Below are 227117 nucleotides of genomic sequence, written 5' to 3'. Positions count from 1 at the left end.
AAAAGAAAATAAATAAAAACAAAACAAATTGGATAACTAAAAACAAAAAACATGTCCAAAAGATTGTGCTGTTTGCACAGATCCAGAGATATTACCAATGCTATTAAATGATAATGAATGCAAAAAAAAAAAAAAAAAGTTGGGGGATTCTGTGTATCCATTAACTTCTCTTGAAAAACAAAAAAACTGTTTTCTAATGGCGTGTCAGTAGGAAATTTCACATGCATCAATTTGATAGGACTAGAAACAAATTGGGAATTTTATCAGCGTTGATGTGTGAAGCCATTTTTGTGCCACTGTCATGGTGGTGCGGCAGTAACTGTCTTTTTGATTTTTTTTTACGCCGGATGTCTTTCCTGACGCAACCCTTCTGCATTTATTCGGAGAGAGAGCTGCAGCCAATCCCAGCTAACTTTGGGCAGCGGCTTGACTACACCGCAAACTGGTTGCCAGCCAGTCACAGTGCAGATGTCGACACCATCACTGAGCGGGAAACGATCCCATGCTGCCTTCACTCGAAATGTCCCTCTGAAGGAAACCCGAACTACAACGTGGCCCACAAGAGAAATTAGTTTGACATCCCTGCACTACACCATCAGAAAAAGAAAAAAAAATGTAACAAGTTACTGTGCTTTAATAACCTTATTACTGCCATTTGTTTATTCATCCTATGTCTGTTTATGAATTAAGATCTACTGTACATGCAGTTTTATCTGGACACTGGCAAAGACTGAGCAAGAGCTGAATGACATGGACAAAATAGCAGAAAGAAACACGTGGATACACCTTACACACTGTAAAAGGTCATCTCAGCTGAGTCACCAAAGGGGAAAGGTGAGCAAAGACCAGCATACGGTGGGTGCAGATTTATAGTATCAGAAAATACCTGAAGGCTGGTGAAGATTTAAAAGACACTTGTCTCATTTAGGGGTGACTTGGTCGACATGACTTCAAAATGGCTAAATAATATGATAGCATGTTGGGCTGCAACATTGACAGCCGGAATTATATTTTTGTTCATATGCTACTTTTGGACACCTGTAAAGCTGACAAAAATACATAACAACAGAACCAATAATTATACTCAGTCAACTATGCTTACCACACATAAGATAAAGAAGCACAACATCATTTCAAATAACATTGGTAAACAACTATGCGGGAGTCACCGAGGCATGAGAGGAGGACTCCATGTGTGCCTCCCAGTGAATCAGTTCAGCACTTTTTCAATTCCTTGGCAGAATCTAACTGCTGGGGATTCCATCTATGGGATTATGCTAAAGGAAACTCCCACTTTCTTCTCACCATTTGCCAATTTAATGCTACCTTAAACCCGAATGCCATACAAAAGAGTACGTATACTATGGAGGGAGTATTTTAACCGAAAAAGCCGGAGGAACATTTTTTCATTATTATGATTATTATTTTTTTTTTTACAAATAGGAAACAAAACTGGTTGTTATTAATGTAGAATGCAGCTAACAAGGTAAACTATAGTTGCATCACATGCATGGGCCCTAGGCCACTAATGCGTGTCATTCCAACAGAAATCCCAACACAATGTACCCTGGAGGTAATGATTAAAACAACTCCTAACACCTCTTGTCAGAAATGGAAAAGTGTTTATCCAACAACTAAGGCACTAAATGATAAACTGATATTTTCTACTAATGTTGCATTGGCTAATTTCTCCTGTGTTAGTTTTACAGGGACAGATTTTAAGGTGGGAAGTCTCAACAAAACATGGTGTCATGATATCCATCTGCAAACTGCTCCACTGCTCCCATGCAGCGATTTGTTGTGGTGGTGTGTTGGTCAAAAGTTGTATGACACACTGATAAATGGAGCAGGAACGTGTACACTGGTATCACTGCTCTTATCTGTGACTGTGTTTCCATCCAAAGCAGAGGATATACAATTGGCCGCATCCATCTTTGGACCTCCCGTTGGGTTCTCCCGAAGGCCCTCTTGGAAAGATGGAGATCTGACATACATTTATGCAAATGGCATCCCAACTGCATACCAGATGAGTATAAATTGGTTAACGAGATTGCGGCAGGATGGGAATCCATCTTATTATGGATAACTCTAAATAAAAACATTGACAGAATCAACTACATACATTACAATGTACAGAAACTAGGTAATTATACAGAAGCAGACTTTATTGCCATAAGTGAACAACCAGCTGCAACCTCACTCATGACGTTCCAGAACCGCATAGCGGTCGACATGCTCCCGGCCGGGAAGGGTGGCGACTGCTCAATGTTCGGTGACCAGTGTTGTTTATTCCAAATATCACAGCACCTGATGGGTCACGCACAAGGGCCATTCAAGGCCTCCGCACCCTGAACCACAAGATGAAGGAGCACTCTGATGTAAACACATCAGCCAGGTCTGAGTGGTGGAAAAAAAATAAAAAATTTGGCCAATCTAAAAATGTGGTTTTCTCTGTCCTAGTTTCTATCGCTGTTTGCAGCTATTCTTGCATTGTGTGGATGTTGTTGTATTCCCTGCATAAAGGCATCACTTAAGCAACTTATAACCACTGCTATTGCCCCGACAAATTCAAAATTGGCAGAAATATATCCACTATTGGCACAACAGGGTAATGACAGTGATATTGTTGACCACAATGATGATATGACTTCTTTTCCAGACCTGTTCTCTGATCCCGAAGATTACAAGTAATTAGTGCTATATTTTCCTCCGAGTGTAAGCCGAAAGGGTGATCAATTAGATGATTTAAGGATTTGAGCAAATGTAGGATAAACAGGAGGTTAATGTAGAAATAATTCTAAATAGTATTAAGTAACTGCTTCTGCCTGCAATGAAGAAATGCTTTGCTCTGCTCCAATTCAGCTACTGTCTCTGCCTGCAATGAAGAATGCTTTGCTCTGCTCTAGAAAACGTGGTAGCAAATGTAGGATAAACAAGGGGGAAATGTAGGAATAATTGTGATCATAATTATCATACATTTGCTTCCAATAAAGAAATGCTTTGCTCTGCACTAGATAACGTGGCAGCAAGAACAAAAACATCTAATCATCAGAACTGTTAGAACTGCTGCCTGTTAAAGAAATGATGACCACACATGTATTCAGCAATCTTCCACACATGCACACGCACATGAACAAACATTTCCACCTTGTTTCAAACTGTTTTGCTTGTCGTCTCCTTTTTGTAACATCCATGTAAATAAGGGGAGACTCAAAACTAAATAAATAGAGGTGCCGAGGAGAGGATAATCAGAGTGCAGTGGTGAATTGTACGAGACAGTTCCTCTCCTCTCTCCTCGCGAGACTTGAACTGGTGTCTTTGCTTCCTTTTTTGTCCTGTTTAATGAATGTCTGATTGGTGAACCTGACATCGTATTTTGGAATATGGGAGGAAGACGAAGTATTCAAAGAAAAACCCACGCAAATGCAAAAAAACTCATTCCACACACAACCGGGTGTTTCTAGGCCAGACATCAGACACATTCTCCAGTCCAGTGTTTCGTGAGTCATCCCCAGGGCTGCCTCCTGATTAGACATGCCCAGGACACCACAGCAGGGGGGCATCCTTGAGGCATCCCAAAAAGATACCTGAGCCACCTCATCGGTCTACCCTCAAAGTGGAGAACCAGCAACCCTACGCTGGACTCCGGATGCCAACCCCCATCACTGCAATCCTGCTGTCAATCTCCCACTCATTTTTTCCCCTCAGGTGCGAATAAGGCCCAGAGATTCTTGAATTCTTTCACTTGGGACATAATCTCATCCCAGATCCAAAGAGGGCACTCCAAACTTTGGTCTCAGATTTGGAGATACTGATTTTGCCAACCACTTCACAAACTGTTCACAAACAAGCTGAAAACTGTTCCTGTGAGAGTTGAAGATTGCGGCTGCATCATTTACAAAAAAGCAGAGATGTAAAACTGAGGCCAACAAATTACATCCCCTCAACACGTTTGCTGCACCCAGAAATTCTGTCAGGTAATCAATAGAATCGGTCGCAGGCCCTCAAGAATTCTGACACGGGTTTGCACCTGGAGGAAGTCGCTGTTGGTGACTCGTGGGTCAGGTTGCTGTGCGGCCTCTCGGCTGGCCAGCCTCGGCCGCTGGTCCTTGTGAACTGGCGGCGGTCCACAACCTCTCCCACCCCGGCTGGAAACCGTCCGTGAGGCTGGTGGCCCAGAAGTCCGTGTGGTACGGGCTTAAGATGGATGTGCAGGCCTGGGTCGACTCGTGTGTGGCCTGTCAGCGTGCATCGCCACACAAAAGCCCCCTTAGAGCCTTTCGTTGTCCCCGAGAGGAAGTTCTACCACGTCGACGTCGACTTGGTGGGTCCGCTCCCTCCCTCGCACGGTTTCACCCATCTGCTCACCATGGTGGACAGGACGACCCGCTGGCCCGAAGCCATTCCCCTCTCCTCGACGACGTGGTCTGACGTAGCCCGGGCGTTCATCGGCACGTGGGTTGGGCATTTCGGCACCTCAGCTGCCCGGCTGCCCCGTTGCCTGCGCTCTGCGGATTTTGTGTTCATTCGACATGACGCCCACCATGGACCCCTGCGCCCCCCATACGACGGCCCGTTCAGGGTCGTGGAGCGTGGGGATAAGAGACTGTTTCCGTGGACAGGGTGAAACCCGCGCACCTGGACATTGCCCAGCCTTTGGGGTTGGCTCTCCCCCGCGCCGGCGTTGTCCACCTTTGCCCTGTGGCCCTGCACCTGCCAGGGTGCCCTCGACCCCACCTGGGCCCTTGTCCCTTGACTCAATAAACAGTGAGGCCCTGCCCCACTCGGTACCCGCAGTGCACACCCACCAGGGTCGGGTTGTCATCCCTCCACGGTACGGGGATTTTGACAAGGGGTGAATTCACAAGTGTAGACTCAATTCCTTTTATCGCAAACATTTCTCAGTTTTGATCTTAATGCCAAAGTGAGTGGTTGTACAGTACTTGTGAAGATCTGATTTTTCATTTTGATGTGTAATGATTTAAATATATGTTAACATTAAGCAGTCTTGTGTAGGAAATCCATTACATTTTAGAATAAGCCTGTAACATCAAAAAATGTGATAAAAATTAATAACTTTGAACACTTTAGAGATGTATAATAATACACATAATAGGACAATATTTTGATCCTGGCCCAGATTATTTCTGTTTTGATACATTCTTTGGGTAGAATTTTAAAAACCAAACAAATTTGAGATCAATGTCCCCGACTGGAGTGCTCTATCTGGGAGGTTTCACTGTCAGTCATGTAAACGCAGAACCTCGGCACATGACCACGGCCATGTCTGAAGTTCTCACGGGGTAAGGGGCGACAGCCATGTAAGGCCCTATAATTGTGAGACAACGCAGACAGTTTCTGTGTGCCTCCTTTCCTAGTTGCCCTGCAAAACAGCTGATATTAGGGAGGGGAAAAAAAAAAAATCCCCGTTGCATGTCACAAGTCACTCGTGTGGAGTAAATGTGCAAGAAGAGGAAGGAGAAAAAAAAGTGGTCATAACGAGCAAAAGGAAAAGGCTGGAAAAGATGGAATGGAAAATGTTGCTATTGGCCCAAGACAACAGATTGTTTTTGTGGTTCACTTTACTTAAGTAAAGTCTGAGGTGACAAAACACGAAAGCCAGGATATTGTGTTGGGCTAATGGTGTTCAGCAGGAAATCTGCCAAGTCATAAAAATATGAATGTTTGTGTTGATTTCATATTTCCTCGCATAACGGGAAGGCGCTTGTAACAACACCCAATCGCCACTGGCATTGTTGTAGCCACTACAATGCTATGGGCAGAGTTATTTGCTCAAGTTACAGCGTCCCTCCTCTCTCCTACTGTGGTAGAACTACAGGATGGGTGAGTCATGTGTTCAACTGCTCTGGGAACATTTTCCATTTTCTGTATTTCCATGAAAGAGCAGCACAAACTAAAATGGCCTCCCCGGTTCAACACTTTAATGGATTTCCTCTTAGATGATTAGGCAAAACAAAAAAACAAGTTATTATGGGATGCTTATACACGCACACGCACACACACACACATCTGTATTTTGGGTATTATGTGTTTGTTGGGACACATCCAACCTCACTGTGGACAAAAGGCAGCAAAATATACCTTTTGATAATTGACACCGTTTTTATATAACTACAAACAGAGGACACCACAAAAAAAAAAAAAAAAAAAAAGAGCATTTCTATTTTAAGCAAGCCCTAAAACTGTTTTTTGTCTGATTGGCTTTTCATAAGTGAGAGTTGGCTGCCCCTTGCAGGAAGATGTTAGAGGTGCAGATGGAGACATTTTACATTCGGGGGGTGGGGATGAAATATGACGAGAGAAAATTAAAACACTGAAATCTCAGCAATTTTACGCATGGCCATTCAATGTGCTTTAACTTCTCAATCACATTTGTACTGTTCTGGTTGTCTTAACAGTGTCCCAACCATTTGCCTAGGCACATTTTAATAATTTCACAGGAGACTAAAAAATATAAAATCTCTATGTGATGTGTATATATAGCATGAGTAAATGCAAATTAAACACAAATTTGCATGTGTTAAGTGTGAAACCTGGGTCAGACAACTTCTGTGACGTTTGAGATGAACTTAAAGGCCAAGTGTCCTCCCTATAAACATTCTAAAATAGATATTGTAATGAAAAATACATAACATTATTCACTTCAACGTCTATACGAAAAAAAATAAATGTGAGCGGAGAGCACGTCATCCATGCGCAAAGTTGCAGAAGTGTCATTCTACGACAAAGTGATCGCCATATTGGCTGCATCCTCTGTCCGTGACGTCACCCGGACATTCACCAATGAAAACATGCGGTGCACCCTACTATGGGAGACGAACACGCCCCCTTCTGACACAGAAGCTCTTTTCGAAAAGGAGAACACAACACAACCGAGTGAAGTTACCAGGGCAATATTACACTATTGTTTCGAGCCATATTCAGATGATCCGCGATCACGGCCAAACCGCCTCCCGTCGATCCACTTCCGCGGTGGAAATGAGCCATTGCGGCACATCGCAGCCAGCCGGTGTGGCTTACTTACGGCGCCGAGCCGGCTTATCACGGAACCGAGCCGTGATTCTTTAGGGGGTTGTTCACAGACGCCGCAGTGCGCGATAAACAACACCGTCGAGCTGGAGCGCTTTACTGCATTGTCGTCGCATGCGCCTTAGTGCTGCATTTTGGCAGCGTTCTTCAGAGCTGCCGCCCTCCGGGTGGCTGTGCGCTTTGCTGTCGAAGCGACACAGCAGCCCGATGCAGTCTGACGCGGACATCAACACATTTCCTACGCGGATCTTTTGTTACGTTATGAGAGATGGATTACGTGGTCCACCCCAAACTATTATTTTTTTTAGTTGCTGTATACACACCAAGCTGTCATTTGGAACCCACGAAGCTCTCGTCCTCTGCACTCGTGCAATCCATTTTTCATGACGAACCGGGTCTCTTGCAAACTTATGAAGGTTAATTCCATCCTCCCGAGTGTTCAAGCAATGTCCAGCAATGCAAAGAGCCGGCATTTTGGCTAACACGATGGTACAACGAGCTACCTTCCCGGAGGTAAAACTAATGGAAACAAACGAGTCCAGTTGAGAGCGGGTCTGTCCTTTGCGTCAATTCCTGCTTCTTCTCGAAAACAAATCCCTTGAGAGGATTTTCATGGCAGGAGTTAAAAAAAGCTGTATACGTCAAAAACATGTTTTGTGGTAAAAAAAAAAAAAACGCATGAGTCCATGTCAGCTGTCGTTTTTTCATTAATAACATACCAAAAATCATGCATTTCATGACAGTGGCACTTTAAGCACACCACTGTGCCTGGGAATCACTGCCTCAGGTGCTATGCCTCTTAATGTTTGACTAGTGCATGTGCTTAAGGTTTGCTATGAGAACACCAGCAAATAAAAAAGACGCAATGTACTTGTATCTTAAACAAGATCATGACTGAGCATGAGAATGTGTGGAATTTAGATTGAGTCTTTTCTTTTCGGCTTGTCCCATTAGGGGTTGCCACAGTGAGTCATCTCTTCTCCTGTGCCACTATCTTCTGGATCGTCCTCTCGAACACCAACATCCATATTTGGTCTTCTTCTCACTCTTTTGCCTGATAGCTCCATCCTCATCACCCTTCTACCAATATAGGCACTCTCTTGGCTCTGGACATGTCCAAACCATCGAAGTCTGCCCTCTATCTTCATCTCCACAAAACATCTGGCTGTCCCTCTCATGAGCCCATTTCCAATCCTATCCAACCTGCTCACTCCTAGAGAGAACCTCAACATAATTTCAGCCACATCCAGCCTTCCTGTTTTCTCTTCAGTTCCACCATCTCTAATCCATACATCATAGCTGGCCTCACCACTGCTTTATAAATCTTGCCTTTCATCGCAGCAGACACCTTCTGCCAGCTGTTTCAACCTGCTAGACCTGCTTCTTTACCACACAGACCATAGCTCTGGATTGTTGACCGGAAGTATTTGAAGTCATCCTCTCGCTGTCTCTTCTCCCTGTAGCCTCACCGTTCCCCCACCATCTCTCAATCATGCATGTTTTACTTCAACCACTCTTCACTCCTTTCTTTTCCAGTGCATGCCTCCACCTGCTCACTGCAAATCACAGCCATCTGCAAACATCATGGTCCAAAGGCAGGGTTCATAATCAGTCTGATCAAAAAAAAAATTAAGGGCTTTTTAGGGGCATTCTTAGAGGCTGACACGAAAAATTTAGGGCCGACACGGAAAAAATTTAGGGCCATGGTGGGAAATCAAGAGTAAGGAAAAAAGACTCACCCAATGGTGCCATCAACTGTTCTTGGTTAATCAAATGTTCCAGTACCTCTGACAGTGATCACCTGTCGCCCCTTGTGGTAGTTTTCATTGATATGACCATTGTCAATGTCTTCACACAACAATCTACAGAAAAACAGATTCTAACTACAATTGCAAGTATATACATAAATGTCTTCTACTGATGTCTGTCTCAGCACCCCTACGAGTCTAGCTCCTTGAGCCTACCTAGTGCCTCCTCTATTTGTTGCTGCAGAGGTGCCAAAGTGGCTCTCTTGTCCTTTGCTCTGCCTCTGAGTGCATTGGCCTCGGTGATAAACCTCAGATTCCTCTTTTCTTCTGCCTCCTCACACAGCCTGTCAGCCTTCTCAATAAGCATAGATATGTCAGTCTCTATTCTGGCTTTGAGGAAGTAGAGATGAAAAGTGGGGAGCGATGCCAAATGTAGCCAGGTACGAAGTCTTCCTTTCCCCACAGTGGTAGTTTTTAGCAATGTTACTGTCTGGGAACATGACTGCAAACACTTTCGAATTATTTTCACAAGATTTGTAACTGTAATGGCTGCAGATCACTTTTAAAGTCCACACGATTTCTTCCTTTAATGAGTCAGTCTTCGTGTATTGAACTACGTTCATAAAGCCTGACTTCTGGCTGGTTGAAGTCGATGACTGGACAACTCTTGGTGCGCATGCACTGGCAGTACCACTGCCTAAAGTTGATGCTTTACTATCTTGACATTTGACTTATACCAACGGAAGATGAGACAGTTTTTGCCAAATCAGCGTGTCTCCTGTTTTTCCGGTGCGACTCCAGCGCTTAGACGCCTATCTTTTCAACGTGGTAACTCTGCTTGCACAGATGGCAGTAAAACATGTGCCTATCTTTTGGATCTCGACGAACCCAACTCCCAAACTCCTTACTTTCAACCCAAGCACATTGAAAAATGCACTTCCCCATGATACAAGTTGGCTCGATGAAAGAACTACGCTACGTCGTAACGAAGACGAAGTGAAATGCCTACTCACGGAAACAAACAATGGAATATCGACAAGATGGCGAATTGTCAACACGGTGACTTCCGTTGACAATTTCCGGCTGTTTTGGATACCAGACGGATCGCTATTTTTTTAAAATAAAATATATATATATTTTTTTAGGGAGAATTTTGGCAGTAGAGGTCCTCCCTTTGATTTTTTTTTTTTTTAACTTAAGGCCTTATTAGGCGCTTGACCAGTATTTGCGGATTTTTAAGGACTTTTAGGAGCCCCTAAATGCACATTGGAAAAAGTAGGAGTTTTTAGGGACTTTTCGGGCCGCGTGCGAACCCTGCATGGGGATTCCAGTCTAACCTAATCTGTCAGTCTATCCATTACCAATGCAAACAGGAAGGGGCAAAGCACTGATCCCTGATGGTACTCCTACCTTCACCTGAAAAATACTTCTGTCACACCTACGTCACCCCCCACTACTGTTCTGCTGCCCTCATACGTCCTGTACTATTATACTTTTCTGTCACGCCACACATACACATGCAGTCGCACAGTTCCTCTCTTGGTACTCTTTCATGGGCTTTTTCTAGATCCACAAAGACAATGCAGCTCGTTCTGACCTTCCCTGTACTTTTCCATTAACAATTAAGGTGAATACTGTAATGGATCTTTGGGTTTTTCATGAAACCATATTGTTGCTCGCATATACCACTATCCTGGGTTGAGGCTCCATTAATCTTCTCCATTCTTCAGGTATCTTCTCACCTGACAGTATACTGTTGAACAAGTTTTTCCAAAAATTCTCACAGCCACCTCTCCAGATTACTTCCATACCTCCACACGTATGACATCAGGAACTGTCTTTCCATTTTTTCATCCAGTTCAGTTCCTTTCTACTTTGCCCCTTTACTAATCACTCACTTTCTGGTCTAACACACTTGCCTCTTCTATTCGTCTCATTTTCTTCATTTATCAACTTCTCAAAGTATTCTTTCCATCGCTTTAGCACAGTACTAGCACCAGTCAACAATCCATCTCTATCCTTAATTACCATGACCTGCTCCACATCCTTCCCATCACTATCCCTCAGTCTGGTCAAGCTTTACAGATCCTTTTCTAATTGTTTAGTGTCCAACCTGGTATACATGTCATAACCACCTTGTTTAAGCTTCGCCACATCTACCAAACATCGCAATGTATTCCTTCCGCAGCTCCTGAGTGTCCCACTTGTCCGCTAATCTCTTTCCTTGTATAACTTCCTGTATTTTGGGCTCCTACCACCAAGTCTCCTCCTCCTCTTTCCTACCAGAAGACCTTCCGGTCTCTCTGATTACCTTGGCTGTAGTAGTCCAGTCTTCCAGGAGCTCCTCCTATCTATAGTCTGTCTCACCTTTTTCAAAAGGCCACACAGCATTCTTACTTTCTCAGCTTCCACCACATGGTTCTCTGCTCTTCCTTTTGTCTTAATCTTCCTACCAACCACCACTCATCCTACACACCACCATCCTGTGATTTTGAGTTACTCTCCCCTACCACTACCTTACAGTCTGCAACCTTTAATGACATCGTCTGAACAAAATGTTATCTACCTGCGTGTTTCTAACACCACTTTTCTAGGTTACGTTCCCTATGTTCCTGCTTCTTCTGGGAAAAATGTTCCCTGTTGCCATTTCCATCCTTTTTGTTTACCCCATTTGTCCCACAAAATTCCTTTCATGGACTATATACTATGTATGCCACAACTGATTCATCACCCTTGCTTCCTTCACCAACATATCCATTACAATCCGGACAAATCACAAATCTGTGAGTCTGGGATGTACAAAACTACTTCATCTAGTTCCTTCCAGAGTTTCTCTTTCACCTCTAGGTCTCATCCTACCAACGGCGCTAACCGCATTATACATAGCCTCATAGCTCAATCCAATACTCTTTTCACAAAGACATTCTTAGCAAACTCCTCTAAAATAACCTGCACTCAATGGTAAAATAATTTAAACACTGCTCCTAAACTTCTAGCCTTACTTTCTTTCCACCTGCTCTCTTGGATGCACAATATATCCACCATTCACCTCATCATCATGTAAACCAAAACACCCGAACTTTTCCCATCATAGTTCAAACATTCAAAGTCTCTAGACTTATTTGTAGGCTGTGTTTTTCTCTTCTTTCTGCCAAAGAATCTGCTTTCCTCTTCTTCGACCCACAGTAGCTCAATTTCCACTGATGCCCAGGTTAACTGTCGGGTGTGTCGGGTGAAGGAACGCTGTTAACCCAGGCCACGATCGATCTGGTATGGGATGTATCTGGTTAGAGTAAAGACCACAATTTAAATTCCAAACATGGTGGAAAACGCTTTATTTTTTTTTCTTTTTTCAGTGACAACAAAAGTTTGGGCCACAGACAAATCGCAGCCACACACCATCGGTTTCAGGTGTTACAACCCGTTGGCTCAAAGTCTGTAAGTTCAGAAGCATCACAAGCAGAGGCGCAAAGTGCTTTCATTCAAATCTGTCCCATTGTCCACTCATTTAAAGATTTTGCCCTGGTTGACGGCTTTGCCCACATGCTTGAATTCTCCCTCCCATGAGAAGTATTCCTTCACCATGGTCTTGCACTCCTCACTTTTTGGATCCAACTTGCGCCAGTCATATGACTCGTAGTCAATTTGCCAGTCTGGAGATAGCTGGGGAGTGGAAAGAAAAACAAAGTGCTGTTTGGAATATCAGTAATGTGGCTACAGGTTTTGCACCATGACAGATGAGCTGGTTTGTCCAACAGCATAACTTTGCACAATAGGGGAAAAAAAAATGCAACAGCTCTATGAAGTACCTCAAAACGTTTAAAAACCATGTGCAGTGCCTTCTCAACTGCGCCGCCACCTGTTACTTTTTAATGTTTGTGTTCAAATGTGATCACAGCATGAACCAGCCTTTTTAACTCACAAACAGAGTTGACTGGGATGAATATGATCTCAAATTTGCTTTTCCCCCGTTAGATTAAGACAATGTGCCATGGCTGGGCACTGCCTTGCCAAAGACAGGGGGTGACACTTGCTGTGTGCCAACAAAGTGCACGAGTTGTGCTTTGCGTTCCTGAATTTGGCAATTCAATGAAATAATCCATGTTGACGGTAATTTTATTTATTGAAGGCTTTGGACAGTTAGGTTTTATGGAACCTTATGTACTTCTTACATGTAAATGTAATTCTGTAGTAATGGACAGTGTTGCCCTGTTATTCGTGGGAGTTACGTTCCATACACCCCTGCGAATAACAAAAATCTGCAAATATTGGATGCTGGATTAATACACACTGGTTATAGTGTCAACATGCATGTCAGCACGTGTTTCAGTGTACGTAAGCTACCACATGATGGCGCTCACGAGGTAGTGAGGGACAACTGAAGAGTTCAGACGCAAAAGCAGATATAGAGCTTGTACATGTGATGTCACCATTTTCACAGCACCATATTTCCGTTCAAAAAGAGCTGTTCGACAGTGTGGGGGACATTGCACCGGAGCATAATATTCACAATGCCCAAGACTTGTTGTGCTGTTGGGTGTTTCTATAGACAAGACATATTCAAAGAGGTCACTCTATAGAATACCAGCTGAAAAGACCAGAAAATCTCGGTGGATTTTGGCAATTAAACGTGATGGATGGTGGCCAGCTAAATACACACTACTGTGTAGCGATCATTTCATTTCAGGTAGGAATTATTCTTCTCAATCTCAAATTCCCAAGTATTTATAATGCCAAGCTGGCTCATTTGAGAACATTGCGCTGTTTAAAAAAAAAAAAAAAAAAAAAAAAAAAAAAGACAAGAGTCATCTCCAACATACACCAAAGCATGTTGCGCCCATATGTTAAACTTCGGTGAACCTCTCCGACTTTTTTTTTTTTTTTTTAAATATGCATTGTTCTCAAATGAGTCCAAAGGATATTTAAAAAAAAAAAAGAAAATAAACCATTTGTCACACAGCGGTTTACATGGGTTAACGTGTGGCTGCAACACGCTTCAGCGTACAGGGGATGAACCCTATCCAAGTAGTTTATTTTCTTTCAAACATCTTTACGCAGAACAAGCTTATATTACCCTACACACTGCCTGTGTAAGCAGGTCATTACTGACGATGTAGACATATCGAAACTAAAACGAACCACACCACAACAATAGCATAACTAGTGTATAAAAAAATACAACATATTTGACACAAAACATGTACTTTAAACGCTATTCACCTCCTACCATCATGCTTTGTGACACTCATGACCTTCATGGCTCCGCAAAGCATGATGGGAGCATGTAAATAGCCTTTACAGCGCATGTTTTGTGTCAATTAGTTCACGAGTCATTCTTTTGTTTTATTTGCCAGTTCTGCTATTCTGCTTGCTGTAGTTTGATTTTAGTTTCGAAGTGACACAGTGTACATCGTCAGTAATGACCTTCCCACACAGGCAGTGTGTGGGGTGATGTGCGCTTCTTCAGCTTACAGATGTGAAATGTAATTGTCCCTCACTGCCTCATAAATGCCATGATATGTAAGCTTACATAACGCTAGAACACGTACTGGTTTGCATGTTAACAGTGAAACCAATGTATTTAAGTGTACTTTGTTGGACAAGTCACAACAATTGCAAATGCTAGAACTCATTCACCACATTGTAAGGCTTCATCTCTAATGAGGCACCTTGTCTATTTTGAAGAGAATTAAAAAAATATATATATATATATTAAAAATGAGCAAATATGGCCAAGAGGGGGAACCGCGAATGGGCAAGGGCCCACTTTATTGTCATTAATCTACTTCTGTAAGTAATGCAGGTTTGGTGACATTTTTAACTTGACCAGAAAACGTCTGCCCTACTTAGATTTAACCGAAGTGTTTTAAAACAAAACATGGCAGTACATTGACAGATCATAAATTCTGCAATTGTCAAAAGGACTCACAGTGAAAGCCAGGTTTTGGCCTCTGAAGACCCAGATTCCAGAGATGCAGCTGTTATTGTTGGTACCAAACAAAAGAACACTAGCAAAAGCATTCTTTCGGAGTTTGTCGAGGCGCTGGAACATCCCTGAAAAGGACAGAGGGGATGGAAATTTAAGCGGTAAGCGCAAATAGATTTTGACAGGGGTGATGGAGGTTGTCTTATAGAAATCTGTTTTAAATTGTAACCACAGCATGAACCAAACTTAAAACTCACTGGATCCGAGATGACTGGAATAAACCAATGAAAATTTGTCTTTGCCTTTCAGATTAAGATTTTGTGCCATGAAAGAACAATGTCTTGCCAAATGTTTTATTGTAAAATGATATTTCTAACTGCATACGGAGCATACAGATTTTGCCGTGGATATGTTTAAATGACCAATTTTACCGTTTTAAAAGATGAACACAGTCTAGTTTCTAAATTAAGAAGGGTGAATTTTGCTGATGGAAAAAAGTACAGCAAAGTCACAATTTACTAGATTAAAAAATGAATTCCTAGACATATGCAAAAAAAAAAAAAAAAAAAAAAAAACTTTTAAATTGACTTAATTTTGGCTCACCTGAGATAAGGTTGCAGCTTTTGAAGACCTCTGTAAGCTCCAGTGGATATTTGTACTCTGCATACCAGATTGAGTATCCTTCTGGGTCAAAGTTTTCCCAGAAATAGGGAATGGCTACTGTTAAAGTGTCCTGGTTGGAGTATGTTCTCTTAAACTCATCCATGATGAATGCACTGGAACAAACAGACAAGATATGTTAGAAATACTGTATTTAAATAAAGACTGAATTCAACATGTCTTGTGTGCATCTTCATAGTGATTTTTTTTTTTTAATATATATAAATGTGACCACAGGATGAACCAGCTTTTTGTTCACTGAACTAGACATGACTGGGATGACATGACTATGGACTTTTCTCTTCCCCCATCATATTAAGACTTGTGCCACAATCAGACACCACCTTGCCCAAAGACAGGGGACAGCTTATCATGCACACATGGATTTGCAGGGACTTGCAGCCTCTGGCAAATAGAGATGATTATAATTTTAGGGCTGGCTTTAAAAAAAAAAAAAAAAAAAAAAAAAAAAAAAAAAAAAAAAAAAAAAAAAGAAACTGGATATTATCTGTGTATGAGAGTGCAAGTATCATGCCTCCGATGAGTTGCTATCATGGCTGAGGTTGGTAAACCACCGCGTACATCACATCGCCTCTTTTACATTATCATTGGCTAGGTTTATGAATGGAACATCAAACTGGCTCAGTCAGTCAGGGGAACAAAGCACTGCACTGGAAGCGAGGGTCAGTAAGTGAAGAACTTGGGTTGGGAGGTTCAAACGCAACCAGTCAGGGGGATCGGGCATCTCTCTTCCTGTGGACTCTCACAGCAGTCATTGGTCCTCTCTCCCGAGGAGAAGTAATGAGCCGGTGTCTTCCAGGTTCTTTTTCGTTAAGTGAGCAGAGGGCATTTCTTTGTACAGATGTGCGGCACAGGACTGGAATAAGGCTAGACTCAAACCTTGCTAGAATTGGCTTAGTAGTATATGCTACTTTTGGTTAAAGATCAAACTTGTACTTTGCTGTACCTCTTTGGCATCTCTGCAAAGGGGTCCTTTGCTTTGGGCTCTGCAGCCAAAGCAGCATCACAGTCATCCATCTCTTCTGGTTCAGGCTTCTTCTCTTCCTTTTTCTTCTCTTTCTTCTCCTGAGGCTTGGCTGCATCTTTTCCAGCCTTCTCTTTCTTGGGAGGTGCCTCTTTCTTGGGCTGCATCTCAGCAAACTTTTTAGCTATAGGACACAACAGTAAAAGTTTGTTTCTAAGACAAAAATTAGACTTCACTTATGCAACTCCTTGGCTTACTTGTAATGCAAATCCAGGATGAAATTAACTTAGAATATGATGGAAGTCAAGCCATCCTTATGCAGCTGTTCAACTGTGACACAGCCGACGAACTATTCAGCCACGTTAGTGCCATTTGACGGTCAGTATGACTGAATATCAATTATATTTGCATTAAATTTAAAAAAGGAAAAAGTATAATATATTCTTTCTGCTTCTCTCTGGCAGGCATCTTGGATCAAGAAAAGAGCAGCATACTCTTTAGGTCCTTTGCCACATTCAATATTGTGATGAGAATTGTAAGCATCGTAAATTATTTATGACAAGTGTGAAATCAACAAGCAGGGGTTAAATTAAGTGAGTTAATTAATAAACTTTAATGCCTAATTATATTTGGTCACTTTTCTAAGAATAACTACTCTAGAGAGGACAACCAATACAAATAAAGTAATTGTTTAACTTCACAAGTTTCAGGCCATTCAAATAAATGTTCACCCAGATAGATTTAATCTAATATTAACAGAATGCATTTGTCGAGGTAGTGGTGAGCGGTTCACGCACCATCAAACTGGGCCATTTTTTCACACAACTTGACCTCTCCAAGGACTGTCTTGAACTGGGGCTGGTTGACACAAGTGACAAACCAACGGGTCACATTGGGATAAGGCTGACGGAAAGATGGTTCAAGGACCTAGATTGAGAGAAAGGAGAGCTCTTCCAATCAATAGGAAAATATTCTGGAGACCATAACAAATGGTTTTGTCAAATATATTCTAGTTTGCAAGTCAGGATGCTACTGTATTTTCTGGACGACAGCACGTACCAGTTAATAGGCCGAAACAATAGTGTAATATTGCCGTGGTAACTTCACTCGGTTGTGTGGTGTTGTCCTTTTCGAAAAGAGCTTCCGTGTCGGAAGTGACGTGTTCGTCTCCCACAGTTAAGATGCACCGGGTGTTTTCATTGGCGAATGTCCGGGTGACGTCACTTACAGAGGATGCAGCCAACATGGCGACCACTTGGATATCATCGAATGACATCTGCAACTTTGTGCATGAATGACGCGATCTCCGCTCACATTTATTTTTCGTATGGACATTGAAGTAAATGTTATATGTATTTTTCATTACAATATCTATAGGGATGACACTTGGGCTTGAAGCATTATGTTCTAACAAGTTTTTATTGTGTTGACTGATAGCCACTAGCGAAAAACCCCCAAAACAAAACTGCATCAGAAAACAGGCCCAAGGGTTCACAGCACCCGAAAAATTAGTGGTTTGTCATCCGGAAAATATGGTATTTTATATGAATAATTAAATTTGGCTAACCTGCTTGTACAGCCACAGCATGGAGCATGCCACCGTGATGTCAGCAAGAGTGATCCTCTCTCCAACCAGGAAGGTACGAGTGTTCAGGTGTTGGTTCAGCACTGCAAGCAGCTTCTTCACATCCTCCTTTGCCTGTTCTGTGGCCTGGGGCACCCAGACAGAAGAATGACTATTCAGGTCAATAAAAAGCAAACTGAAAAATCGATAGAGACAATAGAACAATCGGTGATGGATGTCAGATCATCAAGAACCCTCAAGTCATTTGTGACCATACTCACCCAATAAAGAGATTTCTGAGATGAACATGGGGATAAATTATCTTCCCCTATCAGATTAAGACTGTGCCATAGAAAAGACACAGCCTCTCCCAAAAACAGGAGACTGGATAAAATTAACGTGGCCACTCTATCTTGGTCGAATTTTGAGTGGGGATTGGGGGGGGACAGAAAAAAAAAAACATGGAATGAGCACTTAAAATGCCTCTAAAATCGTTCATAACTTGGTTGCAAGTACATGTTTACATTTCATTTTCACTTAAGTCGAGTTTTTTTTATAGCGAAAGTGACGGTCAAAAACTTGACGGCAATTTTAAGGGGTAAGTTTCAAGCACAAGGACTTTGGCTTTTCTGATATTAATGGTGGCTATTTCATAAACATCTTTGCTGATTGGGGACGACTTTAATGGGTAAAAGATGATACAGAAGTATCAATTGTACTTGGAGAAATCTGTGCAGTGCAAGGAAGCCAATCATGAAAATTAATCTCTTCTGGGTCAGTATCGACATTTCAGCACAGTTTAGAAAATTCCTTAGAGATTTACACAAAATCCTTCTTAATCCAGACAATAGACGATAACCCACAAAAGCGTTCTGTAAAAAGGCAATTCATATCAACCCCCCTCCCACACACATTTTCTAAACCGGTGCTGTGTTGTACTCTGCTTGAAGTGGCCGTTCCAACCAAACTTTGCATTTTAACAGTCTCAATTTTGGGAAATTTTGTGACATTCCTTGCGATTTGCTGGGAACCAGGTCAGGGTGTATCTCACCTCCTGCCCAAAGATAGCTGGGATAGGCTCCAGCACCCCCACTATGACGATAAGCGGCTCAGAAAATGGATGGGTGGATGTCACATTGCTACTAAAATGAAATACTGACTTGATTTTTTTATGGTCATGATTAAAGTAAACCATAAATGCATAAGCCCCCACAAAGAAATTGTGTGACCTACAGCATGGAACCAATGGGAAGGTGCAGAGCCGTATTTTGAGCTCAAGCCCATGAAGCACCGACTACGCCAAAAAGGTTTATTTTCAGGTGTGATTCAGTCACCAGGAAAAATAAGATAACTTCCAAGTTGGAATTGATATGAATTTCTTAAATCAACCCCCTACAAAAAAAATGCTTTTATTAAGAGGGTACAGCGGGAATTCAATGAGGACAGCGAGCGCTGATATTCTGGATCCGATCTTTACGCATCCATGTGACTTTGATCTGTTTTGTGGTCGTCACGTATGCTGACAATGTTTTAGTTAGGACTTCACCAATTGTCTTAACCAACTTATTTTGCCAATGAAGAGAAGTGCAAGAACAACAATCTTCTAGCCCTCACAAAAAATATAAAAGGTCTCACAGGGTGTGATGTATGCATTTTAGTTACAAGTGGACAAAGTTGTTGGCACCCCTCTGTTTACGGTAAAAAAAATGAAAAAAATAAAAAAACAGCAGTCACAGAAATACCTTCAACCCAACAAAAGTAATTTGTAAGCGCCGCAATCTAAATCCTATTGAAAATTTGTGGTAAGAGCTGAAACATGTCTGGAGAAAGCTCCCTTCAAACCTAAAACAAGTGAAACAAGTTTTTCATGAAAAGTGGGCCAAAACACTCTCTGGAAGTAGTAAAAATTGTTACAGTGGTTGCGTAAAAAGATTGTGAAACAAAATAAGGGTACCATTTTTTTTTGTTGTTGAAGTCCTGCTCTTCATGAATTTGTTTTTTTGAATGACTTTTTGAATGAAAAAAAAAAAAAAAAAAAAAAAAATCGAATTTTTATTGGTTCATTTTAAGAGATTTGTATTTATTACTTTTGTCATATACAATATATTTGTCACCACTGAGTTTTTCTTTCATTAAAAGAAGAGTACGAGTAATTTTTTACGTGTGCAATTGTATTATTTGAACAAGCTACACACCTGCTTGTTGAACTGCATGATGCCCAGTGTGGGGAAAACCCATGTGCTGGCTGGAGGGACAATCTCTGAGTCAGCAAAGCTCACCCACTGGAGGACCTGCGCTGAAGCCTTGGGTGTGCCACCGCGTAGGACATCATTACCCACTACATTTGAAGGGAACAAAGGTATAGTGCTATGTTGAACAGCAAGTCTATTCCGATTCAGTGTTTTCTTTACCACCACATCACTTACTATTTTATTCTTCGTTCAAACTTTGTTCAAATGTGACCACAGCATGAACCAGCCTTTTTAACTCACTGAACCAGAGATGACTGGGATGAATATGATCAATTTGCTTTCCCCCTGTCAGATTAAGACAACATGCCATGAAAGGGCACTGCCTTGCCCATCGACAAGGGATGAAAATTGAGCAAAAAAATAAAATAAATAAAATAAAGTACAAACCAAGCTGCAATAAAGTCCTATAAATGTGACAATTTAATGTAATTTACTATGCAGGTTGATGGTATTGCACTTATTGAATGCATTTTTATAAGTTGTTATATAGAAATGCATGTACTTGTGTAAATGTTCTGTTGTAAATTGTTCTTTGTGAAGGAAATTGTTACCGTAATATTCACAATTACAACCAGAAAAATTAGGAATGAGAATCTGCAGTGACCTTCAAAATTATTAACTTTTTGTCATCAAATTTTTGTCATTGTTTTCATTTTTTTATCTGAATCCTTAATATTTCCAGTATACAACAAAAACAAAAGCATTGACCTTCCATTTTCAATACTTTTGGAGGGGGCTGTAAATATATAAGCAGGAAGGAGAAATATTTTAATGTTGCTTCTTGGGTCATGGCAAGGAAATGATGTACAGTGAAGAAAGTAAACATTTGAACACCCTGCTATATTGCAAGTTGTCCCACTTAAAAATCATGGTTGGGTCTGTAATTTTCATCGTAGGTGCATGTCCACTCAGAGATGATCTAAAAATAAAAATACAGAAATCACAATGTCTGATTTTTTTAACGATTTGTGTGATACAGCTGCAAATAAGTATTTGAACACCTGATAAAACCAATGTTAATATTTGTGACAGTAGCATTTGTTTGCAAATTACAGAGGTCAAACGTTTCCCGTCGTTGTTCACCAGGTTTGCGCACACTGCAGGAGGGATTATGGCCCACTTATCCACACAGATATCTAGAACAGACAGGTACCAGAACCTTGATATGCTTCTTACGGGCCCACTCCTTGGTTTTCCTGGCTGTGTGCTTCAGGTCATTGTCATGTTGAAAGACCCAGCTACGACCCTTCTTCAATGGTTTGACTGAGGGAAAAACGTTGTTCCCCAAAATGTCACAATTACACGGCCGCAGTCTTCTTCTTAATAGAGTGCAGTTGTCCTGTCCCAGCTGCAGAAAAACACCCCCAAAGCATGATGCTACCACACCCATGCTTCACAGTAGGGATGGTGTTCTTGGGTTGGAACTCATCATTCGTCTCCCTCCAAACACAGTGGAATTATGACCATAAAATTCCATTTCGGTCTCATCTGACCACAAAACATTCTCCCACAACTCCTCTGTATCATCCAAATTGTCATTTGAAAACTTAAGACGGGCCTTGATATGTGCTGGTTTAAGCAGGGGAACCTTCCGTGCCATGCATGATTTCAAACCAGGATGTCTTAGTGTATTACTTAGAAACCCAGCTCTTTTCAGGTCATTGACCAAGTCCTGTCGTGCAGTCGTGGGCTGATTCCTCAACTTTCTAAGGACAAATGAGACTCCAGGAGGTGACATCTTTCATGGGGCTCCACTCCCATTGAGACTGACCATCATGTTTACCTTTTTTCCATTTTCTAATGATTGCTCCAACAGTGGACCTTTTTTTTTGGCAATTTCTCTGTATCCCTTTCCAGCTGTGTGGAATTGTACAATTTTGTCTCTGGTGTTTTTGGACCGCTCTTTGGTCTTGGCCATGTTACAAGATTGAGTTTCACTGTTTGTATGGTGTGGACAGGTGTCTTTATGCAGCTAACGACCTCACACAGGTGCAGCTGATTCAGGATAATACATGGAGTGGAGTTTTGAAGGCCAGAGTTCATACTCAGTCTGACCTAAAAATTTTAAGGGCTTTTTTGGGGCGAAAAATTTAGGGCCATCGTGGGAAATCATGAGGAAGGAAAAAAGACTCACCTAATGGTGCCATCAACCGTTCTTGGTTCATCAAAGGATCCAGTACCTCAGTACCTGTGACAGCGATCACCTGTCACCCATTGTGGTTGTTCTCATTGATATAACCATTGTCAATGTCTTCACATAACAGTCTACAGAAAAACAGATTCTCACTACAATTGCAACTATATGCACAAATGTCTTCTACTGATGTCTGTCTCAGCACCCCTACGAGTCTAGCCTCCTCTATTTGTTGCTGCAGAGGTGCCAAAGTGGCTCTCTTGTCCTTTGCTCTGCCTTTGAGTGCATTGGCCTCGATGATAAACCTCAGATTCCTCTTTTCTTCTGCCTCCTCACACAGCCTGTCAGCCTTCTCAACAAGCATAGATATGTCAGTCTCTATTCTGGCTTTGAGGCAGTAGAGATGAAAAGTGGGCAGCGATGCCAAATGTAGCCAGGTACGAAGTCTTCCCTTCCCCACAGTGGTAGTTTTTAGCAATGTCACTATCTGGGAACATGACTGCAAACACTTTCGAATTATTTTCACAAGATTTGTCACTGTAATGGCTGCAAATCAATTTTGAAGTCCACACGATCTCTTCCTTTAACGAGTCCGTCTTCGTGTATTGAACTACGTTCATAAAGCCTGACTTCTGGCTGGTTGAAGTCGATGACTGGACAACTGTAGGTGCGCATGCACTGGCAGTACCACTGCCTAAAGTTGATGCTTTACTATCATGATATTTTAGAAACAGATTCATACCAACGGAAGATGAGACAGTCTATCAAATCAGCCCAAGCATCTTGAAGAATGCATGTCCCCATGACAAGTTGGATCGATCAAAGAACTAAGCTGCGTCGTAACGAAGACGAAGTGAAATGCCTACTCACGGAAACGAACAATGGAATATCGACGACAAGATGCCAACTAGTTGTGAACACAGTGACTACTATTGACAATTTCCTGATCGCTTTTTTTTTTTTTAAATAGATACATTTTTTTAAGGGAGAATTTTGGCAGTAGAGGTCCTCAATTTTATTTTATTTTATTTTTTTAAATTTAAAGGCCTTTTTAAGGGCTTGACCGGTTTTCAATGATTTCTAAGGACTTTTAGGGGCCCCGGAAAGCACCCTCGGAATTTTAGGGTTTTTTTAGGGCGGCATGCAAACCCTTAAGGTGGACCAAAAGTCTTTGAGGGTCAGAATTCTAAAATTCAAAACTAGCTGATAGACAGGTGTTCATATACTTATTTACAGCTGTATCACAAATCGTTCAAAAAAAAAAAAAAAAAAAAAAAAAAAAAATAAAATAAAATCATACATTGTGATTTCTGCACTTTTCTTTTTAGATTCTCTCTCTCACAGTGGACATGCACCTATGATGAAAATTTCAGACCTGTCCATGATTTCGAAGTGGGAGAAGTAATACAGCAGGGTGTTCAAATACTAATTTACTTCACTGCAAGTACAAATAATCAGGTTATGCCAGAGGAGTAGTTATACATTAGTTCTGCAAGTTTGATGGCATTTAAAATTCTCAGAAAACAGCAAACGCACGACAGGATTACAAAACATGAATGGTGACAAGCTGAGGATTCTTTCAGTTGTCAAGTGCAATCACACCCAAAGGAGGTTCAGTTAACATTCTAGAACTGTAAAATACTACTTCAAAACTGCATTTATAGAAGAGAAAGATGAGGGTTTTGATCTAGGGCTGAAAAGAAGTTGACTAAAAAGCTGACAAAATTTGGTCGACAAAATTTCTACTGCTGCTGGAGATCCCCTGGGGGTCTGCTTATCTACATATTTTTGTTTAAAAATAAAGGCAAAAAAAATACCCTACAGAAACATTTACATTACTCCAGTACATGATGTACTAATTTAAGGTTAAAATTTGCCTAATTTCTTTACTTTTTTGTTTTGGCCTCCAACTTGAGCCAGGTCCCATATCCACCTGCACCTGATGCCTGCTTCACACTGTAGCAGATGAATGACATCCTCCTCTTTAAGCACTCTCATTCTGGAAAAGAATTCACTAAAATCATTCTTTTTCACTATTACCAATTTCAAGGAAATGCACCCTGCACAAAAATATTACAATATTTTGTTTTTACTGAACATTTGAAGATAGCTCATGCTATTGTGACATAATACATATATAAAACACCATTAAAGGAAATTAAAATATGCTTTGCTGTGCGTATATCCTGAAATAAATTACTACATGGCCAATGTTAGTTTTATTTAGAGCCTAATAGTGCTTTTGCAGCATTAGCTCCAATACATGGAAAAAGGTTATTTGAGTTGAATAAGTTGTTGGTCATTTATTAAGTAACACTGGCAAACATGAATAGTATTTCGTGGTAAACAGAAATGGTTAAATTGATTTTCCAATGCATTTTATTGCAAAACCTAAAATTCCGTTTTCATTTTTGTCTTTGGACGGGGGAGTAGATACAAAATTTCGGCTTCAAAGCAATAAAAATGAGATTCCTAAAACTATATTTGCACCATCTATAAACATTTGGTTATTGTCAATGTCTGTGGACTTGAGCTCTGCGTTTAACACCATCATTCCTGAACTCCTCCCCTCCAAACTTCTACAGCTCAGCGTCTCAGTGGCATCTCCCAGTGGATCTACAACTTCCTGACGGACAGGACACTGAAGTGAGGCTGAGGGACACCACTTCATCCACGGGCACCATCAACACCTGGGCACCCTAAGGTTGTGTCTTCTTCCCTCTACTCTTCTCTCGCTCTACGCGAACGACCGCAACTCATGGCATTCGACTGTCAAAACTCAAAGTTCGCAGATGACACCATGATCACCGGCCTCATCAAAGACAGCAGCGAGTCTGCGTATCGAGAGGAACTCCAGAGACTGGAGCTTTGGTGTGGTCAACACAACCTGTCGTTTAACACTCTAAAGACTGAGGAGATGATTGTGGACTTCAGGAGGCATCCTTCACCACAGCTGTCCAAATGCCTTGTGCCAAACGCCGAGACCTTCAAGTTCTTGGGAATGGACCTTTCCGACTGGTGATCTGAAGCCCCCTCCCCCAGCTACATTTGCCATGTCCCACAAGTTTCCAAAATGGCGAGTGAACAGAACAGGTTTGAAGTTGATTCTTTAACGCGTATTACAGATAATATTGCGGTATCTTCTTTTGCCAAATGCGTCAGACTTGTCCAAGAGAGTTCTACAGAGAGGTCTCAACTATTTCACGCAAGGATATGTATACTGAATTAAGATTTTGGACGGAGCAGGACGCATTGTCAGAGTTACAGTGAAACGTTGGCGATCGATGCAAAAACGTTTGACGCCTCGTAAACGTCAATGAAATCTAACAAGATAAAATAGAAGAATCATACTGCACTACTAATGGGTTTTCTTTGAATACTTCAGCTTCCTCCCATATTCCAAAACACGACAGTAAGGTTCATTGAAGAGCCCAAATTATCTGTAGGCGAGATTAAGAGTATGGCTGTGTGTCCATCAGTTGCCTGCGATTGACTGGCGATCAGTCCAGGCCGGAGCTATCCCAGTGGACTTTGGGCAAGAGGTAGGGTCCATAACACTCATGAAGACAAGTGGCTTAAAAATGGATGTATGAGTGGGATCCTTTTGAAGCATGCTAAAATGAGTTTGTGAACAATGCTGACTCAAGGCAATATTTTTTGACTGCTTGCATCAACTTTTTAATATTTGTGTTTTTCCCCAATGCTTGTAGCTGTCTCCATAACCTGCATCAAGTCATTTAAAAAAAAAAAAAAAAGCCTCAAAATGCTAAACAGGCCCACCAGTCACAGAGATGCTTGACATCCTCTGATGCCCAACGGACCTTTCTGACTGGCGATCATAAGCTCCGCCTGCCTTAGCTACATTTGCCATGTCCCCCAAGCTTCCAAAATGGCAACTGAACAGAACAGGTTTGAAGTCAATTCTCTGATGCGTAGTCTAGATAATATTGCGGTATGTTTTCTTCCAAATGCTTCAGACTTGTCCAAGAGAGTTCTACAGAGAAGTCTCAAATATTTCACGCAAGGATATGTACACTGAATTAAGATTTTGGATGGAGCAGGACGCAGTGTCAGAGTTACAGCGAAATGATCGATGCAAAAACGTTTGATGCCTCGCAAACTTCATAGTGAAATCCAACAGGATAAAATAGAATCATACTGCACATGTAAAGAGAGTACTTTTTACTTGGAGAGATCACGAGTAATATCATTGTAGTCTTTATAAGTGAGTTTGGTTCGATTTTGTACATTTAAATAATGGTTACTAACTCAGTCGGTACCGTAGGCTCCAGATGAAAAAGTTTGACTTAGTTTCTAATCGAACCCAGTGCTCTGTCTTAAAAGTCTGATGTGATACAAGTAGGCAAATGGACATTTCTCTTGCATTACACTGACCATTTACATATAACTAACCCGACTCTTTGGCATAAAACATTATACACTTCATTCAGTAGGTCAGTGACACACAAAGTGAAAGTTGTTCTGCAATGTATAAAGCACTGATAATTAAATCAAACTCAGAGAAGATACTTCTCCCTCACTTCCCTTCAAATACCCAGCCTTGTGTTTGTTGATACTGTTCACATTTAGTTGTATGTGCGGTCTTCCGCAAGCCTTAATCGACCGTAGACAACCTCATCAACTGTGTTTTAGGCTTTGAAAAATGAATCAACCGGGCCCCTTGTAGCCTAGCAGGATATCTTTCATCAGAATTACACATTCCCCAAGCACATCTGAGGACCATTTTGTTCGTAACATTAACTTTTCCAAGCACATGCTACTGACACCCAGCATTGCTTGTGGGACATTATGGCGAGAGGGACGTGTCAAGCCAGGGGTTATGACAATGCAGTTATCTGATTGGCTATTATTGTATGAATGCTTGACAGGTCAGAAAGGTCCATTACAATCTCAGAGGACTTGAAGCGGGGGACGAACATCACCTCCATCCTCAAAAAGGCCCAGCAAAGGATGTACTTCTTGGGGCTTCTGAGGAAGCACAGCCTGTCACAAGAGCTGCTGAGACAGTTCTACACAGTGGCTATTCGATCAGTACTGTGTACCTCCATCACAGTCTGGTTTGGAGCCGCCACAAAAAAGAACAAACTCAAGACTACAATTGACAATCAAAACTGCTGAACGGATTGTTGGCACCAAGCTACCCACTATCAAGGAGCTGCACGCAATGCGAACTAGGTCCAGAGCAGCCAGGATCCTCTCGGAGCCTCCACATTCCGGCCACAAGCTCCTCCCATCGGAAAGCGATACAGCTTAATGAAAGTCAAAAGTAACAGGCATTCAAACAGTTTTTTCGCCCTCTGGCAATTAAGTCATAAAATTCTTGATCAGCGAACCTCTTATTTTTCTGCCTTGTGCCATGTTAGGACACCTTGCTGGTGTAATCAGTATTAGTTTAAAAATAATAATTTTTTTTTTTTACTTGATTTTTCAGACCGCACGATTCATCACTTAAACTGCTCCCTTTGCACAATTGACAGATTTCAAATCTTGCACATCTTATAAGGCATAACTCCTACAAAAGGAAATATCTTGTGCTTATTGTTATATTGTTCCTTGTTCTGTTATGCATGTCGTACCAGGGCAGCACTGACTGGTAGAGAAAAAAAAATCTGTGTGTGTTCTACACACTTGGCTATTAAAAATGATTTTGATTATTGCACATGACATTCCCAAAATGGCCACCAGGCAGGCAGGGCAATTGAGATGCTACCGGCCGCTGACTAGTCTTCATATCTATGTATGGTTGTGAACTCGGGACCACTGCTGTAGACAGGTTGTCCAAGTTCTGGAATGGCTTTAAAACAAAAGGATGAAAATGAAAATGTGTGATTGTTGTAAACGCAGAGGTGGCCTCACAAGCCAGTTTGGGGTTTCACATTTACACAAAGGCTGGACAAGTTGTGCAGAATACAAAGGTAAATATTTTGCTTTTGTTTTTTGTAAATACAGGGTTCATACTCAGTCTGACCCAAAAAATTTAAGGGCTTTTTTAGGGGCATTCTTAGGGGCTAACACAAAAAATTTAGGGCTGACACGGAAAAAATTTAGGGCAATCATGTCAATCTAGTCCGTCTTCGTGTATTGAACTACGTTCATAAAGCCTGACTTCTGGCTGGTTGAAGTCGATGGCTGGACAACTGTAGGTGCGCATTAGAGATCGAAACCGGTTTTCAGTTTTTTAAAACCGAAACCGTAATCGGACTTTCGAAATCGGTTAAAATTTCCAATCATTTCTTCCGGTTCCGGTACTCCACATTGCGGTATTTTTTTTTTTTTAAACATCATTTCCACTTTTTTCAAGTTTCGCTGTTAGAGTGAAATTGGACTCAAAAGAACATTCAGTTAAATCAAAGAAACATCAAACATGGCATCGAGTAAACGCTCGGGATATTTTCATGCCATTTCTGAAAGTCCGAAAGAAGAATGTCAACAAAACATTTTTACAAAAAAAAATAATAATAATAATAAATAAATTAACTTACAGGAGTGCGCTGTTGAAAGCCACATTCAACAAGCTTGTTTGTCAATATTGTATACAAACTACCCCATTACCTCGGAGTAACGATTGATGGCGTAGCGCCGGAGAAAAGGAGTAGGAGGCGGAGTGTCGGACACAGGAACAAAACTTGTTTTATTGGCAGACATCAAAACACTACTCGCATAATGGGGGGAACTCTGTGAACTCGTCACTCCGGAAGAGCAACAAAAACACCACCCCAACTCGAGGTCCTGCGGGTGAATTATGTAAACACCACTATGGTACCGGTTTTAAAACTTGCTACAACCGGTCGGTTAAAACCGGTTATGAAAGGAAGCGTTTTTTTGCGATCCCTAGTGCGCATGCACTCCTAGTACCACTGCCTGAAGTTGATGCTTTAGAAAGATTCATACCAACGGAAGATGAGTCTTCGCAGAATCAGCGTCTCCCCTGTTTTTCCGGTGCGACTCCAGCGCTTTGACGCCCATCTTTTCAAGCTGGTAACTCTGCTTGCACAGATGGCAGTAAAACATGTGCCGATCTTTTGGATCTCGACGAACCCAGCTCCCTAACTCCTTACTTTCAACCCAAGCTTCTTGAAAAATGCACTTCCCTGTGATACAAGTTGGATCGATGAAAGAACTACGCTACGTCGTAACAAAGACGAAGTGAAATGGCTACTCACGGAAACAAACAATGGAATATCGACAAGATGGCGACTAGTTGTCAACACGGTGACTTCCGTTGACAATTTCCAGCTGATTTGGACGCCAGATGGATCGCTAATTTTTTACATAAAAAGATTAATTTATGTTTTTAGGGAGAATTTTGGCGGTAGAGGTCCTCCCTTTGATATTTTTTTAATTTAAGGCCTTTTTAGGGGCTTGACCGGTTTTCGCGGAATTTAAGGGCTTTTAGGAGCCCCTAAATGCACCTTCGAAAATTTAGGGGTTTTTAGGGACGCGTGCGAACCCTGAAATAAGAACTTAAAAGATAATGGTGGGTGGGCGGGCGGGGGACATTTGTGTTAGTCAATGCAATACCTATAGGATAATTGAGGGATTTCATAATGGCAGTCTTAGTCAGGTGCACAGTAGAACAGGACATAAAACAATAAGTACATTCACTTCAAAGCTGGTCTGACATCAAATCTGCACACAGGAGTGATACCAAACACTCTATACATATATATATGTAGTTAAATTGGGTCCATTAATCATAAATGAGAACAATATGCATATTAGCAATAAGATAAAACATTTGGCAGCAGACAATTACACATTTGATGGCTTAGGCAATAGGATAATTAATTCCTCAAACATTTAAAAGTAACTGTCCTTATTTTGATTAGGTGATAAATAAATAGTGCTGCACCATGACATGAGCTCATATTTTAAGAATTGTGCAGGACTAGCTTCTCAGAACATAAATTTAAAGCTACCTTCTGTTTGTTTGTTTTTTTATAAAAGGTAAGGATATGTCGAGATACTCACAGTAATGAGCAATGGCATTACTCTCAGACAGACAGAAACCATCATCTCCTTGGTAGGCTGGTACCTACAAATCATTGGGCAATAAATAGGTTAGGTTTTTAGACCATAGGAAGCCTTGGAATAAATAATACAGACAAATGCAGTGATTCGGTCAAACCAATTCTTGCTTTGCACCATACTAAACTCAGAAGTTCCAAGGATGATACACAACCTACCTTGCCCTGGGGGAAGTTGCTCAGGAAGGCTGGGGTGTGGTTTGTCTGCCCGAAGGTAAAGGCAGGGGCACTGCTGGCCACTTTGAGGGCTGCGCCGCTGTATTGGGCAGCAATCTGAGCCTTGAAGGCCCTCCAGTTCTCTGGATAAGTGTACAGAGTCTGGAAAAATCGGGTGAAGGAGAATGATACAAATATGTGCTGTTAAAGCAAAAACGCAATTGTTTTTTTTAAGTTAAATGATTGATGATTTGCTTTGTATTGGGCCTGAACCAAACGTGGGATTTTGTAAAGGTCCTCGTCGAGCCACACACGACATCCAAGTTTTGTCCTTACTGTCCCAAAACTACGTAACCAGCCCTGCAAGGTGGGTAGCTAAGGAGGTCTTTACAGATATATTTTGGTAATATAACAACAAAGTGTATATAACGCCTAGCATTCACGTGTCCAGTTATCATCGGTGTAGGTACCAATGACATAGTAGCATACCAAGAAATGTTTTGATACTATCAAATACAGGTAGAAGTAAAAATTAAGATATGCATTTAGCGATTAAAAAATGTATTCGCAAAACTACACAGCTAACGTGGCACACGCCTCGCACTGGAAATGGGCGTCATTACTGAATGCAACGTCAGTGTAACGCAGTGCTAACGTTTGTTACAGTGGTGCCTGAATTGTTCGTGGCTAATACACTTTCAAATCATGGCGTAATTAACCAAGAAATCAGCCAGGGTTCAATGTTACCACTTCGAATAATGATTGCTAAGATTCAAGGCGGATTGTGACGGTGAAGTCCAGATGAATAAAAAATTCGCAGCCATACTCCATCTTACTTACCCCTGCCGCCATCTTCAGGACGAGAGAAAGAGAGAGCGAGTGCGCGACCCGATGACGTATATCTCGCCGTGATACGTGCGCGCTCACGTCATGTTTATTGCAGTAGGTCTATCTTCATCAATTAAAAAATGAATGAACTAAAAAAATAATATTTGAACAATTTCAAAACTAACTTCGATGGATAAAGCACAGTTTGAATCTACTCTGCATTTATGTTTTGCATAGACCACATAAAGTATCCTGACAGAATTCGTAATCATTTTGGAATAGAGCCCTAATGTCTTCCTGAATTATAATCCTCCACTTTACCATATGAAGACGTTTTGAAATACTGTATAATGCTCGGTGACAGGATTTTCCCATCTAGCAGCCGCAGTTCACAAAGACATGCTTTGATGATACCCTGACTGTCGTAGGTTAGCAAGGCCATTTTGGACAAACTCCAATTGGACCACAATCCTCTCTTGATGGTTTAATATTGGTGGCCTCACAAAAGTTTTACATACAGTGGGCACAGAAATATTTACACTTGCATTTTTCACTTGATTGTAGTGCAAGCATTTGCTATAACCATTCCAATTTCTTTTATTATTATTATTAATGCACACAAAGCACCCAGTATTGACAGAAAAAAAACAGAATTGTTGAAATTTTGGCAGACTAAAGAGAAAACTTAAATATCCGACAGCCATACAGTTATAGCCAGAGGTTTGCATACTATATACAATTCAAAAGCATGTTTTTTTTTTCGTCTCACTGTTTGAATTCAAACCAGACTTAACCTCTCCTGTTTCAAGTCAGTCAGGATCACCAAAATTATTTAATTGTCTTAAATGCCATGATAACGAGTGAGAGAATTTTTCAGAGAATGTTTTATTTTCTTCAAGGTCAAAAGTTTTGGGTAACCTTCCACAAGTTTCTGACTACTCTGGTGGAATCCAGACAGACCTGGTATAACTGAGCCAGGTTTGTCGGTTGCATTGCTCACACCTCTTTTCAGATCTGACCACAAATATTCAATGGGATCCAGATCACAGCTTTGTGATGGCTCCTCAAAGACATTGACTTTGTTGTCCTCAAGCCATTTTTTAATGGTTTTGGCAGTGTAGATAGTTATTGTCCATTTGGAAGACATTTGTTTTAGTGTCCTGGCTGATGTTTTGGGATGTTATTTTATTTTATTTTCTATTTTATGAAGCGCAGCACTTCCTGGTGTAAAAAAGAAAAAAAAAAAAACAGCCCCACAACATGGTGCTGCCACTTCCATGCTTCATAGTTGGTATTGTGTTCTAAGGTTTCCTGGGTTCCCCCCTTTTCTTTCCACATATAACGGTCATTATAGGCAAACATCTCCATTTTAGTTTCAGGACGTCAACAGAAGTGATGATCTTTGTCTAGGTGTCTATTTGCAAACATTAATCTGGCTTTTTTAAATTTTATATTTCTTTAGGGGTAATGGCTTCATTCTCGGTGAGTAGCCTTTCAGCCCATGACTGTACGAGACTCTCTTCACTGTAGCTAATGACACTTTCTTACCAGCTTAATCAAGCGTCTTCACAAGGTCTTTAGCTTATGTTTTGGGGTTGATTCACACATTTTGGACCGAAACACGTTCATCTCTGGGACACAGAGCCAGTCTCCTTCCTGAGCGGTGTGATGGTGGGAAAATCCCAGTGTTTATACTTGTGTATAATTGTTTGAACAAATGAACGTAGCACATTCAAGCATATGGAACTTGCACCCAAGGATGAGTCAGAATTGTGGATCTCCATGATTCTTTGTGACTTCGTGACTTATTTCTTTTGACTTTTTCCATTATTTCAGACAAGGAAGCAGAGGTGTTTGGGGTGGGGCCTTAAACATATCCCCAGGTGTGGCGTCAATTAACTCACATGTCAGTTAACCTATCAGGAGCTTCCAAAGCCATAATCTCATCATCTGGGAAAAGAACCAGGAAGTGACGTTTTTTGCAGTAGCAGGTCAAGTGTTTATACCGATTGTACCGGCAAGAAATTGACCCCTCCGTGGATGTTGCGCAATCCGCGTCACTGACCAACCAGAGGCCAGAGATCTGCATAATCTCAGACTCAAATCTCAGACAACGCTGGCTGGATGGTCCACTATAGCTTCTGTTGACGTTTTATCGCGTATTTGGGTTCTTTAACAATAGATATGGTTAAACGAATTCGTCTTTGGGTTATAATATATTATATGTGGCTTCTCGGTCTTCCTCTGACTCTGGAAAGATCTCGCGCTAATATCAATGGTTTCTCCGTCGATATGCATGTAAATACCATTGAAATACCGCTCGCTGAAATACTTGAAACCCTCCTGTATGTTTTTCAACGATATTTCACTGTTAGCTAAGAATGCGAGTGAGAAATCAGCCGGTAAATCGGACAGTTTCGCTCTATTCCTTTCTTGCTGCGCCGATATTTTTCCTAATTGTTTGTCTGACGTCAGTGCACGTGGCGTGACGTCACGTGGTTAAGTGCCCTGTACAGAGGGGTCAATTAGACCTGATTTGTCGTGAAAAATGGATTGCACAGGTGCAAAGGACAAGAGCTTTGTGATTAATTTTTTTTTCCTGCATATTAGCCAAAATGCCAGCTTGTAGTATTGCTGGATTTTGCTCAAACACCCCGGAGGATGGATTCATTTTCCACATGTTTCCAAAAGACCTGATTCGTTGTGAAAAATGGATTGCACAGGTGCAAAGGACAAGAGCTTTGTGTGTTCCACATGACAGGTAGGTGGGTATAAAAACAAATTATTTTTACATTTTTTTTTTTAAAAAGATAGTTGGGGGGGGAATAATTTGTCTCAGTTTATAATACGTCAGTGTTACGTGTGAAATTAGAATAAATCCCCTTGGTCAAATGAGCAAAATATAGCAAAGCACAGGTATTGTGTTTAAGACAATTTAATCACACACAGGACAAAATAATAACAAAATAGTAGTACAAAACCAGTTTAGCGTGTAACACCAGCTAACTAGTCAAACGACAGTCACCAAACTCAAACATTATCCCCAGTGAATGTTCCAGGAAGGCAGTGTTGTGTCCGTGTACTTGTCCGAAAGCAGCAGTAATAAAAAGCTCCGTCCGCATCCGAGGACGTAATCCTTCTCTCAGAACGTAACAAAAGATCCCTGTCATAATAACTTAATAAAGTTGTTAGCTGGCTGGGAGGCCACCGACCTCCCTGTCGACCCACCTAAGCGTCAGTGGGCTCGGCAGGGAGGAGAAATAAGGGCCCCCCTGCATCTGGGCAACCCTGACGTACTTACTTCGCCTGAATATTTCATCGGGTTCTTCGTTCTCATCTCTGTCAGGGATTCTGTTATCAGTTAGAAGTGATCCACATATCGTCTAATATGGCCCCAGTCACTTCACTTGCTTCTGAGATCTGCTCTTCTTCAAAAAGAGCTTCAGTCTCAGAAGGGGCGTCAGAAAAATCTGACAATCTCTCTTGTTCATCTGCCATAGCGGGTTGCACAGCATGTTTTCTACTGCGACTGTCCCAGTGTGACATCTGCAAATGGCAATATGGCCACCACAGGGCTGTCAGTGAGATTTTCCCAACTTTGCACTTTAATAAAACGCTCTTCAATCACTTTTTCAGACTGTTATTATCATCAAAGTGAATATTATACTGTATGTAGTTTTGATAATTCCTATTTTACAATGTATATTTTGGGGTCAGTTATTTAAAGACAGTACTTTTTGTGGATGTAAACTTAGCCTCGGAGAAGAGAATACAAAATACTCTAAGAAATGTCTCAATGTGGCATTTATAAATAATTTTGGTGATCCTGAAACAGGAGAGGTTTAGTTTGAATTGACTTCAGACAGACAAAAAATGAAATGTTTTTGCACAATATATGTAAAGTTCTGGCTTCAAGTGTATATGTATATTCAGAGGTTTTGCTCAGTATTTAGTTGACACCTTTTTCAGTGAATACAGCCACGAGTCTTTTTGGAAATGATACAAGTTTTGCACACCTGGATTTGAGGATCCTCTCCAGTTCTGTCAGGTTATATGGTGAATATTGGTGGACAGCCATTTTCAGGTCTCTCCAGAGATGATCAATTGGGTTTAAGTCAGGGGTCTGGATCGGCTATTCAGGAAGTTACACAGTTTTTCTGAAGCCACTCCGTTAATTTAGCTGTGTGCTTTTGGTTGTCTTGTTGTAAGGTGAACCTTTAGCCCAATCTCAAGTCCTGAGCACTCTGGATAAAGTTTTCATCCAGGATAGTGAAAAACTGAAGGTCTTGATACTTTCTATTGTTCACTGTAAATGAACAGGAATTCTCACAATTGAATTTTAGATGAAGTAATAGCTGTCAAGCAAAAAAAAACAACATAATGTGGATAGTGTCACGTGATGAACTACCTTTCCTATATATCATATGTTGAAGAAATGATTTATATAAAATTTTGAAACCAAATATTTCAACATTGTAACCCATGTTTTCTGCCTGATACTCAGTCAAACATCCCCATGAAATTATTAAAACAATGCAGAATCATATTCACACAGTAAAGTACAAGGTTTAATATTCATCGCGTGTTATAGTGGAAAAAAAAAAAAGATGTAAACGTTTGCCCTGTGTTTCATGATGGGGAAAAAAAATCTACATTGTTGAACAAAAGATAGACCAGAAAACTAAAACTAGTTACTCATGACAGTGGTGGAAATAGAAGTAGGTTACCAATAACTGCAGTGATCCATACCTATACCAAATAAGTAAAAACAAATGAAAAAATTACACATTTGAGCGGCACAATTACAACCCCCCAAAAAAACCTCAGCACTAAATGTAAAGTGACTTACTAGTGATGATGGGAATAGAAGTGGATTGCTAATAACATGATATCATACTGATCTATTACAAAATTAAAAAATACAAAAACATTAATAAAACATTTTAATAACACCAAATTTCCACTTAAAAAACACAAAGACAACACCTCATCCAATGCAGATCAGCTCACAAGACCTAAAAAAATAAAACAAAATGCTGTGTATTCACTGTTAAGACATTTCAGATATAGGGTTTTGTAATTCATGGATTGTATTACAATCTGAAACCACTGTGACAACATGGCGTCCGACTTACCGAGATAATCGTCCATAAGAGATCCAATAGCAAACTGAAAAACACAAAATATTTTTTACTGGTTTGTACAAGGCAGCACTTTGATCAACTAGTTTGAGCATCTGCCTCATTGTTCTGCAGGCCAGGGTTGAAATCCCAGCCCCGCCTGTGTTGAGTTTGCATGTTGTCACTGTGCCTGCGTGGGTTTTCTCAGGGCATTCGGCTTTCCTCCCGCATCCCAAAACCATGCATTAATTGGAGTCTCTAAACTGCCCATAGCTGTGGATGTAAGCGCAAATGGTTGGTTGTTTCTATGTGCCATATGATTGGCTGGCGACCAGTTCAGGGTGTACCCTGCCTCCTGCCTCCTGCCCAGAGATAGCTCAGACAGTCTCCAGCATAACGCCGACCCTTATGAGGATAAATGGCTTAGAAAATGGATGAGTGGATGGTTTGCACAAACATGCAAGTTAGGGATTGCATGGTATCCTCAAACATGTTTGGGGAAAACAATACATACAATGTCATTTTTGTCGACTCTCGTTCCCACAATCTTCAGCCTGATCTCATCATCTTGCTGGATCACAATGTCCTTCAAAAACAAATTCACACAAACACACATCATCAAATATGGAAACTATGAACTGAGAGATTTCCTTCTTGAAAATATCAGGCAAATAGATTTACACACAAACTAGCAATTTAAAGAAGTCTTTCACTGCAAATGAAGCATTGCGCTGTTTACATGACAACGGCACATAATTTTGGAACCAATGTGATTTTGTAAATGAGACAGAAAATGGTAATACTTAGAAATATATATTGTGCACATATGGCGGTATGTCAGTTAAAATAAAAATGGCAGACCACTGCACTCTTGTAGCGTTTATTTTCGTAATGCTTCTCCAGTAAAGTGCACGTTTACTATGTGGGTGGGGTTGTTTAAACCCCCGCACCTGACAATTTTTCAATCCGCCCAACCCCCATTTCCAATTTTCAGTGGAATCACCCACCCCCGCATTTACAACCCCCCCTCCCCCAATCAGTCAATGTCAAGCGGCGGGGGGTTCAACTTTAAAAAGGGGGCCGTGCTCAAAGAACTTTGAAAACCACTGGCCTAAGGTAACATGGTTGCACAACCTTTGGAAGATCTGAAACATTTTCGTTCGCTCGAAATACTTCTGTGAGGGATGCAAAGTTTTTAAGTGCTTTAATGTCCTTTTGGTTCAACAAAACAAGTAGTTTCCAAGGTACAGGGGTTTCTAAAATCTCTCATTTATGTACACAAAAACTCAGGAAGTCACCCTTTTTGGAGCAAACATTTATGTTCATTTTAAGAACACTGTCACCTCCGGCCACATCATCCTTACACCTCACTCACCATCTGTGACCTCCCAACTGATCTATTTTACAATATGCTGTATAGAGTCTTACAGTAATAATGGTGCAAGTTAGAGCGAAAACCTGATAGACAAAGACAGATATTGCGTGTTTGAGGTACAAACCCAATTCCAACAATGTCGGGATCTTGTTAAATATATAAAAAATTGAATACAATGATTTGTAAATCATTTTCAACCTATATTTGATTGAATACACTACATTGGTAATTGATACTTGGTTTTTAGCAAATAATCATTACCTTTGAATTTTATGGCTGCATGATATTACAAAAAAACTGGGATAAGTGGCAAAAAAGTAAGTTGAGGAATCCTCATCAAACACCTGATGGGAACGTCCCACAGGTGAGCAGGCTAATTGACCCCTCCGTAGAAATTGCGTCATCCGCGTTGCTGACCAATCAGAGGCCAGAGATCTGCATAAACCACGCCCCTTTTTTGCACCCGCCGTTCCCTCAGACAACGTTGCATGGTCCAGTATAGCTTTTGTTAGCATTTTATCGCGTATTTGGGTTCTTTAACAATAGATATGGTTAAGAAGTGTAGTCACAGACTTTGTAATAGTGACAGGTATCCTGAAAGGCTAGTTGGTGGAGTTCAATTCGTACCCTTTCCAAAACCGAAGACCCAGTACGAAAAATGTCTTCGATGGATCAAACTTTGTGGAAGACCGCATCATCAACTGAATCCATCTAAAATCAACCGGCACAGAAGACAGAGTACGAAAAATGTCTTCGATGGATCAAACTTCGTGGAAGACCGCATGATCAACTGAATCCATCAACCGGAACAGATATGTTTGCACGAAGGTAAGCCCTATATTTGATTTTCAATACATGTCTCATATAAATGAATTAGCAGTTCTTCGCTTGCATAACATAGCTACATATAAATGAATTAGCAGTTCTTCGCTTGCATAACATAGCTACGTGTGAATGATTGACACACATGATCTGTGTTGAGCGATATTTTGCGATGATCTGACTGCACAAACGTGTCTCTGTTCCGCGCTCCCAAGCTAAGCTAAACCGGACTTTGTTTGCACGAAGGTACGCCCTATATTTGATTTTCAATACATGTCTCATATAAATGAATTAGCAGTTCTTCGCTTGCATAACATAGCTACGTGTGAATGATTGACACACTTGATCTGTGTTGAGCGATATTTTGCGATGATCTGACTGCACAAACGTCTCTGTTCGACGGCTCCCGAGGTAAGCTAAACCGGACTAGCGAGTCCTAAAAGCCTTCGACGTGCACCGAGACACCAAGACTGAATGAAGGATGTTTGAGGACACTATAAAGTAGTGATTGTCGTACTCGGTCGGGACTTACGTAGGTTCGGCACTAATTCAAGAATAATTATTGAGAGGAGTGCGTGACGTTACATAAAGAAAACGAGAGAAACAACTCGTAAATCATGCCTCGCCTTCTTCTTTTCCTTCATACGGCGGTTCACAAACGGCTATAAGGATACACATACAGATTCTGCACACAAGTGTGATAGGTAACACGAAAATAGGAAACCGTCAATGACGAATTCGTCTTTGGGTTATAATGTATTAAATTATGTGGCTTCTCGGTCTTCCTCTGACTCCGGAAAGATCTCGCGCTAATATCAATGGTTTCTCCGTCGATATGCATGTAAATACCATTGAAATACCCCTCACTGAAATACTTGAAGCCGGCTGTCTGCTTTTCAACGATATTTCACTATTCGCTAAGAATGCGAGTGAGAAATCAGCTGGTAAATCGGACAATTTCGCTCTAGTCTTTTCTTCCTGCGCCGCCATTTTTGCTAATTGTTTGTCTGAGGTTAGCACACGTGGGGTGACGTAACTTCAGGAGGCGTGGTTAAGTGCCCTGTACGGAGGGGTCAATTGGGAACAGGTGGGGGCCATGATTGGGTATAAAAGAAGCTTCCCTGATTTGCTGAGTCAAGAAAAGATGGGGTGAGGTTCACCTCTCAAGCAAGTGAGAAAATAGTTTGAGATGTTACAATTACAAGTAATTTAGGGATTTCATCATCTATAGTCCATAAGAGGCCCCGCAGCTCAGTGGTTAGAGCACTGGTTTGGTAAACCAGGGGTTGTGGGTTCGCATCCCACTGGGGCCTCCACTCCCTGAGAAGGGTCGCGTCAGGAAGGGCATCCGGCGTAAAAATTGTGCCAAACATATATGTGCGTTCATTTGAGATGACACGCTGTGGGGACCCCGAAAGGGACAAGCCGAAAGAAACTTCCATCATCTATAGTCCATAATGAGGTGGCACGGTGGTGCAGTTCTCACAATTCTGAGGACCTAGGTTCAATCCCAGTCACGCCTGTGTGGAGTTTGCATGTTCTTCCCGTGCCTGCGTGGGTTTTCTCCGGGCACTCCGGTTTCCTCCCACATCCCAAAAACATGTAACATTGAATGGACACTCTAAATTGCCCCTAGGTGAGTGGGGCTCTTTGTCTTAATGTGCCCTGTGATTGGCTGGCAACCAGTTCAGGGTGTACCCTGCCTCCTGCCTGTTGACAGCTGGGATTGGCAATTGGCAACAGCACTTCCTGTGATACTTGTGAGGATAAGTAGCAAAGAAAATGGATGGATAGTCCATAATGACATTAAAAGGTTCAGAGCATTTTGAGAAATCACTGCATGTAACCATATAGGTCACATAGAACTCCTGTGACCTTCGATCCCTCAGGCAGCGCTGCATCAAACTCTGACATCAATGTGCAAAGGATATTGCCACACGGGCTTAAGAATACTTCAGAAAACCAATGTGAGTAAATACATTACCCTGCTACATCCATAGGTGCAACTGAAAACTCAACTACATTTATTAACAACATCCAGAAATGCCCCTGGCTTCTCTGAGCCCAAGCTCATCCAAGACAGACTAATGCAAGGTGGAAAAATGTTTTGTGGTCCGACGAGTCCACATTTTAAATTTCTTTTTAAATTGTGGACGTCGTGTCCTTCGGGCCAAAGATGAAAAGAACTATCTGGACTGTTTTGGACACAAAGCATAAAAGCCGGCATTTGTGATGGTATGGGGCTATGTTAGCCAATGGCTTGGGTAACCTACACATCTGTGACGGCACCATTAATGCTGAAAGGTACATACATATTTTGGATAAACAGATGCTGCCATCCAATTAAAGTCTTTTTCATGATGTCCTGCTTATGTCAGCAAGACAATGCCAAACCACAATCTGCATGTATTACAATAGCATGCCTTCACAATAAAAGAATGCTGGTACTTTGATGGCCTGCCTGCAGTCCAAACCTCTCTCCATTGAAAATATGTGGCACATTATGAAGCTGTAGCTGTACATCAACTGGGAATGAGAAAACATTCCGCCTACAAAGCAACAATTAGTGTCTTCAGTTCCCAAACGTTAGTTGAATGTTGTTAAAGTGAAGAAAATAAGTATTTGAACACCGTGCTATATTGCAAGTTCTCTCACTTAGAAATCATGGAGGGGTCTGAAATTTCATTGTAGGTGCGTGTCCACTGAGAGAGAGATAATCCAAAAAGAAAAATCCGGAAATCACAATGTTTTTTTTTTTTTCACAATATATTTGTGACACAGCTGCAAATAAGTATTTGAACACGTGTCTATCAGCTAGAATTCTGACCCTCAAAGACCTGTTAGTCCGCCTTTAAAACCCCACCTCCACTCAATGCATTATCCTGAGTATGATGCACCTGGGGAAGGTCGTTAGCTGCATAAAGACACCTGTCCACCCCATACAATTAGTAAGACTCAAACTTGTAACATGAATGAAAGAAGTGGGACACAGAGGACTGATAAAAGGAGAAAATAATACTTTGCGATGTAGGGCAAAGGTAAATGTGGTGAATATTTCCTACAAACACAAATGTCTCTTGTTCTTTGTTCTTGTTACTTTGTGGATCTTTGTTCTGAATTTCGTATCAGGACAGCACCGACTAACGGAGAAAAATTCCTTGCGTGTTATTACTCGCCAATAAACCCGAGTCTGATGAGGAAATATGATTTGCATATTTAAATGTGGGTGTAGCCAGGAAGGGTTCACCTACTACACCGTGTGCTAATTTCCACGTTGATTGGGATGTACAAAGGAAATGTGTACTAATGTTCATAAATCTGGATATTTTTGTGCATACGACGTTTTCCGCATTTGAGCATACGCCATGTTTCAATAGAAAATCTATTCATGTATTTGGATATCTTTTTTTAAGTTCTCCCCAGGTGTTCCTTGGCTAGTATATTTACTAGTATATTTCCCCCATCCATCCATTTTCTGAGCCGCTTATCCTCACGAGGGTTGCGGGATTGCTGAAGCCTATCCCAGCTGTCATCGAGCAGGAGGTGGGGTACACCCTAATGTAGTTGACAGCCAATTGCAGGGCACATTGAGACAGACAACATTCGCAATCACAATCACACCTAGGGGCAATTTAGAGTCTCCAATTAATACATGTTTTTGGGATGTGGAAGGAAACTGGAGAGCCGGGTGAAAAACACATAGGCATGGTGAGAACATGCAAACTCTACACAAGTGGGGCCGGGATTTTAACCCCGGTTCTCAGAACAGCCCCACAACTGTGCCAACAGAAGTATATTTAGTAAAAAAAATAAAAAATTATATATATATTAGCCACTGTATGTTGGTTGGCATTAACAAACAAAAAGTTTCAGAAAAATTAAACAAGTGAAATTGGATAATTTCCCTTGGCAAAACTCTTATGGTATGGTACTCTTTTACCCATGGCACATTTTTAAAAAAATAACTTCAAAGCAAAATATGCAAAAGACATTTGATTTTTTGAGGCACTATGAACAAATATTAAAGTGTGTCCTGACAAGTTTCCAATATCCCACCCAGAGCACCAGACAGAGAGATATAAGCCTGAAACTAAGGGTGACAACGGTAGAGTTAGTCATTTTTGAGTTCATGAGGAGAACAACTTCTTGAAGCAGTGCAGAGGAATTTGTTAATATTTTGCAACTGGCTCGAATGAGGAAAACCCAAGAATGACCTTTGCGTTCTACCACAATTTTTTGGGGCGGAGATCTACCACAATCTTTTCAAATTTCATATTCATTATGGAATGGTTACGATAAACCACACATTTTTTTCCCTGCAACGTGTTGAGAACAAGTGAAAGAACTGCCAAATCAGGTCTGGTAGGAAAAAAAAGTACTGTAATTCTTTTATTGCACCCTTGGGAAGCCACTGTCGCAATATATTTTTGTCACAACATATTTTACCTCGTCAACTGTCTTATAACATGGTGGGTTAGAGTTGGGATCAAACTCCATTTCTGAAGGGATTGACTGCAAAAAGAAACATGTGTTTAGAGAGTGGATAGGACACTGGTGTGAAAATGGTAACAAGTAAAAGTGAAAGCTGACTTACGTGACGGGAGATGAAACAAGACATGGGTCCAATTTCTGTGAACAAACCGACCTGCAGAACCGGAGGAAAAAACAAACCGCGCTCATTACGAAAACGGAACCAAACTTGAGCATGAGATGTGGGACAAACACAAAAGTGAATGTCTTGTTTTGTCAACCTTTGTTCTATACTTCAGTAAAGAGAGTCATCACAAAACAAAACCTAACCTTTATAGATAATTAACTACTTTCATGACAAAATATATGGTATATTACACTAAAACCCAAGGACTGTACTACTCAAAAAGCACAGTTTTTGGTTTAGGCCAATGTGGTAAAAAGTAAGGTTACAATTTAATGAATGACACCATTAAGAATTTGAACCGATTAAATCATACCTTGTTAACCTGAGTCACAACAGCATCCACCACCTCCCCTTTAAATGGCCGAAACACAATTGCCTTGTACTTGACTGGATACAAAACAAACCCTCTGCCTGATTGGATTACTCCTGCCCCGATGTTGTCAATGGTAGTGACTGCGATGACAAAGCCATACCTGAAAGAGAAGCATAAGCAAAGGGTCGATTGGTAGCGTCGTTAGACTATTATGTAGCTGGTGTGGGATTAATTCTCACTCAATGTCCCATTTACTATTGTCCCACAACTGACTGGGAACCAGTATGTTAGGGAAAGCATTTTTGTTGACTGATGCTGCAATTAATGCAAAATAATACACTTTGTGCCTGATTTACTAAGATCCCCAAAGCAGGCACTAAATTCTGTGTTTACAGTAACAGACAGCAAGAGTGGGAAATAATTCCACCAAAAAGCTTTAAAGTGGCACTCAACAGAAATACATTAAAGCTCCACTGACATGAAATGCATGATTTTAGTACGTTTTTAATCATAATAATTGAAAAAAAAAGCACCCAGAATGGAGCCATCTGTTTATTCACCACAAAACGTGATTTTGACGAATATGGATTGCTGTAACTGAAAATCCTCTTGAGGGATTTGTTTTGGAGAAAAAGCAGGAAATGGCGTTATCAGCAGGCGCACATTCAGGTGGTCTCATGCGTTCATACTAGTTTTACCTGCTGGAAGGTACAGTGAAGAAAATAAGTATTTTAACACGTTGCTATATTGCAAGTTCTCCCACTTAGAAATCATGGAGGGGTCTGAAATTTTAATCTTAGGGGCATGTCCACTGTGAGAGAGATAGGAATTCAAGTGGAGGAATTTTCTTATTCTTCCCATATTCAAAAAACATCCCATCCAGGTGTAATTCAACCATATATGTTCGAACTGGAGTTGACGAATGTAACACAAGGAAAGGATTCGGCGAGACCTGATGAGGTTGACGTGGAACTTTGCACCCAAAACACAGACTGGTAGGTGCCTCAAGAAATCTACGTACACCTTGTTGACAGAATAATCTAATTTAAACATTTTTAAACATCTGATGCTGCTTGCCCATAACAGTGAGTCGTTTGTTGTTGTTGTACTAGTGACTGAGTCGGTGTCGTTCTGCGTTTAAAGATTTAACCCATATTTTAAATAATGCACCTAACACATGAGAGGACACACTGCTGTAGTCGAATTTTAGGCAGACCTCAGCATCAACTGCACACTAACTTTATACAGTGTCCAAATATGCTCAATCTAATTGACATTTCGAACAAAATCTTGAGACTGACTTTGACGCCAATTTATTTCATTTCTGTTGTGTTGAGAATTTTTTAAATATTTTTTTAATGAAATTTTAGCTGCATTTGTATGATAGACAAATAAAATAAATTTCCTCTGGATTAGACCATTAACTCAGGTGTGTAAAAACTTGTTCCATGATTCCTCAAAAGACTCATGGCTTTATTAGCGCAAATCGGTGTTTCTACTAAATACTATACATCAGAATAGTTGTGACTGTGATATTTCAGTTTTTTTCCACTATTAATTTTTCGATATGGGGAGCTGTGTGTACATTTAAGTATTAAAAAAAAAAGAGATTTTAGGAAATGGCTGCAATATAACAAAGATTGAAAAATTTAAGGGGGTGTGAATACATTATCCACGTACTGTGAGCTGAAGAGGATTCACTAGTCACTCATATTTGAAAAATCTACGGGTGTTGTCAGTCATACCCAGGAGATATAAAGTTACAGGGGTGGTCCACCAGTCCTGCACACAGATATAATGTTGTGTGTGTGTGTTCTGTTTGTAATTATGAGTATCCCCTTTTAAGAGCGGAGGGGGGTGGTGTCAGGTAAACTAGGACGTAGAAGTAGGCACCGTGTGCTCCCGTGTTTAAAAACCAAAAAAAAAAAAAAAAAAGACTTCAGGTTGTGTTTCACTGCGCTGGATTGGTTTTCATGTGTGCTGAGAATGTGCGATAAGTGCGCTATTGCAGTGGCGCAACTTAGCGGGAACACTGGTCAAGACTACACAAAATAAGTGACGTCTTTCAATATCTATGTATTTCTACTCGTAACAAATTTTACACACGTGATTTTCCGTGGCCGACTGTGTAGATTTGTGAGTGCAATGGCGCGCGGGCGCATTCGCTCCCATCAAATTACAGTGACTGGATTCACAAATCACTGTATTCTGTTTTTATTTACATAACACCCCAACTTCATTCGAATTGTCCTTGAACCACTTAAACTGTACTGTCTTGCGCTGTCACCATGATGGGAGGGGAAAAAAACATGATTATCTATTTTGCTTGGAAGATTTTCACAGTTAAATCATGTATCTACTCTTTACATTACCCTTTTACACCTGTTATCAATTCTGAAAGTCTTGGTAGGTCATATGTACCTCGCATACTATCACCAAGCCATTTTTGGGCACCACAAGTATCCTTCATGTTCTAAAAATAGTGCAAAAGTGAGGAGTGTTGTAGAGGTGAGCATTTTAAAATAAAAACTTGATAGAAAAATGTGTTCTTAATTATTCACAAAAATGCAAAAAACAAAACTGCATTAATTTACAGATGGAATTCTGGTTGTACCTGGTTAATAGATTAGCTTCATCATCAGTTTGCATGAGGAATCAAGTTTGTGCCCGTTTCTGCAGGTGCAAACAAACCCTTAGTAAATCAAGCTTATGTGTATATAATTTTCAAACAATGGTAAAAATGTATTACAGCAGGGGTCGGGAACCATTTAGGCTGAGATCCATAAATGCCAAATATTTTAAAACGTAATTCCAAAAGAGTCTTAAAATATTTTAAAAAGTAAATGCGTGTATTTTTGCATTTTATGAACGATCCACACGTTAGCCAACCAGGTTGCCAATCTTAAAACAGGTATACTGAGGCAACAAGATTTTTTAAAGAAAGCAACCAAAGAGAATAGTGCAGCAGTTGAAGTTAGCTACGTGGTCAGTGAGATGATTGCTAAAGCACGAAAGCCATTCAGAGAAGGTGAATGTCAAAAAGTGCATGTTACAGGCTACAAATAGTCTGTCCAGAAAAGAAAGGTTTGTTTAGCAACATCAGCCTTTCTGAAAACAATGAGGTAGAGCCCATTTCTGACATGTCAAGTGACAATTATGATCAATTGTGTGAGAAACCAAAAGTTTCAGTGTATATTCAATCGCTCTTCATGAAACCACAGACATCACAGACAATGCCCAGCTCGCAATATATGTCCTTGGTAGTGATGACAATTTTGAAACAATCTGGAGGAGTTGCTCACAGTATTTCCAATGCATGGTCAGACCACCACTCAGGAGATATTTCACCAGCTGCGTGATGCCATTGAGAATGCCAGTTTGCAATTGAAGAGGTTTGTTGGAATAACAACTGATGAAGCACCTTCAATGACAGGGAGAAAAAATGGACGGGTGGCACTTGTTCAAAAGAAACTGGAAGGGGAGGCTGTGGAAGAGGCCATAGGTCTTTGCAGCAGATGCCTGAAGTTTGACTATGTGATGACTGTCGTTGTGAAATGCATCAACCAAATCAGATCCAGGGGCTTAAGCACAGAAGGTTCCGTGCTTTTTTAGAGGAAATGGAGTCAGAATATGGAGATGTGCTCTACTTCACCAAAGTACGTTGGCTCCGCTGGGGAAACGTATTGAAAATATTTTTTTCAGTAGAGAGCAGAAGTGAAAGCCTTCATGGAGAAGTATGGGGTGGCTGTTTCTGTGCCAAGGGATCCCAAATGGCACATGGACTTAGCTTTTTTTTTTTTTTTTTTTTTTTTAATCTCATATGAGCTTAATGTACTGAAGAAGAAGTTACAAGGAGAGGGGAAACTTGTCAGTGCTGCCTGTGACAACGTGAGGGCATTCAGCACCAAGCTTGTGTTTGGAAAGCCCAGGTCTCTCAGACGAGGCCATTTTGAAGCTGTAGGGGGAATTTGATTACAGATTTGGAGACTTCAAGACGCAGACAGCCACATTTCAAATTTTTGCAGACCCATTCTAATTCGATGTGCAAGATGCCCCTCCTGTGCTTCAAATGGAACTCATTGACCTGCAGTGCAACTCTGAACTCAAAGCCAAGTTCAGAGAGGTAAGTGGAGAAGCAGACAATCGTGGGCAATTGGGCTATGTGAGAAGAAGCGCTGCCAGGTTTCTACCAGCAAGAAGTAGGCAAGAGAAGCCATGTTCAGAACAGTTCATATTCAATGTTCAATTCATGTTCAGAAAGTTAAAGGTTAAAGAATTATTTTTATTTATTTTCATGTTAAGAAAATAAAGATATTTGAGAACATTGGAATGTTTTTAATCAGAGCTTCTCTTGTACAAATCCTGATGCGGCCCAGCGTCACCCAAACTCTGCCAACACAGCCCCCAGTTAAATTGAGTTTGAGACCCCCGTTGTATACAGTATGTCATTATGGGGGCTCTGAGAGCCATATGCAACCAACAAAAGAGCCGGGTATGGCTCGTGAGCCATTGGCTCCCGACCCCTGTATTATAGTATTTTGGAAATCCCATTGTTGAAAAAACAGTATGCTCTTCCACCCATCCATCCATTTTCTTTAGTGCTCGTCTCTATTACTGTTGTGGGTGAGCTAGCCTATCCAAGTTGACTTTGGGCAAAAGGCATGCTACACCCTAGACTGGTTGGTAGTCAATTGCAGGACACATATAGACAAAAACATTAGCACTCAAATTCACACCAGTGAATGAGTTACTTGAGTCTTCAGTTAACCTAAAATTGTGTTTTTTGGAATGTGTGAGGAAGTTGTTATTACACAAGTAAAGACAGCATAGTGGATACCTTCTTAAGACTCAACTAACTCATTCACTGGTGTGAATTTCAGTGCTCAGTTTTCTGTGTATGAATGTGTCCTGCAATTGACTACTCAACTATTTGTTGAATCTTCAGTTCCCCTAAAATGGTGTTTATTGGAATGTGTGACGAAGCTCCACTTTGCTGTCTTTGCTTGTTTGATACCAGCTTCCTCACGCTTTCCAAAAAACACCATTTTAGGTGAACGGAAGACTCAACTAACTCATTCACTGGTGAGAATTTGAGTGCTCATGTGTATGAATGTGTCGTGCAATTGACTACTCAACTATTAGTTGAGTCTTCAGTTCACCTAAAATTGTGTTGTTGGTTTTTTTTGAGTGTGTGAGGACAACGGTATCCCCTGTGCTGTCTTTGCTTGTTTAAAAGACAACTAACTTGTTGACTGGTGTGAATTTGAGTGCTCATATTTCTCTGTCTAAATGTGTTCTGCATTTGAATACCAACCAGTCTAGGGTGGAAGATACTTTTTGCCTTAAGTCAACTTGGATAGGCTAGTTCACTCACAAAAGTAATAGAAAAAAAGTGTGGTTGTGTGGGTTTTCTCCAAGTATTCCTGCTTTCTGCCACGTTCCAATAGCATGTGTTTTAGTTGATGACTCAAAGTTGTCCATTGGTGTGTTTTCTGGAATAGTTTGTCTATTTTTGCCCTGAGATTGTCTAGTTACCAACCCAGGGTGGACCAACATTTCTCCAAAAGCAAGCTCCGATAGGCTCCAGTTGACCCACACCCGTCTGAGGATATGTGGATAGAAAATAAAGTCGGGATTTTTCATCTCCGCCATAGACAATGGAAACTGGTCAATTGCCTATCCCTAATCAAAATAGTTTGGTATTGTTTGAGCTAACTGTCAAAATAGAATTGCCAAGTTGGTAGAAATATTTTTTTTAAAACACAATGTAGTTTCTTCTATTTTCCACAGTGTAGACCTGCATCTTGTGAAACTAGGAGTCGTTACTGTTACTTTGATTACCTAATCCTGCTACATTTGGCGTTTGGTGATTATTCGTGTGAAACGTATTAAAAAAAAAAAAAAAAGACGATCGAGACTTCACATGAGCGGGACCCAAATTAGACCAGACCCGACTAACGTGGTCGTTTACGGAATGCACAATGTGTACTTACTTTCCGGTGCATGTACCCTCCACTTCAGTAAAAAGCTTCTGCTTCACGGTATTTAAGAGGTTGGGACCGAAGTATCTCGGGTGAAGTAAAATTTCATGTTCCAGTGATATCTGTGAACATAAAATGGCAGCACAATAAAAGTCAAATTTGACTTTGGCCTGTAATGGCGCATTTTCGGATTATTGAGGTATACATGATTTTTCCTATTCACCAAACACTGACCAGCAATGAATGACAAAGGTCATCCATTGAAAGATTTAAAATGTGAATAAGACCCACACTTACATGGTAAAACATTTCTCCCCTTTATGTGTTCACTCAGTTCTCCGAGAAGGTACTAGTTATAAACATGACATAAGAAAGTTGCCCGTAAAATGTACAAAGACTAATGCAATGCTATTCGCTATCTATTTACAACTGTCGACGTTAAGGCAGTTCAACTTCCGTTTTTTCCCCCTGCATTTAGCCTTCCAGGTGTCGTAAACTATTTTGCAGCAGGTGACGTGAAAAGGACAATTCCCAAATGTATGTCCAACTAATGTTTCCAAAATAAGAATGATTTTTCTGCAGTGCTTTTAGGACAACAAATGGGATATTCTGGCCAACTACTGTATATTTGTTAAAACTGTAGACTCTCGACCCCTAGCGGGCGAAGAAATATATCAGCAAAAATTGCGTAACCCGGAAAAAGATAGTTCTAGAAACTGCTAACGTATTTGGAAGTGACATGTCGCAAAAGAAAAACTGTAAAGTGAGGTAAACTGTTGTAAAAGGCGGCGCAAGTAAGTGACGCCCGGCAAGACCGCCCCTTTTCATGACGAGTTGGGAGATAGGCGTACCCATAACCCTGTACTGCGATTGGATAGCTGTTAAAGTTGCCATGACCAGCAGTAATATATACATATATACACTATTCTATATATAAAACGTTTCTGCTAGCGACAGAGTGAAAATCTGTTTTTAAAAAAGGTAGCTTCTTGTGTCAGTCTTCCAGCTTCTATTTGCTCGTTGCAAATAAAAACGGGATCTAATGGGGAGTACATTCGTCCGGAGATTCTTGCTGTTGTCCACTCGCCTTGTAAGTTCCCAATCAAATAATTCGTTATGCGTTTGCTGTCCGTGTGTCTCTTGTAACTGTCTTGGTTCCGTCCAGATATCCCCGCGGTCGGGCTTCCTGCTTCTGCCCAGGCGAACGGAGGAGATTCCCTCCGTAGCAAGACTTTTCTCAAATGATACTCCGCAGAAAATCAGTCGCTATCCAGTTCCCTACAAGAAAGACTTGCCGTATGACATAGTGGAACTGATGGAGGAAGTAGAGTCTAAGGTAGATAAAAATTAAAAAAAGGCCTCCAAATTGAACTTCAACAAGGTGTGACTGCAACTCGTTTGTTTACAGGGAGGCTTCTTACCCAATGTTTTTAAAGTCCTCTCTCATAGACCTTCAGAGTTTCGAGCCTTTTTCTCTTACTACAACGAACTCATGAACAAGGAAACAGGTGTGTTTACTTGTCTTTCTTTTTTAAAACAACAAGTAGGATACTCAATACATATTGTCTGTCATGCTTTGTTTAAAGGGGACTTATGGAAAACTATTGTGTTTTGTATACAAATAGTTCAAGTGGGTGTGTATAAGGAGTGCACGCTGTCTCATCGAGTTTGAAATTTAACTAGTGTATCTACAAAGGGTTTCTAAGTGAACTGTTCTGTACTTAGGCCAATTGTTGGGAAACAGTAGGACTAATTGACAAAATAAATTCCACACTAAATCCCTCCATTCAATGGAGTTGTTTCTCCGTTTAAAACAAAAATGTTGATACTATATATTTTTATTAGAGATGATCCCAATAGACAAATTACTGTTTACAAAAGCAGATGGGGGAAAAAAGCCACAAAATGTCTGTTGCCTTTCTATATCTTTGAAATTCATTTGCTTAGCAAGTTAAGTGCATAATGCCGTCAAAGTTTGTATGGATAGGTTTCCGATGACGTCACCACAGTCCCAGGAGTCACTTTTTCTACGACGTCATAACTCTTAGACCAATCGGATAAATTAATGATAGAAAAAAAAACTTCACATATCACCAATGTTCTCTGACCTCTATGACACACAAGATGGCGGCTGTTTCATGGCATGACGGGTAATTGGGAACCTATCAATAGGTCAATATCTACTGAGATTCTTTGTCTTCCAGGTGGACTCACCAAGGCAGATCGTGAGCTGATTGTGGTGGCCACCAGCATTCATAATAAGTGCCTTTACTGTGTGGTTTCCCATAGTGCACTTCACCGGATATACTCAAAGAACCCCACCCTTTCAGACCAGGTATCATCAATAACATCAACTGACTTTCCTCTCGTGTAATTGACGTTTAATTGGTTTCATCAGATACCTTTCTGTTGTAGTACACAAAAACAAAAATGGATAGTTAGAGATACAAAGCAAGCAGGGCAGACAAGTGGTTAGGAAATCTGCCTCACATTTGTGGGTTCAAATCCAGCCTCGCCTGTGTTAAATTGACATATTCTTCTTGGGCCCGTGTGAGTTTTCTCCGGGTACTCTGGTTTCTTCCCACTTACTAAAAAAAGCGCATGGGTAGGTTAATTAAGGACTGTTAATTGTACGTTGGTGTGAATGGTTGTTTTTATAGCTGTGCCCTTCCATTGGCTGGTAAATAGTTCGGGGTGTACCCTGCCTCTTGCACAAAATCTGCTGCGATTGGTGCCAGCCCACCCCAACCCCAAGTGAGGATAAGAGGTGAGGGGAATTGATGGATGTAACCAGCAGAGTCAGCTTAATACTTCTCAATGAAGCTCGGTCCAGATTTATTTTCTCAGGGCATTAGGGAAAGGCGGGGGGAGTCTTGTTCATTGTCATTGTACATATTTACTCAACACTTGCATTTCGTATCGTGTTCATTAATGTATGGCATACTTAACTTTTAGTACATTTTCTGCTGATAGCTCACATGGGAATATCCTCATGTACGCCTGACCTCTCCCTCAGGTTGTCGTCAACTATGAGAGCGCAGAGCTGCAACCGCGAGAACGTGCCATGTTGGATTTTGCGATGGCCGTGTGCCGCGCGGACACTATCACAGAACAGCACTTTAAGTCTTTGGAGCAAGTTGGCTTTGATTGCGAGGATGCCTGGGACATTGCTGCCATTGCAGCCTTCTTCTCAATGTCTAACCGACTCGCCCACCTCACTGACATGCGGCCAAACTTGGAGTTTTACAACATGGGCCGCATACCGCGGGACAGGGGCAAAGACGAGGCTGGCAAATGCAGCAAGTGATATTGCAGGCAAATTTAATTTGAGCCAAGATATTATCAGTCATAGACTACTTCTAAACCTAATTCTAGTAATGATATGTTCCATATTTGGCATGCAATGAAGAAATGATCACTTTTGGGTATCACCTTTTCAGAAAACTAACCTTTAACTCTTCTTAAATCTTTATTGATTTCCCAATCCATGCAGTCTTTAGTTTCTCGCATTGTTGGAAAAAAAAAATTAACATTCAAATTTTGTGTTCTGTATTACAGTTTCTCAGTGGAGGGGCAATTTTTACACTGTATTCTGAATAAACTACAGATGTTTCCTTTACGCTGCAGTGTTGTACTATTATTAGTGTGATTGTCAACACTAGGTGGCATCACAACATCATATTGTTGGAGCGATCCACATTCATAGAGTAAAAATATCCACGAGATTCTACTTCCAGTCAAATTTGCACAAACACAATTCCAGTACGTTGGCTCTTTCAAAATGACTAATTTTATATTTGTGTGTGTTTAAATGTGAAGGCAGCACTGTGAAGCAACTGGTTAAACTGTTGAGAACATTGGCCTCACAGGTCTCTGGACTGGGGTTCAAATCCCAGCCCTGCCTGTGTGCTCTTTGCATGTTCTCCCCATCCCTGCGTGGGTTTTCTCTGGCAACTTCGGTTTTCTCCCACGTACCAAAAACACACATTCATTGGAGATGAAAAATTTTCCTTAGGGTTGATTGTGAGTGCAAATAGTTGTATGTTTTTGTGCCCTGTGATTAGCTGGCAACCAATTCAAGGTGTACCCCACCTTCTGTCCAAAGATAGATTGAGTTGAGCTCTAGCACTCCCGCAGCCCCCGTGAGGATAAGCGGCTCAGAAAATGGATGGATGTAAGTATGACATACACGTATGTTTTTCCACTTCTGTAAAACTAATAACCTTTATGAATGTTTTTCAAACATGAAAATATTATATGGTATAAAGTAGAATTGGCCAATTAATGTATAAAATGTATATATATATAAATATTTCCTACAATTTTCTAAAAATATATTAATAATGAAAACAATTTGAATAATGAGGAAATGGGGCTTTATACAGAAGGAGAATAAAGTGACTTAGTTGAGGATAAAGGTAAATTGAAATAGTGAACAAATTTATTTATGTCTTTTTGTGTTTTAAAGTGTTTAATATGCTGTGTGATGTTACAAGTAGGTTGTTTTACCAATAATACGACCAGGAAGGTTTTGCTGTGTGATGCTGTTTTCATGTCGTTCTTTATACTCTACTTTCAGCCTTAATGGCAGCACATATTCGTCAATTTGAACTGTTTTTTTCATGAAGCTTTTGTTCTGAAATGATGCTGGTCTGTATTCCAACCAGTATCTTGATCGTATCTTGATTGGGCAAACAGCACAACTGTTATGTATGGTGATCTATGAAACACTGCTGTATCTGCACAGAGTATACTGAGGCTCCTTCATAAACTCTCATTTCAGATTAGAAGGTAACAGATTGATAATCCAAAAGCACATTCACTCAGATTACGTCCCATTTGGATTACGAGTCATGTGACTTCTCATATTTCCTCAGAGAGAACGATTTAAGCTTGTACTATTTTTGTTTATGTGTGCATAAATGGGTTCTACTTGTGTCTTATTTTGTATGTTTCTTTTCCTCTATGGGAGTCTGTGGCCTGATTTTCTGTCTCTCTGGGCACATTGAAATTGATGGCTTTGATATCAGACAAGCAAGGTTGTTTTTACACTGTGATCTTGTTTAAGATTTGGCATCATTTCATGCAGTCTTCACGCATTCACACCACATTTGTTTGAAACAATGATTAAGTGGATGACTCAAAACAATCTCAGAAGTTTCTTCGTCCTTGAAGAGTGGCAAGACCATTTTTTGGCAGACTCAGATGTTTTGCTCATTTTACTCGTGTGTTCCATGAATATGAATATCATTTCAGTGCTTCCTTCTGCATTATGTTTTTGAAAATGCGTCTTTACTTCCAGCATATATCAGATAAGCAAAGGCAGGACAGACAGGCTTCTCTCCTGATGGATTTTAGGGCTTAATTGCCCGTTTTCACTGCATGGTTTGTACCCATATTGACATGGATAGTCTCTAGGGGTGCAACTCACGATTATTTATCCATAATAATTTTTTCAATTAATCTGATTTAGAAAACTGTTTTGAATTTTCCACAATTGGCTGACAACCAGTTCCCGCCTGATGACAGGCTGGGATAGGCTCCACCACTCCCATGACCCTCATGAGGATAAGCGGCTCAGAAAATGAATGTACTATTTTGAAATGAAAAACTGATCTTAGTAGAGCTAAGCTGCGCCCAGTACACTGCAGCAGGGGTGTCACAACGTTTACTTTTGGGAGGCTTCAGCTCCCCTAAAAACTTCTCAAGCCCCCCAAAATGATTAGGTAATATGTGTTTTTGTCACGGACGAGACTCGGGGGTGGACCCAAATGCACGACTCAGGTGAGAGGTAAGCAGTGCGGAATAAGCCTTTATTCGTTCCAATGTCGGTTACCAGGGAGTCAGTCCAAAAAAGCAGCAAGATCAGTAACGGCAGGCTTACAGGGTAGGTCGGGAGACAGGCGTTGGTCGGTACACGGGAGGTAGACGTCAGGAGTACGGTAGAGTGGGAACGAGGCATGAGAGGCAACGATCTAGCAGAGTCTCTGTCGTCCCCCGGGTCCTATATGTACTGGGTCTAATCGGAGGTCATGAGGCGCAGGTGTGACCCTTCCGATTAGACGGCCACGCCCAGCCCTGGCTGGAATCCAGGATCATGACAGTACCCCCCCCCCCCCAACTGTCGGCTCTGGACGGCCCAGGCGCATCAGGGTGAGCCGCGTGAAAGTCCCTGATGCGGGAGCGGTCCACGACGAAGCGGGAGGGAATCCAAGAGCGCTCCTCCGGACCCCCCTCCCTCTGCGGCGGGAAGACAGCAACCCACCGTCGACCATGCGGGGGGGCGGGGGGGACTTGAGCGGAGGAGCCAGCGACGACGTGCGATTCGGGCGAAGTCTGCTGACGTGGAACGTAGGGTGCACCCTCATCGACCTGGGCAGTTTCAACGAGACGGCGACCGGGTTAATAACCTTGGAAACAGGGAACGGGCCAACGAACCTGGGAGCAAGTTTGCGGGATTCCGTCCGCAGCGGGACATCTTTGGTGGAGAGCCACACTCGCTGTCCCACTCTGAGCTCTGGTGTGGCCCTCCTCTTGCGGTCTGCTGCGGCCTTGTAGGCGCTGCTCATGCGCAGCAGTGTCCTCCGAGCTGCTTCCCAGGTCCGTTTGCAGCGTCGCACCACGGCCAGGGCCGACGGAACTGTGGATTCTGTGACCAGTGGAGGAAACAGGGACGGAGGATACCCATGCACGACATGGAGTGGAGCCATACCAGTTGAAGCGGAGGGTAGGGAATTGTGGGCATACTCCACCCACTTGATGTGCTGGCTCCACGTGCTCTGGTCCCTGGATACCAGACATCGAAGACCGGTCTCTAATTCCTGGTTAATCCTCTCAGTCTGGCAATTAGACTCTGGGTGATGACCCGATGTCCGACTTGCTGAAGCGCTGATGAGGTTGGAGAACTCCTTCCAGAAACGGGCGCTGAATTGCGGACCCCTGTCCGAAACGATCTCCTGGGGTAGACCGTGGTAACGGACGACCTCGTCTAATACCAACTGGGCTGTCTGCTTGGCCGACGGGATCTTCGGGAGCGGCACGAAGTGGACCATCTTGGAGAAACGGTCCACTATGGACAGCACCACTGTGTTCCCTTGTGAAGGCGGCAGGCCAGTAACGAAGTCCATCGCGATGTGTGACCACGGACGAAAGGGGATGGACAGGGGTTGCAACTCACCAACGGGCCGTAGGCGGGAAGTTTTATTGGCAGCAAACACCGGGCAGGCGTTGACGAACTCCCTTACATCCTTGGTGAGGTTAGGCCACCAGAACCTTTGTTCGACCACTGACCGTGTCTTCGCCATACCCGGGTGGCAGACCGTCTTGTTGGTATGGGCCCAGTTGATGACGTTTCCCCGCAGAGATGGAATGACGAAAAGACGGCCCGACGGACAATCCTCTTCCAGGGCCTCCTTCACCCGCGACTCGATCGACCAGGTGAACCCGGACACGAAGCACCCCGCTGGCAGGATAGTAGCGGCGTCTGAATCAGTGCGCCCTTCCTCGTGGATCCGTGAGAGTGCATCCGGCTTGCCGTTTTTGGAGCCTGGGCGGTAAAACACCTTAAAGTGGAAGCGGGTAAAAAATAGAGCCCACCTGGCCTGACGGGCGTTCAACCTCTTTGCGGACTTCAGGTATTCAAGGTTCTTATGGTCCGTGAAGACAACGAACGGTACTTGCGAGCCCTCCAGCCAGTGCCGCCACTCCTCCAACGCGCTCTTGACCGCCATCAGTTCCTTATCTCCCACGTCGTAGTTCCTCTCAGCTGGGGTCAACTTTCTCGACAGGAACGCGCACGGGTGAATCCTTCCATCCCTGGGACTCCTCTGCGACAAGACTGCTCCGATTCCTGAATTCGATGCATCCACCTCCACCACAAACTGGTTATCGGGATCCGGAATAATGAGAACGGGCGCAGTAGTGAAACTTGCCTTGAGCCTGCCGAAGGCCTCCTGGCAGGTCCCGGACCAGTCGAAGGTGGTATTTGCCGAAGTGAGTGAATGCAGAGGAGCGGCCACGGAACTGAAGTTCCTTATGAATTTCCTATAGAAATTGGCAAATCCCAAGAACCTCTGCACGTCCCTCCTGTTGGTGGGGGTAGGCCACCGCAGCACCACGTCGACCTTCCCGGGATCCATCCGTATCTCTCCCTCAGCCAGGACGAAGCCCGGGAAGGACACGGATGCCTGGTGGAACTCACACTTATCCATATTCACGTATAATTGGTGCTGCTGCAGACGCCGGAGCACCTCTCGGACTTGTTGAATGTGAGAGGCTAGGTCTGCTGAAAAGATGAGAATGTCATCCAGGTAAACAAAGACAGATCCTTTCAGGAACTCCCGGAGCACGTCGTTAATGAAGTTCTGAAAGACGGCCGGAGCGTTTGTCAGTCCAAAGGGCATCACAAGATACTCATAGTGCCCTGTGGGGGTGTTGAACGCCGTCTTCCACTCATCCCCTTCCCGAATCCGCACCAGATGGTAAGCGCTGCGCAAGTCGAGCTTGGTGAAGATCCGGGCTCCCTGGAGGAGTTTGAATGCTGTAGAGATAAGCGGCAAAGGGTACCTGTTCTTGACTGTGATGTCGTTCAGTCCTCGGTAGTCGATGCAGGGTCGCAGCGTGGAGTCCTTCTTCTTGACAAAAAAACCCCCCGCACCGGCTGGTGAAGATGAGGGGCGAATGAGTCCGGCTGCCAGCGAGTCCTCGATGTAGTCCCTCATGGCTTGATGCTCTGGTCCTGTTAAAGAGTACAGTTTCCCTCTGGTAGGAAAGGTGCCTGGCAGGAGTTCAATCGCTCAGTCGTATGACCGATGTGGCGGTAGAGACTTTGCGTTAGATTCAGAGAAGACCTCCCGTAGGTCATGATAGCAGGAGGGCACTGCGGTCAGGTCCAGGGCGGTACCAGGTTCTGTTAGCCGAACCGGCGCGACTTGAATACCCCTGTCTCTCCGGACAGCGAAACAACGACTGAGACAGTCCTCACCCCAAGTCTTGATCTGACCCGTGGTCCAATATATGTGCGGATTATGTTCTTTGAGCCACGGACTGCCCAAGATTATGTCGCTACTACGTGTGTCGAAGACATGAAAGCTAATTCGCTCCGAGTGAGCGTCCGGAAAGCTCATACGTAGCGTCTGAGTACGATGTGTAACCCGACAAAGGAACTCGCCGTTGGCGGCATAGGCGTGACGAAACCGTTGTGTGGGGAAGGTTGCCGCCCCCAGCTCCTCGACCACGCGGGGATTTATCAGGTTTGCTTCCGACCCAGAATCTATGAAAGCCGTCACAGAGCATGAACGGGAGTCCGTTCCCAAGGTGAGGTGAAGAAGGGACCTCCCTGACCCTGTCGCGGTGTACCGCACACTCACCGGAGTAGCGATCCTGATGTCAGAATGCCCTGGTCGAGTCGGGCAACGGGCGATCAAGTGTCCCAAACGCCCGCAGTAAAAACAGCGTCCCTCTCGTCGCCGACGTAAGCGCTCCTCTGCTGAGCTGCCAAGCCCCTCCACTTGCATGGCTTCCGGTGAAGCTGACAACACGGGTGGCCGGGAAGCGGAAACAACCGGACTGCGACTCTCCCTCTCCTCCTCCCTCAGGCCCTCCATCTGTCTCTGCACGGTGAGGCGCTGGTCCACCTTGAGGGCCAATGCGATGAGGGAGTTAAGCGAAGGCGGAAGATCCATGGCCACGAGGTGACCACGGATCTGTGGGGACAGTCCCTCGTAAAACGCGTCATGGAGGGCTTCCTCATTCCAGCGGCTCTCGGCAGCCCGAATCCGGAACTCAATGGCGTAGTCGGACACACGGCGACGCCCCTGGCGAATTGTCATGAGTGACGACGCCGCCTGGCGTTCCGGAGCCGCATACTGGAACACTTGGGTGAGCGCGCAGACGAAGCTCGCCCATGAGCGGCAGGTCTCCGCGTTACGGCTCCACTCGGCGGTGGCCCATGCCTCCGCCCTCCCTGTCATGTGGGAAATGATGAAGGCGATCCGGGAGCGGTCCGTGGGAAAAGCGGAAGCTTGCAGCTCAAAATGGAGATGGCACTGCTCCAGGAAGGGCTTGACGTTACCGGAGTCGCCTGAGAACCGCTCTGGTCGAGAGAGCGGAGTGATGGTGGCACGGGGAGGCACAGGAGCGGCCGCGCTAGCTTGGGAGGCTAGCCACGGTTGCAGCTGGGTGCAGAGCTCCTGGATCTGGTGAGTCATACCCTGGAGGGCAGCCTCTTGCTCACCCAGGCGTTTGCCCTGCACTTGCAGCGCACGGCGAATGGCTTCAGAGTCGGCTGGGTCCATGTTCTTGGCTAGATCGTTCTGTCACGGACGAGACTCGGGGGTGGACCCAAATGCACGACTCAGGTGAGAGGTAAGCAGTGCGGAATAAGCCTTTATTCGTTCCAATGTCGGTTACCAGGGAGTCAGTCCAAACAAGCAGCAAGATCAGTAACGGCAGGCTTACGGGGTAGGTCGGGAGACAGGCGTTGGTCGGTACACGGGAGGTAGACGTCAGGAGTACGGTAGTGCGGGAACGAGGCATGAGAGGCAACGATCTAGCAGAGTCTCTGTCGTCCCCCGGGTCCTATATGTACTGGGTCTAATCGGAGGTCATGAGGCGCAGGTGTGACCCTTCCGATTAGATGGCCACGCCCAGCCCTGGCTGGAATCCAGGATCATGACAGTTTTGGGTGATTATGGTTTTGGGCCCCATACACAAAACTTTTGTGTAGTGGCTAAGCCACCCCAAACCTCAAAACCTAGCACCACCCATGTTCTCTCGTGAAAATCAGACCATTCTAGGCAACCTGAGGACTGCTCTTTCATTTGGTGATGCATCACATTAGCTTTCAAGCTCTCCTGCTTTACTGAAAGGAACCATTTTTATGAAAACAATCAATATGTCCTGAGGGAATTAACCAAATAACAGCTCAATGAATTATTAGGATGCGGGACAGAGGATAGGCAAAAAGTTCTCAAAGATTTCAACGAATTGTGTTTGGTAGAAGATGTGAACAAATTTCTCCTTTAACTGGGGTCAGGGGCACCACAAGTGGAGTTGGGGAAGAAGGATTCATGACAGTTTGAAGAGCTTGTGACTGACAAGGGCAGAGGAAATGAGAATTTTCAATTTGAAACATTTGGGGCCACAAATCATCAGAATCAGCCTTGAAATTGAGAACCTTGAGTTACTTGTCATTGTACAGCATCCTAGAAAATAATCAGTCACATTGTGAATGGGATAATGTAATCAGCGGATATGTGATCACAAATAAAGTGCAGATTGACATGGCCTCTAACTCTTCATTGAAAACTACTAAAAGTTTTGTAAGCAGCACAAAGGCAATGGCACAAAGTGTAGCGGTCAAAAAAAAAACAAAGCAATGCCAAATGTGATGACTCGTATTTACAAGGCTACTATGTATTTATCTATAATTCAAGCTAATGGCTCATCAAACCGCATACTGTTCTTTAAGAGGTGTGCATGACACTACATTTATTGGCTTTCCATTGTGTCTCCCAGTCAAGCTTCAGCACAAAAGATACGCTCATTGCAACAAAACTTGGAATTCAACAAAAAAATGCAACAACCTCATTCCAAAGTTTAGCTGGCAAACCTAAAAAAAAAAACCCAGAAGGGCAATGCACTGTATAGTATAAGTGGGAGGGTGAGAGACTACTCACTACTCAGAGACTACTAAGACCTGACAGATGTCATTCCCATCCCCCACCCCGGAAAGTGCGTGGAATAAGAGGAATTTGAGACTGCCGTATAATACCCAAGGTACCGTTATCATTCAAATAGGTGGATCCTTTCAAAAAACACATCACGTATCCAAAAATAATTCATTCATTCACCTTCCGTACCACTTGTCCTCACTAGGGTCGCGGCCATGCTGGAGCCTATTGTAACTGGGAAAGAGGCAGGGTACACCCTAAACTGGTTGCTTGCCGATTGCAGGGAACATAAAAACAAACAAACATGAACAATCACATTCACACCTTCAATTCTTCTTTTCCTTTTGGCTTGTCCCGTTAGGGGTCACCACAGCGTGTCATCTTTTGCCATCTTTGCCTATCTTCTCCATCTTCCTCTCTAACCCCAACTGCCCTCATGTCTTCCCTCACCACATCCATAAACCTTCTCTGTGGTCTTCCTCTCGCTCTTTTGCCTGGCAGCACCATCCTCAGCACCCTTCCACCAATATACTCACTCTCTCACCTCTGAACATGTCCAAACCATCGAAGTCTGCTCTCTCGAATCTTGTCTCCAAAACATCCAACTTTGGATGTCCCTCTCATGAGCTCATTTCTAATCCTATCCAACCTGCTCACTCCGAGTGAGAACCTCAACATCTTCATTTTTGCTACCTTGAGTTCTGCTTTGTGTTGTTTCTTCAGTGCCACCATCTCTAATCCGTACATCATGGCCGGCCTCACCACTGTTTTGTAAACTTTGCCCTTCATCCTAGCAGAGATTCTTCTATCACATAACACACCAGACACCTTTCGCCAGCTGTTCCAACCTGCTAGGACCCGTTTCTTCACTTCCTTACCACACTCACCGTTGCTCTGGATTGTTGACCCTAAATATTCAAAGTCCTTCACCCTCGCTATCTCTGGGCGTTGACAGGTTGCCAGTGAGCCGTTGACTGCAAAGCAAACGTAAAGTAACAACAAAGTAAAGCTAGAGCTACGACTGACTAACGATAGGCAAACGCATGCAACGCTCGGCGAACTTTAGTAAAACGTTCCACGGATGTTCTTGAACTTGCAGCGTTTAAAATTAAACATTGATGGTCTTGGTGAGAACTTTTGTGCATGTTCAAAACTTTTTTTCCGGACTCTTCCACTCGCGTTGTAATGATGTGTGTGGTGGTGTCCATTCCTTGTGTAGTGCATTTAGTTTGTCAGTCAGTCTTGTTCCTGCCACCACGACTGATATACCAGATAATCAATCATGATTTTGTCTGGTGTGGGCTGTTATACGTTTACAGTATCTTATACTGCATAGTCACATGCAATGAGTCACTTCCGACGTCATTTTGTGGTTGTTCAATTATGTCTTGAGCTGTTTGCAGCAAGAAATCTCCTGTTCTTGTGGGAGGTTTGCTTGGAATATGTAAGATGTAATAATAGAGTGCTGGATTCCTATTTTGTAAGATATTTAACTGTCCTCCCAGTAATTCCTTTTTTTATTTTTACTTCGAGATTTCCTGTCAAAGAGGGAATTAAGCCTAGTCCTAGTTTCAGCAAGCCATCTCTTCCCAACAAACATATGGGGCAAATTAAAAAGTTGCATTTTGGGAGCATTAGTTGTGACATTTTTGATGGGGAGATGGCTGCTCTCATCCTTATCTGCGGCCACAATTATTAAATGTTTCACATAAAGCTCCATAAATTTCTCCTTCCTCTGTCAGAAAGCTGTCAACTTTGTTTTATTATTTTGTAGCACTCTTTCTGCGTGTAGTGCTTGGTTAACGTATTGTTACAGGCTGCCAGTCGGATTATCAGACCAATGTTTTTCAATCCATTGTTTTGTAGGATTGTTTGAATTCGCATGAAGAGCATTTTTTAATTGCCCATGATACACACTCCTTGGAGTGTGATCTTCAGGAATGCTTTAAAACATGCAGTCATTCCAATTCTTCAAATGGTTCATTCTTGTTTTATTTTGCTCTTCCAATGGCAGAAAAATGTGCTTTTTGTCTAAATCTAGCAGAACTGCGCGATATTAACCCTTGAACTCACTGCTGCTGTGAGAAAGTACTTTGCTGTCATCCAAATTTGTTGTACTTCCACACCATTTAAGTGGTAAGATTTTCTCAAGTCTTCCGTTCCCTGGACGAATTATGTTACATCAACTTTATGAGCTGTGATACCTTTTATGGCCGACTCATCTTGAGTCAATTTTGTGTGTGTGTGTGTGTGTGTGGTGTGTGTGTGTGTTTCTCTTATTTTATCCTGCAGGTTAACATATATATTTTGTTTGTATGTTGAGCTGGCCAGCAAAGTCATATTGTGTTATCCACAAATTGAGATGTTTTATTTTAGTAGGACATTGGCTTTCTACAAACTTCTAGTCCTTACACATTATTATTTTTTTTCTTTCAGATGTTCTGTTTCAACTATTTTGCTATTTGTTTTTCCCCTTTTGGAGTCAGTGGTTCACCTAGGGTGACTCTACTGACTTCCCCCTAAACAGCGTGACAATTACGTTCTGTTTGAGGTAATTCTCAAGCTTCTACCACAAGTGGCGGAGAATTTTTACCTCTGCATCCTCAAACAGTTGTCACTCAATTTCCTGTTCAAATGAGGTAGCAAACCTCCACTCATACTTTTACACATGCACACGTTTCACGGAGCTCACGTACAGGACACACCTTGCTCTTTTCTCAGTTTTATAGACTAATTAGTCTACTCAATAGGGACTTGTATTCTTGAGGTTTCGTTCTGCTGCAGTCACCCAGACATGCATTCACTCATTCCTCATGAGTGTGGGAGTTTCCTACTCACCAGAGATGCCTTTACTTCCTTCGGCTTCTCGTCAACCCTCAGCCTCCAGATGCAAAGTCGAGGCCCAGTCCCGGAAAGGGTCTCAAGTGCCTTGGCCACTGTCTTTGCCTGGACGTCAACTCAGCCCCTGAAAACCTCAGGTATCTTGAGATCTGGCTCGAAGGACCAAGTAATTGTCAGGTTCACCAATCAGACATTCATTAAACAGGACAAAAAAGGAAGCAAAGACACCAGTTCAAGTGTCGCGAGGAGAGAGGAGAGGAACTGTCTCGTACAATTCACCACTGTACTCTCTGATTATCTTCTCCTCAGCACCTCTATTTATTTAGTTATAAGACACCCCTTATTTGCATGGATGTTACAAAAAGGAGACGACAAGCAAAACAGTTTGAAACAAGGTGTACATGTTTGTTCATGTGAAAATGCATGTGTGGAAGATTGCTGAATACATCTGCGGTCATCATTTCTTTAACAGGCAGCAGTTCTAACAGTTCTGATGATTAGATATTTTTGTTCTTGGTATCTCCTGCTCGGAGGCTGCCACGTTATCTAGAGCAGAGCAAAGCATTTCTTTATTGGAAGCAGATGTATGATAATTATGATCACAATTATTCCTACAGCATGTTCGATGATCGAGGAAGAGATGACTAATGATTAGACAAAGTCAACAGCAAATGGATTTATTACAAATGAATGTGCAATACAGACATCTGGGTCTTATCTTGGCATCTGCTGCACACGAGACGTGTGTCTTCTGACAAAATGACCCAAGAAGAAGACAACGGCTGCCCAGTAACACAGGGTTTTTATATGTATGGGACCATGGTAGAAGTGGCTGCCCCCCTCGCAATCTGGTCCTGGGCCGGGATGGTAACTTTCCGCTCCTATCCGAATAAGAACCTTTTTTTTTTACTGTGTATGTCATTCACCAAAACAATCAGAGGAACAACAGGCAAGGCGAGACAATAACTCGCATCTGGTGTCCCTTGCCTGCATGTGTTTCTCCAGGCAGTGGAGTTTCCTCCTCCATCCCAAAAACTATGCAATAAGTGAAGACTAATTTCCCAGTTTGTGTGAATGTGAGTACAAATGGTTGTTGTTTGTTTTTTTTAATGTACCTTGGTGACCAGTTCTAGTTGTACCTCACCTTTCGCCGAAGATAGCTGGGATAGGCTACACCCCACCTGCGATCCGAGTGACGATATCCATCCATCCTCCCATTTTCTGAGCTGCATATCCTCACAGTGGTCACAGTTGTGCTGGAGCCTATTCCAGCTATCAACGGGCAGGAGGTGGCGTACACCTTGAACTGGTATCCCACCAATCGCAGGACACATAGAGACAGACAACAGTTGCACACACAGTTAGACCGAGGTGCAATTTAGTCTCCAATTAATGCATATTATGGGGATGTAGAAGGAAACCTGGGTGCCTGGAGAAAAGCCACACAAGCATGGGGAAAACGTGCAAATTCCTCATAGACGTGGCTGGGATTTGAGTCCGGGTCCTCAGAACTGTGAGGTCTGTGAGGTGTGCTCTAACCAGTTGCTTCACCATGCCATCTGGATATATGTTTGTATGTATTTAATATGTCATTTCTGGCATGATTGATCATGATTGATGTACCAAATAATACCTCTACAACTGGCTTGTGTTTTGTTAACACTATACTGTACAGCACAAAGCTAATCGTGTGCATGGCGCCAGTACCTAATGGCCTAACAACCAGCCAAATTGTCTGCAAGGGGAATAAGCAGTTTACAATAACAGATACTGATGTACATGTTCAAAAGCATAAAATAGTAAATATGATAATTTTCAATGGGATATGATGTATAGCCTGCCACTATTGTTAATTAATACCTACTCCTTGCACCATACAGTCAGTTCCTTAAACATAGCGACATAAACACAGTTATCATTTTTTTTAATGAAGGCACCACCCCAATTGACTTGAAATTAAACAAACATGATGTGCTTGAACTACACCTCTTCAGCTATATTTTTGAAGTAATTTCATCCACATTCGGTGTATGATGAAGGAATTACAACACTTTGTACTACACACATTGTGCCTCCCATTTTTTTAGGGAACAGAGGTAATTGGAAAAATAAACGATCATGAATCAGACTTTCACTTTTAAATACTTAGTTGCGAATCCTCTGTAGTCAACTAAAGCCCGAAGTCTGGAACACATAGACATCATCAGATGTTAGATTTCATTTGTGATGTTCTGCCAGTCCTCCACTACTTCATTTCCTTCCTTTTCTCTGGGCACTCTCTCTTCAATTTGTCATTTGCAAATGAAATACATGTTCAATAGTATGCAGGTCTGGTGATTAACTTGTTTATTCCAGTTGTTTGCCTTGTAAAATCTTTTGGTTACTTTCGTGGTATGCTAGCCATCTGGACTGTTAAGTCCCGTTCAATGAATCATTTGGCAGCATATGAGCAGATAATATTCCTGATGCTTTTATTCACAGTCACATCATCAATACAAGGGAAATACAATGTTCCATTTGTAGCCATATTGTATATGCCCATGCCATGGCACTACTAGCGTCATCCTTCATTGATGTGGTATTATTGTATCAATCAAAGATCAACAATGACAAAAAAATTAATTAAAATAATTCATTCATTCCAAGCCAAGAGAAAGATCCAGGGGCGTAGACGACTGATCAAATGGCCAAAGGCCTGCAGCAAGGCGGACACAGTGGCTGTAACTGAACAGGCAAAAGCAGCACTCAGACACAAGGACATCATTGGCTGAGTGCAGCAGGGGAGGAGTGGCCTTGAGCTCAGGGGGAGTAGACCTGTATGAAGCAAGGCCACTACTGCTGAGCGGCGCAAGCTGGTGGTCCAGGAGGTATGTTATGAAGAGGAAGCACAAAGGTGCACCCAAGCCGGGTCGCAGGCCTAGCAAGGACAGTGTTTGGCCTTCGTAGGAGTAGAAGCAAGGAAGATCACCTGGAAAGAGCTTTGGGAGATGGAGGCATTCAGGACAAGCTCTACCACCAGAGCTGTATATGATGTCTTGCCTTCTCCCACGAACCTAAACCAGTGGTATGCCAAAGATCCCAAGTGCCTGTTTGTTATGCCCAAGTCCTGCAACACTGAAGCACATCCTGGTTGATTGCAAGACCAGCCTTACTCAAGGCTGTTACACCTGGTGGCACAACTAAGTGCTGAAGTGTCTCGCTGGTGTTCTGAATAACCAGCATATGAGGCTGAACGCCCTCCCACCCTTGTCAGCCAAATGGCAACCAATGCTGTTTGTTCATGAGGGGGCGAGTCAAACCACCCACACCAACAAGCCACCACATAGCGGACAGCTGCGCAGTGCATGAGACTGGACAAGAAGCTCTGCTTTCCATCTGAGATTGCAACTACCACCCTACGACCAGATCGATAGTGCTTTGGTCTGCCTCTCTCAAGCTCGTCTACATCAACAAGCTCTCAGTGCCCTAGGAGGGGGCATTCGAGGAGGCATATGAGCAGAACCGGCTGAGGTGTGCAGGACTTGCGGCCAAAGTGCAACAGCAAGGCTGGAGAGCAGAGGTACGCCTGATGGAAGTTGGCTGCAGAGGGTTTCTAGCCTCCTCAATATCCAGGATATTCAGAGAGATGGGAGTCTGAGGGAAGGCCCATTGGCAGGCAGTCGGAGATCTCTCCAAGGTGGTGGAAAAGGCAAGTCAGTGGCTGTGGATAAAGAGGAAAGACCCCAATTGGGCCTTCAGGAGAATTGATGGCACCTAGGGGGTGAACCTGTGACTCTGGGATTCACTGCTGAACCCTCTTGAGAGTGTCATGGGCCTATCAGTGAAACACTTGATGACGGAAGGAAGCCCACTTGAGAACCCGTAGGGTGCCATCACTTATTTGAACATCCCACAGAGCCTCATCAGAGCCGAAATGTACATGAATAGAGGGATATTAACATCTAGTCCAGTGGTTCCCAAAGTGGGGACCTTGGGCCCCCAGGGGGTGAAAAACATCTTTCCGGGGGTCTGCGACCCGATGTCTGAGACAGAGTAATGATAAAACATTTTTCTGGAGAAAAGAACAAAAAACATTTTTTTTCCTTCTGTCTCGCTATGTTTCACATCCTATCTATCCTATTTTGAGCCCAGCCCAGATGAGTGATTCAGACAGCGCCACGCCCCAGCCCTTCAGTGCTGGTAACTTAGCAGAGAGAGAGAGAGAGAGAAAGGAGAGAGAAGACGCATGGCACAAGAGGCAGGAGTAGACTTGACTTTGATTGTGGTTTGTGCTGCATGTATCGTTTTGAAGTGTCAACTTGAAGGTGATTGATTGAGGTGAATTAGAAGAGAAGACTGGTCATTGTTCAAAAAAGTCGCCAAATCAGCCGTGGAATACTATGTTCCCTTCATTACTACGTACAAGTGTGAGGCGGGGTTTTCAGCTCTATTAGATGTGAAGACGAAAAAACGAAATCGTCTGGAAGCTAATCATGATGTGAGAATTGCCCTTCTCCAGTGTTGAACCACGTTTTAATTAATTGTGCAAAGATAAAAAGCAAGAGCACGTGAGTCCTTAAAATTGAGTATTTCTTTCTACCAGAATGGCATAGCTGTGTCCAGCAATACATTATTGGCGAAAGTTGACGTTGGGGCTCCGGGAACTTTTTGAACGCGTGTATGTTTACAATGCGAGGGACCCAGTGTGATGTCTGGACATGTCACAGACAATATGGCCACCACTGGGATCTCAGGTCATACTTTCTCAACATTGTGCTTTAATAAAATGCCCCCAGCTCGATTTTTCCGACTCGTATTATCATAAAATTGATTATATTTACTTTTGTTAAAAACACCAATTTTACAATATATATTTTGGCGTCAGCAGCATTTAAAAGAAAAGGATAAAATGTTCATAGGACTGTAAACTAATCAAGGTGTCTTGGTGCAAGTTAAAATCTTGTAAACTTGTGCAATGGGAACTATAGAATGTACATTAAACATATGAATGTTATATTTGTTTTTTCAATTCATAATAATGAATGTGCCAGAACAGTCATTGACCCTGTTTTATATAACACCAAATTCACATATACGAGGGTACTTTACATATCGTTTGTATTGGAAAGCCTAAAATACTGAAGATGGAATGTGAATCCAAAAGGTTGATGCTGAGCCAGCCCAAAGCTTTATTTAAAGGAATAATTATTTTCAGAAAATGTCTGTCTTATCGACTTAAAGTGAACCTAGATTACGGACGCACACACACACACACACACACACACGCACATGCACGCACACACACAGAAAAGGACAGGCCTCCCCTAAGGCAAGTAGCCCAATATTAAAGAAATGTTCATTCCTAGAAAATTAAAATGTTACAGAATCACAGTCCACCCCCTGCAGTATCTGAACAATGTTTGAAGAAGTTCTTGTAATAGGCGGAGACTATTGGGAATTTGATAGCCCAACTACCACTCTTCTGTAAAGCTTTCTACAGGGGTTTGGAGTGTGTTTGTGAGAGTTAGTGTCCAATTATCCAAAGAACATGTTTCAGGTCAGGGAACACTTGTAAATGGGTCATAATTCATCTGTTTATCCGAGTTTGGGTCGTGGGGGCAATAGATTTAGTAGGGAAGGCCAGACTTCTCTCCCCAGGCACTTCCTCCAGCTGTTCCAAGGAGATCATAATGTGTTCCCAAGAGAGCTGCAAGACAATCCTCTCAATGCGGCAAAGCAGCGGGTCTACTGTGTTACCTTCCAAGAAGACTGAGCCCAGATACTCTTACAAAGGAACGAATTTCAGTCACTTTTACCCAGGATCTTGTTCTCCTGGTCACAACCCACAGCTCGTGACCATAGATGAGGGTAGGAATGTAGATCGACCAATAAATTGAGAGTTTTGCCTTTCATCTTCCCTCCGTCTTTACCAGAATGGAAGAAAACAAAAATGCTGGAAGGATCTGCCTGTCAATCTCCCATTCCATTTTTCACTCACTCTTGAACAAGACCACCAGAAATTTCAACTCCTCCACTTGAGGAAGGATCTCATCTCCTACTTGGAGAGGGCACTTCAACTTTTTCCAACTGCGGATCGTAGTCTCACATTTGGTGGTGCTTATTTTTATCCCAACTGTTTCACACTGGTCTACAAAGTGCTCCGGTGAGATCTGAAGATCACAGCTTTTTCAAGCCAAAAGAACCCCATCATCTGCAAAAAGCAGAGATGCAATACTAAGGCCACAAAACCGGACCCCCTCTTTGTCGAGAAATTCTGTCCATAAAAGTTATTACCATAATTGGTAACAAAAGGCAGCCTAGGTAAAATCCAACGCTCTCCAGAAATGAAACTCGCTTATTGCCAGCAATGCAAATCAGGTTCTGACATTGGCTGTGCGGAGACCGAAAAGCCCATATCAGGGGGTTTTGGTACCCCATACTCATCAGGGGACACAGTCAAATGCCTTCCCTAAGTCTACAAAACAGGTGAAGAGTAGTTGGAAGAACTCCCATGCACCTTTGAGGACTTGTCTCATGGCCATGATAAAAAACAAAACAGAACACATTGCTCCTCCTAAATCCAAGAATCCACTCCTTGACAGACTCTCCTCTCCAGCACTATTGGATGAAACTTACCAGGCAGGCTGAGAAGAGTGATCCAGTCACCCTCCGTAAAAAGGGAGACGACCATCCCAGTCTGCCAATCCAGATGCACTGTCTCCAGTGTCCAAACAATGTTACAGAAGTATGCCAACCAGGACAGCCCCACAACATACAAAGCCTTAAGGAACTTCTGGTGAATCTCATTCAACGCTGGGGCCTTGCTTTAGCTTTTTAGCCACCTCTGTGACCTCAACTTCAGAAATAGGAGAGCCCACTTCAGACGCTCTTGTCTGTACTTCTTCATTGGAAGGCGTATCAGTGGATTTGAGGAAGTCTTTGAAGTATTCTCCCCACCGACTCACAACGTCCCAAGTCGAGGTCTGCAGTGCCCCAACCCCACTATACACAATGTTGTTTGTGCACTGCTTCCTCCTCCTGAGATGCTGGAATGTGACCAAAATTTCCTCAAAGCTACCTGGAAGTTCTTCTATATGGCCTCACGGAACTCCTCCCATGTTTTTGACTCAGCGACCACCAAAGCTCCATTCCGCTTTGCCAACAGTTAACCTGGTGAGACTCATTTTCAATTTATCATTCCTTACCACTGGTATCCACCAACGGGTTTGAGGATGTCCTTCATCGCAAGTGCTGACCACCTGATGGCCACAGCTCTGGTTGGCCACCTCAGCTATGGAGCAGCGGAACATTGTCCTCTCTGACTTAATGTTCACTGCCTCCCCACACGTGGCTGAGGTTCCCCCGGAGGTGGGAGTTGAAACTCTTTCTGAGAGGCAATTCTGCCATATGTTCTCAGCAGACCCTTGCAGCTGAGACTGGCCTCTCCCGAACCCCACCATCTGAGAAATCACACCACCAGATGGTGAACAGTTGACAGCTCCGCCTCTGTCTTCACTTGAGTGTCCAAGACCTAGCTCCAAGTCCGATGACACGACCAGAAAGTCAATCATTGAACTGCGACCTAAAGTGTCCTGGTGCCAAGTGCATATATGGACACCCTTATGCTTGTACATGTTGTTCATTATGTTCCAGGGTTAGGAGAAGGTTTGACATTGTTAATGGTCGATTAGGTGACGTGGCAAAAACAGCTGGTGAGTTTGACAACAAAAGTACGTAATGTAACATTCTAAATATTTGTACTGTAATTGTGTTACATGGCTTGTTGGATCAGCATTCTCTTATTATGACTAAAAGTGGCATCCCAATCCATATATTGTGAAAGTCAGAATGTTTTCTTTGATCTTCCTTTTCTTTTGGCTTTTCCCGTTAGAGGTCGCCACAGCGTGTCATCTTTTTCCATCTAAGCCCATCTCGTGCCTCCTCCTCTCTAACACCCACTATCCTCATGTCCTGCCTCACAATATCCATCAACTCATTAATTTTTTCATACATTCATTGCACTTTTTGTTCAAACCTAACACATTGCATATGTCTAATTAAACCAGTGGTTTCCAAAGTCAACCTGGGCCCGGACCCCCAGTGAGTCGTTCAAAAAGCTCTCAGACCCTGAACCTCAACTTTCACCAAAAATGTAGTGCTGGACACAGCTATGCCATTCTGGTACAAAGAAATACTCAATTTTAGTGCCTCACATGCTCTTGCTTTTTATTTTTGCACAATAAATCAAAACGTGGTTCAACACTGGAAAGGGCAATTCTCACATCATGATTAGCTTCCAGACGATTTCGTTTTTTCATCTTCACATCTAATAGAGCTGAAAACCCCGCCTGGCACTTGTACGTAGTAACGAAGGGAACATAGTATTCCACGGCTGATTTGGTGAGTTTTGGGGACAATGACCAGTCTTCTCTTCTCGTTCACCTCTTCAATCATGTTCAAGTTGACACTTCAAAACGATACGTTCAGCGCAAACCACAATCAAAGTCAAGTCCACTCCCGCCTCGTGTGCCATGCGTCTTCTCTCTCCTTTCTCTCTCTCTCCGCTAAGCTACCGGCACAGTAGGGCTGGAGCGTGGCGCTGTCTGAATCCCTCATCTGGGCTGGGCTAAAAATAGGATAGATAGGATGCCAGACAGAAGAAAAAACATTTTTTTGTTCTTTTCTTCAGAAAAACATTTTATTATTACTCTGTCTCAGACATCGTGTCCCACTTGGGAACCACTGAGCCTATTAAATTGTTTTTTATAGAGATGAAATGCAAGAGACAGTCACTAATAATGCATTCTACAAACCCAATTCCAATGAACTTGTGACATTTTATTAAATAAAAACAGAATAGGGTGTACAATGATTTGGAAATCATGTTCAACCCATATTTAACTGAATACACTACAAAGACAAGATATTTAAAGAAAGACTCTCCCCAAATTTCATATGTACAATAACCCCTCCAATGTGAAGTCATATTATTATTACATATATTTTGAACATTAATTGAAAAAAAAATTGAAATTGAAAATAAAAATTTTTTGAAATCCAAGCAAAATCTGGATGAGTGCCAGCTTTCACAGCCAAACAAGGAAGAAACATCCTTGACCCCGCCCCTGACGTCACCGGTGCTTAGCATTACAGACCATTCGTTCTAGCTAAACCAAGATGCTGATGTGTTGTGCAACAAAACTGAGAAAACGAACCCAAATTTCTCCTTCTTTAACCTCACATGGGGTTAACCTGACAGGATAAAGCTGTGGCTGTCACAGTTGAGGCTCGTTCACCAGCAGGGGAACTTTTCACGCATCTTATTATTACTGGGTTGTAGCTGCTTAGTTCTGGCCTCTCGTGCTGGTACTGTATAAGCAACAACATATTTTATGAGGCTGCAGTGTGGACTTCCGTGTGCAGAGTTTGCATGTTCTCCCCCTGTCTGCATGTGTGTAAACTCGCCTCCTGCTCGTTGACAGCTAGGATAGGCTCCAACATTCCTGCGACTATTGTGCAGCTAAGAAAATGGATAGATGGATGTATATGTGAAAGCACACAACACTTCCCGGTTACTATTTACGACGATGTGCACACGCAAACCCCCTACCACCCAATCCCGCCATCCCCACCGCCGGTCGAATGCAAGAAGCTGAGTGCTTGAAAAGTATAACTTGGGGAAGGAAAAAAAAAGTCTGGCCACGCCTGCTGTATATTCTGTACATCGAAACCAACTCTGAGAAAAGCATCAAATCTCCGCGGTCCATAAAATGGGACTGTTATTGTTCGTCGTCAACACCACACTCCTCCCAACACATCGACTTCCGCCTGTGTGCATTATGGCTCAAACGCTTGAATGTTGTACATTGTCATTTAAGTTTTGTTTGCTCAATGGCAGGAGTAGTAATAGCACGGAGCATCAACTCGCTTTTATACTCGCTTTGTTGGCTTTGAGCACAGAACACTTCCTGGTTACTATTTATGGTGATCCGCGCTTGCAACCCCCCGCCGCCAGTCGTACGCGAGAGGCTGACTGCTTGAAAAGTACAATTTGGGGGGTAAAAAAGTCTGGTCACACTTGCTGTATAATCTCTACATCGAAATGAACGCCTCAGAAAAGCATCAAATCTCCACGGTCCATATAATGGGACTGTTATTGTTCGTCGTATGTGCCATGCCCCGTCTCCAACAGTCAAGTGCTGGCTGTGTGTATTCTGGCTCAAGTGCACAGGCTTGAACATTTTACATCATGGTATTTTTGTTTGTAATTGTTTTTCACAAAAATCGGCCACAAAATGCCAGATAGTGAACGTTCTCTGTTCGGTGAAACGAGCAATGGGGGGTCGGAACAGGAAGCATTGCAAGCGTGGCAAACGGTGGTTGGCTGTCAGTTTTCCAGCCAGGCTCATTGGAATGTCTGAGCGAGAGAGGAATTTCGATAATACTTTCCCAATTTAAGAGATGTTTCTTGGATAAATCTGTGGATAACTCTGGAATTAAAAGAAACACTGAACCCTCATCTACTAACTTTTATTGTGTGCTCCCATTCCTATTAGTTTCAACAAAGTCTTCCTTTAATGTTCAAACTGAGAAGCTATTCTTTTTTAGCAAATAATCATTTACTTATAATTTTATGGCTGCAACACATTCCCAAAAAGCTGGGGCAGGGTCATGTTTACCACTGTGTTACATCACCTTTTCTTTCAACACCATTTAATAAACGTTTGGGAAATGAGGACACTAATTGTTGAAGCTTTCTATTTGGAATTCGTTCCCATTCTTGGTTGATGTACAGCTTCAGCTGTTCAACTGTCCAGGGTCTTCGTTGTAGTATTTTATGCTTTTATGCCATAATGTGCCATGGTGGTGCAACAGTAGAGCGTTGGCCTCACAGTTCTGAGAGGCGGGGTTAAAATCTTGGCCTTGCCTGTGTGGAGTTTGCTTGTTCTCCCTGTGCCTTTGTGGGTTTTCTCCAGGGATTCCGGTTACCTCCTACATTCAAAAAACATGCATTAATTGAAGACTCTAAATTGCCCCTAAGTGTTATTGTGAGTGTGACTGTTGTCTGTCTCTATGTACCCTGGAATTGGCTGGCAACCAGTTTAGGGTGTATCCTGTCTCCTGCCTGATGACAGCTGGGGTTGGCTCCAGCACTCCTGCGGCATTCATGTGGATAAGTGGCCCAGAAAATGGATGGAAGGATAATGCACCACAAATTTTCAATAGAAGACAGGTCCAGACTGCAGTCAGGCCAGTCTAGTACTCGCACTCTTTTACTACGAAACCATGCTGTTACAACACATACAGAAAGTGGCTTGGTATTGTCTTGCTGAAATAAGCAGGGGTGTTCATGAAAAAGACATTGCCTGGATGGCATCATATATTTCTCCAAAACCTGTATGTGGCTTTCAGCATTAATGGTACCATCACAGATGTGTAAATTACCCATGCCATTGGCACTAAAAGAGCCCCATACCATCATGTTCAACTATTTTCTCACACACTTGTTCATAAAGGCTTGTATCTTACCCCATCTTTGCTTGTGAATGACTGAGCAATTCAGGGAAGCTCCTTTTATTCCCAATCGTAGCACACACCTGTTCCCAATTCGCTTGTTCACCTGTAGGATGTTACAAACAGGTGTTTGATGAGCATTCCTCAACTTTTTCTATCTTTTTTTGCCACCAGTCGCAGCTTTTTTGTAACATGTTGCAGCCATAAAATTCCAAGTTAATGATCATTTGCAAAAAACAATAAAGTTTATCAGTTTGAACATTAAAGGAAGACTTAGTTAAAACTAATAGGAATGGGAGCACACAATAAAAGTTAGTAGATGAGGGTTCAGTGTTTCTTTTAATTCCAGTATCTTAGCTTTTCAGTATAGTCAATTAAAGCTTGAACATGATTTGCAAATCTTTGTATTCTGTTTTTATTTATGTTTAACACAAGTTCCCAACTTCATTAGAATTGGGTTTGTAGTAGCCCTCAATAATCTCTTTTCATTGTAAAAACAAATTAATAAATAATAAAAAAGCCCACTTCACATTTTCATATTCTTTGTGGTTTGTTTTGCTTCCTCTCCCATTCCCATTTTGGTCTCAACTAATCTCGCACAAGATTAACACCACCTTCAAAGAAGAAAATAGGGTGGAATTGAATTAGCGGATCACTTTTAATTATTTAATATGACACGTTAGATTTGTTGAGGTTCTATTTCTTGGCATCTCTAAAATGGCCAGGCTCACTGAAGCTAATGTAGTTTGTCATATTTACATATTGAAACATAGTGCTTGTTTGATTATTTTGGGATCTAAGAAGATTTAAAATTGTAATTACATTTTTCATTCTTGCAGGATAGGGTTATTAGTATTTGGAGACACAGCAAAAATTAAGACCTTTCTGTCTGGTCACTTACTGAAATAAAGCTAGGTGGATTCAAAATGAAAAACCAATGGCTATCTACTCTGTTATACTTTTATTGATTATCACCCCAATGATCTAAATAAAGACACTTAAATTGGGAATACATACACTTTTATTGTGGTGGAGGGTTAAAATTCACACCTGAAAGGACAATGAAGAAAATGACCATCAATACAACAAGGATGAAAAGTGAAGACAATTGTTTTGTACTGTACATTAGTTAGTTGACTTTTCACTAAACAGGGGTCACCAATAAAAGTTCTACATTCATGTGAGGTGATGATTTTGAAGTTTGCTCATATTCTCTAAACCTTTTGTGATTGTCCTTGATGTCAGAAGGTATTGTCATGAGAATTTATTTGGAATAGCATAGAAAAAGATAAGTTTGATAAGTTGTTTGAGCTTGACTAATTTCCAGTAAAATGAGCATTAAAACTGCCCATGTGTATTCTGTGCACGTCTACAGTACAAAACAACACACAAATTTTATAGTTGCTAGGATTGTGTGGTTTGCCGATGGCTTTATTAAACACCCCATAAATCTTTCCTGTAATTAGTTTTGTATTAATTAAAGTGTGTTCCATTTCTTACAAATCTTAATAAATTCCCATGAGAACAATTGTCATAAGCCTTCATCATCAATGAACATTTTATTAAAAGCATCTTTTAACTATTTTAATAGTAGTTTACCATTGACAGTTGTTTTCAACCAAACATTTAAGAGGTGTTAAAAAACAAAAATCAACCACACTTAAATACATTTGAATGACATCTTGTTATTGATCCATTCCACCCAGTCAGCAGAAAGTATTTTTACACAATAAACCAAATGCTCATGAGAGATTTTTTTATACAGTACAAATGTGATCATTCCAAGTAAAGCAGTCATTCCCAAAGTGGGGTCCACGGACCCCCAGGGGCTGAAAACCGTCATTCCAGGGGGTCCGTGACGTGAAGACGAAAAAAACGAAATCGTCTGGAAGCTAATCATGATGTGACAATTGCCCTTTCCAGTGTTGAACTGCGTTTTGATTTATTGTGCAAAAATAAAAAGCAAGAGCATGTGAGCCACTAAAATTGAATATTTCTTTGTACCAGAATGACATAGCTGTGTCCAGCACTACATTATTGGCGAAAGTTGAGGTTGGGGGTCCGGGAGCTTTTTGAATGACTCACTGGGGGTCTGGGCCCAGGTTGACTTTGGGAACCACTGAAGTAAAGACTCAATTGTGAAATCTGATTACTCGTAACATTAGCTATTCTTTTCAGTGTGAACATCTCCATATTAACATAAAAGCAAGGGGGTGTGAAGATCTGCATAATCACTGATTTCACTGGTTTAATGTTGAGGCCCTGTAGCTCAGTGGTTAGAGCACTGGTTTGGTAAACCAGGGGTTGTGGGTTCGTATCCCACTGGGGCCTCCACTCCCTGAGAAGGGTTGCGTCAGGAAGGGCATCCGGTGTAAAAATTGTGCCAAATATATATGTGCGTTCATCTGAGATGACACGCTGTGGCGACCCTGAAAGGGACAAGCCGAAAGAAAGAAGAAGAATGTTGAGTCCCCCAAACCCTGAACATTTTTTTTTTAATTAAATGACAGTGGTAATACCTCACAGTGTAAAACAGTGTAAAAGGTTTTGAAAGTATTTATCTTGGTCACAGATTTCTATATCACAAAAACCTTGCGTTTGAAAACCTGTGTGTGTGTGTCTGTAGACTTATTTTATTAAATCCACTGTATGTAAACAGTGAACTATGATTTATGATCTTTTTGTGTTGCACATAGAAGTTAGCTATAGATGAGACAAAGTAATTATATTTACATGGAAAAAAAACAATAACCATTATTGTTAGCTGCAGCCCAATTAGAACTAGAAGGGATTTTTTTTCTTCTTCTTCTCCGTCTAGCTATGTGAAGTCCTTGGAGACAGCCTCTATGAAGTTGGGGGCAGACATCAGGATGGTGAAGGTGCAAATGATTGAAAAGAGCGAGAAGGCCACCAGGCACAGACGGTCCACCACTGCTGCCGCAAACTTCCACTCACTGCTAATGGCCTCAGCTTCATCCTGGTCCCGGAAGCGCTGTGCAATGTAGGTCAACTCCTCCAAGATGCGCTGAATCTCTGGTGGCGGCATCCTGACTCCCACACCTACACCCATTCCCAAAACATTAGGGGGCTCAGGCTCATCTCCGGGGGAGCAGTGAGTGCGGCCACCTAGAGCTATGCCAGAGTCGCTGGAAGGCGGGCAGTGTGGACTCTCCACTGGTTGGTAACTGCCAAAATAGAGGCTCATGGAACCATTGGAGGTGCCGGAGGTGCATGGTGGGCAGGATGTTTGGGAAAATGGAATTGCAAGACTTGGAATGGCGCCCATCTCAATAGAATTGGTACTGGAGTGGTGCTGGTTAGTATGGCGGTGCTTGTAGCCAGGACGCCTGCGCTCATCGCCAGGTTGCTTCATACGTAGAAACCAAGCACACCAGTTCAACAGGACCACCCGGACCTGAAAACACGATGGGAATTCATAAATTGTTTACATTTTCTATGGAGATTTTTTTTTCCCATCCCATTCATTTTGTGTAGACAACAGCACTCCATCACCCATAGGTTGTTTAAATAATAAGAGTGGTAAACGTGTTGAAAAAGTAACAATTTAATTTTCAGTGAGCTACATCTGACTGATTACCTACAAAAATTTGAACTTGACAGCCCACTTAAGCTTTTCTTCTCCTGTTACATTAAAGAAACAAAGCAGACATATATTTGCATTACAAAACTGTAATCCATCCATCCATCCATCCATTTTCTTTCGCCGGTTATCCTCACAAGTGTCGCGGGGAGTGTTGGAACCTATCCCAGCTGTCAACAGGCAGGAGGCGAGGTACAACCTGACCTGGTTGCCAGCCAATCACAGGGCCCATCAAGAAGCACAGCCACACTCACAATCACACGTAGAGACAATTTAGAGTGTCCAATTAATGTCGCATGTTTTTGGAATGTGGGAGGAAACGTGAGTACCCGGAGAAAATCTACACAGGCACGGGGAGAACATGCAAACTCTACACAGGTGGGTCCAGGATTGAACCCAGGACCTCAGAACTGTGAGGCCAAAGCTGTTCAGCTGGCCCACCGTGCCGCCGCTGTCTTATTGATTTTGTTTTCTTAATTTAATTACCTTTGTAAATCTCTCCATTGAGTTTGATTTTTTTTCAATATAAATATTGTTTCTATTGTTTCTTTTTGAATATAAATATTGTTTGTTTCTGAATCTTGATATTTTAAAGACTTCTGTATCTTTCAAATGTTGCTATTTTTTTAAAGTGAATATTTATTGGTTAATATTATTTGCCAGATAAATTGTTTGTTTGTTCAGATCTATTAAATCATGCAATTTCAGTAATTAGAAGCTTACTAGAAGTTCTGTGGGAACTGTTGCTAATGTTTTTTAAGCACTTTCTGTAAAGGTTGTATATAAGCTTTGCATGTTGATCCCCAGATTTCTACAAGGCGCTATATGTATGTTTAGTGTAAATTTTACTTTATGTAATACTGTACCAAGATGCCAATTTTCCTTATGTTTGATTGTCACTTCTGGGTAGGATATTGTTTATCGGTGATTCTTAAAAAAACGGTTTCTGTTACCCATTGAATTCCTACAAACCTGAGTCCAATGAAGTTAGTACATTGTGTTAAACAAAAAAACAGAATACCCAAACACGGCAGCCGCATGTTCTTGTTCCTGTTCTCGATTAGCCTGATCACCTGTGGGATGTTCTAAACAGGTGTTTAATGACCATTCCTCAACTTTCTCAGTCATTTTTGCCACCTGTCGGAGCTTTTTTCCAACAAGTTGCAGTGAAGAAATTTAAAGTTAATGATTATTTGCTAAAAAATAAAACATGTTATCAATTTAAAGATTAAATATTTTGGTTTTGTAGTGTATTCAATTAAATATACGTTGAGTATGATTTGCAAATCACTGTATTCTGTTTTTGTTTCAAGTACCACTGACACCCAAATATACATTTTAAAATAGATATTGTTATGAAAACTACATATATTATTCACTTCAATGTCTATATGAAAAAAAAAATAGCGGAGAGTGTGTCATTCATGCGCGAAGTTGCAGAAGTCTCATTCGACATCACAGTGGCAGCCATATTGCCTGTAACGTCATTTGCAGATATCACACTGGGACAATTGCCATTGAGAAGACGCTGTGCCACCTACTATGAGAGATGAACAAGAGAGATTTTCAGATTTTTCTGACACCCCTTGTGAGACTGAAGCTCTTTTTTGAAGAACAGGGTTAACATCTCAGAATCGAGTGAAGTGACCACGCCCATATTACCATCAGAAAAATTAGTACCCCCCAACTATTATTTTTTTCAATAGCTCTATACACAACTACCTGTCACTTAGAACCCATAAAGCTCACGCGTGCAATCAATTTTTCACAATGAACCGGATGTTTTGGAAACGTGTGAAGAGTGTATCCATCCAGGAGTGTTCAAGCAAAATCCTGCAATACAACGAGTCGGGATTTTGGCTAACACGATTAAAAAAACAGCAAATTTTTCACTGGTACAATAGGTATAAACCAATATAAACACAACCCCGCTACTGCAAAAACATCCATTCCTGGTTCTTCCAAAACACAAAATCCTCGAGAGTCTTTCCCCGGTGAGAGATGAAAAAAAAGAAATACGGCAACATTCTGACTTGCTGTGAAAAAACGTATGGGTCCATTTTGGATGATTATTTTTGGTTAAAAACATACCAAATTTCAGGTTTTAGTGGCACTTTAACGCAATGTACAAACTTCGTTGCATTTGGGTTTGTAGAAAGGCAAATTCAATGGGTAACAGAAACTAGTTTTTTAGGAATCATGGATTAACGATATCTTACCTGTTCAGTTTAAACATTAAATAGCTTTTTTCCCGGTGTGTATTCAGTTTGAATATGAATTGCAAATCATTGTATTCTGTTCTTAATGTTTTACACAACATCCCAACTTCATTGGAATTTGGTTGGCATTTTAAAAGGCTTTTGCATCATTCTTCTAAGATAACATTTCTCTTGATTTAAAAAAAAAAAAAAGACTTCCATCACTTACCCACTTGGGCATCTTGCCTCCCTGAGGGTCATGATGGTGAAACTGTAGGACGATGACAGTCACCACCACGGACATTCCTACTATCATCATTGTGCTGGCAAAGTACTGGGCTGGAAGGCACCCAACAACAATGATTAGCCTCCAAGTGCTTTATTTGGGTACTTTTATTTAATCATTTACATTAAGTGGCAGCACAGTGAGCTTGTGGTTAGAATAATTGACTGACATTTCTGAGGTTCAGAGTTTGAATCTGGGCTGTGATTTTTCAGTGTGGCGTATTTTTGTATTTATTTTTTTCCTTCCTGTGATTTTGTGGGTTTACCTTCCGTAATAGACCCTAAACATGTACAGTGTGTTAGGTTAATTGAAAACCCTGCACTGTGCTTCGGTCAAAAGATTAGGAACTTGTAGTAAGTAACTGATGGAGGGTTAGTGGTCCCTTCTCACAAGAATGTGAATTATAAAAATACTAATAATAATTTAATGATAAAAGATGAATAGTCTATTTCAGGTCATATTATTGAAAATTAACAGCCACATTCAGTCCGAATGAGTCAGTTTAATTAAGAGGACAGTTGAGCTTGGCCTCCAGTCATTTAAAATACATAAATACTGTACCTTTTTGGTTGGGTAGCCATTTAAGTATATACAGTGGGGACTAAAAGTATTCATACCCCATTGGAGTTTCCATTTTTGTAATTATTACACCTCATTGAGCCGTCACCTTATTGTACTAGAGGGGTCTCAATGATGTCAGGAGCTAAATTGTCTGGGATTTCACACCCCTGATAGGGTCACCCACAGTAAAAAGGCCCTAGGTGAGGGATCACACAAAGCACAGCTCCATAAACCCCTATGACGAATACAAAAGATGGATCTGAGTTTCCATTACCCGAACGTGAATCACTGGGCTCTGCTCTGGAGCCAGCCCTGGAGGTGGGGCTCGAAGTCAGGCCTCTGGTGGCCCCGGCCTGAACTCATGGGGCTCGGCCAGACACAGCTTGAAAGGGAAACAAGGGACCCTCATCCCATGGGCTCACCAACTGTGGGTGGGGCCATAAGGGTCGTTCTAATGGGGGACTTCAATGCTCACATGGGCAATGACAGTGAGACCTGGAAGGGCATGATTTGGAAGAACCCCCCCCCCTCCATCAGAATAGAACCCGAGCATAAAGGTGTCCAGACATGTACTTGGCACCAGGACACCCCTAGGTTGCACTTTGATGATCAACTTTGTGGTTCTCTCATTAGACCTAAGATGACATCTCTTGGTTACTTGGGTGAAGAGCGGGGCAGATCTCTCAACTGATCCCCACTTAGTGGTGAGTTGGCCATGATGATGGGAGAAGATGTGGCAGACCCAAACTTATTTACATTTAAAATGCTTTTCTACCTACGAAAGTTTCATGTTTCAAAACGACTTCCGGAACGGATTAATTTCGTAAGCAGAGATACCGCTGTATGACACAGCTATAAGTCTTCAGAGCCTTTACGCAGTACTTACTGTAGTAGAAGGATCCTTTTGAGCTAACAGAGCCATAAAGTCTTTTTGGGAATGATGAAACAATTTTTTCTCATCTCGATTTGGGGATCCTGTGCCATTCTTCCTTACAGACACTCCAGTTCTTTCAGGTCTAAGGTCTAATGGTGAATGTAAGTGGACAGTCATTTTCAAATCCATCCAGATTTTCCCAATTGGTTTTAAGACAGGGCTCTGAATAGGCCATTCTGGAACAGTCACGAAGTCATTCTGAAGCCATTCCTTCATTATTTTAGCTATGTGGTAAGGGTCAGTCGCTTGTTTGAAGGTGAACCTTTGCCCTAGTCTGAGGTCCTGAGCACTTCAAGGAAGTTTTCAACCAGGATATCTCTGTACTTGGCTGCAATGATCTTACCTTCGATTGAAACCAATCATCCTGTCCCTGCAGCTGATCAACACCCCAACAGCATGATGCTGCCATCACCATGGGGCTGTGCCAATTAGAAATTAACCCAAACGTCCAAATGGAGCTTATAACTAAATTATGCTCATGTTTGTTCTTGTTGAATGCAGTTACATTCACTGTCGAAGACTAATCTGTAATTATTAGGAATCTCTGAAACGTTTCATCAGTCGAAAAACAGTACACTGTAACTTCCCCCAAAATGTACAGATAATGCTCTTTCTGGTATTGGATTTTGTTTGATTCTGCAGGTCAACCTGATGTTGTGGCCAATGATTGCTCCTGAATGACTCAGTTGGGTGGGCATCTAAGAGAGGACTTGCTCAGTTCAATTCCTAGTCTTTTTTAAATATATCTGGGCTGTGTGTATTAAACTTGGAACCAATACAACTACTACTCCATACAGTCGCTATTATTATTCTAAATCTGTTGTAGTTTCTTCCAGACAAACCTCAATAAATAAGTTATGGTCTCTTTGCTCTTCTTTTCACCATCAATCCCTCCCTCCCTCTATCCATCCATCCATCCATCCATCCATCCATCCATCCTCTGTACATCTTATCCTCACCAGGGTCCCAGGTATGTCAGAGCCAATACTAGTTGACTTTTGGTAAGAGGCAGTGTACACCCTAAACTGGTCACCTGTCAATTTGGGCACATGCAGTATTAACAAAAACATGTTGAATGTTTGTTTTTCGAATATGGGAGAAAACTCCAGTACCCACGGAGGCACAGGGAGAACATGCAAATACTACTCAGGAAGCCCAAGGCCCAGGTTTGAACCCACAACCTCAGAACTGTGAGGCAGATGAGCTAATGACTGTCGTGCCCCTTTCACATTCCTCCCTCCCCATTTAAAAATTTCTTGTACAATATTATTAATGTGCTGAGCTTTCATCTGTGCCACCTAATTGTACCAAAAGAACCCATTTGGGGGGCTGCGGGAATGATGCACGGATACCCTCATGCTGAATTACCTTTGACAATCATTCTTCTCCAGGTAATCATATCGAGTGGTCAAGCAGTTGCAAGCAATGAATAAGATGTATCATATTGGTTAAAACATTTTCAGGGACAATAAAGTTGATGCCATGACATAGTTATTGTGGGTGTGTTGATGCACAGAATCAGTGTGACAGACACTGCAATGATGGGCAGCAGTGTGTGCATTCACATAAATAGCCCAAAAACACAATTCCACTTTTGGATGTACTGTATCGCGCTCTCTTCCTACGGCTGATTCTGTGTAGAAATATGACACATGGAGGCAAACATAAATAGAACCCACCGATAAGGGGAACCGAGTCAGAGGTGGCTGGCATGATCTCAGCCACCAGAAGCATGAAGACCGTTAGCGAAAGCAGCACAGTGATTCCTTAAAAAGAATTAAAAAAAAAACACCACCAACAACAACAAGGGAGAGCATTACAAAAATGATTAGTGTGAGTGGGATCATTGGTGTGTGAAATCAATTCCAGTGACTACTTATGAATCTGATCAGTTGGTGTCTCAGAACCACATTAATTTGTCAAGTGGAAAGCTCAAGGAATCTTACCATTCCTGAAATCTGTCAAACTCATGTTAACTGGTGACTGCTCATCCACACGTGGCTATTCATCAAAAGCCAAGGGGCTGATAGAACTCCTCACAGAAATTCAATTATTCCAAGTGGTTTTACATGCATGTATTCATGACTCGCTACATGATTCATGAGAATGTTTGCATACACATATGAACACTCGGTATTGCATGCTACATGGTAAAATGTGGCTGGGAAAAATGGAGTCCCCCCCCCCACTCTCCAATAAAAGGTGAAGAAATGAGACCCACATTGTAAAGATATTAGAGTTATTTAAACTCAAAGGTAATTTCACTGTTCTAAAAGGTGCTACACTGATTAAGTTTCATATAGCTTTGAGTCCATTTTTGAGCTTTTTGTGCTCCAGCTGAAGTGCCAGCTTTTGTTTACTTTTCTTTTTTGTCCTCATTACTGTATGCTTGACCTTAAATTTGTTTGAGCCCATTCCTTCTTTTTATATGTTACAAATATGTAAAATAGGTTTCTGGAACTAAATTTGAAAAGTTTATCAAAATCATTTTAGAAACAATACACTGCAATTGACTGACATTTATTAATCTTTGATACAAAAATAATAGTGAAGAGTTTTGTTATAACACAATACCAAATACAATCTGTATAATACAAATATAATTATGATTATTAAATCAAGGATTTGACTTGACAATATTGGTTCCTGTTTTTATACATTGAAGTATGTGGAAACAGTTGGCGTAGGTGCATTTTGACCTCTGGTGGGTCCTGGAATGGCCGATATGAGTAGCCACCTCGAGTAGCATTCTATGGAAGGCGCCACTCAACCACAACCAGCACCATTACCGGTGCAACACCATTGTCCTCTCTCCTTGTAAATATAGACAAAATTACCACAGATACACTCCTAAATCTTGTAGAAAGTTTTCCCTTAAAAGTTAAGGTTATATCTACAAAAGTGTGGTCACATCTAAAATTCTTAGTTGTTCACATCGGTGCATCCTCTCACCAAGAGAGATCTTTTCTCCTGAGTCGGCTGGCAGGAGGAAGACCAACAGAGCCAAGCCAGAAATCAGCACACAGGGGATGAGCAAATTGAGGCCGTAATAAAGCGTTCTGCGGCGCATGGTGACTGTGAAGGTCACGTCAGGGTAGGGCTCCTTGCAACAGTCATAGTACAGCTCATTGCGCTTTACTGGTACACCTGAGGGAGACAGGGAGATGTAATCACAAAAAAATGTGACAACAATCATCCCATCTGTTATATTGAGATGCGATGCGAAGGTAGAGGTGGTGAAGGCTAAACCAGAGGCATATGATGACATGTACACCAGGTTGGACATGAAAGAAAAAGAAAAAGATCTCTACAGGTTGGCCAGACAGAGGGATAGAGATGGGAAGGATGTGCAGCAGGTAAGGGTGATTAAGGATAGAGATGGAAATGTGTTGACTGGTGCCAGTAGTGTGCTAAATAGATGGAAACAATACTTTGAGAAATTGATGAATGAAGAAAATAAGAGAGAAGAAAGAGTAGAAGAAGGAAGTGGCAAGGATTAGTAAGGGGGAAATGACAAAGGCACTAAAGAGGATGAAAACTGGAGAGGCAGTTGATCCTGGTCACATACCGGTGGAGGTATGGAAGCAATTTGGAGAGGTGGCTGTGGAGTTTTTGATCAACTTATTCAATAAAATACTAGCAGGTGAGAAGATGCCTGAAGAATGGGGGAAAAGTGTGTTAGTTTCCATTTTTAAGAACAAGGGAATAGAGGAATAAAGTTGATGAGCCACACAATAAAGTTATGGGAAAGAGTAGTGGAGGCTAGACTCAGGACAGAAGTATATGCGAGGAACAGTATTGTTTCATGCCTAGAAAGAGTACCACAGATGCATTATTTGGCTTGAGGATACTAGTGGAAAAGTGCAGAGAAGGTCAGAAGGAGTTACATTGTGTCTTTGTGGATCTAGAAAAGGCCTATGACAGAATACTAAGAGAGGAACTGCGGTACTGCATGTGTAAGTCTGATGTGTGGAAGAAATATGTCAGAATAGTACAGGACAAGTATGAGGGCAGCACAATAGTGGTGAGGTGTGCTGAGTGACAGAAGAATTTAAGGTGGAGGTGTGACTGCATCAGGGATCAGCTCTGAGCCCCTTCCTGTGGGTGAGGCCGGCCATGATGTACAGATTGAAGAGACAATAGTAAACAGAGTTGGAGGTGGAAGAAATGTAGATGTTGAGGTTCTCGCTAGGAGTGAACAGGTTGGATAGGATTAGAAATGAGCTCATTAGAGGGACAGCCAAAGTTGGATGTTTTGGAGACAAGATTCGAGAGAGCAGACTTTGATGGTTTGGACATGTCCAGAGGCGGGAGATTGAGTATATTGGTAGAAGGGTTCTGAGGATGGTGCTGCCAGGTAAAAGAGCGAGAGGCAGACCAAAGAGAAGGTTGATGGATGTTGTGAGGGAAGACATGAGGGCAGCTGGTGTTAGAGAGTAAGATGTGGGAGATAGGAGGATGACATGCCGTGGCGACCCCAAACAGAAAAAGCAAAAAAGAAAAGAAGAATCATCCCATGTGTCTGTATAAACAGACATATGGATGCAAAAAGGATGAATGAAGAGATGGGTCACGCAATTTTGTTTTTTAACATAATTTTTCATGGTTCATAGGGACCTGAACTTCCTGCGAAAGGGGAAAAAAGCAAAGTAGGAGGAAATTTTGTGTATTTGGGTTCTAGAATGATTATTTATAATTTACATATTTGAGACTAAGATTACAACAATACACATATTTACTTAGATCTTCAATTCTAAAATTTTTTGGCAATCTTTCCTGCAACACTCGCCTGATCGTGGTCGGGAGATGCAGGGGAGACGCCTTGGTGGTGGGAACCATAATGGTATGAAGCACCGGTTTGCTGCTCAGAAGGCTTTATTAGATACTTTAAGCACTCAGATTGAATGTGTCCTCTCTTAAAAACTACTCCTCCCTGGTCGCTGTTGCTAAACTTTCAGTGTACACACTCACAAATGCTTCCGCTGCTTTTTTATCCCTTCTCAGGCTCACTGCTCTACAGTTCTGTCTCAATCACACAGACACAATAATCAATGTTGCCTTCTGAGAGAGGCGAATAGGCTGAAATTGGTGGCGGAGGAGAAACTCATAGAGACTAAGTTCACTCACCTGCAGCATTGCCACACATGATGATCGTCAAGACGGTCCTGGAAGAGGAAAGTATGCAAAGGGATCCTTTTCCAAAGAAGGCCTGTTTCATCCATGTTAAGAACTTGCTCAGGGAGGTTCCTCACTCCCCATTGAGGTTAGGAAAATCTTCCTCCATGTAACGACGAACAGCACCATACAGGGGCATGCTCCTGAGGCCATTTCTTTTTTTAAATTTTTCAAACCAGCCTTTGTTGGCCAAACAAGGCTTGGTTTTGTATTTAGTAGTCATTGCATGAATCGTAAATCAGGAATGAAGTGAAGCATATTGTAAGTTATTGTAGTAGTATTATTAATTTGGTGACATGTCAGTATGCTTTCTCATACAACATGCCTGTCTATGTGTTCCAAAACTGACAATGGGTATGTTTACACTTCATGTCAATTCCAATTGTTTTGACCCATGTGGCATTCATTCATCCATTTCCCTTTCCACTTATTCTCACTATGCTTCCGAGTGAGCTGAAGCCTGTCCAAGCTATTTTCTAGGGAGAGGTGGGGTACACCCTGAATTGGTTTCTAGCCAATCATAGGGCAGATATAAACAAACAAGCATTCACACTCAAATTCACACCTACGGACAATTGAGTGTTCAATTAACCTTCCGTGCATGCTTTTGGGATGTGGGAAGAAACCTTTCTACATGTGATGTCACGGACCAATTCCGTCTGTCGTTGAGGTCACATTTGATTTTTTAATGTGAACGATGACATAAAAGGTCGCATTAAAAAAAAAAAAAAAACAATGGGACATCATGCCCTGCAGTGAGGACATAATCTCATACACCCAATTGTCATTTGGGTTACTAAATTACTGGCATGATATTAGTATTTAGTATTCAATGAATGGGTTAAGAAATTGAGTGGTAGACTCATTTGAATAAATATGCAAAGATGTGTTGAGTTTTTATGTGTCGTGTTTTCATGTCCTTCTCTCTGTGTTTATCGATAGAGATTTTCAATTAATAGACCATAACAGGGGTCACCAACGCAGTACCCAACCACATGGTTGCCGACAAGAACCACTTAAAACGGCCACAAGGCATGTTCTTAAGATGGCACAGGTCACAAATAGTTATTATTATTATTATGTGTGCTTTAAATTTTGAATCCAAGTTGCTTACATTAATTACATTTTAAAAATAATGAATAATATAAGTATGTATGTATATGTATTTATACATTTGTAAAGAATAAGGAGTTTTGTTATTTTGGAAGTTTGGTATCTAGGGGTCATGTAGTCCTCCATGTGATCTGTGCTCACAAAGTAGCCCTCAGCCTCAAAAAGGTTGGTGACCCCTGCACTATATATCACAATATAAACTGGTGTAAACTGAAAAGGAATGAAATTCGCAAGTCAATATAGCCATACCCCATCAACCTCAGTATCTTCACAACAGGAAATTTCAAGTGCTGGACTGAGGGTCACTTGAAACCCATTCCAATGCTCTGGTTTCCTTCCATAGCCCACATGCATGCAATTTAGACTAATGGGCGACGGTGTTAGTTTGAATGTAATATACTGTCTCTTGGCCCTGTTCTCTATTCCTTTCGAAAAATACAAATCTACTTACCGACAAGATCCCACTCGCCATTGGGTATGTATGTGGAAGTGTCCACATCCAGCATCTGGAGGTCCAGTAGCCATCCATTGTGCGTCCAGGAGCCAAACTTCAAATCACACTTCTGCACATCGAAGGGGAACCAACGTACATCAATGTAGCAGGTGCTCTTCAAAATGCCAGGGGGGATGTACTGGCAGTAACCCGATGCATTCACCAGAACGTTGGTATGGAAGGTAGCATCAAAGCGGTCGTCCGCACTAGAAAGAGGGGAACAACTTTTTCGGTACCATGCAAGGCCCATGGATAAATCCAAATAAGTAGTAAGTTTGTTATTTTTCTTAGGTAGAGGTAAACCAGTGGTTCTCAAAGCTCTTACACCAAATACCATCTAAAACAAAGGTAGCTCCCCAAGTACCATTATAATAACCAACATACGGTAATATAGTAACCCAATCTATTCACAAGAAATAAAAAAACTTGGGTCTAAAAAAATGCTCTTTAAATTATAACTCATTAGCACTACGTTTAAGGCAATCAACTTTTAAAAAGGACAAAAAAATATTAAATTTAAAAAAATGTGGCATGGTGTCGCAGCTGTCGAGTGTCTGCCTCATAGTTCTGAGGTGTGGGGTTCAAATCCTGGCATGTGTGGAGTTTGCATGGTCTCCCAAAGCCTGCACAAATTTTCTCTGAGCACTCCGGTTTCCTCCCGCGAGGCCCCGTAGCTCAGTGGTTAGAGGACTGGTTTGGTAAACCAGGGATTGTGGGTTCGTATCCCACTGGGGCCTCCACTCCCTGAGAAGGGTTGCGTCAGGAAGGGCATCCGGTGTAAAAATTATGCCAAACATATATGTGCGTTCATCTGAAATGACACGCTGTGGCGACGCTGAAAGAAACCAACTCCGGTTTCCTCCCATATCCAAAAAAACACCCATTCATTGGAGACTTTAAATTGCCCTTAGGTGTGATTCTGAGTGTGCATGGTTGCTTCTTTCTGTGTGACCTCTAATTGGCTGGCAACCTCTGCTTCCTGCCCATAGATAGCTGGGATAGGCTCCTACATTCCTGCAACCGTTGTGAGGATAAGCAGCTCAGATAATGGATGGATATATTTGGGCAGTGATTTTTTTTGTGCGTGTATCACTAAAGGGAACCTGTGTATACAACCACACTTTTAAAATCACTGAGGTAGAATATGATGAACATACCCCAAATCTATTTTTTCACATTTGGTTTGCCAAAATGAGAAACTCCAAAAAGTTTTACATATTATAGCATAGTACAAGAACACATTAGAACACACACAAAAGAAAAAAAATATGATATCCTGGGTGCTTTGTGCATACTCAGGAGCACAGGTTTGGTATAAAGTACTGGATAAACTGGTTTTGGGCCACTATGGTATGACAGTGGTAATAAAAATGGGTCCAGATTTTAAATCAAGAATATATTTCTTTCATCTCATTCTGAGGTGCTTATCCTCACGAGGGTCACGGGAGTGCTGGACCCAATCCCAGCTGTCATCGGGCAGGAAGGAGAGAACTCTCTGAACTGGTTACCAGCCAATCGCAGGGCACATGGAGACAGACAACAATCACACTCACAATCACACCTATATAGAGTCTCCAATTATGCATGTTTTGGGAATGTGGGAGGAAACCGGAGTGCCCGGAGAAAACCTATACAGGCAGGTGGAGAACATGCAAACTCCACAGAGGCCTGCCTGGGATTTGAACCCCTGTCCTCAGAACTGTGAGGCCAAAGCTGCACTTATTATTATTATTATTTTTTTATTACTATTTATTTATTTATCTGAATTAAGAACCAAGATTATGCATTTTTTAATTTTGATAGCCTTGTCATCATATTTGTTGAGAGCAAAAATTAATAACCTGGGACAAGAACTGAGGTACTATGTATAAAAAACCCGCAAGTTCAACAAATACAAGGATTAAAAAAAAATAGATCACATCATAACACAAAAATATGTTTAGATGGATAAAACATTTAGAAACCACACTCATGAAATAAATGACAGTGATATTTCTGTGCTTTCTCACATACATTCAAGTATACTTTCTTGCACAATGAACATGTTGTGTAACAACTGAAGTAAGGGACTGTATTTAACTCTATGAATATATGATGTCTTTTCCTTTATTGCCACGTTGTGTAATGGAAAAAAATAATTTTGAAGAGTGGACCACACAATGGCTAGATGCACAGCTGACCTCTTTCTCGTTGACAATCCACACCGTCAGCCGCTAATGCGAAGCGTATGAAGGCACATACAATAGAGCGACATGCATCCACAAACAGATCCCAAACTAGAGAGATAATGTCCATTTGTGTGGAGCTTCATTTAAAACCCCAACAAAGGACAAGACAGCTCATATCAGGGAGGAATATCTGGTTGGACCCTCTTTATTTGTTCCTGTCTCTAGCCAAAACGAGCGAAAAAAACGTGTTGTGGTTTATCATTCTTCTATGTTTGCCACTATCAGCTTATGGCTCCAGGTACCAGAAGGTAGGAGAAGTGGGGGAGGCAAAGGCATAGCCAAGTCATGAATTATTCCAGCATTTATTATTCAAAGACTTATTTAAAACAAAGGCAGACTCGGAATTGTGGTGTGTGAAGGAGAGCACATTTACAGTACAAATAACTAGATGTACAATGTATTAAACTTAAGAATAGCAGCTTTGAATTGATTTCGGTGGTAAATTTGATAGTAAAACAAGGTGTAAAATACAAATACATATGATTTAAAAATCATTTGTAATTTTGTTGTGAACTCAGAGGATAGTTTTTAAGATAGAAAGTTGAAACCCATTTGGCATGTACAGTATTTTACCGTTCTAGTATAACTCACAAATCCCACTTCCCTCCACACTGAAACTGTACCATCACAGAACACCTTTTCATTCACTGTTCCTGCAATCATCGGACAGTTTCACTTTTCAATCATACCACAAAACGTATATGACCAGTCGTAATGTCGCTCAATGTGTGCACAGGGAATCCTTGCGTATTCCTGGCTCAATGTTTGCAAATTTACCTATTCACAGATTTAAAGAAAAAACCTTCAGCTTTCACAGTTTTTCTGCTTTCGCCAAAGCAATATTGTTTTTGTTTTGGTGTCATCTGGTGACATCTTGGTGTCAAGGAAGTATGTTATGAGTGAGTCGTGTTGATGCAAACGTCAATGGTGTCTTTCCGCTATTTTCTGGCATTTGTAGGCAATTACAAACCTTTTTACTGGAGCCATCAATTACCCATGAAATATTGCTAGCCATGACAGGGGTTCAAGCTACATGTTTAAAATGTCTTTTAAAATAGACACACCAAAGAGAAAATTATTGTTAACAAGCCTGCCAAGAGGAGGAAAAAAAAAAAAAAAAAAAAAAAATCAACAAGTAGATGAAATAAGGCTCCAACATCATGAAAAATAGAATCTGTTTTTAAACTACGCGACTGTGTGGATGGATATGCTGAAGAGACATGAAAGTACGCACTTTGCAACTTTCACCTGGAAATCGAATAATTTAATTTTGACATAATGTACTGACGTTTTTTTTTTTGTTTTTTTTTTTATGAATCAACAAATGGCTAAATAATGTGCCTCTATGAATACTAAAATTAACTTTGATTTGTCTCTCTTAAGAGATGACTCAAACATAACAAGACCCCGTGACATGCTGACAAGTCCGCCACGGTCAAGCGAGCATGTTGGCTAATTAGGTCATGGGCTAAAGAACGTGCTAAAAAGTTACCTTTCCCTAAGTGTCTCTGTTGTGTGGATCTACAAGCTGCGCATGGATCAAGGCTGCGGCGTCTTGCTTGTCAATGTCAGTCCAGCAGTCTGCCGTTCCATGAGCCTGCTAGCGGCTATTTGCTGCTAAGATACTAGTAGCAGGCCAATTTGCTGTGGAGCTATCCAACTCTCCTTTAGCCCACTAAGTGCGCCATGTATGGATGACCACAACAAAGACATTGTAACTCAAATAACACAAAACACGTAAGATGAATTTTTAAAATTGTAGGCATAGCTTGAGGACGAACTGCAATACATACAGTAATGTTAGAAATGGGCCGTAATTGTGGCAAATAGTTATTAGTGAAAAGATACTTGGTACATCTATAGTGCGAGAGTACCGACCCACACTCGAAAGTATACGCTCCAGCCTGTATGCATCAATGGGCTAGTTTTTAGCTCTGTCACAAACAATCAGGACAACTAAGAAGAGAAACAATTGAATGTTCTATCTCACCAATCCACTACTAACTTATTCTCAGTCTTAGCACATATTTTCAGCACAGACCTTCAAACGCCCATCCATCAATTTTCCATTGCACTTTTCCTCACTATGGCCGTGGGCATGCTAAAACCTATCACAGCTATCTTCAGAAGGTAAGGTACACCCTGTACTGTTTGTACATATGAACAAAAAACAATTTGCATTCAGATTCTCACCTACGGGCAAGTTAGAATTTCCACTTGACCTGACATGCGTGATTTTGGAATGTGGGAAAAAATCAGAGGACCTGGAGAAAACCCAGACAGGCACAAGGAGAACGGGCAAACGCCACACATGCGAGTCCAGATTTGAACCTAGGAGCTCAGGACTGCATGTTCTCCACCTGCCTGCGTGGTTTTTTTTCCGGGCACTCCGGTTTCCTCCCATATCCCAAAAACATGCAACATTAATTGGAGACTCTAAATTGTGAATGCGACTGTTGTCTGTCTCCACGTGCCCTGGTGGTGTAATAATGTTGATAGTTTTGTTAACATTCAGTAAATGCTTTTGCAATTCCTGTATGGACTGAATTGAGGGGAAATCTGTATATGTTCATAATTTTGCAAAACAGAAATAAAGGCAGTAAAATAAAAGTAATGTTGATCTTGACATCTGGCATTGTCTGGGCTCAGCAGTTAATGAGATGGGTCAGGAAGCCCACAGGCAAATAATACAGCACAGTGATCCTAGTGTGACATATTTATTGTATGGAGAGAATATACAGCAAATGAAGTGTGCTGAAGCGATTATTTCAAGTATTTGCCTCAGGTTGTCAACTGTGTAAGGAAAGCGGGAACATACAGCAATAGTTTTGCTTAAATATTGTTGCATTACATAACTATGGCAGCATGTTGTGTATTTTCTGGGAATATGCTATACATAACTGAAACCTTGCATGGCATGTCATGTGTTGTACATATGAAATTGATGCTCGTCTTCTAGTTATATGTTTGTGTCTAATCCTATATTAGGCAGTGATTACAAGTGATTATAATGAAATTGGTATTGGTACAAATTTGACGTGTCCACAGTGTCCCTCAAAGTACTAACAACAATGTATGTACTTAACAGTATGAAGTATTTTTCACGATTAAACCTTTTCCCGGATAGAGTGGTTTCCATTTTCTACAGCACTTGTCGTCATTAAAGGTCAAGTGTCATGAAATGGATGATTTTTAGTATCTTATTAATGAAAATCCCATCCATTTTTTTCACCACAAAACATGGTTTTGACATATATGGCTTTTTGTAACTCCCGCCATGAAAATCCTCTTGAGGGATTTGTTTTCGAGAATAAGCAGGAAGTGACATATGGGGCAGGAGCACCCTCCAGCAGACTCGCTTGTTTCTATTAGTTAAACCTACGGGAAGGTAGCTCGTTGTTCCTTCTTGTTAGCCAAAATGCTGGCTTGTTGCATTGCTGGATATTGCTCGAACACTCGGGAGGATGGATTTACCCTTCATAAGTTTCCAAGAGACCCAGTTCGTCGTGAAAAAAGGATTGCAAAGGTGCAAAGGACAAGAGCTTAGAGGATCCCAAACGACAGGTAGGTGTGTATACAGCTGCTAAAAAAAATAGTTTGGGGTTGACCACATACTCTGTCTCTCATAATGTAACAAATTATCTGCGTACGTATGGCAGGGGTGCTAAACGTGTCAATGTGCGCGTCGGACGGTTGCCAGTTCGGCTGCCACGTCGGCTACCGTGTCAGCTCTCCAGCGAAGGCTGCCGCGTCGGGCTTGGGTTATGAACAACGCTGCCGGCAATGGCGCACTCAGTCGCGTGCGATGACAACACCGTAAAGCGGCCCGGCTCGGCGGTGTTGTTTATCGTGGACGGCGGCAGCTATGGACAACCCTGCTGGCAATGGCGCACTCAGCTGTGTCCGATGACAAAGACGTAAAACGGCCCAGCTCGGCACCGTGATAAGCCACCTTGGCGCTGAAAATGAGCCACCCCGGCTGACAATCTGTCTGGCTCGGCCTTCCTGGCCTTTTTTCAGCCGGCGTGGCTCATCTCCACTGCGGAAGTGGATCGGACAGAGAGGCGCTTTGTCTGTGATCCCTTATCATCTAAATATTGCCCAGGTAACGTCACTCGGTTGTGAATTGTTCTCATCTTTGATAAGCGCTTCCATGTCAGAAGGGGCGTGGATTTGCATTTGCACAGTTACCTCCCTCAGGAAAGAAATTTAACCTTACTTGAGCTTGTTCTTCATGCAGTTCATTGATTTTCAGTTAAGTGAGACCTTTGACATTAGCCGATGACATGGGAGGTTGTTTTGGATTTGAATATTCTTGATGTAAACTGTGACATGGACAATCTTGTCTGGGAAAAGCTTGAAGAGCAGATAGGGGGCACAGAAGAATCAAGAACCAATCACCAGAACCACAAAGCCCCGTTATGGTCAGTTATCGGACAGTTTACAGTACTGGTAGGTTGCAGTTCAAGGGTGAAATGCCATTGGAGGCCATTAAAAAACAAAAACAAAAAAACAATAGTATGCTGGTTGTTGAACTACTGTGTTTATTTTGAGTGATGGTTTAACCTCACAATAGGAAGTGATTCAAGAGAGTGGAAAATAAGAAGGGCCATGCTCTTATATTGCAATACAGGAAAGATGGTGATCCTGCCGCGCCCTAGTTCTATCACACCACCTCCGCTGCCCATGCAGAGGGCCAGTCTTCCCAGGGAACCATCAACTAAATGAGCAGTGTAATTTTTCAAGCTGGAGACCACACCACAGTGTCTGGTGGCCACAACATAGTGCTGCTGATCTCCATTGGAAATTAGACCTGAACGCAAAAGTCAACCTCCAACTTCTGCTCTGCTGCCGATGATAGGTTGGTGCTTGTATCATGTCAGTACTTGGAGGAGGTTCCCCTGTCTCAGGAAATGGATTTCTCATTGGACTGATGTGGTTTGCCTCTTGCCTTCTGTCCTCCACAATCTCTGCAGCCATCTTACCGACATCCTTGAAATGCCTCAACCTATACCAACCCTATGTCACCAATGTCCAAACCCTCCAAGGATGAAAAAATTGAAAAAAAAAAGATAGCATTTCAGTTTAGTACACGGTGCGTTTTTTGGGGGTGAACCTGCAGCAAGGCTTCAGAAGTATCCTACCCAAACCATACCACCTTCTTTTAGGTGTCAGCTGCAGTGCTATACTTAAGGATTGTTGTTAAGGGTGGAGGTAAAGACAGCAGTTTGTTGCGTGGTCGACAGAGTCCATTTCTAAATCTGTTACAATATGATGATGTAGCTATCCCTAGTTTGACCAGGGCTTACCTAATGTGAATACCATACCATGGAAAACTGTGGGGACTGAGGACCACCTCCAGATCAAAACATTCATACTACAGAGGGTGAACCTCAGGCAAATGGACTTTCTCATTGTTAAAATGGTTTTATCTTTTGTCTTTTTGATATATCTTTAATTGGGGTTGGGTATTGAAAAGATGCTGGCATTAACCAAGCTATTTTTCAATAGTAGTGGTGAGTGCTCGAAAGTTAAAGTATGGAGGGAACTTGAATAGAGTGCATTATCAAGCGAAGTTGAGCTATGAGAGAGATATTGAGAATGTGAGGAGAGGTGGTGAGGTAGGCGGGATGACATAGTCTATGAGGCACGAAAGCGAGGTTGAGGGTAAAAGTTTGAGAGTTCAGCCTGTATATGATACCCTTGGGTCAAATGTTCCAGAGCTTCAGTTTCGACTATCATAGCGATGCAGATTTCACACAGTTATATGTTGCAGTGTCTCCAGATGACTATAGTTCAAAGTGTTGTGCGACTGTTTAAAGCAGATACACAAGGGTCATAGGAAAGCTTGAGCCTATCCCAGCTAGCTTGTCACGTTCCTGCAACCCTTTGCCCATGTCCTTGCTACTCTGCTACTGGTCTATAAATCACTAAATTGATTAGTCCTTGAATGCATGAAAGAAATGCTAATGGTATGCAAATCCAGTAGGAAACTGAGAAACTGAGATGGACTGACTCAGGTCTAGTAATGGAGTGCAGAATCCAAACCAAACATCGTGGAGCAGCATTTAGCTATTATGCTGCAAAAAATGTAATATGTGAATAGAGGTGACATCAGACCCAAGTGTGAATGTTTTCAAATCCAGATTAAAAACTTTTCTTTTTCTCATGTTTTTTACTTCCACTTTTCAGTGATATATCTTGCACTGAAAGCTTCTTTACTTTTTCAAATATTTTTATTCATGTATTTGAATGTTTTTAATCATGTAAAGCGCATTGAGTTAACTTGTGTATGAAATGCACGATACAAATAAATTTGCTTTGCTTTGAGAGTGGGGAAGAGAGCAGTAGGATTAGGATGGGTAATCCAGCAGGTCTAAAAGATGAGCTTTTGAATATTTGGGTTAATACGTCCAAACCTTTGTTTTGTCCCCTTCTTCCCAATTGCATACAAGTGTGATACAGACCTGATATTTTGATCGACTCAACAATTAAAAGTGTTGTTTAATAAAAATACCTGATTTCATCTGTTTCATCCATCGATTTACTATGAAGTGTGAGTGAAGAAATTCTGCATTTTACTTATTTATGACAAAGCCACAATTGTTTGGATTTTTAAATACTGTAATTTGCATTTGGCGGCATGGTGACTACTGGCAAGCACATCTGCATCATAATTGTGAAAACCCGGGTTCAAATTTGGCATTAACTGTGTGGAGTCTGTATGTTCTCCTTGTGCCTGTGTGGATTTTCTGGCACTCTGGTACTTTGGTTTCTTCCCACATTTCCATGAACATGCATGCTTGGTTAATAGAAGACACTAAATTGCCCATAGGTGTGAATGTGAGTTCAAATGCTTGTTTTTTTACATGTTCCCTGTGATTGGCTGCCGACCAGCTCAAAGAGTACCTCTCATCTGGCCCGAAGTTAGCTTGGCTAGCATACCTTGGTTAGCATACCCATGACCCTACTGAGGATAAGGATGGTTTCATTCGGCTTGTCCCTTTCGGGGTCGCAACAGCGTGTCATCTCAGACGAACGCACATATATGTTTGGCACAATTTTTACGCCGGATGCCCTTCCTGACGCAACCCTTCTCAGGGAGTGGAGGCCCCAGTGGGATACGAACCCACAATCCATGGTTTACCAAACCAGTGCTCCACCGCTGAGATACGGGGCCACCCTACTGAGGATAAGCAGTATAGAAAATAGATGGATGGATCCAGAACAAGAAAAACAAAAAATAAGCTCTAAATGAGTATGATTTGCTGCTATTTCTATTTCTCTGAAGCGATTAATAAAAGTATCTACTAAAGTGGGTTAGAATGCAACTGAAAAACGTCTTTAAAACACCCATTTTCTGAGACCAAGAAAAAACACGATGTTCACATTCACATCAACTTGAAAAAATATGGGATCACGGACAAATATAGATTAGAAAAGACTCGGTAAAGATAGTAATCTGAATCAAATATTTGTTATGCTTCAACCCCCATGACTTAAAACAAGATCAAACTTGTGTATAGAAATAAGGAAGACAATTGAAGTGAATTTGAACAATGCATTAGGATAATTACAAAGTCAGCCTATTATCGCCTGAAAAATCCATTTAGGATTAGAGGATTTAATGGATTTCTCAGAGGGATTTGGACAAACATGTTCACACATTAATCTTCAGTACCCTAGTTGTCTTTTCAAAGATTCAATGGCAGTTCGAAGCATCATTTTGACAAATAGAATATAAATTCCACGTTATTACTCAATTTCATTCGTATCTACAGGTTCTTTACTCTGCTAGAGTAACAATACTTGGGGGGGGGGTTATCTACAATTTTGGTACTGTGCAACTTCTTTCCTATATTTAGAAATCACTGCTATTTTCACTCCATCCATGAAACGCATTAATCTAGACTAGCACAGAACTCCTGTGCAATTTAGTGTATATAAAACTGCATTAATGCTGAACCTTTGCTGTACTACACACCAACCGATACACTATATACATGGTGCTCCAAAATGAGCTTGCAGGAAAAATGGAGAATTCTGACCTGTTGTAGAGAAGGATGTCAGGAGTCCAGATTTGGTCTGAAGGGAATCGAAGGTTCTGAACGCCAGGGTAGCTTTCCGGGTTCCAGCTCAGGTAGATATCAGTCCAATACTGAGAGACAGTGAGATATTCTACTACTACCGTATATGACATGTACTTGCAATATTGTAATAATGTTTACTTTGGTGAGCAAGAAGGGTCATATCTTTCTAATTCTTTTTATTTTTCAAAAAATGCTGAGTGCACGATCGTGTGAGGGTTTATAAATTGAAAATATTTTCATGCAGCCATACTTTTTCTACAGCTGTAATTATAGGCTTTGTAGCCTTCATTTTACACCCTCATACTTTAACTTTCTGAATTCCAAACTTTGGACAAATTATGCTGGGTTAAGAAGCGTAGCACTCCTTGATACTCATTTACAGTTGAATTAACCGTCATATCATAAACAATGAAGAGCCTTACAAAATTATGAGGCTGCATCATATGCATTACTTGTTTGTGATGTTCTTCACAAGGAATACACAAAGGAAATCCCACACAGAAAGATGCCAAATTCCCAACATCTTGTAGAAGGCTTTCCCCTGCGACTCACCAACTGCAGCCAGGCATTTGTCATCAACACTTGGTTCTTCTCATCCTGAGACCAGAAATATAAAAAGATTTTTTTTCGTAATGCATCCCCTTATATTGTGCATATTTGACATTGTTAATCCATGCTTAAATTACATATTTTTTGCAGTTGGCTTCACTTGTAGGTTCCCATTATGAATGCATTACTGCATTATTGCTAACATCCTTTTCATTTGGTTCAATTATCCATAGCAAAATAATCATCTCTTAATTACCAACTCAATTTCATTATAACAAATCAGTTCACATTCTCATCTGTCTTGATTTATTTTATTCAGATTATGAGGGTGGGACAAAACATTTAGATTTTTACCATATACTTAGTGAGAATGTTTTGAAATGTCTGTTCTTAAAGCTGCAAGGTGACATTTTCATTTTTGCAATCTTGAGAATTTGATATCACTGCCCTGCAAACAAAAACTCTAAAAGTTCCGTATGGTTTCAGGGTAAATATAATTGCATCAAATACAATTTAGTTTTCCTCATCGTAGCATCAGTTCATCCATAAATTTACAAACTGAACTTCCCCTTTCAGCTAGAAAAGTGCCACATATGGCACACACCATTATGTCAGACAGCAAACATTACAGATGTTAATACACAGCTTAATGTAGGCCTGAATGGCAGTCTCTTCAGGGAGATGGCTCCCCTGTGGTGTGTTTGTTGGTTTATAACTTCACTCCTCAGGGATCTCCTCTCCTTCTGTCAAAGTTAACCATGCAGCTGTTCTTACTTTGAATAATGAAGTCATCTATACCCAACTTCATCCTTCATGAGATGATCACTCATTCTCCCACAGGTAAATAGTGTTACTGTTAAATATGGTTGACCTCTGCTATTTGTGGGGATAGGGACCCAGCTGGATTGCAAATTCCGAAAATCAGAATCAGAATCAGCTTTATGGCCAAGTGTGTAGAAAAATCACCAAAGGAATTTTTCTCTGGCAGATGGTGCTGCCCAGGTATGACATACAGAACAAAGAACAACAAAGCAGTAAAAACAAAGAACAAGAGACATTTCTATTTATAGGAACTATTCTTTATAAAAATCGTGCAAGATGTAAAATATTCTTCATTTACAACAGATACGAGATACTGTAAGTGTGTCAACGTCCCACGTTGTGTAAAGCTTGTACAGTCCCTTTACCCGTTCGCAGTTCCCGTAATATACCAGTGCAATGGCAGTTCAGCAAAGGAAGCAGGTCAACCCTCTGTTAACCAAGCAAGGTTCCAGGTTATCTGAAACTGTACAACACTGGTCAATAATGACAAATGCCAAGTCGGTAAACTGGAAAAGAAGCCCTAATGTACCATGTGCAAAAATGCAACATGGGTCAACAGAGGGTTAAAGTGACAAAACATGTGATAGTCTACAAAATAAATTACCAATACTGGTATTGATTGGACCAGCAGAATGTGAGTGTCCCAACAATGGCACAAGGCAGAAAATAATAAATTTGCTGATTAATAATGTAATGACTAAATTGCCAGAGAAAAAAACTTTTCGAATGCCTACTAGTTTTGACTTGCAATGATCTGTTGTGCTTTCCCGACGAAAGAAGCTGGAAGAGCTGGTAGCCAGGATTTGGAGGATCCGAAAAAATCCTGCCTGCTCTGGATCTAGTTCGCGTTGCCTATAAGTGCTCAATAGTGGGTAGAGTGGTGCCGATAATCCGTTCAGCTGTTTTGATTGTCCCTTGCAATTGGAGTTTGTCCTTTTTTGTGGTGGCCCCAAATCAGACTGTGATGGAAGTACACAGTACTAATTAGATGGACTGACTCAGCAGCTCACGTGACAGAAGCTTCCTCAGAAGCCACAAGAAATACATCCTTTGCTGGGCTTTTTTGAGGATGGAGTTGATATTCGTCTCCCACCTCAGGTCCTTTGAGACTGTAATTCCCAAGACCTTGAAGGTCTTGACAGTTGCCACAAGGCTGTTGGACAGTGTCAGGGTCAGCTGTGGTGAAGGTTCCTTCATGAAGTCCACAATAATCTCTACAGTCTTTCGAGTGTTCAACGCCAGGTTGTGTTGACCACACCAAAGCTCCAGTCTCCCCACTTCCTGTTGATATGCAGAGTCGTTGCTGTCTTTGATGAGGCCGATGACCGTGATGTCATCTGCAAACTTCAGGAGTTTGACAGTCAGATGCCACAAGGTGCAGTCGTTAGTGTAGCGCGAGAAGAGCAGAGGTGAGAGGACACAACCTCAGGGCGCTCTGTGCTAATGGTACCTGTGGATGAGGTGGTGTCCCCCAGCCTCACCTGTTGTGTCCTGCCCGTCAGGAAGTTGAAGATCAGATAATTGACGGCCATTATAATTGCATTGGGAAAAAAATAATATAGATACACACATACACTTGCACACAGTGGCTGAAAAAATATTTAAAACATCACAATTTTCCCCACTAAAAATACTTCCAAAGAAGCTATTGACATGAAATTTTAATCAGATGTTGGGAACAACTCAAGTAATCCATAAATACAAAGAAACTATGACAAATAAGATCAGAAATTAAGCTTTGTGTAATTTATATGAAATGACACTGGGAAAAATGGAGGGAGAGTGGTGCAAAAAGCCACGGAAAGACAAGACAGCACCTAAAATCTATCAATAATGAAATACCAATACAAGTCCCTTGTCAGCGCAAAGGGATATCAAGTTCGGTTAGGTTCTGGTTTAGGCCTAATTGATGGGCTACAGAAAGGTCTCATTGACAAGGAGTGAGTAAAGACACATGATGGGTAAGCGAAAAGAGCTGCCTCAAGACCAGTGAAAAGTAATTGTTGCTAAACTTAACAATAGCATTGGTAACAGGAGTATGTCTAAGCTTCTGAACATTCCAGTGTGCACGGTTGGACTATCATCCCTAATTGGAAATTCAATCATACCACCATAAATTTCCCTCTGTCAGGTACTCCTCACAGGATTTATGAAAGAGGAGTCCAAGAGCCAAGGACCAATGGTCACGAGCTTCAAGAATACTGTACCTGGAATTAGCAGGTACTGTTGTCACAAGAAAAACGGTGAGTAATGCACTCTGCTGCCGTGGCTTGTATGTACACTCACCACGCAGAACCCCATTCTTGAAGGGAGGATGAACTGGCAAATGTACCATGAAATTCTTGACAAACATCTGCTACCATCTATGAGGATAATGAAAATGAAACGAGCACAGATATTTCAGCAGGATAATGATCCAAAACATACTGTCAAGGAAACTCAATTAGTTCCAAAGGGAAAAAAAACAGCTGTAATGGAACCAAATTTGTCCTATAGTCTGATCCACGCATTAGTCATGTTGGTTCCTTGGTTTTTGCCTGTATGATACTTTGGCACTGCATGGTATCTCCGTCACACTATGTTCTGTTCATACACTTCAGTTGGCGAAAACCAGGGGTAGTTGCTGAATGGTTGAACAAATGTGTCACTTACTGTGTGAATGTAAATTTTGAAAGATTGATGGGTACAAATAAACACTCACATGTTACCTTGACTCTTTGAGTGCCTTATTTCCTAAAGGTAAAGCATTATATTCCAGGGTCTCCACTTCACAGCAATATTCCATTTTCTTGTTGCCTTAAGTCTCTTCTTAAATAAAATGTCTTCTGACCGTAGCCAATAGCAACTTGGTGAGGACTAAATTCTCTTTATCCTTATTCTCAGCCTGTTATTTTTTCCATTTTGTCCACCCATCATCAAAAGTTCCATTGCCCTGATGTTGCAGAGAGAGCGTTTGCTCACTGGCAATATGTCACCTAGACATTAGCATTACATTGAGAATTATGACCACACAACATCTGAGCAATTCAAGCTGTAGTGCGAGCCTCTTGACATGGGTTTTGTTGTGTTCTTGTCACATAGAGCTACTAATAGCTTGTGTACTCTATTTTGCGACTACATTGCCCCGAGACAACCCACGCAGGCATGGGGAGAACATACACACTCCACACAGGCGGGGCCGGGATTTGAACCCCAGTCCTCAGAACTGTGAGGCCAATGCTCCACAGTTGCGCCATTGTGCCAGCAAAACTAAATATTTGCTTGCATAATATTTTTTGCAGAGCGTGCTGACAGCTGAATGATGCTCCCAAACAGTTTTATGGTGAAGGTTATTTTGCTTCCTATATTTAAAGTACAGAACTAGCTTTTTGTGCAGTGTATTCTCTGTGTTTTCATCCATAATGAGGGTTTGCCAAGAAGAAATTTTAACATTACACACCGTCTCATTCTACACAATTTGATTGATTGATTAAAAAATTTCAAAGGCATAACTTTTGCTATGCCAGCTTTCTGGTATACTGAGGTACTTTGTCATGTGATAGCGAGATGCGTTCCTGTTGAGGGCTAGGAGAATAGTGTCGATGCGAATTGGTCCGTCTTATGCTTTGGGTTCGATTTGTTGACCAGTATCAGCTCATTCCTTTCTCGAGGCCAGAACCAAGAACAGGACCCAAAATGCATGACTCCAATGCAAGAGAGTTCAAGAAGAGAATTTTAATAACAGTCTGAGGTCGCTAAACAGGCAGCCAGTCCGAAAAGGCGACAGTATCAAAAAACGTGACGTGCATGAAAAGGTCAAATATTGAACATGGTCTTGGCTTAATATGACTGTGTCGTGGAAACAATGAATTCTGGAACATGACAACAGAATGAGACACGAGGTTTAATTGCATGGTGTAATTAGAGCAGACAAGGGGAGGCTGCTCTCAGGAGGAGGTGCGTACAAGGAGGGAGAAAACAACACCCATGTCTGTAGCCCCACAAATAAGGGGGCCCTATCTGACACTCCGAATTTGGGAAACCCATGAAACCTCAGCACATGATTTATCATTAACTCAGCAGTTTCTTTTGCCTAGGGAAGTTTCGGCAGTGCAATGAAGTGTTCCATCTTAGAAAACCTATAATGAACAGTGGTATTTCCTTCAGAAGCTGGTAATCCGCTCATTAACTCCATAGAAATGTCTGACCATGGACGTGGTATTGGTAGGGGTCGCAACTTCCCCGAAGGACGTTGACGAAAGGGCTTGTAAGCCATTTGACAATATATAGTGTCTTGGGTATGCCAGGGCAACATACGGTCCTGTTGGTGTGGACCCAGTGGATAACCCTTCCTCTTAAAGGTCAAGTGTCATCCCTACAAACATTCTAAAATAGATATTGTAATGAAAAATACATATAACATTATTCACTTCAATGTCTATACGAAAAAATAAATGTGAGCGTAGAGCGCGTCATCCATGCGGAAAGTTGCAGAAGTGTCATTCTACGATATCTAAGTGGTCGCCATATTGGCTGCATCCCCTGTCTCTGAGGTCACCTGGACATTCGCCAATGAAAACACACAGTGGACCCTACTATGGGAGACGAACACGCCCCTTCTGACACGGAAGCTCTTTTAAGTTAAGTTACCGGGGCAATATTACACTATTGTTTCGAGCCATATTCAGATGATATGCAATCATGGCCAAACCGCCTCCCCATCTGATCCACTTCCGCAGCGGAGATGAGCCATCGCGGCTCATTGCAGCCGGCCGGTGTGGCTCACTTTCGGCGCTGAGGTGGCTTATTACGGAGCCGTGAACGGCGTTGAACATATATTTCTTTCAGAAAATACAATACATGGCATTTGGTTTACTATTCCTGGAACCAGCTCAGTAGGCGGAGCAAGAGGATACGGGACGAAGCTCGGCAAAGGATACTGGCTACCAGTGATTTTTCCACGTACTCCTGCATAGTCTCGTGTTCCGGTTCTTTAAGAGATAACAGCCTCTCTTGTGGAGGTGTGTTGCAGGCAGTCATAAGGTCTGTAGGGTGAAAGAGATTTGGCTTTGTTTTTGGAGAAAACGTCTTTCATGCCATGATAACAAGTGGACACTTGACACAAGTCAGGATCCCCAGATGGGGTCTGTGGTATTCCATGAGAGAAATATCCTTTAACATTACTTGGTGGCTTGAAAAAGGTCTGGGCGGAGTTGCTGCCCTATGACATAACATGTCCAGAAGACCTGTCAATATGTCAGTAATATAATTTTAACCAAGGTTTAGTAGAAGCACTGTTGCAGCCCTATGGGGGCACAAACCAGTGTAATCTGTAGGCCGGTCCCAAGCCCAGATAAATGCAGAGGGTTGCGTCAGGAAGGGCATCCGGCGTAAAAACTGTGCCAAACAAATATGACCGTTCACAACGCCCGCCCCTGGCACTGCTAACGTGCAGGGCGTCGGTGGAAATTCAGCTACTGTGGGTCAAAGACAAAGAAGAGGAGGAAACCGGATCCATCGTCAGAAGAAAAAGAGGAATGCACAGAGCCTACAACTGAGTTTATGGACTTTGAATGTTGGGACTGACAGAAAAAGCTCAGGAGTTGGTTGACATGATGATTAGGAGAAAGGTTGATATTCTGTGCATCCAAGAGAGCAGGTGGAAAGGAAGTTAGGCTAGAAGTTTAGGAGCAGGGTTTAAATTATTCTACCACGGAGTAGATGGGAAGAGAAATGGAGTAGGGGTTATTTTAAAGGAAGAGCTGGCTAAGCATGTCTTGGAGGTGAAAAGAGTATCAATCGAGTGATGAGACTAAAATTTGAAATTGAGGGTGTTATGTATAATGTGGTTAGCGGCTATGCCCCACAGGTAGGATGTGACCTAGAGTTGAAAGAGAAATTCTGGAAGGAACTAGATGAAGTAGTTCTGAGCATCCCAGACAGTGAGAGAGTTGTGATTGGTGCAGATTGTAATGGACATATTGGTAAAGGAAACAGGGGCGATGAAGAAGTGATGGGTAAGTACGGCATCCAGGAAAGGAACTTTGGGGGACAGATGGTGGTGGACTTTGCAAAAAGGATGGAGATGGCTGTAGTGAACACTTATTTCCAGAAGAGGGAGGAACATATAGTGACCTACAAAAGCGGAGGTAGAAGCACGCAGGTGGATTATATTTTGTGCAGACGATGTAATCTGAAGGAGGTTACTGACTGTAAAGTAGTGGTAGGGGAGAGTGTAGCTCGACAGCATAGGATGGTGGTGTGTAGGATGACTCTGGTGGTGGATAGGAAGATTAAGAAGACAAAGGTAGAGCAGAGAACCATGAGGTGGAAGATGAGAAAGGAAGAATGTTGTGCGGCCTTTCGGAAAGAGGTAAGACAGGCTCTCGATGGACAGCAGAAGCTCCCGGAAGACTGGACTACGACAGCCAAGGTAATCAGAGAGACAAGCAGGAGAGTACTTGGTGTGTCTTTTGGTAGGAAAGGGGAGAAGGAGACTTGGTGGTGGAACCCCAAAATACAAGGAGTCATACAAGGAAAGAGATTAGCGAAGAAGAAGTGGGATACTGAGAGGACTGAGGAGAGGCAAAAGGAGTACATCGAGATGCGACGTAGGGCAAAGGTAGAGGTGGCAAAGGCTAAACAAGAGGCATATGAAGTCATGTACACCAGGTTGGACACGAAAGAAGGAGAAAAGGATCTCTACGGGTTGGCCAGACAGAGGGATAGAGATGGGAAGGATGTGCAGCAGGTAAGGGTGATTAAGGATAGAGATGGAAATGTGTAGACTGGTGCCAGTAGTGTGCTAAATAGATGGAAAGATTAATTTGAGAAGTTGATGATTGCAGAAAATGAGAGAGAAGGAAGAGTTGAAGAGGCAAGTGTGAAGGTCCAGGAAGTGGCAATGATTACCAAGGGGGAAGTCAGAAAGGCACTACAAAGGATGAAAAATGGAAGGGCAGTTGGTCCTGATGACATACCAGTGGAGGTATGGAAGCAATTTGGAGAGATGGCTGTGGAGTTTTTGATCATCTTATTCAACAGAATACCAGTGGGCGAAAAGATGCCTGAAGAATGGAGGAAAAGTGTTCTAGTTCCCATTTTTAAGAACAAAGGGGATGTTCAGAACTGTGGGAACTATAGAGGAATAAATGATGAGCCACATAATGAAGTTATGGGAAAGAGTAGTGGAGGCTAGACTCAGGACAGAAGTAAGTATCTGCGAGCAACAGTATGGTTTCATGCCTAGAAAGAGTACCACAGATGCATTATTTGCCTTGAGGATGCTAGTGGAAAAGTACAGAGAATGTCAGAAGGAGCTACATTGTGTCTTTGTGGATCTAGAGATGGCCTATGACAGAGTACCAAGAGAGGAACTGTGGTACTGCATGCGTAAGTCTGGTGTGGCAGAGAAGTATGTTAAAATAGTACAGGACATGTATGATGGCAGCAGAACAATGGTGATGTGTGCCTTAGGTGTGACAGAGGAATTTAAGGTGGAGGTGGGACTGCATCAGGGATCAGCTCTGAGCCCCTTCCTGTTTGCAGTGGTAATGGATAGGCTGACAGATGAGGTTAGACTGGAATCCCCTTGGACCATGATGTTCGCAGATGATATTGTGATATGCATTGAAAGCAGGGAGCATGCAGAGGAACAATTAGAAAGATGGAGACATGCACTGGAAAGGAGAGGAATGAAGATTAGCCGAAGTAAAACAGAGTATAGGGGAAGATTGAGGCTACAGGGAGAAGAGATAGCGAGGGTGGACGACTTCAAATATTTAGGGTCAACAATCCAGAGCAATGGTGAGTGTGGTAAGAAAGTGAAGAAATAGGTCCAAGCAGGTTGGAACAGCTGGCGAAAGGTGTCTGGTGTGTTATGTGACAGAAGAGTCTCTGCAAGAATGAAGGGCAAACTTAACAAAACAGTGGTGAGGCCGGCCATGATGTACGGATTAGAGACGGTGGCACTGAAGAAACAACAGGAAGCTGAACTGGAGGTGGCAGAAATGAAGATGCTGAGGTTCTCGCTTGGAGTGAATAGGTTGGATAGGATTAGAAATGAGCTCATTAGAGGGACAGCCAAAGTTGGATGTTTTGGAGACAAGATTCGAGAGAGCAGACTTCGATGGTTTGGACATGTTCAGAGGCGAGAGAGTGAGTATATTGGTGGAAGGCTGCTGAGGATGGAGCTGCCAGGCAAAAGAGCGAGAGGAAGACCAAAGAGAAGGTTTATGGATGTGGGAGGGAAGACATGAGGGCAGTTGGGGTTAGAGAGGAAGATGCAGGAGATAGGCTCAGATGGCAAAAGATGACACGCTGTGGCGACCCCTAACGGGACAAGCCGAAAGGAAAGAAGAAGAAGAAGACTGTCCTTCCCTCAGCCAGCGTTGACGTTTCTCAGGTGAGAGATGGAACCTGCCCAGTTGCATGGGTTTATCCTTGGTGGCGCTGGCCAATGAATTGAGGCTTGAAACAGTGGTCACCGAGACTTGTTCTCCCAGTGCGGGGTGATCCATCTTTCCGCCGATCTCTGTCTAGCTCATAGTCTAAGAGCGTTTAATCTATCTTGATGGAAAGAGCAATGAGCGTGTCCAAGTTAATCAGGAGGTCTAGTGGGACCAAATAATCTTTGGTGGCAGGGGATAGCCCTTGAAAAAAAAAATGCATGGAGTTTTACCCTGTTATTCCATTCACTCTCATGCGCGAGGATGTGAAATTCAATCGCGTAATCTGACACCCTTTGCTTGCTGTATTGTAACGTGATCAGGGAGCTAGCTGCCCCACAATCTGGTGTGGAATACTGAAACACTTGCTCCATAGTCTTCACAAATTATGCCCAAGAATGACACGCGACACAATTGCGGCTCTATTCAGCAGTAGGCCACGCCTCTGCACGGCCAGTCAGGTGGGAAATGATGAAAGTGATCTATGCCTGCTCAGTGGGGAAGGTAGCTTCCTGAAGCTCAAATTGGAGTTTGCACAGAGTGATGGAATGGGTTGATGTTTCTGGAGTTTCCAGAGAACCTCTTCGGGCGAGAGAACTGTGACCAGACACTAGCAGAGGGGGTGGCATGGTGACTGAGTCATGAAAAAAATGGTGTTACAGTAATGGCATTAGGTGCTGTGCCAGCTAATTCTTTTCTTCTGCACCATATTGATTAGAACATCAAAGTGTGAGGCCACCTGTGTCATCATAGTGTTCTGCTGCTCTGATAGTATCTTAAAATGAAGGTGGAGGGCAGCAAGTTGTTCGTCCTGCTCCGTGATGTGTTGTGCATGCACATGAAGGGCTTTACGCACCTGGTCTGAGTCTGGCCCGTCATTGTAAAGGCCAGTTTGTTCTGATGTTGGTACACAGGCAGGCAGTCCGAAAAGGAAACCATATCCAAAAACGTGAGGTGAAAGGCAGGGTCAATTATCAAACAACGTTTTGGCTTACAATAAATCTGTGATGTGGAAACAAGGAATGCTGGAATGTGATAACAAGGTACAACGAACTGGCAACCAGACAGAATGAGACTCGAGGTTTAAATGCATGGTGTAATTTGGGCAGATGAGACACAGGAGGGGAGGCTGATTTCAGAAGCCATTGTGTACAAAGCAGGGGGAAGACACCCATGATATCCTTACCGATCTTGATTTCCATCTTACATCTGGGTACAATTCTAACTGCTTTCAAATGACTTGTGCTGAATGTGAGGCTTAAGGTTGTCCAGCTTCCATTTGGTCCACACGTTTCCTTCCAAAAATTCACTTTGTAATTTGGTTTCTCAAAACATTTTTCAGACCAGAGCTTTCACCTTCGAAAAAGGGAAAATCTCATCCAATTTCCTCACTTTTTCTTCTATTTGCAGATACTCAAGCACCCAGTGACTCTTAAAATAAAAACATTTCTTTTGTCATTTTTTGCTTTTCCATTATTATTGAAGGTGTGGTGTTTACATAATTCACCAGCGGGACGTCGAGTTGGGGTGTGGGGTTCCGCACGGACTGTTTTTGTTGTTGCGCTTCCGGAGTAAAGGTTAACAGAGTTCCCGCCGTTATGAGAGTAGTGTTTTGATGTCAAACAATAAAGCAAGTTCTGTTCCTGTGTCCGACACTCCGCCTCCGACTCCTTTTCTCCGGCGATACACTGGTGACCCCGACATCAGTTCCAGCGTTTTCGAGACTGAAACGAAAAAGGCAACCGCCATCCTCAAATTGCCGGAGTTTTGGGAGACGTCTGCGGCAGCGTGGTTCGCGCAGACGGAGGCTCAGTTCGCCCTCCGCGGGATCTCAGATGATTCCACGCGTTACTACCACATTGTCTCAGCACTCGGGAGCTCAACGGGGGCCAGAGCAGTGAACTTCATCACCTCTCCCCCGGCCCGAGATAAGTATGCTGGGATCAGGGCTCACCTTCTCAAGGTTTTTGAGCTTTCACGGCCGGAGCGTGCCCGACATCTGTTGGCTATTAATGGACTGGGGGACAGCAAACCTTCCGAACTCATGGAAATGATGCTGAACCTGCTGGGCACGGAAGAGCCCAATTTCAATTTTCATGGAACTGTTTCTCAGGCATATGCCACCGCATGTTCAGACGGCGCTCGCGAACAGTACTGTCACTGAGCCCCGGGCCCTGGCCGAGGAGGCCGACCGTTTCTTCCTGGCAACCCAGCACTTCTCCCCTAAGACGCTGGCCGCGACGTGCAGTTACTTGCCTCCGGGCGCGGGGGCAGCATCCAGCAGGGGCCCCATCGCCACCGACGGCCGTGCTGGCACAGGCTTGTGCTACTTCCATGCCCGTTTCGGTGCGAAAGCGAAGAGGTGCCGCGCCCCTTGCAACTACGACGCGTTGGGAAACGCCAAAGCCCACGCTTCGCAGCGGCCGTGAGCGTGGGCGCGAAGAGCTGGCTGCTGTTCGTCAAGGACAACCTTTCCGGGCGCAAATTCCTTTGCGACACCGGCGCCCAGAGGAGCGTCCTGACGGCCATTGCGGAGGACGCTGCTGGCGGGACTCATGGGCCACCCCTACTGTTCGCTAATGGCTCCCCTATCCGCTCTTATGGCATGAGGACTGTGGACTTGTGTTTCGGGAGTCAGCGCTTCACATGGAACTTTGTCACTGCGGATATCTCATTCCCTCTCCTCGGCGCTGATTTTTTTTGTGCCGACGGGCTGCTGGTGGATGTTAAGAGGGGCCGTCTGGTGGATGCACTGACTTTTTCCACGGTCGCCTGCTTCCGCAATGAGGCAACTTATGGTGGTCTCTCCAGTTCGGTATCGGACGGCACCAAGTACCAACTCCTCCTTGGTGAGTTCCCTGGCTTGACACGGCCCACTTTCTCCTCTGCCACGACTAAACATGGGGTCGAGCACCACATTGAGACCAAGGGCCCCCCGATTCACGCGAGGGCCCGACGGCTTGACCCCGAGAAGCTAGCAGTCACTAAGTCCGAGTTTGCCAACATGGAGCGTCTGGGCATTGTCCGCCCCTCGGATAGCCCGTGGGCCTCGCCACTACACATTGTCCCTACACCGAGTGGCGGGTGGCGACCGTGTGGTGACTACCGCCACCTTAACGACGCTACTACACCCGACCGCTACCCTGTTCCACACATTCAGGACTTCTCAGCCCACCTGGCAGGCAAAATCTTGTTCTCCAAGGTCGACCTGGTGCACGGGTATCACCAGGTTCCCGTGCACCCCTCAGACGTTCCCAAGACAGCTGTAATCACTCCGTTTGGACTGTTCGAGTTTCTGAGGATGCCGTTTGGTCTTAAAAACGCGGCACAATCTTTCCAGCGTTTAATGGATTCTGTGCTCAGGGACTTGCCATTTGTGTTTGTCTATTTGGATGACATCCTCGTCGCCAGCTCCTCGGAGGATGAACATCTGATGCACCTCCGCGACCTCTTCGCAAGACTTGAGCAGCATGGCCTGATCATCAACCCGGCGAAGTGTGTTTTCAGGGTGCCCTCTATCCAGTTCCTCGGGCACCTCATAGACAAGAACGGCGCCGCCCCCCTTCTGGCAAAGGTGGAGGCCGTCTCCGCTTTTCCCCGACCTCGCTCGGCTCGGGGCCTGCGGGAGTTCCTGGGGATGGTGACTTTCTACCACCGGTTCATCCGCCGGGCGGCCCACATCATGCGCCCGCTCTATGAGGCTCTTAAAGACAAGGCCCCCAACCGGGACGTTGAATGGACGGCTGAGAGGATGGAAGCCTTCGAGGCTACGAAGGCCGCGCTGAGTCGTGCTGCTATGCTGGCCCACCCGACCCACAGGGCACCTGTCGCTCTCACTACCGATGCATCGGACTACGCTGTTGGAGCCGTATTCGAACAGTGGGTCGGCGGCACCTGGCAACCGCTTGCCTTTTTCAGCCGTCAGCTGTGTCCCCAGGGAGCGCAAATACAGCACGTTCGATAGAGAGCTCCTCGGCCTCTGGCTGGCGATCCGCCACTTCCGCTCCCTCTTGGAAGGCCGTGAGTTCACGGCATATGTGGACCATAAACCCCTCACTTTTGCCATGTCCAAGGTGGCCGAGCCGTGGTCCGCCCGCCAGCAACGCCAACTGTCGTTCATCTCTGAGTACACTACGGACATCCAACACATCGGCGGCAAATCCAATGTGGTCGCGGACTGCCTCTCCAAAACGATTGTCGGCACTGTGCATCTGGGTCTTGACTACTCCCGCATGAGCGCAGACCAGGCCTCGGACCAAGGGGTGCAGTCCCTCAAGACTTCTGACACGGGTTTGCGCCTGGAGGAAGTCGCGTGTGGTGACTCGGGCGTCAGGTTGCTGTGCGACCTCTCGGCTGACCAGCCTCGGCCGCTGGTCCCTGCAAACTGGCGTAGAGCTGTTTTCGAGGCGGTCCACAACCTCTCCCACCCCGGAAGGAAACCGTCCGTGAGGCTGGTGGCCCAGAAGTTCGTGTGGCGCGGTCTCAAGAAAGATGTGCAGGCCTGGGTCGACTCGTGCGTGGCCTGTCAGCGGGCTAAGGTGCATCGCCACACAAAAGCCCCCTTGGAGCCCTTCGCTGTCTCCGAGAGGAGGTTTGACCACGTCAACGTCGACTTGGTAGGTCCACTTCCTCTGTCGCACGGATTCACCTACTTGCTCACCATGGTGGACAGGATGACCCGCTGGCCCGAAGCCGTTCCCCTCTCCTCGACAACGTCGTCAGACGTGGCCCGGGCGTGCATTGGCACGTGGGTTGCACGCTTCGGGACACCGTGCGACCTTTCCTTAGATCGTGGCCCTCAGTTTACCTCTGAACTCTGGAACGCAGTCGCTGAGAGCTTGGGGGTCAAGCTGCACCGCACTACCGCCTATCATCCCCAGGCGAACGGTCTTTGCGAGCGGTTCCACCGCTCCATGAAAGCAGCCCTGCGTGCCGGCTTGAAGGACAGCAACTGGTTGGATAAGCTCCCATGGGTCATGCTCGGCCTCAGGTGCGCCCCCAAGGAAAACCTGTTGTCCTCATCCGCCGAACTTGTCTACGGCCAGCCACTGCGGGTCCCCGGCGAATTCATCCCGGACGCCACAGCGCCCTGGTCCGCAGCCAGGCAACAGTCCTCCCTGCTGGAGGCCGCAAAAGGGTTCGCGCCGATTCCCACGTCGCAACATGGCACCCCAGCTGCCCGGCTGCCCCGTCACCTGCGCTCTGCGGATTTTGTGTTTGTTCGTCATGACGCCCACCGTGGACCTCTCCGCCCCCCATACGACGGGCCGTTCAGGGTCCTGGAGCACGGGGATAAGAGCCTGCTCGTGGACATTGGCGGCAGACCCAAGACTGTTTCCGTGGAAAGGGTCAAACCCGCGCACCTGGACATTGCCCAGCCTTTGGGGTTGGCCCTCCCCCCGCGCTGGGGTCGTCCCCCTTTGCCCTGTGCCCCTGCGCCTGCCGGGGTGCCCTTGACCCCGCCTGAGCCCTTGTCCCGTGACTCAATGGACAGTGCGACCCCGCCCCCCTCGGCCCCTACAGTGCACACCCGCCGGGGTCGGGTCATCATCCCTCCACGGCACAAGGATTTTGACTATGGGTGAATTCTGGGGGGGCTTGTGTGGTGTTTACATAATTCACCCGCGGGACCTCGAGTTGGGGTGTTTTTGTTGTTGCGCTTCCGGAGTAAGGGTTAACAGAGTTCCCGCCGTTATGCGAGTGGTGTTTTGATGTCAAACAATAAAGCAAGTTCTGTTCCTGTGTCCGACACTCCGCCTCCGACTCCTTTTCTCCGGCGCTACAAAGGTAAACATAAGCAGTGTGTGCCGCTGTCTTCGTGTCTTCGCTCAATGTTGCCCAGACCACTTTGCTAACTAAATACCGGAGGCTGTCATTGTCAACAAGTACGTATGTGAATTGTGCCATTGGATGGAGCAGCCAGTCACCCCTTATTTATTGTATAACATTGTGTATGTTATATTTTCAATTGGGGCTGGATTTTGTTTTTCTGCGTGTAACACTGCATAAAGACCATATCAGCAATCCGCAATTGAACACATGCAGCTTGGAGGGAACAGTGGCTAGCATCCCCACTTTTTTTTTTTCTTTACAATTTTCAGTGCAAGGACTTTGTTGAACAAAATTTCAAGCGGGCGAAGTGGGGTTTGGAAAAAGTTAACATCCCAAAAGGGGGCGAACCCAAAAAGTATGAAAACCACTGACTTTGGATTAGGCTAGCTAACTCATATTATTGATGTGCCTCATGTTAATGTGGTTTGTGTTGAACGTGTTCATGATTAACGAGAACATGCTAAATATATGCTGTGATGCTTTATGATCTCAATTTTGAGTGCTTTGTCTTCATCTTGTGACATCGCTGTGCAATTATAACAGAATTTTAAGTATGATTGTCAATTATTTTCACAGATTTTTGGGTTTTTCCACAGGGCTTGGTCCCAATTAACGGGGCTCATTGTAAGTTTTTCTATTGTTAAAAACTTTGAAAATTAAAAATTTAAATTTCAAATGAGCTTCTCAACAGCATACACAACAGATGTATTTAAAAGCCAGTGACTAACATAAACAGACTGAGACACAGTCTCAGACCAAAACCATGCTCCTCACCACATCTATTATCTGCAGAAGAGTGAAACCCAGCTCCACCAAGATGGCGGCTGAATCATTGGTCACTGGTCTTTCCAGACGGTTGTAGTTAGCAAGTAGCTCCTTGTAAAGTCTCCTCTGGTACTCTCCTTGCAGGGATCCTGGAGACCAACACAGTAAGAGCAAGGTTTCATGTATATGTTTCAGAAAACAGCATTTTTTACAGAAACATGTAAACCTCAGTACAGTATGATTCAACCTAACCCATCCATCAATTTGTCCTGCCATCCATCAGCCGCATTGCATTTATCCTCAGTTAGATCACGAAGAGATCAAGTCAATCCTAGCTTTGTGAATAGTACAGGATTGTGTCTCCAGCAGGGCAGGATGTTGTCCAGCCCATTAATGGAAAGATATCAAGTCTTATGGCAGGTTAGCATTTAAGGTCCTACAAAACAGCTACTAGAGGCTATTCAGCACTGCATTGATTATTGAGCAAGGAAAATATTGACAATATCATTTTTTAGATAACAGAAATGACAAAAGCATTATTTAAATAGTGACTTCAGCTCGATATATACAAATTCACACGATAAAAAACTGGGTATCATGAACTGTTGTTTGGTGCAGAGGCACAAAGAACAGTCAGGACCCATTCCTCAGCCCAGAGGCGGAGAGAGGCTACCCTCCCGTCTAGCGGGGTGAACCCCAATGTATAAGTGCCAAGCTGGTGGGCAAAAAGTACTGTATACCCACATCCTTCTCAAGAAGTCTGGTACCAGAGTCTAAGCCGTGCTTGGTGGCTTTATCTATTTAGAACTTCTCGACCTCGCACACCACCATGGGCTCCTCCCCTGCCAGAGGGTGTGACATTCCACATCCCTAGGTCCAATTTCTGTAGCCAGGGATCAGATTGCCAAGGTCCCGACCTTCATCTTAAATTGCACCCTACCCGATGCCACCAAAACAACTTGTACAATGAATGGATGGAAAAAAATAATACATGCTGTAAATATTATTGCTGTCCACTTGTTGCTCCATCAGTTGATTTCAAATATTAGTTTCTTAAAGGATTAAAACACCACAACACAAATGCTATTTGTGAGCACCTTTTGCATTGCCATTAACCTAATTGGACTTTCTAAAGGCAAGGCTATGTGGTTGTTATAAATACAGAACATCCAATTATAGCTATTTTTACATGTAGTTTGAAAGTAAACTCCAACTTGGAGTGGGATTAAACAGCTTGAAGCCTCTTTCTTGAATAATTATTCACTTTCTGCCACACTAGTGCTTATTGTGACGTCAGTTGAGTTTAGTTTCTTGACACCATACAGTGCTCAATTCTCTAATTTTTGTCAAGCAAAAAACCTGGCCCAACGACAGCTCATATCTCAACAAATTTCTGAGTCTGGGTACTCGTATATCAAGGCACCTTTATACAGTATAGCACTTATGAACAAGATTGTCTCAAAGGGCTCTATTTACAAAACACAATTCACGAAAAACACCTGTCATTCCCTGGTCTAAAACCTCCATCTGAGCAGTGGGTTGGGGGGTGAGAAAACGCATTTGGGGAATAAAGCAGAACCCTGGGGAAGGGATGACAGAGATTGGTCCCCCTTCCAGGATGACCAAGCTACAATGGATGCTGAGAGGGCAACATTAATCATATGACATGATGCGATACAATGATAGGTTGAACACCATTAGAATCCATCCATTTTCTGTACTACTTCTCCTCACTAGAATCCAGCGAAACAAATACCCACAATGCTAATGTATCTCATCCAATGGAAAGGAAACACATTCCAAAGAAGGAGTTGTGGCTGCATAAACTTTGAACCGAATGTGAATGATATTCATTCATTCACTCATTTGTAGAAATATGGGATAGACTGAATGCACAGAATGTAGAGTCCTAAAATAGTCTTTAATTGTACATACAGGTCGATGTGTGTGCACTGGAATTTGTCCAGAACTTTGCCTGTCTGCGTGTAGAATTAGTTTTGACTTAATAAGCAGAGTCAGAACACCTCTAAGCACTAAAGCAAGCCCAAGAGCATCCGCACGACAAGGGGGACTGAAAGTGAGGGGTGCATTTAGTTTTCTCAGCACTGTAGAATGAACATATTTTCTCACACTCCTCTTCCACAATGTTCTCCTCATGGACATTACCCTGTCAATATTCCATTTTGAAAGAAAATTGGACTCTTTATAATGTGTCCAGTACCACTGATGGTGTAGTGCTACACCCGCCTGACTTTAGCGCAAACAGCATGGGTTCAGTTCCCACTCATATGTTCTTATAGGTCTGTAATTTTTCATTTTGATGATGATGGGGTTTGGGTGCAGAACACCCATTAATTACAGTGATGAAAATGTGCTTTTCATATCTTCATGCTCTGGGCTAACTTTTAGTGACTTCAGCCCCAGTCTACCTTGCTAAGGATAAAAATCATGCTATTCTAGACTGTGGCTCCAGTTAATTTGTTTGTCAATTTAGTTTAAACCAGGCTCAATTTTGACTGGATTTCATCTTAATATCCCCGTTTCATACACAATGTGAACCTTCAGCCATATAATATTACTGATTTCATATGACCTTCAGTACTCTTGTAAATAATATTCCAGAGAACTAAATACCGTGCATGGTGGCTGAAGGTGAATGGAATGTGTAGCTACAAACCCAATTCCAATAAAGTTGGGACATTTTGGTAAATAAAACTAAAAAAACTAAGTAAATAAAATGAAATAAAAATAAAGTACAATGATTTGCAAAATCATGTTTAGTCTATATTTAATTTAATACACTACAAAGATGAGATATTTAATGTTCAAACTGATAAAGTTCATTGTTTTTCACAAATAATCATTATTTTAAAGTTGTATGCCTGCAACAAATTCCCAAAAAACCTGGGACAGGGTCATGTTTACCATTAGGTTACACAACCTTTTTTGTAACAACATTCAATAAAAGTTTGAGGCAATAGGACACTAATTGTTGCTTTGTAGGTGAAATTCGTTCCATTTCTTGCTTGATGTACAGCTTCAGCTGTTCAACAGTCTGGGGTCTCTATTGTTGTATTTTAATCTTCATAATGCTTCAGACATTTTCAATAGAAGACAGGTCTGGACTCCAGACAGGCAAGTCTGATACCCGCACTTTTTTACTACGAAGTCACACTGTTGTAATATGTGATTTAACATTGTCTTCCTGAAATGAGCAGGGGTGTCCATGAAGATGTTTCTACTTGGATGGCAGCATATGTTTCTCCAAAACCTGCATGTGCCTGTGAGCATTAATGATGCCTTCACAGATGTATGTTACCCATACCATTGGCACTCACAAACCCAATTGAAAATGGGGACTCGTCAGTCCGCAGAACACTTTTCCACTTTGCATCAGTCTATCTTAGAAGAGCTTGGGCCCAGAAAAGCCAGCAGCGTTTCAGGGTATTATTGATAAGTGGCTTTTTCTTTGTATAGTAGAGTGTTACGTTGCATTCACAAATGTAGCGCCAAACTGTATTTACTGACATTTTCCGCTGGCCATCCGGGAGGGCGTCAGTGTTGAACTGCTGCTCCTCTGCATTGAGAGGAGCCAGATGAGGTGGCTAGCCCATCTGATTTGGATGCCTCCCAGATGCCTCCCTGGTGAGGTGTTACAGGCACATCCCGTGAGAAAGAGATCCCGGGGTCCACCCAGGACACGCTGGAGAGACTACGTCTCTCGGGTGGCCTGGCAACGCCTCGGGATCCTCCTGGAAGAGCTGGTTAAAGTGGCCGGGTAAAGGGAAGTTTGGGCATCCATCCTTGCTAAAGCTACTGCCCCCACAACCCAAACTGAAAAAGTGGTAGAAGATGAAGATGGATGGTTTTCTGAAGTGTTCCAAAGCCTGTGTGGTTTTTGATGCAGTGTTACCTGAGAGATCGAAGGTCACGAGGTTTCAATGTTGGTTTTCGGCATTGCCACTTACTTGCAGTGATTTGTCCAGATTCTCTGAACCTTTTGATGATATTATGGACCATAAATGATGAAATCCCTAAATTCCTTGCAATTGTATGTTCAGTAACATTGTCCCTAAAGTGTTCCACTATTTTCTCACGCACTGTTCACAAAGAGGTGAACCTCGCCCAGTCTTTGCTTGTGAATGACTGAGCAATTCAGGGAAGCTCCTTTTATTCCCAAACGTAGCAGCCACCGGTTCCCAATTAGCCTGTTCACCTGTGGGATGTTCCAAATGGGTGTTTGATGAGCATTCCTAAACTTCTTCTTTGCAACCTTTCCCAGCTGTTGTGGAACATGCTGCAGCCTTAAGTTAAAACTTAATGTTTATTTGCCAAAAGTTATAAAGTTTCTCAATTTGAAAATTTAAATATCTTGTCCTTGTAGTGTATTTAAAAAATATCGGTTGAACATTATTTGTATGTTATTGTATTCTATTTTTATTTATGTTTAATACAAGGTCCCAACTTCAGTATAAGTGGGTTTGTATAAGTTGTACAGTACATACTAATAGTGCAATGCACTTTGTTTCAATCGCCGTGATCGTAGTGCAAAATGATCCAATACAGCAGACCTATCACACAAGTGATGTCTGTATTCTGTATCCTTAAAGAAGAAACATCCATCCATCCATTTTTTGAACTGCTTATCCTCACAAGGGTTGCGGGAGTGGTGGAGTGTATCCCAGCTGTCAACGGGCAGGAGGCAGGCTACATCCTGAACTGGTTGCCAGCCATTGGCAGGACACATATAAAACAAACAACCATTCACACTCACTCCTACTGACAATTTAGAGTCATCATTTAACCTACCGTGCGTGTTTTTGTAACGTGGGAGTAAACCGTAGTATCCGGAGAAAACTCACTCAGGCACAGGAAGATCATACAAACTCCACACAGGCGAGGATTTGAACCTGTGCCTTCAGAACTGTGAGGCAGATGTGGTGACCAGTCGTTCACCGTGCAGCCCCACTACAGATACACACAATACATTTTTCAGAAATGTTTGTTTTATTTAGGTAATAGCTTCCTCACAAGAGATCACAGGAGTCCTGGAGCCTTTCCCAGCTATCTTCGGGCAGGAGTTACTTGAAAAAAAATGAGAACCACAGGGTGACATGATGTGACCCACCATAACAATATAAAGTATTTATAATAACTCATATAATTAACAAATTATATTAATTCCGTGCATTTTCCAAGCCACTTATCCTTTTAAGGATTACAGGAGCCTATTCCAGATAACTTTGAGCCATTGGCAAGATGAGCAAGGTAGACTACACCCTGAAGTGGTCGCCACTCAGCAACAGTAAACATATTGACACCATCACTGAGCAGGAATCGAAACCCACACTGCCTCCACCAAAGTCAGGAGTTTAAACCACGACACCATCAGTGCCTTGATGTTGTTAATTAGTAGGGTGAATATAAATAAATAGTCTCTTTTTTAATGCAGCAGCTAAAAGACCACACATACTAGAGTGGACATGATAAGCATCACTGGAAGCATACTTTTTTTTTTTCAAAAGTCACGTGCAAATTTAAATGGGAAAAATCAGAAGCTAGTTTTTGCCTAACCTAATCTCTCCATCTTTTATTTTCCCAACACGATGCTTTATACACCATTAGTGTTGCTCATGAAGCACTAATTTATGCAACCTCATTTTTTGTATGTTTTTTATGAGCATCCTCTCTTTTGACCTCCTTCTCTCACAGTGTTTCTGCTTGTCCTGAATACACTCGCTTTTCTGTGTATTTAATGAACACATTCCACACCCAATTGGGTTTCAGATTAAAATAAATAACACGCCAAAGAAAACAATGATTGGTGGTGTTTCCAATTAGTCGGTATCACCTAAAAAAAATGAATGGAAGGAATTTAGTTGGATCTCACTTCAGGTTTAATGTGTGCCTACCTGAGTGTAAATACATTTGCGTAGTGTTAATCCGTCCATTATTTTCCTCTTCTCTCAAACAGCTCAGCAATAACATCCCATCTGATTTTGGGACCCACACCATGCAGAGTCGATCCAAAAACGGTCTGCCACTGGGACCCTTTCTCCCTTTCACAGTCTCTCACAGACTCATATCGCGTGAACACAACCAAATGTACAGGAATGCCTGATGTTTTTGTGTTTGAAGCTAAAACCGCTCAGCTTTATGCTTCTGACTCAAACACATTTGTTTGGTGATTGCAAAATTAGCTGTTGTAAATGTATACTTTGAGCACACTGGCAAGGAATTCAACTGAATATTGTGAAGCAAAAATAAACTAAGAATTACATTCTAAACAACTTACCACCAATGTTACTGAACCACAGTAATGTTGAGAACCAGAACATTTTAGTTACCCCTACCAAGTACAAAAGCATGAGGGTGAAAAGTATTTTGAGGATTGTGTATTATGCAGCCAAAAAGATCTTTGCTTGGCATGCATACAACTGAAACACAGCCAGGCTTTGCTATATCAAAATTATAAAAAGCTTTAAAATAAAGCCGATGCATGAGTATGACACAGAGCTTGGAACTCTTTTGGGTCACAATGGTCATATGAATAAACAATAAAAAGGTGAACTAATAATCTCCACATAAAAAGATGACATAAAAGGTGATCTAATTAGTTGCATTACTATAATATATATAATATACTCCAAGACAAACACTAGTACGAGACCATTTCATCTGAAAAAGGAACACATTTGATCGGATCAGTGCAAAACATGGTGCCACATTTGAAAAACATGAAAGAGCTTCGATCTCTCAGAGTTTTGGGGCTGTGTTCTCGACGTGAAAGGGGAGTTTGGGGGATGGTGTAGGGATTTCTGCACAGAGAATGCACTGACAGCCCACCTCTCCCTCAGGGGCTGCTGGTGAGTCAACCAAATAACAACTATGCACATCTTCAGCTATTTTGGTGCAAGGATGTGTTTGGTTGTGTGTAAATTCATATAAAAGTAATGCAAATATTTCCATCTCATGTGAAAACCCCCCCCCCAAAAAAAAAAAATCTCCCTAAGTACCATTTAATTTAGTAAATAATAGCTACACAATTTTGTCTGTGAAACTAAAATGAATTACACTTGCACTTGAATACCTCTACTAAATAAGGTATTCTACACTTACTGAAACCTTTATTAAGACCAATGATCCAAAAATGAGGTCAAGAGATCTAACAAATGAAGGGAGTTCTGCAATGAAGCTCACAGATGTTCAAAAGCTGTAAACTAAAACCCAGGAGGTAATCTTGATAGATAATCGACAAGGGTAGGCGATACCATTTTTTTTTTAAGAAGTCAGAATTGACGTGAAGTTAACAACCACGGGACTTTATTGGAAAAAAAAAACATTCAATTAAGATATTGCAAGATCTTCAGATGGCTGCTAAAAAGCTGAAGCAGATACCTTTATACTAAATACAGTTGTGACCAGCAGAATGCAGCTCTATGATGGGCACAAGGTGATGCAAACTGTCGGCCAGTTCCAAGCCCGGATAAATGCAGTAGGTTGTGTCAGGATGTGCATCCTGTTTAAAACTTTGCCAAACAAATATGAGCATTTAGCCAAAGAATCCCATACCAGATTAGTCATGCCCCGGGTTAACAACATCCACCACTGGTGCTGTTAACTCACAGGGCGCTTGTGGAAATTCAGCTGCTATGGATTGAAGATTAGGAATAGTAAGTAGGTTCTTAGTCAGAAAAATAAGAGCAAAGCACAGAATCTAGAACTAAATGTGGGGAGTTTGAATATTGGAACTACAGGTATGTAGGGAAAAGCTCGGGAGTTGGTTGACATGATGATTAGGAGAAAGGTTGAGCTATTGTGTGTCCAGGAGACCAGGTGGAGAGGCTGTAAGGCTAGAAGTTTAAGGGCCTGGTTCAAATGATTTTATTTTTGTGTAGAGAGGAAAAGAAATTGAGTAGGGCTGATTAAAAAGTATTAGCTAAGAACGTCTTGAAGATGCAAAGAGTATTGGATCGAGTGATGAGGCTGAAATTTGAAGTTGAGGGTGTTATGTACAATGTGGCTATGCCTCACATGGTGGATGTGACCCAGGGGTGAAAGACAAATTCTGTAAGGAACTAAGTGAAGTAGTCCTGAGCATTCCAGACAGACAGAGTCAGGGTTGATGCAGATTGTAATGGAGATGTTAGTAAAGAAAACTGGGGTGATGAAGAAGGGACAAATGGTGGAGGACTTTGCAAAAAAAAAAAAAAAGATGGAAAATGCTGAAGTAAACACTTTCTTTCAGAAGAGCCAGGAATGTAGGTTGCCCTACAAGACCGGAGGTGGAAGCATGCAGGTGGATTACATCTTGTGCAGATGATGTAATCTGAAAGAAATTACCTACTGTATGAGTGGTAGGGGAGAATTGTGACTAGACAGCATAGATGGTGGTGTGTAAAATGAGTCTGATGGTGCGGAGGACAATTAAAGAGAGAAAGACAGACCAGCAAAACATATTGTGGAAGGTGAGAAAGAATGAGTGTTGTGGGGCTTTTTGAGAAGACGTGAGACAGGGACTCGTGGACAGTAGGAGCTTCCAGAAGGCTGGGCCAAGACAGCCAAGTTTATAAGAGACAAGTAGATGAGTACTTGGTGTATCAACTGGAAGGAAAGGGAAGAAGAAGAAGGAGATGTGGTGGTGGAACCACAAACTAATGAAAATCATACAAGGAAAGAGGTTAGCAGATAAAAAGTGGGACACTAAGAGGAGTGAGGAGATGTGAAAGATGCATTCCTTTGCAGGTGCAATGCAGGGGGAAGGTAGACATGGAAAAGGTCGAATGAAAGGCATATGTATGGCAGTTTGGACACTAAAGAAGGAGAAAATGATCAATACAGGTTGGCCAGATGGAGGGATAGAGACGGGAAGCATGTGCAGCAGGTTCGGGTGAAAATGTGTTGACTGGTGCCAGTAGTGTGCTGTATAGATAGAATGCGTACTTTGAGGAGTTGATGAATCAGGAAAATAAAAGAGAAGGAGGAGCAAAAGAGGCAAGTGTGGTGGACCAAAACGTAGGAATGGTTAGTAAGGGAGGAGTTAGAAAGCCAATAAAGAGGATGGAAAATGGAAAGGTAGTTAGTTCCCAGAAAGAGTACTACAGATGCATTATTTGCCTTGAGGATGCTAAAGGAAAAGTAAAGAGAAGGTCAGAAGGAGGTTAATTGGGTCTTTGTAGTTCTCGAGACAGTCTATGATACGAAGAGAGGAACTGTGTTACTGCATACGTAAGTCTGGAGTGGCAGAGAATTATGTTAAGAATAGTACAGGATATGCTCCAAGACATAATTGATGGATGGATGGATGGATAAGGGCAACAGAACAGAGGTAAGGTGTGTTGTGGGTTCCTTTTGTCGAGACAAAAGGAAGCACAAGTGGAGTTGGCAGAAATAAAGATTTTGAGATTCTCTCTAGGAGTGAGCAGATTAGATAGGATTCGAAATGAGCTCATTAGAGGGACAGCCAAAGTTGGATGTTGTGAAAACAAGGTTCGAGAGAGCAGACTTCAATGGTTTGGACAGCTCCAGAAGCGAGAGAGTGATTATATTGGTAGAAGAGTGCTGAGGATGGAGCTGTCAGGCAAAAGAGTGAGAGGAAGACCAAATGAGAAGGTTGAGAGGAAGATGCAGGAGATAGGCTAAGATGGAAAAAGATGACACACTGCCAAAAGGAAAAGAAGACAGCTGTAGCCAGCATTGAGATGTCGGAAAATAAATAATTTCCAAAAAACATTGTGAAGATCAGAGAAAATGGATGAAATTCATGAGTGACAGCACAAACTTTGGTCAAAACCAGTGCAACAAAAGGTCATTGAGGGGAAAACCCCCCCAAAACATTTCCCTTTTACTAATGTTGACAGGGTGGATTAAGAAAAACATTAATGGTTTATGAGGATCCACTGACATTGGCAAAAACTTCTCTTCTTGAGCCAAAGAACCAACAAAAGTAAACTTTACCAATGTGATTGAGACTAATGTGTTGAGAGGGAAATGAGCTGGGATCTTATGAGACAGGTAAAGACATTTTTATTGATGTAACACAGGATGGTAGTTGGAAAACTAATTCAACTGACACTTTTAACTGTCAGTTTTACTGAATCATACAAAAACAGATTGGCCTGTCTTTCATCCTGCAGTAAGATAATGATTGGAATTCATCCATCCATCCATCCATCCATTTTCCATTCCACTTATCCTCATGTGGGATGTGGGGATGTTGAAACCGTCTTCCAGCAAAGAAAAACACCCCCAAAGCATGACGCTATGACCCTCATGTTTCACAGTAGGGATGGTGTTCTTGGGATGGAACTCATCATTCATCTTCCTTCAAACACAGTTCGTGGAATTATAACCAAAATGTTCAATTTTTGTCTCATTTGACTACAAACCTTTCTCCCATGACTCCTCTGCATCATCCAAATGGTCATTGGCAAAATGAAGACGGCCCTTGACATGTGCTGGTTTAAGCAGGGGAACCTTCCGTGCCATGCATGATTTCAAACCATGAAGTCTTCGTGTATTACCAACAGTCACCTTGGAAACGGTGGTCCCAGCTCTTTTCAGGTCATTGACCAAGTATTGTCGTGTAGTCCTGGGCTGATTCCTCGCCTTTCTCAGGTGATATCTCGCATGGGGTTCCACTCTGATTGAAATTGACCGTCATGTTTAGCTTCTTCGATTTTCTAATGATTGCTCCAACAGTGGACCTTTTTGCACCAAGCTGCTTGGGAATTTCTCCGTAGCCTTTTCCAGCCGTGTGGAGTTGTACAATTTTGTCTCTGGTCCCTTTGGACAGCTCTTTGGTCTTGGCCATGTTCTAAGTTTGAGTCTTAGTGATTGTATGGGGTGGACAGGTGTCTTTATGCAGCTAACGACCTCACACAGGTCCATCTGATTCAGGATAATACATGGAGTGGAGGTGGACTTTTCAGACGGACTAACAGGTCTTTGAGGGTCAGAATTCTAGCTGATAGAAAGGTGTTCAAATACTTATTTGCAGCTGTATCACACAAATAAATCGTTAGAAAATCAAACATTGTGATTTCTGGATTTTTCTTTTTAGATTATCTCTCTCACTGTGGACATGCACCTACGATGAAAATTTCAGACCCCTCCATAATTTCTAAGTGGGAGATCTTGCAATTTCGCAGGGTGTTCAAGTTATTATTTTCTTCACTGTATATTTCAAACATAAAAATCCCCTGATAGTTTTAAGTTTAAAACATGACTTTTTAAAATGTAGGAAGAAAGTACAAAACTGGTATATTTACAGTGATGCCAGTACTAACACAATATGGTAGGTGACCAGCCTGGTCCGGCAATGCAGCATTATAATTCGATAAAATGGGTTATTTCATATTGCCACAACATTCAGTCGTGATAAAACCAACGGAGCATGAACTTCACTATTGAAATGTTTTACACTGAAAGATGAAGATCCCAAGAAGATGTCAGTGCTTTAAGGTTACTCAAGAGCAAGCTAATGTGACAATGTAAGTGTTCATTAGTGACTGAAGGGTGTCAACGTAAACCACCTTATGTCATGGGTAAAACTCTGACCGTGATATTAAATGGTCTACTTTACAGATGATATGTTTAAAGAGCAAAGAGACTGGGAGGAATCACTTATTGCTGACTTGGGGAAGTATTAGTCTGAAGTACAGGATAAAAGAGTGGAAAACAAAGAGTTGAGGCGTTGAATGGAAATGATGCAGATATTAGTACTTCAGCATCTGGGCTTCGCTGACTCAGGCTTATGAATGTCTGAAATTTTATGAGGGTCAAAAATAAAAGATCAATCCAAAAAGTTAAAAGATGGAAGTAAGCTTCATATGCAACACTATGGCTAGCGGCTGTTTGAATCGTATTCCCACACAGAATATGAATGTTGTTTGCGATGTGAACTAGTTTTAAAAGTCACTCCAACTTGTATTCAAAGTTGAAAAAAAAACACTCAGTACTAAATAGGGATGCAAATTGATCATAATCAGTGCCTAGTAATTTGATTCCTAGAAATGGTTTGTTTTCTCTGCGATTGGCCGGCAACCAATTCAAGGTGTATCCTACCTCCTGCCCAATGTTAGCTGGGATGGGCTTCAAAACTCCCATGACCCTTGTGAGTATAAGCGGCTCAGGAAATGGATAGATGGGTAACAATTCCTTTTATCGATTCTTCTTGCGTTGACAATGAGTGATGGCATCAATTGTAAGATATGTGTCCTCGTTTTGAACTTTCCACAGATGTGTCAAGGCAGACGCACACAAAGTTTGTCTATATTTTACATGATAGTTTATTTGTAATACTTTCAAAGCTTTAATCATATCAAAAGAGGGGATGCTTCCAATTTGCAGAAATACAAGATCTTCTGTGTGGTAGACATAATGCTCTATCATTTATATTGTTACATGGATATGTTAGATATTAAGTATATACTGTATCTCTGCTGCTCCACTAATGTAACATCTAAGATGGTCACGCAGCAGTCACTTTTCTCTTACATCATTTGCTTCACTGTCCAGGCCACTCGATTTTGCTCGATTCAAGGTTAAACTAATGTTGGATTAAGCATGGCTTCATTGGTCGGGCCTCGAGAGTGGGTACATAGATGAAGACGGAAATGCAACTTTACACTGGTCACTCATCAAATGAGTTCAATGAACAGTGTGTGCAATATGCATGCTCTCCAAAGAAGTACGAGTTTAAGTTTTTGTGTAACAAGAGTCACTTCAGACATCGTATTTTATGAACAATGACTGAAGGTTAACAACACCCACAAATATTTTTTTATGTGATTGCCAGAGGTGCATTGAAATAAAAATCATTCTACATACACTACATTGCAATGTACTGATGTAGATTCCTTGAAAACTGCTTTTACTACCAGACACTTTGTAATTTTCCACTGGATACGTGTGCTTCATTGCATTTTTGTTTTTATTTCATCCATTTGAATGCTTTCCTAAATAAAATGAAATAACATTTCCATTAATTTCATTAAATTTAAGAAAAAAAAACACTACAAAGATAGGAATTAAAAATTACCTCGAGATGTAACATTTTGTCGATATAGCACAGCACTATGGAAATATTGACACCAAAGAATGATTGATAAACAGTTTCAATAATGGAATCAATTAAATTCATACCAATTTCCATCGCTGTTGGCGAAATGTCTCAACAATTCCAGGGAATTGCTGTCTATGCCAAACAAAGAATATTGACGAAGTTGAATTATATTTGATACAATAGAAGATCAGTATAATTGCCCTCATTTGTACTTCCATTCATTTTCTATTTGGTTGTTCCTCTTTGGGGTGGTGGGTGAGCTGGACCCTATCTAATATATCAGATTTTGGGTTAGAGGCCAACCATTCGCAGGGCACATGAAGACTAGAAAAAAACTTTTACACTCACATTAACTCTGATAGACAATTTTGAGTCTTCACTTGACCCAAGAAGTATATTTTTGAAATTTGGAAGGATACTAATCTACCTGGAGAAAACAGACAAGCAAGGAGAAGATCTGCAAAACTCACACAGGAGGGGCGGAGCCAAGATATGAAGCCAGAACCACAGAACTGTGAGGCAAAATTTTTAGTCTGCTGTCCAAAATTCAGTCAGTCATAACATTATTTTTCATTCAGAAAAACACAAAAACAATCACACACTGATGTATAACCCAGATGTTACAAATGATGCCTATATGATGTGATGGGCGGGTTTAGGGTCTGGGAATTAGAGGCAAGTGTGCACGTCTCATTGCGCACCAAAATTATCATACATAGATGCACACAGATGTGCCAATTGCATGTAATATTCTAAACTTGGGCATTAAGGGGTGGCAAAATGTACCCTAACCCTATGTTGAATCATCCCCTCACTATGCATGCATCCATATGGCTTCATTGGGGTTGCAGGTGAGCTGGAGCCAGCAGACTTTGGCAGAGAGGCGGGGTACACCCTGGACTGGACGCCGGCCAATAGGAGGGCAGATATCCACAAACAACCATTTGCACTAACACTCACATTTCACAATTTAGAGTTTTGAATGTACAGTTCATAACACGCCTGTGTTGTGTTTGAATATGGGAGAAAGGCACAAGAGTGAGAGAGTAAAAGTAAGTAAGTTTCTTTCGGCTTGTCCCTTTCGGGGTCGCCACAGCGTGTCATCTCAGATGAACGCACATATGTTTGGCACAATTTTTACTCCTCTTAATAATAAAGAAAAACAAAACGTGAAAACAAATACAAGAGCAGCATTACAGAGGAATTTCAGACTCTTTGCATCTAAGAATATGAGACACACAAAAAACAAGGTATATTAGCACACAGTGAGTATTTTTCAAAAAGGGTCTAATTATTCTGCGGTAATACATATTCATGAAATATGTGCAAAGTGGGAAGAATGTTATTGGAAGTGATACACCATGTGTAGAGTGTACTGATATTCATGCATAAGTTGCAAAATATTGCACATTGAAATTCAGATTTGAATGTGTACAAAGTGAGAATATGAATATGGATAATCACATAACCAGTGTACAGCATTCATTTTAATATATATATGATTGTACATGAGCTGCACGGTGACTCAGCTGGAAAGCGCCTCACAGTTCTGAGGTCCTGGATTCAATCCCGGACCCGCCTTTGTGGAGTTTGCGTGATCTCCCCATGCCTGCGTGGGTTTCCTCCGGGCACTCTGGTTTTCTCCCACATCCCAAAAACATGCAACATTCATTGGAGACTCTAAATTCCCGCTAGGTGTGATTAAGAGTGCTACTGTCTGTCTCTATGTGCCCAGCGATTGGCCAGCAATCTGTTCAGGGTGTACCCTGCCTCCTCCCCGTTGACAGCTGGGATAGGATCCAGCATTCCCCGTGACCCTTGTGAGGATAAGCACCAAAGAAAATGGATGGATGGATATGATTCTACATATCTATGCATGACATTATAGTCCAATATCAAGAAGTATCTTGGAGTTGCTATATGACTGTAAAGCCCCAAATACATATACTGTAATTATAAGAATGTCCTTTTTTATGGGGGGGTTGGGGGGGGGAAATAAAATCGCTTATCCTGGTAAGGCTCGCCAGGCGCTGGAGCCTAACCCAGACATTGGGCAACATCCTGACCTGGTCGCCAGTCAGTCGCATTTGAGGTTTTTAAAAAGAATCTTTCAAAAGAATGAATTGAATTCGCTTCAATACATACACAACTGCAAGTGCTGTAATCGCTGTTGTTGGACTTTCAAAACAAGTAAGAATACAAACTCTTGTTTTCCAAAAATCATCAGCACAGGTGTCATTGTTGCGTTCATGCGTCCATCCTCCTGAGTCGTGCCCACACTTAAGAGACCTCCGGCATTTAAATAATTTGTTTGTGTCTTACATACCTTTGAAGAGGATGGTTGTCCACACGTAAATTCCAAGCGAACACGCGGCCCAAAACTTGTGGCACCGCATCCTGGCAGGTTTACACCGGCCTTGGCTGCGGGGCTCTCTGTTGCTGCCGGTTCCCTTCGCAGGGTGCGGGAATAAGGCAAGAGGGGCGGGGTAAATACAGGAGGGGAGGGCGAAAAGGGTGCGACATGCCTTCGACTGAACAGCCACAATGAAGATTAGCGCTTTAACGAGACTTTGCATGCGTCACACGGGTTGCGCGTTGGCGCGCGTTGAAGGCGCTCAAGGCATGAACATTTATGTTGGGAGAAGATGTCATGACACGCCTTCGGCTGCACCCCGATAAAGTTAACAATCTTTATTGAGCCAATGACGCATTTTATACACGAGAACCGTCTCGAGCAAAAATGATAAAGACGAAAAAGTAATTAAGTAAGAAGAAGTAAATTTCCCTCAATTTATCATATTTACGCATTCACTTGGAGATGTCAGTTGTATTTATATGGCGCCAGGTGTTATTATATGGAAAACAACAAGCACACGTGTAAACCTACACCTACACATGTAGGAAACCACATGAGTACAACACTGCACATCACCAAAAGGAGACCATACATACAGTGGCAACGCCATCCATCCATTTTTTTCACTGCTTATCCTCACAAGGGTCGCGGGGAGTGCTGCAGCCTATCCTAGCTGTCAATGGGCAGGAGGCAGGGTAGACCCTGAACTGGTTGCCAGCCAATTGGAGGGCACATGGTGACAAACAACCATTCACACTCACACACACTAAGGACAATTTAGAGTGTCCATTGAAAGCATGGTTTGGGCACACAGGCACGGGGAGAACATGGAAACACAGAAACACACAGGAGGGGCTTGGATTTGAAACACGGTCCTCACAACTGTAAGGCCAACGCTCTAACCAGTTGGCTCAGCGTGCCACCTATATACAGTATCAATACATTTTGGAATGGTCTTGAGACAGCTCTCTGCTCTTACCCATCATGAGATGTTTCTTGACTCCCACCTCAATGAGACCTTTTTGTGGGCCATCAATTACGACTGAACCAGCTGATATTCATTTGCACTGACACGGGGCTGCATTGCTGTTTCATTATTGATATTTTAGCTGTTATCTTGGCTTTCCATGCCTTTTTGCACCTCCCTTGCTTCACGTGTTCAACGCTATTTCCTTGTTGTCATGATCCTGCCGCTCCAGCCTGGCCTGGGCGGGTGTCCTCGGTTGCTCTGATTAGAAGGTGCACACCTGCGCCTCATGCAGCCTGATTATGCTGTGGATTTATATGACCGCGATGACAACTGGCTGGTGCCAGTTCTTATGCTCTTCATGTCCCATTCGTGTGCTCCGGTATCCCTGATCGAACCTGTGTGTACCGACCTTCGCCCGTTCTCCGACCACCCTTGTAAGCCTGACTCCTTTGATACTTCTGCCTGCGTTGATTGTTCTCCCGTGTACCGACTCCTGCCTGTCCGCTCATCTGCTCTCTTCGCCCGACGTCCCAACTACCGCTGCTGCACCGGACTGCCTGCTCGATCCCTGACCTCGGCATATAATAAACGTTTCTCCTTAAACTACCTGGCATCGTCAGAGTCCTGCATTTGGGTCCTACTCTCGTTCCGATGGGACGTGACACTTGTGTCATTTCACATCTTGAAACACAACTTAATTTTTGAATTTTATTTGTTCTACTTTGTATGTATGGATTATTTGGGTGGGTCTCAACATCTGGTGAAATATTCAGGACAACGGCACCTTTGGAAGTATGTTTAGTAAGGTAATAGGTGACATGTTGACTACTCTTTTCAAGCAACTATGTGTATATATACTGTATACCATCTCAAGGAAGAGCAGAAGAAATTGAAAGCACCCGAGTTAAATACGTATACGAGTGTCACAGCAATGAATCTGATATCGGGTGGCACGGTGGTGCAGCTGTAGAGTGTTGGCCTCACAGTTCTTAGGACCGGGGTTCAAATCCCAGCCCCGCCAATGTTGAGTTTGCATGTCCTCCCTGTGCCTGTGTGGGTTTTCTCTGGGCACCCCAGTTTTCTCCCAAGTCCCAAAACCATGCATTAATTGGACACTCTAAATTGCCTTAGTGTGTTTGAGTGCGAATGGGTGTTTGTTTCCATGTTCCCTGTGATTGGCTGGTGACCGGTTAAGGGTGTGCCCTTCCTCCTGCCCGCTGACACCTGGTATAGGCTCCAGCACTCCCGTGACCCTTGTGAGGATAAGCGGCTAAGAAAATGGATGGATGGATTAAGTCATTTGCTATCGTTTGAAGTTTCTGCTTGGGGTCTTACTGAGATACTGCTGCAAACATGCAAATCGCAATAGCTCATGCCTTTTCCCAAAGCTAAGTCAGGTTGGAGTCATGTCCCATTGCTACTTTTGTTTTCGTGTGGCTGTCATCTATATCTGAAGCGATTGCACTCACCAGAGTTGTGTTCCCAATCATATCATATCAAACGTTATTTGTATAGCACCTTTAATACATAAAAATGCAACACAAAGTGCTTCTGCAATTTTAAAACGGGTGTTAAGTGCGACAGGCCTCTTTTCCTCATCAGCAATGTTGCAGCAGAATTTTCCAGTCCGTGCAGGTTAAACTTTTTGGGAAGACAGAACGCAGAGCATGACAATGTAGATGACGAGTCATAAAAGCATGCGCCAGCACCTTCATGTTAGTTTGAGAGAGGCAGACTACCGTTGCAATGTTTAATAAGTGATATAAAATGAAGTTCAAAGTCAGATGACATCCAAGTGTCTTTGTGCACATCCCTATCTTTGTGTGTTCAATAGGTTTTTCCCTTTGTCATTTCACATGATTAAACACAACTTAATTTCTGATCTTCTTTGCTATTCTTTCTTTGTACGGATTACCTAAATTTCATGTCAGTAGGACATTTGGAAATATATTTTGTGAGAAAATTGGTGACGTTTTAAAGCAAAGCAAATTTATTTGTATTGCGCATTTCATATACGACGTAAGTCAATGTGCTTGACGTGATTAAAAGTATATATATATGGTGGCGCTGGAAAGCGTTGGCCTTACGGTTCTGAACTCCCTGGTTCAATCCCGGATCCGCCCATGTGGAGTTTACATGTTCTCCCCGTGCCTGCGTGGGTTTTCTCCGAGTACTCCGGTTTCCTCCCACATCCTAAAAACATCTATTAATTGGACACTCTAAATTCTCCCTAGGTGTGATTGTGACTGCGACTGTTGTTTCTTGTTTGTTGTGTCTTGATGTGCCCTGCGACTGGCTGGCAACAAGTTCAGGGTGTACCCTGCCTCCTGCCCGTTGACAGCTGGCATAGGCGCCAGCATTCCTGCGACCCTCGTGAGTATAAGCAGCTGAGAAAATGAATATATATATATATATATATATATATACTTTTTTTTAAAGTACAATTAAAACCAATTGCAATAAATATCATTCACATCATATCGAATATCAAAGTGGAAATACTCTGAAAAGTATGAGGAAAAAAAGAAGTCTTCAACCTGATTTAAAAATATTTACACTTGAAACTGATCTCACCTCTGTTGGCTACTTATTCCATTTGTGTGCAGCATAAAAGCTAAATGCTGCTTCACCATGTTTGCTTTGGCCTCTGCACTCCACTATTCGACCTGAGCTCTAGTGGGTTTGTATTCCATAAGCATTTCTCTCATGTATTCAGGACCTAATTCATTTAGTGATTTATAGACCAGTAGCAGAACTTTAAAATCCATTCTAAAGATGGTGAATGAACTGACGCTGCTCTTTTCTCTTTTTGGGTAGTCCAGTCAGAAGACCATTACAATAGTCAAGTCTGTTTGAGATAAAAGCATGGATGAGCTTTTCCTGGTCTGCTTGACACATACAACCCTTCACTCTAGATATGTTCTCAGATGGTAAAAGTCAGTTTTTGTGATTGACTTGATATGACTGTTGTTGTGTTAAGTATTTATTTCAGCTACTGTATAAAACAACAACAACTCACACTTATGGGCAATTTCAAGTTTTCTTTGAACCTGCTGTACATGTTTTTGGGATGTGGAAGGAAAACAGTTTGTACAAATTTATTCACCCTGAAAAGTTCTGAAAAGTTCCACTACATGATAAATGTGAGGTAACCACCAACATATTAAATACATAGCACTAATAAAAAGACTTGAAAAATGTAAATTTCAGAAAGACCATTGATGCATAATTATGTGAACCTGCATAATGTTTGTTTTTTTTTTTACAATTATTTTTACTGTTGCTGTAAAACTATAATCAGCTGGTGGGTGGATGCCTGAAGAGAAAAAATGAAGACTCAAGTGTAGAAAATTGTGCAAAGGGCAGGGGGAGATTCGCTCATCTTTAATACATGAGCAGCGTTCCACTAATGGTCTTAAATGTTGTGGCATTGCTTTTTCAAACTTTTATCCTGGCTCTGTAACCCCTTGATTATGTGCACGTTTCTTTTTTTAGTCCCTCTTTTGTTGTCTCCTTCTCCAATCTGCGGTCACAGGAGTGACAATGTTTTTATTATTCTACGCATTGTTATTGTTTGGATGCAAAAGCGAAGCGATAGAATCCCGTCAAAGCGATATGTCGCCGTGCATATGTAGAATTGGAACCAATGATGATGATCATGATGATGATCGTGTCTTATTGGGTGTTTTATTTAAGTCCATTTATATTTCCATTTTATACCAGAGGATCTCAAACATTTTAGCCCAAGTACTACATAAAAACATTTGGTTCTCCACCTATCATGACTAATCATGACATGAAATGAGAGGTTTCATCAGTCATATTGAAAGGTATTTAATATTATTGTTACCCACTGTAAAATTATGCCCAGTCAAAGCATTAATAGACACCCAAATAATGATTCATATAAAATGTATTGTGCATAATAAAAGATAAATAAAACATTTACTCACAAGAATGGAATGAATGAATAAATAAAGATTTATTGCTTATGATGGAGGCAGCTGGTAAAGCGTCGTCCTCACAGTTTTGAGGACCCCGGTTCGATCCCGGCCCCGCCTGTGTGGAGTTAGCATGATCTCCCCGTGCCTGTGTGGGTTTTCTCCAGGCACTGTAGTTTCCTCCCACATCCCAAAAACATGCAAAATTAATTGGACACTCTAAATTGCCCCTTTCTGTGATTGTGAGTGTGACTGTTGTCTGTCTCCATGTGCCCTGTGATTGGTGTGTACCCCGCCTCCTGTCCGTTGACAGCTGGAATAGGCTCCAGGACTCCCCACAACCCTCGGGAGGATAAGCAGCAAAGAACATGGATGGATTCGTGAGGATAAGCGGCAAAGAACATGGATGGATTTATTGCTTATGTATCTTACTGAAAGGTTAAATACCACATGAGCTGTTATTTGGCAGTAATGTTTTTGTGTACCACTAGTAGTACACGAACCAAACATTGAGAATGAACACGTTCACCTGTGGAATGATCCGAAATGGTGTCTTTTTTTTTCCTTTGGCATTCCTCGACTGTCGCAGTTTTGGTTGGCCCTATCACATCTGTTGTTGTAGCAGTCAAATTAAAAATGAATAAAATATTTGCAAATTAAAAAAATATTCAAAATAATTCTCAGTTTAAATATCTGTGTCTCTGTGGTTTGTATTCTCTCTTTGTTTCTAATGTTTTACACAGGATCCCGACTTCATTGGAATTGGGGTCTGTTGACTGGACCTTCAGAACACTTAATTTGGCCCATCTGCACATTTGAGTGCAATACCAAACAATTCAGTGAGTACCTAAAAAAGGTAGTCAAAAATACAGTATTAGAAACAGATATCAGCGCAGTGCAGTTCTACAGTAGTATTTCATTGGTTCAAGGGATTGTGGAGAAATCCGTGATTGTGGTAAGAACCCCACCCAGTGGAATTACACAAAGACTGAGAGGGGCACGCACACACATAAGCATAAAGTGTCTATGCAAATACACAAAAACGGACAAACAGAACAGGAGAATGAATTGTGATTTTGATGCTGACCATTAGTGCTCCTGTGAGGAAAAGTGAAATCAAATATTAATTTCTGTAAATTCTCAGTCTCACATACATTATATGACATGCTTAATACAGTACGAATGACTGTGTGTGGGGCGGTTTAGTTCCTGTTTGATAAAAATCAAAAGATGACAATATTAAATGAGACCATCTTTCATAATGGTTGTCAGCTGGAGTCTTTTTTTTTCAGATCTAGAAAAAGTAATTTTAAATGCTGGAGTCTTTTTTTTTTCAGATCTAGAAAAAGTAATTTTAAATGCTAACTACAGGAAACTCGGATCATTAAAGAAGAAGAATATAGAATAATTTCTCAAAGTGTATTGAAAGGCTATTGACAGGTTGAAGTCTGCTTCATACAGTTGTCGTATTTAGAATGAATCTCAGTGCCTAACTTGCTCCTGATGTGAAGCAGCAGCAGCAGCATGTGTGTGTGCGTGAGTGTGCATGTGTGTGAATTTTGGACGCTTCCCTTTCCAGGCCAGTTTGTTTGACTTGACTCATTCCTCTCTGCTTCTTGGTGAAAGAAACGCTTGTTCTGGTCCGCATCCATCTGTGAGATTCTTAGGTTGGAGCTGAGATCTGTAGGTAAATCTTGCACTTTTCTTCTTTGTATAGACAATGAACTGTACTTTGTTTTATTTTCCTCGATAATGTTTTTTTTTCACGAACTATTCACCCTAAAATACGGATCTTTCATTTTATAGATATGAAATTTGTATTTCTGCTGGCTGTTTTGACTGGTAAGTACACTAATTTCATTACCATCACTAATTAATCATAATCATCACCATCATTATCAGGAACAATATAAACATACTCACCCTGTTGTCATCAGTTACTAAAATGTGTATGTTTTGGCAAGTAATAACGATTCCTTCCACTGCCTTTCCCTCAATGATCAACATATTCTTAAATGAATATTGTATGTGTCCTGTTAAGAATTATCTCATTACAATTGGAGTAAACCTGTACACAGTATTTAACAGTTATTGTATTATTACATTGTGCAGGTGTACGTGATGTCGTAGCTAGTGTGTTGCTGTTTAAAAATAAACAATACATTCAATATATTCAATCATTGATTTAGTATATATGCATGGCTTATCTTGAAAAACTGAAGAGAACTTTCTCCACATTTCTTTCTGCCTTATTTCCTCTTTGCTCTCCAGCCCTGAAGGTACTTTCTGGAGGGGGCGGCAGTGGGGGTGGGGGTTGTTCCACTGTTGCAGCTGCCTAAATGTTATCTTTTTGTGTTTAGGGGTGCTGGCGGCCCCATTCGTGAGAGAAGAGGAAGCAAAGCGCTTCATCCGTCTGAAAAGACAGTCGGGATACTGGGACCCCCATAACTCTCAGAACCAGTGGGGTTATACCATCCAGGAGCAGGTGACAGATACATACAGTGATGCCACACATATTTATATGTAACTATTTAACTCTTTTTGTGCACATGGCAAAGCAACAGGGCATAGTCTTGCTTTGGCACTCTCTTGTGGCCTCTTGTTGCCAAGGAACTATGTTGAAGGGTATTGAGGAACTTCATATTGTGCATTGCCACCATCTTTTTGCATAAACCTTTCGGGGGTGTGATTTCCTCAAGGTGATTTGTCATGATTTCACAAAGAATGTACTGTATAGTCATTATCAGATTACAAAAATGAAAAATGAAAAAATTACCCTGCGGGTTAACTTTCATTTTTATGACATTGATTTTGTTCTTCAGGCAAACGAGTACTGGACAGCTTTGCGAACAGATGCGCAGTTCTACATGGATATGGGTAACCTGATGTTTGACCGCTCTGTGGCAGAGTAAGTGAAATTATATTTTAGTCAATGTGTTGCGCGCTGGCCGTTTTGTGTTTTGAGAGGAAAGTGAGACAATGCCACTGGTGGTCTGGTTAAAACTCTTTGATATACAATTTAAAAAAAAAAAAAAAAAAGTAAAATTGACCATCACAGTTATACAAGACATTGCCTAGTGTGCATCTGACAGTGCTCTTGCCAACTTGTCCTGTACATTGTTGGCATTGGGGCCCTCTGCCCCAAGCTGTCAAGGAAGCAGCATGCCATTTTTTTTCTAAATTATTAGTGGGCTTTGTTAAAACCAAATTATTGTACGCCACACTTAACGGCTAACAAAAGTGGCTGGAAACAAATCCAGTATGCAATGTTGTTAGTGTGGTCACTTGACCTGACTGGAATTGAACATTTGTTAAAATGAGCATGTATGTTGTATGTAGCTTTAAATACATTTCTGCTAAAAGAGAAATTACCTACAATCAGCACATTATACACTATACTGTTGTTCTGCTGATTGGTTTCCTAAGTGGGTGTTTGCCAAAATTTTCAATTAAAAAAAGAAGACGAGAAAAACGCCACTAAATATATAGATTTACTTGTAATGGTATTTTTATTGCTATTTTATCAATCTATTTTAGCTGGGTCTAAAGTGACATACTTTTCATCATTCATATATGATATCATGAAAATATTACGATCGTAACATTTTCCCTATTGACATTGCAGTGAGAACAACAGGCTGTACATGGAGATGTTACGCAATGCGAGAGCACACTTGGACAGCCAGACAGGAGGGCGTAAAGAGAAAACATGAAGACAAATGAAAGGAGGCTTCAGATGGTCGACAAACTTGATTAGAATGTGGCGAATGGCAGGCCTTTTGGAGAGAATGTTTTGCTTTAATGTCATAAAAGTGCTCCTTGGTTACGTTTCAGATATAAATGAGAGATGTAACATATTTGGCTTATTCTTATACTTTCGATGCACTATCTATTCAACAATACAACGGCGATATAATCTTAGCAGGCAGAGAAGATTTAATATCCTTAAGACGTTTGCTGGTTAAAATCCGCTATTGTATTTCATATCAAAACAGCAAAACTGTTTAGATTTGTAGTAAAACATGCTGACTCATCTTACAATACTGTCATTGTGTAGCTGTAAAACGTACTACATTCAGTGAAATGAAAAAGTGTGTTGCAGCCACAATAAATATTAATATTAATAATACATTGCCAAGTCGTATTTGGACATCGGGCTCTTTATTACTATGAGCTACAGAAATCATGGTGATTCTGCTCTGATTAAAAATCAATTATATACAGTTTACTTTATGCATTTCAGGAATCAAAAGCGTTTTAGGCAAGAAATACTATAGTTTTGTTTTGTTACCACTAGGGGGAACTGTCACACAGGTGTGGAAAAACCCTTTACGTACGCCTCAATGTAATTTTGCTAGAATGATTTATCTTGTTTTTTTTTTCTTGTCTTATTTGTCAATCGGAAGACATATTTTAGGGTGAACAATAATTTTCCTACCGGCACGCTAACCTCAAAACCTTATTTTAGTCAGTAATATCTGGAATTTCCTATCCTGTCACTTTGTGCACATGCTGAAAATGAACAATTCAAGCAGTGAAAGTAGTCAATATTTTTCTATAAAGTACTTACACTGACATAGGTTTTCAGCTTTTTAGTTTAGCAAGTAAATTACAGTAGTCAACATAGATGTGAGTGGTTTTTTTTTAAAGGTGATCTATACTGTGCTGTATTTCCTGATATTTTTAGTTACGTGATCAGGATTTTTTTATGCTAGTCATAAAAACATTCCATTAAGGGGGTGTATATACATGAAAAAAAAACATTTATCTTCACAACATAAAAACATTAAACAGGAAGAGAGTGAAAGAGAGAAGAATTAGTGTGTCATGAAAAAGTGCAATGATGAATTATAATTAGGATATAAGAGATCCCCTTTAATGAAATGATTTTTGATCATTTATAGACTGAAACATCAGTTGTCCATCCGTGCTAAAGCTGTGACATTGAAGTGGGATCCTCACTTGGAATTGGTGGAGGGATTTTGAGGAACATGTGCAGTGCTGGAGTGAAGATAAGAACGGTGCCAAGTATTGAGACAGTCAGGAATGCCCACAGGAAGATCCTGTCTAACACCTGGGCCACAAACTTCCAGTCTTGGACCACCTGATAGTGGGGGAAAAAAGGAATGTGAATTTAACACGAGGACAACAAGACTGCATATTAAAACCAGGATTTTCTATGATTCATACACAAAAAATTGAAGTATTAAAACAATCCCTGTTTACATATTGTAAACCTCTGCATGCTATATGATAATGTCACAATGAGAAATGTGAAATTTGAATTTAAACCTTTGTATTTTCATCAAGGACGGCACAATGGAGCAGCTGAGAAGCATTGGCTTCACAGTTCCAAGGACCCGGGTTCAATCCCAGCCCTTCCTGTGTGGACTTTGCATGTTCTCCCTGTGACTGCGTGGGTTTTCTCCAGGCACTCCGGTTTCCTCCCACATCCCAAAAACATGCAACAATAATTAGAGACTCTAAATTGCCCCTAGATGTGATTGTAAGTGTGGCTCTTCATCTCAATGTGCCCTGCGTTTGGCTGGCAACCAGTACAGGGTGTACCCCACCTCTCGCCCAATGACAGCTGGGATAAGCTCCAGCACTCCCTGTGACCCTTGTTATGATAAGCGCCTAGGAAAATGGATGGATGTATTTTCATGAATCTCTGGAACTTCTAAAGCTGTCTAAAAGAACAACCAAAATGGCACAGTTATTTTTCCTTGTACAATAGCAATGTATGTATATGGGCATCTTGTTGCTTTAACCCAGCAGTGAGGTGCAGCTGAACCTTCAAGCTATCGGAGGATTTCAGGTGAGGCACAACAGTTTGAGAAAAAAAAAGAAAGAAAGGATCTGAAGGGATAAATCCTGTTAAAAGTCAAATGGAGTGGTTTGTAGTCATTATGTTGTGTGAGAAGATCAGCTGACAGTGATAGTAATGTTTGATACCACCAATTTTCTTTCCAATCTGATAATGCCGATAATTTCATACTACTGGGTGACTGAAATTCAAATTGCCAGTAAACTAATTACAAACAAATGCCACGATACAGTAATTTTATTGAGCTAAGTTTCTCAATATATTCCAAACTTTTCATTTGACAGTGAAAGCAAACTAGAATCATCCACCCGTCTTCCATACCGCTTATCCTCACAAGGGTCATGGGCGTGCTGGAGCCTGTCCCAGAGATCTTCGGGTGAGCGGCAGGGTACACCATGAACTTGTCGGCAGCCAATCACAAGGCACACACTGTAACAACAACCAACCAGTCACACTCGCATTCATACCTTCGGACAATGTAGTCTTCGATTAACCTTCCACGCGTGTTTTGGGGATGTGTGATCACACAAGTGTACTTGGAGAAATCTCAGACAGGTACAGGGAAAAAATGCACACTCCACACAATGAGGCCGTATTTGAACTATGTGCTAACCAGTCGTCCACTGTGCCATGAATTAGATTTTATCTAAATAATAAGATGCTGTATATACATATGGATAAAAGCTCATTTCCTGTCTGTCTTTTCTCGTAGTGTATTGTCTAAGTTTTCTAAGGCTGTTTTATCCTGATTGGTCTGTGTAATTTAACTCAGTCATTGCCAGCTGTTTTCAGAACAGAAAATCTCATATTGCTAGCCATTTTGGAGCATTTGAACTGCTCTTTTTGACCAACAGACAAAACTACCAAAAGACAAAGACGACTATGTTTCTATCATTTTCTGTTCTATGGTAATCAGCATGAGAACATACTGTAGATATTGGCGGTATCGATATTTCAGCCTCCGTCCAGATATTGGGTACTGTTGTGTGAGGTATGTGGCACACTGCCACACAACCCCCGCACCCACTTCCCTTGCTTTATACTGATATGAGGTCGGTTCCTACCTCCCGAATGAAGTGTTCTTTGCGGATGTGTCTGCTGATGTATCGCACTGAGTAGATGGCCTTCTCCAGCATGGTGGCCCAGGCCTCGTCCTCCTTTCCATCAGAAGCGCTTTGTCCTCCGCTTGCCCTCTGGCCTGCTCGCCGACCTCCGGATCGTGGCTTCGCCTCGGGACTTTCAGGAGCCAGCTCCGGGTAGTGGTACCGGTCGATGTGACCTCGCATGCACAGCATTCTGGGCAGCTTCTGAAGAAAGAGGTTGCGAACCCATGGCGACATGGGGTGGTAGGTGGCCGACGAGCGGTGGTGTACATTGATGACGAACACGGTGACGATGATGGAGAGTGTGACAAAGATCATGATGAAGAGCAAGTACTCGCCAATGAGAGGGATGACTTTAGAAGATGAGGGGATGATCTCTTCGATTACGAGGAGGAAGACAGTGAGCGACACTAGGACAGAGGTGGAGAGAGACAATTTTTCCCCTTCATCAGATGGAAGGTAGAATACCAGCACAGTCAGGAAAGACAAGCCTAGACAAGGGATGATGAGGAAGAGTGTGTAGAATAATGGCAACCTCTTCAGGATGAAGGAATACGTGAGGAAAGGATAGGAATACACGCCATCCTTCCTGTTCCCCTTTGCCCCAGTGGCGTTGAGAATCTCCCACTCTCCGTTATCGAAAAAGTCCTTGCGGTCCACCTGGTTGTCAATCAAAACAAGGTCTACCATGTTCCCATCGTAGGTCCAAGAGCCGAACTTCATGGTGCAGTTCTGGCGGTCAAAGGGGAAAAAGGTGACATCCATGGTGCATGCCGACTTGTAACTGGCAGGCGGTGTCCACGTGACGACCCCGTTGGACTTGACAATTGCTTTGGTCATCAGGGAGCCCTCAAATCGCCCGTCGGCGCTGAAAAAAAAAGCAGAGAATCTTTGTTTTGTGTAGATTATTTAAAGGGGATATATTGTTCCAAAGCACCTTTTTCAAGAATAACGGATGTAATAATGTCTCAATCCTGCCTTAGTAACCATGAAAAATAAATTAAAACAGTCCTTGAATTACGGTGATCCAGACATTTGTCTGTTTTCTTCAGAATTTCTCAAACTTATCTATGTCACTGGCAAAGATCTCCACCTACCCTCTGCCTCCTGAGCAAATGCTGTCAACATAACAAACATGTGCTCTCTATCGAAGGAGAGGAGTGCCACCAGGATTTGAATTTGAAATGTTAAGTGGATTTGAATTTGAAATAGGATTTTAATTTGAAATGTTAAGTGAAATACGCTGTCTGAAATTCAATAATTCGCTGTCTGAAATTCAATTTCGTTGTTAAAATTCAACTTTGTTGTTAAGATGGTGGGGTTACTTCTGGTCACAGACATTAGCAAAGGATGTCAGAACCCAACACCCAGCAGTCAGCCAATCCTGTTCTGCTTTCTTAGTCGCGTGACGTGGCGTGATGCAAAGTGGCAGGCGTACAGAGGGCTTGTGAATGACGCATGGCCGACCATGTGCATTAATTGTCCGCCATATTGGAAAACAAACCAGTGTACTGGCGGCCGTATCTCCACCCACCAGTAACTCAATTTATTTTTTCAAACTTGCACAAACGAACCGGCCTCCAGGTATGGTTAACTTCTGTGCTGTGGTTAGCTGCTCCATCAGAGCAGGGCCTAACGTAAACAAGTCATTCTTCAGGATTCCAGGTGTTACAGTGAAGAAAATAAATATTTGAACACCCTGCTATATTGCAAGTTCTTCCACTTAGAACTCATGGAAGGGTCTGAAATTTTCATCGTAGGTGCATCTCCACTGTGAGAGAGATAAACTAAAAAGAAAAATCCAGAAATCACAATGTATGATTTTTTTTTAACGATTTATTTATTAGATACAGCTGCAAATAAGTATTTGAACACCTGTTTATCACCTAGAATTTTGACCCTCAAAGGCTTGTTAGTCTGCCTTTAAATATCCACCTCCACTCCATGTATGAATCAGATGCACCTGTGTGAGGTCGTTAGCTGCATAAAGACATCTGTCTACCCCATACAATCAGTAAGACTCAAATTTGTGACATGGCCAAAACCAAAGAGATGTCCAAAGACACCAGAGACAAAATTAAATAACTAAAATAAAGTGCTACGGAGAAATTGCTAAGCAGCTTGGTGTTGGAGCAATCATTAGGAAATATAAGAAGGTAAACATGACGGCCAATCTCAATAGGAGTGGAGCCCCATGCAAGATATCACTTCGTGGGGTCTCAATGATCCTTAGAAAGATGAGGAATCTGCCCAGGACTACACAACAGGACTTGGTCAATGACCTGAAAAGAGCTGAGACCACCGTTTCCAAGGTGACTGTTGGTAATACACTAAGAAGTCATGGTTTGAAATCATGCATGGCACGGAAGGTTCCCCCGCTTAAACCAGCCCATGTTAAGGCCCGTCTTGAGTTTGCCAATGACCATTTGGATGATACAGAGGAGTCATAGGAGAAAGGTTTGTAGTCAGATGAGACCAAAATGGAACTTTTTGGTCATAATGTAGTGTTTGGAGGAAGACGAATGATGACTTCCATCCCAAGAACACCCTTCCTACTGTGAAGTATCGAGGTGGTAGCATCGTGCTTTGGGGTGTTTTTCTGCACATGGGTTAGGACAACTGCACTGTATTAAGGACAGGATGACCGCGGCCATGTATTGTGAGATTTTGGGGAACATTCTCTTCCCCTCAGTCATAGCATTGAAGTTGGGTCGTGGTTGGGTCTTTCAACATGACAATGACCTGAAGCACACAGCCAGGAAAAACAAGAAGTGGCTCCGTAAGAATCATATCAGGGTTCTGGCGTGGCCTAGCCAGTCTCCAGACATAAACCCAATAGAAAATCTTTGGAGTGAGCTGAAATTCCGTGTTTCTCAGCAACAGCCGAGAAACCTGTCTGATCTAGAGAAGATTTGTGTGAAGGAGTGTTCAAATACTTATTTTCTTCACTGTATAACAAGGCAGAGAGAACAAACTTAAAAAACTTTCTTCTCAGCGTAAAAGGGATTGGCTGGCAGCATTGTCCAGAGCAGATGTAATCGCTGCTGCTAATCTGTCCCAGTATCATGCCTGCTCAGATCATTTTGTCACTGGTAAGTGTTTTTTGGTCAGTTGAGTGATAAATTTAAGTAAACAGGTGACGTAGATCTGCAAGCCCAGACAATGGTGGGTCATGTATGGCTGCATGGTGTGTTGGCCCTTGGAACATGTGAACATTGAAACTGATACTAAACAGGAAAACGTGCTTCTACTTATCATGATGTTAAATGAATACTGTTCTGAAACTGTTTTGAAACGTCTTTTCTGGTGTGCTCTGAATAACATGGTTTTTGTTTGATACTGTAGTGAGTTACATGAATTAAATTATGAAGTATTTCAGGACTGGGGACTTGTTTTAACATCAGCATCCTTTCAACAACTTATTAAAATTTGAATATGTGTTCTGTTTTATTAAGTAAGTTGGCCAAACAAAAAATGAATATATTAACATTTTGTTAATTATGATTATTGTTTCAGGCAAGCCAGTTCAGCTGTATGATTCCACTAATGCGGACTGGGTTACAAACAACAAACAATCATATGGAAATCAGTGAAATATTCCCTCTGTACAGCAAATTGAAATGAAATGTGTCCCTTTATTCATAAAATGCTGTGAAGAATATTCTTAAGTGTCTTTGTGGAATTATATTGGCATGAGTGTAGTTACCCAAGCATGCTTTATAAGCTTAAGATAATGGACTTTGCATTCTTCCTTTTTTATTTTGATATTCAAAGATAGTGTAAACAGCTCTAAATTGAAAATAAAAAAATCAGTTACATTTGGAATGCATTTATTGCAATTTATGTACATTTGTACATATATTTCCACAGGTGTTTGTTTCAAATACAGTGGGTAACTGTTACAAGTAGAACTAAACACAATTTTCAGGGTACAGAACAGCCTGACATGTTAGATGGAGAATGAGACAATAAAATTTTTAAGTACAATTGGTTTGTTTGTTTTCGCACTTATTAACATTGGGTACAGCACATTTAGATGGTAAAAACATTGTGATAAGACCAAACAAAAATAATGTTGTGTTTCCGGTAACATAGACGAAGAAAACTAGAGTTGGTATGTAGGGATTTTTTTTTTTGTATTGACTACTTTTGAGGAGGACTATGTGTTGGTGAGACATAGGATGCTATTGTTGCCTAAAACTTGGAAATGAATTAATCTGAGTCTGAAAATGGTGAATGGCATCCACTTTGGCACCAGCTTCAAGGGCAGTATGCAGTTGGTGTCTTTTTGTCTTTGCTGAAGTTAAGTCAATTTCACCAATTAGACGATACTCCACATCCTTTAAAGGTGTTGCCAGCTTCCAGTATGCTTTCTCTTGTGTGACAGTCTTTGAGTCCCGTATCCTGATGTTGACTTCAACCCAAAACAGCAGTGATGCAACATGTGAAAAAGCTTCTCCCAAGCCAGCCTTGCAGATGCAACGTGCAGCAACAATTTCCCACTTTGTTCAGCAAACACCCAAGGCCAAAGGGGCTTTTCTCGCAATGCATTGGAAATGGAGAACCTGTAAAGACAATAGTGGAGTTTTATACAGTACATGTTTTAAGTATCATGCACATTTAATTAATATTACTGAATATTTTCACCTATCATTATTGTAGCAAATGAATATTTCACAAAATAATCAAGGCCAGAGAAGTGTATATTTTATTGAAAAATGTCTATTTCAAACATTATGATTTTGAAAATATATGTAGTACAAAGAGACGGAAACATAAAAAGAAATTAATTATACTCTTTCCTGCATGGCGTAATTTAACTGTCAAATGCAAATGATCATTAAATTACTCCTGGCCTCACAAACATTACATACATTTAAATGTACATGAATTAAATAATTACATTTGCTAAAAAGCTGTAGTGGGAACGTCTTCATTGAACTGAGAAAAGTCACAGTGTGATGAAATATAAATCATATGAAATGTAAACACTGACCTTTCCACTGACGAGGTGGAATCTATTTCTGACAACAGCTCCCCCTTCGCGAACCCAGCCACACACATATTGATTGTATGCATCCATGCTCTTGTAAGCTTTCAGGTATGTGCAGACAGGTTCATGGTATAAACACTTGGAGTGAAGATAAAATGTTTCACAATGTCAGAGTAAATAACAGCAGGATAGTATGTCACATCTGTTGTCCATTCCTGTTTGGGTAACTTGTAAGGGTTAACTCCATCAACCAGAGCAAGTTTCTCCTTGTAACGATTTGTTTCGACAGCTGGCAGGGTGTCAACATGTTTCCACTTGGCAGAAGGGCCTGCCATGCCTTGCGAGATCATGGAGATCAAATTCCAAGCGAAGAAACAGTGACAAAACTATACAAAAACAGATTGATTACACCTACATGCAATCAAACATCCCGGTATGTTTTCCAATATGACGGAAAATTCATGTGCATGCTCAGCAGGGACGTCGGTCGCACCCCTGTATATGTCTGCCACTTCTCGTCACGTGACTAAGAAAGCGGAACAAAATTGGCTGGCTGCTAGGTGTTGGATTCTGGCATCCTTTGCTAATGTCTGTGACCAGATGTAACACCGCCTTCTTAAGAATGAAGTTGAATTTTAACAACAAAGTTGAATTACAGGCAGTGAATTATTGAATTTCATACGGCATATTTCACTTATAACATTTCAAATTTGAACATGTTGCATCATAAAATTTCAAGTGAATGATAAGGTAAAAACAAAGCTTATCAGTTTGAAAATTAAATCTCTTGTCTTTGTAGTCAATTACATATAGGTTGAACATGATTTGTAAATCATTGTATTTTGTTTTTATTAGTTTAACAGAACTTTCAACTTCATTGGAATTGGGTTTGTAGTTCAGTAAATTCATAAAAACTGCCTCAAAATAGGTTTAAAAACAGACAGTTCTTAAAGTTTTAATCCAACTGAATGGGACTTTAAATTTAGATACAACTGTACTGCATTTGATAAATGTAGTGTACTTGTTTTAAAACAGGTCAAGCCACTGTAACATTGTGCGTACTTTGAATTGAACGCAGTGATTCTTTTAAATATCACGCGAGGATTACTGATGGTGTGCTTCACTGCACCCAATCACTGAGTGAATGGATTAGGTTTTATTTAATTGATTTCACATTGATTTCCACATTTGTCATCTTGTCTCTCTGTGGACAAGATGAAGAGGTTGAATCTTACTTCTCATAGAGGACAATGTCGGGGAGCCAAATGTTTTCAGATGGAACTCGGATGGACGTGATGCCTCCGTATTTATCTGGACTCCAACGCAGTTTGTAATCCGTCCACTCCTGCGCGTAGGAAAAACAAAAGTGACTTCTTAATGCCACACTTATTCATCAACTGAAACCATCAAAAGGTTATTTGTTATTTGTCGTGGCTTTAGCAGAACCTTATTTTCTTAAAGAAACTGGTTGTTCTTTCCTACAAGTGTATTTTTATGAATTGTGTTGTGGATGGTAAATCCATCCCTCCATCCATTTTAAAGAGGGTATGTCCTCCCTATGGCAGAGCTGGATCCCATCCCAAGGGATTAGCCCATAGGCCATACACACCTTGGATCATATTCAAACAACCATTAACATTCTCTAGGGAACTATTCAAGTCTTCAAGAACATGCAAACCCCATACTGGAGCGATACACCTCCAATTATGGCAATCATTCAGCAATAATACAATGATAAGCAACGGTGTCACAGCGAGTGGCATAAGCCTTTTATTGCATATAAACACCCAACCCTGTTCAACATAAATACACAGGGAGAGAACTTTAAATGTTGACTCTAGCTTACCTGCCATAGCCAAACATTTGTTGTCATTAGGATCCCATACTAAGGGATTAGCTCATAGGCCATACACACCTTGGATCGGTTAGCAGCCAATCATATTCAAACAACCATTAACATTCTCTAGGGAACTATTCAAGTCTTCAAGAACATGCAAACCCCACACTGGAGCGATATACCTCCAATTATGGCAATCATTCAGCAATAATACAATGATAAGCAACGGTGTCACAGCGAGTGGCATAAGCCTTTTATTGCATATAAAAACCCAACCCTGTTCAACATAAATACACATGGACAGAACTTTAAATGTTGACTCTCGCTTACCTGCCATAGCCAAACATTTGTTGTCATTAGCTGATTCTTCTCATCCTAAACATGATAACACAAGTAAAAGATTAACATTAAAAAATAATTGCCTCAATGAAGAGATGATCACATGCTTGAGATCTAATCAAGAGCAATTGAGTAGGTGCTGATTAAGTTAGGATTTGCTTGGCTATAAAATTCATCTAGAATTCATCTAGCGTAGGTTAACAGACAATGACAGCACAGTGAAGGTACATATAATAGTCATTTAGACAATTAGAGTATACCAATCATACACTTCCTTAGGTGCACCTGTACAAGTGAATAAGATCCCACAGAAAAGTAAGAAAGCAAAATGATTTGGTCTTTGCAAAGATAGTTGTGTCTTTATTGACACTGTCAGAGATGGATAACTGTTTTTGAAGTTTGAAGCAGTGTAGAACTGCAATGCATCATACTGATATGTGTAAATTATTTTCTTTTGGTATCGATTTTTGATACATCTCTGGCATTAGATCTCATTTAGATCAGACATAGAGCTACTTAACGAAATGGATGGTGAGTGTGCAGTCACGTGTTCAGGTTGCACTTTCCTGTTGTGTTGTTTTTAGTGAAGTTGAATTGGATCTTGGATTATCTGTTTATCTCTGCTTTTTTTCCCAGACAACAACAAGAATGTATGAAAACCTGAAGCCAAAAGCAAGAGTACTAGTGCTACTTAGAGCGAGCCGGAGGGACAAGGAGGACAGAAAAAAAGATGTAGAAAAATAAAATAAAAAACCCCACAAGTGACTTAAAAGATGATGAAATTTGCATGTGGGTTAGTGTTTCTGATGAGCACAGGCCTCAGCTGTCACCCTCACTTGGAAGCCGTGGCCATCACACTAAGCAGAGGTGAAGCATATGATCTAATAGTGAGCTATGCATCAGCCAATTAGGGAGGATCAGGGGGGGGGGGGCACACAGAAAACATTGGCGCCTCACACTCCCTCTCCAGTCCAAAATTCAAAAGCACCACCTGACTGAAATTGTTCCTTCTCTCACTCAAGAAGAGGCTATATATGGAGCTGGTAGGTGAAGGCTGAAATGGTTGGAATGAATATTTCATGCAGGGGAGCGAGGGTGGGGGTTTCATGCATTAACATTCTCCATTTTCTTCCCTTTGAACAAACCAAACCATTTCATCCTATCAGAAGCCGCCCCTGAAATATCAAATGAGCACTCAGATATATAAAGGAAGGATTTGGGATCTATTTTCAGGAATTAAGGAAGAGAGAATGTTCCAAATTCAGATTAATTTCCTCTAAAAAGAACAACAACAAGTACGTGTTACTGTTAGTGTTACAAAACATTTGAACATTTTGTGGCATTGACATAAAGGTGGCCAATGTATAGCACCAAGGCCAATTGGGGCCATTGATCCATTTTTCAGGAGCCCACAATATATACCTAATACAAGTAACAAAATATACAGGGTACAGCATGCAAAGTGTTGGTATAAAAAGCAAAGGGCTTGTGACACAGACATCCTCCAACCTTTTATTATCGACAAAAGCAAGACCTTTTTTTTTTTTTTTTTTAGTTTTAGATGCTTTTGCTGCACTTCAAAAGAAGGAGCAGCCTTAACAAGTGGCGCCTCACACAAGGACGAAGAAAAGATGAACCGAGAGAAATGACAAAAACTTGAAATTAAAAGAATTATTGTGAAAGTGAGGTGAGGAGCTTCATGTTGTTCTTTTCTGCCATCTTGTGGCATCTTTAGAAACCTTTTGTGGGGGGGGGGATTATTACTTAGAGATTTTTTGTATTTGCAGCAGGGCTCGATCTCTGAAAATAAAAGTCACACTGTAGGTGGTACAGCAGGTACCCACTGAGAAAGAAAGTGAACGTCGTGCAGTAGTGACTGGATGAGATTCCCCCAACAAACTTCTGCCTTTTCAAAGATGACAACAGAGTGCCGGAGCCTATCCCAGCTACCAACGGGCAGGAGGCAGGGTACACTCTGAACTGGTTGCCAGCCATTCACAGGGCACACAGAGACAGACACACAACCACACATGGGGGCAATTTAGAGTCTCCAAACAGTGCATGTTTTTGAGATGTGGGAGGAAACTGGAGTGCCAGGAGAAAACCCAAGCAGGCATGGGGAGAACATGCGTATTGCACACAAGTGGGGCTGGGCTTTGAACTGTGAGGCCAACACTACCCCCCCCATGTTGCCTCCACCTGAAATATACAACCAAATAACAACATAATGTGATAAGCCAAAATTTTTGATTACAGCTCTTGCAACTCGTTACAATGTGCAGGTGCATCGAATATAGTGCAGGTGCATCGAATATAGTGTAGAAGGTCAGCATTTTTAGGTGAATAAGTGTGAAGTGCACAGTACAGTATGTTGTGAAACAGAAGTAGAAGCAGTGATGTGTTCCTTCTCACCACATCGACCAGCTGGGAGATCTTGAGTCCGAATCGGACTCTGATGGTGTCGTTGGCGTGCTGAATGGGTCTCACCCAGCGCTGGTAACCTTGGAAGAGGTTCTTCAGCAGAGCGTCCTCCATCTCTGCCAAGGACACAAACTCATTTGGGTCTAGAATGAAAAGGCAAATCAGATGAAGTATCAATGTAAAAGTCTGGTACTGGATACAATGGTTTATGTTGTCACCTATGGCATTTCAATGTATAATTAGCTACAATTTCAGCAGCCATAGTCTAGTACATAAATATAGTACTTTCTCACTCTTAGTATTTCTCAAGAAACATGCAGTCGGGTCTGAAATGTGTTTCTCTCATGCCTCTTTTTGTCTTTCAGCACAGTGAAGTTTCATTAAAGTAGTTCAGCGGAAAATGAAACCCTTGAGTTTTCTGATGAAGGACGTCAGGGCAGCACTTTATGCGTCAGATTATTTTATATTCACAGGTACCTAAATACCTTTCCACACCAACCACTTCATTAGGTACACCTGCTGGAACTAAAATGATCCAATATAAGATCAAGCTCAGTTTTGATTGACAGTGTGTGTTAAGAAAATAAAGCTATTATGTGTGTGTCTATTTTTGTTTGTTTTGAGGTGAAAGACCGTTCTCGATGTGGCCATAAAGGCCGAAAAGTAATATGGGCTCAGAGAAATATTGCACCACGTTTTTGATATTTCAAGGACATGGAGAGCTGTTTGAGAATTTATTCGTTATCATGTGCTAGTATGCTATTTTTCCTCACTAGCAAGACAATTCAGTACACATGTAAAAGGACTATCTTAATAAAAAAAAAAAAAATTCCACTATTAGTGCCACATTTGCTTGACTAATACGCAATTATGGTAAAGCTTACCAGCACATTATTACTGCTACACTACCAGCCGTAACTAGGCACTAGGAGCCACCTGGACAACAGCACCAAAATGCAAACTTTGTCATAATAGTAACATGTAGTTGTTCAACTAGTATGCCAAGGTTGTTGTTTGATATTGTAATATACCTTGAGCACAGTCTATTTGAAAATCTGCAAAAAACTGAGGCCCCACTATAAAGGTTTGTAGGTACCCATGCAATATGATTGGGGGAAACGCACCACTTGCATCTCAATGAATCTCCTCAAATCACTCCAACAAACACCAACCTTGACACCAAGATGCCGTCATGATGGTGCCAGAACTATAAAGCCAGACAAATTCAATAATGCCAAACCCTGGATAGTTGAGGAATCACTGTAATATACTGCAATATAGACTGTGATATTATAAATTCATACCAGTACTAGATACATTACTAGCAACATCTAGTTGTCAGTTTGTGTGCAGATTTGTCCAACTACTAAGAGTTGCTTTTCTCGTATTTTCTCAATGTTGTCCTACTGGTGTGAAAATGTAATATAGTAGTGGAGGGCAGTATAAATGTTAGTAGTAAATAGACGTGTAGTAGCTCTACAAGTGGATCGCAGATGTTCTACTAGAGTACTGGATTGTGTTGTGAGTGAGGACTAAGAGCATACATATACCATATGGTCCTTAAACTGGATTGTAATAGCATTAAATAAGATCAAACATCGAACAATATACTAGTATGCTAGGCGTCCTTACCAGTTGGGCAACTTTGGCATACAGGTGGGACAAATGCATGTCATAAGTGACGCAAAGCAGTGCACTAGCATGCTACTAGTACTACTAGTGAAATCAAATTATACCAGTTAACATCTAGCACTTCACTAGAAGCACGAATAGCACGCAGATACACTTAACGCACATTTTGTCTCGCTTGTCATATGTAGTTGTCGCACTAGTGTGCGAAGTTGTCCTTACGTTAAGTCGTTCTATTAGTGCGCCCCGGCCGTTCTACTAGTGTGCTGAATGGTCTTAGTAGAGAAAACAAAGACTTCTACTCCATGGTCCTTGATTTGCATATCATGTAGCATACGCGCGTGCCTTTGCATGAGTCCTTACCGGTGATGGTGGCGAGGGCGAGCGGGCAGGATGCGGCCAAGAGGAAGAAGAGCAGCACCAACTTCATCGTGTCCTGTGCGCCCCTGCAGCCTCTCCTCGCTAACGTCTGATCGTCCGGAGACACGTCGGGGTTCCCAACAATTCTGAGCCGGCAGGCTGCGCTCCCAAACTGGGCAGAGAGACCCCGCGCACACGTTGACTTGGAGCGTCACAGGATGAGAGAGGAGGGAGGATGGAGGAAGAGGATGAGGGGGTGGAGCCAACGCGGAGCAATTTCAGAAGAATGGCGTAAATCAATATTTTAGAACCTTGTGATATTACAGAACAACGCCATGAGTTGAGTTATCAAAACAAAAACCGAAAAAAATGTACTGACATTTATGATTCTACAATAAGAAACTGACTCTTGCTCAAGTGCAGAACGTGCAAAGTTTTAAAAGGTAGATTTTAAAAATAATTAATTAGTTATGTATTACTTTGAAATAGACATCACGATGTATGTAAAAGAATGAAGTCTTCAAGTGTCATTGTTCCTATCGTTGCTAGTGGACGAGTTTTCGTTTAAAGATGGACTTCCATAGATGTCCGCTTGAGGACACTAAGTTAAAAAAAAAAAAGGTCAGAAATATTCATTGAACTTGCGCAACAAATCTTACCTCCACTTTATTTATAAACCACTTTTCCCAGGAGTTATTACATGAATGATTAATATCGCATTTACCAGTTTATATCAGGTGAAAGGATAACTATACCCTGGCCTAGTTGCTAGTCAATTACAAGATGATAAATATAATATCACTATATTGTACTCTATCCATCTCTCATAATCTCTATCACTTTTGTCATACTGACAAGTTAAAAATGTAGACACTCGACGGTCACGAACCAACGGTGCACAGGCGGACCCTGACTGACGGATGATCAGTGGGTTTTATTATAAACGAAGGTTGTGCACGACAACACAGTCCAGGAAGGCAGGATCCAAAACACAAGAAACAATGTCCGATAATTATGAGTCAACTAAAGAGCATAACCAAAACCGTGACTGGACTATAATGGCGCAGTGGCGGAGTAACCCTTGATGTGGGAAAGCATACTCAATGAACTGGCAAAAACCAATGACAAAACTGAAACTTAAATACATTGTCTAATCACAGTGCCTTTTGTGACACAGCTGTGACCAACGACAGGTGTCAGAGATTAAACCGCTCAGAGCGGTGGCCAGGCCACGCCCTCCTTGGCCTTGCACAGAACAGAACTCCCCTTTAAAGCGCGGATCCCAGATGCGACAAAAACCAAGAAACAGAACAAAAAACAACCAGGGGAGGGTGGAAGGGAGACTGGGGGAGGGCACCAACCCCCCAACCCCAGTCAGTCTGGTGGCCATCTAGGACACCCAAACCGAGGCGTCCGGCCGAGGAGGTTGGCCAGGACGTCAAACACCAGGGTCCCTACGGGGCGATTCGAGAGGACGTCCTCGAGGAGGAACCCAAACGCAAAGCGGGAACCAGACAGGAGCAGGCGACAGCTCTGGACGTGGTTGTGAGGTAGCCAGGGATCGGTCGACTCCGAAGCTTGGTCGTGAGTTGGCTGTGGGTCGGTTGCCGCTAGGTTTTGGTCATGAGGCGGCCGGGGACCGGTTGGCGCCGAGGCTTGGACGGGAGGGGGCCGTGGAATGGTTGTGGCCCAGGCTTGGTCGAGAGACGGCCGTTGATGGGTCGCCAGCGAGGCTTGGTCGTGAGACGCCGTGGATTGGTTGCTGCCGAGGCTAGGTGGGGAGGCGGCCGGAGATCGATCACTGCTGGGTTTTGGTCGGGAGGCGGCCATGGATCGGTCGCCAGTGAGGCTTGGTCGTAAAGCATGGTCAGACGACTGCGGACCGTTTGCCATCGTAGCAGGAGAGGGAGGCAGCCGCCGTCGAGACAGGGGCGTGAGGTGGCTGCGTGCCTGTCACCGTCAAGACAGGAGTGTGAGGCTGCCACGTGCCGGTCGCCGCCGAGACAGGAGCATGAGGCTGCTGCGTGCCGGTTTCCGTCGAAGCAGGAGCGTGAGGCTCCCGCGTGCCAGTCACGTCGAAGCAGGAGCGGGGAGCCGCGGGCCAACCGCCATCTAGATAGGAATGTAAGATGGCCAAATACCTGTTGGCGCTGGCACCGGAACGAAGGGGACCGTGATGTTGCCACCGCCTGGACAGGAATGTTGGGCAACTGACGAGCTGTCGCCACCACCTTGGCAGGAACGTGGGGCGGCCGATGAGCCTTCGCCACCACCTGGACAGGAACGAGGTTCAAGGGAACATGGTTCTCTCGCCTCCGCAACATGGATGTAGTGTGGCAGCGGGTCAGTTGCCACCACAACGTGAGCTTGGCTCGATAGCAGATCAGTGGCTACCGCAGTGTTGCCGTGGTTTGCCAGGAAATCTGTCACCACCGCGATACGGGCTTGGCTCAGTAGCTGGTCTGTTGCTACCGCGACGTGCACTTGGCTTGGTAGCGGGTCGCTAACTACCGCAACGTGTGCTTGGCTTGGTTGCGTGTCTGTTACCACCGCGGCGTGAGCATGGGTTGCCAAGAAGTCAGTCGCCACCGCGACGTGGGCTTGGCTTGGTAGTGGGTCAGTTGCTACTGCGGCGTGAGCGTGGTTTGCGATGAACTCAGTAGCCACCACGATGTGGGTGTGATTCAACAGGCAGTCTGTCGCCAACACAATGCGGGCTTGGTTCGGCAGCCGGTTGCTCGTCACTGCCGCACGTCGCTGGAGTGCGTCAGTTCCCACCGCAACGTGGTCTCGCCTCAGTAATGGATCGGTGACTACCGCAGGGTTGGCGTGGTTCGCTAGGAAATCTGTTGCCACCGTGACTTGGGCTTGGCTCAGTAGCTGGTCTGTTGCTACCGCGACGTGCGCTTGGCTTGTTAGCGGATCAGTTGCTACCGCAATGTGGGTGTGGTTCTCCAGGAAGTCTGTCACCAACCCAATGTGGGTTTGGTTTCGTAGTGGGTCAGTTGCTACCGTGACGTGGGCGTGGCTCGGCAGCCGGTCGCTCATCACTGCCGCATGGGCTCGAAACAACTGCGGCCATCGGGATGAGAATGTCCAATTGCCGCTGAATCCCGACCATAAGATCCGCAATTTCAATGATCGACGACTCGGAACCCCCCGGCTCAATCGCCGGCGAAGCCTGAGACTCGGCTGTCGCTGGAGTGGAAGCGGGATGCTGCTGTGGCTTGGTTATCGCCAAAGCACCGACGGCTGAGGCCGTCGCTGGGGACACGTGGTTGGATGATGGTTGCACCGTGGTCGTCGCTGACGCGGAAGCGCGATGCCGCTGTGGCTTGGTTGTCAGAGAAGCGCCGACGGACGTCTGCTCAGGCTCGGCCGTCGCTGGAGCGGAGCAGGCTGCTGCTGTTTCTTGGTTGGCGGCGAAGCGCTGGCGGAGGTCGGCTGAGGTTCGGCCGTTGCTGGGGTGGAATGCAGCTGTGGCTTGGTTGTCTTGGTCGCCGCCCTGCAGGAGACGCCAGGTGGAGGGCGCGGAGAGCTTGCCAAACGGGTTCCAAAAAAGGTTTATAGGAAGAGGACTTGGACTCACCGAGAGTAGGCATACAGGAGTGGGACGCGTAGGACCGCGAGACAAACTCCTGGAGACTCATCACCGGGGGGGAAAGTTCAAATTCATTGTCCGAATCAGAATCAGGCAGATGGTCAAATAAATTTAAGTCTTCCTCGTAATCCGAAAAATCTGAATCCAAAACAATATGTGTTGGTGAGCGGGTCGTGGTGGGGACATACTCATGGTACACGGGCGGTGCGGGAGGCAAGGTAGAAGAGGATGACATAATGGGGCCCACCCAGATAGGAGATGGTTGATCCTCAGGCAGGCGGCGTCCCATTCGACGTGCTCGGCGACGCCGCGTCCTCCGTGCTGGGTCCTGCTCTGGCCAGTATGTTCTCTCACGAACCAACGGTGCACAGGTGGACCCAAATGCAGGACTCCGAGACGAGGACATGATGATCAGTGGGTTTCGTTATAAACGAAGGTTGTGCACGACAACACTGTCAAAGAAGGCAGGATCCAAAACACAAGTCAACTAAAGAGCATAACCAAAAGCGTGACTGGACTATAATGGCGCGGTGGCGGGGTAACCCTGGATGCAGGAAAGCATATTCAATGAACTGGCAACTGCCACTTACAAAACTCCAACTTAAATACATGGTCTAATCACAGTGCCTCATGTGAAGCAGCTGTGACCACCGACAGGTGTAATAGATGAAATTGCTGGGAGTGGTGGCAAGGCCACGCCCTCCTTGGCCGTGGTCCAGCTTTACACATCGATTATACATACTATACTAACATTTCTATTGCAAAGATATCAATGCTGACTGGAAAAAAACAGGAGTGACTGATTAGAACGATCCAGAATATAAGTAATAAAGGGCCGCAATGCAATATTTTCTTCAAAATGCAGTCACTTCAAGAACTTCCTTTGCTTCAGATACAATAGCGAGATAAGAATCTAAAACCCCTGCAGGTGAAACCAACCAAACTATTTTGGTGCAGAAAGTACAACCCACCAAGCATGAAGCGCATGTTTGCTATTTTGCATTTTCCTCTCCACCCTGTGTCCTCATCATGGGTTACAGAGATGGTGGGGGGGGGGGGGGGGGCTGATTATCACAATGAAATTATCCAGATTTTCTGCTCCACTTGGAGCCAGGGGGACGAGCAGCTGCTGCCTCCCAGATCGTCGCGTCCGCCTCCCCTCTAATCATTTGGAAACAACAATTCTGGGCTGGAAACTTGCCGGTTCCTTCCATAACAATGCTGGGCAGCTCTGTTTGTAGATGCATGTGCGTATGTGTTGTGGTGGTTTATTGCATCTGAAAGACAAAATAGAACAAGAGAAACATGAGGGAACTGCAACCACTGTGGTTGGGTATGTATTAATATCCACTGGCTGTGTCTTGCATATTTACATTCTGCATATTTGGCTTGGAGCAGCAATATTTGATAAAGCTGAGGAAACAGCTGTGTCTCCGAATGCCTGCCGGTTTCTTATAATTTGTTTATTATTCTAAGTGGTTTAAAGAACTGGTGATAAAGCAGCACAAGGAGTCAGTGGTGTACAAGTATTAAGTCCCACAGACGTTGCCAGCACTTTCAATAATAAGAGGAACTTAAGAGCTGTAATTTATATCAGTGGCACCTTAAATTGCAACTCTAGAAAAGGAAGATATGGATAAAAGTGGAAAAAATACATTGTGCTAGTTGAAGAATGTATTAATGGTTGATGAACTGATTAAATGCATCCCCTTTGCCACAATACTCTACATGAAAGACAAACCATGACTCAAGACATTTTTTTTTTTGTGGCAGCACCAAACCAGATCGAAGAACACAGAACTGACTGCTGCATAGAAGTGCCTTTGCAGGTCCCGTGGCACGCCATGCTTCCTCAGAAGCCGCATTAAGCAGTACATCTTCTGCTGGGCCTTATTGAGGATGTAGTTGATGTTGGTCTCATACTTCAGGTTCTGAGAAGGTGTAATTCCCAGGAACTTGAATATCTCGATGCGTGATGCAGAGCAGGGACCTGTGATGTTCTTGAAGTGGTCCATACGAGGAGTTCAAAGGACTTCATGACCACAGATGTCAGGGAAACAGGCCTGAAGTCATTCGCAGCGGGATGGTATTTCGCACCTGCAATTGGCTGCTGACCAGTTCAGGGAGTACCCCACCTCTCGCTGTGATGGACTCCAGCAAGCCTGTGACCCAAGTGAGGATAAGCGGCTCAGAAAATGGGTGGATCGTACTTCAGACAGTACCAGAGATCTATTGAAGATCTGTATAAAAATTAGAGTGAGCTAGTCCACGCAGACTTTGAGACATAGTGGGGAGACAAGGTCTGGGCCTGTCGGTTTGCTGATCTTCTATTGTTTTAATATACATCCTGTTGAGGATAGTTAGGGTTAGGGGTGAACTAAGGGGGAGGTGAGACGGTGAAACTGGGTGTGTTTGGTTAGTTGTAAATGTTTTTCTTTCCCATCTTTTCTGCATAATTTGCCTTTGCTACATTAATTTCTTTACTTGGATGGTTTATCTATCCCCACTTCGATAGGCGTCTCTTTAGCCTGGTAAAGTTACTTTAGTTCAACCCGGTATCTTGATATTAAAATAAATGTTTTTACTGTATGTGTAATAACTGTATTCTGAAATTTTCAGGCAGCATCTACATTTTCAAAGTTTTCAAAGTTTTGCACAAATCTAGGGATTTTTGTTTACCAGTGATTTTGTAAGTGCGTGGAAACGCATGTGTGCATGGGCACCTAAGCCAGTTGGCAGAGTGAACTTTGGCACATCAAACATGTTGTCATCAGATGTGAGTCAGCTGTGCTTCTCGTGCCTCATCTGTACTTGTGCATCATGCATGAATGTCTGTTATGTTCTGTGTGTTGTTGTTGTGTGTGTGTGGTGTGTGTGTGTGTGTGTGTGTGTAGGTATAGTGATAGTAAATACATACAATTCCAGATTCCAATGGGCCACCAAAACTGGACAGCAAGAAATGCAAGAAAATGTACATATTTTTAAGGCTCTCAGTACTCCTATAGAGGATATGCATTAGTATTAGTTTATTTTTCCTGTATATTCTTTTTTTTCAGGATCCCGCCCATAGAGAGTGACAACTGTCTCTGTGACAGTGATGATGTATGTAGAGTATCCCAAGTCCCGCGAAGGGTCTTAGCAGTATCAGAGCAGCTACAACTGAAAATAATGTAGATATTGTAAATAAAACATGTCTATGGTACAAGTCTTTTAACAGTGATTGTGTTTTTTTTTCTTTCTTTTTGTAAATACTACCTAATGAAGGCAGCATTGCCACTGAGGCTGGCAACAGTGCAGATGATGATATAGATGCAGCAGAGAAGGAGTGTCAAATATTTTTTTCTTGCGGGCCCATTGTAGTTAGGGATTCCCTCAGAGGGCAACTGTGACTGTGAACCCACATAAATGAATGATGATCTCAGATTATTACATATACAGATTTAATTTATTTTAAAAAGGGGTTTGGTAACAAAAAATAACACAAGCGATGTCTCAACACTATTAAAAGCAAAGACAATTAGACACTTTTGATATATTTTAGCAAAAATGTGTGAGTCAACGTACATGATTTGCTTTGGCTGGCCAACATCTGGTCCCTGGGACTTTAGTTTGACACCTGTGCAGAAGAGAACCTCTTCGAGAGACATTGACTGTATATAAATAATTAAAAAAAAAAATGAATGTAGTCTGGGAGATGGTGAGACAACAGAGGACCACGAGGCAATTTCAAAAAAGGAAGCTCAGATGATGAGGGTCACTGGTCGAAAAGCCTGCAGCAATGCTGGCTCTTAATATTCTCATTTATGGTGTATAACATTTCGAAGACTTTTTTTTTTTAATTTACACAGACTTTTAATTATATGACAGTTTTCATTATTAGAGGTTTAACAAAACGAGTACACATTTCCAACTGGGTCAAACTAAATGGCTAGCACAGTATCCATCTAGTTTCTAAGCCGCTTATCCTGAAAAGGGTGGTGGAGATTATTTCAGATAACTTCAAGCAAAAGGCGAACTGCATCCTGAACTATTTGCCCATCAGTCGCAAGTAGTCAACACCATATCAACACCATCACTGAGCTTGATTCCCATCCCACGCTACCTACTCCAAAACCTGGCATATGTACCACTACAGCCTGCGGTTCTTTCCAAATGTGTCATAAAATTCATTTTAAAAAAATGATGGGTGTTGACATACATTGTAGTTGTGCACGTCCATAAATTTCTAACTCGAGTGGAGGCTGAATATCTAATGCAGCATTTGTATTGAGCCACATTACAATGTGCCAGTGTACATTACGTACTGACCTGTGTGACCTACATTCTAGCTAACTTACACTTAAACTAATGTACACTGTAATTACTCAAGACTGCAGAGCACCCCCAGATGTATGTGAGTGCGGGTACTGTGTCTCAGTGTTACTTGATATATTACGGTGAAATGTGTCTCCATTTCCTATTTCGAGTCAAAGGGATGTTGTGTAACCATCGAGCGCCTCTGGACAAGAGCGACAGATAATGAGGCGCCTTCTGTCATGTCACATACGAAACACATTACGTGTGCTTCGAGCAATAGTGACAGTATCAACAGCACCCTGACTTTTGGCGGACAATCCTGACGCGAAGCCTTCGCAGGAGCTGTGACCGCCGAACGCAGCGCTTCAGCCGGTGTGGCTGAGTTTAGGCGCCTGTGGTGGCATATAAAGTGGAGGTGGAGCTGAGCTATGCTCAAAGTCGCCGCAGTACACGATGAACACTATCGAGACATTGTTGGCTGGGCGACGCGGACATCGACAAATTTCATACGATCTTTTGTTACGTTGCAGACCGATTACGTGGTCCGCCCCAAACTATTATTTTTTTTAGTAGCTGTATGCGCACATCAACACATTTCATACGCGGATCTTTTGCTAAGTTATGAGAGAGACCGATTACGTGGTCCGCCCCAAACTATTTTTTTTTGGGAGCTGTATACACACCTACCTGTTATTTGGAACCCACGAAGCTCTCGTCCTCTGCACCCGTGCAATCCATTTTTCACAACGAACAGGGTCTCTTTCAAACTTATGAAGGGTAATTCTATTCTCCCGAGTGTTCAAGCAATGTCCAGCAATGCCCAGCAATGCAATGACCCGGCATTTTGGCTAACATGAAGGAACAGTGAGCTAACAAATGAGTCCACGAGGGGCCCCCGCTGTCCTTTACGTCACTTCCTGCTTCTTCTCGAAAACAAATCCCTGAGAGGATTTTCATTGCAGAAGTTACAAAAAGCTGTATACGTCAAAATCATGTTTTGTGGTGAAAAAAACACATGGGACCATATTGGCTTTGGGTTTTTCATTCATAATATACCAAAAATCATCCGTTTGACGACACTTCACCTTTAAGTTTGTGAACCCATACACCATCAGAGACTGGAAAACCATTCATTAGTCATCTTTTTTTATTGTTGTTGTTGATGTTTTCATTTTATACAAATGTAACAAGTGAGCTAGTTCCACAATCCTAAGGTAATTTTCTAGGCCCAAAAATGACTTAAAATATTCTCAATCTATAGAAAGAAAGTGTCAGGTTCACCTGTGAGCAATGTCAAGCCATTTTGCCCCTAAAGGTGAGGTTAGTTGAGCCACTGAGAATACGAGTGTAAGTATATCTAATATTATGTTGTGTGTATGTGTGTGTGGGGTGGAGGATGGGGAGAGTTGCAGAAATGAATAGAGAAAATAATTTTCCCTCCCATGAATATCCATCCATCGTTCCATTTTCTTAGCCCCCTTAGCCTCACACGGGTCTAGTGAGTGCTGGAGGATATTTTAACTGTCACTGAACTGATTGACTGCCAATCACAGGGTACACAGAGACAGACAACAGTCGCAATCACACACAACCACACTTAGGGGGCAATTTAGAGTGTCCAATTAATGCAAGTTTTTGGGATGTGGGAAACTGAAGTGCCCAGAGAAAAAATCCGTAGGGAGGGTGGAGAACATGCAAGTTCCATACAGGTGGAGGCTGGGATTCGAACCCCAGTCCTCAGAACTGTGAGGCCAAAGCTCTACAGCTGCTGCACTATGCCCCCCACATTATTTATCATGTTTAATTATTGAACTAAAACCTTTTCTTCTAATCCCAGTTGACTGTATTTCTTTTCTCACAGGCACTACTGACCAGAATCCAAGCTATGAATGTAAAAATGAGTACCAAAATGCCAAATTGTGGATACCACACACAGTTGAATAACTTAAAGGTTTATTTAATGCTTTAATTTTATTATTTATTATTTATTAATTTAATTATAACTTATTATAACGGTAATGAAACATAGTACATGTATTTTGTGTTTCTGCGGCAGAACAAACTGCCCAAATAATTATGGTGTAACTGAAAACCCAAATTACCATGAACAAACTCAGCGCATCTTTCCGAAGACCCCTTCGCTGCCCAACTAGGTGCCTGACATAACATTTGCGACACCAGTACTGAACAATGAATAACTTACTCTGTCTACATTGTACTGCCTGGAATATCTTCGTCTGAAATCTTCATCACAAATGTAGACAAGCGTCAATGTAAAAATAAAACAATTGCCGCAAATAAACTAATTCTCTGTGGCTCAGTTGTGAGGTTTGCTGCGCTCTCACATTCAATTTAGATGGAATGACTGGTATGAAAATAAAAGTGACAGTACAATACTGTACTTGTCTACTCGTCTTTTTCTCTGTCATTACCCACTGACAGACGCATTGCAGCCTAAAATAAGAACCTGCTTCAGGACACACCTGAATGACAGCTCTAACCATCACTTCTGTGGATGTTGTCCGCTGGATTATCAGTGACGCACTTACATCATTCAAACTCCAAATGTGGAGTATTTTCAATTTGAGACTGCAAGTGTCCATTTAGGTGAGTGTGAAATTTCTTTCCTTTATCCTATAATTTTTCGTTTACACAGTTTGCACTCAAATAACCTATTGTTGCTGCTTGACATGCATGGTATTCTGTCGGACTCTGGCAGTGGCAAAACCTTTACCAATTTGTTCTATTCTGCCTCCTATGTTGACCCCTTTTCAATTTTCTTGTAATTATTGTCATTGTTTTCAATGAACCTTTCATGATTTATTTGAAATATCATCCAGAGACATGTATAACAGTTCATTTCAAAGTTTCTCACAGAGCATCGTGCCCGGTTGTTGCATTTGTTCCTCCAGAAGATGAATTTTAAAAACAAGCAAGCAACACGACTGAACTTTTTTGTTTGGACTTCCATTTTGGAAGAGATTAAAACAAAGATTTATGCAAGTTATATCTCACATTAATAGTGGACAAAGTTTAGAAATGATTTGTTTTGTTGTCATTTTTCATATCACAAGATCCTAAAGAGTGGTGTGTAGATTTTCTAAAGCCACGTTATGATCACCACTCTGAAAAAAAGAAAGGGGTTATCTAGTGTACATGTGATGTAACAAGGATGTAACAGCGGACGTTTTTGCTACCAACACAGTTTAAGATGAAGTTTAGGATGGATTTGCATGAGTGAAGAAAAAAGCAAATCGCGATTGTAATTTAATTTTATGGAGCTGAAAAGCAGTGGTAACCTACATGTTATATGAGTGTTACCTGCATGAACAGATTTAAGTAAATTATTGTTGCATTACTCGGAACAATATAATGCTCTACTGATAAAACCTAACGGCTGTCAAGACATTATGTTTATAAGGATGATAAGCTATATACGTGACCTTTGAGTCTGTAACCCAAGAAAGTGACAGCATGTTGTGCTGCTGCACAAAAACACTTGTTTTTTTCACCAATGTTCCCGTATTCATCTATAAATATGCATCTGGTCTTTCTGCACTAGTTTGTACACTTTTGTGTGTGAGTGCATTCAGAAGGCCCCCGCCTCGGAATGTATTATTTAGAGGAGAGTCTCCTCGACTTATCCACGGTCGAGCGGCCATTGGAGCGTACCGCTCTGCTCTCGGCGGCACAAGGGACCTTAATTCCGCAATGTCTGCCCTCATCTCACCCAACAGTCCGAGCACTTTCTTTCCTGCACGCTCTCGTCCACGGCAAATGTCCCCTCTCAGCATTCTCACCTGAGCGCAACCAGCTTTTCTCCACTAAGGAGCAAAAGTCTTTGGGCTTTGGAGGCAACATACGTATTGCATTTTAAATCAAAATAAAGAAAAATCATGTAGCTATGTCATATTTTACGAAACATTGGATTTAAAAAACAAAAAATCTTTGCAGCTAGCTGCTATCTCTGAGCCTTACGATGTGTCCACAGAGAAGAACCGTGTAAAATATTCATCCATATGGCTGGCTTAATAATGTATTATCCCTCAATTTAGCACCCGGAGCTTTGCTGTGCTTACCTTTGCTCCGACTGCCACCAAGCACAAAAAGTTCAGTTACTCAAGCTTTGAAAATATCAAATTTTCACACTCACAAATTCCGATTAATGCCGTGATGCGGCTTTTAGAAGGAGCCCCACTCCAACCTACAGCTTCTCTGTGTCATTCACATCAGACAAGGAAGGTGAAAAATGCAATGCCGATTGGTTCAGGTGCTTAGAATATTTAGACTGCTGGTCTTGTTTACTATTTTAAGTTAGGGGTTTATTGTCTATCAACAAGATTGTGAGAAAGCTACTTTTGTCTTTTGTAGCAAGGGTGGATGAGCTACTAAAGACAGGATTATGTTGCTGATTATTGAGCATTGTTTTCATTAGTAAATAAATAATATACTGACAAAAAATTAGTGGCATATATGGTGCTGATCTGTATTAGCATTGTTGCAGCTTTACAGTCATCCGCGAGTTCCATTCCAGTTCTGTATTTTTTTTCAAGGTCATCTCAGTAAACTGCTGCAGAAACATTTTAAGTGTGACATCGTGTCCAAATATAGCGAGGATCAGTTCAAACTGTGGCAGCCCCATGCTGACATGACCACCCCCTCCGTGAGCAAAACGAAAGGGACTGATGGGATACTGCTTCATCCTCCCCCTACAAGTAATCCACAAGCAACAAGGTCCTTCTTCACATCAACACGTGAAGCCCATTTTTCAGTCCACAGGTGCTGTGTTTCCCCACCTCTGTCGAGCACACATATACTGTACATACACACAGAAACAAATTGCACGCAATGGGGGATTAAGTGCGTCTAGTCCAGCTGCTGAGAGGCACCAGGTCGGCCCATTTTAAACCAAGATGCAATCGAACTTGAGGGGGAATCAGTGTCAAAAACCACCAAGACATTCAATGTGTATTAAATGCTGACAGACACATTCGGGGTGACCAATGATAGATGGATTGGAGACAAGAAAAAGAAGGAGAAGAAGAAGAAGAAGAAGAAGAAGAAGAAGAAGAAAAGAAAGGTGCTGTGCTTCTGCTTTGGAGAGGGTACAGCAAGTTTGCTTCAGCTCTAAAATGGGTGAACTATGGAAGTGACATCACGTGTACAATTTGCAGCATAAGCTACAAACACCATAAAAGGCAAATATAGCATTTACCGTAAGTGGGTTTATTTAATTTATTTTGAAGTGTTTATTGCAGTATGTTTTTTATACTTTTCTTGATAGAACACCTTTTACGTGTATATGAATAGTATGTCGATGTTATACAGTGAAGAAAATAAGTATTTGAACACCCTGCTATATTGCAAGTTCTCCCACTTAGAAATCATGGAGGGGTCTGAAATTTTCATCGTAGGTGCATATCCACTGTGTGAGAGATAATCTAAAAATAAAAATCCAGAAATCACAATGTATGATTTATTTGTGTGACAGAGCTGCAAATAAGTATTTGAACACCCGAGAAAACCAATGCTAATATTGCTACAATAGCCTTTGTTTGCAATTACAGAGGTCAAATGTTTCCGGTAGTTGTTCACCAGGTTTGCACACACTGCAGGAGGGATTTTGGCTGTGTGCATCGGGTCATTGTCATGTTGAAAGACCCAGCCACGACCCATCTTCAATGCTCTGACTGAGGGAAGGAGGTTGTTCCCCAAATCTCACAATACATGGCTGCAGTCATCCTCTCCTTAATACAGTGCAGTCGTCCTGTCCCATGTGCAGAAAAACACCCCCAAAGCATGATGCTACAACCCCCGTGCTTCACAATAGGGATGGAGTTCTTGGGATGGAACTCATCATTCGTCTTCCATCATTTTAACTGTTTTTATGCTATTTTAAATGTTTTATCTCTTTGTTTTCAAATGCCTTTAATCATGTAAAGTACATTGCATTACCTTGTGTATGAAATGCGCTATACAAATATATTCGCTTTGCTTTGCTTGCTCCAAACACGGTTAGTGGAATTATGACCAAAAAGTTCAATTTGGGTCTCATCTGAGAACAAACCTTTCTCCTATGACTCCTCTGTATCATCCAAATGATTATTGGCAAACTTAAGACGGGCCTTGACATGTGCTCGTTTAAGCAGGGGAACTGTAAGAGCCTGAATATAATTTCTGTTCTTCAAAAATTTTCAGTCAGAATAATTAGTGATTGAATTTCAGCTAAGTTTTAATTATGTGATATTGTGTATTGATAATTGTTTATTATATTATGCTGTGGATGATGAGTATATTGCATTCTGTGATATTTAAAATGAGGATTTGAGGTTCGCTATATAGTTGATACGTTGTGATGATGTAATGAACTGGAAGAAGAACGAAGGTTTGACGAAAAAAGAAGGACAGTGGAAATATGGACGGTTGGGTGAAATAGTTTTTTGAACATCATCATCATCATCATCATTAGCATCATTAACATCCATCATCATCCACAATCCTCATCATCTTTTTTGTATGTTTGTTCATTGACCTGGATATGCTGTGCCCATTAAATGTGTAAAGAATTTTATTTACTTTATTTTCGCGTTGTTGGAGTTCAAGTAAACTATTTTCTTACCCTAACCCAAACCACCTGCGTCATGAATTACTTGTGTTTCCCCTTTTTTTGGTGCAAGTAAAGAAGGAATGATGCATCACGATTAGCCACCATTTAGTAAACTACAGGAATCTTCCATGCCATGCATGATTTCAAACCTTGACGTCTTAGTGTATTACTGCAACAGTCACCTTGGAAACGGTGGTCCCAGGTCTTTTCAGGTCATTGACCAAGTCCTGTCGTGCAGTCCTGAGCTGATTCCTCACCCTTCTAAGGATCATTGAGACCCCATGAGGTGAAATCTTGCATGGGGCTCCACTCCGATTGAAACTGACAGTCATGTTTAGCTTCTTCCATTTTCTAATGATTGCTCCAACAGTGGACCTTTTTGCACCAAGCTGCTTGGCAATTTCTCCGTAGCTCTTTCCAACCGTGTGGAGTTGTAAAATTTTGTCTCTGGTTTCTTTGGACAGCTCTTTGCCATGTTAGAAGTTTGAGTCTTACTGATTGTATGGGGTGGACAGGTGTCTTTATGCAGCTAACGACCTCACACAGGTGCATCTGATTTAGGATAATACATGGAGTGGAGGTGGAGTTTTAAAGGCGGACTAACAGGTCTTTGTGGGTCAGAATTCTATCTGATAAACAGATGTTCAAATACTTATTTGCAGCTGTATCACACAAATAAATAGTTAAAAAAATCACACATTGGGATTTCAGGATTTTTATTTTTAGATTATCTCAGTGGTCATACACCTATGATGACAATTTCAAACCCCTACATGATTTCTAAATGGAAAAACTTGCAATATAGCAGGGTTTTCAAACACTTATTTTCTTCTCTGTATATACATCTTTTTTTTATAACCATGCTACACTTTGTGCGACTGTGGACATTGTAAGGCTGCTTGATAAATAAACCTGGTGAAAAGGACTAAATCAAAAATAGATAATGAACAATAAAACATAAGCAGGCCTACTGGGTGTGGTGTGGAGGGAGGGGTCGCTGTCATTGACTAAACAACAGATTTGACATGGATAAAGAGCTTGCTCACAGCACATAATAGTTCACTTAGTCAACTAGGAAATGAAGATCCATCCATCCATCCATCCATCCAATTATTTTTTAACCATATGCCTAAAAATTACAGTGTGCTGCATTCATCAAATCAATGAACTACAACATCTATCTATCCATCAATTCTTTTAGTCGCTTATCCTCAGAAAGGGTCGCAGGTTGTCCTGTAGTCTATCCCAGCTGTCATCAGGCAGGAGGCAGGGTACACCCTGAACTGCTTGCCAGCCAATCGCAGGGCACATGGAGACAGACAGTAGCAGACTGTTCAGCATGGACTCCAGGCGGAGCTCGACAGTTGTTTCACGGCCTTCTCTGAACTAATCGTGTTCATTGCCATAGTCATCTTGCGTGGGGTGATCGAACTTCCAAGGTGGCAGGTGAACGTATGGCAAGAACAATCATGCCGTTGGATTGCTTGCTGCAGGTTCACATGTGGCAAAAAGTAGAAAGCATGGCAGTACCAAGCATGTTCGGACAATGTAGAAGAGCTCACTTTAGCCACACACCGCACAGATTTGTGTTTGTATATTTCATTGTAGTAATTTACTATATAAGTAAAGAAGTCCCGTTTCAATCCTGTACATCAGCAGTAAGTCTCAACAAGAAATGAAGAACAAATTGTTGACCTCTTACTAAGAAGGCTGGGGACTATATTTTTTGTTGGGATCACAACCCCCCCCCCCTCCCCCACGCACACACGTTACCAAAGACCTGCACGTTATCGATGTCAACAATGTCAGCACCTGCTGCTAAAAGGGGAAAAACAAGGTCATTCCAGTCTTCATGGAAGAGTTTTGTTTTTTCGTTACAGCCAAGACGACAGTAGGAAGTCGACCATTTTCATGCTTTACACAAAACATCATGCAAATAAATTAAAAGATTACAGAATCGTGTTAAACAATGTTAAGATTTTAACTTTCCAATAAGCAACTTGTTCTCTTGGACTGTGGCTTACAATTAGTACGTAATCAAAGCAGTTCTGCCTCTTCTGGATTTTATACATGCAAAATGTTAATGGGGTTGCTCATGTTTCTGAGAGATTCCTGACATTACAGTGCACTTTTTTTTCCCCTTTCATCACTTAATTCTCTTATTATGCAGAGCTTCAACACACTGACAGACATAATTTTTGTTTTGAAGAATTTAATTTCCATTGTGTCATTCAAAATGTTTCTGTACATGGCTTGCTTCCTTGCTTTGTTCTGAAGTCCACTGTGATTCTACAAATAACGCAAAATCAATGTAAAGCCATAGTCCTGCCTTCTGTTCACAAGTCATGCATTTCTTACTTGTATTCCTCAAGTACAAACAAATATAGGGCTGTCAATTATTTAACTTTTTTAGTCTAATTAATTGCACCTTGGAATTTTGATTCATCGCGATATAACACCGCTGCCAAACATAACACACACAGTATCCTATTTTACTTTGAGAAGGTAATTTAATTTTTTGTGTGCTCCAATTTGGTCATTTCACACTACATTATATACAGATTACCTTTGTGTTTTGGGAAAGTCCAACGAGGGTGACTTTTTTTGAAGCAAGATTTGATGCCAAGCATAAACGTTGGAGTCTCCTCACTTATCTTTGCCAGTTGCATAGACACTGACCTGATCACTGAACTTACAGCAACCTGTACCACATTTCAGGTATTCGTCTACGGTTAAGCCAAAGGAGCATGTGTAGGCAAAATAAACTGTGATTTATCTGAGTTAATTCATGATTGATATGATATTTAATTGTGTGTAATGCCTAACTTTGACAGCCCTAATATGTATATTTATTTATTTAGCCCCCACCCCCTGGCTCCCCAGAACTGCCACTGCTGTTTGAAAATGAAAGAAACAGAAATCCATGTTTCCTTGTCAGAAATAAATACAGTACAAAAATGTGAATGCTCATGCTGCCAATGTAAATATTAGAGTTGTCTCAGTACACCATTCTGTCTTCTGGTGTGGTGTTTTATGTTATTACAGTGTGTGTTATACTCAACGTTTGTAAACCCCAATTGCAAGGAAGTTGGAATGTTGTGTAAAATCTAAATAAAAACAAAATGCAATGATTTGCAAATTCATTTCAACCTTCTATATATACTGTATGTACAATCTAAAGATGAGATATTTAACGTTCAAAATGATTAATTTTATCATTTGTGCAAATATTAACTCGTTTTTAATTTGATTACTGCAACATATTCCCGAAATGCTGGGAGAGGGGCATCTTTACTAGTGTGTTGCATTATCTTTCATTTTGACAACACTCAAATCTAGTACTCCCACTCTTTTACTATGAAGCCACCCTGTTGTAACACCGGCACAAAGTGGCTTGGTCTTGTTGAAATAAGCACACATCCATGAAAAGAGGTTGCTTGGAAGGCAGCATATGTAGCACAAAATCTGTATAAAAATTTTAGGATCTTTGGTGTCTTCACAGATTTTCAAGTTAGCCATGCCATGGGCACTAACACCACACCCCCCATAGCATCTTAGATGCTGACTCTTGAACGTTGCACTGATAACACTGAATGGTTCCCCCTCCCTTGTGCATGATTTCTACTAACAATTGAAATTTCGGACTGTCTTGTTAAATTGCATTTTTCCACTTCGCATCAGTCCATCTCAGGGGACAAGAGAGCAGAGATTTCTCCAGAATCTTGGAATTTTTATGAAGATTATATTGACTGTAGACGAGGAAATCCTGAAAATTCTTTCTTAACCTGTTGGACCATTTACCCATGCCGTTGTACGCAAAGTGATGAACCTCGCACCATCCATCCATTTTCTGAGCCACTTATTGTCACATGGGTTGTGGGAGAGCTGGAGCCTATCCCAGCTGTCAGCGGGTAAGATGCAGGGTACACCCTGAACTGGTTGCCAGCCAATCGCAAAGCACCTCGCACCATCCTTGCTCGTGAACTACTGAGTCTTTCAGAGAATCACCTTTAAACCCAATCACGACACTCACATGTTTCTCATTAAGCTGTTCACCTGTGAAATTTCCAAACATATTTTTGTCAGTATTGTTCAACTTTCCCAATGTTTTGTTCCATTGTCCAATTTTTTGGGAAAGGTTTTGTCGGAATCAATTTCAAAATGGCATTATTTAAAAAAAAGAAATAACACAAATCAGTTTGAACATTAAATATCTTATTTTTGTACTGTACACAGTTGAATATTGGTTAAATAGGATTTGCAAGTTATTTTGTTGTGTTTGTATGCACAGGTATTGTGCAATAATTTTCAGAAAAATCTCTGTCCTTTTACACATGTGAATTTATAGCAAAATGGCAGTAAATATTATTTGAAATGATTACGCTGCTTATTTTGAACAATCATACCATAAAGAGAACATTACATCTTATGGGCCATTTCCAGAAAAGTACGTAGCCATCTTGATTCATGTATCCAATTTGAGTCCTGAATATAAAGCTTTAAGTTTGTGACTATAGATAAGAATAACGCCTATTAGGGTGGGGAAAAAACAACGATCAAATCATATGCAGCAATTATGAACAGAATAATTATACTTTACCATAATAGAGAAGAGAAGACATTTTGAAAGAAAATACATGGAAAAGGGAACCCATATGTCTTAAAGATGGGTGGGTGAAATAAGAGAACAAGATAATCCAAAAAGTGTGCAGATGTTATTTCCCAACAGTTAGGCGAGGAAGTATACTCGATGTCCAGCTTGCACATTGGTGGGGGAGACGAAGTGTGATTGAGGAATTCTGAACAAGTCATGTGTTGAGATATATGGCTGACAGTGAGACGTTATAACAAGAAGAAGGAAAAAGAACATGGCAGTCGAGGGGGTGAGATGGAACAACTGCAGAAGAAATTCTTCCCATAGTGAGGAAAAAAAGCGTCTTTCATTTAAAAAAGCTGATGAGTGGCTGGAGGAAGAGCCCCAATGTTCCCAGTACACACACCATCACAAACACCCACAGGAAGATCCTGTCGATGACCATGGCGACGTACTTCCAGTCGTCTTCCACCTTTTAAGGAAAAAGTAAGACTTTTAGAGGCAGCGTGTTACTTTGTACACTAACACTGTACATAGTCGGTGATGGAAAGCGCAAAATATACATTATACAACTGTATTTGATTACAGTCGACCCCAACACATTCCCCATTGCAAATGTTGATCGACAAATTAGTTTCTGGTTAACTTGTTGCTCCATTCACAACAGTGGGAAAATAAATGGAAAGAAAAACTTGAGTCCATTAACTGCCAGAAAAACGAGTAAATATAATGCACAGGTGGTTCAAATTAGAATTGCTGTGTAACATTCTACACAGGATCAAGTTTCAATAAAAGTGAAATCAGGTTCCATCATTTTCCTATAGACCCGCAAAGTGTGGGGAAAAAAACGGTGTGGGGGTTTCTTCTTATGATTATATTTTGAATATAATTTAATATGATCCTTGGCCAAATTTCTGCTACATTCTGTACCTTTGTGCGATGATTAACAACAACGCCCTCTTTTGTGTACTGTGTATCTCCTGTACTCAAAGGAGTAGGTCTTGAGAAACATAGTGGAAACTAATTTTGCTATTACAGCGACTCACTGCACTCCAAGAGGGCATACAGTAATGCTCATTCAAGCCACCCACACATTACCTTATATTAAACAACTTTACTGATTATTCTGCGAATTTTGAGCGCTTTACTCAAGTTTTTCTGTCCATTCATTTTCCCATTGCTGTAAATGGAGCAGGACATTAACTGAAAACTAATTTGCTGACCATTAGCTAGGTGGGAAGTACATCAGTAACCGTGTCCATGTTGTTCATAGTACAAACGCACCTGGATAATACTATGAGAAATTGTTGTACTGTAGCTTGTAACTTTTACACCATGGAATCTTTATGAGTTGGACACTGCTAAGTGCAATTCACCTCTGAGTGTTTTGTGTCTTCATTAAATAATAACCTAATGTCTTACACCTACATGACATTTAAGAAGGTTCTAATGTTACTTAAAACGTGGCCATTAAAGATTTTTTTTATAGCAACAGTTGAAACGTTTATTTCTATATCCACTAGTGTCATCATGAATTGTGTTCAGCTTGGACCTTCCGTGATAGCAGAGGTGGACCATAAATGCTATTCCCTTTCTGTGCAAATGATACAACACATGGATCGAATAAATATTAAATTATTGCAGTGGCTGGACATGTAATTCTACAGTTTTCACATTCAACCTACAGGATTGTGCTATGAAAGCATGTAGGTGTATCCAAATTTGTGTGTCTGTCTTTCCATCGCTCTGTCTGTCTCGTATAATGTTTGATCATTCAGGTGTGTACAATCGGATCAAGGCTTCTGTGGCATTAATGCTATTGTTGTGCCCAGAGAACAGCCTGCACGGCTACTCTTCACAGCCACATTGCAGGGTTACAAAGAAAGGATGGAGCAACAATCATATCAGGTCCATCCAGACCGCGAGGAGGAAATCGGAGAAGCCCTTTGAATCGAGCTTTACTCTCCTTTTATAGCCCAATGCTAACACCCTCAGCATAGAGACACACACATGGTCAAAGTACACTGGGGGGTTTCCTCTTTGTGTATCTTTCTGGTTCTGTAATGTTGATAATGTGTTTGTGCTCTGCCTCACCGAGGTTGTTCTTTAAATTTTTGAAGAAAGTGCTATCAAAAAGTCATCTCACCCCTTAAAAATCGCATAGCAGAAGAAGATTTTCCATGTCACTTATCCTCACTAGGCTCGCGGTAGCCTATCCCAGCTATCTTTGAGCAAGTGGCGGTGGACACCTTGAACGGGATTCCAGCCAATCGCAGGAGACATAAACAAACCCCAAAAAGACTTACATTCACACCTATGGGCAATTTAGACTCTTCAATTAACCTGTAGCCATGTTTTAGGGATGTGGGAGGATACCAGAGTACCCAGAGAAAAGCCACTCAGGCACGGGGAAAACGTGCAAATTTCCCACATTCAAAGCCAGATTTAAACCCGGGTGTCAGGGGCATGGCCAGGCCACTCCCACCTCACGACCACTTCTCGGCAGCGACCATTCCACGGCTGCCTGATGACCACGCCTCAACGGTGACCAATCCTCAGCCACCTGATTACCATGCCTCACCAGCGACCGATCTTCGGCCGCTTAACGACCATGCCTCAACGGCGACCCCTCCACAGTTGCCTGTCTTGGCGGCAACCCCTCCACAGCTGCCTGACGACCACGCCTCGACAGCGACCGATCCTCAGATGAGACAGAGATGTGTCTCCATTAGATTAGAGCAGGGGTCGATTGCGGGACGGTGTGCCCCCCCCCAAAAAAAAGTCGTCATCCAATGTGCCATATAAATTGTGCGTGTGCGCAATTGCGCACTGCTAGTGAAGTCCCTTCGCACAGATATTCTGCATTGCGCACACAAAAAAAATCCAATGTAAATTGAAAGTATAACATAAAGCTATTCAGTTTGTGGCATTTTGAAATGTGATTCAATGAGTGAGGGATGACTGGTTGCTACATCCAATGCCACAATTCACATACATACTGTAAAAAATGAAAAGCAGAAGCCGCATTTTCATTTAGGCAGCACATGGAACTTTCTCTAACAATGACTGCTGCTCCGCCACACACTCTTCTTTCTAGTTTACCTTACACTGCCCCCCTCCACTCTTAAAGACATACACTCATAATTACAAATGTTAGTGTACTTAACGCACCACATCAATGTGTTTTGTAATGACAGCATCCACCACCGCTGCTTTAGTTAGCAACACAGTCTGGGTAACGTAGAGCAAAGACGAGCTAGATATGCTGCTTATGTTTACTCTCAATAAAAATGGAGAAAGTTAAAAAAAGAAATGCTGTTGCTTTAAAATGCCATGAATGTCTGAGTATGTGAATAATGGAAGAAAAAGTGGTGAAACTGGATGAGAAGTCTGGTCTGGAGCCAAAGTAGAAAGTGTACGATGAGATGGTGTGTAATTTTAAAATTCTACCTTGGTACAGCTCGAGCCAGGATGAAACCACTGACAATACAGTGCACAAAAAGTTCATTATGAATTTTAAATATAGGAGGAAACATAACATTAACCTTAAAACAGTTTGGGAGCATCATCCCCCACCCCCACCCCCATGTTGGTAGCTAGCAAAGTGGCTGGCTGCTTGAAAAGTAGATCTTGGGGTAAAAATGTCTGGGCACCCTGGATTAGAGGAATTAAATTGTGTAAAGATTTTGATAATGTACTGAGAAAATGTAGTTTACTAAATGTTTAAAAACTGTTTAACACAAGAGTGATAAATAAAGGATTTGTAGGATTTAAAAAAAAAACGTTAAAACAATCTTAATCTTAAAATCAGATTCAAGTACAGTTGAGTGTGTTTCAATCATTAAAATATATCCACTACAATTTGTATATATGAATGTGGTATTTTTGGATATTTATAGTATTCTGTATATAGTTAGCTTCCTTTTTTATTTTCTCACGATATTCTTATATTGACCTGCTAGCTTAGAATGCTTAGAATATACTGCACGTGATTAACTTCCCACTTCATGATCATTGTAAAATGAAATCTGTATCAGAACTAGTGGCACAAGCTAAGATTTTTTTTTTTTACTTGATTGTACCTCTTTGGCTTTGTTGCGAGTCCTCATGTTCTCAGCGATGTACTTCACACTCTCAATGGCCTGCTTGACCTCAGGCGAAATGACGGAAAACGCCACGACAGCATTCACTTGAGATGCTGAGTTCAAGGCCCTCGGGAGTTTAGGTAGCTCTGACTCTGGGGGCCTCTGGGTCTGAGGGCCCTGGGATACAGGGAGAACCTTTGGAGGAGGGACAGGTGTGGGAACCTCCTTCCCTCTGTAGGGACATCTTCTGTTCATATCCCGCTTAATATCGCGGTTTATCTCACCATACTCGATACAGTTCATGGAGCCGCCTACTGATGAGGCCCCTCCTCCACCTCCCCCACCATCCAGCGGAGGGCACGCCACCCCTCCTGTGATCCCTCCGACGCTCACACTTCCTGACCCACTTCCAACACTGTTCTTTCTCTTTTTGTTCCCTCCGCCGCTTCCCGCTCCTCCTGTCCCTGCTGTGACGCTGGTGGTAGATGAGCCGCCTTGGTCAATCGGCCGCCTCATCAGCATCACCCTCGGCAGCACCCCGAGGAACACGGACCTTACCCACTCAGGCATTGTGTGGGTCATGGGGGTGCGGTAGTGTACGTTCAGCACGAAAACGGTGATGACAATGCTGAGCGTGACAAAAATCATGGTGAAGAGGAGATATTCGCCGATCAGTGGTATAACAAGTGATGTGGAGGGGATGGTCTCTGTGATGACCAGCAGGAACACAGTTAGGGAGAGCAGAACAGAGATGCACAGGGTGACCTTCTCACCACAGTCGGATGGCAGATAGAAGACCAGGACGGTGAGGAAAGATATAAGGAGACAGGGGATGATGAGGTTGATGGTGTAGAAGAGTGGCAGGCGGCGGATGTAGAAGGAGTAGGTGATGTCTGGGTAGATCTCCTCACAGCAGTTATACTTGATGTCGTGCTTGTAACCAGGTGCGTCAATGATCTCCCATTCTCCGCTTTCCCAGAAGTCTTTGAGGTTGACCTAAGTTATGGAAAATTTGTTTTTCAGTGCACATAATGTTAAACAAGATGACCGCTTGGACATAATAGAATTTGGGGATCTTGATACCTTTGAGCCAATGAGCACCAGGTCGATTTTGGCTTTGTCATAGGTCCATGAGCCAAATTTCATGGAGCAGTTCTGGTAGTCAAAAGGGAAGTAAGTGATATCCATGGGGCAGGAGGATTTAAAGATAGCCGGAGGAACCCAAGTAATGGTGCCATCAAACTTCAGCAGAGCCTTGGTCTTGTCCTCCACCAGAAAATCCCCCACAGCACTAGAGCATACCCAATAAACCACTCAGGTCTTCAAAACAAAAATGAGGACTTTGGTTTATGAAAGTGCTTGAGTAAAGTAAATCCATTCCAGCAGAGTGAATTAACACACAATAACTGAGAGTATTATATGATTTAATCAGGAGAAAATGTGTTCCGTCTAAAAATGGAATGTTAAATACACAACACCCATCTACCGATCCATCCATGTTCTGACCCGCTTATCCTCACAAAGGTCGCAGGAGTGCTGGAGCCAATCCCAGCTGTCAACGGTCAGGAGGCGGAGTAAACCCTGAACTGGTTGCCAGCCAGGGCACATGGAAACAAACAACAGACGCACTCACAATAACACCTTGGGGCAATTTAGAGTCTCCAATAAAACAGGATGCCCAGTGCCTTGTTTTTAAGACCAAGGTCAACATGACACTATCAGAATAGCATTTGTTCCTTAGAGTTTCAGTGTAAACACATTGAAAATATACTTCAAGAGACATAGTTCTCGTCTTTTTAACAATAGGTGTCAACAGCATAAATGCATTCAGCAAACCTTCAGCAATCAATTTGTTCTCCATTCTGTTATGTAGCCTGATCTACTGTCATTTCAAGGATGATAAAAACATTCACCAACCAATGTCTCATACTCACTTGTTGTATAAAACAATGTCAGGCCTCCAAATCTTGTTGGATGGAACTCGAATGAACTCGATTCCATCATACTCAATAGGAGCCCATCTTAGTTTGTAGTCATTCCAGACCTAGAAACAAAATAACACAAAGAATCTTGTTTTAGAGGAATACTTGTCAACATTCAAAAACACTCATTAGCGGTGAAACATGAATGTTTCTCACATGTCTCAGCCACAAATTAGTTTCCATTATTTGATTCACTTCATCCTGTGGGAACAACCAACAAAATGTTTGTTTCATTGTGTAGAAAATACGTATTTCCCCAACAGAACGATATTCAAGATTTTCTTACCACTTTCACGAGTTGAGATATGGACACCTCAAACTCCACGGTAACCGGATCAGACACATTCTCCACTGGTCGGATGAATTGGTTGTACCTTCGGAATAACCTCCGAAATAAACGGTCCTCTGCTTTGGACGTAAAACTTTCTAATGAAAGAAGTCCAAACACAAACATTTTGAGCAGCATTCATAAATGCAGGGACGGCAGTATGTAGTAATGAAGAACATTCACTGAATACCATCATATCAGTGTTTTTCTTTTTGCTTCATTCCAAAACCCGCTCTGTACACTCTGGACTGTTCTGAAACTTGAAACTGAAGATTGTTGTTGGAATCTGCTCTTCGGTTATTCAGAGCCCCACACTCAGTGAGTGCCGGAGTGTCTTTGTGTGTGTGTAATGCATACGGGTATATTGTGATTGTAATTTCTATTATTTCTTTGAATAGTGAAGTCTACAAATTGCTAATTAAAGTTTTGGCAAAAGGTGTGCTCAATAAAGTTTCTTTAAAGTCAAACTCTGCTTGCAAAATCACGTAACCATTCAAAATTTTGAGATTGCCACCAGAACAGAATCTTCGTGTGCATAGTGTTCTGAGTTATTGGAGAACACAACACACATTATGAGCAAAACTGATAAATGTCTGATTTTCTCTATCTTAATGTGTGAGGTTGATAAAAGATCAAAAGATTTGAAAAAAAATCCTTATGTACATTCCAGGCTATGATGTCATAATGACTTGTCAAATATGATTTGTTGGTAGTTGTGTGGTGCAGATACATATATGCATGCACATTGTAAGGCTGGACTGAAGTTAACATTGTGAAAAAGTGCCAGGAGTAAGATTGCTGCTTAGGATGGCATACAGAACCCCTCACGCCTGTCCGAGCAGAAAATTTGCCTTGCTTGGGACACTGAACACTCACACCACCAGCACACTGCAAAAGTGTCCTAACAAAGCTTCAAAGCTTCCACATAGGCCATCATGAATCATTTTTACTAGCATCCATGTATACATACAAGCACATTGGCTTCAACGTGATTCATGGTGGAAACTCCGGCAACAACTGAAAATGAGGAAAATGGAGCAAAATATGGAGGAATTCTCTCATTGCATACACCAGAGAAGACTTTTTAAAAGATTCTGAAATGTCTCTGTCAGTTTTTACCGATTCATCTTGAATTGAAGAAAATTTGAAGAGTTTGTTTTCAAAACGAGACATAGGCATTTTTTTCAGACTTCATTTGTGAAGTCAGCAATGAATTCTTCCATACCAAACGCAGTCAAAAGCATACTTTCATAGACTTTGCTTGCTTGGGCTGCAGCAGAAATCACCATGCTTGCAGTTCAGCATTTTGAATCCTAGATAATCAATCTAAGCAAACATACAGGAGACAAATAACAATTTCCCAGGCCACATTACTTAAAGGTTGATGCTCCCACCAAAGCATTTAAGATGAGAAATGCGGCACACCCCATTCAGCCCCATCCCAAGTACATCAACCTGTACTTCCTGTGCTGAACAAACCATTATATACATGGAGATTATTCACCGAAATTGCAACTGAAGCACAAGTGTTACTGTATGTACACTCGCAAAGCTACCTTGACATTCACCAAAAAGTTCCTTTTTCTTGACAATGAATACTGTAATTAATATTTTCAGCTTTTATGGGATACAGTACTATGAAAGGCATCGCTGAAGCCATCCATTTACTGTGCTATTATCATCTTTAATCCTTTTATATATTCTCAGTTTCTAAAAGTGCTGCATACAAAATAAACAGATTCCAAGATTTTTAACCGAAGGCTTTACAATGCCATAGTTATCAATAATAAAAACCAAAACCCCATATAAAGGCCTTGACTGTCTCATTTTAAGACAACTTTTTTATGACTTTAGACTCTAAAGTCATAAAGAAGTTGTATGTTTAATGCCATATGGACTACACGTCTGTTGACAGAATGTACACGTCCTACATTAAAGGCTGCGTTGTAGTGTGTACATCTGGCTCTTGTCTCGTGTTTTTTGTCAATTCCGACTTGTCTGGGGAAATAACGGAGCCGGTTTATTTGAAAGTTTATCTTACTGACCCTTTAATCTCAAGTACAGTATACCAAGAAAGATTAAAGTCTAAGACAGGAGAATTTGAGAAAAAATGTACTTCTATTCAGAGTCGCACAAAAATGTTACAGCTCAGGGGGGTCACTTAAAAGGGACGTGGTCAAGGGTTTCAGGGGAGGTAGGAAAGTCAGGGGCTTCCATGCACATTAAAGAGTAAAAAAAATAAACAATGACTAAATTAAATTATTTCAAATTGTGTTCTCTGGTTTGCACTTTACAGTATATAGCCTTCCTTTTTAAATCTAACAAAGTCAATGATTTTTCGTCAGAATTGTTTAATTTCAATGATTCCGTCACCAACTAAGTTGACGAGGCTTGTATTGGAAAATATCTGTTTCTGTGTCTTTTTACATCTCCAATGTAATGCTAAAAGATACTTTTAATATGCACTCTAATTTTCCATGCTCATGCTAATGTATTTAACATTTGTGTATTATAGATTTAGTTTTGCTAATAGTACTTTGCCACACAAAGTTGGATTGACCAATCGGCAAACAAAGGCATTTGACTGGGGCCCTGAGATTTCCAAGTGCCCCCAAACATCTAAAAACAATAAAAATTATTTATATATATATATATTTTTTTTTTATTATTTTTTTTTTAAAGCAGTTATTCTTGTTTTGGTCTTAATTTACTTACGAATACATCAAAAGGCTCAAAGGTCAGAGGACAAAGATGTTATAGGATCAATTAAAATTCGTATTTGCATTGTTTATATGTTATGTGACAGATACTTCCAACAAGTTGTTAACTGTAGTTTAGCTAAAACTGAAGTTCTTGAGCCCTCCCCAAACAAGAGAAAATTGAGATGTTTTGCTGTAGTTACTCTGGCTTCCTACCAGAAGTGACATTGCAATTGCGAAACACAGTGCACTACACTCTATAAGCAACGGCGAGGAACGTATTGGAATAAAAGTAGGAGGAGGAGGAGGAGGAGGAGGGGGAGGAGGAGGAGGGGGAGAGGAGGAGGAGCAGGAGGAGGAAGTCGGTAGGAGGATTTCTCCACGCAGGAGCACCCAACTGAACTCGGCATCGCCAAACCGTACATTTGAGCCGATCAGGATTGCCGGACCCTGACAGTGATGATGACAAACAGCCAAGTAGAAAAAGAGAGTGGCCACAATGCTGTGCACAGTGGATTGGAAATACAGACTAGTATATTTGTGCATCCCATAAATCCATAGTTTACTTTCTGCAGCATCCTTACTTGTCAATAGAAACATCGAGTCATAAACAGACTCATTATGAGCAGTTTGACATTCTTGTGGGATCCATAACGTGTCAGTTCATCCATCCATCTCTCTACTGCTTGTATTTATTTGTTATAATATGATACAGTTTTTTTATTATGCATGAAATTAGTACATTTGGTCAGTATTCTTCCGTTTTCTTGGCAAAACATTCTTGAAGAAGATGCTCTCTGGGTGTTTTAGTTTTAATTTCTTCCACACCATTTTCTTGCTCGAGTGCTATATGAAAAACAATCAGCATCGCAGCTGCTTTCAGCCTCTGCCTAACTACACCTTTGTAACAAACGCTTTCTGCTTAGTTTCACTCAAAACACTCCAGTTCAAAGTGATCAACAGAGTTTAGGATGCCTTCTAGGCACCCTTAGCCCACCATGTTTCTTCCCCTGTCGACTGAATTTGGCTATCCACTGGTCACGGATTCCTTTTTCACTTACAAAGCCAAAGAAACTCTTATCACTGCCTGAGCCATTTGTGCAACCAAATGCCGTACAATAAGCCATTGTGAAATCGGTACGCCATACAACAACAAATATACAAGGACGGGATCAACAGCATGGAACAATACTACACAACAGTGAATGAACAAGCTGGAAAGTCTTACGTCACAGCTCCAGATCGAGCCAAAAACCGGAACATTCTCGATGTTTAAAGCAAAAGACACATTCTGAATCAAATCAATGAACATTATAACGGCTGTATATCTGCTTTATAATTACAGTGAAATGCCAGATGTTGTTTGCAAAGGTGTTCTACAGTTATCGAAAAAATTTCCAACATCTTTGTTGAGTGACCTACAATCTATCTTTAACTGAGGAAGACAGTGCTTCAAAGATCATGTCAGAAAATACCAGTTTATCAGTTTTTAATCTCAGGCAAAATGTATATATACATACATAATACATATACATAAATATATATACTGTATATACATTTTGGTATCATGCCAAATATGGCACTGTTTATAACATAAATACGTACTTCTGACTCTGATATCAGTGCCTCATTGGCCATGAACATTTAGAAAGATCTCTGTCTTTTACTGGACCCAAAATTCACTTGGACATACAAATGTTAATATTACTCCATCATATATTACTAATGATACATCCTAATTTTCAGGAGTATGCAGCGGCTGATATAAATATTTAACACATCACCATTTTTCTCACTAAATATATTTCCAAAGGTGCTATTGACATGAAAGTTTCACGTTGATAACAACACAAGTAATTGATAAATGCAAAGAAAGTAGAACAAATTACCTCAGTAAATAAATTATGTAGATTCTGAAGCTTAGATATGTGCCTGTAAACAATGGCATCGTTATGTTTTGCAACAATTAGTTTTCGATGGTCTTGAGACAAGTCCCTGCTCTTACCCATCATGAGATATGTCATGGCAATGACACCTTTTTGTAGGCCATCAATTATGACCAGCTGATCTTCATTTGCTCAGACAAGGGGGCTGTGTTGCTGTTTGATTCTTGGTATTTAATAATTGTCGTGGCTTTCATGCCTTTTTCCACCTCCCTTTCTTCACATGCTCAATACTTTTTCCCTGTGTCGTTTCACATTACTGGACACAATTTGACTTCTGATCTTATTCATTGTACTTTCTTTGCATGTATGGAATAATTGAGTTTTTCATGTCATGTCAATAGTACCTAGTGGAAATACTGCATATGTAGTAAAAAAAAAAAAAAAGCTTGAAGTGTTAAATACTGTAAATAGTCCCTGTACATATATATGTATGTACACCATATATCAGCTCCTCAAAGTTTGCAGTAGAACATAAAGCAAATAGTTAGTGTTGCACCTAAAAGAATTTGCTATGTACCACATGCAGATTAGAATTACAGTTAACAACAACAAAAACATTGAATGAAGGACTGTTTTTTTAATCCATTGTTTTAAATAATAATTTCACTTTTTTTAATGTTGTCATTCATTTACACGTTCTTCTTGATCATACACCAGTGCGTTTATCTGAATGATGTTAAAAATCATTCTATTTCTGCATTAGTGAAAAGTTGCCACATAGTAAAATGACTTTCTAGAAGTTTCCTGGGGGTCACTGCTGAGGCGAACGGACCCTTCCAGCGTAATAAAATGGTCTCCCTCCTGAGACACTTGTACAATCTCAACGCCTGCTACCTGCTTTTAAAACACTTTGTGCGCTCCCACAACCTTGCCTAAGCCTCTAATTGGGTGAGGGGAAAGCAGGGCAATTACAGTCGAACCAGTCTATTAATTGGACCTTGTGTTCACTGTGGAAAAACATGTTCAGCTATTTTTCTGTGCACTGGAACTTTGATTCTCATTATTCCCTCTGCTGCAAAGTATTTAAGTAGTGATTAAAACAAAGTTAATTAGAACCTTTGGCTTTTGTTGAGTCAGTAGCCAACCTTTACGTCATTGAGTATTATTCAAAGCTTGTGAGGATAAGTGGCTTGGAAAATGGATGGATGGAACATTTTTAAGACAAAGAGATTTAAAGTTGTGGAACTCGAAGAGTGCATTCATAACGGTACACGGGAGAGCAACACCATCGGTGGTAAAACATTCATGACTCCAGATGTCTTCTGAAGATTTCACAACAGCTCAACGTGATTCACTGTGACTGAACTCCAGATAATATCAAGTACAATTAAAATAACCTAAAAGTCTAAAGGGGCTTAAAGGGAGCATGAGGGAAATACTGCAACGGAATGCACTGTAAATTGTTATATTTTCAGGGTTACTTTTAATAGAGATTTCCCAATCCAACATTTTCACTTCCAATCCGATACTGATATCGTAACCTTAAATTTTGCCATATACCGATATTGATATTGATACTGTAGCATGGAATTTTAGATAAGGGAGATAAGAGAACAATAATTAGAAAATGTAGGTATGAGAAATGGTGACCCATTCATTATTAACCAATGGGTTACATGAAGTAACTTTAAAAACAAGAATTTACTACTATTGAATAAAATTAATAACAGACTGGAATCCCCTTAGACTGTAATGTTCGCAGATGATATTGTGATATGGAGTGAAAGCAGGGAGCAGGTGGAGCAACAATTAGAAAGATGGAGGCATGCACTGGAAAGGAGAGGAAGGAAGATCAACCGAAATGAAACGGAATATACGAGTGTGAATGAGAGAGGTGAAGGGGGAAGTGTGAGGCTACAGGGAGAAAAGATAGTGAGGGTGGACGACTTCAAATACTCGGGGTCAACAAAACAGAGCAATGGAGAGTGTGGTAAGGAAGTGAGGAAGTCCAAGTGGGATGGAACAGTTGGTGGAAGGTGACTGGTGTTCTATGTGACAGAAGAGTCTCCGGATGAAGGGCAAAGTTTATAAAACAGTGGTGAGGCTGGCCATGATGTACGCATTAGAGACGGTGGCACTGAAGAAACAACAGGAAGCAGAACTGGAGAATGCTTAGATGGAAAAAGATGATGACACGCTGTGGCAACCCCTAATGGGTCAAGCCGAAAGGAAAAGAAGAAGAAAATAAATTAGATTGGGAAAGCCGGAAAAATAACTTCGATGAAACCAATAACATCCATCCATCCACGCATTTTCTTACGATAACCTTGAACTGGTTGCCAGCCAATTGCAGGGCACATGGAGATAGACAACAGTCACACTCACAATCACACCTAGGGGCAATTTGGAGTGTCCAATTAATGTAAAACCAATTACAAAAATATATACTGTATTTATATTGCAGCATAACCACTGCTTAACTTAAACATCCCCACACTGTACATTCCAATTATTTAGAAAGCTTTGACAAATAATGGCGACATGGTGAATGACTCATTAGTTTAGCTGCCTCACAGTTCTGTGAACTCGCCTGTGTGGAGTTTCCATGTTCTCCCCGTGCCTGGGTGGGTTTCTCTGAGTAGTACTCCAGTTTCCTCCCACATTCGCAAAATATGCACAGTAGGTTTATTGAAGACTCTGAATTGTCCATAGGTGCGAATAGTTGTTTGTTTCTATGTGCCGTGCAATCGGCTGGCAAGCAGGTTAGGGTGTCCTATACTTCCTGCCTGCAGTTAGCTGGGAAAAGCTCCAGCACGTCATGATCCTAAATTCCCCGTAGGTGTGATTTTGAGTGTGACTGTAGTCTATCTCTGTGTGCCCTGTGATTGGCTGGCAACCATTTCAGTGTGTACCCCGCCTCTCACCCAATGACAGCTGGGATAGGCTCCCGCAGTCCCACAACCCTTGTGAGGATAAGCGACTAAGCAAATGGATGGATGGATATGTGCTGCAAGTTCAGCTCTATAGTTTCTTAGCTTGTCAACAGTGCGATTGTGATAGCTTTGAGGTATTGATTTTTTGTGAACAAAAACCAAGAATGAAACAAATGCTGCAATGTACTTAAACATTCAGCAAGTGTAATTATTTTGTTTTGTGTGTTTAGTTGTAGCGTTAACTTAAAATGGAGCAGAAATAAGCAGCTTTAAACAAGCAACATTCACTGTCACTCCTTGCTACTAGGTTATCACCTTAACCTGTTGTGATGACGTGGGCTCTCCATGCTCTCAGGGCAGTGCAGAAGTTAAGTACTTGAGTTGAGCATTGAATGATCCACTTTTATAGGAGTGGCAAAAGTAAAGATTTTAGATTGAGTCCGATCTAATCTCGTGCTCCTTTTTGTGTTGACAACAGACAGCTCTCCGATCTCAAAGATAAGATCGGGACACCAATACCTTTTAACCAAATTAAATAAAATCAGAGTGTTTCTAGAACATGTCAGCATTTAAAATGGAAGTCACCGCTCCTAGTGAAGAGTTTATGATGTTCTCTGTTCCAAATGAGTTAAATGGTATGTTTACCCACCCTCTTCAAAATTTCTGTCGGTTTGAATGTGTATGTGTGTGTGTGGTGTTTATCTACGTACATGTACCCTGTGAATGGCTAGCAACAGTCCAGGGTGAACACACCTATCTTGCCAAAAGTTATCTGAGATAGGATCATCAACGACCCTAATGTGAACAAGTGGTATAGAAAATAAATGGATGGATATTTGAAATGTCAGTTTCAGTGCATTTTCACATCTGTGTACTGTTTCCTATCAAAACCTTGAGACACTTGGTCACAGTTATCAAGCTCAGACAGAATAATCACAAATATTTTTGTTCCTCAGATGTAGCCCTACATTAACAGACGTGAACGTGATGACAATGTGAAAAAGTCTATTCTTTGGCAAATGAAAATGAGGCGAGCAGCCATGTGTCTTCGGCCTGAAATTGCTACAATTATTAAGAATTAGCCAATGTGACTCCGTATCTCATGGCTCCAGGAACCCAAAGAGCCGAGGCCTTTGGGTAGCTCTTTGATCAGGCATGTGCTTAACAGGATCAGGCTGGAAAAAAGTACTGGACACGCTAAAGAAACTAATTACTCTCCAATAATACACGGTTGACGGTGTGCATGAAGCTGTGTGTGTGTGGGGGGGGAGAATATCAGCAACGGAGAGGTTATAAGGCTTTTTAATGTCCTGCTTGTGACATGGTGAAAGATATAACCGTGCTTCAACCAAACCATTTAAACACGGTCTATGGCTGTTTGCATATGTTTTTTTTGTTTTTGTTTTTTTTGGTGCAACACACATCCTCTCACCTTTGCCTCGAACAGCATTTGATTTTTGTTTCAGTGATGCATAAAATACAGTGAGCTCTTTCTTGCATGCTTTCATCTCAGAGGATGTGAGAATTGATGTCTGATTCACACCGAACGTTAATTCATCAAATGAAATGTAAATCTAAAAGGTGAACTATTGGGAGTAGAAAAGAAATGCCAATTTTTTTTTTAACCCTGTCATGCTTGAACCATTAAATGATAGAAAAATGCATCATTGTTGATAAAGTCACCCTTTATTGCGCTTTGTGAAGAATAAAACCTACAAATCAATTTCCATAAGTGACTTTCACTTTGCATCATATATAGTAGATCATTTTACACTTGAGATGATGTGAGTCCCAAGATGCACATGTCTGGAAACAATTGAGTTATTGCAACTTATCACCACAGAGTACAGCTCGAGTAATCATCCACTATATGACTGCTGTTGCTTTGTGTTCACATAATATTGCAAATTTTTATTTGTACTATTTTTACAATATTTTGTTATCCATTGCTCTTTCTCTCTCTCAATATATTGTGCTTAAGCCTGCCATCATAGCAATTTTTTTAGGACTGTGTCCTAGCTCCAACATTGTTCTGAATATTTTTCACTGTCCTTCTCAACAACACCTTCGGATGAGACACCAAGGGCATCTATCTTTGAACCAGATAAGACTGCAAACTCTATAACCTCACCCTATTCACGGCCAAGTCCAGCAGAAATGTCTTTGTGATCTTCTTTTTGCGGACAATAGAGCAATAACAACCCATACAGAGGACAAGCTTCAATCGGTCATGGACCACCTTAGCCAGACATGCTTGGTCAGAGACTTCAGACTCTCTGACCAAACACTGGAAGCTGGTCAAGACTTTGAGTACCTGCGCTCCACCATCTCTGACTCTCTTTCTTTAGACACAGAAAAGTCGCTACTACACTAGCTAGACTCAAAAAGACAGTTTGGAAAAACACCAAGTTAATCTAATGTCCAAGTGTATAAGGCCTGTGTTGTGAGCACTGTCCTCTGTGGCACTGAGGAATGGACAATGAGAGCTAAACAGGAGCATAAGCTTAGCGCCTTCCACATGCTCTGTCTCCGTCGCATCCTGGCATCACCTGCCAGGATAAGGTGATGAACACCAGCATACTGGATAGAGCCACAGTTCCCAGCATGTACACTTTGCTTAAGCAGAGGTGTGTGTGCTGGCTTGGCCATGTCCTGTGTATGGAAGATGGAAGAATTACAAAGGACCTACTCTATGGATAACTGACACAAGGATCCCATCCCATAGGTAGACCCAAACTCTGCTTTAAGGATATCTGCAAGAGAGACCCCAAAAACCTTCAAATTAATGCTGACACCTGGGAGGCCACTGCCTCTGACTGACTGGTCTGGAGACGGGCAGTGAAAGAGGCACTGTCAAACTTTGAAGGGACCCTTGCTCAAGTGTCGAAGGTAAATAGGCAAAGAAGAAAGGCTTCATCCCAGGCAGATAGACCAGCAAACCCACTCATCTCTCCTGGATGCGGAAAGACTACTATTCTCGTATCAGCCTGACCAGCCACAGAAGATGTCTTCAACTCCAGCATGCAAGTCCATAGTCTTACAAGAATCGGATGCTGAAGATGATGAATCACAATTGATATTTGGATTGTTTGTGTCTACCAAAATCCAATAATCGTTTTCAGCATTTAGATAAACAAAAAATACTGTGTATTTACCATACATATTGGATTTGCATACAATTAGCAATCCCATTCACAACATTGTGTGGCAATCAGTAGCTGGGTTTACATGGAGACATTTTGTCATTCTAATACGCATGATTACAATTGACAATCTCTAGTCAAATGTTTCCATGAGGTGGGCGTATACCTAAGCACTACATTTAATTGGAAAACTATGGAAGTAAATATGAGCCACCACGATTTGAATTTGAAATGCCACAGAAAACAGGATTTGAATTTGAAATGTAAAGTGATCACATTTTCATTAGTTGTATTTCAGAGTAATTTTTCAGTGTTAAAAATTCAACTGGCTATAATTCGCTATCTAAAATTCACCATCTGTGCCACCAGGCAGGGTAACTTCAGGTCACAACCAAACACCCACTCAGTCCCAGTTATGCTTTCTTAGTCACGTGACGTCACATACTAAGAAAGCGTAACTGGATTGGATGGCTGTTTGGTTCTGACCTGAAGTAACCCGGCCTGGTGGCACAGATGGTGAATTTTAGACAGCGAATTCTTGCCAGCTGAATTTCAGACAGCGAATTGTAGCCAGTTGAATTGTTAACATTGAAAAGTTACACTGAAATACAACTAATTAAAATCCATACACATCCTTTACATTTCAAATTCAAATCCTGTTTTCTGTGGCATTTCAAATTCAAATCCTGGTGGCACATATTTACTTCCATAGAAACCCCAAGTGCCATATGGACTTTGTAAATGAATATCATGTCATTTATTACGATGAATATCCATTGTCTATTCATGACAGTATTTGGAATTGTTTTATACATCTATTTTTCAAAACTGGTTCACAAAACAACTTTTAAGTATTCAAAAAAAATTTGTTGTCGTATACCAGCTCAGTTGGGCGCAGCCATATTAATGCCATGTGTGAACCATGACATCACCAGGCATTTTTACATCAAGCCATAGCATATGCAGACAGACCTTTTTCTGGCCCTATTCTTACTGACAGTATAATTGACAAAATGTACTTCTAATCAATCTAGGAAAAGAAATATTTAACCCCTGTGAAACTTAATGAAATTCCATTTGGATTTGAACTGTTTATTCCAATTGAGGTGTTTATATGGAGTATTTTCATTCAGTTTGGGCTTCTAAAACGATTATAATGAGAAAAGAACGCTCTAGGTATACTAGACGAGCTAAGCACTTTTTTCATAACCCTGGCAACTAACACCACTGAAAACAATACCTTTGTAATAGTATCGACATTATCTACCATTAGCATGCATGGTGAGAGAATCGAGTCATTATCTGCCGTCTTGGGCCAGTAACGTTAAACTTGCAGCTGCAGCTAATGTAGTGATCTTTGCTAATGTCTTTTCGTCTCTGCAGAGTGGCCGAAGCAGTGGAGGCGATTACACACAACATTAGTGAATCATCAGTGCTCACGTGAGGGTGACCTCACTCTGTAGCTGCATCCTAAGTTACAACTGGTAATGGCATGTATGGTGGGTCTTCATTAGCTTGTAGAATGCAAAATAGAGAATGAACTGATCGAACGTTGTCTTATACTACATCAAATGAAAAATTTGTCACACCTACAACAAGGAATAATTTCATATTACTCACAATAGAAGTTGAGACAAACTGATCACTTGTTCTTTGTGACCTATCCTCTGTTGTTTGCTAAAAAAAAAAAAAAAGAAGAAGAAGAAAAAAATAACTTTCCAGTTCATTGCTTTTGTGCTTGGATCAAAGCAATAAAAGTGTGTTTGTCTTCATCTTGAGGGATCTTGAGGTCAAGGAAGTGCAGTGTATGTTGAATTGTGCTGAGGCCCTTTGTTTTGGAAAAAAAAATAGTCCTTTTCCACCATCTTGCAACATCTTAGCGCTAAGTAACTATTGTATGTTAAGTGACTTGAGGAAAGTAATCTAGGCTTTAATCGTGTTTTGTCACCATACAATGGCATCTTCAGACAATTATAAACTATTTTAGAGGTCTTGTCAAGTGCAGACGTTCACTATTTGCAATCGGATTCACTCCCTATTCCCGGGAATAAACAGGTATCATATCGAATGTGTACATTTCAGAAAATTTTTCTGCACGGCAATCAGTCTGTAGATTGGCCACTATATTATATATTCATTAAGGGCCATATTCCTGTTGATCTATAAGTCTTTTTTATGCACTCATGGCTTGCAGACTTTCAAGGTACGCTGATTCTCCTGGAATAACTTCTGGCTCATGCAGCTTGCAGAAGCACCGAATGTGTGCACAACTGTCAGTGACACATGACTCATGAAAGTCTGAGGCTGGCTGCCAGTCATGCAGCATGGCATTTCCTAAAACATGTCGATGGCATAAAAATCCATTGAGAAATATTGCCCCTTTACATCTGAAATTAACTCCTGTAGTGTTTACATTGTCATCGCCAGTGATATGTACTGCTACATGTAATATGCAACACTTTGAAGAAAACAGAGACCATGTGTTTTTCAGTTCTGTATAAAATAAATCCAATACAAGCAATTTAATCAGAATACTGTTCTTATGGCTGAATACATGTTTGGAGGTCCAGCATAATGTGTGGGGCTTCCAATCAACATTGTGCCACAGACTGCAAGTCAGTCATTTACATGCTTTGTAAAATAAATGGAAATAATAATGAAAAAAAAAAGGGGATAGAACTGTGATGCAGTTGTGCTAAGCAATCGTGACTTGTCCAACGCACCGCCCAAAATAGATTAGGAAAAAAAATGTAAACATTTAAAAATTCAAATGTAACTCACAAGTGTGCCGTTATTGTGAATTTTGCTTTTCAAAACTCCAAAGTGCAGCATAGGGTTTAGAGCAGAAAAGCTCCTCACAAGTAGAACAATCCGGTGCCGATATTTTTCAGCAATTAATATTGTATAATATCTGGAAATTGGGCTGTCAGTATAATGAGGTACGGACACATTATAGCCATTGGGCCAGTCAGTGAACATAGGTTTGTGTAAAGTAGATTCGCACCGTCAATGAGTTGTCGCCCCATCACTGGACAGTCACAAGGCCGTCGCTGCACCATTGTGGAAGTGAAGTCTGGCCAAATTTATATTTATATATATAGCCCTTTATCACAAAGAGTATAAAAGGTTTTCACAATCACACAGTTGATGGAGATTGACGGCATTCCCTGATCCAAACCTCTCAATCGGGCAAGGAAAAATGTTCAATCGCATTGAGGGAGAAAAGAACAAAGAAGGGACCACAGGTGGAGGGATCTCCTTCCAGTTTGAGGTTTCACCTTCATGGGGAGCTAAACCTACAACAACGTCTTGAGCCCAGTGGAGGGAAACTTCACAAAGAAAAGGTGCACACTTTGCGCCCTGCCAGATTTGAAAGAGAATAACCACATTTCAGGGTTGCTCCACCCGCAGTATGTAGCTGTCTGGAATGTCTGTACGTGACAGGTTTGATGAAATATACACGGGAGAATATGGCCCTATGTTATTCAACAAAAAAAAAACAAAAGAGACAAAACTGTGGAATACTATTAGGTTTAGTGTGAAATTGCCCGTTCACAAACAAATCAAATATCACTTTATCCATTTAGTCCTTATATTGGAACTTCTAAGTTCTAAGTTGTATATTTCTGACTTCCCAAAAGTCTCAAATGCAGTACTTGGATCAGTGTGTACTGTATTTATTTGTTTCAGGAGGTTTGATGTGTTTAATTCAACCCACAGGCGGTGGAGTAAGACCTCTGCTTCTGCCCGTGTTTGTAATTCAGTATGTGCGCATAGAAGTGGTGTGGGTGAGGGTGGGAATGAAGTGTCTCAGTGGCAATAATCATACGACAATCGTGCTAAGCAGATCCTGCGGCCCCCACGTGGGCCTCAAGCCAAGCACTATCACATGCGTTTTCGCTGATTGCCTGTCAGACTTCAATGCAACTTTATTACTTCTGGGAGGGAAACCATGGAGCTGCTTGGTAGCATTAAACTCTCAGGAGCATTTAAGTCTGACAGAGGGGCAAACACGGTTGGTGACGGTGTGATGCAAGGAGACGTCTTTTCCCAACCACATCCAAGCAACAGAGGGTTAGTGTAAACAAAGATGCTCAAAGGGAGAAACCAAATCCAAAGGTGATTTTACATTACGAGCACATAGAGCATTTCTCCAGCAATCCAGCAAATGGCACTTTGCTATTTTCTTGTAAAAAGTGATGATTCATTTGGGCATTGTTGTTCCTCAAACAGTGTCTTCTACTACAGCTCACCATTATTTTGCAGGGCCCAACATCCATCCATCCATTTTCTTAGCCGCTTATCCTTACAAGGGTCGTGGGAGTGCTGGAGCCTATCCCAGCTGTCAACGGGCAGGAGGCAGGGTACACCCTGAACTGGTTGCCAGCCAATCGCAGGGGACATAGAGACAAACAACCGCAATCACAATCACACCTAGGGGCAATTTAGAATGTCCAATTAATGTTGCATGTTTTTTGGGATGTGGGAGGAAACCGGAGTGCCCGGAGAAAACCCACACAGGCATGGGGAGAACATCCAAACTCCACACAGGCGGGTCCGGTATTGAACCCGGGACCTCAGAACTGTGAGGCCAACGCTTTACCAGCTTCCCCACTGTGCCGCAGGGCCCAACATGAAAGTGTAGAAAAAATAGTCATACTCCAAACTGACACTTCTGTCTTTCCTCCCACGAAATTAGGTGATATTTTATCTTGATAATTTATCCTGTTGCTTGAACAAGACCATTTTTACGTCATTAAAAAACACGAGACAGTACAAGAAGAGTTTGCTAAGTTTTCTTTCTTTCATATGAAAAAAGTAATCACAGCCTTCCTTTGCATTTTCCTTTTTTTTTTATTACTAAAAGCCAAATTATAAAGACTTGTTTAAAAAAAAAAAAAAAGTACCACAGCTCGGTTTTATGCCAGTTTGGCCGGACATCTCTCTAAACTGCTTCATCAGGCAAACTGCTGCGGGGCACTAAAACATATTATGCAATTCAGCTCATTTCAGTCGCTAAAGCCTAAACTTTAAGACACTGTCTCATCTTCTAAATTTGCTGATGTGCACCACAACCAAACCCCGGAGGGTGAATCTTTATTTTGAATGTCATAATTCTGAATGTTAGCGCTTTGTGTGCTGCACACCTCTGAGCCAGTACAGTAAAATGATTCTATGGAAAAACCTCAACACCACTGTCGGCAGGTTCAGTATTTTATCTCTTATGGTGACAAATTATTCAATTTTGGATGTCGGGAGAAAATACTCTCTGCAGTGCACAATTTCACCCCCTTCCAGCTTTTATCTGTACACAGAGTCCAGTTCAGAAACCTTCGTGTCAAAGAGGGATGGAGCAAAGAAGGAGAGGGTGGAATCCTATTTTTTTTTTTTTTTCGGTTTCACCCCAAGTAACTAGATGTCCTCTTCTTTGCCCTCCTGTATCAGAGAACTTACTCGTTGTCTTCTTTAAGTAATCATTGTTCTGTCCCCTGACATTTCTTGTCCTGGGGGAGCCAGTCAGCCGTGTCAAAGCTGCCTCGCCGAAGCGGAGCTAAGAGAGAGGTCGATCCAGATGCATGCGTCAGGTTCAAGGCTGTGTGTGATTCAACGCTTTGCACATGATGACAACGCTGCAACAATATGATGTACTTAGTACTAGTCCAGAGGGGTGGGGGAGGGACATTTACGTCATATTCATTTCTGCACTTGGGGCTCTGAAAATGAGAAGTTTATGTTGGACATAACACAACATTCAAAAGAACTGAGGTACTTCTTATCTCTGTGCTGCACTGCTCTCCCGGGAATCTGTTTGGATCTTTTGGGAGCAAGTTTTGAATGCAAGGGTATTTGGGATGAGCAGCCATTCCCAACAGACACAGTTGCTACTGTATGTTACACCCTGCAGATTTTTATTTAAAGGCGGAAGAAGTGCCAGAACAGTTAACATTATTGATATTTAAAAACCAAATGTCATCCCTATAAACATTCTAAAATAGATATTGTAATAAAGAATACGTATAACATTATTCACTTCAATGTCCATACGAAAAAATAAATATGAGCGGAGCACACGTCATCCATGCGCAAAGTTGCAGAAGTGTCATTCTACGATATCCAAGTGGTCGCCATATTGCTGGATGTGCACCTCTGACACAACCATTGCAAACATAGTACAGTATAACTGTTTTACAACGATAAGTAACTACATTGTATTTATAATGTTGAAAGCACAATTGCAGTTACTGTTGTCAAATGTGTCTGACATTTCAGTCGGGAGCTGATGAAGTCACAGTAATTAAATGAGACCGATTTCAAAATACCCTCTTTCTCTTTTTGACTTCACCCCACGTGACACGTCCCCTCCTTTGTGTGGGTGTGGCGAGCAGCTACTGAACGAACACTCCACTTTTGAGTGAATTCCACTTCACATAGTAAGACCCCGTCTACATTGTTTAAATGAACGTGAGGTCGCTTTGAATGCTTGGCCCAGCCGTCGAGATATTGCCGTTTGCCAATGGCCAATCAGAGGGAAGCTGATTTTCATATTTGACTTGGGGAAGATGAGCGAGCCAATCAGATCGTAGCTTATCTACTAAATACCACGTGCTACTGAAAAATTCAGCTGTCACATGCTAAAGACCAAAAAAATAGTTTGAAAAAGGACTTTCTAGGCATTTTCAAGAAAAATTATCTTGCAAATAGTAAAATGACATCAAACATGATCAAAAATCATTTTTAAGAAATAATGGCATGGGACCAAACAAATACTGTACAGTATACAGTTGCTATTACTACTGTACAACTAATTCCAGTATTTGTTGTTGATCAATGTTTTAACATAATCAGTTATCTCTCAAATATACTTTTCAGATAGTAGCTCCTTTCTCCTCCTGCACGCGACGAAACTGCCCGATCCACCTCCACGGCCGCGAGCAACAAACAATGCCGCAGCTGCAAGCGATGACGAACAGCGCCGCAGCCGCAAGCGACAATGAAGAACGCCACGGCTGTGAGTGACGTCGAACAACTCCGCGGCCGCGAGGGACGATGAACAACGTCGTGGCCGACACATCGACACATTTTGCACCCCTGACTTACGTACTTTTATTAAGTTATTATCACATGGTTCTTTTGTTACTTCTGAGAGGATTACGTCCCTCCCCAAGTATATATATATTTTTAATAGCTCTATACATACCTACCTGTCACTTAGAACCCACAAAGCACTCATCCTTTGCACATGTGGAATTAATTTTTCACGACAAACCGGGTTCTTTGGAAAAGTGTGAAGCATGAATTCATACTCCCGAGTGTTCAAGCAATATCAAAGCAATACAACGAGATGGCATTTTGGCCAACATGCAGGAAAAAACAGCTAACTGGTACAAACACATGCCAGTGTGGGCATCTGGAAAAAACATCACTTCCTGCTTCTTCTCCAAAACGAATGCCTCGATACGATTTTCATGGCGGGATATAGAAAAATCCATATCCGATAAAATAATGACGTGTGGTGGAAAAACATATGGTTCCATTTGGGCTGCCTTTTTTTTTTTCATTAAAAACATACTGAAAATCCTGCTTTACATGTCAGTTTACCTTTCAGTATCTGCTGACCACATGACACTCCAGTTTGGACAAGCGAGCCACTAGCATAACGGAGGTTCCCACAGTTCATTGTGGCATGCAAATTTGAATTACAGCAGTAAAAACAACGTTAATCTGTGTTGTCAATGTGTGTTTTTAAAAACAAATTTTTCGTTTAATGTGCGGCCTTATTTAACTGTCACGTTTATGGTTGATTTATGGTGCACCATGTCATTGTCGACTCATGACTGAAGATTGTGTTTACAGCAATAGAGTGACCTTCCATTCAGTTCAACTGAACAGTTAGCAAAATTCATTATGTTCTTCCCGGTTGAAAGCATTTTTCCCTTACAAAACAAATGTTTGCGTGTCAGCCACAGTTTCTACTTGCTCAATAAAATCTTATATCAGCCATTTTGTTTTAGTCACACAAGTATTTTGGTCTGAAACCTGAAAATGTATATTTAACCATTCTTGGTTTAAATAATTTGGTGGCTGGAATTTCACCGTGTCACTCATGAACCGTGTTATGCAATATGAAGGAAATTGTGATCAACTTTTCAAAAAGAATTTATTCACCAGCACAAACTTAAAAGAAGACTGTTAGATGCAATGGGCTTTTTGTCAAGCACCACTATAATGCTTTGCATCTTAAGGGCTTCTTTCCACTGACTGGCAATGAACTTTGGCCCATCTGCGTGTGTGCGAGGTGACAGACATGTCTGCAGATCGCATCAACATCAACCATGTTTGTATTAACATGTTTTGTACAAACTATAATCTGCACAGTAGCTCCAGGAGTCGATTTCTGGATATACTGTACAGTATTTCCATATTGCTGTGCATTCAATGGCCACAACATTAGGGATAGCTATGTGCGCATGAGAGCATGCACAAAAACTGCAGAGGCCAGAGAGGTTCTAAATAAATAATGTGTTATTATTTCGGTTGTAGCTTACAGTTTGTTGTAAGTAGGTTGAAAAGGGGAGATTTATTTCTAGAAAGTGTCTGTTAAATTTCCATGGGAATTTAAGAGGTAGAAATGATGGGAATGAAGTGGAAATTAAAGGTAATTTAAATGGAAAGGTATCATAATCATGAATAAATATAAACATTTCATTCTGAAATAAGCAGGCAATTATGTAGAATGAGATGGGACTAGAGTACCTGAATTTCTCCACTTTTTCAATTCATTTGAGCGTCAGTGTGCCCAATCTTGCCTCTATATTTTGTCTTGCAACACATAGCAAAAAATGTGTAAAACGGGGCATTCTTAAATCGGGTTACCACCGGACTTGCATAGAATCTGGATGACTTTAATCAGGGCTGTTTAAATTCCCCTAATATATTTCCATTCCTATAGAGAAAAAATGGAAATTCCTCGTTTGTTCCCATAAACTCATGTTAATTTTCATAGAAAGTTTCAAGCTTGGGAAAATTTACAGAATGTCGCATTGAGTTGCATTAAATTTTTGCAACAGTAGTTATGTTGTTATTGCACTGCAAACAGCGCCCACTACAATCCAATCAAATTATAATATATTGTTAAAATAATAATCTTTAATGCATTTTTTTAAAACATTAACTGATAGCTACTGCTTCCTAGTTCCCGTAATGTCGGTCATTTATGATCAAGTCTGCTGATCAACTAATGTACATCTGAATCCTCCCTCTACAGATAAAATGCGTTATTTACACGACTTGGACACAAATACGCAAAATGAGCATTCAGCTCGCCTTCACCAAACAGTTTAGAGATTAACCCAAAGTGGGAAAAGTGCGCGGAAACTCGTACTTTTTGTTCTGTGAGCGAAGCACCATCCAGTGCGCTTACCTTGCGCTGTGAGGAGGACCAGCAGGAGAACAACGCTTGTTTTCCCGTAACGAATCATGGATGCATTGGGCAGTCGGAGATGTTCTTCGGTTTTTTTTTTTTGTTTGTTTTTTTGTTTTTTATGTGATTGCGATTAGATGAGCTGTGCTGTCGTCGCTTCGGTACGGAATGCAGTAACGCTTCAAATTAAAGATACATTTTTTTTTTCTTTTACGCGCCGCGGAGGAGAGGCTTGAAGTCGGCGGTGCGCTTCGCCGGACAACTTCGGCGCCTCCCTTCCTTCCTCAGTCCCTCCCTTCCTTGGGTCTCTCGCTCTCTCACTCTCTCGCCTATCGTGATTCAGAGGTGATAAGTTTGCAATCATCTTTATCCAAATACTGCCCGAGGACGCCCAGAGCTCTGTTTTAGGTTGCGTCTGCTGAATTTGTTTCATGCAATAAATCAACAAAATTTTGAGTAGGGTAGGGAAGAGTCTAAATTGATGGAGTTTCTGAAGTGTATTTTTGGAGATTGTAGTTTTTAAATTGTGTTTCATGATATTCTTGAGCTTCATCGGGGACTCCATTCATCCATTTTCCGTCCCGCTTTTCCTCTCTAGGGTCGTGGGCATGTTGGAACATATACCATGTAGATGAATCTAGGAAGGAGGCAGGAGAAAACCCAGAACTTGGGCACCAGGATATCGCAGGGCACACAGAGACAGCCATCCGCACTCACGATCACAATTTCAATTACTCTACCCTGCATATTTTTGGGATGTGGTTCGAGAAAATCCACACAGCACAGGGAGAGGACGTATTTGAACCTGAATTTCTCAGAACTGTGAGAATGGCGAAGATGTGCAAACCACCGTGCAGCCTGACCAAGGACCAAGACTGAAAATTAGCAGAAGCAAGACATCATCAATACATCGTTCCCATTTTTAAAGGCATCAAAGAGAGGAATATACAACATTTTAACATCACAGTCTTCTTCTTCTTTTCCTTTCGGCTTGTCCCGTTAGGGGTCGCCACAGCGTCTCATCTTTTGCCAACTTAGCCTATCTTCTGCATCTTCCTCTCTAACCTCAACTGCCCTCATGTCTTCCCTCACCACATCCATAAACCTTGTCTTTGGTCTTCCTCTCGCTCTTTTGCCTGGCAGCTCCATCCTCAGCAGCCTTCCACCAATATACTCACTCTCTCGCCTCTGAACATGTCCAAACCATCGAAGTCTGCTCTCTCGAATCTTGTCTCCAAAACATCCAGCTTTGGCTGTCCCTCTAATGAGCTCATTTCTAATCCTATCCAACCTGCTCACTCCGAGCGAGAACCTCAACATCTTCATTTCTGCCACCTCCAGTTCAGCTTCCTGTTGTTTCTTCAGTGCCACCGTCTCTAATCCGTACATCATGGCCGGCCTCACCACTGTTTTATAAATTTTGACCTTCATCCAAGCAGAGACTTTTCTGTCACATAACACACCAGACACCTTTCGCCAGCTGTTCCAACCTGCTTGGACCCGTTTCTTCACTTCCTTACCACACTCACCATTGCTCTGGATTGTTGACCCTAAATATTTGAAGTCGTCCACCCTCGCTATCTCTTCTCCCTGTAGCCTCACTCTTCCCCCTCCACTTTTCTTATTCACGCACATATATTCTGTTTTACTTCGGCTAATCTTCATTCCTCTCTTTTCCAGTGCATGTCTCCATCTTTCTAATTGCTCCTCTGCATGCTCCCTGCTTTCACTGCATATCACAATATCATCTGCGAACATCATGGTCCAAGGGGATTCCAGTCTAACCTCATCTGTCAGCCTATCCATTACCACTGCAAACAGGAAGGGGCTCAGAGCTGATCCCTGATGCAGTCCCACCTCCACCTTAAATTCCTCTGTCACACTTAAGGCACACCTCACCATTGTTCTGCTGCCATTATACATGTCCTGTACTATTTTAACATACTTCTCTGCTGCACCAGACTTACGCATGCAGTACCACAGTTCCTCTCTTGGTACTCTGTCATAGGCTTTCTCTAGATCCACAAAAACACAATGTAGCTCCTTCTGACCTTCTCTGTACTTTTCCACTAGGATCCTCAAGGCAAATAATGCATCTGTGGTACTCTTTCTAGGCATGAAACCATACTGTTGCTCGCAGATACTTACTTCTGTCCTGAGTCTAGCCTCCACTACTCTTTCCCATAACTTCATTGTGTGGCTCATCAACTTTATTCCTCTATAATTCCCACAGCTCTGAACATCCCCTTTGTTCTTAAAAATGGGAACTAGAACACTTTTCCTCCATTCTTCAGGCATCTTTTCACCCGCTAGTATTCTGTTGAATAAGTTGGTCAAAAACTCCACTGCCATCTCTCCAAATTGCTTCCATACCTCTACCGGTATGTCATCAGGACCAACTGCCTTTCCATTTTTCATCCTTAGTAGTGCCTTTCTGACTTTGACCTTAGTAATCATTGCCACTTCCTGGTCCCTACACTTGCCTCTTCAACTCTTCCTTCTCTCTCATTTTCTTCATTCATCAACTTCTCAAAGTATTCTTTCCATCTATTTAGCACACTACTGGCACCAGTCAACACATTTCCATCTCTATCCTTAATCACCCTTACCTGCTGCATGCACATCCTTCCCATCTCTATCCCTCTGTCTGGCCAACCTGTAGAGATCCTTTTCTCCTTCTTTTGTGTCCAACCTGTTGTACATGTCTTCATATGCCTCTTTTTTAGCCTTTGCCACCTCTACCTTTGCCCTACGTCGCATTTCGATGTATTCCTTTCGCCTCTCCTCAGTCCACTCAGTGTCCCACTTCTTCTTCGCTAATCTCTTTCCTTGTATGACTCCAGCACCAAGTCTCCTTCTCCCCTTTCCTACCAAAAGACACACCAAGTACTCTTCTGCCTGTCTCTCTGATTACCTTGGCTGTCGTAGTCCAGTCTTCCGGGAGCTTCTGCTGTCCATCGAGAGCCTGTCTTACCTCTTTCCGAAAGGCCGCACAACATTCTTCCTTTCTCAGCTTCCACCACATGGTTCTCTGCTCTACCTTTGTCTTCTTAATCTTCCTACCCACCACCAGAGACATCCTACACACCACCATCCTATGCTGTCGAGCTAGACTCTCCCCTACCACTACTTTACAGTCAGTAATCTCCTTCAGATTACATCGTCTGCACAAAATATAATACACCTGCGTGCTTCTACCTCCACTCTTGTAGGTCACTATATGTTCCTCCCTCTTCTGGAAATAAGTGTTCACTACAGCCATCTCCATCCTTTTTGCAAAGTCCACTACCTTCTGTCCCTCAAAGTTCCTTTCCTGGATGCCATACTTACCCATCACTTCTTCATCGCCCCTGTTTCCTTTACCAATATGTCCATTACAATCTGCACCAATCACAACTCTCTCCCTGTCTGAGATGCTCAGAACTACTTCATCTAGTTCCTTCCAGAATTTCTCTTTCAACTCTTGGTCACATCCTACCTGTGGGGCATAGCCGCTAACCACATTATACATAACACCCTCAATTTAAAATTTTAGTCTCATCACTCGATCTGATACTCTTTTCACCTCCAAGACATTCTTAGCTTGCTCTTCCTTTTAAATAACCCCTACTCCATTTCTCTTCCCATCTACTCTGTGGTAGAATAATTTAAACCCCGCTCCTAAACTTCTTACTACCTTTCCACCTGCTCTCTTGGATGCATAGAATATCAACCTTTCTCCTAATCATCATGTCAAACAACTCCTGAGCTTTTCCTGTCATAGTCCCAACATTCAAAGTCCCTACACTCAGTTGTAGGCTCTGTGCATATGCGTCAGGAAGGGCATCCGGCCTAAAAACATCACAGTACTTCTCAATAAATCACTAAATATTTAAATTAAAAACATCAAGAGTAACGCAGAACATTTAAGATTATATTGTGTGGGGATGTTTCCCATATCACCCATCCTTAGATTATGTCATTTGGAAACAGGTCCATGACGCAAAACATATTGAGGACTGCTGCCCAAGAGCCAAATTAGCTGATCACATCCTAAAAGTGAGGTTGGTGGGTCATCAAAAAAAAAAAAAAAAAAAAAAAAGAGCACCAAGAGACAACTTCTGGTGCTCTTTTAAGAACCACACCAAAAGTTTAAATCCACCCGTGATTATAGGTAACATCCTCGAAGCAACTTTCTGTCATGATCCTGCCGGTCCAGCTCTGGCAGCGCGGGTGCCCACACGGTCGCACTGATTGTGTGTGCTGTGTGCCTGCACCTCATGCTGGCTGATTGGCCCCGGTGTATATAGGACCATGGGGACGACTGGTCTGGCGCCAGATCGTTGCGGTTCATGCCCTGTTCCAGCACTCCCGTATCTCTGATCGTATTCCTGTGTGTACCGACCTCCACCTGTCCTCCGACCAACCCCGTAAGCCTGACTCCTTTGATACTCCTGCTTGCTTTGATCGATCTCCCGTGTACCGACTCCTGCCTGCCCGTTGACCTGCTCTCTACACCTGACATCCTGACTACTGGTGCTGCACCTGACTGCCTGCCCTATCCCCGACTGTGGAATAATCAACGTTTTTCCCGAATTACCTCTGCGTCTCACGTGTACTCCTGCATTTGGCTCCTACCTCCATTCCGATGGGTCATGACACTTTCCTAAGAATTTTTGAATTCGAACAATGTTTCCTCCAAGTACTTCCTGGTCATCGGGCCCTATTACGATGGGAGTTTCATGGTCCTGCCAGTCCTTTTCCTGGCTGTGCTGGTCCCCGACACGGCACACACTGGCAGCAATCAGTGAGGCGCACATCTGCGCCTCGTTCCCTGTAATTATGAAAGATACAAATTGGACTCCTCGTACGTTCTGGCCTATGCCAGATCGTTGCCTCATGCCTCGTTCCCACACACCTTCCTTTTCAAGAGGTTGACTCCGGCAGAGCACAACTATGACATCGGAGACCAGGAGTTACTTGCAGTCAAGACTGCTATGGAGGAATGGAGACACTGGCTGGAGGGGTCCCAGTTTCCATTCCTAGTACTGACGGACCACAAAAATCTTGAGTACCTCAAGTTCGCCATGAGGCTAAATGCCCGACAAGCCAGGTGGGTACTCTTCTTTACCCGTTTCCGATACACAATCTCCTTCCGACCAGGGAGCAAGAACGGCAAGCCTGATACCCTTTTGCAGATATACGAGGAGGAACGAGCTGAAGGCGGGCACGTGCCGATTCTCACGGAATCCTGCTTTGTCTGTGAAGGAGGCACTGAAGGACTCTCCCAGCCCGGCTGGATGTTCAGCCAACAGACTTTTTGTCGTATCCCCACTGAGAGTGAAGGTGATCGACTGGCACCACATGAATCGGACAGTGTGACATCCTGGCATGGCCAAGACCCAGTCAGTGGTGGAGCAACGTTTTTGTTTCCCGAACCTCAGAAAGGCCATACAAGAATTCGTCAATGCATGCCAGGTTTGTGCGGCCAACACACCCTCTTGTCAATGGCTTATTGGGGAGCTACGTCTGTTGTCCATTACCCAGCGCCCATGGTCCCATATATGCCTGGATTTTGTGACTGGTCTCCCATGCTCGCAGGGTCACACTGCCGTCCTCTTGGTGATGGACCGGTTTTCAAAAATGGTCCACTTCATTCTGCTGCCGAAGATTCCCTCTGCCAAACAGACCGCCGAGCTCTTCTTGGATAAGGTTTTCCGTTAGCACGGCTTGCCCACCGACGTGGTTTCAGATAGTTGCCCTCAACTTATCTCCCGATTCTGGAGGGAGTTCTGCTCCCTTATTTGGGCCACGGCAAGTCTGACCTCGGGCCACCATCCGGAATCCAACGGCCAGACTGAACGGGTCAACCAGGACTTGGAGACCGAACTATAAAGTAGACGAGTGCATCTGGCTGTCGACGAAAGATGGAGTCCCGCAAGGTGGATCCCAGGTTCGTTGGTCCGTTAACCATCACTAAGATGATTAACCCGGTTGCAGTTTCTCTGAAGCTCCCGAGAACAATGCGTGTCCACCTGACATTCCATGTGAGCCTGCTCAAGCCGGCTCGGTCATCCCCGTTGGTCCCCCCGGCCGATCGCCCACCCCCCGCATGGTTGATGGAGGCCTAGTTTACTCGTTGTTCTGGCTCCTGTCGTCCCGCTGCCGGGGAAGGGGTATCCAGTATCTGGTGGACTGGGATGGTTACGGTCCCGAGGAACGTTCATGGGTCCCGTCCTGGTTCGTGGTCGATCCCAACCTCATCAGGGACTTTCACGCCTCCCACCCTGGGGCCAGCCGTTAAGGGGCGGGGGTGGGGTACTGTCATTGTCCTGCCGGTCCTTGTCCTGGCCGTGCCGTTCCCGACACGGGACACACCGGTAGCAATCAGTGAGGTTCACACCTGCGCCTTGTTCCCCGTAATTATGACAGATAAAAATAGGACTCCTCGTACAGTCTGGCCTTTGCCAGATTGTTGCCTCATGCCTCATTCCCGCACTCTCGTTATTCCGTTCCTGATCTCCCGTGTACCAACCCCTGCCTGCCCACTGACCTGCCTCCCACGCCTCACGACCTTCTTACTGCTGCTCCCGTTGACTGCCTAAATAAAGCATAAATAGTTTTGTTTTTTTGTTTTGTTTTTTTAAGAGAAGTGCACGATTCAAGAGCGTACTCAAAACTGCACCCACCAGCAGCTAAACTAGATATGACCCATCTCGGCACTTAATTGATCTCATGTAAACAGTAATGCTTGAGCAGGTTAAGGCATTAGCAGCTCTCTAATAGTTGGGCTGTGTGGGAAGTACTCTCCATTGCTTTCAAATCAGTCGAATCTATAATTGCATTAGGGCATTGTGTAGAAATGTGCTGAATTCGTGGCTAGACTATTATTGTGTCTCTTTAATGAACAAGTACAGGGTTGATTTGTTAATGTCTGAGACAGAAGTCAGTTGGAAAGTACCACCTCTTTTAACACATGAGTGTGGATTGTAGCAAAATCTTTGAAAGTTATTTATTATACACCTTTACAAAGCCCAGGCAACCTTAAACGAAAAAAGGAATTTGAATTGTCCGCCACAGAAAAAAAATACCCACAGGGAGCCAGAATTATTTTATAACCGTATGCCTAATATTTACAATGTGCTGCATTCATCAAATCAATGAACGACAACATCCATCCATTTTCTTAGCCACTTATCCTCACAAGGGATACGGCATGTGTTTGGGATGTGGTTGGAAACTGGTGTGCCCAGAGAAAACCCACACAGGCACAGGGAGAACATGGAAACTCCACACAGGCGGGGCCTCAGAACTGTGAGGCGAATACTACTGCAGAGAACACAAAATAATATTTCTTGAAGAAAGAAAACAAAACTGAACTTGTGGACGACAGTCACCACATTTTTCTTGATTTCCGTGAAGTTTGAAGTAAAGGCCATTTATACCCATGAGAACGAGAGCCAGAGAGAGAGAGACAGAAAAAGAGAGAGAGAGGTATGTTCAGTATACCTCTATGTGAAGTATTTAATCAAGCAAGGCCTCTCAGTGTAAAATGTATGCCGTGGATATAGCAGGCATCTCAAAGTGGCACCCTGAGGGCCACATCCAGCCAGCCTCATCATTTTATGTGCCAGGCAAATGAAAAACATTTGTGTTAACTTCCATGATTCGTTAAATCGTGAACCAACATTTCACTTGGTAATATGTAAAAAATAATTACTTTGAGATACTGCAAGCATTTGTGTGTGTGTGTGTGTGTGTGTTGTGTGTGTGTGTGTGTGTGTGTGTGTGTGTGTGTGTGTGTGTGTGTTGTGTGTGTGTGTGTGTGTTGTGTGTGTGTGTGTGTGTGTGTGTGTGAGGCAAATGTAACATCAATGTGGACCAATGTGACAAAAATGAGTTTGACAACTCTTCCATGACAAATATAAAATACTAATCTGCACTTTCATGGCCATCAATAACCTCCTGCCAGCATATGGCGCTGACCTTCTTCATGTTGCCTTCCCCTCTCGCCATCCCTCTCTAATTTCTTCATAAATCTGCCAGTCTGTCCACCTTGATGGACAGAGCCTTCAGCCACTCTGCCTCCCATCTTTGGAGCTCACGACCCCCTAAACTCTGGAACATACCCATAAACAGACTTCAAATCCAAACTCAAGAGACACCCATTCCTGACTGCCAACTCACTTTATTTCACGTTCAATTTGGACATCATTTAGCTTTTTAATTTATATTTCATGTTTTTCTCACTTTTATTCTTGTTTAATTTCTTTTAACGGTGTTTGAGTAATTCAAGGAGTGGCCATTGTTTATTGTATTATATTTTATTTTTTTTGACAAAATCTGTCTTTAAATGTTCTGAGCTCCTGTTTCTATGTTGGGCAAATGAATGTTACCCGAAGAAGTAGTACTTTACCAAGTTGCATATCGTGGTTGTTATTTCAACAGGTGTAGAAATGCCTCGTATCCTACAGGACTGCAACAAATATTTTGTAACACTCCTCAGTGCACTTCTACACTAGCCCAAACTGCAACCACAAGAATAAACATACTGTTAAATCAATGCAGTACAGCCGTGAATGTATGTGACAACAGAGGAGACTGGAAGACAAAATGGGAGGTGAAATGGATGTACAGTATTTTCATAACATTTACGAGCACCGAGTACGGCCTGGATAACCCTGAAGTGAAAGCCTCAGTGTTGGTTCCACAAACAATTTAAGGATATGTCCACATGGTTTATGTTTATTCATTTTAACACAGCTTTTCTTGCTTGGTCAGGTCACACACTAGGCTCGTGTGACAACTGGATCAGTGGTTCTAAAGAAATATAAACTGCTGCTCTGGTGGCTCTTGGTGGCAGTCCTTGCATGTTTGGAGCTGGAAGGTCAGCAGCCAAGAGTCTGACAACCAGTGGAACCGCTCAGTCCTCAATTTTAAGCTCAATTAGTTTTGTCGTTAGGAAGGAAAGCTAGTCAAGGTTGTTGTCAGGGCTCTGGGGATTGGAAGCTGCTCTGATTACAGTTAGAGGTATCGCGGCGGAGCAAAAAGAGGGAAAACACAGTAAAGAACAAGAGTGGACATGATGGATGTGATCTTGTGCAATTGCATACGAATATACAGGCCTTTTATCCCTCTGTTGACCCATGTTGCATTTTTGCACATGGTACATTATGGCCCCTTTTCCAGTTTACCAACTTGGCATTAAAAAAGATGGTCATAATTTCAGATAACCTGGAACCCTGCTTGGTTAACAGAGGGTTAAGGCATTTTGCATGTCATCCTCAGCATAAAGCTGTCGCCTGTCATTTAATCCACACTGCCTTCAAATGTGATGGGATGCAAAGCATTTTATGCCTGACAATACATACCATTGAGTGAAAAGTCCCTTTGGAAGAATAAAAGCAAGTTGGGATTAAGCACAAAAGTAATGATGATGATGATTTGTTTCCGTTGATTGTATCTATTTTCATAGTACTTTATTTAGTACAGTGGTGCCCTAGGATTTGTGCAGTGGCCATGCTCATAACTCCATAAAACTCTGATCTCAAATCATCTTCCCTCATTGAAATGAATTGAAATGACTTTCATCCGTTTAAGCCTTCCCCACAAAAGAAATCAACAAAAAATTATGTAATGCATATTTTAATCAGTGTTAGGAAGAAGACATTGGAAATGTAGCAAGTTACAATTACAAGCTAGCCTGCTGAAAATGTAATGGAAGTGCAAGTATTTAAATTCCTTTCTTAAAGTAAATACATTTGGGAACATTTTGATTACTTTTACTTCATTTTGAATGAATGCATCAACACATCCCTTGGTTGTTTTCTCTAAAAGCATCGATTCAATGCATAGATTAATAACATATTTATCCATTACTCAAACAATAAAATGATAAGGAAACGTGATGAAATGTAAATACACCTGTTAGTATAGAGTGCTTAGAATCATCATAATTTTCAGCACTGATGCCCCATTGCACTCTCTTACTATGAGCGTAAGATTCAATAAAGCTGATTATGATATAAGTGGGATTACCAAGTGAGGAGCTGCACAAGTAAACACATTTGAATAATCAAACATGAGCTGAAAAGACCAGAACCTCAGCAATGCAACATATCGACAGGAGGACTGCAATCTTTTTACTCTCCTTCCTATCTTGTTGGTGGATGTCACCGCATGGTCACACAAGACAGTCATGGCGAAACTCCACAGGCAGACAGCAGAACAACTCAGAGGGAGCATAAAGACCTTGAGGCCCTGATGGAGGTGGCAACAAGAAGCAGAAAAGGGCAAGGAGTTAGATCAATGAGTGTCGGACTGGACTGTCCTGGTCCATTTGCTTCAACATGACTCTTGGTGTGCCCACATTTATTTAGTTCTCTCTCTCTGGAAAGGACCATGTTGTCGATGATGTCTGTAAGAAGAGAATGACAACGTATGTTACCAAAATTACTCGCTCATCTGCTTTGACTCAGATATGGATTTAAGTGGCAACCCATTCTTTTTATTTCTTTTTTTTTCCTTAGACTGTCCTGTTCAGCTATATGGCCTTGCAGAATGGTGGATCTGTATGCATTTGTGCTGGAACAGTTTTGCTGTGCAACAGAGGCATTTGAAATACTCCCTCTGCTTATTTGTATTTTATTTGTTAATTTTTTTTCCACTTATGATTCTGATGTTTATTGAAAAAGCAACTGGACAGAAAAGGATTTAAGGGGACAGACAGAGGGACAGAGTGCACAAGGGGACTAGGGGTGTGGACACAGTAGTCCAATTGTGAAACAGTTTAAATATTCGAACACAAGTAAGATTATAAACTGTCGAACTGGGTCTTACTTGTGGATGGAGGTGGGAAGATACCTGGTAAGGAAATGCAATAACTATCCATGAGAAAAGATGCGAGAGGACAGACGAGGGCAGGACAGGTTGTAGGAAAATGATCAAACCAGTGCGACTGCCAAGTGGGGTTCGGTTTAATGTCTAAACACTTGTTAGAACCTGTGAGTTGCTATTTTGTAGAAGCACTGCTGCTATTCCTCCTATCGAACACTACATCACATGCATGTTTGTCAAATGCTGTAGGGATTCGCTGTGCCAGCACAACGAGGAAGGGCAGGCAAGGGCCCCATCCTGGGAGATGTAATAACAATTTGTAATAAAGGGCTTTGCACAGCTCCTCAGTCAGTACAGTGAAGAAAATGAGTATTTGAACACCCTGCTATACTGCAAGTTCTCCCACTTAGAAATTGTGGAGGGGCCTGAAATTTTCATCGTAGGTGAATGTCCACTGTGAGTGAGATAATCTAAAAAGAAAAATCGAGAAATCCCAATGTATGTTTTTTTTAACGATTTAATTGTGTGATACAACTGGAAATAAGTATTTAAACACCCAAGAAAACCAACGTTAATATTTGGTACAGTAGCCTTTTTTTGCAATTACCGAGCTCAAATGTTTCCTGTAGTTGTTCACCAAGTTTGCACACACTGCATGAGGGATTTTGGCCCACTCCTCAACACAGATCTTCTCTAGATCAAACAGATTTCTGCGCTGTCGCTGAGAAACACGGAGTTTCAGCTCCCTCCAAAGATTTATTTGGGGGGTTTACGTCTGGAGACTTGCTAGGCCACGCCACGCCAGAACCTTGATATGCTTCTTACGGAGTCACTCCTTGGTTTTTCTGGCTGTGTGCTTCGGGTCATTGTCATGTTGAAAAACCCAGCCACGACCCGTCTTCAATGCTCTGAAAGAGGTTGTTCCCCAAAATCTCACAATACATGCCCACGGTCATCCTCTCCTTAATACAGTGCAGTCATCCTGTCCCATGTACAGAAAAACACCCCTAAAGCATGATGCTACAACCCCCATGCTTCACAGTAGGGATGGAGATCTTGAGATGGAACTCATCATTCGTCTTCCTCCAAACACAGTTAATGGAATTATGACTAAAAAGTTCCATTTTGGTCTCATCTGACCACAAAACCTTCTCCCATGACTCCTCTGTATCATCCAAATGGTCATTGGCAAACTTAAGACGGGCCTTGACATGTGCTGGTTTAAGCAGGGGAACCCTCTTTGCCATGTATGATTTCAAACCATCTTATTGTAATACCAACAGTCACTTTGGAAATAGTGGTAACCAGCTCTTTTAAGGTCATTGACCAAGTCCTGTTGTGTTGTCCTGGGCTGATTCCTCACTTTTCTAAGGATCATTGAGACCCCAGGTGAAATCTTGGATGGGGTCTCCCATTGAGATTGACCGTCATGTTTAGCTTCTTCCATTTTCTAATGATTGCTCCAAGAGTGGACCTTTTTTCACCAAGCTGCTCGGCAATTTCTCCGTAGCCCTTTCCAGCCATGTGGAGTTGTACAATTTTGTCTCTTTTGTCTTCGAACAGCTCTTTGGTCTTGGCCATGTTACAAGTTTGAATCTTACTGATTGTATGGGGGGGACAGGTGTCTTTATTCACCTAACGACTTCATACAGGTGCATCTGATACAGCATAATACATGAAGTGGAGGACGACTTTTAAATGTGGACTAACAGGTCTTTGAGGGTCAGAATTCTAGTTGATGGACAGGTGTTCAAATTCTTATTTGCAGCTGTATCACACAAGTAAATCGTTAAAAATCATACATTGTGATTTCTGGATTTTTCTTTTTTGATTATCTCTCTCTAAGTGGAAATGCACCTATGATGAGAATTTCAGACCCCTGCATGATTTCTAAATGGGAGAACTTGCAATATAGCAGGGTGTTCAAATACTTATTTTCTTCACTGTATCTAAGTTTCAGGAATGGTTTCAGTAGGATAAATAGACACGAGATGGCAGGACTGGCTTTGATCAGATCTTTGACTGCACATCGAGCAAGCCTCCCTCCCATATTCAATATCCGGTGATACCCTATCTGGTGAGATAGTGTGAGAAAGGAGTGTGGTGGGGAGAATATGGAGAAATACCAGCAGTTAACTCTATCACAGAGCTTTTTTTAAGCAAAAAAAAAAGTTGTGACGATATCCCATTGTCATCCTTGTCGGAAGAAAAAGGGGTGACGTTACATAAACACCTACAGGCACGTGTGCTGCGACTGCATGTGTGTGAACAATTTCCCAGAAACATCGACCACCGATGTTGAGTTTGGACTTGGAGAACAGTGAGCTTGGGCCGGGTTCTTCAAGCGACTGTTTTCCATGAGGATCATCTTGAGAGTAGCAGACCGTCATCCTCTGATCTCTCAGAAAGTCATAAGAGATAAAAACTTTCTCACCTCAAAGATAACGACCATAGTCTGAGTTGTTGCAATGTGCATGAATAAAGAACTGCAGTTTATCCTACAATAACACTACACACTTACAAATCATGCATCATGTGTAATACCTTCTTCTTTTCCTTTCAGTTTGTCCCGTTAATAAATATATACTGTATATATATGTACATATACGTGTGTATACATATTTATACGAGGGGCACATATATACACACACACACATATATATATATATATATATAATATATATATATATATATATACATAAACATACATACATATATTTCCTAATCACAATAGCAACATAAATATTCTATGGCTATTGAATAATTCTATAAATTGCAGATGATGACTAGGACTTTTAGAAGGGGTCATTCTGAACACGCACGCAAACACCTAAACACCCCCCCCCCGCGCGCACACACACACACTTAAACAAACAAAGTACATAGTTCATACTTAGATCACAATACTTAGATCACAGTGCATTGTTATTCTTGCAATAAATTATTTATTTTGCAATCAAAGTACCCTTTTTGTGTTGTTTATTGTTTATATTGACTTCCTCTTTGAATCTAATAATGACAATGATTTAGAGTCACAATTGTTGAATTTCGGAAAGCATTGTTTAGATAGTAACAGTAATAACAAAAGCAAACAAAAAGAATAATAAAGTGAAGGATCTGCTTGGGATGCATCCTTTCACAAAAAGTTATTTTTCTGAGGGTTTTTTTTGGAAATGGGTATTTTCAACAAACTTACCAATGTTCAACTGCTATTTACCAAAGAATGGTAAAAGCTATACATGTACTTTTTCTGATGAATGTAGAGGGTCTTTCTTTTTGGTAGGTTCCATGTTTCTGGAGCAACACAACTCAATTTTCTGCAAGGTTTCAAAAATCAGTCAAAATGGTGGGAAAAAAAGCTGCCATATGACTCTTTAATTTGAGAAAAATGACTTAACAGCTCGAATCGTTCTGGGATGGTGTTCCACAATGTTCAGAAGTGTGTTTATGGTACTTTGTGAGAATTTCTCCCCAAGTGCATTTGTGAGCTTCTTTGATGCCTGTAACACATGACTTGTAAATGGCGGCCGTTCGGAGGAATGAGCAGTGTAACGGATTACTATAGCCATCCATCCTTCCATCGATTTGCATTACTGCTTATCTTTACTGTAGCACTAATCCCACCATTCCAAAAGCTTCACTTTCCCATTACCCGTTTAAATAAAAGTTCACTGCATCTTCTTTGTTAATCTGTCATGTCCATCACCCTGTGACTTTTGACCTTCTTCAGCCTTCAGGGAAGCCCCTTATCCCCTTCCTTCTCCAGACTGCTTCCTCCTCTCCTGTCACACTTCAGTGGCAGTATCACCACTGCCTCATTTATTCTTTCTATCCGCTGCTGTCTGTGCAGCCATTCGGCGGTCCCCTGCAGCCACTAGTGGTGGATACTTACTCCTGCCTGAATGGCACTCAAGTCATGTTTGTCGCCACAATGCGTTCAGAAGGACACCCTCAGTCATTCTTCCCTTTTTATTTTTGGTGGGGTGGGGTCATTACAACAGGATTAATTTTCTATTGTGGAACAAAGAAAGCTTTACAGTACAACATTTACTTTGGGTGCAATACAGCAACTGTCATGATCCTGCCGGTTCAGCCCTGGCTGTGCGGGTGCCCACGCGGTCGCGCTGATTGGGAGGCGCATGCTGGCTGATTGGCCCCGGTGTATATAGGCCCATGGGGACGACTCGTCCGGCGCCAGATCGTTGCGGTTCATGCCCCGTTCCAGCACTCGCGTATCTCTGATCGTATTCCCGTGTGTACTGACCTCCCCCTGTCCTCCAACCACCCCATAAGCCTGACTCCTTTGATACTCCACAAGAACTAGATCAAAATCAAAATCATAGTCCCGAAGACAACAATTACAAATCACAGCTGTCGTTGCATTTTATCTTAGTGATATACAACCCTCTTTAAAGGAGTATGAACTTTTTAAACTTTGCTTGGATATAGATAGATAGATAGATAGATATAGATAGATAGATAGATAGATAGATAGATAGATAGATAGATAGATAGATAGATAGATAGATAGATAGATAGATATAGATAGATAGATAGATAGATAGATAGATAGATAGATAGATAGATAGATAGATAGATAGATAGATAGATAGATATTCTCCCCCATGCCTGCGTGGGTTTTCCTAGGTGCGATTGTGAGTGCGGCTGTTTGTCTCAATGTGCCCTGCGATGGGCTAGCAACCAGTTCAGGGTCTACCCTCCCTACTGCCCGTTGACAGCTGGGATAGGCTCCAGCACTCCCCGCGACCCTCGTGAGGATAAGCGGTGAGGAAAATGGATGGATGGATGGATTTAGCACTTTGATGATTGTCATAGGCGGCACTGTGGATCAGCTGTAAAGTGTTGGCCTCAGTTCTGAGGTCCAGGGTTCGATCCCGGCCCCGCCTTTGTGGAGTTTGCATGTTCTCCCTGTGCCTGCGTGGTTTTTCTCCAGGCACTACAGTTACCTCCCACATCCAAAAAACATACAACATACCTCTACTTCTATTTAAAGAGCTTGGAAAGTCATTTCCATAGTTCCATCCATTTTCTACACTGCTTATCCTCCTCACCAGGGTCACGGTTATGCTGGAGCCTATCCCAGCTAACTGTGGGCACGAGACAGGGTACACATAAACAAACAACCATTCACACTCACCTTCATACCTACGGACAATTTAGAGTCTTCAATTATCCTACAATGCATGTTTTGGGATGTGAGAGGAAACTGAAGTACTTAGAGACTGGTTAGAGAGCTAATGGGGCAGAGAGCTCACTAGGATAGAGTTGGCCCGTCTACCTCCCCTGGCTTTTTGTCATGTGTGCGTCACCATAACATTGACACATTAGGGAAAGTTAACAGACACAGCCGGGAATTACTTTTCATGATTTTCGAGCCTTAATTATTTTACAAAAATAGCAATTTTATTAATCATTCCAATGTGGTAGACGTTAACAACATTCTTCTAGGTGGTGTATCAAATTTAAAAGATTTTTTCTTTGGTCCTCTGTGAGTACTTTAGCCACCTCTATTTTTTCTTTTTTTTGACTTGCATAACAATAAAAACAAAATGTAATGTAACAATACAAGCTGTAATGACCCAAACAAACACTGGTGAGCAGCACTGAGCACTGACCACTGAAGGCCTGAGGCAAAACAATGGGGGGGTGGGGGGTTTGGAGGGTTAAGGAGTTACCGCAGGGGGCATTTGACCCTGCTGAAAGGTTTGCACCACCTTTCTCTACACCCTGGACTCAGAAGCTGGGCCTGCAGGATGGATTAACCTGTGACACAGTTGTGTGCTCATCCAAGATTCTCTAATGCTGTTATGGAGTGCATAAATATCGACCTGGGTGCTGAAATGGCAGGTATAAATCGTAGCTGTCCAGTGGATGATGATGGGGATGATGGATGGTAGGAAAAATATTAGGGTAGACTGCTGATCACAGGTTCAGAGTACACGCACATAAATATGTGTTTATCCCCCTCGTCATACATATAAACACACACACACACAACAGCTGAAATAAGTATTTAACACCTCACACTGCATCACATGTTCAGGAAGTATGTTTTTCAACCTCAACAAATTCAATGTCATCTCTTTCATCAATTACACCATCAGATCAATTCACACTGCGGGACATTTGTGCTAGCTCAACTTTGTCCATGTGATGTCACAAAAACACGTCTCTGTAGGGCACAAGTGTCAAACTCAAGACCGGGTGGCCCGACGCATGATTTTATGTGGCAAATCATCTGTCTCAGCTTCCATGATTTAATTTAAAATCCATATCAAAATTTCAAATTGTCACATCATATAAATGATAACATTGACATATTACAAGCATTTTTGTGTTACAAAACAACAATAGTTGAAAAACCCATTACTCTTGAATTCTGATTCCAAAACTGTGATGAGGCGGTCAAAGATTTTTGTGGTTTTGTAGTCATTACAGCCCTCTGAGGGAAACCGTAGGTAAAATGTGGCCTGCGGCAAAAACAATTTTGACACCCCTGCTGTAGGACATCTAAGGACTAGTGTTATTAACTGCAAAGGAGTAAAAAAAATGTGTTGGGGTTTTTGTTTTTTTGTTTTTTTTTTTGGGGGGGGGAGAGATCTCATTATGCAACAACAGCCTAAGGACAACAACACCTTTGATGGGATCTCCAGATAAGTTATTGTATATTTAAGACATGGGTAATGAGACCAGTGGAGTCTCATGACTTACATAAAGCTCAGTACACATACAGTGGATAGTAATCAGACCCCCTCTTTTTCATATTGCAGCCATTTGCTAAAATCGTTGTAGCTCGTTTCCCTCATTAATGTACACACAACACCACATATTGACGGAAAAACTGAATTGTTGCATTTTTTGGAGCTTTACTAAAAAGGTAAAACTGGCCATCTGCCTCACAGTTCTGATGACCTTGGTTCAAATCCTCGCATCTGTGGAGTTTTCATGTTTTCCTGTGCCTGTGTGGGTTTTCTCCAGGTAAATCAGTTTCCTCCCTCATCCCCAAAACATGCATAGTAGGTTAATTGAAGACTAAATTGTCCGTAGGTGTGAATGTGAGTGTAAATAGTTGTTTATTTATATGTGCCCGGAGATTGACTGGCGACCAGTTCACGGTGTAGCCCACTTCTTGCCCGAAAATAGCTGGGATAGACTCTCGCAGGCTAGACCACGGCCAAGAAAAGAAGAAGGCACAGGTTTCTTTAGGCAGCACAGGGAACTTTCTCTAACAACGACCTTGCTCCGCCACATTCTCTTTTTCGTAGTTTACGTTACACTCCCCGCTCTAAAAGACGTACACTTATAAGTACAAATGTTACAGTACTTACATAACCCATCAATGTCTTATGATGACAGCATCCACCACCGCTGCTTTGGTTAGCAACACAGTCTGGGCAGCATAGAACAAAGACGAGGTAGACATGCTGCTTATGTTTTCTCTCAATAATAATGGAGAATGTTAGAAAAGAAATGCTGTTGTTTTAAGATGCAATGACTGTGTGAATAATCAAAGACTAAGTGGTTAAACTGGACAAGATTTTCTCTTTTCCAAGTTGGAAATAATTTGAAGCCAAAGTAGAAAGCACAGGATAAGATAGTGTGCAACTTTAAAATTCCACCTTGGCACAGCCTGACCCAGGATGAAACCACAGACAATACAGTGCACAAAGAGCTAATACTGTATTTTAAATATAGGAGGCAACATAACATTAACCTGAAAACGGTTTGGGAGCATCATCATCCCCCACCCCCTGTGGCTAAATACAAGTTCAACTCTGAGCTTTAATTGCTGAATCTGACTCCAATTCCACAGCTGTCACAACGCCTGTGGGATTATGTCGCTGTTTGCCACACATTAGTCTGTTTGTGTGTGTATTTACACTATTTATGTTGTGAGGCAATCACTGTCACGGATTAGCATCAGTACAAGGAATTGTGTAAATGCAGTGTGATCGGGACTGGCATGATGCCAGCATGTACCCAGATTTGTGTGATGCCTTCAGGCTTCATTTTAGGCCAGGCGTCACAGTTGTTTGAATAATTTCTTATCTGATAAAAAGGGCGAGAGAAAAAAAAGTTTTTCCAGGCATATAATTATTTACGTTTGTGTGTTGTCAGCATTGAACTGACACTGGTTTACTTCAGTTGACTGAAGTTTAAGTTAAACAGGTAACCAGGAACTGTATCACAATATGTTTTTAAAATAACCGTCACATGAATGCTTATTTACAGACTTACGGGACCTTCATGGAGAACATTCAAAATCAATAGTATTCTTCCGTAGATCCCGGACAATAGGAAGACCTTGATTGACCTATATGTCCTACGTTGGAGACATAAATCAAATAGGCTCGAAAGTCAGATTTCACTGTTAAAGTCAAAATTCACAAACTTCGTATAAAAAAAAATTAACTACATTAAAATAAAACAATAGGATACTTTACTTACCATTACTGCGAAAGGAGGATGGCGAAGAAGCAGGGGAGTCTGTGCTTAGCTATTCCTAAGGAAGCATGTCCAGGTCGGCCTTGCTAGCAGTAAATTCCTCCTTCTCAGCGTCCTTGCATTTCTACTCTTTCAAATTCTGGAAATTGATGCATATTAGGGTCATATTAAGTCTATGTTGATTTTGATCCTCGATCCATAACATAAGTAATATTTCTGGATAATATCTGGTTGCTTCGGGGTTTTTTTGCATCACATAAATAAAGTTGCTTGGTGATCACTGTACCTGTCATGGGGAAAAACCCTTCACATTCGCTAAAATAAGGGCTTTGTCCTTAACAATGATTGCCATGGTCGACCGACTGAAGCCCAAGTCTTTGAATCAGAGTTACTCCTTTGGCCAATCTTTTTTTTTTTCTTTTTTTTTTTTTTATGTTAAGCTTCATTTCCGTTGTAATTGCTTTTTCTTTGGCTGGACGAGCATTGCTAAAAAGAAAAAACAAAAAAAGCTTTCTTCTTTGGGGCCATAATGTATGAAAAGGCGGGTGAAAAAGACAAATATTCTCCTGGCGCATAAATGTAGATAAGAAAAATGTATTAGCTAAGAAGTAAACACTATGGCGCTGGGGACAAATTTGTGGACAACACACAGGCCTCGTAAAGTCAAAATGTTGTAGGTCGAGTACGTAGTTACTTGCGGACTTCCGTGTATCACGATTGATCTGGAGTCTATCCCAGTTGACATTGTTCAAGTGGTAGGGTACACACTGGACTGGTCACCAGTCAGTTTCAGGAATCAGAGACGACAGGGAGTCACTTTCACAATCACGTTATAAAAAATACAGTTGTGAACCTAAAGGCTCTCCATTCTAAGGCGACTAGAGAGATGTTAACCACTATGTCACCGTCATACAAAATATTTCGTTGTATGAATAACATTGGGAAACACAACTTTTGTTGAGATAGGTCTGACAGCTGTTTTTAACAACAACAATTTTTGGGAACAGAATCAAAAGGTTTTTAAACAAAGAAAAAATAAAAATACTGCAATTAACAGATATGGGCCTGTTTTATTAAAAATATAGAATATTGACATACAATGAAATATGAAGGTAACAGGCATGACTGCAATGTTTATTTCATGTTTTACAAAGGATATGGCACAAATCCTTGTCATTCTGAATATGCTAGCTTTTTCTTAGCAAATATATTGTTAGCACTCTCTCAATTGTGACTGCACAAGTAAGTTCCCGCGTAGCTGTAGATGAGTTCACTGTAATCAGTTCTTGCTATAGTATTTTTTTTTTAACTTGGAGGGTAGACTGTAGAGAAAACACTTACTATGCAAGATTAAAAAAATGCCGGCAAATTTGGAATCAGGGTGACAATATTAGCTTTTAATCAGCATAAGAATCGAACTCAACAGAATGTTTTTTTGTAATTCTTCCCATGTAACAGGGTATTAACATTTTTCATTGCTGCAGAAATGAAAAGGAAAATGCAAATTATCTACTATACAGTAAATACTTGTTACCATTAGCTGAATAGCATCTGATAGTACAAGGCAGTTAGATGAAGATAAATTGCAAGACATTGATAAGAAACGTTGATGCAACGACAATAAGCTCTCAACAGTGTTAAACGGTGTGATGCCCCTCTTTATCATGCAGAGTCAAGCTATCCATAATGGAATACAAAATTGGTGCATTAGATCAGTGTTGCTTTCATTCTCTTTTATTTATCCATGTAGCTAACATCAGCTCATGATTCCTGACATCCATCCACAATACAAACAAAAAGATTCAAGAAAAAAACAAAAGATGCAGCAAACCTTTTTTTTTTTAAACTCAAAGCCTCTGTGGCATATGTAATGACAGTATTGTGTACTTCTTTATAGAAATGGTAAGTACTTGAATTTGTCTCTGAGGTTGGTCTAAAATTACAGACAGGAAAAGCAAGAGCAAGATGAAGCTGTTTGACTCATTTATTCCTATCAGTAGAAAATGTTATTGCTGTTGTTTCTATTATGATGGTCATCGTTAGCACAAAATCATTCCTTGAAACCTTTTATAAGATGCACAAAGAAGTTATTAGTCATTGGTTTTGGGTTTTTACAGTAGCACAAGTGATCCCTCAGCTTGTTCTGCAGAAGTCAAAAGTCCACAAACCAACGTGTGTGAGGGTGTGACTTCATAAATTGCAACTGCTTTTCCATTGTTTGGCTCTGCTCGGTAATCATGAAACATTCCCGCAATAAAGAATGTATCCACATCGTTTTTAGCTCTCTTGCTGGCTCAATGTGTTTGCTGTTTCAGTTCTTATTTTTTTTCTTTTCTTTTTGTCCTTGAGCTCTTTGGAAAGAAAAATAGGGCTTTGCTTCAGGCATGCAGAGCCAGGAGAGTAGAAAATAATCCAAACAACAAGTCAAAGCAGAACAAGGTCTTGAGATTCTGTTAGTTCAGTTTAAGACCATGAGCAGATCATCTGGATATATTATGTGATTTCCAGTGCACAGGTTGAAGTCAAACTGACACGATTGATTTCATTTGCCTCCCAATGAATTATTTTAAGGATTCTTATCCATACTGCCATAAGAAATATAAACATAACCAAGCTAACGTACAGTATTACTGTACTGCACTTTTTTGCATGTAATGAAAATGTTTCAGTAATGTGTTGAATTTTGTACATGTCAACAAGTTAGCACTCATAAACAACATTTTGAACATTTATTTAGTCCTGGGCAATAGCCATGACAGTAAATAAATCATACAGTTCCTTGTGAAAGTATTCGGCCCCCTTGAACCTTTCAACCTTTCGCCACATTTCAGACTTCAAACATAAAGATATAAAATTAAATTGTTTTTGTCAAGAATCAACAACACGTGTGACACAATCATGAAGTGCAACAAAATTTATTGTATATTTTATACTTTTAAAACAAATTAAAAAATGAAAAATGGGGCATGCAATACTATTCGGCCCCTTTCCTTTCAGTGCAGCAAACTCACTCCAGAAGTTCAGTGAGGATCCCTTAATGATCCAATGTTGACATGATAAATAGAATCCGCCTGTGTGTAATCAAGTCAATTAAATGGACCTGCTCTGTCATAGTCTCAGAGTTCTGTTTAAAGTGCAGAGAGCATCACGAAGACCAAGGAACACACCAGGCAGGTCCGACATACTGTTGTGGAGAGGTTTAAAGCCGTATTTGGATATAAAAAGATTTCCCAAGCTTTAACATCTCAAGGAGCACTGTGTAAGCAATCATATTGAAAGGGAAGGAGTATCAGACCACTGCAAATTTACCAAGACCCGGAGGTCCCTCTCAACTTTCACTTCGAACAAGGAGAAGACTGATCAAAGATGCAGTCAAGAGGCTCATGATGACTCTGGATTAACTGCAGAGATCTACAGTTGAGGTGGGAGAGTGTCCATAGGACAACAGTCGTACACTGCACAAATCTGGCCTTTATGGAAGAGTGGCAAGAAGAAAGCCGTTTCTTAAAAATATCCATAAAAAGTCTCATTTAAAGTTTGCCACTAGCCACCTGGGAGACACACCAAACATGTGGAAGAAGGAGTTCTGGTCAGATGAAACCAAAATCGAACTTTTTGGCCACAATGCAAAAGGATATGTTTGGCGTAAAAGCAACACAGCTCGTCACCCTGAACACACCATCCCCATTGTCAAACATGGTGGTGGCAGCCTCATGGTTTGGGCCTGCTTTTCTTCAGCAGGGACAGGGAAGATGGTTAAAATGAATGGGAAGATGAATGTAGCTAAATACAGGTCCACTCTGGAAGAAAACATGTTGGAGTCTGCAAAAGACCTGAGACCTGATGAAGATTTATCTTCCAACAGGACAATGATCTAAAACATAAAGCCAAATTTACAATGGTTTACAAATATACGTATCATGGTGTTAGAATGGCCAAGTCAAAGTCCAGACCTGAATCCAATCCAGAATTTGTTGGCAGAGCTGAAGACTCACAAAAGCTCTCCATCAAACATCACTGAGTTCGAGCTGTTTTGCAAGGAAGATTGAGCAAGAATTTCAGTCTCGATGTGCAAAACTGTTAAGAGACATACCTCAAGCGACTTGCAGCTGTAATTGCAGCAAAAGGTGGCGCTACAAAGTATTAATGGAAGGGGGCCGAATAATATTGCACACCCTATTTTCAGGTTTTTATTTGTTAAAAAAGTTTAAAATATCCAAGAAATTTTGTTCTACTTCATGATTGTGTCACACTTGTTGTTGATTCTTGACCAAAAAAATTATAATTTTATATCTTTATGTTTGAAGCCTAAAAAGTGGCAAAATGTTGAAAAGTTCAAGGGGGCCGGATACTTTCACAAGGCACTATATTAAATGTTTCCAGTTTTAGGTCAATTAAAATCACCAAACTTATTTATTTTTGCTAAATGCCGTAATAATGAGAGAAAGATTGAGTGATTTTTTTTGTTTCTCCGTTTCTCTTCCGTATGATTATACCCAGTGGGTACCGAAGGTATTCAAACCCCCTTACATTTTTTTTATATTGCAGCCATTTGCTCAAATCATTTAACTTCATTTTTTTCCCTCACGAATGTACAAACAGCTCCTCATATTGACAAAAGAAAATTTGAATTATATAAATTTTTGCAGGTTTATTAAAAAGGAAAAAATGAAATATCAAGAAGCGCTCCTGTCCCTCAAGATTTAGTGGAAGAACTCTTTTCAGCGAATACAGCCATGAATCTTGTAGGGAATGTTGCAAAACCTTTTTTACACCTGGATTTACAGATCCTCTGCCATTCCTCCTTTGCAATCATCTCCATTTGTGTAAGGTTGGATGGTAAACGTTGGTGGAGAGATATTTTCAGGTCTTTCCAGAGAACTCAATTGGGTTTAATTCAGGGCTCTGGCTGGGCCATTGTAGAACAGTTACAGTTGTTATGAAGCCATACCATTATGTTAGGTGTGTGCTGAGGGTCAATATCTTGTTGGAATGTAAATCTTGGGCTCAATCTGAGGTCCTAAGCACTTTGGAGTTTGGTGTTTTCGTCCAAGATATTCCTGTGCTTGGCCACATTCATCTGTCCCTGCCGCTGAAAAAAACATGTCCGGACTATGCTGCCACCACCATGCTTCACAGGTGGGACTGTATTGGACAGGCGATGAGCAGTGGCTGCTTTTCTCCACACATATCACTTAGAATGAAGGCCAAAAGGTTCTATCTTGGTCTCATCAGACTAGAGAATCTTATTTGTCACCATCTTTGAGTCCTTCTGTATTTTTGTTTTTGTTTTTTCAAAATCCATGCAGGCTATAATGTGCTTAGCACTGAGGTGAGCCCTCCATTAAGCTACTCTGCCAAAAAGGCCTGACTGGTGGATGGCCGCAGGGTTGACTTTCTAGATTTTTCTCCTATCTCCCGACTGGATTCCTGGAGCTCAGTTAACAGTGATCTTTGGGTTTTTCTTTACCTCTCCCAGCAAGGCTCTTCTCCCTCAGTTGCTCAGTTTGCCCAGACGACTAGCTCTAGGGAGTGTTCTGGTCGTCCCAAACATCTTCCATTTTAGGATTGTGAAGGCCATTATGATTTTAGGAACCTTAAGTGCAGCAGACACTTTCTTGTAACCCTGGCCAGATATATGGTTTGCCACAATTCTGTCTCTGAGCTCTTCAGGCAGTTCCTTTGACCACGTGATCCTCTTTTCTTTGACAGGCACTGTAAGCTGTTAAGATTTTATCTATCAATGTGTGGAGCTTTTCAAGTGAAGTCCAATCAGTACAATCAAACACAGCTGGACTCCATTGAAGCTGTAAAACTGATCGAGGATGATCAAGGATGATCAGAAAAAATAAACAGCACCCAAATTAAATATGAGTGTCACAGCAACGGGTCTGAGGGTGCTCCTACTAAATACTGAGCAAAGAGTCCAATGGCTGTAGGATACTTCAGTATTTCTTCATCAATCAATCAGCAAAAATTTCAGCAATTCTTTTTTTTTTTTTTTTTTTTTGTCAATATGAAGTGCTCTGTGTACATTAATCAGGGCTGGGAAATGAACTTAAACAATTTTGGCAAAGGGCTGCCATATAAGAAAGAGTAAAAAAAATGTAGGGGTTCTGAATACTTTCCGTACTCATTGTATATACTGTATATGCACATACATAATACAGTCATGATGCTCGATCCTTCAATGAGTTTGGTGCCAACAAACTTAACCTAAATGCCATCAAACACCTTTCAGATGAATGAGGTTACCAGGTAAAGTCAATAGGAATTAACATTGTAATTTGGGAAAAAGGTAGCTAGATTTGGACCCAAAATACTAAAAGTGGTTCCAAAGATCAGCATAAACCTGTAAACCTGAGTTACACAATTACTCACTTTGATCAACTGAGAGCAACAAACCTAGCAGTTCCTTAATCAAAACTAGATACATCTCATATCTCCCGTTGGATCAGAATACGGCAGGACAAGTTGAGGTCGAAAAAGGCTGGAGAGTGAGGTCTGGAGGAGAACTGGTCCTGGAGAAAGAGGGCTCAAGTGCATCAGAGTGTCAGATAAGGAGGACATACTGTACGTGAGGTCATGTGATAAAAAGATTGGCTTGGTGCTTTGAGGAGGAGGTTTGGAATTAAGGTTGACTTTTTTTTTTCCAAGTTCAGGTGTCACCCCTTAGTTCTGGTCCATGTCATCAACAATGGGGGTGTTGTAACTCTGAAAC

The 227117-nt window shown here is 41.9% G+C and overlaps 8 protein-coding genes and 1 long non-coding RNA gene across 22 annotated transcripts in view; 2 read left to right on the top strand and 7 right to left on the bottom strand.

The window, feature by feature from the left end:
* Positions 1-12116: 12116 nt before the first annotated feature.
* Positions 12117-31482, bottom strand: eef1g (eukaryotic translation elongation factor 1 gamma). 2 transcript variants are annotated; one of them, XM_061834301.1, is made up of 10 exons: positions 31364-31482; positions 30527-30685; positions 30312-30375; positions 20129-20271; positions 17937-18080; positions 17167-17296; positions 16352-16553; positions 15328-15500; positions 14728-14852; positions 12117-12461 (listed from the first exon to the last, which is right to left on the bottom strand). In XM_061834301.1, the coding sequence occupies exons 1-10, from the start codon at positions 31373-31375 to the stop codon at positions 12303-12305; spliced, it is 1311 nt and encodes a 436-aa protein (XP_061690285.1). In that variant the 5' UTR covers positions 31376-31482; the 3' UTR covers positions 12117-12302. The 2 variants fall into 2 exon arrangements, with proteins under 2 accessions (XP_061690285.1, XP_061690286.1); XM_061834302.1 differs by lacking the exons at positions 30312-30375; positions 30527-30685; positions 31364-31482 and adding an exon at positions 24210-24318.
* On the bottom strand, positions 20380-24198 carry LOC133508373 (uncharacterized). The gene is made up of 2 exons (XR_009797044.1): positions 22320-24198; positions 20380-21104 (listed from the first exon to the last, which is right to left on the bottom strand). It is a non-coding gene; the product is annotated as an uncharacterized LOC133508373 (long non-coding RNA).
* A 4289-nt stretch (positions 31483-35771) lies between the features above and the next one.
* polr2g (RNA polymerase II subunit G) lies at positions 35772-50279 on the bottom strand. Of its 4 annotated transcripts, none has more exons than XM_061834305.1 (8): positions 49917-50275; positions 49632-49741; positions 43639-43798; positions 43263-43313; positions 43115-43180; positions 36986-37057; positions 36487-36520; positions 35772-36366 (listed from the first exon to the last, which is right to left on the bottom strand). In XM_061834305.1, the coding sequence occupies exons 1-8, from the start codon at positions 49926-49928 to the stop codon at positions 36353-36355; spliced, it is 519 nt and encodes a 172-aa protein (XP_061690289.1). In that variant the 5' UTR covers positions 49929-50275; the 3' UTR covers positions 35772-36352. The 4 variants fall into 4 exon arrangements, with proteins under 4 accessions (XP_061690289.1, XP_061690291.1, XP_061690290.1 ...); XM_061834306.1 differs by lacking the exons at positions 35772-36366; positions 36487-36520 and adding exons at positions 36527-36876; positions 46253-46311 and having other exon boundaries at positions 49917-49935; XM_061834307.1 differs by lacking the exon at positions 36986-37057 and having other exon boundaries at positions 49917-50276.
* Positions 50280-50450: 171 nt separating this feature from the next.
* si:ch211-175m2.5 (uncharacterized protein LOC568697 homolog) lies at positions 50451-53238 on the top strand. The gene is made up of 5 exons (XM_061834303.1): positions 50451-50709; positions 50785-50955; positions 51028-51127; positions 51824-51954; positions 52636-53238. Exons 1-5 carry the CDS (start codon positions 50662-50664, stop codon positions 52924-52926), a joined length of 741 nt encoding a protein of 246 aa, XP_061690287.1. The 5' UTR covers positions 50451-50661; the 3' UTR covers positions 52927-53238.
* Positions 53239-76657: 23419 nt separating this feature from the next.
* LOC133508389 (neuronal acetylcholine receptor subunit alpha-7-like) lies at positions 76658-133384 on the bottom strand. Of its 8 annotated transcripts, XM_061834351.1 has the most exons (12): positions 132717-133065; positions 132091-132214; positions 116708-116847; positions 100857-100901; positions 100263-100372; positions 90150-90192; positions 89945-90056; positions 86774-86860; positions 86158-86352; positions 84885-84971; positions 81654-81763; positions 76658-79040 (listed from the first exon to the last, which is right to left on the bottom strand). In XM_061834351.1, the coding sequence occupies exons 1-12, from the start codon at positions 132732-132734 to the stop codon at positions 78444-78446; spliced, it is 1668 nt and encodes a 555-aa protein (XP_061690335.1). In that variant the 5' UTR covers positions 132735-133065; the 3' UTR covers positions 76658-78443. The 8 variants fall into 8 exon arrangements, with proteins under 8 accessions (XP_061690335.1, XP_061690331.1, XP_061690330.1 ...); XM_061834347.1 differs by lacking the exon at positions 132717-133065 and adding an exon at positions 133100-133384 and having other exon boundaries at positions 89945-90192; XM_061834346.1 differs by having other exon boundaries at positions 89945-90192; positions 132717-133054.
* A 4431-nt stretch (positions 133385-137815) lies between these two features.
* Positions 137816-140769, top strand: LOC133508392 (uncharacterized protein C3orf85-like). Of its 2 annotated transcripts, XM_061834359.1 has the most exons (6): positions 137816-137870; positions 138658-138718; positions 138838-138873; positions 139392-139516; positions 139854-139939; positions 140657-140769. In XM_061834359.1, the coding sequence occupies exons 3-6, from the start codon at positions 138840-138842 to the stop codon at positions 140742-140744; spliced, it is 333 nt and encodes a 110-aa protein (XP_061690343.1). In that variant the 5' UTR covers positions 137816-137870; positions 138658-138718; positions 138838-138839; the 3' UTR covers positions 140745-140769. The 2 variants fall into 2 exon arrangements, with proteins under 2 accessions (XP_061690343.1, XP_061690344.1); XM_061834360.1 differs by lacking the exon at positions 137816-137870 and having other exon boundaries at positions 138659-138714.
* Positions 140770-141954: 1185 nt separating this feature from the next.
* Positions 141955-156629, bottom strand: LOC133508391 (neuronal acetylcholine receptor subunit non-alpha-3-like). Of its 2 annotated transcripts, XM_061834356.1 has the most exons (7): positions 156200-156629; positions 155544-155742; positions 153543-153694; positions 151122-151166; positions 150190-150299; positions 143923-144829; positions 141955-142135 (listed from the first exon to the last, which is right to left on the bottom strand). In XM_061834356.1, the coding sequence occupies exons 2-7, from the start codon at positions 155608-155610 to the stop codon at positions 141962-141964; spliced, it is 1455 nt and encodes a 484-aa protein (XP_061690340.1). In that variant the 5' UTR covers positions 155611-155742; positions 156200-156629; the 3' UTR covers positions 141955-141961. The 2 variants fall into 2 exon arrangements, with proteins under 2 accessions (XP_061690340.1, XP_061690341.1); XM_061834357.1 differs by lacking the exons at positions 151122-151166; positions 153543-153694; positions 155544-155742; positions 156200-156629 and adding an exon at positions 150801-150827.
* A 14114-nt stretch (positions 156630-170743) lies between these two features.
* Positions 170744-201567, bottom strand: LOC133508390 (neuronal acetylcholine receptor subunit alpha-3-like). Its single transcript, XM_061834355.1, has 8 exons — positions 201116-201567; positions 180992-181131; positions 180862-180906; positions 180658-180767; positions 179807-180014; positions 178721-179719; positions 175045-175110; positions 170744-171327 (listed from the first exon to the last, which is right to left on the bottom strand). The coding sequence occupies exons 1-8, from the start codon at positions 201171-201173 to the stop codon at positions 171256-171258; spliced, it is 1698 nt and encodes a 565-aa protein (XP_061690339.1). The 5' UTR covers positions 201174-201567; the 3' UTR covers positions 170744-171255.
* A 25501-nt stretch (positions 201568-227068) lies between these two features.
* Positions 227069-227117, bottom strand: part of LOC133508512 (neuronal acetylcholine receptor subunit beta-2-like) — a 9679-nt gene continuing 9630 nt past the window's right edge. Inside the window, exon 4 of the mRNA XM_061834665.1 lies at positions 227069-227117. This exon is cut by the window's right edge and continues 107 nt beyond it. Within this exon, the coding sequence (XP_061690649.1) occupies positions 227069-227117 (49 nt within the window).

This window comes from Syngnathoides biaculeatus, chromosome 11, assembly GCF_019802595.1.
Source record: "Syngnathoides biaculeatus isolate LvHL_M chromosome 11, ASM1980259v1, whole genome shotgun sequence".
NCBI classification, from domain to species: Eukaryota; Metazoa; Chordata; class Actinopteri; order Syngnathiformes; family Syngnathidae; genus Syngnathoides; species Syngnathoides biaculeatus.
Note: the sequence above shows the minus strand (reverse complement) of the source record. Positions and strands in the feature narration are given on the sequence as shown.

What these genes read in the sequence shown, in the direction of transcription:
- eef1g (XM_061834301.1), bottom strand. An exon ending in GCAACTTCCCCCAGGGCAAG is followed by an intron (nt 30,376 to 30,526) that starts GTAGGTTGTGTA and finishes AATGATTTGTAG; the next exon opens with GTACCAGCCTACCAAGGAGA. An exon ending in TTTGCAGAGATGCCAAAGAG is followed by an intron (nt 15,501 to 16,351) that starts GTACAGCAAAGT and finishes TGTTTGTTCCAG; the next exon opens with TGCATTCATCATGGATGAGT.
- polr2g (XM_061834304.1), bottom strand. An exon ending in CTTGTTTCATCTCCCGTCAC is followed by an intron (nt 43,181 to 43,262) that starts GTAAGTCAGCTT and finishes TTCTTTTTGCAG; the next exon opens with TCAATCCCTTCAGAAATGGA. An exon ending in GTTATAAGACAGTTGACGAG is followed by an intron (nt 37,058 to 43,114) that starts GTAAAATATGTT and finishes TTGTTTTTGAAG; the next exon opens with GACATTGTGATCCAGCAAGA.
- si:ch211-175m2.5 (XM_061834303.1), top strand. Translation starts at nt 50,662, where the DNA reads ATGGGGAGTACATTCGTCCGGAGATTCTTGCTGTTGTCCACTCGCCTT. An exon ending in TGCTGTTGTCCACTCGCCTT is followed by an intron (nt 50,710 to 50,784) that starts GTAAGTTCCCAA and finishes GGTTCCGTCCAG; the next exon opens with ATATCCCCGCGGTCGGGCTT. An exon ending in ACCCCACCCTTTCAGACCAG is followed by an intron (nt 51,955 to 52,635) that starts GTATCATCAATA and finishes CCTCTCCCTCAG; the next exon opens with GTTGTCGTCAACTATGAGAG.
- LOC133508389 (XM_061834346.1), bottom strand. An exon ending in TTCTGCAGATAATAGATGTG is followed by an intron (nt 100,902 to 116,707) that starts GTGAGGAGCATG and finishes TTCTGGTCTCAG; the next exon opens with GATGAGAAGAACCAAGTGTT. An exon ending in GAGGCAAGATGCCCAAGTGG is followed by an intron (nt 79,041 to 81,653) that starts GTAAGTGATGGA and finishes TCGTGTTTTCAG; the next exon opens with GTCCGGGTGGTCCTGTTGAA.
- LOC133508392 (XM_061834359.1), top strand. Translation starts at nt 138,840, where the DNA reads ATGAAATTTGTATTTCTGCTGGCTGTTTTGACTG. An exon ending in TCTGCTGGCTGTTTTGACTG is followed by an intron (nt 138,874 to 139,391) that starts GTAAGTACACTA and finishes TTTTGTGTTTAG; the next exon opens with GGGTGCTGGCGGCCCCATTC. An exon ending in GTTATACCATCCAGGAGCAG is followed by an intron (nt 139,517 to 139,853) that starts GTGACAGATACA and finishes TTTGTTCTTCAG; the next exon opens with GCAAACGAGTACTGGACAGC.
- LOC133508391 (XM_061834356.1), bottom strand. Translation starts at nt 155,610, where the DNA reads ATGAAGTTGGTGCTGCTCTTCTTCCTCTTGGCCGCATCCTGCCCGCTC. An exon ending in CGCCCTCGCCACCATCACCG is followed by an intron (nt 153,695 to 155,543) that starts GTAAGGACTCAT and finishes TTTTCATTCTAG; the next exon opens with ACCCAAATGAGTTTGTGTCC. An exon ending in TCTCCCAGCTGGTCGATGTG is followed by an intron (nt 151,167 to 153,542) that starts GTGAGAAGGAAC and finishes TATCATGTTTAG; the next exon opens with GATGAGAAGAATCAGCTAAT.
- LOC133508390 (XM_061834355.1), bottom strand. Translation starts at nt 201,173, where the DNA reads ATGATTCGTTACGGGAAAACAAGCGTTGTTCTCCTGCTGGTCCTCCTC. An exon ending in GGTCCTCCTCACAGCGCAAG is followed by an intron (nt 181,132 to 201,115) that starts GTAAGCGCACTG and finishes TTCTTTCATTAG; the next exon opens with AAAGTTTTACGTCCAAAGCA. An exon ending in TCCTGTGGGTGTTTGTGATG is followed by an intron (nt 171,328 to 175,044) that starts GTGTGTGTACTG and finishes GCTGGCAAGCAG; the next exon opens with TTCAGGGTGTACCCTGCCTC.